This window comes from Dermacentor andersoni, chromosome 3, assembly GCF_023375885.2.
Source record: "Dermacentor andersoni chromosome 3, qqDerAnde1_hic_scaffold, whole genome shotgun sequence".
NCBI lineage: Eukaryota > Metazoa > Arthropoda > Arachnida > Ixodida > Ixodidae > Dermacentor > Dermacentor andersoni.
This window is the reverse complement of record NC_092816.1, coordinates 135,619,880-135,902,247: the sequence shown is the minus strand read 5'-3', so window position 1 is coordinate 135,902,247 and position 282,368 is coordinate 135,619,880. Positions and strand designations below refer to the sequence as shown.

At 45.9% G+C, this 282,368-nt stretch overlaps 3 protein-coding genes and 1 long non-coding RNA gene across 5 annotated transcripts; 3 read left to right on the top strand and 1 right to left on the bottom strand.

Moving 5' to 3' along the window:
- Positions 1-3,235: 3,235 nt before the first annotated feature.
- Positions 3,236-4,074, top strand: LOC140216423 (uncharacterized). Its single transcript, XM_072286777.1, has one exon. The coding sequence runs from the start codon at positions 3,266-3,268 to the stop codon at positions 3,980-3,982; it is 717 nt and encodes a 238-aa protein (XP_072142878.1). The 5' UTR covers positions 3,236-3,265; the 3' UTR covers positions 3,983-4,074.
- A 70,851-nt stretch (positions 4,075-74,925) lies between these two features.
- LOC129383158 (uncharacterized) lies at positions 74,926-175,924 on the top strand. 2 transcript variants are annotated; one of them, XM_072286775.1, is made up of 7 exons: positions 74,926-75,019; positions 96,887-96,982; positions 108,199-108,288; positions 132,234-132,338; positions 162,250-162,332; positions 163,111-163,179; positions 175,713-175,924. In XM_072286775.1, the coding sequence occupies exons 2-7, from the start codon at positions 96,919-96,921 to the stop codon at positions 175,812-175,814; spliced, it is 513 nt and encodes a 170-aa protein (XP_072142876.1). In that variant the 5' UTR covers positions 74,926-75,019; positions 96,887-96,918; the 3' UTR covers positions 175,815-175,924. The 2 variants fall into 2 exon arrangements, with proteins under 2 accessions (XP_072142876.1, XP_072142877.1); XM_072286776.1 differs by lacking the exon at positions 175,713-175,924 and adding an exon at positions 164,245-164,427.
- Positions 175,925-186,559: 10,635 nt separating this feature from the next.
- Positions 186,560-192,336, top strand: LOC140216422 (uncharacterized). Its single transcript, XR_011893087.1, has 3 exons — positions 186,560-186,629; positions 188,423-188,584; positions 192,231-192,336. It is a non-coding gene; the product is annotated as an uncharacterized lncRNA (long non-coding RNA).
- A 5,228-nt stretch (positions 192,337-197,564) lies between these two features.
- Positions 197,565-274,130, bottom strand: LOC126525034 (acetylcholinesterase-like). Its single transcript, XM_072286774.1, has 12 exons — positions 273,470-274,130; positions 269,920-270,344; positions 261,983-262,033; positions 260,380-260,446; positions 254,657-254,759; positions 243,107-243,240; positions 241,356-241,681; positions 233,182-233,404; positions 226,321-226,525; positions 222,793-223,098; positions 205,770-205,927; positions 197,565-197,886 (listed from the first exon to the last, which is right to left on the bottom strand). Exons 1-12 carry the CDS (start codon positions 273,649-273,651, stop codon positions 197,715-197,717), a joined length of 2,352 nt encoding a protein of 783 aa, XP_072142875.1. The 5' UTR covers positions 273,652-274,130; the 3' UTR covers positions 197,565-197,714.
- Between the last annotated feature and the right edge of the window lie 8,238 nt (positions 274,131-282,368).

Below are 282,368 nucleotides of genomic sequence, written 5' to 3'. Positions count from 1 at the left end.
ACCGCCGAGTCTAACAACGCCGCCAACTCTGCTCGGAACACGTGGTGCAGCCGCTCACCACCGCCACGCGGACACCAGTCTCGTTCACCGAAAACACGTGGCCCATCTTCCTGTTCGCAGCAGCCACGTCGCCTTTCGTTCCCTGTGGCTTTTGGCAACACCCCCTCGGAAAACTAGGAAATGCAGCCCTCGGAGGTGGTGCTGCATTGCCGACTACTGCAGCAAATTCTCTGTATGTGCCCACAAGGAGAACTGTAATTGACGTCAAAATAGACGGCTTACCTGTCCAAGCACTCGTCGACACCGGAGTCCACGTATATGTGATGAGTGCTAGCCTACGTAGACGTTTAAACAAGGTCCTTGCCGCATCAGCTGCCCGAGTGCTTCGTGTGGCCTACGCTGGTGTGCTGGTTGTTCTTGGAATGTGTACAGCGCGTTTAATAATAGCAGATAAGAAGTTTGGGCGTGTTCGTGGGATACGTAGAAACTGAAATACATAGCGCAAGAAAGACACAGGGACAAGCAAGAACACGGGACGAGCGCTCGTCCCGTGTTCCTGCTTGTCCCTGTGTCTTTGTTGTGCTATGTATCCCAGTTTGTACGTTTAATAGAAGCCGGCCACTCCTCTTCTGTTCTCTTTGCTTTGATCGACAACTGCCCTCACGACGTTATCCTTGCATTGAACTTTTTAGCCACTCATTCTGCTCTCATCAACTGCGCGACCGGCATTCTTCAGTTAGAACTCCCTCAACTTGCCGATGCTCCGAGTACAACCACACCACGCTTATGCTCGCTTCAAGATGTGCGTCTGCCACGCGAGGTACACGAGGTACTTACATCACTTTGACCGCTCAGCCACAGTTTCCTGACGGTGAATATGTGCTTCACCCCATCATCGACGTGCTTTTGAACCGGAACATGGCGGTTCCGCATGCGCTAGTCACGGTTACTAAAAACGACGTTGTTCTGCCGCTTCTTAATTTGAGCCTGTGCCCTCAAGTGCTTCCGGCCGGCATGTTCTTGGGCAGCGTTTCTAGTGGTTGCGAATTTGACATTGAGAGTCTGCATGCCGTTAATGGCTTATCAGCACCAATAGACCCCTTGCAAAAGTACGCCGCTCGCGGCCGCCGCCGCAACTACGTGCGCAGCCGCCATGTTGTGGGGGTGCCGCCAGCTGCCGTTGCTGTCTCGGCTTTGTTGACCAAGGAAAGCGTCGCGTCGTTCAAGGCTCTTACGTTGCAAGTCTGCGTTAAGAATATTTATTTGGCAATGGTTCACTTCTGCTGTGTTCCTGAATGTCACCAGGAGGGATACCGATGCAAAAGCGGCGAGAAGGTACGTATACGTGCGTGCTATTATTACGGCTGTTGTCCGCGGACATACCACTGTTGTCCTGCTGCATTGACCCCGCGTAAACGAGCTTGGAGCGAACTTTTCCCGCTGCCGTATTCCGATTCTTTAGCGAAACATTGTGAGAACGCTTTAGAGGCCACGGTAACTGCGTTTTGTGTGTGTGTGCGTGCGTGCGCGCGCGCGCGCGCGCGTCTGTGATCACTTAAACGACCGTGCGTGCTAAATGCAGGCGTTAAGCCGCGCTTCGCAAACACTGCGCAAAACTAGCCGCTCGAACTTCGTTCCCCACCGCGTGGGACGTTTCTGCTGAGCGTTGGTTTATCCACGCATGTGTTCGTATTTTGATGGACGGTAACGTTTTGGGGCACTTATATAGGGGGTAGAGACGCTGTCGCTCCCTGAAACCACGGCTGTACTGCAGCGCAGCGAGCGTACTAGTGACAACACGTTAAAATAAATGACCTCTTCGCAGTGTCTGCAGTCTACAGGCAAGCTATATAGATACGGTGAAGTATTTGCACTGACGAAAAGTCTGTATTACACCGTGATGTAGCTCGAACGTCGCACTCTTGGCCAGCCTGTCTGGTACGACGTGCTACAAATGTGTGGGCAACCGGCAAGTAAAAAAATGTATGTGGTCTACCTATAGCTGCCTAGTTTCCTCATAATCATGCCGAGTATTTTAGTCAAAGCCCCGATCAGAAAAAAATATTACATTTTTTGCGCCTGCGCCTTTTCATTTATTTTTAAAAACCAACGATAATTTTTTATGAACCACAGATTAAAATCGTGCCATGAAGTTATAGCGAAGAAACCACTTTTTTGCGAGTGAGCAACATGCAGTGCTAAAAACGTACTGCCTAGAGCCATCCTGAATTTCCTCTTAGTCAGCTGCATTGGTACCCATGGCAACGTAAGAATATGAGGGCTAGTGACCCAGCTCTTTTAGTTAAATACCTGTATTTTGGACTAGCACATCATAATTTACCTTTTGCAGGTCTCATTTCACAAGTTCCCACGGGACAAGGCCATGTTCAAAAAGTGGATAATCGCCATAAGAAGGGATCCAGGGCCAAACTTCGTGGTCGGCCAGTTTACGAGGGTCTGCTCCAAACATTTCAAGCCGGATGACTATATCCCAAACGTGGCCAGTGGGCGACGCTTTCTGAAAGACAGTGCTGTGCCGACGCAGTTTGTGTTTGCCAAGCCTGTGAAACAGCGTCGACCACCTAAGGAGCGAGCACTGCGCTGCAGCAAGAGTCTCACAAGCCATCTTTTACAAGCAGCAAGCCCCGACACTGATCTGAGTCAGCGTGAAAGTAACAGTGACCGAGATATGACCTGGGAACCTTCACAGCAATCCGAAGGTGCAGGCCAACCAGCCAAGGGTCATGCGACGCACAACACTGCTGCAGATGTGGTTTGTCACTCGTGCACTGCCACTTTTCAAAAAATTCAACTGGAGCTAAAAGCAAGGTGCGAAGAAGTTGCACAGCTGTCTGCTCATGTTCAGAACCTTAAAAGGGCTTTAGGTGAAGCAAGGAAGCTCAGAGAGGACATCGTCGCAGTAAACGACAACAACATTGAGCTGATTGCAGAGAACAAAAAGCTAACTGAGCAGCTTGAACATGTCAAAAAGCAGCTGCAAGAAATGCAACGAGCAGCTGAAGACAAAGAAAGTCGAGAAAAAAAAGAAAGAAAGCCATTTTCACTTGCGAGGTTCCGTGATGACGACAACAGCATGCAGTTTTACACTGGATTATCTAGCTACAAACACTTTCAATGCTTCCTTTTGTACCTGAAGCCGGGTGAAAATGCCTGTAACGTATACTTGGAAAATGAAAGCACACCTGGGGACGTTAGGGGACGTCCACGCAAGCTTGAACCTGCGGAAGAACTTTTTCTCACACTGATGAAATTGAAAACTGGATTTTTCCACCTGCATCTCGGGCATATTTTCGGTGTTTCTGCAAGTACAGTGTCAAGAGTGTTTTCTGGTTGGATAAATTTTATGTACATCCAGCTGGGAAAACTTACTCTGTGGGTGCCACGCAGTAAGATAGACAGGCACATGCCTCCTGCATTTCGGGAGCTGTACCCAAGCACAAGGGTGATCATCGATGCCACAGAGGTGAAGTGTGAAGTACCTAGCTCCCTAGTTTTGCAGTCAGGTACGTACTCAACTTATAAGTCGGCGAACACGTTTAAGGCTCTCATTGGCGTGGCACCATATGGTCTTCTTACGTTCGTATCAGAACTGTTCATGGGGTCGCTCTCCGACCGCGAAATAGTGATCAGAAGTGGGTTTCTGGACTTAAAGTTTGCTCCCGGCGACACTGTCATGGCCGACAAGGGCTTTAAGATCACGGATCTACTTCAAGAAAAAGGGGTCGGCCTGAATCTGCCACCTTTCTTGACACAAAAACAATTTGAGGAGGATGACGTGCAGCGGACACAAGAAATCGCTTCACTCCGAATTCACGTCGAAAGGAGAATACAACGAATCAAGTGCTACCACATCTTTGATAGGGCAGTACCCCTTTCCCTGGGTCCACTGATTAACCAGGTATGGTCAGTGTGTGCCGTGCTGAGCAATATGCAAAGCCCTTTGATCACAGAAAGTGAGTGACTGGTGGGAAAATTGCTTTATTGCTGCTAACTCTTACAAATGGAGGTTTGTTCATTACAAAAGCTTACTTGCTTTTATTGCATAAATGTTTAGCTCTTAATGCAATATTCATGTTTCGACCTGCTGTACGAAGAATGGGAGCAAAGTGTCAAAATAAAAATTGTATAGCACATGAACCATGTCGTTCCACTCTTTTTCGACGAAACGCACGCGCTGCACTATAATAAAGTGCGGTCCGAAGACAACAAAGTCTGCCCACTGTGTGCGAGTTATCCCCATCTGTCCAATCACCTGCTTGTAGTGTTCATGGGAAACTTTCAGTTCAGGTCGGCAATCTTCATCAAACGCAACGAAGAAGTCTTCCGAAAGGAGAACCTCTCTCGTGGCATGTCTGAGGGAGTATGGGCATTTCACCTCTACTGTCCCCCATGGAAAAGGTTCACAAGGGTCAAAGGTTAGGGCGTCAGGCGATGCTCCAAGCCATGGCCTGGACGGGTCGACAAAAAGGCCACAGTTGAATACTTCAACAGGATGTCCCGCAGTTGTCAAGGTATCCTTGTACCTCAGGAGGGCGTCTTTCTCGTTGGCTATGCCGTACCTGGAAAAGGAATTTAGTGAAGCTTCAGGAATTCGAGTGTACGCCCAGGACAAAAGTGCATTTGCAAAATGTTTTCAGTAACACCATGCCTGAACGTACCTGATGGGCTGAACGCGTGACAGGTCCTTCGGAGTCGTCAGGTTAATCAAGCCTTTCTTTGTCCACTTCTTCCGGTGCAGGACCAAACCGAAGTTGGATGCAGTAAGGCGATGAAGGCGTCCTTGATGCCATGTTAGGCTGTTTCGTTGCCTCCTAGACGTCCTTTCTAGGTCCTGCGCCTCCGCTGGGGTGATGCATATACTCTGAAATGAATTTCAATGGCACATACCTTACGTGTTAGTGTGCAGGGACTGAAACAATTGATTGTTCGAGCCTAAATTAAGGCAATGTAGCATGAATATAGAATATAAAACTAGTACCTTAAGAAATGCTGCAGATGCTCCATCGAACGTGTCAGGTGTTTTCCATTGTGGAACAGTGAAAGCGCCCGTAAACAGCTCCGCACTTGCCCATATTTGAGGCCGAGGCACTTCTAGCTCTTTGGATATGAAGACTGTAAATCCATGAGGAAGCATAGACTGTTGGTAGTCGAGAAGGCAGCCCTTCAAACGTGTCCCAAATTTTGTTTCAGTGACGTCTGAGCTGTCTGCAGCGTCGAGGAAGCTGGCGAACTCCTGCATACCATTAATTTCTTTCAGTGCATCGGCAAAGGCCTTTATGTCTTCCTCCTGTTGCTTTGGGTCTTCGTTAGCAGCAATGTCTTTATAGAGGCGAGAGGTGCGGGGCAAATCTTGCCCGCCCTCCCCTACTCTCCGCCAGTCTACCTGCTGCAGACTTGTTCCGCGAAGCGGATTGGTCCTAGGCACTCTCCACTGCTGCGGCAAATCTGTCGATGAGAGATGCTCTGGCGCTTCATTGTATCCTTTAACTTGAAGTAATGCCACTAACTTCAGCACAGCTTGCAAATGGTTACATGCGTGCTTGCCAGCAGCGCACTCACAAAGGCCGCCAAGTATGTCTCCCTGAAGTGACAAAGCTGCCTTGACTGTATATGGTGAGAGGGTTTTTCGTTGGCTTCTGTAGCAGCTGGCCTTCACAAAGATGGTATTAGCCCTGAAACGAAGTGAATACAAATGTAGAACAGTCGCGGTTTATGCTTGATTGCCACGCGAAATTCTTTATATCTTTCAACTGCGATGAGAAGCACGCGACCTTATGTTACCAATCGGGGGAGGTGGGGGGTTACCCCTTATATACGCAATGGACCGTCGCTCGTTGGGAAATACGCAATTTTTTCAGTGTGGGCGTGTGATGTAGCATGGCTTTTTAACTGCGAGCTTATGCAATCATGCGCACAATCACATTTACGTCCAACAGGAAGCCGATAGGTCTGCTTCGCTGGAGGGCAGATGAATGACACATAAGTGCTCTTGAGGGGGCAAAGTTGATTAACGTAGTCGGACACACGCTGTGACATCAAGCAATGCTGTAAAATGTGATACCTGAATTCCGTAATGGCACGGCGCCCACCACATTTTTCGAGTAAAATCAGACGCTGGGTTTCTTACCCCTCTTTAGAGACTTCATCATTCAACTGCGTTATGGCGAAGCAGAAACACGAGCATTTTTTAGTGCAGATTCACGAAGAAAAGCCCAAAATTTTTGAACAGGTGGTAGCGGGACAACCGCCTTTTTTTTTCGGGAAATAAAGTATTTTACGGATTAGTAATCAGCAAGCGGCTTAACAGTTCCACGAGCGTAAAACCCTGGTGAGCGATTCACCTCAACAAAGTGGTTCTTTTCCGTTCGAGACTGCGTTCACGCACCGTGTATAAAGCTACAAGTACTACAACTAACTATTGCCACATTGAAAACATTGAATGACCAAATTCGGTTAAATTAATCGCCTTTCATTCAGATAGCCTACTACATGGCTCCGAACAAGCGCGCAGGGTGCAGGAGATATTAAGCGCTTCCCAACATGCCCAATCCTTGCGCGCACAAACGTATTGGCCTTGCAAGCTTTCTGAGCGCTGTTACTGATGTTATCTATGAAATTGGCATCACTAAGCCGCAAAAACTTACGTTTTGCAGGAGTAGTTCGCGGAGACTGTAGAGGCAACGACGTAGCTCTCTGTCACCAACTTGTACGCCTTTCGTCGGCCCTTCGTAGTCTTCGTCGAAACAAAGCTGCTGATTGCCGTCTCCCGGAGTGGCGGGAGGCACGACAAGTCACTCTCCCAACCGTGTACCGGGTAAACGACGTCGCTCATGTCGAAATCAGCGTCCAAGTGACACCTGACAACTCCAACTTCTTACAGCAGCACCTCGTCATAGAACAAAGAACCAACAACGGCGGTTACTGCGCTCCCGACGTGCCCGCGCTCCCCCGCAACATGGCGAATTCATTCCCAGGATGCTTTTCGCAACCGAAACCGAAACTCGATTTACTCGGCAGGTGGCGTACTTTTGCAAAGGGTCTATTGCAGCTGACAGCTCTGGTTTCTTAACAGATGACTTCGCGAAAATGATTCTACTTGACCTCACCTCTGCACAGGCAATGGACATACGACTCCTGCTTGAATCGTACAGCGGTATCTTTGATTTCGGCGACAGCCCATTAGGCCAAACATCTGTTGTTCACCACCATATCAACACTGGAGATACGAATCCTATTCGTCGACGTTCTTATGGTGTATCGCACGCTGAACGTCGAGTCATCCAATTAGAAGTTGACAAAATGATCCGCAAGGGGGCCATCGAGCCATAAGCCAGCCCTTTGGCTTCGCCTGTCGTGCTTGTGAAAAATAAAGATGGTACCTGGCGTTTTCGCGTCGATTATCGCCACTTAAACAAGATCACGCAAAAAGATGTCTACCCCCTACCACGCATCGATGACGCCTTGGACTGCTTGCACGAAGTTAAATACTTCTCGTCCATCGATCTCCGATCCGGCTACTGGCAGATTTTAGTTGAAGAAATCGACCGCGAGAAGACGGCCTTCATCACGCCGGATGGCTTATATCAGTTCAAAGTCATGCCCTTCGGCCTATGCAATGCTCCTACGACATTTGAACGTATGATTGACTCTCTTCTGCGGGGCTACATTGGACCACCTGTCTTTGTTACCTTGATGACGTTATTGTTATTCCCCCACGTTCGGCAGCCACCTTACCCCACTCGCTGCAATTCTTGCGGTCTTCCGAAAAGCCCGCCTTCAACTGAACTCCACAAAACATCCATTCGGGCGCTATCAGATCAACGTGTTGGGACACCTCGTTGACGCGTCCAGTGTTCAACCAGATCTGGAAAATGTTCGCCCCGTACGCAGTTTCCCTGTGCTACGTTCTGCCTCTGACGTGCGCTGCTTCGTCGGCCTGTGTTCTTAGATTCGTCGTTTCGTCAAAAACTTCGCCGACGTTCCTTGGCCTTTGACAGATCTTCTCAAGAAGAACACGCCATTCTCATGGGGCCCGGAGCAGGCTTACGCATTCACCGCTCACATCGGGTTTCTGACCACCCCTCCCATACTTGCCCACTTTGATCCATCTGCCTCGACCGAAGTCCACACTGAAGCAAGCGGCACTGGCATCGGCGCTGTTCTCGCCCAACATCAGAATGGTACCGAGTGTGTGATAGCTTACGCCAACCGCCTGCTGTCACCTGCCGAGAGAAATTACCCCATCACCAAGCGGGAGTGCTTGGCTTTTCTTCAAGCTGCCGCTAAGTTTCGGCCACATTTCTACGGCCGCACGTTTTCGGTCGTCACAGACCACGACGCAGTGTGCTGGCTGTCTTCCTTCCGCGACCCGACTGGACGACTTGATCACTGGACTTTGCGGCTGCAGGAATTTTTATTTAGTGGTCATTACAAGACTGGAAGCCTCCACAAGGTCGCTGACTGACTATCGCGTCACCCCGTGGATCCTCCCGATCATATTGCGCAAGACCCGGTGACCTGCATGATGGCTTTGACTGACATGACCGATATGCGCGCTGAACAACAACGCGACGCATCGTTACAGTCCGTTATCGCTAGAGTGCAATCTGGCAGCACCGACGGCACGTGCCGCATGTTCGTGCTGTATGACGGCGTCCTCTACTGCCACAATAACAACCCTGACTGCCCTCAGTTGCTGCTTGTCCTTCTTCGTCATTTGCGGCCTGTCGTTCTCGAACAACTTCACGATGCACCGAGGCGGGACACCTTGGAGTTTTGCGTACATACGACCGCGTACGACGCCGGTTTTTCTGGCCGGTTCTCTAACACTGAGTGCGTCGTTATGTGGCTACTTGCGAATAGTGTCAGCGCCGGAAGAAACCTCCCCTGGTACGTGTCGGACGACTCCATCCCATTGAAGTTCCCTCTGAGCCGTTCTTTGGCGTAGGCCTTGATCTGCGTGGCCCTTTTCCTACAACGACTAGAGAGCAAGTGGATCGCCGTCGCTACTGACTACGCGATACGCTACACGATACGCTACGCGATAACAAAGGTCTTGCCGACTAGTTGCGCAACTGACGTCGCTGATTTTCTCCTTCACGACGTCATTCTCCAGCACGGTGCACCTCGACAGTTACTCACAGACCGCGGCAGCTCGTTTTTGTGTCTAGTTGTGGACGACCTCCTCCGCTCGTGTGCCACTGAGCACAAGCTGTCCGCCGCCTACCACCCACAAACGAACGGTCTTACGGAACGTTTCAACCGAACAATCACAGAGATGCTGTCGATGTACGTCTCCAAAGATCACCGCAACTGGAGCGTCACGCTTGCTTACGTGACGTTAGCGCATAACTCGTCCCGACAGGATACTGCAGGATATTCACCCTTTTATCTCTTGCATGGTCGCGTCCCCACAGTGCCATTGGCACCATGCTACCTTCTGTGCCACGTGTTGCAACTGAGTACGCTCGTGAAGTCATCGATCGCGCTCGTGAGACACGTCAAGTCGCCCAATCTCGTTTATTAGCGTCACAGCATATACAGAAAGAGCGTTACAACCGCTGCCATCGCGATGTTAAGTTCGCACCAGGTGCTTGGGCGCTCCTCTGGTCACCATATCGTCGGGTTCGCCTCTCCCAGAAGCTTCTCTCTGGCTGCACAGGGCCTTATAACGTGCTACGCCAAGTTAACGACGTCAATTATGTGATTTCGCCGCCACACTTTAATGCATCCTCAAGTCAGACACCTGTCGACGTCGTGCAGGTTTCGCGGCTGAAGCCATGCTTCGCTCGCAATTCTTCACTTCCATGCGCCGAGACGATGGTTCGCCACCCGGGGGTCCTGTTACGGAATGAAGAAAGAAGAGAGAGAAAGAAGAAGATTGGAGACGCTTGCTGCTTCGTTTTGGCGGTCAGCCATCTTAACTATTCTGGCTCATCCTGTATATATATTGTAAATATAGTTTTCATATACCCGCAACATCCCCGTAACAATATTTCGCTTTTAAAACTCAATATGGCAGACGTACACTTGACGATTGTGTGATAACGGTGCCATTTGCGACAAGTGATGATCAGCGACATTGGCGGCGAGCGTGCGAGAACAAGCTTAGTTGATTTTACGTGTTCGTTCCGGTAGTTGTCAGATCCCCACGTAAGGAAATACGTGCCACCTACAAGCGCTGAGAAATCTACTTTATGAGCACCGGAAAGATGGGCCGACCTGTCTTGATTCTGCCAGGGAGCTACAATAATATCCGCTCTGGCTAACCGAGCGGAGAGGACCTGGAAATCCAGAAGGCACCTGCCACGACAGAAGAGGCGCCCGCAGTTGAATAGTGATCAGAACTAAGGTACGTCATTTGCGATAGTGTTGCCGCCTATCGCAATGCTTGTTTAAGAGTAGGCACACTTTGCTCGAAAATTCAAAATAAATGTACATAGCACTGTTTCGACCGATATTTTAAACGCTAGTAGCCAGTCCAGAATCGACAGGTTATGAGTAAAGGCGAAGAAAACACAAAGAAATTCATGAAGATACACGTCTACATGTGAAGTCATGTCTTCACATGTAGGCATGATGTGCACCCATGAACAAAAGTATACGTACCAAGTATCGCACGATAAAACTGATTTTCTCCTCTGCCTGTTAATGCAGCATGACATTAAAGATTCAGTCCAAACTTGGCATTACGATATTGTACGGGCACTGCTCACTTTCAAATTGTGCGAGCTAATTGCGAAGAAACTCTGCTTCTTCGGCAACCCCGTGGTCCGTAAATTTTTTTCATGGGTGTACCGCTGAAAACCACACTAGAAGAAATTCTAACAAACACGAGTTTCTACCTGTTGCATTTGAACTTCAAATACTAAGCAAATACAAAACGTCTCTCAAGATAAAAGTAAAAGCGAAAACAAATAAAAAAAGAAAAAAAGCAGTAACAAGAAACTGCGGCATTCTGATTCGTGAGATGGACATTATAATCTACACCTCTGATAAAATATTCAGTTACTTTTTCTTCTATTGACAGCTCATTGCAAACTTTTTTGTAGCAGTATGAACTAAGCTTTCACCATACACGTTGCTACATTTCGGTAGATTGAAACTCCAGTTAGAAGTCGGCCGTTTGTTACACATTTTTCAAAAGAAAGTGCTCATCTGTAAAGGAGAATTAGTTTGGATATTGTTCATCGAGATGAACATCTGATGACTTCGCCAGTAAAATAAAAATAAAATACCAAGCACTTTATTTTTTCTTATGACGGCAACGATGGGCTAGAGCTGACAATGCATGATGCCCATTTTTCAGGATGCAGTAACGGCAATAAGTACTTTATTTATGCAAGTCCTCAAGATTCAATGCAAAAAGTACCATGATATACGCACAGAAAGTAGAAATGCTATTAGGCTTTTATCAGACTGCAGGACCGAAACCCACATTTCTTACCTTACTGAAGGCCTTGAACAAAACATTTGTGAAATTGATTCCGTGTTCTGATTATTAATAAAAAGCAGGCGTCGTCTACAGTTGTTGAGTGATCTGTCGTGGTTCTGTTTAAAGTGTTAATGGTGATACACTAAGTATTACAATAAAGCTATATTCTGAGTCGAGCGGCAGCTCACCGTGTTGGTAACTTTGCGGAAGCGTTTTGAGCAATCAAGGCTCAGCTTCAGCACTCTAATAGTGAAGTATTTTGGGGTGGCATGTTTCAACATCATAAAAAGCTGCCTTGGCACAATAAATTCTCCTTTCTATTTGCAGGCATATCCACAGGGATCAACTTGTTCATGGAAGTTCCTCTATTCGCGCGTGCAGTAAAGAAGATGTGAGCTTGTACTGCACTCAACATGCTCGGCAAGCTGAGGTCAACAGAACCACGCTTTTAAACAAATACATTACGAAAATGTTCATAAGCGGTGTCTTTGATTTGCGAAGAAGTGTAGACTTGAAGGATCGTACAGCCCTTACCGACAGACCTAGGTGACGCAGTATCGCCTATTAAGGCAGTAATATTGCAGTCACATGCCGACGCCAAGGTTTTAAGAGATGGCCTGAGGTAACACTTGAGGGGCACAGGCTGGGAGTCACCACTGGAAGACAAGTGACATTGTCTTTTATACGGAATACCGTATGCGGGAATGCGACATTCTGCGGCAGGAGGTCGGCGGCGTTGGGCGAGGCAATGTAATCGCTGTCTGCGACAGATGTATTGGGTGAAACGGCAATATAGGTCGCGGCTCGGTGAGGTAGGCAAACTAATCGGTGGTAAATAGTCGACTTGGCGTATGATCAGGAAGGTAAACGGCATATGGTAGGGCGAGTTGGACAACACCCGCAGAACAGTCAATAATGGCCGAATGTACCGAGACAAAATCAAGGCCTAAGAAGATTTCGTGTGGGCACTGCTCGAATATATAAAACTAAAGATACGGGAATACCGAGAATTGTGTAGTAACGCGTAAGCATTCTTTGACCCGGCTGTGACTGGGTCTTTTGCTTCATCTTACTTACTTGCTTTTCCTAGCTTATGCGCTATCCACCTGGCAAGGAATAATTTGGCTTTAGTAGGCAACTGTCAGATTTTCTCACCGCATCCGGCCCCATCAATGCAATAGTACCAATTGAGCTGGAATGCGGGGAACGATAGTGCCTCGACGAAGCAGAGCGCTCAAAGGGAAATGCCAGCTGGTGCAGTAGCACGTGGGGTGTTGCGTGAGGGGAGAATACCGCCGCGTCGCCATGTCACCCTCACTGACGCTCTCGCAAGCCTGTGTTATACGCACGTTCCTTGCCCATGAAAGCTCACACCTTTGTTCTGAGGTCCAATGAAAACGCGCCAAGCGCCTCAATGCACTCGTTTGACCGCGATGTGTTCATAACTACAAGGACGCTCAGCAATATTTAATTATATATTGGGCAACTACAAAATCTCAAGTTCGCACACTACGAGTCTTTAAGTTGACTTGCCCCCATACTCAAGTTGGCCCACTCCCAAATTTCCATTTGGCCGACCCCCAGGTTTTAATTTGGCCCATTCCCAAAGCTAAGGTGGCCCACCCGCAAATTTCAAGTTGGTCGACCCCCAAATCTCAATTAGCACACATGCAAATTTTGCATTGGCCCATTTCCAAATTTAATTTGGCGTAGTCCGAAATTTCATTTGGCCCACCCTGAAATTTAAATTTGACCCACCCCTCAACTTCACTAAGCCCAAGTTGAAATTTCAAGCTGGCCCACTCCGAAATTTAATTGGCCCATGTCCAAATTTCAAGTTGGCCCAACCCAAAATTTTAGGTTGGCCCATCCCAAAATTTAAGTTGGCCCATACCACATTTCAATTAGGCCCACCACCATATTTGTAGTTGTCACAACCCCAAACTTCAAGTACATCCACTCCAAAGTTTGAGTCGGCCCAACTTACTATTAGCGCTATAATGCATTTTCCAATTAACCCTATGCATCTTTACGAGTATTCTTCTTTACCTTTCTTTAAATTGTTCCTTATAGCTTAAAAGCTACCAAATATCTACGTTTACACTAACATACCGATTAAATGTCTTCGGAAATCGCGCATTTTTGTGCAGATGCAATGGTGTGACAAGACTGGCGGACTCACGAAATAATACTTACGCATTCAAAGAAATGTATGGTGTATGGCAATTGTGACACCGGCGGTTCACATACCAGTGACTGCGGGAGTTTCACAGTTGGCTACGCGGACGTGAGCGAGCGGCGCAGAAGTTGTAACTTTTATTGCGATAGTAAATATATGGATACTCCAGGCGCGTTTCTGATGTCGTCACCGTGATGTTCCACATAAAGTCCAAGAGCGATAACATCGCCGCAGCACGCTCTACGCTGTATGTTCCCATGAAAGCATGCCACGGTGAGCCAACGATGGTGGTTCAATCTCGTGCGCGCAAGGGACGAAAGCGGGGAGGCCTCCCGCCGTCTTTCCTCGCGCGCAACCCACCCAGACACAAGGGGAGGGAGTAGGGGCGTGCATTCTACTCCTGCGCCAACTGCGTAAAGCACGGCTGCGCGGGCCCTATCTTGAAAGCCATCTACGATTGGGACCGAGTATAGATTCGCCGATGCCTGATAGCTTCGTGTGCGCTGTGTTCTCGCCGCTCCATTTGCGTAAGAAGCATTGAGCAGCACGAAGGTCTCTTCGCTTACTCCTGGTGCCGCTCATTTGTCACGCCAGTGTTTTGAAAGGCGTGTCCGAGATAAAGGACTAAGACGTGTTCATGTTTGCCTGTGTGTGTGCAGCAACCATGCTTTCTAACTTAGTAAAAATTTAGGAGTTTATACGGCCAGTAAATCAACTTTTCTTCGTATACCTGTCTACTAATTTGCTACCGCGATCGATGCTTCGCCTTTCGGGCGAAACTGCCTCTTTTCTTCAGGAGCGTAGGTGGGTTCCATGTCATAAGCAACATGTGAGCTAGTGTGTCGATCAGTGCTATTACAGGTATATGGTCCACGTCCAAGTTGATGAGGTTGTGGCCGCCAGCTAGTGTAAGCACAGGAATTTCTGCTCGCGTCGTCATGGCAGGCTCATCTCTCGGAGTTGCGCTCCTTAATTTTTCCAGAAGCGGCGGGAATCAGAAGGAGGCGGTGGGCAACGAGGCAGAAGTGAGCGGGAAAGCCATGGACTTTGCGAAGGGACCGGTTTGTTCATGCGGGCAGGTATGTTAGAGCGGTGCCTTCTTCGATGTGTGTCGGCGGGTGGGGACTGCCAGGCGGGTGCCAGATATTTCGATATCTCGGCCAAGGCTCGCAGTACCAAGAGCTGCTATAATGGCGCGAAATATGTCCAACGCGTCTACAGCAGAAGCAGATAGGCCTGTGATCACAAGTGTGCCATTGTTTCGGGTTTTGATAACAAGGAGTGGTAGCTTTTGCTCACCCGTTCGTATAGCTGAAGCCAATCTTCAACGTCAGTGTTCCTGCCGGAAAAGGTTCCTGGGTCGCGCAGTTCAGCTAGGATGACGGTGGGCCTGGGCGGCGACGTGCCCGAAGCATTCTCGCCTTGAGCTTGCATTGCAGATGCAGCCAAGGAGCGCCCGCTGCATAAGTCCATCACGCGTCATGGAGAGCCCGCAACCTCCATCAAAACGTTGCGGGCGCAGGAGGTGGGGTTAAGTTTTGTTGTAGAACTAGCACTTTACGATGGCCGGGCCTAAGCCTCCCATGAGGGTACGTCGAGGGCTTGCCTTGCCGCCGCCTCACCGGCGTGCTGGGTCGCCCAGGTTTGGTTGTTGAGGGCGGAGCTCCGCAGAGCCTCATGCAACCTCGACGAGAGGGTTGTGTTGTTAATGTGTGTGTACTGTGCTGGGCACTCCCGCAGCATATGCGGAAGCGTAGTCGGGTGAATGCCACAGTACCGGAAGTTGGGGGTAGAGTAAACGTCTGAGAATATAAGGTGGAGGCGGGCGCTGAAGGGTACGTGTTTGTTTGTCGCAGAGGCAGGATGGTAGCCTGCGCATGGCTGAACTTGGGGTGAAGTGGGGGAAGGTTCGGCGACTGAGGTAAAATGCCTTAACGAGATCGTTATAAATGGCCAGATTGTCCCTGGTGTCCAACTCGTCTCCAGTGATTCCGGCGCGGTTCACTAGGCCTCGCGCAAAGGAGTGGGTGACCTCGTTGAGATTGTGAGGTGTGAGTGGACAGGGGCCGCATTGGCCAGGATCCATGTCAGGCAGATCATGCTGTTTTTAGAGTGTGGTGCCTGGCAGAGGATGCGAAGAGCTTGGGTAGAAATACGGCCTTTGCTGAAGTTAGTGATGGCTGAGCGAGAGTCGCACACGATGGTGTGACAGGTGAGATCTAGAGTGACCAGAGCGATGGTCACTTCTTCAGCCGCATCCGCAGTGGGGGTACTGACGCTGGAGGCGGGGTGCAGGACTCCATCGCGTGTGGCGACGGCCACAAATCGTGTGCCTTGGGAATATTGGGTTGCATCAACAAATGTGACACCAGCTACATGAGCTCCGACCCGATAGCTCCGACCGAGCTCGGCGCGGGCCCTGTTATATTCAGGGTGCATGTTTCTAGGGATAGGGTCTGTGTAGATCCTGCTACAAATTACCTCTATCCAATGTACTCTTCTCCTTACAATCACCGGTGCTTTTAGTACGACGCGTATCTCGTCTCTTCAGGTCTTGACTAATGCACTACCGCTCCCCATTGAACTCGACCGCTTAAATGCACACTTTTCTTTATTCGCGCTCAGGGCCCTTACCTTTCATGGCCCTGACACCTACCATCCGACACTAGTCCAATACACCCTGAACCCTTAGGACTGTCATCCCAGCCTCAAATCTCGTTTTTCTCATCACCGCCTTCAGCTTAATGATGTACCCTCTGTTACCGCTCTGCCCGCCTACCACCTGTATACTGATGGCTCGTATACTCCCAACTCTGCTGGCGCTGCTTTCATACTTTATAATCCAGCTGGTCACATCACTAAGGTCGGCAAGTTTAAACTCATCGGTGCTACTTCTTGTTACACCACCGAAACCGTCGCTTTACTAGAGGCACTAGCCTACATACAGACTGTGCCTCATTTCACCTCTCTGCACATTTACACCGATTGTCTGTCGATGCTCACAGCATTGAACACCTTCACAACCACCAATACCAATGTCCGGGACATCAAGAAGCTCCTGCTTTTCATTTCTACCCCGCGACGGGTGTCTATATTTCATGTGCCGGCACATCAGGGCGTCGATGGCAATGAGATGGCGCACTTTCTTGCTAACTCCGCCGCCTCCCATGGTGTTTCTCGGTTCCTCCCTGCCACTCCTTCTTCCATAAAATCTAAGATGCGTGCCTATTCATTCGCCCAGTGGAATGTTCATTGGACGCAAGAGAACAGTGACACTGGACTTTTTCAATGGATTAAAAACGTTACTCTCATTCCCCCTTTCTTCCCGCCGAAAAGACCCATCGCTCACCTCATCACCGCTCATGGCCGCTTCCCTTTTCACTATTTACGCTTTCATCTCTCATCTACCCGTAACTGCGCATGCGGCACACCATGCTCAGACTTGCTACATTATTTCAACGACTGTCCTCTCACATATCATATTGCTCATCTCCTTAAAGATAATCATCAGACTACCGTGACACCTGAACTCTATAACTCTCTTCTTACCGACCAACGAAGCCGGGCACTCTTTATTCGTCTTTATCGCGTCATCTCTTTGTTCATTTTTTCTGACCTCTCCTAACATGCCCTTTCCTTCAGCCGTCCATATTTTTTCACTGGTCTTTTCCTTGCCTATCATTTTATGTTTCCGTCTCCTCTTCCTCCCTCCTTGCTCTTCGCATTTCGCTCTATGGTGTCCTTAGTTTGCCAGCTAAGGTGGAGCTCGTCTCCGGGGACATTGTAGACGGAATGCTTGATCTCACGACTCAGTCGCTTTTGTTTTCCCTCCTTTTCCTGTCAATCTCCTCTGCTGAATGCCCAATATACACTTACTGAAACTGATTTGCTACCGCTTTCAAGCCTCTTGCAGATATTCAGTCGCGCAGATATTCAGTGAGGCGGCCCCTGTGCCCTGCTTCTTCTGCCTGGCGCACTGTACGACCTACCTCAGACCTCCGATCACATGTACCAGGTGCGCGCCACCCCACGAGCCTTCATGCCTACACCACTGCGCCAGTCGCCGGGAGCCGCCTACCAAGTGCCAGTCCGTCTCCAGCCTCCTGCAGCCCGGCACACCCGAACATCTGCTCCTGCTGTCCGGCATCCTGCAAGACCTGCAGGACCTGCTTAGGCCTCCTCAGGCCCTACCCTCTTCTGCAGTCCTGATTCTTGTTTCATTTTCTCTTGCTCTCCCTTCTATCCTTCAATTTCCCTCTCCATACTTTTCTGCTGCTCTGTGGCTCAATAAAAAAGTGGTCGGAATTCCGAGTCGCCACATACCGTGCCTATGCAGACCTATACTTCGCGTTAACTCCTGCTCCCTACTTCTCATTTGTCTTCTCTTTATGTCGGCTTACCTCGGGTTTTCTTTTCTTTCTACAATTGGCTTTTCTCAAATTACAATTTGGGTTACTAGCCCTCTTCATTTATTTTCGATTGGCTTCAGCTTGCTATACCTTGGTGGTGCGGGTTTCCCTCATATTTATTTAGGTTGTTTGTGTAACTTGAGGGGCTTAAAAATACCCCGATGTGCTGCGGCAAACTCCCGGACGTGCTGACGTCACAGCCACTTCCTCTATGAATAGCTCGAAGCCTCGAAATACGCTGCCACCACCCGAGAGAAGATTCAGGAAGGCTGATGTATGGCGCACTTCTGACCGAATACCCCTCTGCTACCACTGTGGTGAGGCTGGCCACGTGTACAGAATGTGCCACTATCGTCGGGAAGGGCTGCGTGGTTTTCCTGTGAACGCACCTTGCCCTCGAAATGGTGAGCATCCATTTAAAATCGAAGAGCACTTGTCTACTCGTCAAAGCTCCCCATACGCCTACCAGCAACACCAACCTCGATCAACAGCGCCGTTGAGGTATCGGTCACCGAGCCCCCGTCCGTCAAGCTCGCAAAGATGCCGTTCAAAGAGCCCGCGTCGGGAAAACTGGAGTCAGCGACCTAGGGAGGTAAGGCCGCTGCCAACGCGAAAAGAAAAGAACCTCCATCGATGGCTCCGAACGACGATGAGGGACTCAGAAACCAATGCCGTAAGAGTGACGTTGCTTCTGATTTATGTGTTTGCTGACGGTTACGAAGTGAACCCGTCAGTGGATAAAGGTGCAGATTTCTTTGTAATAAATAGTGAGATTGCCAGGAAACTGAAGAAAGTGCTGACTCTTTGGAAAGGGCCACAAGTTCGCACCGCAGGAGGCGGCTCGTTCGCGTAATTTGAAATCGTGTGTCAAGATTATGTAGTTTGTTTCGAGAAGCGTGAAAACTGACATATGACCTTTCTGAGTGTTTGTATAGTCGCATTAACATCTTCGCTATAAGGCCGCGTTCACACTTCTTGGACTTTTGGCAGTCGTGTCAAATAGCATTAGGCTTTCGCGGCGTAGCGATTGGTGCGAGACCACTCGCTGTCGCAAGTCGGTGTGAGCGCGGAATTGTGCCCTTGCTGACTCATCGAAGCTACGATTCCCGATTTCCCAGAATGATGAAATCCACATATTTTTTAATGCGCACGTACACGGCTTGTGCAAACGATTGTATTGGAATGAAACGTGCGAGAATTGACATTGCGAGCTTCTGCGCATGCGCAACACCTCTCGCGAGAGTTGGGCGGCAATGAATATGCCGTCGTACGACGTCGCGCGACCGGGAAAAGGCTTACCACTGTGGACGGCGCCTAAATGCGCTGTCTGGACGCAAACTGCGAATCGCCGATAGAGGGCCGCGACCTTCGCGGGTCAACAGACTTCTCCCTGTTTGCTTACGTAAGACCCGCGAGATCTGCGTTAAAAAGCGATAATATCAGGCTTTTGGGCATACACCGTGGTGCAATATATACACGCAACTTCGGCAGCCACAGAACATGCATGGGGTTAATTTATAGTCATACGTTTCAGTCGGTACATCATGCTCAACAAAGATTTTCTTTCCTTCTTTTTTTTCTGCACACAGCGGACATGGCACAGTGATACATGTACTCACTAACCAAGGCATCTCATTACTCTGCACCTCTTCAAGAAATACGGACCCTGAAGTTTTATCGGTGAGTTATCATTACTACTGGACACCCAACACGCGCCCGTAGTCTCGCAAGGCGAACTGTATTTCTAATCGCTTACTACACAAAACACACACACACACACACATAGAATTTGGTACGTTTCCCTATGCAAAGGTGAACCAATATCGTCGCTGTTTCTCACCGCACATTATACCACAACAAACGTGACACATTTCCATGGAAAAGCCGACATCCTTCATCGCGCGACCCATCATAGACTACCACGTGGTTCACGTTCTCTAGTAAAAAAGGCCAACGTCGCCAGATTTTCACCACGCAGTTTACCACAAGCCGATGTTCTTCGATACACAATACTGCTAATCTGGCTGGCAAAAGTACTGCGGACGCCCACGGACAAAAAAGAAGCAAGGAAATACATGCCGTCCACGTGGCACCTACTTACACCAAGCATTGCGCGACCGCACCACGCAGAAAGCCGACGGCGGCTGTCTCTTGAGAAACAGGATCACGGCACGTGCGCAAGTTACGTTACGCTGCGACGTCGCCGGCGCAGTAGGACCTACCCCAGGAGAGGCTTATAGTCCAAGAAATACTCTTAGAGGTTCACAGGAGCGGAAACGTCTATTGGGCATTTGACCAATTTTGCGTGCTTCCGCAATCGGGCCCTTGGTTGAGGTGAAGCATGGCAGACCTAGACATTCTCACAATGTTCGAGCTTGTAAGCTCTCTAATGTGCGCAGGCAGGAAAGGCGAATGTTTTACATGATCGGTAGGCTTTATCGAAACGTATTAGTAATAAGGTTTCCCCACCGGTCTAAAGACTCCATGGAAAAGATACCCAAGCAATCGAAGTATACAGAAACTCTATCTAAACTTAGGGCAACACACACTGGCTTAGGCGAAGTCCATATGCTTGATGGTCCTACGTACTCTCACTGCCGATGGTCTCATTCTGAACTTATAGCTTTGGCTAAATGTGAAATAGATATAGCTATTCATAAAAGGAATAATGAAGCACTCCATGAGGTTTTCAGCAGCCGAACCATTTCGTCGATTTCTCAAGTTCGGCGTACAAGCCGCTATCAAGACATACTTGAGCTCTTGAAATCTGAAACTGTTGTCCCACCTCCTGCTCTTCCGTCCTTTTCTGGTGAACTGACTCCCCCTCCTTTATAACCTTCTGCTGCGGAGGTGCGCCTCGGGCTCTGTGAGGTTGGAATTACGGATGAGGCTATTGTCTCGAGTCTTGTAGCAGGTCCTACTTCTGTGGATGATCTTCGGACCATCTATAAAGCTTTCAGTTGTAAAACAGAAAACGAAAAGTAAAAACAGTAAGAACACCAGTCCTAACGTTCAGCAAATTCAAAATAGAAGTCAACGCAAGCGGCCACGTTACGTTGAACATCAAATACTTCATCGCTTAGGCCCTAAAGTTCTGCTCATCACCTTCTTATGGGTGATTCTTCAGCTGCATGTTCCTTAAAAGACTTACATAAAGAGTTTGATTCTATCTTTAACACTTATTCCACACCACTGTCTTCTCCACTTAAAGCGTTAATAGCTCTAGAGGTTGACGAATCTTTGTTTACGGAGGGTGAAGTTGCTGTCGCCATCAGATTGCTCTCTTCAAAGTCCTCGCCAGGACCCGACAATGTCTCAACTACTGAACTCTTAGAGATACCCCCAAGTATCTTAAGTCATATGTTGAATAATTGGTTAGCTTTTGGCGTAGTCCCGTTGGAAATGAAACAAAGCAGGACCGTGTTTATACTGAAGAAATGCAATCCGGGTGGTCCATGTGATTTTAGGCCGATCTCTGTCTCCCTCGTTTTTTTTTTCAGGTTATGTTCAAAACTATTGCTGTGTAGGTTGAGTGCCATCAACCATTTTCCTAAGTATCAGTCGGGTTTCGCCGAAGATTGCAGTACTTCGTCTAAATTTAATTCTCTTGCAAGGCATTATGAGGATGCTTAAACTTAAACGTAAACCTTTCTATGCTGTAAGTCTTGATTAGCGCAAGGCTTTTAAATCAGTCTCTCACTCTGCTATTTTTAGTGCCCTAGATGCACGTAATGTCCCTTTACTTATTCTTAACTTAGTCAAGCATTTATATGTCAATTGCACCACCACATACACTTGTGGGGGTGTCTCAGATAATGTCCGAGTAGCACTAAGAAGAGGCATCAAACAAGGTGACACCCTTTCTCTATTTCTTTTTAACTACATAATTGATCCTCTAATCTACCGTCTAAATGAATTAGGTGTGGGAGTTCCACTGTTTGACAGTTCAATGCCGGCTATGGCGTTTGCTGATGATCTCCTCTTAATGTCCGATACTCCTGAGGGACTTCAACTCCTCGTTGATGAAACAGTTTCTTTTCTTAAGAATGTTGACTTGCAAATAAATCCTTCAAAGTCGCAATATTTCGGTTGGCATCCCAGTCACATTAGTAAGGATCTTGAATACAATATTCCCACATTGTCGATCTTGGGGCAGCATATTAGACCTAAAGGTAGAGATGAACCGATTAGATACCTAGGTTTAAATATCTTCATCAATAAAAATCCAACCGTCCATTCCGAAAAAGCTATGAGACTTTTTATCTCAATGCGAAGGCCTTCCTAAAGCCATTTCAGAAGGTGAATTGCCTAAGACAACTGGTTCTTCCAGTATTCTTATACAGTGCTTCGAATACTCGTGAGGTTTCTTCAGGGTCCTGTAGGCTGGAGGAGCTCATTCGTAAATAGATTAAGAGGGTTTTTCGTTTACCTCCAGGATTCCTCAATATGCACATATGACTTCCATCTAAGAATCAGGGGTTGGGTATCATTTAGTTGCAGAGGGTTGCTCAGGCGATTCAGTTCAAGAGCCTCGCGCGGTCACTTAAACTAGGGGACCCATTCGTAGACAATCTTTTTGACAGTATCTTAGATAAGAATTTTCGAAGAATTGCTGAACTATTCCAAACCCCTTCTGCAATTATTTCTCCGAAGGCGATTCAGTCAGCAATAAATAGAGGATCCCAAAAGTGGTGGTCCGATCGAAAGTCTAAATACACCAATAAAGATCTCCTGGCACACCAAGACCAGGTCGTGGCTAAAACTTGGTTGAATCACGATTCCAAGTTTTTGAAGAAAGGGGATCGTCTTAAGGCTTTGCCCTTTAGGACTAATCTGTATCCGACTAGGTTTCTCACTAACAAACAAAGCAGCGATCCGACGTAACGGCTATGCCGTCGCTGTCATGAAAAGCCAGAATCATCAGTCCATATTTTGCAGGAGTGTGAGTCTGTGCACCCCGCACATACTGAACGACACAACTACGTAGCGAAGCAGGTTGCCCGTCTACTACAGGAAAAGAGCCCAAGCTTACGGTTCAAGAAGAACCTCGTTTAATGACTCGGGAGGGCACTAGGTTGACGCCTGACATAGTCATTGAGACTGTGAACGAAGTGTTGGTGGTCGATTTGGCTGTCGTATGGGACGCCAATGTAGGGGTGCCTAAAGACAAGACACGTGAGAAGGCAGCAAAGTATGCTCCATTACAGAGCTGCTTCGATCCAGGTAAGAAATTCTCCTCTTATGGTTTGGTTTACGGAGCTAGAAGCATGACCTGTTGGGAAACATTGGAGTTAGGCAAGACCTTGGGTCTCTCACGTTCAGATCTGGCTTGGTTAAGTGCCGGCGTCCTTCGTGGTGGCGTAATTTGTCTCAATAGATTTAGAAAAAGAGTGCAGATGTTCCTTGAAGATTTGTCACGCGTTCGTTCCCATTTATAGTTGTCGTTTGTGGTTTAATATTTGTTTTTCATTTCTTCTTTTTCTTTCTCTTTTTTTCTCTGTTTTGACTACCATTGTGTTGCTGCTTACGATGTAGTTAATTTTGAGGCAGGCCGCGGCTATAGAAGATAAGTATTACGAAGACACGATCGCTTTCCCCAAGGTAGTCGACCTACAAATGACGTCTTGGGGAGGCCAGTGCTGAACAGCAAGGGCCGACATGTGGTGGGGTTTACCCTCCCATGCTGGTCCTTCCCAAACGTCCGCCACAATAAATCTAGCTGTGGCCACTAGCACCACAAGTCTGTGGTAATGTACGTTAATAGCCCACGAAATTTGTCTCATAAACTGGAACGATGATCGCTGTGATCAGCCACACTTCACATTTCTAAGCATGTGTGCGAAGGTGCATACATTTTAGACGAGCATTGTCACGTACTTAGACGAAAAGCTTGGGTCAATGATTACGCCTGTGAATATGTGATACACAATCACGTATGGTATAGCTGTGCCGTAAAATGTGTCTGACAATAGTGCATCGCTTTGTGCCTAAGTAAAGCACTGCATCCACTTCAGCCGTCAATTACAGATCTCTCAGGTGCGAATACCTCGGAGTAGTGAAGCTGCGCGTTCCAGGCTTGCACGAATAGATTTTATTAAAGAAATGATGACAGAAGGCAGAAAGGCATACTGGGAGGTGCACAGAAGGAGACAGGGACACATACATGCGGGTAGCTATGGAGAAAAGCGTTTATGTAGATTTCAGTGGATAATAATCGAATGATACGGAAGCACTATGCCTTATAGTCGTTCAGGCCTGCCAGAACGCTGTGTCTGGAGATGGGAGGGTACCATAAAAAATGAACAATGTCATTTTTGTGGTGTGTCTTTCAGTGTGACTATAGTCTATACAGGTTTACTCAACAAGCCTACATTAGGCACTTAGCACTTGGCTCGCCTAATTTTGTACCCAGGGCCAAATTTGGATCTGTGGGCGTACCAAATGTGACAGATTTCACGGAGATGCAGCGTTGCGAAGTGTGATCGACTATTATCACTGTGATATTTGTATTCTAGTATAGAATTTTTAATATCAGTAGTACTAAAATGCCTTATCATATAAAAAATTAAACATACTATTGTTTGTTATAATGAAATTGACGACCAGGTCTGCGTTCGTGAAAATCTTTGCAAGACTTATGAGAAAGCATATGAAAGTTAGCACAATACGTTTGGAATAAAACACGCAATAACAGCGGCTCATTTCTTTACGAATTTGCGTTTGACACTTAAACCATAGTATAGTAAATGACTTGAAGAACACTACGTGTTATTATGTCATCCCGTAAAATGACTATACCAGTGGTAATGGCACATCGGATTTATCGACAACAGCAAAGGTGAGCGAATTCCTAATTCTGAATGTGCGAGGAAATTTAGCGGAGCTGCTTTTTTCAAGTACTAGAAGCAGCAGGCGTTGGGCTATAGGCATCGCTTTGTATAGCTGAAGTGCGTAAATGCGAGGAGTGCCCGAAATTGAACGCAGGAGTGTCACGCGATCCTCAAACAAAAAAGCAGATGTGCTGAATATATCTTGTGGGTTTTGACGTCGCCTAAATGTCATTAGCAAGACTTTCCGCGTAGATATAAGTGGTCGACGATAACACGTGTGTAGGCAGTGATTGCATTTGTGAAAGCGCACTCCGCGAGCTTCACTAAGGGTAGCTCACAAGCTGTCAATATTTTCGAGTATTAGTGCTTCATAAGCGCCTGGCACATCACGTTAGGTAAGTGACGTCTGCGCTAAATGTCTAGTTTGCCACATCCTCACTGGCCATACCATTTGTAGTTACAAATTCCTCAGTTATAACTCGTTTTGCCTTTCTTCGTGGGCATTTCCTGAAATGTCAGAATAAAAACGAAAGCTAAAACATATATTCTGCGCGCATATATTTTGCCTGCAGGTTTTCCTTCTTATTGCGTCGGTTAGAAGGATTATTTTCGGTAGAAAGCAAACTTCAACTTACCCGCCTTCATCACCTCTCGCGGAACTCGTCAGTTCGAGCTTGATTGCAACAGCAAAGCATTGTTTACACAGCTCATAGAATAAGAGCCTCCCTGGTGCTCTGGGGTATGACAAGTGGCTACACCAAGGCGTTTGTTATGTTGAGGCAAAGTTAATGTAAAAAAAAAACTAGAAGGCCGCATCAGCTTCGCAGAAACACGATAGCATTCAACGATACCTGAATGCTTCCTAAGCTTCCCCTGAACTGCAACTTATCTGACCGTAATGTTTTCCTGGAAGCCCAGGCGGCGAACGCTATGCACGAAGCCGAGCATCCTGGTTTTTTTTTTTTTTTTTTTGTTCCCTCCCCACGGAGGGCGCCACCGCTGCCACGGATGCGCGGGGGCGAGCGCTATATGGATTTCGTTGTGAGGAACCGAGCGGGTTGCGCCGCTTATTATAGGACAGACCTAAAACGGCAGCTGGGAAATGGGTTTGTGTTTGAGCTTAACGGAATTGTGTCTTCTCGTATATACAAATTACAATGGGACACTCTCATGTCTGTAGGTTGTGGGGGAGTTGTACTCTACGAATTTTATGACGCATTTTACTTTGCGAGATTGAATTAGTTCAGTAACGCCTCTGCGCCGTGTGGAGGGCCTGCGGGGTTTGGTTTGCATGCGGTCGGGACAATTTCTCTTCAACGGACAATGCCGCCGACGTTCACGCCAGATTTTCTGCGACACGGTGCGTTTAATGCTATTGCGTTCATGTTGTTACGGCCAAGAAGTGCACTTATTGAGATGCGATATAGCGGTAGAAGCGACGGCCTTGGTTAGCCGAGTGTTGTTCTTGCCTGAAAACATACGCGAGTGCCCATCGAGGTTCAGCTAGCCAGCCGGAACATTGCCTTCCTCTTCTCCGCCAATCTTGCGTGCTCCTCATGTTCTTAACGCGTCAACCCAAAACGCACAAACGAGCGACAAAATATATAGAATATAAGCATTGAAGTAAGTAAATAGGTTTAGAAAGTGAACCAAATAAAATAAAACGGGTCGAATTGCCGTCAACCGTCCGCCAGGCTTTCTGGCGTAACTGCGTGTCCCACTCTCTAGGGCACTGCCTTTCCTGTTCTCCGAATTCTCCGCGTTTTGATAAACGAGAGGAGATGCAGACTTGATGGAGGCTGTTTCCGTCGCAAAGCATGGCAACAGGATAGTTGGTATTTCATAATTAATAGACAAAGTAGTAATGCAAGAATGGGGCGACCGTTAAGAAAGGGGCAAGTGGGGACAAGGATCCTAATCATATTACCTGACTTGGTTGTCCACGTCTAAATTTCACGCTTGACCTTTCAACTGGTCTGACTACTCAGCAAAACTTCAGGTTGAACATTTACGATATATGTGCCATGATTCAGGTTCTCGGTTGGAGCTCCGCGCATACAATGTAAACGCTAAAGTTACCGACTAGCGTTTAAACAAAATCCTGATCTTCGGAAGCTTCTCGACATCATCGATTCAACCAAAATTTTCCTGCAACTATTGAGTTTTATTCCCGTCTCGGTCTGTATGTGGGGCAAGGTGGAGACAAGAAGGGGTCAATAGATGCTGACATTTGCGGCGGTATGCTATTCCTAGCAATTTTTCACGTTCCCCAGCGATGTTCTCCAAGTGCACAGGAAAGTTGGAGATGACGTGTAATTCCCTACATTAACCTGCCGCGTGCCATAGCACAGAGACAATATTAGTTGACAGTGATCTGGGACGAAAAAGAAACCATCAAAATGTGACAACACTTTGAGTATTTACACAAGTCAACATCTGGCGTAACCTTTCCCTCGGTAAAAAAAGGCGCAGTATCGCTCGAAAAGCGAAGCATTGTAATAGCAAATTACTAGACAGCTATACAAAGTAAGGTTTGTAGCTTTATCGACCGTACAATTGCAGCGAACATTTCCTTGTTAACTAAATAGGAAGCGTGGTGCCATCATATCTCGTTCAATTACCACGGATACTCGTTTTCAGGGGAGTGACAACGTGAAGCACATATGCAGCGGCGAGCGGCCGGGTTGATTACCTTCGTGTTGCCTCTCGCTTCAACGCGAACTGGTCGCGCGAGAGCACTGTGCACACGAAGCCACCAGCCACATTGGGCAAGCACCAGGCCTATCTCTCTGCCTTCTTTCAAATAAATTATCTCTTTCGGATTGCCTATTGTTTGCCACCACAGCCGATTACCTCCAGGATAGGACGACCGCGGTCACGCTCAGCCCGTTCAGCCGGGCGAAGCGCAGCCACAGCCAGTGTAGAAGAGGATGCGCGTACAAACCTACTCCGTTCTTCGCCAATTTCAACCGTTCGCACATCTCAAAAAAGAAAAAAAAACGGCATGCCTCCTACCCACACCCTCTCTTGCGTTCACGAGAAGACGCTTTGCATCACTGCACCATTTTTCTCGGCCATCTCTCGCACGCCTTCCCACGAACCTACCGCTCTCGGTGCGTTTGCGAACTTATTGCACTTGGAAGTTTTGGAAGCCTGTTTCAGAGAGGGGTGAAAATAACAGCAAAGGTTTTCGTAATAAATGTGCGCCTCTCTCTTTTACGCATTAGTAAATGGCCATATTTCTCTAGAGCAACTCACCAGAGTAATAAAAATCATGATGACAGTTTCATTGGGCAGTGTCTTTCTAACACGGTTAACATGTTGACGCCAACTACCAAGATTTTTCTTCCATGTAAAGTGCAATGTCTCTCATAGCTAAATACTAAGGGAATGACAAGTGTTTAGCGGAGCATCATACAGAACTTCGCATGTTGAATTTGCAGAACTTCTTTTTATGTAAAATTTATGGACAGACACGGCGCATATATGCATTGTGAAACCAGTAGACCCCTTCAACGCTACATAGCTTGCGATATCCAAGCCGCAAATTTTCTCGACTCAAACGCTTTTGAAGAAGAAACCGTGGTTCAGGCACGACAGCAGAAGGAAGCCGACATACCCATCAACAAGTACGGCTCGAGCCACCCATACCCCAAGCACACACGAAGGGAACGAGCGCGCGCGGCAGCCGAGCGAGCCGCAGCGAGCGGCGTCTTGGCCGTGGCGTCACTCGCGAGAGGGCGCCACACCTAATTCTCACCGCCAATAGCGCAGCTGGAGGAGCGGAAATTTTCCGCTTCTAGTGGAGGCCACGAGGGGCGCTGTCATCGTTGACGTCATCATTCGTCCTTGAGCAGAGTGGAGCCAACCACGTTGCCGTCGCTTTAATGCTCTTGCGTTAAAGGCGAACCTTACGCGTCTCTAACGTTTTTCTTCTGGGGAAATCGTTATATCTTTCTGTAACTTAGTGACAGTAGCACGGTTTCCATTAGCGAGAACAGTCGTGCCCGAAATAACTGTTTAAAATAATGCAAATGGTACTCTCAAGAAATGAGCTCTTGCAACGGCCGCGGCGAACTCAACGTACTCGGTCGCGGCTTATGAGGCTTGGCAGCAACATGTGGCTCATTATGTGCTCCTGCCACATGTCAATTGCTTGACGCCTGTGCGGATCTACTAAAATAAAATAAAATTCTGTTTACTTATCTTCCTTTAAATGTTAATGGCTGCCTTTTTACCACGTGTATCGCGGTGGTACAAAATACACGTTTTTTTAGAGCCTTATCGAAGCTTTTCGCCGACAGGCTTGTGTATTACGAAAAAAGGTTGGTTCTGTAGCTACTGAACAAAAACGTCAGCAGACTTATGCGACATTGGAGAATCACATCCGCAATTCCAGCGAGGCTGTCACGTTCGAGCGCTTGCAATGATATTTTAGGCTGCCTGTAAAGAAATTACATAGTGAGACCATTGCCCGCATATAACGCTTTTCGGCACTTATTGTCGAATTATTACCAAACCACTAATACAACCACGCACTGTCTAGTTTACCAGAGCATTTGCCCTAGAGTCCAACCTCCCCCCCCCCCCCCCACTTTTGCTAAATGTTACGTCCGTTACTTTCACAGATGTCCCAAAACTGTGGTATAAATGCTGGAATAATTGTAGAATACATGTATTATGTTCCAAATCACCTGCATGCGCAATTTCCTGTAAATGCTGTTATAAGTGCCCTGCTTGGAGATAACTCGCCCCTTACTTTCGTGAAATATAAAGTGCATGGTTTCTTAAAAAGAGAACACCGCAAAAACCAACTACGTGCATCCAACGGCAAATGAAAATATAAAAAACAAACGAGAGTTCGACGCTTCAATAAAACTAGTACCATGAACATTTAGCCATGCATTACAATTTCATCAGAATATAAACTTGCTTAAACTATATAGAGTTATGTCCGACATTTAGAAACGTTTGTGATTACAGTAACGTCACATTTTCGAGCACTGCTTCGAGAACTGTTTTGCGAAAACATTATCTGATGAACACACATTTAACTTCAAACATAAGCTTGCGTCGCGCCGACACTACGATCGCTAAATTTGACCTCGGTTGCATTTGTAGTTTTGCCAGGGCAGCGATGCAAATATTGCGCCGTGCGTGAGGCACACTCATGACCATTCAAAGCCGCTACATATACAATTTATTGCTCAGGCCACAATTATTTAACCTACTTTAAGCTTTGCCTACACATTACCATTATCTGGTCCCCGCGGTTTCTAAGAAAAAAAAGAAGGTTCCTCGTTTAGTCCACTGAAGACACCATGCGAAGTCCATATTACGCATAAAGGCACTGAAAAAAAAAAGGGGGGGGGGCGTTAAAGAATTCTTTTTAAAGCTTTTAAATATGCCACGAAAGAGAAGTTTGTGAGTCATTTTACTTGACATGGGTCCCATTGTCACGACATGTTAACTTGCTGTAACCTATTAGTAAATTGGGATGATGGGAACGATAGCTGTAAGTGGCCGCGTGACATTTCCTTACATTTGCTTCAGATAATTTTTGCGAAAAGTCTACTTGTTCCACATGCATTTAACTGCAGCCGCACAATATCGTTCGGTGGTTGTTTGCACTCGAAAGCCCAATTCCATATTAGTGGCCTTTGGAGTTGCGCCACGGTAGCTAGCTACATTTTGCGCCATTAGTAAAACACTCGTAACACTCTGGCGCACTTGCATTTGTAATTTATTACAAAGGCAGTAATTTACCCACGCACTTTGAACTTTCGGTACGTGATACCCATAGGCTAAGCCTCATTTCCACCAAATATCAAGGAGGTGCCTCGTTAAAAGTTTACCAAGAGCACCAGAGAAACTACTACAAAGCTGTCATCGAGCGTGAATATAGGGTAAGAACAAGGGTTGAGTAATTACTTGCAACGCTTCTAATTGGGTCAAGAACGGCAAGATATCGCGGCACATAACACTCACCACTGTGACCCCTTTCCGTCTTTTTATTTTCTCACTGAATTGCAACTTGGTGACTTGTAGACTTGTTTCAGGATTCTGGGAAACATTATAAATAACGGCAGTATGAAACTCTGGAGGCCTCTAATATGTAACTTCCTTCAACGCTCTAAGTAACCATCTTAGATTAAGCATTTATCGCATGTCACCGACAATATGTTTCCTACTTCAACGAAATATACACAGTCCGTCTCACATAGTTCACCGAGGAGACGGAGGCGCCTTTTGTATCGCATAACAATTGGCGAGAAAGCCAGTCCATAAATACTTTCTTTAGCGCAATGCAATGGACACAAGAAAGGCGACAGGACCGTTGTATTGTAGTGTCTGTTGTATTGCGCTAAACAAAGTATTTATGGATCCGCACCAACTAGCCCGCCAACGCATTGTGCTGAGAAAGCCAGTACTCACGATATATATTAAGGCACATAATTAACCTGCAAATATTAAACTTTTGCTGCACGTCACTCATAACGAAGTGCCTATTTGTGCATAAAATAAAGTTTTACCGTTCCTAATCCTCCCAGCGAAGCGGAGAAACGTATGAAGAGTTCCATGTCACGTCTGTATTGCACCGAAAACGAGGGTCTATCAATTTTTGTTTAACCTTTAATTGACACATACACGTCTAAATTTGGCTGCATATCGCCGCTAGAATTTACCACATTTTTTTAAAATATCCGCCTAGTCAAGAATCTTTTCTTTTTTCACAAAACTGTAAAAACTGGCATATAACCCTTTACAGCGCTTCTAGTCACATTAATAACTTCCCTCTCAAATGACCTCTGATCGTTCGGTCAAGTTAGTAATTACTAGAAACCGACGTACAGGCAAATGCGTATTTCTTCCCGTGCCTCAGGGTGGCTACGCTTTTGACGTATGAGCGTGGATCATTAGCTAAGATGTGGTTTAGCACGGACCTTATAGTGTGTCTAAACGCTTATAGTGGTCACCAGTGCTTATATGTGGCTAGTTTTGCTTTTAGCGCCTACAAATGCTTTTTTGGCCCGGTCTTCTTATTTTGCGAGCACATTCTTCTTTCCACAAGACGTAGCAGCCTTGGCAGACGCTGTCGCTATTGAAAATAAAACTGACAATGTGACGTAGAAGTAAGGAATAAGGACTTGTGTTGCAACGCTCATGGACGTTTAGACCGCCTGTCTTGCTCTTTTTGACATCAGATAGCATAGGCAGAGAACGAAATGAAGAAAAGTTTGGTTATTCGGCTGCAGAAACCCTGCAATTCTTTTATTGCTTCTAGAACACACACTTTTCCGGATGTTGGAAACGTCTATTGTTTGAAACCACAGGGCACTACCTCCTTCTTGAATTCACGGCACTGCGCTTCCGCTGTTAGTATTTATGCCACAAACATTACACATTGAACCGTGCGGCGAACGATGTCGCATAGTTTAATTTCACGCGCACAATCCTTCCTTTCGTCCGCCTTATATTGCGCAGAGTGTTTGTATTTGATACGTACCTTCTTGTTTTTATCTCACTCCATTTATTTCAAGTTTTGCTTTCGGCTTATAATGTGTTCCTTGCTGCAGGGTATTGCTTATGTTGAGCAGGTTTCAATATACGATGTGTCATTGGGCTAAATTGCAAAAGAAAGACAGTTAAAATCGGCGATGTTTCTAAGCTACTACAAAATGTTTCATTATTCCTGCATATGTATTTTCTAGCTGCTGTCTTGATGTTTACTCAATGCGCTCGTTTCTGACGTGTTCAAAGGCAGCAATTTCCGCTATGCGATAGCGTGTGGTCTAACGTTGCTCGGCTAAAAAAAAGAAAGAACGGGTGTGATAGAATGTGTATAAAAGTGTGGTCCCTGACTGCATTATGAGAGTGCACCACGCGTTTTCGCCGTTAAGGACGCTGAAGATCAGATGACAACAGTTACAATATTAGACAAAGTATTGAGCAAAAAGCAAATTTATGCCTTCTTGTAAACAGTGATTAACCTTGATTCAACGCATATATTTTTTTCCTTGCGTAGAGAGGCTTACTATTTGTCAAGGGCCAATGAATAGTTTCTACATCTGTGCGTTCCTTCGTCTGCTCTGCTTGACCAGCTCATATGGAGAAGGTAAGGGAGTATTTGTTTACTGCCGATTTGTGGGTCAGACATGTTGCTTGTAGGAAGAAATACATAAAACTCAGGAAAACAAATATCCACTGAAATTTTTGTATGCTGCGATTAATTGTATGTACTATCGTGAGCAATGTAAGCCAGAACACGGGAACACGCGGCGAATAGCCTCGAACCCGACGTGGGGCGATTCGCGGCAGCCGCTGTCGGAAACAAAGTGGAAAGGGCGCCACGGTTCCGCTAACTGTTTGCACTCCCGCATCGCTGGTGTTGCTACGAAACAGTAGCTGATTGCGTGTCACCGGGCGCTAGCAATGATATGACTTCATATCAGCGCGCGCAGCCACATACAATGACCTCTCAAGCTACGTAACTACCGAAGCATCGGCCTTGACATAACCAGCCGTGACACACAGGATTTGCTTATATCTAGATGATGTTGGCTGAGCATTGATACGCTTGTATTATCATATTTTTTTCGTGGGATATGCTGATAAAGTCATCTGTGTTTCAGCTCCTAACGATGTCGCGAGTGCCTTTGCATAAGCGGGAACAAGTGGTCAAATTGTCAAAGAAACGTTACACGAAGCGCAACACTGCTGCCTTGACAAGCTGCCACTTGAACTCCCATATGCATTGGATGGTCCACACCCGGATGGGTACTATCTATTCCAATAGGACTTGCCTCCTGGGTGCATAGCAAAGTTCGCGACACGTATTTTAGATGAAGGAGGGGTAATCCTCCTTGAGTGGTGCGCGAAGTGTCCGGAGATGAACAAAATAGAGCATATTTGGGCACGTATGAATGCTAACCTTTCCGCGCTCTCCTTGGGCTTCGCGACCGCAGATGACCTGTGAGAATCTATACAGAAGGAGTGGAAACATCTCAAGGTGACGTAGATTTCGTCGAGGCTCTGTACGGGTCTCTGTCAGAAAGAATGGAGGCCGCCATTGAAGCCGGCGGAGCCATGACTCGTTCGTTATTAGCTCACCAAACGCGCAAGGAAAGGGCAAGCTAATGCTGATACAATGGGGTACTTTATTCATAATAATAATAATAATGATAATAATAATAATAATAAGCCTGATTACGCTGACTGCAGGGCAAAGGTCTCTCCCATACTTCTCCAACTACCCCGGTCATGTACTAATTGTGGCCATGTTGTCCCTGCAAACTTCTTAATCTCATCTGGTCACCTAACTTTCGGCCGCCCCCTGCTACGCTTCCCTTCCCTTGGAATCCAGTCCGTAACCCTTAATGACCATCGGTTATCTTCCCTCCTCATTTCATGTCCTGCCCATGGCCATTTCTTTTTTATGTGCTTTCAAAGTTTGTTACCATGTCGCAAGGGCAAAATAAAAATCTCAGTGTCCTTCCACTCTGTGAAGAAGAATGACCAGCGAAGCTGTGTATGTGGGCCCCTTAATGGTTAACTGCACCTCCGCCACGGGTCGCCCCGGCATTGCACCATCTTCGGGATCGGCCCCCGTACGGGAAGTGCTTAACGCCTACTTCACCTCCGCCGCGGGTCAGCCCGGCATTGCACTATCTCCGGGATCGGCCCACGTACGAGAAGTGCTTAACGCCTGCTTCACCTCCGCCACAGGTCGGCCCGGCATTGCACTATTTCCGGGATCTGGTCACGTATGGGGAGTTCTTTGCTTAAAATGACGGCGCGAAAATTTTCTTGTACGGTAGAGATATACTGCTTCGCCGTAAAACTTTTCAACTGACTGTTGCGTGCAACTAATCTAGGTTACGCGAACCAGGATACAGCAAAATAGGTATAAAAAACGATACTGCTTTTTCCTAAGTGTGAACGCTATTAAAGGTGCTTTAGTATCAAGCCGGTATCACTGCCAGACGTTCCGTGCGTGTCAGAGAGAAAGAGACGTATCTAGCGCAGAACTATGAGCAAAAGATTACTCTGCGTACTATAACCGCCTCATCATCGCTAGCGGCCAGTGAAGCGCAATCCGCTGCCCTTTCGTATCAACGCTAGCGAGGCGGGAGTGCAAAGGGTTAGCGTAAGAACGCCCTCCTTTACCCTCTGTTTTCGACACCGCCATCCGCGTATCGCGCTAACTCGCTTTCGAAGCTATTTGCCACGGGTTCGCGTGTTCCCGCTCATATTGCTCACGATAATACATTGCTCTGGCAGTGTTGGCAGAGTTACTACCTGCTCACTGCTCAGTAAGGCGAATGTGTGTGCTGCTGGAGGTATTCTATGCAGTATGTGACCATAATTCACAATGATCTCGCCAATTCACATATTTCTTCCAAACGTAAAGATACGACGAAAGCCACACCACAACTTAACAGAGCCAAGGCAAGCTGACATGAATATTCGAGGCTCTTCAATACACAAATGAAATTTGGCCCAATGAACCAAGGATTTAAAGATCAATTCGAGACCATCAGTTTGACGCATACCTCCATCTCCACTGCGCCTATGATGGCAATTGCAGCTCCAAATTTCTCACACCTATGCAAGCGGCGGCGGCCTGTTTTGGAACAATGAGCGGCATGTCATACCCATTGACGTCTCGTAGCTGCATAGATCAGGAATAAAAGGCACTACTGCCACGCGCCCCCAAACGACAAAAAGTGTGCACGCGAAGGCATATTTTGTGAACAAAGTTACGTCACGTTCACGTACCCAGTTCCTACACTACTCGCGTGTGATATACTGACTGCGACACCACCATTTGCCTTTAACCCTCTCCAGCACGTTGCTTTTCTAGCTCAATTGATTAGTACATTTTCCATAACTCACATTCGTGGAGTGTTCCACTAGCGCTGCTCTCCCTGGCTCTACTAGAAACAATTAATAAAGCGACGTTAGCAACCAATCACTGGTAGCATTACGGATGCGCCTCTATCACATTGAACACGAAAGGTCACAACTAATGTGAGATTGTAAAGCACATGTACGTGAATATGTGCACATTTTTTAGGGTGTCTTAGTATGTGTCCCGTAGTTGATGTACCAACACGTGACCGTGACGCCTTAGCAATTGCAACAAAATATTAAACCGAGTAAGGTGTTAAGCGTCAGATAGTTTAGGTATAGAGCAACCTATTACATTGATCTACTTCCGCAATACGAGTGAATGCGTCTTACAAATATCGCAAAAAGAAATGTTCTTTGAAACCAAAGCTGAAGAAACGTCACCAGCGCCGCTCGCCCGAAGTGACGTATAATTCGCGAGGTTTAAAACCAGCAGTTCTCGGCATGTCGTCAGATTGCGTGGCACGTACCTTCGGTGGGGTGAGGAATCTTGGAGGCCACGTGCTGCTACATACGCAATTTTCCACTAACCACAAGACGCATGCGTCGTCTGCCTAGCTGCTACGTAAATTCTGCAAATCTGAACATTAGACGATTATGAACGTTCCAGCGTTGCCAAGATTACTTCAGTAGCACATACCACAAAATTATAATGATTTTCTTTTGTAGGACACAGGCCCTGTCAAGCCACTTTACAATGTTTTTGTCTGTATGCTGACCATCACCGTGCTTTGTTTAGTATAGTGTTATCATGTACATAAATTTGTACTTCTATTTGTATATAAAAACTTACCAAAAGTCATATTTTTATTGTAGTTAGGTTGCCTTTATCCCGCCTACAAAATGAGAGACCAAGCTTCTTGCGCGAGCTATCTGCCGAGCTGCCCTTACACACCAAGTAAGCAACGTGAAAGTGTTTGAATAGGAGCGCGTACTCGTTCCCATAGAAAAACATAACTGCATAGCTTATCTTGGCGCGCAAACTAAAGATATACCAATAAACTATTTTTCGCTATTGCAATATGCTTAAACGCCTATCGCCTTATTTTCCAAGAAGCTTGCGCGCCCTGAGCGCCTCTACACCACGTTCCGCCGAAAGCTGGTCGCCATCTGAATGGCTGTGAAGCACTTTCAACATTTTCTCAAGAGACGCTCCTTCCATATCCTTACAGACCATGAACCACTAACTTTCGCCCTAGCGTCCTGCAGCACCTCCTACGCACCCCGCTAAATCAGGTGGCTCACCTACATGTATTGATACACCAGCGACATTCGTTACGTCAGCAGAAAATCCAACGGCGTTTCCGAAGCACTTTCCCGTGCCAGCGTCCACGCAACGGACAACGGCCGACCGTTCATCGACTTGACGGCCATGGCTACCGCCAGAGTTGACGCCTAGCTTCAGCGGCTTCGCACGAGCGGTACCTCTCTGGTTTTGGAAGATATCTTGCTTCTTCACTGCGACGTCCCCCTCGTTTGCGATGCGACGACCGGAGGTCCTCGTTCTTAAGTGCCAATCGCTCTTACTGCCGGGCCGTTTTTGATGCCCTCTATTCTTTGGCTCATCCTGGCTACGGGGCAGAAACCCGGAGGCTTACGAAAAGGGTTCTACTTAAATTGAGGAAGACGCAACGAGCTATGGAAAGAAGAATGACGGGTGTAACGTTAAGGGATAAGAAAAGAGCAGATTGGGTGAGGGAACAAACGCGAGTTAATGACATCTTAGTGGAAATCAAGAAAAATAAATGGGCATGGGCAGGACATGTAATGAGGAGGGAAGATAACCGATGGTCATTAAGGGTTACGGACTGAATTCCAAGGGAAGGGGAGCGTAGCAGGGGGCGGCCGGAAGTTAGGTGGGCAGATGAGATTAAGTTTGTAGGGACGACATCGTCACAATTAGTACATGACCGGGGTTGTTGGAGAAGTATGGGAGAGGCCTTTGCCCTGCAGTGGGCGTAACCAGGCTGATGATGACGATGATGATGATGATGATGATGATGATGATGATGATGATGATGGCATTCGCGCAACACAGCGGCTCATCACTTCTCGTTGTGTGGCCCAGAATCAACGTAGCCGTTCGCCGCTGGTCACTCGCGCGCCTCAACTGCCAACAGTCTAATGTGCATCGCCACACTGCGACTTCTCTTGGCACATTCCCTTCCCCGCACGCGCGCTTAACCATCTGCACGAGGATATTGTTGACCCCCTTCCTCTCTGCACGAACAATCGCAACATGTTAATCTGCATTGACAGGTTCACCGGATGGCCTGAAGCGATGCGCCTCCTAGACATAACAGCAGGGTCGATAGCTCAAGCACTCATCACTCTCTGCACTAGCCGCGACGGTGTCCCTCCCACCATTATGAATGACCGTGGTCACCAACTCGACTCAATATTGTTCGCCAATCTATCTCAGCTACTCGGCGTCAATCACATCAAGGCTACCTCTTACCATCCGGCATCCAATGGGATCATCGAACGTTTTCGCCGCCAACTGAAGGCTTCACTCATGCCTTCCACTTTTCCTTCATCATGAATCGAGCAGCTTCATTTCGGTTGTTTGGCATCCGCACCGCTCTTCGCAGTGACTCTTCCACCAGCGCTGCCGAGCCAACGTTTGGCGACACTCTACTAGTCCCCGGTGATTTCTTGTACGACTCACCCACCGTACCTGCTGACGTTTCCGACTACGCAGCGCTATGACTAGTGTCGTTCTTCCTCCCAACAAATACTTTCTTCCCGGCGTGTATAAGTCAACCCTGCCCTTGAGAGCTGCACGCACGTCTTTGTGCGCCACGACTCTGTGCGTCTTTCCTTGCGTTCCCCGTATCATGGTGTGTTCTAGGTGCCCAAGCATGCAGCAGAAACTATATTGCTCATCAACGGCCGGGAAGATAAGGTCTCCATCGACGGACTGAAGCCTGCCTGATTCTCATGCTTTAGCCACTTCTGCTGTCACATTCCCTCTCGACCAGGCCAGTCCTAGTTGCCGCGTGCGTTTCACGCCGCTGCCATCCGCGATTCGCCCCTCATCTAGCTCACGGCTTCCTTCCTAGAAGGGGACCCTGTAGCTCAATACTACGTGCCTCAATTGTGCTGTCACAAAAGACGACGAGGACGCGTCCAGCACGCTGACGGTGTGCAATCAGTGGAATCGGCGGAATCGGGCTTCCGTCTGATTGAGCGGGCTCTTCTAGAAATATAATTTGTGTACGCCAGCCACCGGCTTCTGTCTCGTTTTTATTCAGCCGCAGGGTCGATGTTCAGAATGTCTGTTCCAACTCACCGTCTTATGCCGTCATGTTGTGTAGCACTCTATAAACGTAGTTCTGCCACCTTCTGACGCGTACAGTCCAACCGGCAATCCATCGTGGAGTGTATTATTAACATTATTATTATTATTATTATTATTATTATTGTTATTATTATTATTATTATTATTATTATTATTATTGTTGTTGTTGTTGTTGTTGATGATGATGATGATGATGATGATGATGAAATAATGACAGCAGATGTTCGAGAACTGCGCGCGATGAATTGCTCTACCCATCATCATTTCTGCGTCTAATAAACCGCCTTTTTTCTTTGGTAATTGGTGCCGAGCTCTCTTCGAACATCGTTCTGCGATGCTACCTTCCGCTAACACAGGCGTGACCAGCGGACGCTCCTGTCGCCAGCCATTCTTCACGCTGGCGCTCTTTGCCACTGTCATCTTCAGTGGGATGGTTCCAAACTTTTAGTCGATTGCATCAACTCTAACGTAATCGCTTGGTGATGCTATAAACCTATCATCGTGGTCTACTGCTTGCGATGACGCGTTCCCCACCGTGTGCAGTCTTCTAACGACACTGCTTATTCTTCACCATTTGAACCACGAAGCTCCTACTGAAGTGTACAACCCGACGCAAGCGCTGTAGAATACAGTTCTCTTCTTGAGCAGCGTCAATCTGGTACAATGATTTGTGTGTTACTTATCTGAGCCAAACGCCGATGAAGGCGGAAGGCAATTACAGCGTCACGGAAAATGCGTGTAAAGGCCATGGTGTCACGACCATGGTGTGCGCCCTTGGAAATTGTCGGCTTGATTCGTAGCCACACTTTTGGCGTAGTTCGCAGCCCTCTTCTGGCTGACCAACTCTGGGCTGTCCAGCAGGCCCACGATGCGGCCGAGAGGCTCGGCCTTCCGGTTCCCGCGTGGGAGCGGCCCGCTTAGTGAAGACTCACGATCTGCAGGACTTCATTAAAGTTTTACCTTACCATACCATACCGATCACCACGCCCTATGCTGTCTTTCGACATTAAAAGTCTCGCCTGGCGCCCTTTCCCGGTTTATACTGCCTATCTAGACATACATAATTTCCGTCGTGTTCTGTTCTGGTTGGAATAATTCAGGCACGGACGCTCGTTCCTGCTCACCGCTCTCACCGGAGATCACGTGCCATTTCGCCTGTGAGAGCTCGAAATCGTCCCTCGACCTTGACAATGTTGGTATCGTTGCGAATAGCGCAACAGCATCCGTTTTCGACCCTTTCGTAGATTCACACACAATATTAGCACCTTGAATGTTTCGACAGCGAGTTTCATATTTTGCGATCCGCGATAAGCTCTTGGCCCTACGCAGACACGACGAAACCATGTTTGTGTCACCTTCTTCCTGTCTTCTCGTCCTCGCGCTCTGGTTTGGTTCTTTGAATAATGAAATACCAACTAACCCAACTATCCATGTGGTTACGACTGTGCCCCTGAGAAAACAAATAATTTCTCGTCAATGTTAATATCTTAAAAGCAGAGATCTGTTCTTTCCACGCTGTCTTCCCGTTAGCCTATGCTGGTATTTTCAAGACGCACAAACGAGTTCGGCACCGTTACTACATGCGCGGCATGTACACGCCTTGCGCAAATTGTTCCTTTTTTGCCTTGAATACTAGCGCAGCAAAGAGTGACCAAACCCCAGAGCCGGTGAACTCCAACCTCTGGGATGGCCATGCCGACCTTTGGTGGTGTCGGATTCAACAATAAAGGCCGCTCCCCGTGACTTGAGCCAGCAAAAGATGTAACATAGCTGCGTCGTCTGCTTAGCTGCTACGTAAATTCTGCAAATCAGAACATTAGACGATTATCAACGTTCCAGCGTTGCCAAGATTACTTCAGTAGCACATACCAGAAAATTATTATTGCAAAACTATGCAGATACTACTGCTGTCCCATTCATTACAAAGCAAAAGGGCGTTATTATCCTTTTGCACCGTTTTTGGCTTCACCATGGATGCCCTCGTGAAATTCCCAACAAGACAGCCCGCTAGTTATGTAAATGAGTTACTATTCTGAGGGTACCTCATGGAATTTCTGAGGGCTATGTATCTGTCTTTATATGCATGTTTCTTTGTACCTAACGATATTCCCACCTACCTGCATTATTGAATAGTTCATGGTAAAATGAGTAGCGCATTGAGATGCTGTGCTGATTGAACAGAATTTCAAAGCAACCGGGAGAATAACTTGGATAGCTGAGTATGCGGCAATGCGAACATACGTGCTACTATTAAACGAACTTTTTTTCATCATGAAATGGGCCACTGTGGATCGGAAACTAGGTATGTACCACTGTGCAATGAACCTCATTGACGTCCACTTGGATCACGGAGCTTGTGCCACTCGCTCTGTGCTGGACTTCAGTGAATATCCTTGATGCCGACTTCGGGCATATGGTATGTGCCAGTACGAGGGAGTCGCTCTGGAATAGTGAAAAAGATGGCTTAAATTTCTCCGATGCTCAGCGGAAGCTTACGCACGTCCCACGGGTTCCCAAAGAGAGCCACCCGACGCTTTAACAGGCTGCGCCACAACTGCTCTGGGTATGTGCTGCTTTTCAATGAACATATTTCACAACAACGCTTAGCGAAGGACGAAAGAGCACTCCCACTGCAAAACACGCCTCATAGATAACTCGTTTTGACGGTGGCAGTAGGTTCTGTCGCTATATTGATTCAATACTAAACGCATTACCGCGGTCATTCACCGTGAGGTGGGCTCTGCTGGATTTTTAATGCGTTAGCATTTTAAGGGTGCTCAGCGCACTTTCTGAGGGCTCACTATGTATGTTTGCATGCTTGTATCTAACTATGTATCTGGAAACTAAACCTGGAAACGTGTAACACGCGAGTCCTCTCGAGTGAGACTAGTGTAGCAGGGCTCTTTGAGGAATTATGAGGCATTGCCTGGGCGATTGTTCGCCTCAGTGAGGTCAGAAGAACTTGTGAGAGTTCTACAATGCTGACTAACTGCCATATCCTGTGCTCACAGAGGTCTTGCAGGTAAAAGAGAATACAGGGTAGGATGTATAATCCATAAGGACATACCGGCCAAGATTGATGGATTCTACAGCAATAATGAGAGGGTAGCAGTCATCTCAATAAAGCTGAATAGGAGGCACAGAATAACGGTGCTAGTACAAGCCTACGTTCCAACCTTCAGTCATGATTATGAAGAAATAGAAAAGCAATAGGAAGGTTTTTTATTAGCAATAATAAAATTACAAACTCATTATAATGTTGTCATGGGCGACTTCTACGCAAATGTGGGGAAAAATCAGGGTGGGGAACAAGCAACTGGCATCTAAGGTAACGATTCTAGGAACGCCAGAGGAGAGATGCTGGTAGAATTCGTGGAAAGGAATTGACCACGAATAATGAATACCGTCTTCAGGGAGCTCAGAAAAAGGAAGTGGACCTGGAAAAGCCCAAATGATGAACGAAAAAATGAAATAGATTTCGTACTCTCTGCCAATTCCAGCATAGTGCAGGACGTAGAAGTGTTAGGTTGGTTAAGGACAGTGACCATAGTGCTGTGAGGTGAAGAATATTTCTCAAGCCGAAAAGAGGAATAATAAAACTAGTCAAGAAACAGGCCATCTTAGACTCAGCAAATGTAAAAACAGACAAATTTTCGGCATCAGGTTTTCTCCTGGAGCTTTCATGTTTATGTAGACGATTGTGTAGACCGCTGCTTATCGTAAGCCTCGGTTTCCATTGTCTTGTGTACATAGAAAAAAAACATTAAATCCAATTTCTAAATGGTTAGATCCCAGACGTCATCCCGCACTGAGGAACAATTTTGATGCTGACACTGCAGTGGTTCCGCGTCGCGAACGAGAAAACGAAATGATTGTGGACACGGAATCGGCAAAATATGTTCAGTATCTTATTTTGAATCACCGCCACCTCACACACGTAAGAGAGCCCTGGTTAACATTGACTGCCCTGCCTGAGCCCTTTTATCTACGTGTGACGACCACTTTAGGTTACGCGTTCTAGTCTGATGGCTAGATACTTGTGCACAGGTGTCCGCGCGGCGCATTAAAAGCATCACTCATCCACAGGAAGACAGTGCTCATATTCGCATTTCCTTGCAGACTGTCCAAATAAAGATTGCATTCAGGAGTGGTGCCCTGCCGTATTTAGCGAAAGCATGAATGCTTACATCGGGCAAGGATCAGGTGATGGAGGTGAGTATTAACGCCAAGAATGAAACCAATTGACAACCGGACGGAGAGAACGTCTACTAACAAAGCGCTGTTCAGCACGATGGCTTCTTGTATGCAATGTGCATGCATGCATAATGTTGTGTGCGAGTATTGCCATCAATGATGGAAGGCTGAAGGTCAAATAGTTTAAAACTACAGTGTATATCAGCAACGGTTAAATACCGTGTACCTTCGTCCTCTTCTGCAGTCAATAACTACTATTGCAGATCGATAACGTATGGTCAACGAAAGTTTATATCAGTTTAGGAGCATTGTCGAAGTCCTCAGACGTTAGCGAAATGGTTGTTAGGAAGCTCATAGCTTAAGTCATTTAATGTAGGTTCTCTGATTTTGATTCAGTGATGTGAAAGCCGATAGATTATTCTACTCGCTAATGCGCGTCGTCAGGTTGCCCTGTATATTTCCTACCTGCTACCTTGTCCAGTGCTTTGCTTGAAATTTGCGAACGAGTAGTCTCTGGCGTGTATTTGCGTCGGATGAAATACATATTTACACTTTAAAATCTCAATTATTATGCGCGGTCTATGTGGACAGAATTTCACATAACAGTACAGCAAGCTGCAGTGGTCAGTGCTATTACTTGTTAGTGGTACAAGCTTGGCACGGTTTTCAATTTTATAAAGCTAATTCGTTACGTGTGTTAGCAAGTGAGATGTTCGTTGGAGCGAGCGTGTTCTTCAGGCCACCTTACAACATGAAGCCCGAAATTTTGTATACGTAAGACTTTGAGCAAATAGTCTGGCAACGCAAGATAGAAATTATATTTTTAGTGCTGTGGTATACTTTAAAGCTTTTCGCATATTTTGGGTTTGAATCGATGCACTTGGCTTAGGTGAATACCATAACTTTATTTGGGGCAAGTGACATTGGGTCTCGATTTGTGCGAAAAAAATGGTGCGACTATCACGGAGATGATGATGCGACATCCCCTAGGAGTTCGTCCTAGATAGCACAATGCATTGCAGCGTGCTATGATTGGAATTTTTCGCTGAGCTTGACATTCCATGCGCTGGGAGACGTAGGCGTGGTCGGCGCCGACTAGGATCAGCACATATCGGTGCCATAAACCGGAGGGCGGAAGCTCTTAGCACATGACGGCGTACCTCCGAACTGATTAGAATAGATAGCTTTATGATAGCGTACGTCCGCAACCATCAAAACTTACATAGGTGCGTAAAGCGTTCTTTCGAATTCCCATGACCTGCAGGCTATCTGCCGAATTTGACGTACGTAGTGTTTCCGCAACGATAAGAATGAGCGTTTTTCAAACGTTGCCTTCTTCTGACACCAGCTTCAGCGTGCATCGTCTTGAGGACTCCGCTTTCACTGTTGTTGGTCAACACAAGGTGAATATGCTCTGGCTTGCCATCAGCCGACCTGAATAGCAAGTCATGAGCAGCTGGCCCACTCGCTTTTTGAGTTAATTTAGCTATTCCTAATGTATGTTGCCTCACCAAATGAATGAGCATAGAAACAACTCGGCAACGCTGATGTATCGGCTTGTCTTCGAGATGTCTGTCATGCGGCAGCTTAAAGTGCTATACCTTGTTGCTTTTTTTGATATCTGCGTTACCGTACATCTAATTAAAAATCGGCCAGCGAAGCATACGGTAACACAACGCGAACTGCTTGCGTTAAACCTACCCAAAGGCCTGCACGCTTGAGTGAATCTGACAATTCAGGAGGTCGCGATCGCCAATTCTCTTTTGCTTCGAACGCACGAGGTGACCTATGGGCTGGCGTTGCTAAGAATCACTGGCGAGGGAAAAGAACGAAGTTAGGCTTGCCCCATGTGGCGAATGCTTTGAAGGAAGCGTTACGAGCACTATTCATTGGTTAAATCAGTAATGCATACAATGCGCTTACGGAGAAACTCGCAAGTGGGTCTACCTTTGTGCGGTCATTCCGCTAAAAATTTGTCAGCGCCATTGAACAGTTCAGTTGAATAGCTTTCCTTGCAATGCCACGCTTATCGTTATATCCATCTTGAAATGCTTCACAGACCTACGCTATGTTCAATATCTTCACTTGTCAGTGCAAATTTATTGCAAGCATCATTATGAAGCACTTGGGCGGCCTTGCCGCTTACAACGAAGAACCAATGTGTTAAGTGTTCCTGTTTCTTGTTTGCATACACCCTGGAACGTTTTACTAACATACTGATGCGTTCAAGGCTGGTATTTCTGAATATTTTATTTAATATTGCAGTTCCACGTAACATTCTTATGCTATGCAGAGTGTTGAGCGATTAATACGCGATACTCCGAGCGCGTGGCTGCTGGCGCTTTTTGCGCCACTGGTAAGCGCTGGGGACACCGAGCTGGAGCGCACTGTGGTATACAATGAAAGCGAAAGCCATTGGGGCAAAATGTGATTTTTACTGTGACGATTTTTGTAGAACGCTTTGTTTGGCCCTCAGAGTAAGTTAATGGATTGAAGAGAACTAACGGGTTTTATGTGTGTCTTTATTACCACCGTTTAACTATTTACTAAGTATAAAGTATGTTTTATCACTTACGTGGCATACGTACTAATGAAGGTGCTGTCCTGCCGTTCAAACATGTTTTTTTTTCAGACGACGCCACTTCTTGCTTGAAGTTATGGTGCCCAGCTGCCACGCATTTTTCGATGAACAGCTGGATTTGTCCTACTGACCTTGATCCGGATATGGCAACGATGTCAACTACGAAGGATGAGACAGCGCGTGAGCAATCTGTTGTCGTCTGGAAGAAATGCATTATCAGAATGGTAGCATTTCTCTCTCAGAGGTCCTTATGTTACGGAAGACTAAGAGCTGCATCATAAAGTTAACCTGCATATTATGTAGTGTAACAAGCTGAATTTTACTTTCGCTTTCTTCAGCGTACTTACTGAATCGTTTTCGTCGCGACGCCCTGGAATAGAGGCCTAAAGCACTGTTGAATAGCTGAAAAGGTCAAAAGCTGACAGCCTTACACCTCCAGAGGCACTTATTTTAGTTGGTGATCTCCGAGTTCTTTTTACGGAATGGCTTTTATAAAATATTTTTTGATAATAATTTCGCCGGTCACCACTTACTCGAACTTATATGCTCGTTAAAACATCTCAAGTCAGAAATTTACCTGTTCTTAGTATTTCTAGATTATAGATAGCCCCAGCTTTGTATTGCTCATCGCTGAGATGACTTCATGGAAACCCCAGTAACATTACATTAGTAAGAGTAAGGAATATTCGTATGATATAAGCAACTCCGAATGGAAGGCGTTTAATCAGGTCTGATGCATTGCACGTTGGAACGGTCAAGAATTCCGCACTAAAGAGACGGTTTATGATGCCATGTGCACAACGAAGGACGCTTTTCAAACCTCGTGAATGAAATGGATTAATAGAGCCACAAATTTTGCTTTTCTTCAATGCCAGCAGATGCTATACAGCTATTTCTTGCTAAACACCTACTGTCGCAGCTATATGCCGGTGGGAAGTTTTAAACTGCTGTCTTGGCAGAAGTTGTCTTCAAAGCATTTGACCCTTTATGATTCTCGAGTTGCCATGCAGTCAACGTCTGGTGACGTCAGGTTGGGGGCGTCTGTTCTCCTTATGTATATCACTCTACTAATACACGTGTGGTAAAGAACCAAAGGGCCATGTTATGTTGCAGTGATGTTAAGCTCAGTTGAATATGAGACTGTGAAAAAATGGCCTTAATAAGAAGGCCGTTTTTATTGATATTCAGAACTTTACACCACGCTTCGGTCTAGTTAAATGAAAGATCTTATTTTGCACATATAGAGCAAAGCACTAGAGCACGGTATGCACTCGGACATTGCTATGTTTTTTTTTTGGCCAACGGACTTTGAAGTTTATTATTACGTGAACTATTATTAAGCAGACAGCTTATCGCCTGGGGCAAGCTGGACTGATGTAGTGCATTGGCTGAGGGTACAGTTGTAACGCGATTTCATAATAATACACAAGGCTTTCAGTAAGGTTTCAAAACTTTGTGCACTGTTGTATTTCCGCGTAATTAAAACGCCCATCCGCAGACATTGAACATATAAAACAAAATTTACCTTAATTACTGTAGTGCATTCATTGCGTATGTGGGTATGTTGCCACGTAGTAGTGACGGTGAAGAAGGCAGCAAAACTGAATCACGAAACTGGTGTTTTATTGAGCGAACCTCTGCCCTCAAAATTAGGCTACACTCAACGAACAACTATAGCGGCGAACACAGTCGGCGATCGTCGAAACTCTGATCAGCGGGTCAAGTGCGTCGGCTTTTAAACATGAGTCATCGAAGGTTCCAAATTGATCGCTTGTGCGCGAGTGTCTTCCAGAAAGTAGTGCCATATGGTAGCACACAATTCGTGCCGCGCATACATGCAATCAGACTACGCAACGTTCGGTGACAATTGACAGAACCATCGGTGATATTCGATAAACTTCCGATACATACAGGCCCGTCCTGCGCTGAGCTATAACATTTGCTAGACGGTGAAATGCGGTCACCCGGTAAAGATAAACAAGTACCCGTGTCGATATATTTCTCAAACCTTGATTTTATGCCTTTTTATTGTCTGTTCTCTTACAGCTCCCACAGAACAAACGCCAACTCAGGATACTAAGCAAGTTGGCAGGAAACAGGATAAATACAAAAAGGTGCGTAAACTTTGCCATTGGGCATATACTATGCGTCCAAGGTAAATATTGCCAGAACATAAAAATGTACAAGTGCCACGTAGGTGGATAGAACCAACGTAATGCTGTTGGCCATCACTTGGAGCATGTAACACTATCTTTTGTATTTCGCCTAATTACATAATTGGTTAATAATTATTCAACTTCTAGAATATTGTATTCACTGAAAATGTGAAGGAAATAAAATTGAACACCATCCTACGACGTTGCCCATGCAGCTTGCTGCGGCTGAATCGCTTTTACATAAATGTTTTTCTTCAAAACTTAGGAACAAGCCTGCGAAACACGAGACAGTGGCACATAACTAGTACCACGCCTTCTTTGTAAGTGCAATGTAAGCGCAAGAGCATTATTTCGGCCAAATTCAGCAGATGGGTGATTTTATTGATGCTATCTCGGGCGATTTCGTCAATTGACGCTGAAAGTAATCAACTGCGTTTTGCCCTGTAGCGACCGCGACAAAACGCAGTTGATTAATTTAGGTGTTTGGAATTACTGCCAAGAAATAGGAATATGGAGTACAATCATAAACAGCATGCATAACTGATAATTTCTCGCAACAAGCAAGATAGGAAGCGCTGTCCTTTCTTAATTTCATACTGTTCGCGGTATGTGCCGAATATATGGCTGCATCTTTGATTTTTTTTTCACTCATGAGCATTTATTGCCGACCATTAATAAATATTGCGCTTTTGCATTGATGTTATATTTAGAGGCAATGGTATTATTGGCTTGAAATGTCTAAATAGGTACAACTCTGCAGTCGCGGTCGTTCTCATTGCGCGTAACGTTAGGCCAGGACATTCGCGAAGTGTTCCCAGTTCTTAGGCGCTTTCTTTCTTTGCAGTTCGGCCCTCCTTCTCCAGAATGCAGAGACGCTGATACAAAGGAATTTCCCAACGGAAAAGGATGTGTGGTCTGTAGAGCTGCCATTTTTCATTATTATTCTTACTAGAGTTCTCGTGACCGCTACGATTATCACGTCAATAACATAAAAAGCGGCGCCTGAGAAGATTGCGTGAATTTTCCTGACAAATTCTTTTACTCGCTAAATTTAGTAAATGAGACTCATCACAAAATCACGAAATGTACGCTTGTTCTTTTCAAGCATTCGCTTCGCTTAGCGCTTTCCTCAATTTGGCACCGTCGTCCCTGGCGTTCCATTCCCAGGGCATCCGGTTAGTGGAAGCGCATGTGATGATGTGTACGTGTTCACCAATGAGAAAAAATAGCTCGGTCACGTGACGCAAAGCTCCGTTTTCTGCAAAACCCTCAAATGTTCTTCCCCTCCGCTCACCACTGGTGGTAGAAATGACCGATTGCGCCGGCAATATGTAGTTTGCCTGGCCTTTCTCTTTGTGAGCTGATGGCGAGCGGCGTTATCTATCACATCGGGTAAGGCAGATGATGTTTGCAACCACGGCACCCTTATTTTTTTATCTGAGCGTGGAGAGCTGCACGAGTGAGTGCTTAAACAGCCAGTGAGCCCTCGAGAATGGGAGCGTGGTAGTTTAAAACAGAACGCTGTAAAACGTTGTTTACATTAAAATGTAATTCGTATAAAGAATAGAAAAATTTCAGAACCCCGAGCGATTCGGCGAGGTCGATATCGCACTCGACAACACCTGGTCAGCACTACACTTGATACCTAAATATTCGTAATGCACACACGTAACCGTAGTCTGTGTGTTTTATTGACATAGCCGTTATGTGGACACCGCAAACAAATTTTTGCCATTGTCGTCGTCGTTAGCTTCCGTATATGTTCATATCCATTTATGCTACATGTCATGCCATACGAAATGCGATGTCGGCCTGTTATATTTCCACACCATTATATCAATAAAAGTTCATCATACCAGCTCTTACATTATTGACAAAATTGTTTCTCTGAATTTTCGGAGTGGCAGCCCACAAACAAGTGTCATTAAACAAAACACCGACAAGGCATGCCTAATATCCTAAAGCTTCTCAGCTTAAATATTAAAAGTGCGAATCAATAACGGAGCTGAAACTTAAAATCGTGGAATCGTGGAACCTGAATCGTAGAATCGTGGCTGTGCACAGCCTTCCGGGATCGGTCCAGGAAAGAGGTTTGGAATATGCCGGATGTGGTAATGTCGCTAAGAAATACGTTAGCTTTATTAATAAGCATAAACGTAATTGTCCGATGGCAGGATTTAAACAGAGCACCTCTAGCACAGCAGCTCGCTTTTACTTAGCTCATTGCCCGTCCTACTGCCACTACAGGTTCGAGTCTTTTACTTGGTGTAACATTTTAACATGTTGCTACCGCATTCAATGCTTCGCCCTTGTGGTGAAACTATGATATCTTTTCTTGTTTTAGCGGAGCTATTGTTGCTTCTTCATCTTTTTCACTGCTGCTGCGGCTGCTGCTGTCCTCCGCGCCTCGTGAGGGGTGGTTCAGAACGCGTATATTTTACATGCCAGGGGCGCGGGCGAGGTGTCATGAGGCCTGTGGAACGAGAGCCCCCTCGGTGCTGCCACAATGTCCTGTAGAACTCATTGGCCCTTGAGTGAACGTGCTCTGGATGGGTCTAATTATGTGTGAGCCTTCCGAAAAAACGTGCCACAGCTGGAGCACTTATGTTTGAACTAAGGCGCAACAGTCCAGAAGGGACGTAGACAGAAAGTTATAAAAGTAGAAAGGGGATACATTTATATTTAATATTTATAATAACATTTGTATTAATATTAATAAGGAGATATTTATATACAGCTTCGCTGGTGATTCACCTCAACAGAGTAGAATGGCTGTGAATTTTTCTTTTATTATAGCGCTTCACTGTTTCAGTTAGTAAACTCGACTCAAACGCTATGGCTCTTACCTTTCCTGTTGGCAGCTCTAGTATGAGTGCCGCTGAAATTAAAAAAAAAACTCTCATCAGAAACACTAGATTTTGTGTTGTGAGATGGTCTTTGACCATGGTCGTTAGCATGGTGACCTGACCATGGTCATTAGGTGAAATACGACTCAGTGTTGCAGTGGTACAGAGTGCCAGTCGGTTAACTTGTTCAGTGGCGTTTTGATTGTGCGTAACTGTCAACAAATGCTGCAGATAGCATCCACTCCAGTTCGCCCTTTGAACAAAGCGCCTTACTGTTGCGATCATAGTCGGAATTTTGATATTTGTAGCGCTTCAAGTTTGTCATACTTCGGAAGAACTTCGTTGGCGCCAACGACAACAAAGAGGAACTCAACTTTGACGGCACTACGATCGGTTCCGCTTGACTGCTGCCTTGTCGAATGGACCCCGCGTTCTGCCGAGCGTTCATCGTGCTTCACTTTGTCCCTTTCATCAAAAAGAGAATGATCAATTTGACTACGCCCTGTTCTCTTTCGCACATTTGAGTCGTTCAAAAATACTCGGACACTGAAATAACACCGAAGAGAATCGAGAAAGTGGTGCATGCTTGATATTTCTGGGAAAAAAAAAACTTGGTTAAAAACAGTGGTCCCACTATAGATTCGATAAAAAGGTTCGCATCTCCATGAACTACAAGTGCCTCAACTACGGGAAAGAAGTGTTGTTCGCGTAGGGCTTTTTTTTTTCAGCTTCGTTATCTTCACGCGCAGCTCGTAAACTCCCAATAGCTTTGGAACATCGACAGGCCCTCCTCAAGAAACTGTTGGCTTTTCAATAAGCCTAACGATGCGATGCAGTTCAATCTTGTGAAGTTGCTGCATTACGACGTCATATAGCACAATAAAAATTTTTCGCGGTAGGCATAGCGTATATGGCGTGACATTTGACGTTATCAGGACTGTGTACTCCACCTAAAAATTACAATGTCCTTTGAACGCATTGCTCTCTAAGGTAGACAATCATCTGACGCTCTGTTGATGTTCACCTTCACTCATAACATTGATGACACTTCCATTGCCCCGTTGCAGCAAATTGTCCGGATACCTCGACTGGTTGTTTTTCTAGCCTCTTAGTACACCCATTTGCTGTTCTTATAGCTTGGGCGATAAACAAGCGAAACTGCTTGGAACTATAGATTGTGACTCCCTAGTTAGCCTCCTTTTGTTCTACATTGGGGGGGGGGGTGCGGGGCAGGTGGTGGGAGTTCAAATCCAACTACTTACACTATGTGGAGAGGACGAAAGCAGTGGCTACTGCCTTGCCGATTATTTCAACCTCGGTGCGGGCTCAAAACAACATGGACAAATAACCCACTTTTATTGGCTGATTTATTTACACAAATAAAAAACGCTCATGAGTTAATAAGTAGGCAGCCTAACTTAACCAAGTAAAATAATGTAGCCATCTGTGAATCGTACCTTTTTAGTAACAGCCATACGCTCATATGACACTAATTGTTATTTTCAGCTCACTAATACAAAGGACCAGAGCAGCGGTAATCATCAATGTACTCTCGGTATATGCAGCGAAGGCTACTGTGTATCCACGGACTACTCAACATGTGACGCTCCAATATAGCACTCTGCGCCAGACCTTCGAGTTAATTTTTTTCAAATATTCTTTATTACAGTCGAAAGATTAGTAACATAGAGATTAGTAACAGGCGATTAAATCGCATGGTACTAATAAATAAAATATTGATCTAGATACTACGGCAGACGTATAAATCGTTGTCTTTGTTTGCCACAAAGTACTGCTTTCTGAGGGCACTGCCGCTACACCGTTTCAACAACGTCCTAGCTGGTTTGCCTGCCATTGAGTTTCATGCAACAATTATTAGAGGAAACTCTCGTGCTTGCGCCTAGGGCAGCTGCACTCGGGCCGGTTTAGCCAACATGGAAAATTCGTGGACTTTCCTAAGCTTCGTCCTTCTGGCTTCAAATGGTTTCGTGACTTTGTGAACTCTTAAATTCCCGCAAATAACTGTGTAACAAATTATTAAAGAAATATTATCAAAACTGCACAAAGGCAGGATTCGAACACAAGACCGCTAGTGCAGAAGCCCGGTATTGAAAAAATCAGGCCACGAACACATGTCCAGATACGAGCCATAAAGGCCCTTACGAATTTCTCGTGAGTAAGTGAGCGTGTTGAGACGCATGGCTCATTTCAATTTGGCCAGCTGGACAGGCTGAACCGCTGCAGTTAGTAGTGATTGTACGTGTACGTGCAATGGATCAACAATTGGATCATGGATCAGTGGATTGTACGTGCAATGGATTAAACGCGCTTGAGAAGTTGGTGTACATGTTCAGCCTCGGATGCTGTGGAGTTGACCCGTGCCGGCGAAGGGCAACAGAGCTCTCTGATAGGACGTGCATGATTCTTCGATATTCTGGACACATTCAAAAAGCTTTTGTTTTGCGATCTCGCACAGTATACCTTGGCTTTTGTGTTTGTCCAACCTCCAAGCAGAGTTGCAGGAACTTTGTAAACCTAAAGCCCTTATTGAAGGCTAAGATCAGGTAGAGGTTATTCCCTTTAAATTTAGTGCAAATTAAGCTCTTGTGCATACTTGCTTGCGTGAGTGCTTGATCCTTTTTGTCCTAGTGGACACTGGCGTACGTGCACGTGCTTTTGCAAGTAAAGTTTGAATCGCACTTGTCTAAGGTGGTCAATCTAAGGATTTGACCGCTATTATTTGTAAAAAAGCACAGTGCAACGACGCAATTAGACCACAAAAGGTCATGCCGTACAATCATACCGTCCATTCAGTATAGGACAAAGAGGTGGAACATCGCAGCTACCACGACGTAGCAGTAGCAGGTGCCCATGCAGTCCACAGCCAGCCCCTTGACCACTCCTAATAAATATTATCGAACGGTACGGGGTGCCTGTGGTCACGCACGTAGCTATAGAACATTCTCAAAACTTTTCCACGAAACTCAAAGAATATTATTTGAAGTTAACTTACGTGATTTTCTTTTTCGTCATTCAGACATGACACAATACATCTTACATATTCTCTTTCACTTCACTGCAACTTCCTAGATGTCAATTTTTTGATAACGCAACATATAGTGATGTTCTTTCTTGAACCATTCTGAATCCATACGTTTTCATGCACTTCCTACTTAGCATGTGTCCTTTTACACTACGTGACACAGCATTCCATGTTCGTTTTCGCATGTTAAAGAAACTTTACTTTGACACTGATGTCTTTGTTTGCCTTGTTTGCAAAAATGAAAAAAGTACCTGTTATTTCGTTTTGCTGTTGCAGCTCAGTTTAGTTTCAGTTTGGTGCAGCAAAAAGCGCACCAATCAAGTCCTTCAGTATCACTCCTTGTCATATGTTTGCCCTTTTTATTCTTGCCTGTATTACTACTATCTTTTTATTCTTGCCTGTATTACCTACTAGACTTTGTTTATTGCTCCGGAAAGTTGCTTGTAATTTAAGAATGCTAAGGTGTGAATAAAAATATGATGATAATATTTGCAAGGCGGGAACAGCCACAGTAACCGAACACCTGGCAAAAAAAAGCTTCATTTTAGTGAAACCACGCTGAATGTCTACTGTGCAATATTGAACAGTACGAGCTCCATCCTGTAAACGGCAACGTTGAAAATCGATCTTAGTGGCCAAAAATATCGCCGTCATGGGCTGTAGCCTTGAGGCGATACAACTTTCGCTATGTCAGGGCCAGTTTTGTTCGTGGACCATTGCTAACCACTGTAAGCAGGCACGTAACCGAAGTCACCGACATTTTGCAGTCGCAGTCTCGGCGCTGACTGCGAGGAACCGTACCTAAATGTGTGCAACGTGAACGCCAAAACGAAACGTGACCAATACGAATACTCTTGTATATCACTCACACAGGGTGACGAAGTGTCAGCTGCCTCAGACAGCTTTAGGCTGCGGGTTTCTTTAGTACGCGTGTTGTAACAATAGCAATCACGATGGCGCTAGTTAACTAATAGCGTAAACAAAACCTAATTTTATTTTCTGCCCTTAGTTTTGACAGTTGCAGTAAGCGAAATCATTGGATTTGGCAATAATTTCGTAAGCTCCAGAGCAGTCCTCAAAAATTACATTATAGAAGAAGAAACTATTCAAACCAATGATGCTAGTAGAAATATTGGTAACGTTACATTCTTTTCAGCTTCTTCATGCATTGTAAATGATGTGAAAAAGCACCCTCCAACTGACCGACAACCTGCAAAGCATATCCTGATTTTGGAAACCCCTGGACGTGTAATAGCGTGATTGGCGCTTTCGGCACTTGCGGGTCCGAGGTGCAGGTAGAAGACCACATCGCTTGCACTAACCATACCTGGATTGCGTTCTGGCTTTGGTCGAGCTTCATATATTATTTTATGCAGTTCCGACAAACATTTTAGCTGTGAATAGCACTGAAGTTTTAAAACATGGGAAAGGATGATGTCATTTTCGTTTCCCTTGTAGAATGTAAGCAAAAACGGCCGTTATGCCTCAGCCGTTAAGAATCGGATACTCCGAGGCGGCATTTTAGTTGCCGGCAGCACTTTACAGCAGCTCAAACTATTTGGTTTGCTCTTCGTCAGCTCTTTACGTTCAGGATCAGATTGAAAACAACTAGAGTGGAATAGGCTGTGCTACCGTACAAGCATCATTTTGTCTTTAAATCATTCGAATCTCTAAACTCGCAATTTTATTCTAGCAATTCACAAAGCGAATTCGCGGCTCCCAAATCGCATTAACTACGTTTACAGCGTACTTTCTCACGACAAATAAGATTAGGCGGCTGGTTGTCGCTATTCCTTTGGTCCATAGTTGACAAGCAGCCGCGCTAATTAAACTATGACAAAGGAAACAGGGTTACAACAGAGTGCTTGTGTTGTGATCCTCTTTTTTTCGTCCTCGTTTACTTAGCGCACCTGCTTTTGAACCACGAACATCCACCAACACACCCAAGTTTCTCTACTATTGTCTACTACATATTGAAAAACAAGGCGGTGACTGGAAGAGAGCAGAAAGAATTGTAAGGCACAGCGGAGAAAGAACACGGGTTTAAAAAAAGATGATGTCACATCCATGCTGTGAAGGTGGTTGGACAGGGAAGCTGTAAACGACAACTAGAAGGATTGCCGATTCCTACGTAACTTGAATTTATTCCCATGGCGACATTCACATGGACTTGGCCTAATTATTAGCCTAAGATATTAGAACCCTCTGCAACTTGGCGTGCTCCACTACTTCGTGCACTAACATAGTGCACCAGAGCGAAGAGAAGTGCACTGAGCCTGACTTTCGCCCCGCCTCGTATGCACGCTCCGCTTCAGGAGTCTTCAGTATGCGTTGCCTTTCCATAGAACTGTCATAAAACAAATAAATTGCTAGGCTGGTTCTTCTTTCACATACAAAAATCTAGTTACGTCACTCCCTGCTTCGTATACTACTGTTGCAGACTCCTGGCAGCTGCAGCTTATGCAACCGCAATCTGAACCAAGAAACGTTTGCAGCCAACGCTATGCGCGAAGTAGAGGTGTCTGGTTCCTTTGTTGTATTTTCCTGGCATGGCCGGCGCCGCCGCTGCCGCGGATGGGTCGAGGCGAGCGCCATCTATTGGTGCTGCAAGGAACCCCGCGGCGAACGTGGCGTGTGCCTCGCAACTGTTTGCCTACGGAGACAACAGACCCACTCGGAGGTACAGCTAAACAGCTTCTCTGTAAAATGCTCGTCTGTCGTAGCGCGATGGGGCAGTTAGAATAACATAGTCAAGAAACACCGTATCGTCGGTACGTGAACTATTGCCTGCACAGAGAATCCACAAACTACCTCATCGATTTTAGCCGATCAGCTTTCAGTTCCAGCACTCTTAAGCATCATGGTATGGGGTTTCGTGGATGCCCTCTTCCCCTCCGGATTCCTCGAGAGATGCGCAGCCTTTCTGAAGCAGAATTTAGGTCTGATTTTAATTATATGGTGTCACCGGTGTAGGGAATGTGTGCAAGAAATTCAGTTCCGTGCTTCTGTATCGGTTCAAATGTGCATGTAAAACCTGAGCCACTCGAAATAAATGAAAATTGCCTAATACATGTGCGTTCGTCGTATATTCGGCCACGCAGGGTTCTCGTTTCCTTTAGTAGCGTTTTCTAGCGAAGGATAAGAAGGAAATATTATTTGTAAGAAGCCGAGAAGCTCAATGAGTTTATGTGGAGTAGTGAATTTGCAAGTATTGATCCTGTCCGCTGTCCTCTTTATTCGATTTTCACTTGAAGCGGGAAATGTAAAATATTGCAACTACAGAGCAAGTGCCCAATCTGTCGTCCATGTGAAGAAAATAAAAAAACACAAAGACTGGTCTCTTATCCAATTCACCTATAGAATACCTTCGTACCCTTCCAACTAACACCAGAGAGAAACATGTAGATAAAGACCGGCATTCCCGTAGCACTCTGCGGCCGAGCTTCTACACTGCCGACAGCGCCCCGAGCGGCTGGTCAGACGGCTACTTTTTTCTTACTGGAATTTAGACACGTGGTTTAGCTGTGTTTTGGTTTCGGTTCCGAAAGCAATGCTTCCTATGCTAATTTAGCTTTGGATGTTAAAATGTTCAGCAATGGCGTGTACAGTGGAGCGAAATTTAATATTAACTTTCAAGCGTGCCGTACATAATGAAGTAATAACCTCGCGGATCGCAACCTTTTTACTGGAAAAACGGCCAAGCTACTCGAAGAGCCTAAGCAAGGTTATTGCGATCAGAGCTATTATTGCAACTTGTCTCGCTTTTGAGCAGCTTTTCTCAGTTGCACAAATAGGAAGCAATGTTTGAATACTAAAAGCTTTCGTTTTGTTGTTTACATTGGGAATTGCACTAAAAAAGTACTGGATCACATAGTTGATAAAGACACAAACAGGCCAAAATAAGGCGCAGACAACAATAATGTTTTAGCCATGACAAGCAATGCGTCAAGTAACACTGGCACTTGCGAACCGGCCCAAGGTCATGCATCATGCATATGCGGTAAGCTAAACAGCCTTCTCAAAACGATCCTAAATGCACATGACACTGCTGTAGCCGCGACAAATAAAGTGATTATGTGATGAGGCGGGTGAGCCACAAATAACAAATTCTTTGCTTTAAACCGACTGTGTTCCGAATCACTTTTGGAAAATTACACATTGGAAGTAATGAGCATGATCTTCCGGAAAAGACTGATGCAAAAAATAAGCGGGCGTCTGCATGGTAAACGGGCGCCACGGCTCATATTCTATGATAATGTGCAAAATACGCTCACCCAGCATAACAAACGTCTTGCGAACAATTATCTTAACGCAAGAAACAGTAAAATTATTTCTGCACACAAAAGGAAACACCTTACCGCTAAAGCGAGGCGACGCGTTGAAAAGTGCGGTGGGGTGGGCGCAACCAGCGGCACAAAGCCGGAACAGCATCAACGTCTCTGTATAAATGGGACGCGTGGACGCAAACCAGTGGACGTATGGTAGGCCGTCTACCTATGAAATGAAGCTTTAGCGGAGATCGCTGCACCACCTGGAGGGCGGCTTATCGAATGTACATACGTAGGTATGTTTCTCTATGCCAATATCCCCTGCCTATGTCACCAAGGCGGATCGCGATCTGTGGCTATAACTAAACTGGCTGCAGTCCTGTCATAAAGAATGGTAAAATAAGAGTGTGCGCATTTGCATATTGCACAAAAAAAGTTTTAATAGATAACTTTTTCTCGTCTGATTGAGATCATTGCAACTAAGTTGTTTTGCCTATCTTCCGCGATTTGGCAGGCCGTCCATGTGGGCTGTTTCACCGTTGAAGAAATCGCTATCGTGGATACGATCATTCTAGTCAGGCATAACGCCATTCGCCACGGGACGCGTCGGCTGAGAGAGTGTCTGGTGATGCGCCAAGCTCGATACTTCGTTCAATCTCTTTCAGCCGTTTACTTCGAGGCATCCATTGCCTAGTCACACGAAATCTCTCCAAGGTCATTAATAAAAAGAAAAATTTGACCTCTACCCGTTCGTAGCAATTGCTACAAACGGGTAGCGGTCTAATTTTCCCTTTTATTAATCACTTCTCTCCACCTTGCGGGTTTCCGCAAAACTGTTGCCTCAAACTCTTGCCTTTGCTTAGAGATGTTAAGAAATTCGACTTCGCCCTGCCATCTGCTAGCCGCCTGGTTCGCTCAAATGGTAGAGCGAACCATGCCCCGCAAAGGCGGTGGTCCCGCATTCGAATGCCGGAGCAGGACGAATTTTCCTTCAACTGCGAGGCTTTTCTTTCGGGGAACCCGCATGGGCTTCTGTAGCAATTACTACGAATGGGTGGATGTGTGATTTTTCCCTCTATTAATTACTTCTCTCCGCATTGCGGGTTTCCGCAGAACTGTTACGTTAATCCCTCCATGTTGATTGGACCACCCAAAGTGATCACTCGAGAATATTTCACCAGAATAAAACTATATATAGTTCGTGTATAGCGTCAACTTTGCTCCACAAGGTACACCACCGTAGCTGCTGGCATTTGTGGGAGGCGTTCGTTTCTCAACTACGGTGCGTGTTTCTCATCGTGAAGCGCCGTTTTATCTTGTGGCCTCATCATCAAAGCTTCGCTGACACCAATTCTCACAGTGTGTGAGATCTGCGTGGTCTTGTTTGCCTGGGAATCATAAAACCCTCAACTCAAGTAAGCTGCTTTATTGGTCTGACTTACTGTTTTAATAATTACTTTAACTTCTTTAGTACCTTTTGTGGCAAATATCGGATGAAGGCGTGCACAGCACGTCAGATCGGGCTGAAGTCTGGCGTGTGCTACTTTGCATACGTACAAGAAATTACGAAACGTAGCAAAATTGAAGAAAAGCCTGGCTAAACATTTCTGTCAAATACGCTTAGTACGCACTGGTTGATTGTATCGGTTCCGTGGTGTCCAGCGTTGGCCAGCTGCCACTGCATTAATTCTTCTTCTATGAAGTTATACGTCCGCGAATGTTCTAAAGAATTTTGGAGATTGGAGGCTCGGCAATAGGGGTTATGTATAGTAAATATATAAATAAACAAATAAATAAATTACTTTCATGCACACGTCATCGTTTCTTGCAGAAGTTCTTTCATGATTCGCCGCCATTGCGTGGTGAGGCTCCACGAAAACAGAAGAGATGCTTTTTTGCTGCTTTAAACGAATAATTACTACATTTGTGACCTCTCATTATTTTTTTGTTAGCTGAAGGTCGTTGACATGGAAACCCTATAAAATATTTTGGCAAGTCTCAAATGGCCTTAAATAAGTTAAATAGCTTTTTTTATGGACGCTTCGTGGTCCGGAACCTGGACACAAAACAGTGAAAAGTTGAAAAGTTCGTGCCAGTACTTCTTCAATATCATGCCTTATAAGCACAAAATTCAGTTTGTAATTTTCTACTAATCATATTCTACAAGCTATTAAAGCTACTAAAATACCCAAGGGTGCTAATAAATTATTGCCTTTATTTTACATATGCTTAGAATTTACTTGTTCCAATGCGACCGCTTGAACAAGAAATCAGTGACATTAGCCTCCCTATTTTGACACTTTCATGCAAGCCACGGACACGAACACAACCGCTTATGTGACATACAAGCGTGTATGAAGAACTATGCCTCATATGGAGCTTGCCGAAAGTCTACTTCAAGAATCCAGGCAGATCATTTGGGAAGGGATCATGTGCACAATGTGCAGAAAGTTAAGAAACCAAAGCTATGCGTGTAGATGTGTGATTGTCCGCCAGACAGCTCTCAAAAAGGCTGAGTATGTGCCAAAGGTGAGATAAGCCAAGACCTTGCGCAAATGCCTGTGTGCAAATTGTCATGTTCTCATTCGAGCCTGCTCCGGCAACTTTAGCTGTTTCAACGAAACTAGAAACGAAGTAACTACCGATATCCACCCTGCAAGAGATATCTGCTGATCTTATGTTGTACCTGCAGTCATCCTTCAGAACAGCTAATGGCATCTCCCTTAAGAGACCTGACAGAGAGTGTCAAGTGATTTCTTCAAAATTATCCTTAATTATCCAAAATTTTTCCCTAGTTAGATTTATTCAACACACCTGAAACTTTTTAAGCAGGCGGCAGCGTGCGTGGTACTTGAAAGGCTGTCTACTTTTTGTCCAGCCAAGACCAATTTCTGTCGGACGTGGGTATCTCGGGAAGCAAGAGAAATTTAGCTAGACGCCTGTGTTCAAGAGTGCTGCGGCAATTTCATAACAGCGTCTCAGGAGTCCGCTGCTTCAAGTAACCAGAAAATTCTGGTGTTTAAAGTGATGTTTTCGATGAGTTAGAATTTCGAGAGCATTGCGTAATTTCAAGGGGATAACAAGAAAATTTCTATTCAAGTATACGGAGATGAATTTGAGGTGTGCAATATTCTTGTAAGCTAGCGAGGGAGGCATTGTTGTCAAGTATTGGAAACAAAAAGTACTCAAGCCATTAAGAGATGACAGTGTCGCGCTTCAAGCAGTAGGAATTCTCATCAATGAGGAATTTTAGAGGTTCCCTCACTATGCCTCATTTAAAATTTTGGTTACACACTGGAAACTGTAAAACGCATTCTAAGAAGCGTTCTAGCGAAATAATTGTTCAGATCGATGTATTATTAGTGGACATCGGAGAAATTACCTGTCATGTTATTATACTGCGAAGAGGTAAGCGGTACTGGTACCGGAGGCTCTCTCTTCGTCTTCCTCTAATTGTAGAGCTCCCAAGCGGTCTTCCTTCCTCGTATGCTCCCGTACTGGAACCCAGGAGTGCCTCATCTTCTGTTTTGTTGCGTTGTGCCTTCCGCATTGGATGATTATTTACAGTGAGTGATGAAACAAGCACTGTGTGAACGCATGTGCGCGTGTGGCTGTTTCTGTCTGGCTGGGAGCCCGCTGCCTCAAGAGTGAAGGAGCGCGGAGTTTGGTGTGGAAGCTTAGGGGTTCTAGAGGGCGTGCAGGAGTCCTAATAATTCGCATCTACGCTACAATCTTGTTAAAAATTGCCAAACACATTTAAGCTATCTTCAAAGGCGACCCTTACCATTAAAATGTTTCCTAATTTCAGGTTATAATCTCTCACTCCAAAGACTTAGGGGATATACATGCCGCTTTGATCATGAGAGAATATGCGTCTTGTATGTCATTCTCAGAAAAAAACTGGCAGAAAGGAGGCCGTCTGAGTCTGTTTAAAGGACTCCGGATGTTCATGACTAGCACCTTCGTTTGTTCGAGAGTGCTGTGATCTGCTTGTCTACTTATGGTGTCCGCTCTGCAAGTGCTGTGGAATTTTCTAGTTTTCACCCAACACCCACCTCCCACCTGATATCACACATGACTTGCCTGAGACTGTGATTGCCTGTAGAGCTCCACTCTTAGGCGCCCATTCCTGCGTTTAGCATGGGCGTCCCTCGGCGTCATTGTTCGGCGTAACGGAGAGTGAGAGTACAGTGAAGGTGAAAAGAGCGAACGCGGAGGTGAACGGGGCTTGAAAGACAGCGATAGCGAAGAGAACGCCAAGCGAGAAGCGGAGGAGGAGGCTTGAGAAGAAAATCGTAGAGCCGCGCCAGACAGGCCACGCGGCGACGACTGTTACGAGATGGCGCCAGAGTAGGGCGCCGTTATCAGTTCACGAATGGCGAGTGGTGAGCGCGTCGAGTGATACTATAAATGGAAACAAAGCGCTACATGAGCCAGGTCTGTCCCCTGCGGCACCCCAGTTTCCTGTGTAATTGGTCTGGACAGAGCATTCCCAACTCTAACGCGGAACATGCGATTTGATGCTTAGCTTTCATTTACGTTAGGCATATTCTCGCGAACACCAATTTCTGAAAGATCTCGTAATATTCCATACAGCCACAATGTATCATATGCTTTTTCCAGGTCGAGGAAAACAGACAGAAAGAACTGTTTGTGTGTAAATTCGTCCCGAATGTTTGCTTCTATGCGAATAAGACTGTCTGTTGTAGAACAGCCTTCATTAAAACGGCACTGATATGGATCGAGCAGTTTCTTTTCTTCACGGAGATATAAAAGCCTGCGGTTTTTAAAATGTTGGTTGCTTCCTATTTAGCACGGAGGTGCCTGATGAAAACTGGATTTGTTCTATTATTCGGCCTCTTGCATCGCATCGAGAATCTCCCCAAAGTGTATTCTGTGCATTAAAATTCCCACCCGATATGTATGGATCTGGCAGGTCAGCTGTTAATCCCTCAAGTTCTGTTCTCATGGAGCCGAAAATTAGGCACTACGTAGAGACAACAAATGCTGACTAGTTTTCCACCAGTAAGGACCGAATGGCAACTGCCTCAAGCCAAGTGCGAAGCTCTAGAGGGCGGCGTGCAACGCACTTATCAACTATTATTTCTACACCGCCGGACGAGGTGTTGGCATCGTCACGGTCCTTGCGGAAAATGGCGGATTGCGACAGAAAGCCTGATTGTGTTGGTTTTAGGTATATGTCTTGTACATACAGCATCTTGGCGTTTTATTTATGTAAGAGTTCATGACGTCATCGAGCTTGCGGAGGAGAGCTTTAACGTTCCAATGTAATATTTGTGTATCCATCTCGGTATTAATCTGTGCTGTGTGTTTAAAAGAGAAAAACTGCTTTAGCCCACAAGGCCCTTTCCGGGCCTTGTGGTATATCCATTGCGATGTATCCATTGCGTACGTCGGGGCACTGGATGTCCCTGATGGTGTTTCGGACTTCTCTGCGCGTGCAGAGACCCTTGAAGCACTTGCGACCGCAGACCCGGAGGACTGCTGGCTCTTGCTGGGTGGCGGAACAGCACTAGCTGTTCACCAGTACTAGCACTGGGGGTGAGTGGCTATGCCACCATTTCTCTCTGGGTAGTCCTAACACCCGCCAAGTACCATTGTGGCCGTGCCCACTGCCATGCCATTTCAGAAAATGTTGGTCCCTGTGCAATAGAGAGACGCTTGCGCGCTTCTTTTAACGAGTTTTTCTTTGTATTTAAGCGTTATGATTTCTTTTTGCTTCTTCCACGAAGGACAGGAGCGAGAATAATATGGGTGTTCACCGTGACCTTTTGCATAGCAGAGTGGGTCATTGCAGTTGTTCGCAAGGTGGTCATGTGACGTGCACTTTGCAAAGGTGGTACGGCATCGGCAGCTCTGTGAACCGTGACCGAATCTTGGGCACTTAAAACATCGTCGTGGATTTGAAATGTATGGTCTGGCATTAATTTTCATGTAGCCTGGTCCGATGGTTTCGGTGAGTGGGCTGGCAGAAAACCTAAGGATCAGGTGTTTCGTGCGTCTTTTCTTATCATCTCGACGGATCTTGATTCGTTGCACATTCGTTACATGTTGTTCCTTCCAGCCCTCTAGGAGCTCTGCCTCAGTCAATTCTAGCAGGTCCTGTTCGGAAACTAGACCTCTTGTGCTGCTGTGGGAACGGTGAGGGGTTATTGAAATTGGGGTTTCACCAAATGAAATGAGATTTGTCAATTTGTCGTTTTCGGTTTCGTCACGAACTTCAAGGAGAAGATCGCTACTTCGCATTCTCGTACTTTTGTATCCAGGGCCCAGAGTGTCTGTGAGGCATTTTGCAACAACAAAAGGAGAAAACTTTCTTACAGTACTTTGGTGCGTTTAGGTATTGATGACGTAGAAATGTGCAAAGATGTCTCTGTTCTTGGAGAAAATGTTGAAAGATTCATCATTGCGCCCTGTTTTGAAAAGAGGGCGCTCAGGTAGCTTTGGGAGGGAGCTCTAAGCCATAGGAAATATTCAAATTTCTACAGCTGTGCCAGCCACCCACCATGGAGCCCAACAGGGGGATGTGACAAGAATCTGTTTAAATACAGTCTGCCAGCGCCAGCAATACACATCCACTATAAAAGTTTATATCCAAGATTCGATACGTTACACAGGGTTACCCCTTGGTGCCCGGAAATTGGGAAGTAAGAAGGGAAAAGAAGACAGCAAACACGAAAAGGCTAGAGAGAAAGGCGAAGATTGGACAAGAGGATAGGAAAGGACAGCTGCCCATTTCGCCCGGGTGGGCAAGTCTGGGGGTGCCATCTACGTGAAGCAGAGGCCAAAAAAGTGTGTTGAAGCCACCGAGAGGCCGTAAGGGTCCAAACACCCAGCATTGGCTCAAGCTCCAGAGTCCCCTTTTGCCCGAACACGGCTAAGCCACCCAGGATGAAACACGGGAGGGACGAAGCCTCTTGTGCTCGGGTACGTGGTGTCCCAACACACCAAACGCTTGCTCGCGCACACCTCCCTGCGGGGCCTGATGTTCGAAAACAGGTAGCGCGATGAGTGACCGCCGCGGTCAACAAAGGGAACTGCATTAACAAGTAAGGGAGTAGCGGAGAAGCATAGGTTCCAAGAATGGCGTGACTTCAAATAGTTGGAACTAAAGGACGTTGCATTAAGCACATTTATTGTGGTGTCTTTCCCACCAACCAGAATAAACGGAAGAAGTCGAAGCACACTGGCAATATACCTGGCGACAAATTGCTTTGGCAGTGCAGCTAAGGCTACGGAGCCAAGTCACACCTGTTTTGCTTCGCCCCTGCCTGTAGTTACCTACCGAAATAATATTTACGCTATGCAGGTTAAATAAAGATGTTACAGTAATTTGTACTTTTTTAATCGAATATACTAATTTAATATTCAAGAAAACGTTCCCGTGTCGAAGGCATTTCTTTTCTCGCTATTCATTGCTTCGCGGTCCATCACCTTTAAACCAAGATGGCGTCCTCCACCTGCAGGACGTCATGGCCGCCCGCTGACGCGCGTCGACAGCGTTCTGTGACCCCAGCCGCCGCGCATCTGTGGAAAGATTAGTCATAGGAAAATCTATCCACGCCCCGGCCAAGAAAGTCCTGTACAACCTTTGTAACAATTCCTACGAACGGGTGGATGTCTGATTTTCCCTTAATAATTACGCACAAGCATGCAAAAGCGACCCGCAGTTGGCTATCACAGACGCATGTCGGATACTGAGAGAGCTGACTGGGATTAGCGAACGCCGTGTGTACAGGATTAAGCGCTACGTGCTGTTGAAGTCACCGAAGCGCAAACGACCGCGTCTCTCAGCCGCACACAGCAATGCGAAAACCGGAAGTACGAGGCTGAAACTTCACGACAGTTTCTCCCTAGCCGCTCTACGAAGAAAAGTGTACGAGTATTTCCTGCAAAATAATAATTCCGATAGCCGCAAATCTTGCTAGAGGTGTGACCAGTGATAGTGACATGGATATGACGAAAATGTGTGTACACACAATGTAGAAGCTGCTCAATGGCATTGGGTTTTATTTTCGCAAACTGCAGAGAAACTCTGCTCTCCTTGAGAGAAACGGCATCATTTTGTGCCGGCGGCAGTACCTGCGTATCATCCGGGAACTTCGCACCAAAAAGCGGTATGTAAGATAATCGGCCCTTTTTGCATGTTTTGTATTGTATGGACGAATAAGTGATTAAGTCATTTTTTGAATAAGTGAAATTAAATGAATAATTGAGAAGTTAACAAGTGATGTTCGCACGCGCAGTGCATCGCACGCGTAATGCCAAGACGTAAGGTCGTTCTGCACCTGCGGCAAGTTGTTTTTTCATCCACTTTCATTGTAAGTACTTCATCATTTCTTTAGTAGTAAGGACAGATGTTGTCTATGGTGTCTTTGTTTGTTAGCTTCTCATGGACGTTTTGATGTAGTTCTAGCTGAATGACGTTATCATCGAATGACATTATTGGGCTGCTACGCAGCGGCATTGAATGTAATTAGAATCGAATGACTTCCGAAATTGAATGAGCGAGAGAAACTGATTCGGCTTCTCACTCGAAGCGAATGTATACTCTCCACCCCAGAGACAAGGTAAAATATGACATTAAGCGTTGGTAATTGGAGAAGCGTTCATGAAGCAAGTAAGATATTTTGCATGTTTGAAGACATCTGTCATTTTAACGAGATAAAAGCCGTACGACAGGCTGTTAATAAATGTTTTTATTCTCCATCTTAGTGGCGTCCGGCCGCCATCGCTTTACTCGTCGGCCAAACTGTAAACAAACCGGCGCCTGTGTGCACGTGCAAAACAAGGTACCCAGCGACTAACCGATTCACGTGCTGCATCTGTGCGCCGTCCATTAACTAGTTCAGCGCTGCCATGTCAGTCACATTGTTTATGTTCAATTTATCGGCTATGATTACTGAGCAGGCTAAGCCTTCTCTTAGCTTACGGTGGCCAGACGACCTGAAATAGAAGTTCTTTATGTGCGTTATTTCAGTTAACCGACACCCCACATTTATTTTAAATGTATATACATCGATTTTTCAGCCACTCAGACATACCTTATTCTACTTTACTTGCTAATTTTTTTGGAATGCTCGCCATTGATGTCATGACCAAACGACATTAACTTTTCCTGTGTGGCTGCACCACAAGTCAATTTGCATTCCTTGCATTGAATGTCATTTGAATCGAATGACATTAAAACGTCCAGTGTGACAGCGGTATTAGTTTTCCATCAAGACTGCTTCTACGCGCACGAGCTGCGATTCTCGGGTCGCCAATTAGTAATTAGAAAGCTTATGCCCAGCGGAAAAAATATTCCTAAAACGAATTGATGGCCTTGTTTTTCAGCTAATTATTCGTGAATGACAATGCCATTAAGCGTGAAACTTCTTTGGATGCAGTGAGTCAGCGCGCATCAAACAGAAACAATTAATATATCGCTTTCTATGATAAAATATCAGAAGTGGCCAGACGTGACAACGGAATTCAGTAACAGAGGGAACGACAACAGGCTCGCAGCTTCGCTGTACTTGTGATAGCGGACGCAAGCACAGAATGGCAATATTTCTTATTTGGCCTAATGCATCGTATATGGGCTGAAATGCGTGTACGTTATTTGAACAGCTCACTTATTTGGAATGTGTGTACCGCAATCTAACAAAAGTGGTCTATTGGTGAAATCATTTCTGATTTCCGAAACTGACCACATCGCACGGCCTTACGAACTTCAAAGTTGAATAATTATTCCAGCAGAAATGACGTTGACATTGGCGCGTGTACCAAATATGACGTAGTTGGATTTCGCATAGTGCTTACTCGATCGATAGAATTTTTTTCTCCGCGTAGAGCACCCGGTGGCGGAGGCTCGATGGTCGACCGTATCATGCCAACTGCTCGAGACGATAGGCGCGCAGCATGGATAAATCACCCACTATCCTCATTTCTGAGCACCGCTATCGGAAGATGTTTGCTCTAACAGACTGCACCGGCACTGAAGAGCGGTTGCGCTATGACGAACAAGAACACTTATCTAATTTAATTCGAACTTAGTCCTTGCCAATGTGTTGTTCATAAGAGACGACTATGACCCGAGTTCAGTTAATAAATAAAGAAGAGTAGATCACGTGTCTGTGGGCCAGTCTGTGTGTACCGCAATCTACGAAAAGTGGTTTAGTGATGAAATCATTTGAGATATTGTAAGCCGACCCCGTCGCAAGGCCTTTTGAACTTCTAAGTTGAATTATTATTGCAAGAGAAATGACGTTGACATTGGCGCCTGCACCGAAGATGACGTCTAACTTATATTGTAATGAAACTGGCTTCCAGCTCCATGTACGCGAAGTTCTTGCTTAACGTCTTCACGCATGTGCAGGTTAGTTACATGACGTACGGCTGACAGCCGAGCCCAACAGCATTCAAGACTGCCCACATCAGTCGACAGCAAGCTATCATAGACTGTGTGCGCTCTTTACGAGCAAACAAGATGACAAGCAATACTATACCACCACTCCGGGTGCGCTTAAGACCTTTTCCATCAGCTGTACTTTATTCTATTTTTAATCCGTCTTTATCAAAAGCATCTCAGCATAACTTGTCCTCTCGTATACGCTGATGTCTCCTGTATTTAGAAAGCAAGCGTAACTCTTGTGCATATGCAAACAACATATTACGCTTATGTACTTTTGTACGTATACGTCATGAAGGGCTGAAAAATTCGCTGACAAACACTGCAAATTTTCCTCGTACAAAAATTTTTGCATTCTACTGTCTAACAATACAGAGGCAGACACACACTCCACCTCCAACCAAGGGTTCCTCAGGCATGACAATCAAATGGAATTTATCTTGATCTCTGTCAGTTTCGAAGCTGAGGAAAACATTTCATAACTTGCTCCTACTTTCAAGGTGCAAGGATTGTGTACGCATCTCTGCGACGCACTCGTGGATTACCTGAGACAAAGCACGCCTTTCCTTTAGGTGTCAGGATTTCGCTGTATTTATGTTAATAAACGATCGGGATTCAACTTTACGGGCCCTTTCTAGGGCCACGCCGGGACTAGAGTACGTGTGACACCGTCGCAAAAGCACGCGCCTGCCCAACACGAACATACAATTATTAGTAACCACTACGGGCGGCCACTTGGCCAACACCTGCTATTTACAATTGGAATCCAGCTAATTGTGCACAACTATGCCGCAAGTGCATCTGCTGTCCCAATAACCATACCGTTCTAGAGGAGCAACTATAGGTGCTAGACAGCTCTGGGCTTGATACAGGTCACACTCATGCTGTGGTATAATAATTATATGCAAAGAAACACAGATCATACTGTTTGAATGGGTCCGTCATTATGTTTTCTGCCAGAGCTGTTGTGAAAGCTGAAGGCAATAACCGGCAACGTAGGATTAGATACAATACCTGTTCCAATGCAGCAGAACTAGTCCAAATACTAGAAGCACTCCGCCATTTTACTGCAGGCTATCTATCTATCTATCTATCTATCTATCTATCTATCTATCTATCTATCTATCTATCTATCTATCTATCTATCTATCTATCTATCTGTCTGTCTGTCTGTCTGTCTGCCTGCCTGCCTGCCTGCCTGCCTGCCTGCCTGCCTGCCTGTCTGTCTGTCTGTCTGTCTGTCTGTCTGTCTGTCTGTCTGTCTGTCTGTCTGTTACGCTGACCAAGTGGACCCAAATTGTCTGCCAGCTTGGTCCACGAGGTGTGTGCTTGTGTTTACGCTACAGTGGTCGTTCCGACGACGTCATTCCAGCTTTGTGATGTCACCCTGGGCATGCTGTCCCAGTCACTCCTTTCAAGTCAACGCAGTGTGCCAAGTTATTTAACAGGTTGGGCCACTGGGTGTGGCATCATCGTCATTCTACTTTCGACATTTCTTCGTCGTTACGCCATCGTCGTCATACAGTCATCATGCGTTCGTTATTCCACCGGTGTCGTGGTTCATGCACTTTCTTCACTCCAACATGGTCGCACGACCATCGTCAGGCCCTCGTAGCTACGCCATCGTAGTCATACAGGCTTAGTGTTGCGGCCGCCGTCACGCCATTTTCGTCATATACTCGTCGTTATCCGAATGTCTTGATACAGTTGCCTGCCATCGTCGTCATTGTACCGTCGTTATAGTCATTGTCATGCATTTGTTGTTTACCATCGTTTTGATGTCGTCGCGGTCGTTCCATCGCCGTCATTTTAATTTCGTCATCCGACTCTTTCCATGCCGTTTTCATCATGCCATCGTCATTACGAATCCGCCGTCATGCACTCGTCGTCAAGCTGTGTTTTACCACCGTCATCACTTCAGTACCTTCATTCCATTGCCATGATCACATCGCCTTTTATCAATCGGTGGCCTTCTTCGTTATTCTTCGTAAAATGTTCTGTCATGATTCAATCGTAATTATGTTGCCAATCGCATGAAAGTGGCGTGATTGCTTCGTCGTCACACAGTTGCTAGCATGCAACCGTTATCATATCGTCGTCGCCATGCCGCCGTGGTGGTGTCATTGTCCTCATGCCAGATTCGTCATGCGATTGTCACCCTACCTTTGTCTTGACGCCGTCGCCGTCACCCCGTTATTCTCATTCCTTCATCACCACGCTGTCGTCATTATACCGTCGTCATCACTTAACAATCATCATCTCATTGCAGTCATGCAGTCGTCGTCATACTACCTTTATCGTTCTATCGGCGACATTCCTTCTTGATCATTCCATTTTCTTCACTTCGTAGAACCCACACATTTGTTATCACACCGCCACGCTCGCGCGTGACCTTCCTCAATGAGAGGGAGCAAAGTGGGACCATAGCGGATACGTCGCATATAGGCGAAGAAACAGAAGTCTCAGAATGACCACCACAGATTTTAAATGAATGTGACTTCAGAGATAGGCTGTCCAACTTCATTTATCCCATTGCCGTGGAGAGTCAGCGTGATACGAGTTCAACCGTATATTTTGTTAGAAACTTCACAGGCAATGTACAATAATTTGAAATTCTTGTACGACGTCACAACTGCCTGATAATTAAATACACAGTGTCGTAAGAAATTATCAGCAACTGGCAATTTACGTTCTGCTTTGATGAGTTCGGTGCGCGAGACAAAGTGCAATGAGTTGTGAAGTGGTAAAAGAGGACAAGAAATAAAATGATGTGAACGTCCACTCTGTGAAGGCTGATGACCAGCGAAGCTGTTTAGCACACGACAAAGAGGTGACACATAATTTGGAACGAAGGTTTACGCCATTCTTTTGCCTTACCTTGCGGTCTCACTTTGTATTTGTTTCGCCCAAATCAAGAACCTATTTAAATATCATCATCATCATCATCACCCTGGTTACGCCCAGTACAGGGCAAAGGCCTCTCCCATACTTCTCCAACAACCCCGGTCATGTACTGGTTGTGCCCATGTCGTCCCTGCAAACTTCTTAATCTCATCCGCCCGCGTAACTTTCTGCCGCCCCCTGCTACGCTTTCCTTCCCTTGGGATCCAGTCCGTAACCTTTAATGACCATCGGTTATCTTCCCTCCTCATTACATGTCCTGCCCATGCCCATTTCTTTTTCTTGGTTTCAACTAAGATGTCATTAACTCGCGTTTGTTCCTTCACCCAATCTGCTCTTTTCTTATCCCTTAACGTTACACACGTCATTCTTCTTTCCATAGCTCGTTGCGTCGTCCTCAATTTAAGTAGAACCCTTTTCGTAAGCCTCCAGGTTTCTGCCCCGCACCTGAGTACTCGTGAGACACCGCTATTATATACTTTCCTCTTGAGGGATAATGGCAACCTGCTGTTCATGATCTGAGAATGCCGGCCAAAGGCACCCCAGCCCATTCTTATTCTCCTGATTATTTCCGTCTCATGATCCGGATCCGCCGTCACTACCTGCCCTAAGTAGATGTATTCCCTTACGACTTCCAGTGCCTCACTGCCTATTGTAAATTGCTGTTCTCTTCCGAGACTGTTAAACATTACTTTAGTTTTCTGCAGAATAATTTTTAGACCCACCCTTCTGCTTTGCCTCTCCAGGTCAGTGAGCATGCATTGCAATTGGTCCCCTGAGTTACTAAGCAAGGCAATATCATCAGCGAATCGCAAGTTACTAAGGTATTCTCCATTAACTTTTATCCCCAATTCTTCCCAATCCAGGTCTCTGAATACCTCCTGTAAACACGCTGTGAATAACATTGGAGAGATGGTATCTCTCTGCCTGACGGCTTTCTTTATTGGGATTTTGTTGCTTGCTTTATGGAGGACTACGGTGGCTGTGGAGCCGCTATAGATATATTTCAGTATTTTTACATACGGCTCGTCTACACCCTGATTCCGTAATGCCTCCATGACTGCTGAGGTTTCGACAGAATCAAACGCTTTCTCGTAATCAATGAAAGCTATATATGAGGGTTGGTTCTATTCCGCACATTTCTCTCTCAGCTGATTGATAGTGTGAATATGGTCTATTGTTGAGTAGCCTTTACTGAATCCTGCCTGGTCCTTTGCTTGACAGACGTCTAATGTGTTCCTGATTCTATTTGCGATTACCTTAGTAAATAGTTTGTAGGCAACGGACAGTAAGCTAATCGGTCTATCATTTTTCAAGTCGTTGGCGTCCCTTTTCTTATGGATTAGGATTATATTAGCGTTCTTCCAAGATTCCGGTACGCTCGAAGTCATGAGGCATTGCGTATACAGGGTGGTCAGTTTTTCTAAAACAATCTCTCCACCATCCTTCAACAAATCTGCTGTTACCTGATCCTCCCCAGCTGCCTTCCCCCTTTGCATATCTCCCAAGGCTTTCTTTACTTCTTCCGGCGTTACCTTTGGGATTTCGAATTCCTCTAGACTATTTTCTCTTCCATTATCATCGTGGGTGCCACTAGTGCTGTATAAATCTCTATAGAACTCCTCAGCCACTTGAACTATCTCATCCATATTAGTAATGATATTGCCGGCTTTGTCTCTTAACGCATACATCTGATTCTTTCCAATTTCTAGTTTCTTCTTCACTGTTTTTGGCTTCCTCCGTTCCTGAGAGCATGTTAAATTCTATCCATATTATACTTCCTTATGTCAGCTATCTGACGCTTGTTGATTAACTTCGAAAGTTCTGCTAGCTCTATTCTAGCTGTAGGGTTAGAAGCTTTCATACCTTGGCGTTTCTTGATCAGATATTTCGCCTCCTGCGATAGTTTGCTGGTATCCTGCCTAACGGAGTTACCACCGACTTCCATTGCACACTCCTTAATGATGCCCACAAGATTGTCTTCATTGCTTCAACACTAAGGTCCTCTTCCTGAGTTAAAGCCGAATACCTGTTCTGTAGCTTGATCTGGAATTCCTCTATTTTCCCTCTTTTAATAGGCTTCTTATGTACCAGTTTCTTCCGTTCCCTCCTCAGGTCTAGGCTAATTCGAGTTCTTACCATCCTGTGGTCACTGCAGCGCACCTTGCCGAGCACGTCCACATCTTGTATGATGCCAGGGTTAGCGCAGAGTATGTGGTCTATTTCATTTCTAGTCTCGCCGTTCGGGCTCCTCCACGTGCACTTTCGGCTATCCCGCTTGCGGTAGAAGGTATTCATTATCCTCATATTATTCTGTTCCGCAAACTCTACTAATAACTCTCCCCTGCTATTCCTAGTGCCTATGCCATATTCCCCCACTGCCTTGTCTCCAGCCTGCTTCTTGCCTACCTTGGCATTAAAGTCGCCCATTAGTATAGTGTATTTAGTTTTCACTCTACCCATCGCCGATTCCACGTCTTCATAGAAGCTTTCGACTTCCTGGTCATCATGACTGAATGTAGGGGCGTAGACCTGTACAATCTTCATTTTGTACCTCTTATTAAGTTTCACAACAAGACCTGCCACCCTCTCGTTAATGCTACAGAATTCCTGTATGTTACCAGCTATATTCTTATTAATCAGGAAGCCGACTCCTAGTTCTCTCCGCTAAGCCTCGGTAGCACAGGACGTGCCCGCTTTTTAACACTGTATATGCTTCTTTTGGCCTCCTAACTTCACTGAGCCCTATTATATCCCATTTGCTGCCCTCTAATTCTTCCAATAGCACTGCTACACTCGCCTCACTAGACAACCTTCTAGCGGTGGAAAATTGCCGGCACCGCGATTCGAACCACGGACCTATTGCACGCGAGGCGGGTGTTCTACCTCTACGCCACCGCTACGCCACCGCTGCGACGTGAAAATGGCTCGCGTACTGGTTAGAGACCTGTTATGATTCTTAAATTCATTCAAGCGTGAGCTGAGCCGTGAAGACATCCGACTGCATTAAACCAAAAGATTTTTTTATTTGTCCTTTCCAAGGGCTCTAAAATTTATAGACGAGAGCTATATAGTCAATTTAGCAATGCAGCATACAGCATGTCATTTTAATTGGTGCTTCCTCTTGGAAACGCTCGCCGAAATGTGAGGAACAGTGACATTCTCGAAATGTTAATAGGTGGCGGCCAGGATAGCTTGGCTCATAGCAAATGCAAATGTGGCGGACCATAATTAAACCTATTTCTAATGCTCTTGAAATGTCAAAAAGAATCATCTAGTGGGAGCGGCCCGCAGCGCGCTGAGTCGCGTACCTCAGGACCTTATTAAAGTTCTGCATCCATCCATCCATTCATCCATCATCTAGACGATGATATATGCTTGTGACGTGTACTGCCTTCCATGACAGTGCTTGCATTTGTCGAAGCAAATTCTTCGACCTTCCCATGATATATATTAGTCATTAGTGAGGCATTCTTTGCAAGTGAAGCATTATTTGCTTTGCTACTTAGTTCGCCTTGCCTCCCACGTCCGGTAAGTACCTTCTGTTGCAAAAACAACTTAGCCAGCAGTGGGGGGTAGCTTTCTTTGCATTCGACCAATAACTCTGCATGTCTTGCCTAAAAACCGCCGCTTTCCTTTTCACTGTCAGCAGAACATAGCCGCTTGAGCTATTCATGCGAGAATTAATGTTCAGTTAGAACATCACGCAGGCACGCAACGAAATATTTACCGTATAGGTGGAGTATTAACACAGTGCATATGAAACTACCCTCCAGTGCGTCCTCTTGGCGTATGAACAAACAACTATGGCGACAGCACCGTCCTTAGTTGCAGGAACCCAGCATTTTCCCGAAGGCTAGTGCCTGGCTTTCATAGATAAAGAAGTGACCGACGATTACGATACCCCCAAATGCGAACTTTGAACACAGCTCGATAGGTGCTTTCATTTCACGATATATTTAGTCCACAATTTGAGACCGAAATCAACGCACCGACTGGCAGTGGGCCAGTGCCATCAGCGCCTTCGCAGAGAGAGGGCAGTATAAGAACGCTGGCGTGATAAGCGGCATCGGAACCAGCTGTACGAGAAGGCAACGAAGAAGGCGCGAGCAGTGGCGAGCGCGCGTTGGCGCTGTTACGCCGAGCGACGCCAAGAAGCCAGGTGTGTTAGAAACGACGACGAAAGGCAGAGCAGTGGCACGAGCGCGTTCGCGCGGTTACACCAAAGTACCCCCACGAGCCATATGTAGTAGATCATGACGACAAACGCGCGAGCAGTGGTGCGTGGTACAAGAGCAAGAACTATATTGAAAAACTTTTATTGATGAGAAGATCAAAAGTAAAGAAAATTAAAAATCAACGTTGTGACTGCCCGTTGTGGGGTTCAGGCCGTGCCTAGAGGCGACATCCTCTGCCCAGCTCACAAGCCGAAGTAGGAGATCCGGCTCGGTGCTAGACAAAGCAGCCTCCCACTGCCGCAGACTGATTCGGTGTTGAGAGGCAGGAGGCAAGTGTGCCAGGCAGGAGGATAAGACTTGAGCGCAATCGATGTGGGAGCTGTCAGATAAGCGGCAGGCGGGCGAGTGCGTCCTCGGGTGGAGGATGGCAAGACGTATAAAATAATGGTTTGAACCTGAAGGTGGCGGCACATCTTTTGGCGGTGCTGGAAAAGGGATTTGTGCGGAAGGGGGAGGTGAAACGAGAGAGGCGGTAGTGCAAGGTGATATCGTGGTACGTGAGGAGCACGTCGCGCGTATCCCTTCCCGGCGGTGGTGGGCTTGGTCAGTCAGTCGAATCGCGAGTGTTTGAACTGGTCGCCTCGTTTCCAGGGTGGACCTCGTGAGTGGGAACCCAGATGATTTGGATGGAGCGAGAGGGGCGGTGTCGCAACGAAAGATATCGACGGCCGGGAGTGTCACCTGTACAACCGCGTAGTAGTAGGCCGCAGGTTTGGAGTCACTGAAAATATATTTCACCCGGAGGTTTTTTGACATTGACCTCAGCAGAGGTGGAATTGTAAAGTGAAGCAGGAGAAGCTTGATGTGGATGTGTTGGTTTTGCATACTTGAAGAAATGAGCGCTACGAAAACGAGGACTAATGGAGGAACATGTACGGTGGACAAGGCGCTACTGCCAACTAAATGTTTTCTTGAAGAAACAGGATTTTATATAGATACAACCTAGAATAGCACCATCGTGACATCACGACCTCCCTATCTCATTAGAAAAGCTATCTCTTTCTCTGTAAGTGTCATTGACGGGCAGCTAACGCACGTGCCCTCGGCCTTTGCAATGTAGAAAGCTTCTAATATCTCCCGTTCTAGTCTATCTCTAGAACGTGCCAGAAACCTGGTGTCACGAAGATACGGTCGGCAATTATGTGGTTTGCAGTGTTCAGCCAGTTGGCACGCCGCATTGTTATTTACGGCCCAATTGTGCTCACGCACCCTTTCATTGAAGCACCGTCCGGTATTACCGATATAAACCTCTTCGCAACTTAGGGGTAGCTCATATACGACATTACATTCGTTAGTTTTGTATCCTTTTCTTAATTACTCCGTCTCTTCTGCCAAACGTGAAGTGTAAATGTCTGGTACTAAAGTGATGTCTGAACTAACCAAGTTCCTAAAAGAACATTCGGCAAGAAAGGCGTGACATGCGAAGCGCTATTCAAACAGAATAGTTTGATGCAATGACGACAGGGTGTGCAGCAATTGAAAAAGAACACACTTCTTTAAAAACGGAAACCAATGCTTTGACAGTTAAGTGTCAGGAACTTGTAGAGCAAGTGTCCGGCCTTGAGGAGAGGCTGACAACCCAAGAACAGTACTCACGAAACAGAATCGCTGAAATTAAACGTGTGCCATTTACTGAAATTGAAAATCTTTTTGCAGTTGTAGCGAAGCTCGAAAGCCTGGCCAATGGGCCTATCTGTGACGCAATCATCGATATTTGTCACCGTGCGCCGCGGAAAGACTTTGACTGTCCGAATATTTCACTAAGTTTTGTTCGCGTTCAAAGCGTGATAGGCTCATTTAAAACCCGCGAAAAAAGCGCATATAAGCCATTGATCTGGGTCTATCTGGTCATGTTTCTATTTTCGTAAATGAGCACCTGTACCCAACACTCAAGAAGCTTCTTGGGCAAGTTGTTGCGCGAAAGAAAGATAAACAGTGGAAGTATGCGTGGACTCGGGGTGGTAAAATTTTCGCGTGGAAAACTGACATGTCATGGGCATTACGCATATCTGCAGTTCAAACCTTGATAAAATGGAGTGAGCGCTTGCAAGTGTGCATCGGACATCGTCCTTACTGCAGCAGTTAAACATGGCTGAAAGACTGTTCACACCAACCGACGTTGGTAAAATATTTTCAAAGATAAATAAGCGCACGTCCTTTTTACATTTGACCAAGCAGTCTGCACGCAATAAGAACGATGACCTCAACACATTGCTGTCTTTTTTGGCTTTCTTTATTTGACATTGTCATGCTGTGCGAAACATGGTCTCGCAACGAAGAAGTACTGCAAATATCAGACTATGTCTCTCGTTATTTTATTCGGTGCAATAATAAAGGCGGCGGTGTTCTGTTGCTTACTAGGACCAACTTGCATTGCGAATTGTTCAAAGACATTACTCAAATTAGTGCTGACTTTGAAATTTTGACTGTTCTTCATGGTCGCAGCATTTATTCTGTGGCATATCACCCACCGGGAGGGAATGTGGTTAATTTTCTTAAATACATCGACAATCTGCTTTCCTTGGTTAATGATAACGACTACAGTTTAGTTTTGGGTGGCGATATAATATTAACATGTTGCACGATAGCCCACTTCGCAGAGGCACATTGCAGGTTCTTGAATCAAGTGCTTGCATTAATACACTTAGTGCTCCTACTCGTTTTCAAGGTAGCTGCGAAAGTTTACTCGATGTTTTCATCACGAATTTTGACGCACAACACATTGAATCAGGCGTCATCACTGCTCACGTCGGTGACCACTTGCCTCTCTTTCTACTCGTTAATTTACCTGTGTTGCCTTCGCGTATTTCTAAAGATCCACACTTCACCTTTCAGCATATTAACCCATTCACACTTGAGAAATTTCGCAACGAAATATTGCGCATAAACTGGCAAGACATGTACAACGAAAAAAGACTGTGACAAAGCGTACGAGTTGTTTTTATCCTTTTTTCAGAGCGCTTATATAATGTCATTTACACGCAAAATAAAAGAAAGCCAAGAAAGCAAGAAAATTTAAACTTGGATTAGTGACAGTAAGCCCAAGTTGATCAAACAAAAATATGCTCTTTCCAAGCAATTCCGAGGCACAAGTGACGCAACAGATTTCGCAGGTGTGAAGAATTGCGGAATGAAGTTAATGGTACTTACTGTAAGGGTAGCAAAAGCGCAATATTTCGAGAAATTATTTAATGAAGAAACGATAATGCGAACCGATATGACCTGGAAAAAACTAAACGGTTTACTTCGTGTAAACAATCTGCCAAAGAATCAGCAAAGTAGGAAATAAATAATAAGCCGACATCAAGCACGGCATTGGCTGACGCTTTTAACAATCATTTTGTATCGCTGGTGAATAGTTCCTACGAACCTCGTTGCATAGAATACGTAAAACCAAAATTCGTCGAAAGTGCATTCAAAAGCCCCACTAACACTCATGAAATCTACAGCACGCTTCTTAGCCTTCGAGATAGCAAAAGTTGCGATATGGTTGATTTGCAGATTCGCCCAGCTAAGCATGTTCTAGACCTAATCTGTCCTGTCTTAGAGCACGTGTACAATCTTTCGTTGGCGAATGGTATATTTCCTCGGTGCATGCAAATAGCGAAGGTAACAGTACTTTTCAGATCTGGTGACAGAAACGAACTCTAAAATTATAGGCCATTATTGATGCCGCCAATTTTTTCTAAATGTCTCGAGAGACTGATTAATTAAAGAGTAACCTCTTTTTGTGAAAGACACAATGTAATTACAGATTACCAGTATGGGTTTAGAATATGTCGTTCTACAGAAATAACTTTACTGATGCCAAAAAGAGATAAATTTGCGAGGTCTTGAAAGCAATTTAGTTACTCTCGACGTCTTTATTGATTTTTCAAAGGCTTTTGACACTATTAATCACATTACTCTACTAAGAAAACTTGACATTTATGGCTTTAGGGGAACCTTCCTGCGCTTCAATAGAAGTTATTTGCAGTACCGGTATTAGACCGTTATTGTAGGTAACAACTGTTAAAAAAATCTGCCTATATTCGCTGGAGTTCGTCACGGAAGCATACTAGGAGCACTATTGTGTAACCTGTATATAAATGACATAACTAATATCGATACCGGCGCACAATTTGTTATCTATGCCGACGACACTAGTTTACTTATAAATTCTATGGACATGAAATAATTGCTATGTGCTGCTAAAGACACATTAGCCCAAATAAACAAGTGGGGTTTATTCAACTCATTAACTGCTAATTCTACAAAAACAAACGGCCTGCTTTGTCAGCCAAAGAACAAAAAGCATAGCATTGACGGTCACCTAAGAATACGTACTACTTTAATAGATATAGTACCATCGGTTAGAAGCTTAGGTATCATATTCGAAGAGAATATGCTATGGAATGACCATGTTAACATTATTGCTAACAAACTTGCACGAGTTCTTGGAATACTAATGAGATTACGCTTCCTTTTACCATTAAAAGTGAAGCTCCTATATTAAAATGCCCTTTTTTTATCTCATGTTAACTATTGTCACCTCTTAAACGGCAACACGACTAGCAATAACATCAACATTCTATATTTATAGCAAAAAAAAAGCCACCTGTTTGATCATTCGTCTGCGATAAGGGTCTGCGATAAGCTTCTTCAAAAGATCCAACAGGCAAGACAGGGCATTAACCCAGAAAAGCCAGTTCATAGGAAGAGATTACATGTGATTCCTTGTTGGCACAGGGTGTCCCACAACCTCAAGAAGGTTTAGCAAAGGCACAGTGTTAATCTTCCCTTCAATGCACCGTGAAAGTTGGTCAAGATATGCCCTATGCTGACAAAGGCAAAACCCGAACCATGCTCTAAGAAACATGGATCGCAGTACCCGGTTTGCAAAAGTAATGTCGTATATGAGATACCCCTACGTTGCCAACAGGCTTATATCGGTCAAACCGGACAGTGTTTCAATGAAAGGGCGCGTGAGCACAAATGGGCCGCAAAGAACAATGCGGGGGGCCGTCTGATTGAACACTGTAAACGACACAATTACCGTCCGCGTCTTCGTGACACCAGGTTTCTGGCATGTTCTAGAGGTAGACTAGTACGGGAGATATTAGAAGATTTCTACATTGCAAAGGCCGAGGGCCATATGCATTAGCTGCCCGTCAGTGACGCTTACCGAAAAAACAGATAACTTTTCTAATGAGATAGGGAGGTCGTGATGTCACGGTGGTACTATTCTAGGTTGTATCTATACAAAATCCTTCTTCTGCAATAGAACATTTAGTTGGAAGTAGCTCTTGTCCGTCGTACATGTTCCTCCTTTAGTCCGCGTCTTCGTAGCGCACAATTCTTCAACTGTATACTGAAGCAGTAAGAGTGGGTCAGAGAGAGTTCTGAGTGACTGCCAGGGCACGGGCTGGGTACCGGTAGTACCGGGCGAAATCCACACAGGCCACGGCTGATTGCCGTTCGTACTAGTGCCAGAGCGCGGAGGTTCCTGTTGCTCTGCGGGAGCGGTAGTGTTGGATGCATGTTCTTAGGCAGATGACTAACGGTTAGGATGAAGGACACGTGGGAAGGAATGTGCAGTGATGTGACAAGAGAGATAATAGAGGAGGGTTTAAGGGTGGAGAAAAGTGCGTGACCCGGTGGGTGCGCGAGAGAAGGAGGAGCTTGACCATGCAATGCACCTCCGCCAGTTCAGTAATTGAGTTTGAACGTGCATGGACAGTAGCTGAGCCGTTGAGAAAGATTTGGGAAGGGACAGGGTCGACTCATAAGCCTGGCCAATGAGGCTGCTCACTTTGTCTTAGTAATGAAAACGAACAGGCACGAAGGAAAATAGATGAAGCGGCTGCAAACAAAGGCCTGGACCAGGCGTCAAAGGCCATGTTCGCGCATGCCGTGGTGCTGGTTGGTAATGCGGTGTATGAGGCGAATGGTCTCCGGCGCAGTGTTTGTGAGCTCAGTGATGGGGGTGGTGTGCTTTTCATTGGACTGAAGAGTCCGAGGATGCAGAGGGTAGAGACGACATGAAGGGGTTTGCCATCAAGCAAGACGTTGAGTGTGGCAAGGCGGCAGGGGGGCGATCTCCCGGGGCGCAAGGAGCAGGAACTCCAATTTGATCAGGAAGAAGCTCAGCCCGATAGCCTGGGCGTGAGTGAACACCGCGTCCACATCCGCCTGGACAGTTGTATCCATGTCGCCAAGAGAGAGAGAGATAGCAAAGAGAGGAAAGGCAGGGAGGTCAACCGACGAGCGTCCGGTTTGCTACCCTACAATTGGGTGAGGTAAAGGGGAAATAGAAAGAAGGAAAGAGGGAGGAAGTGATGACTGTGAGCGCAATGAAGCACCATGACACCAAAGCCGAGTTCAACAGCTGGTGATCTGCGTTGATCCCATCTGGGACGACCAAAGGGCCAGTGGTCATTCCGCAAATAGGAGGCGGCGGGTGAGCTATGGGGCTGACATGAGAGTTGCAAGCACTTGATTAAGAACCAAGATTACCAGTTGTCACATAGATGAGGATGTCATCGGCGTCGAAAGCATGAGACAGAGCTGGAATAGTGCGTAGAGCACGTCCAAACGGCAAGAGGGTGATGTAGAAATGTAGAGGGCACAAGGCAGAGCCTTGGGGGGGGGGGGGGGGGAGGTGGGGGTAGCCTTGTTGCCAACGAAGAATGAAGGAGAGGAAAGTAGTTCATATAAATTTTCAGCTGTGCATTCGCGGCGAAAACGGCGAAATAAACTTGGACAAGGGGTCTGACTGGAGGGAGGAGAGTGTGTCCAGAATGGTGGTATGGTGTACGTCGTCGAATGGTCGTTAAGTCCAGCGCCAGGATAGCTCGAGTGCGTCTGTGATGGGAGGGGTGTAGCAGATCCTCGGAAAGCTGGAGCATGACATCTTGGGGGGATAACTCGGAACGAAAGCCTATCAGGGAGTCGGGATACAAGTCATGATGGCCCAGATAAGTCTGGAGGATGGCGTGTTCGAACAGCTTTCCTAGACAGGAGGTGAGAGAGATGAGGCGGGGGTGTTCGAGGACAATAGGTTTGCCGCGTCTGGGAATGAAAGGGACACGTGGATGGGTTCAGGAGGGGAGGAGAGTGCCAGCGTGTCAATGTGTATTGAGAAGGCCGGTAAGGGTTCCGAGGGAGGGGTTATCGTGGTTGCGGAGTGCCTTGTTAGTGATGCGGTCCGCCCCCGGTGCCGAGGTGTTGCGGAGCGTGAGTAGCGCCGCACGAACCTCTCCCAAACAGATATCCGCATCAAGGACGGGGTTAGGGAGCAAGAGGAGGCAGGAAGAGGAGTAGGGTGGTTGGTACAGAGGCTGCGGCCCCGGAAAACCGTCATGAAATCACTATCGATGAGTAGGGATGATGGGTTTTAGTAGTGAAACGGACCAAACCTCCACTCCACTGTTATTTTTCTTGGTGTTACCCAGCTAGACTGCGAGGCATTTGTGTGCTGTTTGTCACTCAACTCCGGAGTTCGCAGCGCAGTGTATTTGAACGAATTCATTCATTCAGATGTAGTGAATGTATTTATGCGGCGTTTTCTAAATGAGACAGAAGATAACTGCGCTGGGAAGATTTACTTTGTTTAGCGTGTAGTAGCACCCTCAGAAGCGACAATTTGTCGCGGAAGCCCAGTTTTCCGTCCATGGAAGTCGCAGGTCTGGGCCTACTGCTATCGAAGAGAAAAGCAGTGCTCCTTCATGTCCAACGCCAAGCCGAGCCAAGTGAAGCAGGAGGCGGCGATTGTGTTTCTGAGCCTGCCACCGATGGTGGACCGCTTGATCGGCCTCCCAAAGGTGAAGCAGGCGGCTATCTGCCATAGTGGAGTGTGCTGTTGCAAGGAGTGTTGATGTGGCAGCGCCGACGTCCGCCAAACGGATCTGAATCCATGCAGAGAGATCGGTGATCGGAGCAGAACAGAAATTATAGAGACGACTGAAGCGGCAGCGGTCCAAGTCAGCTATCTGGGTCAGACAAATAGTGGTGCGAGCAAGAGATGGGAGTGGTAAAGTAGGACAGAGGACGCAGTGATCTCTACCAAAGGATACCCCTGTATTAGTCCAGGCCAGACCAGCCGCATTTATGGTGAGTGCAAGGCCCGGAGTGGTGTCTCGTTGGGCACTGGATCGGATCCTGCTAGGGTGAGCGAAATTATTAAGGACCGCAAAGCAACTCGATGTGGATGACAGTCCAGAGTGAGTGGCTTGCAGGTGTTTTGGGAGTAGCCCAGCTGGTAAAGGGGGCATTGAAGCTGCCTGTAATGACCTGGGCGTTGCGGCCAGCGCAGGAAAGCGCTTTCCGGAGGACGAGGCGGAGGAGAGGGGATGAAGGGGCTTTGGAAGGGCTGTACACATTGAGAACGAAGAGGCTTGCCTCATTGCGGCGGCGAGGAACGATGTTGTGGAAGAGATGGGCACTGTCCGACGAAACGCCCTGCTGGTGCAGCACGGCAGCAGGGTTGCGGTGCACCAGCGTGGCAACCTTTGGGTGAGCTTCACAAGGTGGATAAAGGAGGTGTGGTAACTACAAAAGTGCGAATGAGGCATTCGTAGGGCAATGTCAAATGAAATTTACCTGCGGTGCTTTCGCGACGTTCTAATTGCGTGCAATGTTCTCCGACTCGTAAAGAAACCCAACGTAAAACCTGCCGTGGTTGCTTAGTGGCAATGGTGTCGGACTGCTAAGCACGAACACATGGGATCAAATCCCAGCCACAGCGGAAGCATTTTGATGGGGGCGAAAAACACCAGTGAAAGGTGCACGTTAAATAACACCACCAGGTGTTCCACATTTGCAGTGTCGCCTACTACGGCGTGCTTCATAATTAGACCGTGGTTTTCGCACGTAGAACCTCATAATTTAATTTGTGTAACCCCACTAAATATGAAAAATACCACGTGACAGCGCTGCCACCCGCATCATAAAGCAGTGCCCACAAATAAGCTGACTGACAACTGACTTGCCTGTCGCAAGCCATAAGAGACAGCGCATCACTTTGATGATGGTACGGAAGTAGCACCAGCAGCAGGTTTCGCGACTTCGCAGCTATTCCTTGCTCTCGTTTTACGTCACACTTGTTATCTGTTTCTCAAGGCCGACTGATCTTATTGTTAACGAAAGCCCCTTGATAACGCGACCGAAGCACCGCTCTGACCACGCAAGAAACGCGAAACACAATACAATAGGCATAAGAATGTTTGGAGATCACGGCTCTGCTCGCACCGCATCCAAAGAGTGCGCGTGCAACTATATTTCGCTCGAGAAACCTGTTTCAGACGAAAACAACATTAAAGTGATGGTTTTATTTTTCATTAGAGGGTATACGTGTTGTAAAAACAGGTTCGTGGCAAAAAATAAAAGCGAAATAAACAAATAGAGAAGCGACTAGTGTGTAGAGAAAAGGTAAAACCGATGGGCTCAAGAAAGCAAATGTACCACTTATATATAAGCCAAATTAGCTATCGGGGCATCTGCAAAAAAAAAAAAAAAAAAAACATCAGCCCTTCCATTCTCTAAAGAAGGACGAGCAGCGAAACTGGTGTTTTTACCTCAAGCGACATGTGTATCTATATATATGGGAACTATTATTATTATTATTATTATTATTATTATTATTATTATTATTATTATTGTTGTTGTTGTTGTTGAGGTGCTTCGCTAACCTGCTTTGTAAATTTATTGCTTTATATGAACCGAGGTATGTGTGTAGGTATGTGTTTATGGATATGCATATCGGTATATATCTGTGTATATTGTGTATATCTATGAGTATATGGACTGCATTGTATACATTTTTCTTTTTCTTTTTTTTATCTCTCTCTTGTCCGCCAATATTACTGTATCAGGTCATGTATCGAGCATTTCCCGCCCGACTCAAATCCCGACCAGGATTGTAGTATTTATATATAAATCAATAAAAATAAATTGAAGTACACAGACAACGAATACACGTTTTGACTATAGAGTCATTTATTCTTATTGTTTGATGAACTAGTGACATGTGTAAGTTCCGCCACATGGCAGACGGGAAATCCACGACATTTACAACTTCACTGCTAACTACGTAATTAGGCAAAGTAGATGAAAGTCGTTATAATATTAGTCGTCTTAGCGGCTAATTGTCGTATGTTTTTTGCGATACTTTCGATAAAACAAGAGTTACAGCTGTTTTCTGTAACCATACTCCTTCCGTAGACGGACATATGTATTGACAGGAGACGTGAATTCTGTAATGTTCCCAGCTTCACTGCGACCTAATTAACCAAAACAAGTAAATGAGTTTCGCCGTAATGATAGAGTCGTCCTAGCGGCTAATTTCCGCATGATTTTTTTCCACGATAACGCGACATTAGATTAAGAGCTACACAGAATTTGCGAGAAACTGGAGACGAACCTTTTTTGTGTGTGTGTGTAGACGCGACGCGTAGACGGACGGAAATAGACCGCTGCCGGAGGGTAGCTATATACAGATTCGCTGCAAAAACCATGCAGAATCTTCTCTGGGATTTACATGAATGACGCGTAAGCATTTCCTACTACTGACGTGGTGTTTCGTGGTAGTATTCTTGTATGTTTCGTATAATTGCGAAAACGATCGCGAAAGAACCTTGAAATGGAGAAGCGCGGTTGCAACAACGAACTGTAAGGTGAGACCTGCACGAGACGATGTAGAAGAGGTGATTAGAAGCAATATTCACTGGTGTTACATATAGCTCGCAGCGGATGTGGGCGTGGGATGAAATGACTAGGAAGATGTCGCGAATGAACGAAATTTATTCAACATTTATGATGCACACTGAACCATTATCAACCGCAACCTACCGTGTTCCGGCGGCGGCTACTTCAGGGTAGGCGGCGCGGCCCGTATCTTGAAAGACGATCTGCAAAAGTGGTAGAGTGGGGCAAGCTCTGAGAGTTCTGTGAGCGATGTGTTCTCGCCGCTTCGTTGGCATAGAAGGCAGAGGCATCACGTAGGTGAATACGCTCCTTGCTGCGAGCGCTATGCTGAAATCGATCGTCCTGCGGGACGAAACGAGGGACGGTTTTTCTGTTGGATAAGGAGAGATATGCTTATGCATTTTAAACCATCATATTTCAGTGTGCCCTTATTATCTATGAATTCCTAAGTGCCTTTGAACACAAGCTGCTGCCTAGAAGAAGTGTTCGAATAAGTCTCCTCCTGCAGCTACGCAGTACTGAGTCCGCATTATCCCACCTTCAGGGGCTTCCTTGATGACCGACGCCGGAATTCTACGGCATGCATCCGTTACCTTGCCTTGAGCTCATCTGACATCCGTCTCAATCATGTAAATGCGATTTTTCACATAACCCAAAACAGACAAAACAAGTGGAGAGAGGTCAGGTGACCTAACCGGCCAATTTACACTCCCGTGCCTTTCAAACTATTGCGCACGAAAAGTCGCATCCAGCCAGTTTCGTGCTCGGTTGCTGCTGTGTGCTGATACCACAGAAGTGGAAGACGTCACAGCCGGACTTCACTGAGAAACTCGTCTACCTATCTTTCACGGATTTCGTACACACAACGCTGTGCAGTCAGTGTGTCATTAAAGAAGATGATATTTATTATAGCCCTGGCGTGAATTCCGCCCCCCATACTGAACGACCACTAGTACTGGTGCCGACGGCGGTTTACCCAGTGTGTATTGGAGTAACTTCAACAGTGGGCATTATGCAAATTTACCTGGCCATTTATGGTAAATTTGCTCAATCTGTACCCTTGATATTGCTCAAGAGGTCCGGTGACCCATCGCCCTTTTTGAGGACCCAATTCGAGAAATCTAGACAATAATGCAGGTCCCTATTTTCAAACCATTGTTGCAGGTTAAGATGGTATGGCTGAAAGGGCGAGCCATTTAGAATCCTCAAAACTGATCACTTTGAAATTGGCACCTGGGTGGCCACATCCCACACGCTAGCATGAAGCTTTGAGGTCATAAATACTTTAACATCCGTACGTAGGCTAGCAATCAATAACCGAGCCCCCCCGGCGCTGTTTCTCGAAGCTACCGGTTTGTCTCAGGTTTTTGTAATTTCTCATTAGAGTCGATGTGTTTGTTCTACCGCCCCACTTACATGACTGATATATATTTGCGGCCTTCTTCGTAAAATTAGTATCTCCCAAGGCCAGGATCATGTTTTCCTTTTGCTCATTCGGGAAAGGCATGGCGACTGGGGCTAAACATAACGCACCTTTAAATCTTTCCACTGACGTTGCCTAATCGCTTTTATAGAGATAGGTGTTGTGGCAAAAAGAAAAACGAAACATCCATGGTCTTTATCTACGCTACGACAACAGCTACCGTAGCTTGTTTTCAACTAACACCAAACGCGACGTGTTACTTCACTCGGGGCACGGCAGTTAAGGAACAAGCTTGATCCCGCTTTCTCCTTATTTGCTTCACTTCATTCTGGCTAACTCAGATGGAGTTTGTTCGAGGGCGCTGCTTTATGATGTGCGTGGGAGTGTAGTCCCGAGGTATTTTTTTCACATTTCGTGGGGGTTTATTCGTCTGTCGAAAAAAAGTAAGTAAGCAATTAGTACGTCGCTGAAAAGAGCGCAATTAGATATTTCTTGTCTCTGCCTACAAATGCCTCATTGAGACTTTTATAATATGATAGTACGTCTGGAGTTAGATAATTAATCACAAGTAGCTGAATAAACCTCAGTAATTAAAGAAATACTGGCAGCGGAAACCCTATGCACTAGGATTTCTTCCAGTATGGCAATTGCTCATTTCCTGTAATCTGGGTGCATGAACTTGATTGGAACGCTCTCTATACATTTACGACCTTTGTGTGCAAGTGACAATGTTTCCATCCATAAGAAATTTCTAAATTATTAGAAGAGCTTTCATTACTTGAGTCGTTAGCATTGCTTACTGGAAAGCGAAGCAATACTGAGACACATACCATTCACGTGCATTTCAGTCGCTGTTGATAAGATTTTGCTGACGGGGGCACTGCAGTCTGCACGTTTCTTCAAGGTGAAAAAAGTACGCAAAGCAATTTGAAGAAAAGTGAACAAACAGCAACATATTCGTTCTCTAGGCATAGACTATCCATACATTTAGATATAATTTGTGATTGGTAATCTCATTACCTTTCAAAAATATACTAAACTTTGTTCTGTGTGTACATTTAATTCAATTGTGTATGTGAATGGTATTTACAGTGGAAGTATAAAACAATGTAGAAGTGAGAAAGTACGGATGGGGAAGACGCCACTAGTGTTCTAATTCGCTTGTCCCTTCGCTTCCCTTCTTTGGGAATCCAGTCCGTAACCCTTAATGACCATCGGTTATCTTCCCTCCTCATTACATGTCCTGCCCATGCTCATTTCTTTTTCTTGATCTCAACTAAGATGTGATTACCTCGCGTTTGTTCCCTCACACAATCTGCTCTTTTCTTATTCCTTAACGTTACACCCATCATTCCTCTTTCCATAGCTCATTGCGTCGTCCTCAATTTAAGTAGAACCCTTTTCGTAAGCCTCCACGTTTATGCCCCGTAGGTGAGTACTGGTAAGACGCAGCTGTTATACACTTTTCTCTTGAGACATAATGGCAATTTGCTGTTCTTGATCTGAGAATGCCTGCCAAATGCACCCCAGCCCATTCTTATTCTTCCGATTATTTCAGTCTCGTGATCCGGATCCGTAGTCACTATCTGGCCTAAGTAGATGTATCACTTCCAGCGCCTCGCTACCTATTGTTAACTGCTGTTTTCTTCCGAGACTGTTAAACATTACTTTAGTTTTCTTCAGATTAATTTTTAGACCCACCCTTCTGCTTTGCCTCTCCAGGTCTGTGAGCATGCATTGCAATTGGTCCCCTGAGTTACTAAGCAAGGCAATATCATCAGCGAATCTCAAGTTACTAAGGTATTCTCTATTAACCCTGATCCCCTATTCTTCCCAATCCAGGTCTCTGAATACTTCCTGTAAACACGCTGCGAATAGCATTGGAGAGATCGTATCTCCCGGCCTGATGCCTTGCTTTATTGTGATTTTGTTTCTTTCTTTACGGAGGACTACGCCGGCTGTGGAGCCGCTATAGATATCTTCCAGTATTTTTACATTCGGCTCGTATACACCCTGATTCCATAATGCCTCCATGACCGCTGAGGTTTTGACTGAATCAAACAAATTCTGGTAATCAATGAAGGCTATATATAAGGGTTGGTTATATTCCGCACATTTCTCTATCACCAGATTGATAGTGCGAATATGGTCTATTGTTGAGTAGCCGTTACGAATTCCTGCCTGGTCCTTTGGTTGGCAGAAGTCTATGGTGTTCCTGATTCTATTTGCGATTACCTTAGTAAATAGTTTGTAGGCAACGGACAGTAAGCCGATCGGTCTGTAATTTTTCAAATCTTTGGCGTCCCCTTCCTTATGGATTACGGATTACGATTACGTTGGTGTTCTTCCAATTTTCTGGTACGCTCGAAGTCATGAGGCCTTGCGTATTCAGGGTGGCCAGTTTTTCTAGAACAATCTGCGCACCATCCTTCACCAAATCTGCTGTTAGCTGCTGTTAGCTGAGCCTTCCTCCTCTGCATAGCTCCCAAGGCTTTCTTTACTTCTTCCGGCGTTACCTTTGGGATTTCGAATTCCTGTAGACTATTTTCTCTTCCATTATCATCGTGGGTGCCACTAGTACTGTATAAATCTCTATAGAACTCCTCAGCCACTTGAACTACCTCATCCATATTAGTAATGATATTGCCGGCTTTGTCTCTTAACGCATACATCTGATTCTTGCCAATTTCTAGTTTCTTCTTCACTGTTTTTAGGCTTCCTCCGTTCCTGAGAGCATGCGCAATTCTATCCATATTATACTTCCTTATGTCAGCTATCTTACGCTTGTTGATTAACTTCGAAAGTTCTGCTAGCTCTATTCTAGCTGTAGGGTTAGAAGCTTTCATACCTTGGCGTTTCTTGATCAGATCTTTCCTCTCCTGCGATAGTTTGCTGGTATCCTGCCTAACGGAGTTACCACCGACTTCCATTGCACACTCCTTAATGATGCCCACAAGATTGTCGTTCATTGCTTCAACACTAAGGTCCTCTTCCTGAGTTAAAGCCGAATACCTGTTCTGTAGCTTGATCTGGAATTCCTCTATTTTCCCTCTTTTAATAGGCTTCTTATGTACCAGTTTCTTCCGTTCCCTCCTCAGGTCTAGGCTAATCCGAGTTCTTACCATCCTGTGGTCACTGCAGCGCACCTTGCCGAGCACGTCCACATCTTGTATGATGCCAGGGTTAGCGCAGAGTATGTGGTCTATTTCATTTCTAGTCTCGCCGTTCGGGCTCCTCCATGTCCACTTTCGGCTCTCCCGCTTGTGGAAGAATGTATTCATTATCCGCATATTATTCCGTTTTGTAAACTCTACTAATAACTCTCCCCTGATATTCCTAGAGCCTATGCCATTATTCCCCCACTGACTTGTCTCCAGCCTGCTTCTTGCCTACCCTGGCATTGAAGTCGCCCATCAGTATAGTGTACTTCGTTTTGACTTTACCCATCGCCGATTCCAAGTCTTCATAGAAGCTTTCGACTTCCTACCCGCCGTGGTTGCTCAGTGGCTATGGTGTTAGGCTGCTGAGCACGAGGTCGAGGGATAGAATCACGGCCACGGCGGCCGCATTTCGATGGGGGCGAAATGCGAAAACACCCGTGTTCTTAGATTTAGGTGCACTTTAAAGAACCACAGGTGGTCAAAATTTCCAGGAGTCCTCCACTACGGCGTGCGTGCCTCATAATCAGAAAGTGGTTTTGGCACGTAAAACCCCATAATTTAATTTTTATTTTAGAATTCCTGGTCATCATGACTGGATGTAGGGGCGTAGGCTTGTACGACCTTCAATATGTGCTTCTTATGAATTTTCAGAGCACCTGCCACCCTCTCGTTAATGCTATAGAATTCCTGTATTTTACCAGCTATATCCTTATTAATCAGGAATCCGAGTCATAGTCCTCGTTTCTCTGCTAAGCTCCAGTAGCACAGGGTGTGGCCGCTTTTTAGCACTGCATATTTTTTTGTCCTCCTAAGCTCACTGAGCCCTATTATATGAAATTTACTGCCTGTTAAATTGTCCAATAGCCCTGCTAGACTCGCCTCACTAGATAACGTTCTAGCGTAAAACGTTGCCAGGTACAGATTCCAATGGCGGCCTGTCCGGACCCAGAGATTGTTAGGACAATTTGCTGCGTCACAGGTCTGACCATCGCCGTTGTCAGCTGCTTCGCAGCTGCTCAGGACTTAGGGCCTTGTTTTGATTTTTGTATTCATATAGGAGGTTGTGGCCAAGTACTGCACCAGGGCGGCCCATTCTGCTCTGGTGAGGGTGTGCGTTACCGGTTCTGGTCACAGGCATCAGGCCGCACTCCAGGCCTGTTTATGCAATTTTATCAACCCACGAATTTTTGTTATCTGGTGGAAAATTGCATGGCACCGGGATTCGAGCCGCGGTCCTCTTACATGCGAGGCAGATGCTCTACCTCTACGCCACCGCTGATTATAATTCAAGCCACGTATAAAAAAAAAGCCTACGCGCTTCACCCGCCGATCAAATTTTCCACGATCGCCGACTGTGTTCGCCGCTGTTGTGATAATTTCATCCTTCAAACATTTCTACTGTGTTCTTGACCGTCAGTACAACGTGACAGTATAAACAGTTATACTTTGATGCGGCTTTGTTTACCTTGAAATAGTGAATGCGTATGTTGCATTCTGTGGGGAAGGGGCGTTGCGGAGGAGGAGAACAATACTGACAATGCACGTACAGTAACTGACTTCGATGGTAACCAGAGCCAGCGCGACTCACGCCTCTCATTTCTCACGAAGCGTGCGGTGCCTATTTGTCTTTAACACGTTATAGATAACGTGCGCAAAGCGCACAAGGATTAATTTTTGAAACACCGTAATCAGCATATACAAAGTCGCAGAAATCTAAGCAGTTCTAAGTCAGTGTTTGATATTACATGGGGAGAAACTCTCGCGTTTCAGTCGTTTTGTTAGCCTTCCCGCAAGATCCCGGGTTGTTAAGCTGGGTACCTGTGTTCGATAGTCTTACAAACTGTGCACACAGAACCTTCGAAGTAGAGGGGGCCTAGCAGTCTGGAGCTTCACCAGTAGGCACTGGTCTAGACGAAGACGCAAAACGATCGACGTAACGAGAAAAAAGGAAATTTTAATTGCAATTGCTATGGAGCGGTCGGCTCTACAAATTTCCTGACGGAGAGCGACACACACTCTAGCTTCTGCTGAATGAACGTTGAAGGCTGTTGGCGAACGTTTTCCACGTTCGCGGCCATTGCTCGGTACATGAAAAGAGAGAGAGAAAGTGATTGTGAAGAGGAAGAGGTGGTATCTTCTGGAACCCTTTCGAAAGCGCTACTCGGCTCGGTACATGGAAGCGAGTTTAAAGATTTCTTTTTCCTCTTCCACGTCATTGGCAGTTAAAAAATCCGGTACGTGGGAAGCGGTTCAACGGATTTTCTAATCGCCACTGTTCGAGCAAAGGGAAAGGCACTGACATGCGCACACGCGGGAGCAGTCACCGCCAATGTATTTCTTGCCGAGGATGGAGAGAAGGAACGAATGTGCACATAAAGTTTAACCGTCCCGCTCGCTAAATGGAAACAGCACTGGCGCACCTACACAGACATTGGGGCGTCGCGCGCACTGTGAGGAAGGAGAGGGGAATACGCGCACAAAGTTTGCCATCTTTTCACCGTAGCGGCCTCCTAGGCATTTTTCTGCGGTTGCCGGATGTACGGCGCACTTGAAACATCCGGGCGTTCGCCGTACCTTGGGCGGTGCGACCGAAACTGTTTAGCCTAATGCGATGATGGCCTAGTTGTTTCATGCTCAAAATGAGGTTGCTGCGCAAGGAAAACTAAGCGGGAATAAGGGATAGCAACAGCACTATTTCTGTCCCGTCTTCCCACTTAGTTTTACTTGCGCCAGAACCACATTACAAATTCTTTCACCAGACAGGCTAGTAGTAAGAATACCTATTTACTAGTTTTGATTGCGTTCGCAAATGTGTGGACACTCCAGGCGCATGTCTGCCGTCACCGTCAGCGTTGCAATGATGTTCCGTAATATCCAAGGGCGATAACGTCGTCGCCGCGCGCCGTATGCTGTACGTGCGAGTGAAAGCGTGCGAGGGCAAGCCAACGATGGCGGCTTAACGTCGCACGCGCAATTAAGGAAAGTGGAGAGGAAGTGCGCCGGTTTCAGTCGCGCGCAAGGCACGTGGAGAGAGGAGGTCGGGGAGGGGACGGCTGCAAGGCATATATACCTGGTAGCGAAGCTTCCATAGAATCCAATACGTTCAAAACATGGCACTTCCTCCGCAGTTCATGTGGATTAGCGCAATCTCTGTGACGAGGAAACACTTCCGGCGGAAGAAAAAAATAAGATTACGCCATATCCGCTAAACACTAAAGTGACGTCATTTTGTTCTCGAAGGCGCGAAATTTGTTTTGGTGGCCTGACTATTAGCACTGTATAATCATATGCCCTGCCGGTCGACTTGATGGGCGTTTCGATATTTGAGAGCGGAAAGCAATGCAGGCAAAGGCCAGCAGGAAGATAGCCGAAATGGCTCCCCTGCTCAGCAAATACTTTCTTTGGAGGCCGACGAAAGCATTAGGTGTAGAGTGCTGGTCCTTTCGTCGGACGCCGAGCACGTGGGCCAGCGCAGTCGCACGAAAACAACTAAAGTAAACAATTATCTGGCTGTCGTAACTCACTGCTTTTGACTGTGGACTTTAGCAAACGATGAAGCTACCCGAGTCACCAAATTCAGACAAACGTCGACAAGCAAAACAACACAACGTGTGAGAGGGACGTATTGTAACAGGTGAACTTTACGAGAGCCCCTTTTTGCCCACTTCAAGAGCTGCATTGCATTGCAAGTGACAGCGGTGTCAACGCCAGATGGACGCTTAAAACGTGTATTTATTGCTAATATTAAAATAAAATAAACTTGTGTTTTCTTTTCTAGTGATGCATTTCTAAAATTGACCACAAAATTTATATTCGTTTAATGTATCCAACTGCATCTCGCTTAAATTAAATAAAAAACCGCTTTTTTTTCAATGTTTGTTCCCTCCAAACATATATAGTCGCTCTTCAATGTCTGCTCCCATAACTACCATTGCTGATGTCGGTGACAATTCGTTCTGAACCGCTTTTCACCCGAATCTTCGCGACTTATTTGAATCGACCTAGGCAGCTGCGCGGTCCCTATCTTGAAAGCGAACTGCGACGAATACCAAAGTCCGGGTGCGCGGTGGCCTCGAAGTTTCGTGGGCGCAGCTTTCTCGAAGCTTAGCACGCATTGAACCACGAAGGTCAATTCGCTCGCTGCGGCTTCCGTGCTTCTTCAGTCCAGCGTTTTGACAGCGAGTTTCCACGTTCATCGAAAGAAATGTGTTCATGTTTGTTTGAGCCCGCATGACCCCACGCCTGTTAAATTATTTAGTAAGCGAATGTTTGCAGGTTCATACGGCCGCTAAAGGTACTATTCTTACTTCGTATAGCGTTCTACAGTTTGTTTATCGCAATCGATACTTCGCGTTTTGGTCTAAACTACGACTTTTTCTGTACTTTTTCTTCTTTTTTTTTTTTGGTCTGTGGCAGTTTTTCTCACGTGACGAACTCCCTTAGACCAGTTACACAGAAAAAGAAATTCAACAAGAGTGGACACTCCCATAGAGCCCAGCGGCTGAGTCAACTGTAGCCCTCCAAGCCGCCGGCAGTAATACATGCACCACAGCTTCGGTTTCAGTTTTGGGCGTGCACGTTTGGAACACTAGCTGGAACGTGTTGCGCCGCCTGCGCTGATAGTTGCGGAATTTTCTTTGCTTCTGCTGCTCAACCTCGCGCGGTCATGGTGCGGTATCGTATTATATTAAATATGGCTGCGAACGATCTTTACAAGCCTCCACCGAATCTGTACCATGAGCAATTTCAAACAGTGGGGGCAAGATGCCTTGTAAAGTGACAAAATGTTTATTTTGCTCTATATTGTCACGTGGTCGTGACGTCAAAGAACACAGAAGCAATACTGTGTTCTTTCGCAATACTGTGTCAATATAAATGCTCGCTCCGAGCTTCTGATTCGTTTATACTATATGTTGGCACCAGGTAAGCAGCAGTAGTTCCCCTACTCAACTCCACCAGACGGTGCCAGCTGAAAAAAGGAAATAAACTACTAGCATGTGCCATTTTGGTATTAGCAACTTATAGAAATAGTGTGTGTAGAGGCCCATGGTGCGAAAGTGGTGAAGGGGCGGCATTACAAACAAAAACAATTCGCTTTTACATACATGGTGTAGAAAAACACCCGACTCATCTGAAACAAAACCATACCTAAAATATTACGAAAACATCAGATTTCCAAGCATTCCTCAATTCTCAGGCATTATTTCCTGCACTCTAAGAGCACAAATACACGGGTGACTGTAGTTTCCTAAACTACTTGGTCGCAGCCGACACGATGGTGAGCTACGTGCACAAAGGTGGCCACAAGACAGGCCCTCAGCAAGACCATGCTAGACACTCGCAGAATTTCTTCTACTCGCACTCAAGACAAATGCGCTGGCGCGAAGCCTGTTTTCAGCCGTTCAGAAGACAGAATTTTTAAGTTACAAGTTCCTGATGTTGGATCTCCTTTGCGTTATCTTTTACGTTCTGCCGGCGCACGGAACACACTGCCGTGTTATCACTCTTAGTAACTGCTCGCCTCGTTTTCGAGAAGCGTGAGTACAGAAAGAAGATGTATGTTGTGGCGAGGCAATAAAACTCCCCCTAAACTTGTCCCACTGTAGTACTACGAAGGGCCTTGCGGTGAATGTGCAGCACTTGGCTGCAAACTGCGACAAAAGTTCCAAATAGAGGCTTCCGAAACATCAAATGCAGTGCTACAGCCGCATTCACTCGCATGTGGAAGGGGGAAAGGAACTGATGCAGCACAGATTATCTCCATAATTTGGGCTTCCACGAGCGTTTTGAGTAGCACTGATAAATTAGGTTGTGTACTTTGTGATAACGATATATTCAGCGTTTTTTGCAAACTAAATACAGCGTAGCCTGATGACACATATCTTTTCTCCAGGCAGTGATACATCGTGCGCTTCAAAAGGGTCGATGGCTCATTTATACGCCTTCGGTATTCTTTCCCTTCTGCGGACAGCATATACGCAGAGAACGGGTAAGCTCTAATTCCTACATATAGATGCATCTTGCATCTACACATAGATGCAAGATGCACTTTAGCCCCCGTACATCCTGAGAATTTGCCTTAATTGATTACATTTCATAAGTTCACGTTTGTTTACTAAAGTGTTCGTAGAAAAGTAGAGAGGTTGATTCATTTTTTTGGCTCTCAACTCTAGTTATGCAAAAGTGACCTGATGCCAGATTAAACACCAATATGTCTCATATTGGCATGCATGCTTATATTATAAAGAAAATGTGCTCAGTAAGTATAATGAAATTGACATGAAACTAGGATACATAGTGTTGTTAGCTGGGTAGAGGAGTGTGGTCTTAGATGAATATTTTAGAAACCTTTAAGGACGAGGAGTGTAAACTATGCAAAATACTCCGAGGCGAACTATATTCGTCGAAAAGAAAGAAAAAAAATGTTTTGCGGCAATTTTTTCAGTATAAGAGCGAAACTTCAGATAGAAAACTCGAAGTGCACTATACCTCTAGCCGCTTAAGGCTTCGTTTGGAATTTGTAAACATCGTTCTCGCCATCTGTAAAAAAGATTAACTTGACAGTCACTTTAGCATACGCGAAAGAGAGCGAAGGCGAAAGCCTGCACACTCAAGTGACATTCATTTAATTACTTGGTATTCTCATCTGAATCCGTCGTTACTTCTCGTTACTCATTTTGTCTCACCAAAGCTCGTGTGTTCGAGTGGATTAATTGACGATGGATTAATTAACTTTGCCTTATTTAACAACAAAGGTCATGGATTTGACACCCACCAAAGGTCACGTGTTTGTAGTACCTAAATTAAGTTGATAATAATTACCTGTGCTTTAATTAACTTCGCCTTAACACCAAACGTCGTGAGTTCGACTTCCACATAATCTCGAGAGTTCAACTCCCACCAAAAGTCGTGAGTTTGAGTACCTTTCTTTTTGGCATGATGAGCGGCAACGGAGCCAGCTGTGCAAGACGACGACGACGAACGCGCGAGCAGTGGCACGAGCGCGCGCCTGCGCGAGGCAAGCTCAAGCGACTTTCTGTACCGCACGCAGCGTTTTCTGGACCATCGGTTGTATGAGCCACTTAAGGATTTTGCCTTAATAGGCATGCATGAAATTTCCCTTACACTACCTGTGTGGTAACCACTGCAGCTGAGCACCTTGCATCTGCGTCTGCTCTGACCGTGCTTTCAAGGAAAAGCGGGTCGCTAGCCGAATATCCCTTCCTTCTCGTGTGTTTCTTGTATAATTCAGCAAACAGCACTTAACGCCTGTCCAATCAGCGTTAGTAGTTAACATTTAGTCCTAACCATTGTACCCAATATCGAAACACAGCAACAAAAAATATTTTTGGGTGTATTCCCTGCAGGCAATACTCGTCTACAAAGGGCAGATTTAATGTAGCCATTTCAAAAATAAATATTCTTTACAATATATCAGAAATGCATAGTTTCTGTCGTATAAACTAAAGCAAAGTCATTTTTAATAAGCAAGTCAGGAATTCCTCTAGGGAATTTTGTTTCTATATGACCTAATGAATGTTGTGGACTTCGTAATACAATGACAAGCTTCGACACTCTCGAGCTCCCCATGCCTAAATTCACTAGATTTACATAGTTGGAATAGGTAGCTTCATGGAATCTTATGTTTAAAGTTGTTTTGCCAAAGGCTTATGCTAATTTTTTTCTCTTCGAGGTGGCGTAACACTTTGCAATTTGAATAAATTTGACTAAGAAAATCTTGGCGCATGATGTCTATTTTCGGTTCCTCTTTTCTGTTATTATGCTTGGCTAAGCTGCCTTTTGTTTCGTTTAGTAAGATAGATAACTTGTCTAAAAGGGTCATACCCATTACTTGGACATTTAGTTGGACTACATCCGAGCATCTACCGGCCCCACGCTTCAGCAGCGTAGAATTTGGTATGACTTCGGCGTATTTCCTTTATAGCTTTGTAAGTACGGTTTTTAGTAATATGATGTTGGCGCCGCCGTTGATGATGCAGCCACTCTGTTAAAGCGTTCTTAGTTTTAAGCGGAATAAAGCGCAACCGTGTTCCCGTCTAGGGAGGCCTCGCTGCAACCAAAACGGAATCGGGTTAACAGTCCCGAACCCGGCTACGGAGATCGGTCCTTCGGGACCCAGTGCAGCAAGGCAAACCAGCTCGGAGACGCCGATGGGAGCCCCGGGATGAGTTTTCTTTTCTCTGTAAGGAGATCGAGTCCCTAGAATAGGTTCACTCCGAGATAGGGACGGCGGCTCCGTAAAGCAGTGCGGCCCTTGCGCTGTCGGGTGTGCTCCTGTGGCCCTTGATTTCCGAGTAAGAGAGTGTGATTTTCGGGCCGGACCATACCCACATCCGCAGCAGGTCTCCAAGGGGAACAGCCTCTAGTCGATAAACCAATGTAGGAAAGAGAAGTCGGCAAAACGGATCCGTAACCTTCCAAAAAGGATTGGCTTTGAGGGTTGAGCCAGGGCTGGGGCAGCACGCGCGCTACACTGAAGGAAGCAGCATGTCTTTAGCCCTGTCTGAAAAGACTGGGTAACCCGTTTCTTTCGTGATTGGGATAGGGGCTTGCAATTGTTCACCTTGAACAAGAGATTCACAGTAAGCGCGAGTCGTAAGCTCGCGTTGATTACGTCCCTGCCCTTTGTACACATCGCCCGTCGCTATTACCGATTGAATGATTACATTACAACATGATCACATGATTACATGATTATAAGATGTTTTACATGCCGTAAAACATGTTTTACAACTGGTGTCAACAACGAATAATGCAGGGTCAATTACAATATTTTCTGTCTTCTGCACGTCGGCAGTGGTAGTATATCGGGCAGCTGCGGGGCTTTAAATCCTGCGAGCTAGACTTAGAAAACGATAACTCCTTATAGTTGCCACGTCGCTGTTGGTCGATGATTTCAAGGTTGGTTTCACGACCGTGTGATTATGAGCGCATTACTGATTACTCGCCGACTGTAAAATGCACGGCCCCTTATACCATGCCTTCTTTAGAAAAATTAAATATAAAGGTGCTTATTAGCCAACAGTGATTGGGCCGAAGTCAGCGCAGGGCACGGACTCACAGAACGAGCGGCGCTTCCCGAGAACAGCGCTGGCGAGCTTGACCCACTAGAAAGCGCTGGAGGGGATGGCCCAGTATAGTGTTCCTCTTCGCTACAATTATCCCCGGGAACGAAAAGGGAGTGGTCCTGCGACCTAACTGCTCCTCACTAAGGGTGGATCATAGTACGGCTTGCAGCGTTCGACGTTTACAATGCCTCGTTCAAGACGACGCATGTCCGAACACGGTTCAATGGGTTCGATCACGTAGTTAACAGGGGATGCGCGCTCGGCGATATGGTATGGCACTTCATGCTTGGCCAGTCGTATCGAAGAGAGCACAGATGCAGCGGAAGGAAAGGAAAGCCACACAAGCGCTCCAGGAAAAAAGTGAGTGCGGATGTGGTGTCACCGCAATTACTGTTCTGGCGCTCTTGGTCATTGGAGGTAAAGACAGGTGCGAGATCACGGCACATATCAGCATGTCATGCCGTGGCAGAAATTGGTGCACATTCAGATGCATCCGTCTGGAAATGTAGCAATGTGTCGGTGGTGTGCGGCGGGTGCCTGCCGTACTGCAATAGAATGGGGGAAAAGTGGGTGATGCTATGGGTAGCGGGGCTGTGCGCAGCGGTGCTGTACGCAGCGGTGCTGTGCGCATAGGTTACGGAGGGGCAGAAATACGTGCCAATTTGTGTGGTTGGAGGAGACATACATTGCAAGCATGTTGTTTAGCGTACAGTGAAGTGTTCTGTAAGGTCATTTGTTTGAGGATAGCAGGCCGCAATTTTGCGATGAACTACATGGTACCCAGTAAGAATGGCTTCATCTAAACAGGATAAGAAGACACGTCCGCGACCACTGAGCGATTTCTCCGCTGGTCCATCACGCAGGATGAATTGAAGAAGCAAGAAGGAGCCAACATCGTGCTCTGTAGCTGTTAGGAAGGTGGCAGTCGGGGCCTAGCCGCGAAGTCGGCAGAGCGTAGTAGCATACTTGAAGAGAGTGGCTGGGCCCTCCCAACGACTTGAGCTTAGCTGAGTGGCGCAGCCGCCAGTACTTGTTGGGGCGGGGCAACAATGTCAACGTAGCTTAGTGGTGCAGCCGCAAGAAGATGTTCGCTCTGGTCTGGCAAGACCTCGGCGATTTCCTGCGCGATTTTTGTAAAGCGGTGAAGGAGGCTAGTTCATGGACGTTTATGACTGTATTGCGCTTAGCGTTACACTGACGGAAAACCTAATGGACGAACATAAAGGAACAAAACGTGCACGTACGTGATGCGAACTACTAACTCGTTTATAACTGTTAGTAAGCTCGCTCAAAAAAAAGGTGACGTAGGGGGGAGGGGTGTAATATTGGATGTGACAAGGTGACGACATGTGATGATGCGCTGGGCTTGAACAGCAGTGTTCACTTGTACCCGTTAACCCAGGCAAACTCGACCTCAGCTTCGATGAGTATGGTCGACGGAGCGCTTACACATTTTTCTTTTTCGTTTGCTATCGCGAATGTTTCCCAAGATCTCGCTCTGTTTTCGTTTTTCCTGTGCCAGTGGCTTTGGTGTTTTGTAGTCGCGGAGATCATTTGCAATGTTCGCTAGCTGCTAGGTGCTGTCAGGAGCTGCCACGTGTATTTCCACTCGCGTAATCTTTCCTTTAGACAGCGTCTGGTTTGCCGAATAAGCACTTTCGCGCTATTTAGTAATGTGGTAAACCACACAACTAGCGCAGTCCACGTACTTTTTGACGTGGTGAGTCTGAATGAATGTAGCACTTGATTGTTTCTACCTTGGTACCTGCGTTCACCCTTGGTGGTGGTGGTGGTGAATAGTAGCAACAGGCGGGTTTAGCCTGGCGAACATGGCCGGCAATTGCTCCGCCTGAGCGTCTCGCACAATACCGCTGAAGGGTTTCACCATATGTCCATCAAACCAGTCTCTCTTAAGAAATCGATGAGGAGACGTGAAGTTTCTTTGCGCGCTATAACTGATCCCTCGGGAAATATAAGGTGTTGCAGGCGCGCATGCGGAAGGTCCTTGTTTTGCAGATTCTTCAGGAGAGTGTCTCTGTCATCTTGAAATTGCTGGCAGGACCACAAAAAGTGCTCAATGTCTCCTGTCTCGTTGCATGCCGTACAGTTCGGAGAATTGATTCGCCCCGTTTTAAATAACCAGGCCGGTGTATTAGCAGATCCTGTCCTTATTCGATATAGAAGTGTGGCTTCCTCTCGGTGCAATCTCTTGGTTACGCAGGGCATATGCGGTGGAATCCAAAGCGACGCAAAGTGACTTCGAATGTCAGATTTTTGCACTTGATTACTCTTTGGAGCCTTGATTTTGGGAGGATGATAGAGCGCTGCGTATGCAAGCGGATCAGCTTTTTCGTTTCCTGAGATACCAATGTGGGAGGGAATCCACTGAAACTTTACTGTGAAGCCTTTGTTGAGTTCTTTCACGATGGCTAGTGATTTGCGTGGGAACTTGAGGGATTGCAAACCATGGTATACTTGTTCTTGGACATGTCTTTTTGTTTTTGCGGAGCAGAGGACAGAACTTGAACACCATGACACCCGCCGTGGTTGCTCAGTGGCTATGGTGTTGGGCTGCTGAGCACGAGGTCGCGGGATCGAATCCCGGCCATGGCGGCCGCATATCGATGGGGGCGAAATGCGACAACACCCGTGTGCTTAGATTTAGGTGCACGTTAAAGAACCCCAGGTGGTCTAAATTTCCGGAGTCCACCACTACGGCATGTGTCATAATCAGAAAGTGGTTTTGGCACGTAAAACCCCATAATTTAATTAATTTACCGTCATGACGCTGGGCTGTCTTTCTACAGCGAAGCTGTATATGACTAGGGGCGCTATAACGTAAAACTATTCCAAACGTTTCTATTCGAATTCTGCTATCAGCCCTCCACAATTCGTCAAAAACTTTTTTCGACCACCCCCACTTCACCTGTCTGTCAAGCGACGTCACGAAAACCGCGATACCTTCCCATCTGATATGATGTGTACACACTGATTATGCATGATTTGACAGAAAAAAAGAAAACAGTTATTTCTGATTCGACCCCTTTTCGCCATTACCCCTCGGCTATTGGTAAAAAGTTTTCGGGCTGCACCCACTTCACCTGCCCGTCACGCGACGTCACAAAACCGCATAAACTCACCGCGTTAAAATGACGTGTACACGATAAAGATGCATTATTATGCCGAACAAAACTGAATTTTCTTCGAAATAGCCGCAGGCTGCCCCGTTGCGAAAGGAATAAAAGATGGCTGCCGCCGATCGCTGAGACGCTGGCTACTCGCACCTGCCGGAGAGCATGAGTGTATTTGCGTATAATATGGCTTCTTGCGTTGCCGTGTAACGTTTTCGCGCCTTTTCGGCACGTTTACCACCTCATTCTGCCAACTCTTCTTTGCTGAAGGTCAGTTTTAGCGTCATTGTTAAGCTTCGGTTGCATGCCGCCGTGATTTTCGACCAGCCACCACAAGCTAAGGGAAAGCCGACCAATCGCAGACACCGGCATCACCCTCTTCATCCGGTTATCAATTTTCAGTGCAGTGGCTCTGCCCCAGTGAATCCCTCTCCACTTGAGCGGTCTCTTTGCCTCTTGTCAGCCAATTACATACGACAAGCCGCTCAGTGTAGGCAATGTTATTCGTTTTTCAAGCAAACAAAAGTGACCTCCTATGAACGAGGAGAGCGTTTGATTGGTCTGTTCAGACAACCCTGCGGGTGACCGCCCGGTGCTTGCGTTGGTGGTTACGCCAATTTGACGTCAGGAGATTAGATTAGAAACATGTTGGAATAGTTTTACGTTATAGGGCCCTAGGTTCTAACAATTTTTGCGTCCGTCTATCAAGTCGCATCGCCAGAGAAAATAAAAGGTCATAATTTATCCATCAATCGTTGCGCCGCGTTTTCTTCTGACGTAGTCATCGCCATTGCGACGTTATCAGCAGTTTCACTTAAGACTGGCTATGGGTAGGACGCGCGCAGTTCGCTCTAAAGAAGAACGTGCCTTCGAAGAGCGCCGACGTGAATAACAGCCCGAATGGCTGCGAAAGCGACGGGAATTCGCCGCCGCTAAACGCTCAGCGGCTGACGGGTCGGGGCCATCGAGTAGCTGTTCTCTTACCGACGAAGTAAAGAGGGCCTGGCCAAGGTGGCTTTGGCCTCACCCGTCTGAAGCGTCGGCGGCAACACTAGCGATAATTCGCGGCCAGGCCTCATGGAGTCACCATCTGTCAGAAGCCACTCTCTTGGGTAGTATGAGGGATAACGCGACGCGCTCCACATAAGTTTGTACGTCGGCGCACAATAAAAATACCACGCTGGACATTTCTGTAAGTACTCTCGAAACGACAGGGCTTCTTTAGGGTCAAAATAATAATCTTGGGTAAATAGACAGCACAGAATGGCTTAACGACGCTAGCTCTTTACCGAATACATGCAGTGGACGCCCTCTGCGCGCGGTCGCCGGGATGGAGTCCTCCGAACCGGTTTGTTGCGTGAAAAGTAGGCAGTCGCTGAGAGAAAATTATGTGAAATATTCTCGTATAGTAGGCTCTCTTTATAACGAGATGGAGCACAACAGAAGAAAGCCTCAATGCAGCGGTCACCGGGTTCGCAGCGACAGACTGCGCTTCTGGATACATGTGCGGTCACAATGATTTGCGTCTGTTGCGAGCAGGTTTTCGCACCGTGCTGAGTGCTTTAGGCCGCAGAATATGAGCATTTGCGTGGACGCTGTCGCAGCTATTTAAAGTTATTTCGTTCTAACTAGGGACTTCGACGCCTACGGCGACTTGTGATGTGCCGGTGCGACTATTGAACCTCTTCTTTTTTTGTATAATTTCTTTCCCTTTTCAATATCATTGCTTCTCTAGTTTCACCGCACTGAATGTTTATCGGCCTTCTCAGCGAGCAATTTGCCGCTCCTTTTTCTTAATCCAGTATACAATCATTGTTTAGTGCTGAGACAAACATGAGCACATGCCATACCTTTTTACAGTGTGCTTCTTACCGTTCCAATTACATCCCAGTGAACAATGCCAATATCTAGGATCAACTACTTCATAGATCAAGCCTCATGACATTAGCCGGGCAATGCGCACGGGCGAGCGTCTCAGGGTGAGCTTTCTGCACGAAAATGAATAGTGTAACCATTGATTGTCGAACCCACGATCTTTGGTGTTATTTCAAGCAAAGTTAATTAATTTATTCGAACCCGCGATCTCTGGTGGGAGTCGTACCCTCGATCAGTGGTGGAACCAAAATTTAATGGCAGAAAATTGATGGTGCCACCATCGATGGTCGCACCCATGATATTTGGTGTGAATTAAGGCGAAATCAAATAAGACAGAGGTAACTAGGAAAGAGTTTATAAAGGCACGAGAACCCACGGCCTTTGCTTGGAGAAAAGAATAGCAAGTAAAACGCGTTCAAATAAGGATGTCGAGTAATTCAATGATTGTCTTGTGAGCGCGCAGGCTCTCGTCTTCATACTCGTTAGCGCACGCTAAAGTTCCTGTGAACATTTCATTTTTTTTGTTTTGTTGTTAGTTCAAGATTTATTTCCCAAGAACTAAAAAGATTGGTTAAGAAAAGGAATTCCTTTTTTGCTGTTTCTAATTTTGTGACTTTCTGTTGTTCGTGTCTGGTTCTCCTGGGGAGGTATTCTGTAAGAGTCTACCTAGTGGACAAGTCCGTTTCGTCTGCTGTTGAAATTCTGATTGGCTGCGCTGGGCTGCGCATCCGGTCCAGCGAGGCGCCATAGCCAATCGGAACTTCAGCAGCCGAAGTAATGGATATGTCCACTAGGTGGACTCTTACAGGATACCTCTCCTGGTCTTGCAAACGAATGATCTTTTAAGACCTCCCTGTGTAAACCGCCAGATATACGTCCGCACCACTTGGCTTACCAACAAAAGAGCAGAAGCTCCACACGGGCGCGCGCGGATGCGCATCTTTGGCTGTGCTGCGACAGGAGTTTGTGGTCGGGTATAGTTCTTATGCTGCTAAGATTTACCAGCGATAGTGGCACCAATATGTTAGTCCCCGCTCGGCCGGCAATCGTCTATTGAGCGCCGCTTCATGACTGCACCACTCGCGGTTGCGAGAGTGTGTAAAGTAGCATTCTATTGATACATAGCTACTTGCCACAAGCGGGAAGGTTGCGGCTCACTTCCGGCCCGTAACGATACGAGGCTTGTGCTGCGCCAGCCGGATCGCCATTTCCTCCATATTTCGACGAGCGCGCCATCGGCTGCTCTCATCGGAATGTGCGCAGAACGATCCCGAACCAGAGCGCCACTTTGAACAGGTGCCTGCGACTAGAGTGATCTCCGACCATCGGCGAAGCAGTGTGGGCGCCCTTATAGAGCGCAGATCCTGCGGCTAGCGTCGGTAATGTCTTTCGTAACCGAGCGAACGCGCAGCGCAGTGGGGGACGAAAGATGGCGATAGCGATGAAAGCGCTAGGAAGAGGAGTGTATGGATCAGCGTGAGAAGGAATGTGTAGTGGTGCGCCGACGATGGCTACGAGATGACACCAGAGAAGTGCACGTCTTCTGTATGGAAACAAAGTGCTGCATGCGCGGTGGTCTGTTTGCGGGGGCTACATTGAATCGCGCTCACGCATCATCTCAGTGCTGCGACTCGCGATCTCCCGATTAGCCAGGCAGCCGCGCCAAACTTCTCTCCGTTTGTAACATGCCGTGCCAGAGAGATTGTCCGCACCAGCTAATATATTGGGAAAAGAAAACGCGTGCAGAGCACATACTTCAGCAAACAGTGCAAAAACGGGCACAGGAAAGGAGCATGCGACACAGGCAGTATGTCGTGTACCTGTGTTTTGTGCGCCTGTGGGCACCTGTGTCGTGCTTTCCTTTCCCGTGCCCCGTTTTTGCACTGTTTGCTGATGGATGTGCTTGTACCAATGAGCCCGGCTAAACACCATTTTGAACATATAGAGCTGCGCCCAAATTTAGCAATAGGTAGTATCGGAATTGCTGGTAGAATTTTTCTTCGTGCAATGCATTGCGGGTCGGCGCAGTCGGCGTGACCAACACGCGCATGGATTAAGAGCCATCGTGACGTCGGGCACGTCGGAGCGAGTTGGCCGCGTCTGGTTACGTTGGCTACGCCAGTGCGTCCACCTTTAGACGTTGCTCTCACCGACGTGACGTAGCGCGTGAATGCGCACGTGCTCACGCTACGTCGGACTATATACGCGACTTTAGGCGGCGATAGGAGTATCCCGAATCTTCAAGCAAGAGATTTTGTAAATACTTATTGAGCTACATGTTCTCCCCCATTTCCATGCGGTATACAAGTCACCCGCGGTGTGAGTGATGAGCTAAATGAGGTGACTCATTTGTATATTGTTGATAATGTAGGGTATAATCTTGTGGGATGTTTAGCCAAGCTTCTAAGCTTGGCTACACATTTAGGCGTTAAACATTGCTGCGTATAGTGTTTGCTCACTGTCTTCAAAGATCTGAAAGTGGTAGAGGCTTCATACTTGGTTGAAATATGGGGAACACGCCTGATGTACCTGTTATGTTTCATGTGCACTTGTGTAACGTCGTTATTACGGCATCACAAAAGCGATATACGTTTGCTTCTATTCTGCCGTCACGCGTGTTCCGAGTCATATACGGGCAACGTTTCAATGTGCGCTTATAATTAACAGGCTATTTAAACTATTCACGGAAGCAGTCTGCAGAAACTGTGTCGCTAAAAGTTGTGCTGTGATTCTGGAAGATCACACAAGTCTGGTGTACTTCTTTTACTAATTCGTTTTTGTTCTTAAAGAGCTACGAGTAGGACTTTAGTTGTGAAGTGTCCAGACAAAGCTGGTTTCGTGCCTTGCTTTTCTATGTTATTTAAATGGCGGTGATTTCGCGCTCTGCATCTCGACAGTACGTTCTTGAGTATATTTGTGCAGGTAAAAGGAGCACATTAATTTCCAGCTGCTGAACGCACTGCAGAGCAGCGCTCCTGGAGTCTAGTCAGGGTTGACTGAAGCTGTGTTCCTCCTCTAGATATCACAACGCTCAAGGTGTTACTACGATGATGGTATACTTCTCACTTGGAAAGGAATCTGCTCAGACACATTACCTGTATTTCTTACAGACTGCCGGCCGTTGTGCTTTCAAGACGTGTGTCCTGCGAACAAGGACCGGGGTTTAAACACGTATATTAGTAAAGCAGGACCAGATCCAGGTGAGTGTCTGCGTCGAGCAAGAAAAGACGAAGTCAGGCATGATAATGATAGACTTTGAAACTAATGGGTTTTACTAACCACATAAAATACTTATTTTGCCTTAATGTCTCAGTTAAGCTCACCATAGAGAAAAAACACGCTCATATAGAGAAAGAGAGAATGCTTGAGCGCATGAAGAGCGCGCACTCTCAGACTAAAAAGCACTTGTCTCGATTTGTAGACGTAAGAATATCACTCCGAATGTTATCATCTGTCAATTATGTTCATAGAATTCAACAACACCCACTCTATTTGATTGGTATAAACTAAGTCGCTGAGGCTTTTCCAAAAGGAACAAGGACAGGATAAGAAGACATGCTTAATATTTCTCTGGTACCACATAATATTTGTACAAATTTTCGTATGGTACTTCTTATTTTAGTTTCAGTCATTTGAGTACCTGGACTTAGCCTATGTTTGTCAGAATTATTTGAATAAAGATTATATGGGATAAAGTAGGCTTTCCAATGCGGCCACAATCTGCATTTGCGTGAGACTTCCATATAACAGCTTGCTTACTTGTCTAAAAGAGGCCTTGAACCACCCTTCGTAGTCGGCAAAAAAATCACCGCCCAAATATTCCGTACACATAGTTAGCCAGCGAAGCTGCAAAGTGCGGCCCAGGTGTTTAACACTGGGTTAATCCCGACTGTTCCTTAAACTACTGCCGGATCCTCGGAACGCAGTTGCTGCTTGCCCTCGGCTGTACGAGCCTGTTCTCGTCCGGGCTGCAGCATCGGCTCGGCGGAGACGAACCCGTTCCCAGTTCTGCTCGCGGCCTTGCTAATCGAAAACAGCCTGTTCCTAAGGAGCACCTATGGCGCGTGCCCTACCCATATCATAGCCAGAGAGAAGCTGCTTCGTGCGCGCTTGGCTATGACGGAGAGTAACGACGTCACTACTGGTGCAGCTAATCCAGCACTACATTGACAACACAAAGCCTTTTCATTCCGTTCCCTAACGTCATGTTACCTGGCCCCAGTGCCGTGGAATCTATAGTGGATGCTGCCGAGTATGTAACAGTGATTTTGATATCACCGTTTCCTCATGCCAGCCTTGTCCATGAAAATTTTGTGCCAGGTAGCGTGACGTCATGGATCAGAGTAAACAGGCCGTGTGCTATGAAGGTGGTGTTGGCTAATCGCGCGCCTCTCTTTCTCTCTTTTTCTTTCGCGCATGCTCCTGGGGTTGCGCCGAAGGTGTCTTCGCCGTACAAGCGACCACCAGATGGGCGGATGGATGAATGGGCTAGCCATATACCGAATTCGCTTTAAAAAAACACGCATTCCATGGATAGCACGCGCTGCTGTGAAGATCTCAGCCAAACTTTGCAGTCGTGCGCTGTGCGTGGAGCTCAAAATCTCTCTGCTAATTTTTCTCAAGCATTATCTTTTAAATAGAGGCCTCCTCCTCTCCCGTTTCCAAGCTGTCGGCGGCTTACATACGTCATCATCTGAAGTAATCTTATGCATACACGGCTATTAGCTATTAGCTGAGATAAATCAAGAAGGTAAGTGATCGATTAGCTTCACGCTGCTGTTACTGTGTGTATTAATTGATGTAGTTTAGTAAACAGTCTTAACTAAGCGAAAATATTCCTTGAGAATTTCGATAAATATTGCCCACTACCGGAAGAACCCGATTATTGTGTGCTAACGCTCGACCGCGACCGCACACCGTCGGAGTGATACTTTGGCCACACTGCTTGTCGTTGTCGTAGCCGTTTTGTCTCGCTAATGTTGACTGGTATTGAACGCTCAACTAGCCTGTACCACTCTAAGCTTATGCTATGGTTACAATTATGCTACGCCTGCCGTACCTCGCGACAAATGCCGGTTTGCACCTACAAGAGACGTGCGCCAATGCGCGCTCACTTTTGGTCGATTACTGATGGCGCTTGAGCCCCACAACGGGCTCTGTGTCAGTAGGCGTTTAGTATGTTGCGACATCACGGACCCGTGCACATGGGGGTAGGAACCTCCCGCGAGCCAAGTGTCGCGTAGCTGTGTTTGGGCAAAAGTGTATCCTGGAGCTTGAGCCGATGCCGGGTGGTAGGACCTTTATGGCTCTTGGCGGAGGTACCACACCTAGATTGTACCCGCTTCATGTAGGTGGTACCCGAGGACCGACCAGCCCGGGGACAATCGGCCAAAAGGGAAAGCTCTTACACAGATAAAAAGAAATATTGAAACAAATACTCGGGGAGGTACTATCGAAGACCAGGCCAGTTTTTTTAGGATCCCACTTTGAGAATATTTGCGGTTCACCCCGTTAATAGGCTACCTTGTTGAGATACCGGTGACAAGCAGAGCGATAACTTGTGGATCGGAGAGGAACAAGAAATGAACAATACTATCGTGCATTTAACTTTATTTTTATTTATTTTATTGTACCCTCAAGACCGAAGTATTACAGAGGGAAGTGGGTAAGAAACATATACATTTATTTGTTGCAACAAGTAGACCCTAGGAAATGACAGAATAGTTTACGACATTGTTAGACGCTTAAGCCATGAAACCCGAAAAGCAGCACGGCCAAATTTTAACGCCATATTTTCTGCTGCGTACATTCCACGCACATGAAAAGAAGGAATACTCATTCAAATTCGCAAAGATGGGCAAGACCGGACTTCGGCCAGCAGTTAGCTTTCACAAGATGCCTGTGTAAACTGTTTGAAAAAAATGGTTTACCGGTGTCTCGTTGATTTTCTTGAAAGTAACAAAATGTTATTCCCCCTACAGTATAGTTCAGAGAAGGCAGATCCACACCTGATCCCATTGTTTGCCTCGTGGCGAATATTCACGATGCCTTTGTGCACAAACAGTCCTTCTTGTACATGTTTATTCATATAGGCAAAGCATACGACGCAACCTAGCGTTTCGGAATTCTGCGCTACCTTTCTGGAATGGGAATCAGAGGCGATTTGTTGAATGTCATCCTCAGCTACGTATCTAACCACATTTTCCCTGTTGGAATTGGTAATGTCCTATCTCGTCTATTTGCTCAGCATACTATTGCACCAGTTAATGATGTGCTAAGCTACACTCCCTTAGCTGTAAAAATCAACTCTCTACATACTCTCATACCATGTACGTTGTTTTATTCTTTACATGTGGATGATGGGCCAATCGCTTACAAATCTTGTAATTTAGCCATCAGGTGGCAACAAGTACAGATTGGGCTTACTAAATTGCCCAAGTAAGCACACTGGAATGTACTCAAACAAAATTACGAAAAAGTATGTGTCCTTTTCTCGTATACGAAAGCTGTACTGCCAGACCTCGTTCTTTATCTTAATGGAGAATGGTTATCTGTGGACAATGAATACAAATATTTAGGCATCATTTTAGACTCTAAGTTACCCTTTATTCCCCATATTAAATATCTGAAAGCGAAGTGCCTGAAGACAATCAATATACTGGAGCTCTTGTCGCGAACATCATGACGCAGTGACAGGCGATATCTTTTAGCAGGTACAAAAGCCGCATACGGTAACGCTTTGAATACAGAGCCATAGAGTATAACTCTGCTGCACCTTGTGCTTTAAAGTGGCAATATTTCGTACGCCAATTGGGTACCCGCCTTGCTACAGGTGCCTTTAGGACTGGTCCTGTAGAAAGCTTGAACGTGGATTCCAACGAATGGTCTCTACATCTCCAAAGGAACGATTTTAACTTATCCTATGCCCTGGAGGTTAAAAAATATGTACAGCATCCATGTTATACAACTATTCGCGAGATGTCCTCTTTCGGGCTGTTTGGTAGCCGTCCAGCTATTAGGGGTCCTTTGAAGAATCGTACGGGAGCAGTGGCCGAAGATGCAGGTGTCCCGCTTTTACAATATGTCCCAATGGCTCCCACTTGTCAACCCCCGCCTTGGGAATGGAAGATCAGAGAATCTGACATCTCCTTCATATAAATATTATTACGGTGCATTTGGACGGGTTGTTAATCCCGCAGGCTGGTACAAAGGTCATCGCTCCAGCTGGCTATCTACCACTTCCTCTTCGTCTCCCATTTGCGCGCATGGTCCTGTCCAGATGCACCGTAACCATATCGGTGTCTCGCCGAAAGAACGTGAGGCGATTCAAGCCCAAGTCAAGGAGATGCTAGATGATGGTGTCATTCAGCCTTCGCACAGTCCGTGGTCCTCCCCGGTCGTTCTAGTCAAGAAAAAAGACGGAACGCTTCGTTTCTGTGTTGATTATCGACGCCTCAACGATGTTACCAAGAAGGACGTGTACCCACTACCATGTATCGATGACTCTTTAGACAGGTTGCGGCGAGCTAAGTATTTTTCGTCTCTCGATCCAAAGAGCGGTTACTGGCAAATTGAGGACGATTAACGAGACCGCGAAAAAACTGTTTTCGTCACTCCAGATGGCCTTTACGAATTCAGAGTACTTCCTTTCGGTCTCTGTTCGGCCCCAGCAACTTTCCAGCGAATGATGGACACCGTTCTCGCTGGTCTGAAGTGCCAAAGCTGCCTCGTCTACCTTGACGACGTGGTTGTTTTTTCGGTGACATTTGACGACCACCTGAAACGACTGCGGCAAGTTCTCGAAGCCATCCAATCGGCTAACCTCACCCTTAAGCCTCAGAAGTGTCATTTCGACTACAAGGAGCTGATGTTTCTCAGACACGTGGTCAGCGCAGAAGGCGTTAGCCCCGATCCCGCGAAAACTGCCGCTGTAGCCTCGTTTCCGACACCGACCGACAAGAAGGGTGTCCGACGCTTCCTGGGCCTTTGCGCATAGTACCGGCGTTTCATCGAAAATTGTTCAAAGATGGCGGAGCCGCTGAATCGCCTTACGAGGGACGGTGTATCGTTCGTCTGGTCCTCAGAGCAAGAGACTGCTTTCACCGAGCTTCGACAGCGTCTGGTGTCAGCACCAGTTCTGGCCCACTTTGACGAGGAGGCGGACACGGAAGTTCACACAGACGCCAGTAACGTTGGTCTTGGTGCGGTCCTTGTACAACGGCAGGAAGGTATTGAAAGAGTGATCGCCTACGCTAGTCGCACACTATCGCGTGCAGAGACCAACTACACCATCACGGAGAAAGAGTGTCTTGCCGTCGTATGGGCGCTGGCCAAATTTCGACCTTACCTGTACGGCCGCCCATTCAAAGTTGTAACTGATCACCACTCGTTATGCTGGCTTGAAAATCTCCGGGATCCTTCTGGACGATTGGCACGGTGGAGTCTACGTTTGCAGGAGTACGACGTGACCATCGTGCACAAGTCGGGCCGTATACACGAAGACGCTGACGCACTCTCGCGCGCCCCTATCGACACTACCGACCACGACGTTGAGGACGACGGCGCTTTCCTTGGGGCCGTAAGCGTTACTGATCTGTCCACAGGGCAGCGCGCAAACGACGCACTACGGCCTATATTCGAACATCTGGAAGGACGAAACCCAACAATACCCCGGCATATCGCTCGAGGATTGTCGTCTTTTTGTTTACGACATGGCGTCTTATACTAGAAGAACTCCGCTGCCACCAACAAGACCTACCTTTTAGTCGTTCCAGCCGACCTCCGTGCCGAAGTTTTGTTCGCCTGTCATGACGAGCTTCCGTCTGGCCATTTGGGTTTTACGCGAACGCTTGATAGACTGCGCAAATCCTACTACTGGCCGAGACTTGCCGAGTGTGTTAAGCGGTACGTCCAAGCCTGCCGTGAATGCCAGCGCCGAAAGTCGCCAGCTGTGAAGCCTGCGGGATTGCTTAATCCGATTGACCCACCTGGCAAACCTTTCGACCAGGTCGGCATGGATGTTCTGGGCCCGTTTCCATTGTCATCTTCTGGCAACAGGTGGATAATCGTCGCCACGGACTATTTAACGCGATATGCTGAGACAAAGGCGCTGCCTCGAGGCACAGCTTCCGAGGTTGCCAAGTTTTTCATACAGAGCATCGTCCTACGGCATGGCACCCCATCGCACGTCATCCCAGACCGAGGCAAAGCCTTTACAGCACAGCTCATTGGAGACGTTTATAAACTCAGCTGCACGACCCATCGAAGGACAACTGCCTATCATCCACGGACAAACGGCTTGACCGAACGACTGAACAAAACGATGACTGACATGCTGTCTATGTATGTAGATGTACAGAACAAGACGTGGGACGAGATACTCCCTTACGTAACGTTTGCCTATAATACTGCTACGCAAGAAACAACACGCTTCACGCCGTTTTACCTCGTTTACGGCCGTGAAGTGCAGACTATGTCAGAAGCAATGCTGCCGTGCGACAACATCGATCATCTCGACCTCGCCCAAGATGCCGAACTTTTCGTACAACGAGCGGAAGAAGCCCGTCAGCTTGCCCGACTGCACATAAAGCAACAACAGAGCATCGATGCGCACCGTTACAATCTCCGCCATCGACATGTCGAGTTCCAACCTGGTGACCAAGTTTGGGTCTGGACTTCCGTGCGCCGAAAAGGACTATCCGGGAAGCTTTTGAGCCGCTATTTCGGACCTTACAAAGTGTTGCAGCGAATTAGTGACGTGAACTACGAAGTCCTTCCTGACGGAAGTCAGCCTTCCCGACGTCGGCATCCGCAATCTGAGATTGTGCACGTTGTGCGGTTGAAACCGTACTATAGCCCCTAATATTCGACGTTTTCAGCTGCTTCGATTAGTTTTGTGGTTGCTCGTCCATCAGTGCCTTGTGACTACATCGCACAGCACAGTGATTGTGACTATAGCCTATGTGTTCGTCCTAAACCATCTCGGCGCTCTCAGGTCAAGGCTATGCATGCTTTCCTTCTTCTTTTTTTTTTTTTTTGAAGAGGGGGTAATGCCACATGGTGTGGCGCAGTAAGTGACTTAAGAAGAGGAGAACGAGGTTCGTCTCGGCATCGCGCGTCGCCGCTTGCGTTTTTGTAAAGTGCAACCGCCTGTATCTGATTCAGCTTGTATACCCCAGCAGGGTATACGCGACAATATCATAGCATGCGCCTGAGACACAAATACAGTCGCATTTTTTTCGAATATGCACGCGCCTCGTATGGGCTCCGTATATTTCAAACTCTTGTAGCCAAACAACCACAGCTGGACCCGAACTGACATCGGAATCAGTTTCCGGAAGTGGTCAGCTACGGATCAAGACCAGTCCCGACGCCAGGGAACCAGAACAAGGGTTTCTATGACCACAAGATTGCTAACCCTAACGAGATCTTCAGCTGCTCCATCTGGCCGAGAAACAGGTGCGCCACAGCTACGTATTTGCGCGGCGTCGATGTCGCCATCCCAGCTCACGAGAACTTCACCCAACGACTCGCATCCCCGTGAGATCAAGTAACCGCAGCCCCTCCCCTCGTCATGGAGGTAGTAGAGGGTGAAAGCACCTAAATAGCCCCCGAAGAAGTTACCGTTGAAGCAGGGTGGCTTGTCAACCACCGTAAGCAACGACAGACTACGCAGGCATCATCCCTACTCATACACGGATCCCTCCATGCAACACCAAGCGCACGCAGCGAGAGTACCCAGCAGTCCGCACCACGCTCACGCGCACCACAGCAACCACGACTTCCGAAGAACGATATCGAGGTCGACATTCGCCCAAGAGACGGTCTTAATGTGTCCACACTAGGAGACACCCAGATAGGCGAGTCAATACTACAGATCACGGGCATTACAACCAAAAAAGCAGAGGATGACATTTACCGCTCATGCACGGATAATAACGTCATTGTAGTTAGCACGCCAATCATGTCTAACACCAAAAAATACCGCCGCATCCGCAGTGTCCCCATCGGAGCAAACGGCTACGCTGCCACAGCATACGCCACGCCGCCGGAGGACACAGCCAAAGGAGTTATACATAACATCGCTTTATATGACACGGAAGAAGACATTACCAACAGTCTCGTTTACAAAAAGAACCCTACGATTCTGCAGGTCTGACGCATGGGCAATACTAATTCGGTGCTCATCGTATTCGACGGAAAGCAAGTACCGTGTCATGTGTACTACCGCGGAGCAGAATATAAATGCTATCTACATAAGAAGCGCATCGAAGTCTGCGACATCTGCGGTACCGCCGGCTACAGGGCCGATGTATGCCCCACCCCAACCCAGAAGAACTGCAAGAGCTGTGACACTATAAATCCGCGGACTGATCCCCCCTGTCACCCTTGCTGCGCGCTCTGCAGCAGAGACCACCCGACTGGTGATAAGGCCTGCCATCGCCGCGCCCAGACATCACACATCCTACTCCAACGACGGCAGGAACGCCTACGACTGGAAGAGCAAGGAGCGGACCAGGAGACGGGGCCATCGACTTCTGCACATGGAGACTCAGCTCTGCCAACCGCAGGCTCCCGAACGCAGCAACTCTCAATGACGCAGTCGGTCTCGTGGACGCAGTCGCTCTCGAGGTGGCAGCCAGTCACAGGGACGCAGTCACTCCAGGAGCGTAGCGGATTCAACACCGACACAGCAGCAAGGAAACGCAAGCCTTAGAACGACCGCAGTTAAGTGCAAGACGCACCCCAAAGCTAAGCTGTGCCAGCATTGTCTCCCACGCAGGTCACACCACACAACGTACAGAAAACACAGCGAACACAGTTAGTGACGCTACCATGCACGAGCTTCGGCAGGAGCTTCGATCCTTACTTGCTGAGATACAAGACCTCAAGACAGAAAACGCTAGGCTAAAATCGCAACTTGCAGGCACACAACCCAAACACTTATCATCAAATGCAGACATCCTTCCTTTCCCTGCAATAGATTGCCCGCAATCCACCCAAAAACCCACCCCGCAGAAACACAAAGCGCTCAAAGCAATCTCAAAAGCGGCAACACCAACATACACTTCAGAAGAAAATGTAAACTGTGAAGCCCTCACTCAGCTGAAACAGCGGATAGAACGCAACCTCAACGAAGCAATAGACTGTAAGCATGCCACATTGCTCGACGCCTCTATTTCAAAGGCTCTTGAACGCGCAATGGACACCCTCCTTACTGCAAAACTGGCAACGCTACTCTGCCCAGAATTGAGCAAGCCTTTGCGGCAAGAGAACAACTGCGACAGGAAAAAATGGACGACACGCACAAAGAGCTTCAAGACATGGTCGCGACTCTGGCTCAATATCAAAACACCCGTTTGACGGAGTTGGAAAACACCCTACTCCGCCCGAGAGTAGGTCCCCTAAAGAAGCCGAACTGGCGTCCCGACAAAGATGGCTGCGAGTAATACCGAATGTGTTGCCTACTGCATTTGGCAGTGGAACTGCCGGGGCTTCCGGCGCAAACGAGCACACTTGGAGCAATACATTACCTCTCTCGCACCACATACTTCACCCGATGTCATCGCATTACAAAAGGCCGGAGAACCCGCTAAGCTCTCGGGATACGCAGCATACACTGCAGTTTGCGATGAGAACCGCAGGCCCCAAGTAACAACACTAGTTAAGCGAAACATTCAGGTTTACAGCATCACACAGGAATTGATACAGCAGCCCACATTTTCCTAGAGATCATCCCGTTGGCAAGACGCAGGCGACAGAGCCTCTTCATCCTCAATGTGTACAGCAGCCCCAAACAACAACGTAGGTTTCTATGACGTTTCACCAGAGCGGAGCAAGTAGCCAGGGGAGCTCGCCTGTTCATTGTAGGGGACCTAAAAGCTCCTGCGGTGGCATGGGGATACCCAATGGGCTGCCGAAAGTGAAGACAACTATGGCTTGACGAACAGACTCAAGGTCTTACTCTTGTGACGGATCCAACTTGTCCCGCTCGTATGGGAAACAGCGTTAGTAGAGACACTACTCCGGACTTGACATTTGCAAAATGAATTCCACAAGCAGACTGGATCAACACACAAGACAACTTGGGCAGCAACCACTATTTAATCAAAACAACAATTAGAGCGGACCCGCGAAAGCCTATGGGCCGTCAACTCCGCATAACGAACTGAGACGCTTTCCGGCAGGCCAGAGCGCTCACCTCTTTCACCGGTACCTAACCCCCTTTCGAAAATTGGGTGGCATCCTTGGCGCAAGACGCGAGCGAAGCCACTAAATTGGTGCCTGAGGAAGACAATCTGCAGGAGGCAAGTGGCAAGTTACTGCATATGTGGGAAGCCCTCGCCAGTCTGCAACGCAGATACAAACACAACAAGCTCAACCAAATGCTCAGGAAACGTATTAGTACTCTCACCCTTCACAACGAAAACGATGCACAACATCTTACTCGCCAGAATTGACACAGCACATGCGACAGCATGGAGAGGCAACCAAACCTGCCCAAAACGTGGAATATCCTCCATTGCCTCCTCGATCCAGCCAATAGCAAGAACACGCAACAGCACAACTTTCAAAAAATTATTCACACCCATTCGGGCATGGACGCACAAGTTCTTCAAGAGCTGATAGACCGATACGTAGGACCTCAGCCTACTGCACCCGCTCCAGAATACACTGGCACCGCTAACGACCGTGCCTATACAAGCAGCAGAAGTACATGAAGCCATCCTCGCACTCCGCCCTAACTCGGCCCCGGGACCTGATGGCATTACTAATAAAATGCTTTGCAACCTAGATGAGAATTCTATACTAGCCCTCACAGCTTATTTGCCCTCACTCCCTTACTTCATGTGTCGGAAAGGTCCTCGAACATGTCATCCTCACATGCTTACACAGACATATGAACGACCACGACCTCTTCACCAATACCATAGTTGGCTTCTGCCCGAAACTTTCTGCTCAAGATATTCTGATTCAGCTCAAGCACCAAATTATCGATGGCGATAAAACTCCAGGCTGGACACCAGAGCAATCTTGGGGCTAGACCTAACCAAGGCGTTCGATAACGGCACGCATGAGGCCATACTCAACCAACTGGCACAACTCCAGGTAGGACATAGAGCATATAACTGAGTGAAGAATTTTCTTACAGGTTGCACGGCCACCATTACCATCGGAGGGTTGCAGTCGCCAATTATTCACTTCGGCAGCAAAGGCACGCCGCAAGGATTCGTTCTGTCCCCTTTTCTGTTTAACGTGGCCTTGCTCGGACTACCGCCTGCATTAGCTAGCGTCCACAACGTCAAGCATAGCCTCTACGCAGACGATATCATCCTGTGGGCCACCGGGGGCAGCGACGGGGACATCCAGGACACGCTACAGCAAGCCATCAACGAGGTCGTTGCATACGTAGATCCACGCGGCCTGGCGTGCTCCCAATAGAAATCGGAGCTCCTTCTGTACAAGGCTAATTGGGGAGGTCGACGTCTAGACCCTCACCCGCCCGAGATATAATTCCACGTGCACCAGCAACGCATTCCTACTGTACCTAGCATCCGTATCCTTGGCTTACGCATCCAACAAAACGACAGAAATACGAAGATACTCAAGCAAGTAGATACTCATGTACACCACACCACTCGCCTCATAGCACGCATCCCAAATCGACATCACGGCATGAAAGAAAACAACCTTATACGCCTGGTAACCATCTATGCCCTGAGCAGGATCAGCTATGTCGCCCCGTACCTCCGCCTCAACGCAACTGACAAGCTCAAACTCAATACCATGATCAAGAGGGCCTATCAACAAGCCCTACATCTTCCCATCTTCACCTCTAACGAGAAACTGGACACCCTCGGCATTCACAACATCATAGACGAGCTTATTGAAGCGCAGTGCATTAGCCAATACGAACGACTCGCCAATTCCACCACGGGCAGGCGCATACTAGGCACCCGAGGCATAACCTACACCACCAAATGTGGAACAAAAGTACCCATCCCTCCAAACATTCGCGCTCAACTAGTTATCCCGCCGATACCACGCAATATGCACCCTGAACGCTATCCGGAGCGACGTGCAGAAAGAGCTACACAACTACAAAAGCTCTACGACCAAGCCGCTGACGTAGCCTACGTGGACACAGCGGAATACCTCAACCAAAGCGCCATGGCGATCGTCGCAGTCGCAGGCTCGCAGTACCGCCTCGCTGCGGCCGCATCAATACTCCCCACGCAACCCGAAGAAGGAGAAGAAATGGCAATCACCTTGGCCTACGCGGCTAACAATGCACACTGCATCATCAGCGACTCAAAAACGGCCATTCGAAACTACACAAGAGGACTGATAGCGCCCCAAGCGCAGAAGATACTCTCTGGCACTCCTCCCTCAAGGCAACGCCGCGTCCAGATCATTTGGGCCCCTGGTCACTAGGGTCTGGCTGGAAACGAAACCGCTCACGATGCCGCTCGAGCTCTCGCACACCGGGTGCATCATCCTTCTCCTGAGTCTTCCGATCCCGACCACACGTGGTCACGCGTGGGACCGAATGGTTACATTCAGAGAAATTCTCCTCCACGACCGCAGACAGCGGTTACGCTACCCCCCAGCACACAAAACAATGATTAAATATGAACCCACCAGCTGGCGACTCCTTCAGACGCGAACTTTTCCGAACCTCGTGCTTTACAACCGTATTTACCTGATGCATGCTCTCCATTTTGCAAAGCGTGCGACGCAGGCGCTGACCTAGATCACAGTTTCTGGCAATGCCCCAAAGCCTCACCCACCAACACCTACCGCACTAACACACGCATCATAACTACGGCCGAGCAGTGGGAGACTTTGCTGCTCAGCTTGCACCCAGATGAGCAGTTCTGGGCCCCTCAGGATAGCCGAAGACGCCGCCAGAAAGCAAGGACTGGCCACCGTCTGAGGAAGGGGGTTAGTCGCCCGACCCCCGACACCCCTGAACCCCATCAAGGACATAATAAAGTTATGTATCTCTCTCAGAAATAAGCCTGCGCTGAATTCTATACAGATGCTTCTGAGCCTTCTACTTGCGGGGTTTATGAAGCCCTCGAATCGTCGTTTTCAGTATGCGGTGCACTAAATTCCTTCAATTGTTTTGTACAGTTGAAGCATATGTGTTAATCTCGGCTGTTAAACATATAAGGGTAACGAATCTTACCATTGCTAGTGCGTTCAGCGACTCATTGAATGTAGTCAGACCCCAATTAGTTTACCAAAGCATCAGAACTCCGTATTTAGTAAACTCCACAGCTTGTTGTGCTGCACGTATATGCGCAATCAAGTGATTGTCCTGTGATGGGCGCCTGGCAGCAGAGGTATAAAAGGCAATGTAGGTGCTACCGAAATTTTAGCTACACAGAGGCTGATATCGCCATCCCTGCGACAGGCATAAAGTCTTTCTTCCGTCATGAGCTGAGGAAGCATTGACAAAGAGAGTGAGATCGAATAAGTTAGAATCGAATCAAATAATCGAAAGAATCGAATCAGTTACACTTGCTCAAACGAAATTAGGAATATTATTAACCCAGTGCTTGCTTGCAGATAAAGAACAGGGCACATTTACGGTGCTCACTCGTACCTCCTCTCTCGAAGAAATCGTCCGACATGTAGGTGTCACAATACTGTGAACCCGCCGCGGTGCCTTAGCGGCGATGGTTTCGCGCTACCACGCACGAGGTTGCGGCATCAAATACCGTCCGCGGCGGTCGCATTTTGATGGGGGCCTGATGCGAAAACGCCCGGGTTGCGTGCATTTGGGAACGGTAAACATCCCTTCGTGGGGAAACTTAATTCGGAGTCATCCACTACTGCAAGCCTCACAATGAAATCGTACTTGATTTTAGCACGTAAAACCTGAGAATTTCAGTAAAGTTTTTTTGTCTGTCTTTCTGTCCGTCTAACAGTTTCCCGTGTTCTTTTCCAATGCCCTGTTATATAGGCAGAGAGGAAACCGTTTTTTGCTTCCTCCAATTTCGAACACACCCCTCTGCACTTAGCGTTTTTTCTGAGCAATGAACAGCTCTTTAAAGGGCCCCTCACCAGGCCAAATAGCGAATTCTGCTTATTCGCTGGAAGTTGTTGCATGCACTCTAAGGAGCGTTCAGACGTAAAGCCTTTTCAAATGGGTTTGATAATAGTCGAGATAGAAATGGTTCAATGCCGGGAACCCATGATTTCAGGAGGCGTGCGCCGCTGCCAAGACAGGCACTTTCTCCGTGGCCCCGTTTAGCTTCCGCAGGTGAAATTTCTTCCCTGCATTCTCCCTTACCGGAGCTCGTCGATCGCGTGACGCCTACGTCACGGGTACTGTCTTCATTTTTTTTCGCGCTTTTTTGTTGCGCGGCGCACTTCCGCTGACAGTGTCGACAGCGAGCTGTTGTGTTTGTCTCGTTTCGCAGAGGGCACGATGTTGCGCGCTCTGAACGAGATCACCTGACTAGCACCATAAGTCAGTGCTACGCGAAAACTGAGGCAGACACAAGCGGATCACACAGCATGATCGCGCGCTGGACCACGGTAAATAATGGCATAGTTTCGTTGTCTGCGTGCGCGACTGCACGACATGGGAACAAGCAGACGAAGCGGAAGTGCATTTCTCTTGCTGTGGTGCCAAGTAAAACAAAACAGGCAGAAATTAGGTTTGCGTGTTTTATTATTTATCTAAAGTTTAATTCGCCTACTGAAGCAACAGAGTAGACAAATAATAGATGTTGCCTTGAATGTTTCTCGAAATGACGTGCCACTATAAGCGACGTCACAGCAGTGCCATGTATCTAGGCGCCCTTTTGCGATATGCGTCGACTCTCCGGCTGGGAGCGTCAGGCCCGTGAGGAGAATGGAAACGGTATGTGGTTTGAAATTTGAGCTCTTTCCGCGGCGGGTAGCGATGAAATATTTAGCAGACATGATTGCTATAGCGCGTTGTATGCATAGCACTTGTCAGCTCGATATGGCCAGACCTGAGGGTCCCTTTAACGTGAAAACAGTTTTGGACTTTTTAGCAGAAACAAAGATCCTAAATATCATTTAGCCAGGATATTTGAAACACGTGCCTATCAACCTTTCTCTTAAAGGGCCTTCATAGAGCACTGCTGCAGCTGTCACCAACATGTTATTGCAGCATCTATTCTTAAAGGGAAGCTGTCGAATTCAATAAGAGGGTCATATACGGATGCGGGAACCTTATAAACCATGCAGGTAAAATTTTGGGTTTTTTTTTTCAATTAGGGGCGATGTAATCGTCGGTTGAAATTGCGCTGTAGCTCCGCCCCCCGTCGAATGCCGCGCGCTGCTGCTGACGCTGACGATGCGAGCGGAGACCGGAAACCGCGGTGTTGTGACGTCAACTCTAGTGTTTCGTTCCTTCGCAGCGTCCGCGACCGTGCCTGACCGCGCTTGTTTCTGCGTGCGTGCCATCGTAATCTGCTTCGATTGACCCTGCACTCCTTTGTTGGTGCGTCTACGTGTATGTAGAGCGGTAGTCAACGTCCGTGGTAGTCAACGTGAGTGGTAATCAACCTGAGTAGTAGTCAACGTGGTAGTCAACAGATGAAGGTCACTACACGTACTGCATGAACAGGGAAGCTTTTCACGCGTTTAAACCGTCTTTGTAGATTGCCGACAGCTTTGGACAGCGCACAAATGCCGACGATCGCATCCCCGCTTACGTTCCACGAGGAGGCATGCAGGAAGACAACACTACAGTTGTTTGACCGGAAACGAGCTCACTAGATCGGCGAAAGATCGGCGAGATCACTAGATCGCTTTGCAAAAAACATGCTCACCAAAGAGCATTTCCAAGACGAGGAGATCCCAAGACTTTCTTTCGTTCGCGTCGAAAGCACTGCTCGCACCAGCATCGTTTGCTTCTTCGAGAGACCGGCTCTTCGCAATCGGCTCGCACATGTAGGGAGTAACGCCGAACTCCTCAGAAAAACGCAGTCTCTCTAAATTTTCCATTACCGTCTCAGAAAAACAGCACCAAACTGCCTGGCACCGCGCTTCATGTGTAGCGGCAGCGGTCGGTTACTAGTGTTGACGTCACGAGGCGCCCGACCAATCACAGGCGGAAAGGAGACTCGCGAGCTGGGCGTGTCCGCTGATGCACCATTCGTCGAAATAAAATATATTTGCACTTTCTTTCGCTCAATTTCGATACGATATTCGAATTCGGAGGGTTGAAAACCATTATGTACAGATGTTCACTAATTTCTTCTGGAAAACCTTTCAGCTTCCCTTTAATGAAATACTAATTGTCATAGGGACACTAGACATTGCCATTATAATAATTGCTATACACTTTACGACAGTTAGAGCGACAGATTTTTAGCCACTTTTAGTTTCATTTGGAAATTATTGACTACACATCCTCACGTGTGATGGCGATCTTTTCTCACGTCTGGCCCTTGCGCAGTTAGACGCCAAACATTATCGTCAACACGTGCAATGTGAATCTACATACTGTCCGGGCATGACAAAGCCCATCTACGCGTCCGGACTGGAGCACACGAGCACCAGGGCGCATTCCGCCTCTACTGTTGCTTAACACTCGAGCATAGATGCGTCTGCTGCCCAGCGTAAATGGCGCGGCCTCCGAGAGGGGCCGCAACGTGTCTTGTCGCCGTTCTCGCCGCACTGCCATAGGTGGGGCACCGCCACCTGCACTGCCCCACTCATTCCTTAATGAAGGACGTTGAGGGGTACAGGAAAAGTAAATATCGCACCTATCGTACCTACGCTGGTGCTGAGTGTCATTGAAAAGTGGTTTCTCCAATATGTTTCTGGGAGGCACCGTACTCGTCCCAAGACGTTTCGGAGCTTCAATGAAAACTGCTTGACAGCTTTTTAAGTAAAAAAAATGCAGCGACAGTTACGAAATTCTTTAATGCGAAATTTGAGCGCAGCGCTATAGGTGCTTTAATTTCGCGATATACTGGCTGGCGCGGAGTCTGTCTCGTGCGGCACGTTGCAAACGGAGCGAAGTGTGTCGCATTTGCCTCGCTAATCTGAAGATCGGGATAGCCATCGCGTGGGTGAGGCAGCATTCGCCGCCGAGACACGTCCCAGACGACGCGCGTTACTCAGGCGTCGTCTCGTAGTCATCGTCGCCGTACTGTGCTTCGCTTCTCCCCCTTTTGTCATATTCTCCTCCTCCGCTTTCCGCCTCATGGTTCCGCTGCACTCTCCTACTTCGCTTTCCTCCTCGCGTCTTCCATCTTACGCTCTACTCGTTCTCTCGGAACGCCGACTGTAAACGCAGCAACGGGCGTCTAAGAGCTGTACTCGAAAAGATACTATGTATGTTCCTAATAAATCAATTTGCACATATCCGGTCGTTGCAAGTTCTGAAATGTCTAGAATCGGATTTTATCAGCTTTACTAATTATTTATTTTGACTAGGTCATCTTGTGTAGACACTGCGCTCAATATTATTCTGTGTACATATATATATATATATATATATATATATATACCCCATACCTATATATATATATATATATATATATATATATATATATATATAAGCATGCAACGTGATTGCAGTTTTTTAGTTTCACTTTTTAAAATAATTTACGAAGATCTGCAGAACGTTTGGTTGGCGTTACTGTCTCCAGCATTGACAAAATTATGCTAATTAAAGGCACATTTTGGAATATATGTCAAGGGCAGCTTTTGCTAAGCGGTTAACAACGTGCTAAAATTTCACCTATTTCATTCCTGCGTTCTTCGCGGGATGGAAACTGCCACGCGTTCATGAGCGCTCGAGCATCCTGGCTATGAAACAGACTAGACAGCCGGCTTGCGCATCTCATCGAGGCCAAACAGTCGATACTCAATCACTGGAAGAAACAACGGTTTAACCGCAGACTGAGAAAGAAGGTGGCGCACCTGAACCGAGCGAGCCAGGATCACTGCCGCGCTCTCTGCATGCAACACTGGAACGAGATCTGCAACGCGGCAGACAGGCAGATGCATAGCGGGAAGACGTGGAACCTACTGCGGCACCTGCTCGACGAAACGAAGACCAAGTCGCACCAAAGGGACAGACTCGCCAGGCTCATACATCGGGCGGTCTCAGCACACGGCGTCGATGAAGTCACCAGGCGCATTACCGACAAATACCTGCCGACTACACCTACCGAACAACACGCGCCGTACAGCGGCCTGCCTAACGCGAAGCTCTATCGTCACATCGACGTTGAGGAGGTACGCGCGGCCCTGCACGACCTCAACAGCCGGTCGGCAGCCGGCCCGGACCTCGTCACGAACAAGGCGCTCAAGAACCTCGATGACGGCTCGATTGAAAAGCTCGCAAAATACTACAACAAATGCTGGAGAGCGGGCGCGCTTCCAAAGCTGTGGAAGACAGCCAAGACCATCCTGATCCCCAAGCCGGGGAAGCCGCCGGACACGGATAACCTCCGGCCCATCTCGCTCACGTCCTGCGTGGGCAAGGTGCTGGAGCACGTCCTGCTCAACAGGTGGCAAGACTACCTGGAACGAGAAGGGCTGTACCCGGCCACTTTGATCGGGTTCAGACAGCATCTCAGCACGCAGGACGCGATGCTGCAGCCCAAACACCAAATCATCGATGATGGTGGCAGCGCCCGCTAAAACAAAGCCATCCTAGGGCTCCACCTGCAGAGCGCCTTCGATAAGGTGAAACACTCGGCGATTCTGTCCCAAGTCTCCAAGCTCAACATGGGGGAAAGATCCTACAACTACATCAAGGACTTCCTCATGGACAGGACAGTCGAGCTACGAGCAGGCGACCTACAGACGCAAGAGAAGAAGCTCGGGAGCACCGGAACACCGCAGGGATCGGTCATTTCGCCTATGCTGTTCAACCTGGCAATGATCGGAGTGGCCGAAAAGCTGGGGCGCATCGATGACGTCAGGCACACCATCTACGCGGACGATATCGCGATATGGGTGACCGGTGGCAGCGACGCCCACATCGAGGGCGCCATGCAAGCCGCCATCGACGCAATAGAAGACCAGCTGGAAGGCACCGGACTGAGATGTTCGCCGAGCAAATCGGAGCTTCTCATACTCCCACCTACCAAATACAGCAGAGGCAAGACCAGACAACGCGAAAACGAAAAAATCAGAATCGTGACCAAATCCGGCAACGTGATCCCCGAGGTGGGCAAAATTAGGATCCTAGGCATGGTCATCGAAAGGCACGGAAGGAACGGCGAAACCATCACCCGTCTCAAGGCAAAAGCAGCCAACGCGATTCGACTCCTCAAACGAGTCACTTCCCGAAAGGCTGGCATGAGAGAGGAGAGCCTAATTAGGCTCGTCCAATCTTTCGTCATCAGCCACGTCGCGTACGTTGCAGCCTACCACAGATGGCTGCAACACGAACGAAACAAGATCAACGTGCTCATCAGAAGAGCGTACAAGACGGCGCTGGGCCTGTTCGAGTCCACAAGCATGACCCGCTTGTTACAACTCGGGCTACACAATACGCTCGAAGAAATAGCCGATGCGCAACGGACCTCTCAACTGGAGCGGCTGTCCATGACCAAAGCCGGGAGGAAGATACGGGACGATCTGGGAATAAGACGCTCGAACGAGGTGGAGATGAAGCTCCCCGTCCCCGAAGAGGTCCGACGCCAGACCAGAATCGACCCCATACCGAAGAACATGAATCCCGAGTTCAACAAGGGAAGAAGAGCGGCGAGGGCCAAGGCTCTCATCGACCAGCATGCCAACGACGAACACACGCTGTACGTGGACGCGGCCGAATACCAACGGAACGCCTTCGCAGCGGTCGTCATACTGGCGTCAACCGGCGCCACGAGGACGGCAGCGAGCGTGAAAAGCACCGAGGCGGAACAAGCGGAGGAGGTAGCCATCGCCCTGGCCATCGCCGACGCAGACTGCCACACGGTGCTGAGTGACTCAAGACAGGCGGTGCGAAACTTCGCCAAAGGGCAAATCTGCAGGGAGGCTGAGCGCGTACTGCGAGCGGTAAGACTAGACGAACGAAAAGTACGACTTAAGTGGTTCCCGGCGCACGCGGGCGACGCATCGGAACGCAATGAGAACCATAATGAGACGGCACACGCCGCGGCGCGAGCGCTAACCAACCGCGCCCCGGCGACAGACATGTCCGACGTGGTTCGGAACTAAGGACCGCATGACTGATTACAATGAAATCGCGAAGGCCTACCGCTTGGCTCGCAGGACTCTTCCACCCCCGCACCCGAGACTGAGTCGAGCGGAGGCGGTAGTACTGAGACAGCTCCAGACCGGATCGCTACCGAGCCCGAAACTGATGAATCGCATGTACCCCGAGACATATCCGACAGATATGTGCAGAGTCTGCCGGAGGGAGACCGCAGACTACACACACATCTTGTGGGATTGCATTAAATATCCAGAAGACGCTAAATCAAGAACACTCCCACCGCGGCTCGAGGCAGCCGCAAAGAGCTACGACCGAGACGATCAGCTCTGGGCCGTCCAGCAGGTCGTCGAGGCGCACGAAAGGCACGGACCCAGCGAGCCGGCAACGGCGAGCGGTGACCCGCGCCGAGTAACGGCAACTTCGAGGATGACGTAGGCCCTCGTCGGGGCGCGCGAGAGCCCAACTGCAGGCATAAAGTTTCTCCAATCCAATCCAATGGCTATGAAATGTGACAAGTCATGTTGCCTCGTATTTGCTGGTATACTCTTATTTGTTTTAAATGTACAACCCCCTTCAGGGTCAAACCATCGTTGTTCGCTCCTGTCATAGTATAAAAATTATCATCATCACCAGAACGCAGCAATCATATGAAAGAAGTAGTCGGGGTTGACAAGATAGAGCAATACGTTCGATTGCGGCCTAATAGTAACGAAAGTAGTCACTGAAAGGTTGGAAATATTGGCTTTGATAAACTTATTGCGCTCTTGGTGACGTATATTTGTTCCACTGAGGATATTTAGCTGTTATTTATTTTATCACTGAGTGATTCCACAGACAAGAACGCCAGCAGGCTAGACACATGTAATGGCAGTTACGATAACGTCCTTGGCGCGAGCTATTCGGAAAGGCAGCCAGCCAGCCACCACGGTTGGGGAAGTCTGAGAGGGTTCGCAAAAAAAGTAAGAAAAGGAAAGCTCCGCTTTAGAAGTGTGTCGCTTCAAATGACCGCTCAAGAGAGCTCTGTAGCGAGAGGAGGAGGATCAGGATTGCTCTAACGTCATGCTCTTTCAGGCTGTTTCTATTACATTTCTACCATTAGCATCTCACGATTGGTCCGCATTTTTTGGGGGCCACACCCACTTCGCCGTTTTCACGCCACATCACGACAACAGCGAAAATGCCGCATCTGATATCACACGTACACATTGGCTGTGCATGATTAGACCGAACAAAATGAAAATATATATTTCCGATTCTACCCCCTTTTTCTTTAGATTATTCGTGGTAATGCGCAAACGTTTTCGGGCTGCGCTAATTTCGCCTGTCTGTCACAGGACGTCACACAGACGCGAAAACTCACCACGCTAATGTGACGTGTACGCATTCATGATGCAATAATATGCCGAAGAATACTGAATCTCTTGCGGAATAGCCAGAGACAGCCGTGTTCCTAAATGAAATTTCGCCAAAGAAGCTTGGTGCTCGCCAATTGCTCTGGCACTGGCAACTCGGAGGTGCGTGACGCCTCCGAGTGCGTGACAGTATAACGTTGTCTAGTGCTTTCGGCACGTATATGAAAACACTACTAACTCTTCTTCGCTAATGGTGCGTTTTGGCGGCGTTTTGAACCTTCCGAGGGGTTGCACCCCGCTGATATTTTCGACCAGCCACCGCAAACTAAACAAGGGGGAGCGCACCAATCGCAAACGCCAGCGCCACCTTCGTCATTCGGTTATCTGCTTTCACTGTGAAAACTCGGCCACGCTGAAATGTTCTCCACTTCAGAGTGCTCCCGGCTTCCTACAAGCTTATAAAGAGTGCCTGTCAACGAAACAATGCTACCTCCTCAACACATGGAGAGCTTTTGATTTAGCAGTTGAAACAACGCTGCGGGTCACCACCTTGTGCTTGCGTCCACAGTTACGTAGATAAGACGTCAGGGCATCGGAATAGATATAGATAGAAATAGATTTTTTTCTTTTTAGCTCAACAGATCAGGGACCGAATTCACAAAGCATTTGGTTCGTAAATGCTTCGTTTGATTGGCTGATTGCCATCGGTAATAATATGCCCTACATCACTATTGGTTGGCACGAACGCCTTTAGTGTATGAATGTTTCACCCGCCGTGGTTGCTCAGTGGCTATGGTGTTGGGCTGCTGAGCACGAGGTCGCGGGATCGAATCCCGGCCACGGCGGCCGCATTTCGATGGGGGCGAAGTGCGAAAACACCCGTGTACTTAGATTTAGGCGCACGGTAAAGATCCCCAGGTGGTCGAAATTTCCGGAGTCCTCCACTACGGCGTGCCTCATAATCAGAAAGTGGTTTTGGCACGTTAAACCCCATAATTTAATTTTGTATGAATGTTTTGTGAATATGGGCCCAGGTCACACAGGTTTGACCGATGCTTCGTTTAGCAGCATGAGCGAGCCCTACGGTCCGCCCGCCTTTGTTCTTTCTTTAAGGCGGAAGCCTTAGGTGGCTCATGGGTTGAAAAATCCGATGACCGTTCGGCGTTATGGCACCAAATTCACGTGCATGCGCCAGTAAGCCATCAATTTCTTTATGAATAAAAGAGCTCGATTACCCCTATTCTCGTTGAACGGACACCATTCTAAGCAATCAGAGTGGCCACAAAAGTGTGCGCGTCTGGGTGTCACGGTTTTGTTCACATTTGCCGGTGAATGTACACGCGTCTTTTGACGTTTTGAGGAGGGTATGTACGCCTGCGAGAACTGGAAATAAATGTGTTGTTGAAAGTGAGCGCTATGTGTTTATCGCGTTTGCCTTTCTGTGTCGCTTTTATTCTGCCTGCACTACAAGAAAGTAGAAGGCACCTTATACTGGGTGTTTCAGGCGAACACTTTCAAAAATTTTTAACGGTTGCCTGCGACAGATAGCACGATTCTATTACATGAGCTAGTCTACTCGAAGAGGCGGACATTCTTGCTCAAAACGGTTGAAATGCATAATCGACTAGTTAACAAACATTGACTAATTAAGTTTTTAGCCGATTTTCTTATGGCCCACGTTGCAATTTACAAATTCTAGCCCTGGAGTTCGCAAGGCGGATCCACTTGGTAGGAATTTTCAGAGTGACACCACTTTTGCTACAAAAAGTGCCGAATTTTGCTGAGAAATGCACTGGCATTCCAGTTACCATTGTGATTCAATGCACAAAACGACGTTTTATGAAGAACCTAAGTGGAACGCCAATGCATTTCTCCGCAAAGTTCGGGAAATAATATAGCAAACTTGCGTCATTCTGAGAATTCGTTCCAAGCGGATCCGCCTTGCGAACTCCGCGACTATAATTTGTAAACTGCAATACGGGCCATAAAGTAATCAGTTAAAAACTGATATAGTGGTTTTCGGCTAATTATGCCATTATGCATTTCTACCTCTTTAAGTAATGTCCGCCTCTTCGAGTAGACCATCTCATTAATTAGAATTGTGCTATCTGCCACAGGCAACTTTTAAAAATTTTTGAAAGTGGCCGCTGAAACCCTCTGTATACAAGCCTATACCTCATCGATTAAATTGTTCAAACAAAGAAAATTCCTTCAGTGAACCGGCCTATGTGTCCTAATGATCTTCATAGACTTCCCACGACCGTTTTAACGTGCAATTAACCACACAGAACCAGTGGCGATATCTAGGCGACCGAAAATAAGAACAAGGAAAGAACAAGTAAAGAGAGAACCAATGACAGGTAGTAACAACGCATTCGAATGAGCATGTGAAATTTAGTTAATGAATGTCTCGTTAGCGCACAGGCTTTCGACTTGATCATCTTTAGCGTATGCTAAAATTACTGTCAACCTTTTTTAAACAAACTTTGTCGCTTTATATGCCTCTCTTTTGTAAGTCATTAGATGCTTACTCACGCCCTAATTGTTACAAACAAATAATCAGGTTTATTAGCCCTTCAATTTGCCATGTCACCATATCTGAGCTATTCTTTTTGTACAGATATTCCCGATCCATGCGCGAAGGTGTTGTGCCCACGCGTCATGACCTTGACCGACAACAAGTGGCTTTGCCGTGAAGACATTGATCCAGATCTGAAGCCAATTGGTCAGTACTACTTTAGGAGAATGGGGAATCGGGCGAGTTGCAATCGACTTATTATTACAGCGCAAACTCTTAAGACGAATTGGAGACACGAAAGGACAGTGCATGATCATTTCATGTAATGTCTCCTCTGAGTGTTCGTATATTGCGTTGTAATAATTATGAACAGAACTCTGTTTTCTGTGATCGCTTAATGTGGTATGATTTTCAGAAGCATGCCGTGCCGTAATGATTGAGGAAAGTGCAATATTTCCAGAACTTTGAGCCAACACCATGGTACTCGGATTTCAGGGCAGTAGCGCCTTCGACCAACGTGGTTTTGTGCTTTTTTACTGACTGTAGAGACTAACTGTTCGAAAATTCAAGTTTTCTAACGAAGCCACGCCATGCCTCACCCCGCCACGTGAAGTTTTAACTCTTTTGAGCACCTATGGGAATTCACTCAATTTGATGCACAGTTTTTTACGCACTGTTAAACATTTCCATTAGAATTCTTCTTCAGTTATTCATCAGTGCTTCGACAGCATATGTACAAATTATGAAGGACAATCCTTCCGGTCGCCTAGGGTTTTCATTCACACAAGAGCACGCAGTCGATTTCAGACCGACCGTCTACGGAAGCTTCACAAAGTGTTTAGTGTCTTACGTTCTGAACACTACCTGTGCAGCTGACCTTAATCATTGCTGTAGCATATTGAGCAGCACTCCACCCTACTGTACCGCACTGTACAGGAGCTGCTCAAAGCGTGTCGAGGCTCCAGCACGAATTAAGCGCACACTAGACGACCTTGCTTGCAACAAAAGCTGAGCAACCGCAATAATCAATGTTATAAGGCTGCTGCGTGCTCCATGACGTGACGACCGCTGATTAACAAGCTTAAAGAATGCCGTAAAAAACGAACCAGGTGCCTGCGGGAATGAGTAAACAAAAATGCTCCCTGTAGATTAAGACTGACTTAGATAATTTGTGCCCTAGAAACCAGAGAGCGAATTCACAAAGCTCTTCGTTCGTAAGTGCCCTTTTTAATTGGTTGATTGCACTCGCTAGTGATATGTCCTACATCACTATTGGCTGGCACGAATGCTTTCCGCGTAAGAGCTTTTTGTGAATACGGGCCTAGTTGCAGATTTTCTACATTTCAATAATTTATACTCTGCTCCGTACTTACGCCGAAAATACGAAATTATTACTTTCATTCGCGTTCTTCGAGGTGCTTTCTTAAAGCTTCTCACAAGAATTCTCAAAAATTGTTTTAGAAATTATTTCTGCTATACATCTATCCAGAATACCATTCACCAGGCTGTAATGTTATGCATTGCAGTATAGGTTGCGACTACTACGTCTGTTAAAATATAAAAGCGTCAAAAATTATCACATTTGTGGTGGTAACAAAATAGTTCACGCTGACTGTTCTACAACATCAACATTTGTTGCGAGACCAACCATTATGTTGAGGACTGTTAGGGCATACAACCTCGACCTAACCTGCAAGTTATCTCGAGCGACAAGCAACATCCTACTATCGCTCGTCTAATCCTAGCTCTGCAAACACCGCGAGGCAAGCGTGACTTTGTGGAATGATTACCTCAAGCACTGTTATAAAACCAGCTTTGTCTCATTGCTGGAACTTTAAACCTCAGGGGCCATAAGTTTACGTTAGCTTAGTATTTATTTTATTAAAAATTGTTCGTTACTTTGTCTGAATATGTCACCTAATTAACGTTAGGCGCTTGTCGATTTAAAAGCAGGTTTAAAGGTTACAACCGTGAGACGAAGAAAAAAAGATACCGTTTTATACAACTTGGCTCTGATCTGTGTATGCCTAGTGGAAAAAAGAGTTGTGATATTTTGCTTTTCGCTCCTGTGAGTAAACTGCTCAGACTTCGTTGCTGCGTTATGCCACATTGCTAGCCTAGGGCGGCAGTCTCTTTACCTCCACGCTGCCATCTTAGTTTATTCAAACCACAATGGCCACTGACTTGCGAATTTCAAGAATGCGTGAGAAGCAAACCACATAGCAATGAGTATGTGTAAATATGTGCGCGCTGGTGAAAGAAATTCTTATTATAGCTCGAGAGGTTAGCCGAGGAAAAGCACTGGTATGTCACTACAGGTCTAAAATACAAATGATCAAACAACATAGGAAATAGAAAAAAGAGCAATCCTCCATGCGAGGTAGGAAGGGGTAGCAGTGAGCGCCATGAATTGAACAAAGTAGAAAGAGGAGCTTTATGTCACCATCAACAACCAAAATGTTATCCATCGCTGTTCCTTTGGTATTTTCTGTGGTAATATTCTCTTGAACACGCGGTTCAAGATAATACTGTGCTAGGCTGCCGGTCTATCATAACTTAGCGCCAGCATTCTAAGCAGTTTAGCTCACAGGACCTATTAGCAAAGCATCATATGTTTTTCTTCGCTACTCTATTGCCACAATATTGACTTACTACAGCGAATATAGTTATACTGAGACACACAAAATACATGTAATGCATATACATACATCTACAATTAAGCGTAGCATGGCAGCATAATACCGTCATGAGTGACATTGTGCCAAGATCATATCACGAGGTATAAGAGTATGTAGGTATAACGCTGTCACGTTAGCATCGGTAATTACCGATGCTAACGTGACAGCGCATAAAACAGAAACCAATCAAAAGAAGCACACAAGAAATAACAATGGTGAAAGAGCAGCACTTCAGAAAAACGCGCAAGAAGGTATCGGCGAATACTCCAGATTTCATATACCAATCGAATATTAAACACTAGCTAATCGTAGTCGCATTCGAAAAGAATGTTTTGCTTGTTTTCGATTATCGGAACTACCAATAATTTCGCAACAACCCACTTTTAAATTCTTTTTACTGTTATCCGTATATTAAACAAAGTATCGCAAATTATCAGAAGTGAGAAAAGGGCTCGAGCTTTCGAAGCAATACGCAAACAAACGGGCAATGCAAACTTTGTTTTGGTTCCACGGCGGAAGCCAAAAATACAATATGTAATTTTTGTTTGTAATCGGTAATTTAGTATTGTTGGAAGCCTTCAAGGTGCCATTTCATCTGTTACGTTAGAACTACCTCCTGACCATTCCTTTATTCTTTTGCAACTAGTCCTATTACTTACTACAACGGTATAGAACTTCCATAGCAGCGTGATTCTTTTTTTTTTTTTTTTTGCTTTTTCCATAACCTCTCATGCTATATCGGCGAAGATTTAGTTTTCGTCTCTGGAAAGCTTCTCACACAGCAGTGTCTTGTAAAGCTTGTTCGAGTTTACAGCAGGTGTGATTACTGGCGACCCCTTGCCGCCGACGTCGCTCACCACGTCAACAGCTGGCGACGTTAACAGCCACACATGGTATCATCATCATCATAATTATCGTCAGCCTGGTTACGCCCACTGCAGCGCAAAGGCCTCTCCCATACTTCTCCAATTACCCCGGTCATGTACCAATTGTGGCCATGTCGTCCCTGCAAACTTGTTAACCTCATCCGCCCACCTAACCTGCCGCTCCCTGCTACGCTTCCCGTGCCTTGGAATCCAGTCATGATCAAGGATATCATAATATCAAGGATATCATGATCAAGGCCAGCGGAATTGCTGCAGTGTATCCAACCAAGTCAAATATCATTCCAGCATATAGGGTTCCACTTACTTGCGTCCGTTCTGACATATACATACTGGAATAAAATGATCGCCGTGGCCACCTACTATGCCACGACGATACTACCCGCTATGCCAAAACGAATGCTCTGCCCAAAGGTAATGTGGTTGAAGCGGTGAAATTTTCGTCGAGATGATTCTGCAACAAAGTGGTGCCCCGGAAGTCCTCATCACCGACAGAAGGATGAATTTTGCAGCAGTGCTAATGCAAGCGATCTATGATACAGTCGGACCCGTCACAAGACTAAAACCGCCTACCAGCCAAACACATGTTAGCAATATACGTCGACCTCGAGCACAATATGTGTGATGCCGTCCTTCCATACACCATGTACGGTATATATAGTATATAGTGTAATAAATACCACCTTCATCGCGATATGTGTAATATGTGAGCACAATATGGGGGATTTGGTCCTTCCATACATCATATACGGTATATATAGTATACAGTATGATATATAGTATGAGTGTAGTATATAGTAGTAGTATATATAGTATGATAATAAATACCACCTGCATCGATCCAAGATACAGTCAGACATGTCACAGGAGTACAGGCGCCTACCAGCCGAACACATGTTGGAAATTTACGTCGACCTCGAGCACAATATGTGTGATGTTGTCCTTCCATTCATCATATACGCTTACGAAACCGTGGTGCAAGAACGTACATGACACCGTTCAAGCCGTTTTATGGAAGGAACCTGAAGCGACGCTCGACTTCATGCAACCTCGGGTCACTAATGAAGGCAATCTCGACGTCGCCGCCTATCTCCCGTGCTCTGGAGATGCCCGACAGTTCGCCCACCTGTTTATCAACTAGCAAGCGACCGACAGCCGGAACTACAGTCATTAGCGACGTTACGGGAAATACTATCCCGGTGACCACGTAAGTATTTGACACGAAAGGGCCGTCGTCCACTCAGTAAAAAACTTCTGCGACACATTTCGGGCAGTGCAAGATACTCCGACGTCTTGCTTCACTAGAGTGGAAGGCAGTGCCTGATGGTTGGCCATATGACACAACTAAGGCATCGCGTTATCGTCAACGTCCTGCTAGCAATATTCGCTGCGTTGGGCATATTACAAAAAATGCTAGCATAGACAACTGAAACAGCCTTTGTTTCCAACAAGTTAAAGCAAATGCTGTATCTGGTGCGTATAACACGGACCTTGCAGATAAAAAAAAAACAAATAATTATTACAATTACGATTACTTCGTTAAAACCTCTTTGAAGAGAATGATAAAATAATGCCGCGCGATTGCGATTAGGCAATTACAAAGAATGGATTGTTTCAAGTTTAAATTCCCCCGAGCTTTTATTAAGGTCTTACAAATACAGTTATTAGAGCGAGCTGTCGTGGCTGTTTCAGCGCATCATCTACAGCCCTTAAAATGCGCTTTGTCTTCACTAATAATTGTTTTAAATCTTTTGTAATGTTCCCTCGTCTTCTTGCAGGCATCAGCAGCAACAGCGAAAACTCGCTAGATGTGCACACTGGAGGGAAGGCCGATGGTATAACGAACACCTTGCGCACGAGACTGGTTACTCAATGCCGCGATGCTCGCGCCTGGATCCTCTATGAGGCACATAATTTTCTGCTTCTTAGGACTACGAGAAGGCGCTTGGGGTAGATCCGAATTTTGCTTCCTGGGTCCGTCGTCACGCATTCGTCGGCATGCCATCGTTGTCACTCAAGCTTCGTCATTCGACTCTTTTCAAGCTGTCTTCACGCCATCCTCATCGCACAATTTTCGTGATAGTCACCGTCACGCCATTATCATAGTGCTCTCGCTGTCATTCCATTGTCATTCCGTTGTTATGCCACCGTCGTCATTTCGCCGTCGTCCTACAGTTTTCGTCATACATTCGTTGCAATACTGTTGTCGAGATACCGTCGCGGCCCTTCCGTCGTCGTTATTGTAACTTCCAGATCCAACTCTCGTCATGCCATCAACGTGAGCTATCGTCGGCAGACAGTCGTCTTCACACCATTGTTGTCAAGCCATCGTTATCACGCTTTAATTTCACCATCGTAATCACTTCAGCAACGTCATCCCATGTCATCGTGCCGCTGTAGTCGTCATACCACTTTCGTCGATCCATCGACGTTCGTCAATCGACCGTAATCGTGGTGTTGACATTCAGTTGTAATTACGCCGCCATTGCCATGCAATGGTCGTCATTGCGCTGTCTGGATGCTATCATGCATTTGTTGCCGTACCGTTGTACCGCTGTCGTCATGCCGTGGTAGTCATGCTATCATCTTCATTTAAGCTTCTTCATCCCGTTGTTGTCATGCCGTCGTCATGACACCAACCTTTTCTCACAGTACTCGCCATATCATTGCCCTCATGTCGTCGTCATGCTGCCGTTGTTATACCATATTCATAATTCAAATAGAGACATCTCGTTTTCGTGAAGAAGTCGTCGTTCCATTGATATCAGTTTTTCTCCGTCATTCCATTGTTACTGCGTCCGCGCCATCTAGTCGTTATCATGTCGCCATGCTCATGGGCGGCATTGGCAAGAGAGTGTAATACTAACCGGGACGATATCGAAGCACGTGGCATATAGCCGAAGAGTTGATACTTGGGCTAGTTGGCCATCCATATTTGAAATAGTAACTTAGCGCGCTAGAAACACGGAAACAAGAAAGGTGGACAACGACAAGCGCTTCATAAAATTCCTCGTCACCTTTCTTCTTTCCTTTCTTGTTTCCTCCTTTCAAAAAGTCCTTGTCCACCTTTCTGAAGTAAAACTCTTGCTTGGGCTAGTTGGTTCATGCTTGAAGTAGGTAAAGGCAAGGCGCAGAAGACCAGAACTTTGGAAGAAAAACACAAACGACAAGACGGGCGCCCGTCTTGTCGTTTGTGTTCTTCTTCCTAAGTCCTGGTCTTCTGCGCCTTGCCTTTACCTACTTCAACCACCTTTCTTGTTTCCGTGTTTCTATCGCATATGTTAGTACTTCAAATATAGCCGAAGCAAAGGTGGTCCTAGAGTGACTACTACAAGCGGTAAATGGAATATAGGAATATAGTCTGTCGATACATTGCTCGATTGCGATTCGCATTATTGTCAGCAATCATCGTGAGATGAGGTCTGTCGTAATTTTTTTTGGCTGGGCAATGTAGAGATGGATATCATTGTACAGATTGTGTTAATAAAAAAAGGGGTCATTAGCTTACCTCTCGGGCGGTACTTAGCCATAGTCGCATGGCATTGGCGACAGCCCAACACAGTGTCATATATGATTTTTCACTATTCTTCAATGAAACCGGCCTTCAATGTTCCACTAAGTTGCGCATCTATTAGTAAACGTGCCCCTCTGCTATTTCATATGTCCAGCGCCTTCCCATAGCCTGTTCTTTTGGTTGTGGCACTATTCTTTAGTTCCTATGATGTAGAGGGTCGAGGGCGCATCATCGCATCTCAAGGACTACGATTTACGTCGAATTTAAGTTGCTGTATTTTGCATATCCAACGAACAAGCCTTCCTATTGGCTGAGTTAGCCCTAAGACGTAAGTCCGTGCCTTGTCAGTATAGATTCCGATGTGGCAGCTTTCTAGATAGCTTTTAAAATACTTCAATTCCGTGCTTACTGCCAATGCTTCTTTGTCGGTTATTGCGTAGTGCTGCTCGACCTTCCGCAATGTATGTGAATAATCAATAATTTTTTATGCCGTTCTGATTTTTCACATGGGTGCCGCTGGCAGAAGACTCCGTCAGTTTCATAGTGTGAAGCGTCGGTGCATAATTAACATCACTCGCTGAAGCCGGGTAGCACAATGTCTTGGTCCGAAGAAATTACCCAGATTAAGTACTGGTGGGGTCCTTGACATTAATTGCTCCAGATAAAACGTGCGTCGTTCGTAGCGAGCGTGGTGAGAGGTTAGCTGTTGTCAGCGTAGTCTTCGATAAGCATGAGAAAATCACTACCTAGCCCGAGGAAGACTCTTAGGGAAGGAAGACAAAAGGATTTCAAGAGAACAGAATTCTCTGCACGGGCTCTTCTTTCGTAGTTTGGCCCCACCATCGGTTACTATCCCGACGAAAACAACCTTATTGTGGAAGAACTAACCATTAGTGCTCCTGATTTTCAATTTCGACTTGTTCAAGGCTTCCAGGATGCGTGAAATGGTTTCCGGTGTTTCTGGTGTGCCTCCTACGTGTGCGAATATAATATAATATCATCAACGTCGACATTGTAGAATTTTGGAAGCGAATTCACGCTTTTCATCGCCTTCTGTAACTATGCCAAGAAGCTTACTCAACCTAATGACAAGCGATTATATTCTTACCCGTCAAGTGTCAGAAATGTTGTGTACTGAGCGCATTCTTCTTGTAGCAGTAATAGCCAATAACCTTTACAGAAGCATATTCCTCAAAATAAGTGAGATCCCTCAGTTTCCTTTATAATGTTGTGGCTTCTAAACATTGAAAAGAGTAGCAAGTCAGTTCGGTTTTTTATCTGCCCGCAATTTACACGCTGAAAAGAAACCCTCTTTTTTGTCACAATGATGATTGTGGAGGAAAAGGTGGAAGTATATGATTTTTATAATACCAGCATCTAACAGCCGCAGTTCGACTCTTAACCACAATTTCTCATCGTGTGAAAGGATACATGGCCTTTTTCACACAAATGTCTAGTCACAAACCTTCAACGGTATTTTAAGGACAGCCGCTGCAGGCGGGTGCGTTTCGATTTAGGTTAGGTTCTGGGATTTCATTTTAACGTCGAGCGCACTCCAAATATTTATAACGGGCTGGCGTTATCAGGAGTCTGAGAAAACGTAGAGTCCGTGGCTACTTCATCCTGCCAAGATATGTTCAGTTTCAGCCACTTCATGTCAGGACGTGAAATGATTGTTGTATATGCTGCCATCAAGTGAAAGCGGGGAGATATAATTCCCCGTGACTGCGCGTGGTCGGTGATCTGGCAGCGCGTGCTCTTCTTCTGTTTGAGATAGAACACGTCTGAGAGACCATCAAACGTGTGCGTATGTGACTCCTCATGTGGCCGTCTCGCTCTTCCTTCCTGGCTACAACATGATGTCAGAAGGAGAGGTTCTACCAGCAGACATCGGCTCCTAGTCCTCCTCCGTGCGAAGGACGATGCCAGGGACGAAACGCCGGTAAGCTGCTCCCTATACGCACACCTCGGTACTCAAGCAACGCGACCCCTTAACGTTCGAGGCCATGGCGTGATTTGTAATTCAGCCGCCGGACGCCTTCAACTTTTCGTCGCCGAACAAGTGGCCGATGTGGAAACAAAGATTTGAACGTTTCAGAACCTCTTCAGGTTTGTGCGTTCAGCCCGAGAAATATCAAGTAGACGCGCTACTCTACATCATGGGTGAGCGAGCCGAGGAAATTACGCCCCTTTTGTTCTCTCTGAAAAGAACTCCAAGAAACTCGACGCAGTCGTGGAGCAGTTCGACAAATACTTTATCCCGCGACGCAACGTAATGTTTGAACGAGCCAGATTCAACAGCAGAGTGCAGCAAGACGGCGAGTAGGCCGAAGATTTCGTTACTGCATTTCACACACTTTCGAAAGACTGCGAGTTTGTCACCCTTCGAGAAGACTTCCTGCGCTGCCACCTCGTAGTCTGGATAAAGATAAGCAGCTATCCGCCAGGCTACAGCTCGATGAAGACCTAAATCTTCAGAAGGCTCTTGAGCCCATCCGCCACTTCGATAACGTCCGTCAGCCACAAGCCGAGCTCCGCCAGGAAGTGCCATGTGTGAACAAAGATGCGTCCGCTCCACAATCCACTTGGCGTGCTTCAAAACTCGACAAAAGCGGCAGCTATTCATGTGAGGCAAACGAGCCATCTTGATCCTTCGGTAAAAACAGGGTGCAGAAACAATGCAGTTGGTGTGCTCAAGAGCGTCACCCTCGTACTCTGTGCCCAGCTCGCTCGCAAGTCTGCAGGAATTGCCGGAAAAATGGTCATTACGCCTCCGTATGCATGTCGCGGCGCCTCGATTGTGTCGAAACGCAACAAGTCAATTTAGAAGCAGCATTCCTCGGAGTAATCAAGACATCGGATGCTGGAACGTGGGAGGCAACAGTCTTGGTTCAAGGTCAGCCAGTAGATTTCAAAATCGCCACTGGCGCCGACGAAACGGTCCTCCCGAAGCAAGTATTCCAAACGTTCGAGGACAGACCTTTTCTTTCAGCTCATCCTAGCCAGCTACATGGTCCAAACGGAAAGCTTCTTCCAGCCGTAGGAGTTGCACAACTCGAGCTCATCTACCGCGACCGTACGACTACTCAGGATGTCTACGTCTTAGATGAGGTCCGCACTCCGTTGCTAGGCAAGCCAGCGATCAAAAAACTTCGAATGTTGACATTTTTAAACGCTGAGAAAGTGTATCCGAAAGAATAATTCCCAGCATTGTTCCAGAGACTCCGCAAGCTGCCCAAGGAACATCGAATTCAGCTGCAAGCAGGAGCAAAAGCTTTCGCGCTAAGCTCTCCTAGGCGTATCCCAATTCTTTTATACGAAAGGACAAACTTGGAACTACAAAGAATACAGAAACTCGGCGTCATATCACTTGTTGCCGAGCCAACTGAGTGGTGCTCACCAATGGTGTGGTCCCCAAACCCTCCGGAGATGTGAGAATCTGCGTGGACTTCCCAGAACTGAACCGCCACGTTCTGAGAGAATGGCATCCTATACCTTCCGTGGAGCACACTCTCGCACTTCTTCATGGAGCTAAAGTGTTCTCCAAACTAGATGCCAACTTTGAATTTTGGCAAATTCCACATTGTGAAGATTTTAAATGCTTACCACGTTCACCTCACCTTTTGGACACTTCTACTTCAACCGGTTATCGTTTGGAATTTCGTCTGCTCCTAAACACTTGCGAAAACAGATGTCATGCATTTTACAAGGCGTCAGTAGGATTGTCTATCACATGGACGACATCTCTATCTGGGGTTTGAATGAGCATAAGCACAATGACACACTCAGAAGAAATGTGCTGCCCCTACTCGTCAAGGCTTTACTGACATTGAATGAAACCAAATGCTTGTTTAATGTCCAACGCCCCACGTTCCTTGGACGCTGTCTAGACCAAGACGGAATACGACCCGACGAAAACAAAGTTGAAGCCATTATGAAAATATAGACCCGAAGAAACACGACCGAGCTGCAGAGAATTCTCGGAATGGCAACATACCTCGCCAGATTCGTTCCCAATCTCTCTGAGGTACTGCAACTACTTGCTCTTTTGCTGTCAAAGAAGCAAGAGTTTGCTTGGGATGCTCCACAACAGCAGGCGTTCAACAGATGCAAGTCGGTGCTCTCGTCTCGCCCTGTCCTTGGAGTTTACCATACATCGAGAGAAACGATCGTCACTGCAGATGCATCTTCCTTCGGACTAGGTGCGTTAATCCAGCAGAAGCAAATGAATGGCAAGTTTTCTGTCATCGCTTACGCTTCACAATTACTCTCAGAGACCGAGAAGCGTTACGCTCAAATGGAGAAAGATGCTCTTGCTTTAGTCTGGGCATGTGACGAATTCGACGATTATGTTGTCGGCGAGCTGTTCAAGCTGGAGACGGACCTTAAGCCGTTCGTTACCATCTTCCCTTCAAAGAGCCTTGAGGACCTTACACCCAGATTAGAGAGGCTAAAGATTAGAATGATGCGATACGAGTACGAGATTGCATACGTTCCAGGCAAAGACCGTCTAGCCACAGACACCGTTTCCAGAGCGCCTCTCCAAAACATAGAAGGCACAGACCTCGAAGAAAACGTGGAAGCTTTCGTGGTTAAAGGTATCCAAACAAATAGACCCTGTTTGTGCACATCTTCGCCGTTGGAGCAAGAAAAAAGAGTGGCCCTCCAGGCCAGATTTACCAGTGGACCTAAAATCCTTCTAGGAGCATCGACACCAGCTCACTCTGGAGAATGATTTACCCCTCTACGCTGCTCGAGTTGTCATCCCTGCCTCTTGCGAAAACGAAGTCCTACGACACTTACATGAAGGACACTTCGGCATAACAAAGACACTTGCTCGAGCCAGAGATTGTGTCTGGTGGCCCACTATAGTAGCTGATGTCACATCCCTGGTGAAGGAATGTCAGCAATGCGTCGAAACAAGTAACAGGAAAATTCCACTAGAAAGTTCCGAATTTCCAGAAAGACCCTGGCAACGCATTGCAAAGGACTTGTTTCACTATAAGAGCCAGTGGTGGTTGATCGCAACATTATTATTCAAGATACCTTGAATTGGCTCGACTCGGGGAGCGTACGTCCGAAGCTGTAGTCAACCATTCCAAGTAATTTTTTGCACGCCACGGCATTCCCGAGGAAGTGGTTTCTGACAACGGCCTGCAGTTTTCGTTGACGGAGATTTCACTCTTCGTTCAGGACTACGCCTTCAAGCACATTACTTCCAGCCCTCACTATCCTGAGAGCAATGGACTTGCTGAGGCTGCGGTAAAAATCATCAAGACTTCCATGGCAAAGACGAAAGACCCTTACTTGACGCTTCTAGCTTACAGGTCGACTCCTTCGAATCATCGGTAGCCCTGCGGAACTACTAATGGGTCGTCGGTTAAGAACCAAGCTTCCTCTTAGTTCCACCAAGCTGGCACCCCAACTGCCGGATCAAGAGAGCCTTCGGAAGTTCGAGGAACAGTACCGGAAAAGTCAAAAGAAAGACTTCGACAGACGTCATAGAGTCCATGACCTGCCGGAGCTGTTCTACGGAGACGACGTCTGGCTGACAGACCTCAAGTGCAAAGTGACAGTACAAGCACCAGCCGATGAGCCTCGGTCCTACTGGGTTAACACCGGCACTGGTGCTGTACGCCGGAACAGGACCCAGCTAGTTCGCTATTCCCCTGCTAAAACCAACGAAGAAAGTGTTTTTATTAGTGACGGTGTAGCAGACGCCCGTTCCTGTTGCCAAGACACTTCCCACATCCATACTAGAAGCCGCCTGCTGCAGCGAACTTCGCTTACTCTGTTGGGGAGATGTTGTATATGATGCCATCTAGTGAAAGCGGGGAGATGTAGTTCCCCGTGGCCCTGGACGCGCGTGCTCTTCTTCTTTATACAGAACATGTCTGACAAACTATTAAACGTGTGCGTATGGGACTCCTCGTCTGGCCGTCTCGCTCTTCCTTCCTCGCTACAACAGGATGACCCGAGCTTCCACTTCAAAACTACGTTTGTAAAAATGGACAAGCATACCATCCACTTTTTCAGAGCCCTGCGGTTGCTGTCGTGTCTGTGGTCAGTTACCGCCTTTAAACCACGAACATTACTCGTGTCGAAAAGATCCTGGTGTATAATGCTATTCAAGGGTTCAGTGTCGACTAGTCTCCGCCTCTTTGCCGTTCACTTACAAGTGCTCAGAACAGCTCAGGTTATGGTAAGTTCCATCTGGTTCACCTTGAGATATCTCCCTGCAGTGCTTAGTAATCGCTGAAAGTACAAGCTGTTGAAGCCCTCCACAACATTAGGCTCACAAAGCGTGTCATAGAGACTGGCATAAGTCCTCAGTCGCGTTCGTACGCTGAAGCTGCAGGTCGCTTCGTGTTTTTCGAACCAAGGATTGAATTATCTCTGGAAAGAGTCTAGATTCCGGCAGGCCTGGTTCCAAGTTATTAGTAATGTTCCGTTTTAAAAGATACAGCAAAACGCATCCCACGACGAATGTCGACCTTACTGAGATTAGCATTGCAGGAATGTATAGCGTCATCATGTTGTAACCACTCTAACGCGTCATGTAGGAAGCGTGCATGCAGCCGTGATGCTGTCTCGCGCTTCCCTCAGGACACGTTGTACTTCGCTGAGCGAAGTGCCCACGTGGCACGTATGTGAACATATATTCAGAAAGGATTGTTTAAATATTTATGACGGGGGTTCATCTGCACCCCAGACTGGATAAATTTAAGTTGTTTGGTTCACTGAACAACGGTGCATATGCAGTGGCAGATACCTAGCTCTCAAGATCGAGTCAAAGTAATTCATTGAAGAGTGGCCTTTACCTAGTTAAAATAGCTAGAGATCCAAGTAAACGATCGGTTTCGAATGCGGTTGCCTTAGAACAGCAGCCCGATGCTCTAATAATTCGATAATTGACCACCTAGTTATCCAAGTTAGTGAGAAAATGTTTGAAGACATTACGAGCCACTGCGTCCGTCTTCTGAACTGGATTTTCTTTAAAAGTGGTTAAAAAGGATTCTCTCTAATTGTGCCATCAAATATTCGCCCGACTTAAGATTCACAAGTTGAACCACTTTCTGGCCATTCGTGACGAAAAACACCTCATGTCCACTACTATATTTTCTGATGACGTTGACTAATTCGGTGTGCTTGCATATTTTTTTAACTGTATTCACAAATATGCGGAACCACATATGGATGTGGAGAAGGCAGGCAGCGTACTTTTGTAGCTAATCTCTTCAAATGTTTCAGGGGGTATAATAAGAGCATTGTTGGTTACTCATTAGGAAAAACAGAGATATTCACACCTCTGACGATCAGTGATGCCTCCATCAGCTGTGCCTTCTGGACAATAAGGGCAACTAGCCACGACGTACTTTATGCATCTTTAAGATGTAGTGCTTCTACGCCGTAGACCTTCTATGATTACACCAGTGTGAGCTCATCCGCTTTTTATGGCGAATGGCATTCTTTGCCTCTTTCAGCCGTTTTGAGGCTATCTATCTATCTATCTATCTATCTATCTATCTATCTATCTATCTATCTATCTATCTATCTATCTATCTATCTATCTATCTATCTATCTATCTATCTATCTATCTATCTATCTATCTATCTATCTATCTAGTGGTCCAAGAAGTTTATTTGCTTGGGCCAATGGGTATGTGCTTACATATTCCTTTCGCCAGCATCTCCCGCACGTGGTTGCTGATAATCGTGCACTCCGGTGGTGGCACTCCATAAGGTTTCTCCGTATTGGATGCGCAGGCGCAGTGTTGATTCGATGACGCATTTGAGATGCTGGAATCGAAGGCATTTTACTGCGTTTTGGAAACTGAAACCTTGTGCATACATCGAAAATACGCCTAGAAGTTTGTGACGCTCACTTGTACTAAGCTACTTGCGGATCATTTGAAGAATTTGCGAATGGCCAATGCACAGATGGACTTTCTCGTCTAGAGCATCACCTAGTACAGCCAGTGCTGCGGATTTTTCCAGTTTTAATGGGGAAAGTCTTACGCCACCGAGCACAACTACAGCCTCCGTCGAACAATTCATTCATCGCCCATACGCCAGTGCGCATTTCAACTACAAACACCACGCAATGACGAACTAAGATATTCTTTTTCATACACGCCAAATGAACCGGCTCAATCGTGGCGTCAAACATGACAAGGCTATTGATGGAAGGAATAACAAGGAATGCACAGGGAAGCACTTACGAGGACTACTGTATCTTCGGACACACAAAAGACGCATACGAGTCATATTCAGTAGAATCCGGCGTCCAGCGACCTTACACCCATCGGCCACTCCGACTAGTTTTCCCTCAGTGGTGACGAAGTACAGTGCCGCAGTGATGGAGATCGGGGAACACGGGGAGCAGGTGTCGGCGTCATACTTGGATCAGAGGCCGGTAAGCTGCTCCGAAAGCGAGTTTGCTGGAAATTATCGTTTGAAGGTGTACATGGCCTTCGTCGCATGGAGAACAGTCCGTAAAAAGCCTGGAAACACGGGAGCACTCGCTCATGCTGAAATGAAGTCAAGACACACGTGGCTGCACGAAGCATTGATTTGTGTCAAAAGGCATTGGAGAAAAGTCCGCCGGTATTTGAGGCCTGATTGCAGTGCACCTCGGTAGTCATCGGCATCAGGTGTGTTAACCGGCGGTTACCACGAGGCGGGCGCCACAGGTTATCTTTCACATATGTGCCAAGGGAGTCAATGAGGCAATTGGACATTTGCTGGCGCCGAAGTAGCTCTTGGAGAATCCGCCAGGTGGTCGAAGAAAGATAATTAGGCGAGATTGCGCCGACACTAGCCACTGTTGGAACGCTAGACAAACGGCCAAATTTTGACGCTGTCCGGCCCGTCTGCGGCTTTGTTGTATGCCATCGAACACTGAAATCAAGCTTTCCTTTGGAATTAATAAATTCTACACATCTTGTATACTTTCAAGGTCGTGTACCGCCTTGTCCTCTTCAGCCATTCTGGCGTTTACTACGTTGCACAGCCACAAAATTTGTTCAATATACATAGTACAAGTCTCGCCTGAAATCTGTGCCCTTTGAGCCGACACCTGCTCAGCGCGTTTCTTCGCGTTGTAATCGCCTAAATATTTCTGTATGTCCTCTATAAAACATTCCCAAGTCGTGAGCACGTCCTTGTAATTTTCGCACCAAATTAGATCGGTATCAATGAAGGAAAAAGAAAGCATTAGTGAGCTTAGCTGTTATATTCCAACCGTTGCCTTTGCTCACCCGCCTGTAGTTTTTCCGCCATTTGTCAATGTCTTCTCCTGGCGCCCCGGCGAAGTTCCTTGGCTCTCGTTAGTGCTCGTAGGAATCAGCAGGTGCTGCCCGCAGACTTTGCAATCGTGGTCTTGGGACATACTGGTTACGGAAGTTGGGAGCCCAGCAAGGCAGCGGCTGCGGCATAGTTCACGTAGTATTGCTTCCGTAGTTTGGCTTCTGCTATCCCACGTGCACCTCCACCAAAACTGTTACGTTCTTCAGAGAGGGTTACCCAAGTTAAAGCAGCTAGAACCGAAGCGCGGAGACCGTGGCGAGCCCAAGAACCACGTAATCTCGCTTTTTCTGTATCAGCGCAATCATTCTCTTTGCACCTTCGCCGCGCTATAACAATCGTATTTGTTGCTTAATGAGAAACACAGTTTCATCTCAAAGGCGAAGGACTGATAGCGCTAGCCAAGTAATGCATAACTATACGAAGTACGGCTCGTAGTTTCACCAATTCATTGCGTACTTCTAGATAGCACAGAGTCTTTGAACTCTTACGCCCTTTTTCTGTTTGATACCATTCGAGAGACCATTATTCTAAACTACTAGTGCAGACCTACGTTTAACACTGCGCAACCGAGCCCCATCCATTCGAGGCACGCATTTCCATACCAGCGAGTTGACCACGGAGGCGCCAAGGAATCAGGGGCCAGCGAGTGAGAGAATGGGGGTGCGTGCGCGTTGGTGACGAAATTTGTTACCTTGTGTGGACTCGTGTTTGACCTTGGCTCTGACTAGGGAAATCGATTTTTTTTTTACTTTTAATAACTGCCTGGCAATACTCTTTATACTATTTTTTGTTGTTTTCGAACTTTTATTGTGTGTGACGTCCCATCTCTGAAGGCAGGAAGCAATGAAGGCGGCGGCTTTAGGTGAAGGGAACACTATCTACCGGAAATAAGCTGTCTATGTCGGTGTGAACGCCACGCCATATATTGGGGTGAAGAAACTTTATGACGTGTAATTCATTACCTAGAATTGCGGCGAAATGGCGCAAGAAGCGTTGCAACTCAGTCTCGCTACCCCGCCGCGAATGGCAACGCAGAACCCTAAGTGGTGCAAGTCACGGGAGCAATCAAGCAGAATGTGATTGGGACCATGCAGTGCCGATATGCAAGGTTCCTGTGTCTTTCAGGTGCCGCAGTTACACCGCAGCAGCTATTACACCTACAAAGCCAGCGTTTGTTGGAGAACTCCCCTGTTCTGTTCATCTATTTCAGCCTGATGCGTAAACAAAAGTCAAGGGCCGTCTTCATACATTACAGTCCCCTTGCCGTTACAGAAAGACTCAGAAAAATTTTATTCAGCATCTCCTTACGAAGCCCGACCTGACTGAAAGCAAAATTTCGCGCCAGTATCAACATCGATTCTAGCTTCTAAAGCAGGCGCGTGGAAAAAAAAAATAATAATCTTTATAGTGAGATCCTATGTACATGTATTTCTTGCCGTGTCTACGGAAGCCTTCGGAGGGCTTGTAGGGCAGGGACCTGACAGTCACGGCAAAATCACATTGACAGGGTCTCAAGCATAACTAACGCTCCAAAATATACACTATACATCTTCATTTTCAAGAGTACATACAAAACTAATTACTAAGAACAACAAGAATTACGGTACAAAAGTGTTACAGCTCATCTTCAAACAGGACTGGCCACGCTATTACAAGAATATGCACTGAATTGGCCAGTGTACTAAAGGAAAGTTGCGAAATAGATACAGGTACCGTCTTCAAACCATTAGCAACTACTCACATACACACAAATAATAGTTAGCTTCATACGAGCGACATTTTTTTTTTCATATCCCTTCTTTTAAGGCATTCTTTAAGCCAGATAAATTTTAAATTACATTAAATAATGGGGTTTCGCGTGCGAAAACCGCTTTCTGATTGTGAGGCACGCCGCAGTGGAGGGCTCCGGAAATTTCTACCAACTGAGTTCCTTTAACGTGCACCTAAATCTAAGCACCACGGGTGTTTTGGCATTTAGCCCCCACCGAAATGCGGCAGCCGCTGGCGAGATTCGATGCCGCGAGCTCTTGCTCAGCAGCCCAACACCATAGCCACTGAGCAACCACGGCCGGACGGATAAACTTCGCTGATCAAGTTTTCATGTGTGGAGAGTAGTAAACAAATTAGGAATATAATATTGTGTTTGCCCTTTGTCATAATTAGTTCTTCTTCGAGGAACAACACATCTGGAGGGATTGCGTAGATTCATGTGCTTTTTTCCTGGTACCCGAAAATTTTCGCTCCATAAATATCGCGGCACAACAACAGACAGAAAAACTGAATCGAAATTTGGGATTTTCAGGGACCTGAATGGGTCATCTATATCAACGTTTGTGTTGTAGGCTACACCCTTTTAAAATTTTCTGCATAACATGTTTACTTTGGACTTCTATAAGCGGCTACAATTAAAGAAAGAGTAGATGCCATATCTTATATTCGAATATGCTAACGCATGCACGATCATTTCCTTGATTTTAACAGGGACATAACTCCGAACGCGGTAGAGTAAGCATGCAGCTCGTCGAAGTTTAGCACAAATAGAAGCCGTACGAACGTTCCATGATAAATCATTGTCAAAGTGCACTCCTACGTATTTAACACTCTCCACATATTCAACCGGTTTGCAGTCGCAATTTAAACAATCAGAGCCATGTACTTGGTCAGATAGTTTGGCATCAAGAACTTTTAGAGGATTTCTAAAACAGACTAATTGCGTTTTTCGGGCATTAATTTTATTTGCTTACTTTTACACCAGTCTATGACGTTTACTGCATCAATTTTAAACAGAGCAACAGCCCTATCATATTCCACGTCTCTTGAAACAAGCAACGTGGGGTCTGCATATGGAAAACAGTGCTTGTTCCAATTACCTGTCCCATGTCACACACGTATAAGTTGAATAAAAGCGATCACAGCATTGAGCCCTGTGGCACTCCTTCTGTGAGGTACTTCAGAGTGCTGTGTACACAATTTAGAAATACAATTTGAGACCAATTCAAAACATAACCACAAACAAAATCTTGAAAATATCCCTGAAAGCCATAGTTGAAAAGTTTGGTAATAGAATACGATGATTAACCAAGTCAATTGCTTTTGATACATCCTAGAAGAGTCCACAGGCCACTTGGTATCGTTAAAAAATTTTGTGTCAGAAATCTCACAAAGTTTTGAAACGTTTACCCGGACCGCTGCCTTGAATAAAGCCGTACTGGGAAGCTGATGTGTTCTGGTTAAAAGCTGTCCATCACCACAAGAACATGCCTTTCCAACAGTTGTGATAAGAAAGGAAGTATGTATATAAGGCGGTAGCGGTAGTTTTCAGGTTTTGACTCATCTCCACCATTAAGTTTCGGAATAATACGTGCTCTCTTCTTTTCATCGGGTACAAAGTCCGTGTCTATAATACTGTTCAAAATAAAAAGAATCGGCCGTACTAACACACTGATATTACGTATTATATCTTCAGCTGATATTCCATCTAAACCTTCAGCACGGCTCTTTCGTGGCCGACACAGCAATCGAAACAAGTCGTCTTCCGCCGTCGAGGGCAGAAGTACCGATTCTGATACCGAATTTCTGCCATAAGGCTTTACAGATTAGGGAGGGTTCCCATATCTATCCCCACTGAAGAAAATTAATCGTTGAAACAATTAGCCACCGCTTGCTACGGAGCACCTAAACCTTTCGACATCAGATCTAAATAGGAGCTCCACTTCGTTCCCCTATGCTCATTCACTAGGTACCACATCTTTGCTGGTTTATTACGAGAAAAAGAAATTGACTGCCAAAGTAGTTCCTTTAGGAACAGCGTATCATCGCTGTAACGTTGTTTCGTGCACTTCGGTAAAGACTCTTCCAAGCTTCGTCTTCAGTGTGCTTTCGACATCGTTTCAACAGTACGTCTGTCTCTTGAATACGTTCAATATTCGATTATTTACCATGTGTGTGTGCTTCTCGCGTACGTACCAAAATGGATCTTTTGCATCCTTGCTTCAGCTCGGTGAAAGCATCTACAAACTTATTATACGCATTGATCGAACAACTATGTGCTAAGAGTGTGTCCCAGTCATACTGGGTGACAAGTCTGTCAAATCTAACGTAATCAAATATTTCTGAATATGGGGTCTCTTTGCTTTTGACTTCATTAGTGCTAGGAGAAGAGATATGGCAGCGAATATAGTAATGATCAGCCAGCTTCTTTGTTATTGTAATGGATCTAGCGGTCAAAGAAATGTATTGAATGAACTAAGACGTGGTCGTGGCGCGAGGACACAAGGAGTCCTGAGAGCACTTCTTGTCTAGTGGCTTGGTTTACGTCAGATTCTATGCCATATTGAGCTAGTATGGTTAAGTAACCTGAAAAAAAAAGTGTTCTCGGAGCTTAGAAGACCTATATTATTATCCCCGATAATGCACATGTTATTATAAGAATGCAAAACGTCTAAATTTTGTTTCAGTTCATCGAGGAATGTCTGCTCGTGTTCTGACGGTGGACAACACATAGCGGTTAAAGAGAGAGCAGTGCTATAATTTTCCAGGCGGAATAAAAGGCTTTCAGCAACCGAAAGTGAAAACGTCCTCCGTGTACCTAACCATTTAGCCTTGATGAAGACCGCTATTCCGCCGCCTCATCTACTTGTTCTGGTTATAAAATGCTCTTGAAAGCATATCATCTTGAGTGTTAATTCCTGTAAGTACTAAAGCCTCTAAAGAGCACAAAATGTTAGTGGCATCGACAAGAACCTGATCCTAGTGTTTCCTCTCACTTTTCTCGTTAACATGAACAACTCAAAAAGACAGGTTATCAGTGACGTCAAAGATTGTGCGACGAGAACAAAAATGTGGAAGGGAGTGAAAGTTTACTGTCATGTTCAAAGCCATTTTATCAATGACAGACCGCGTTGATTCGAAGCACGTGGCCTCCGTCCTCTTTCGAGCAAAGATCTTGCGATTCTTAACCCACAAATACTTATAGAGGCTTTCCTTGCCTTTGGCACGAACTTTCCAGAATAATTCTTTGTTAGTCCGAGCTAAATTTTTGTTCAGGAACATCATCGGGTACGATTTCTTGTGTGCCAAGTCACGTAGTGTAATATTGATAGTAATAATAATAATAAATTTATTTCGTCATAACATGTACATATCACTTTGGCGAGTCGGCCCAAGTGAGGAGGAGACTTGTCAGGCCATACCCGGTAGCCAGCAGTAAAGAGGCGCTACTGTTGTTTCTTAAAGTAAAAAAAAAAACCCTAAGCAACGAAGAGAAAAAAAACTTATTACGTGGAAGCGTGTACTGCATAATTAAAGGTTAAATAGGTTCTATAGGCACTTCTGAAATGTTTACAGGAAGGTATTGAACCAATTGACGCTTTGAAGACGGAAAAAATTGTGAATCGGGCAGCGAATTAAATAATATAATATAACATCTCGGCCACATATATATAACATATATATGACATAACATATAACATGTTATATAATAATATAACATCTCGGAACAGAAAGGAGGGTATTTGACCGAAACAGTCTAACAGGCACATGCTGAATTAAAAGCGCACTATCCCAGTAATGATTACGCAAAATGGTCTGGAACAAGATGGCATCAAATAACGGCAGTGTGTGCTAGAAAGCAGGTTCCAATTCTGATAAAAGTGAACGTTATGCGCGACACTACGAATTATAGCCTTCAAGAGACAGTTAATTTCATTGTGCCACGATGGAGAACAATTATAGAACAAACTGATGTCACATCTGAGCGTGCTATAAGCGAATGCATGCGCAATAAGTTTACGGACAGAGCAAGAGATAAAAAAACGCAAGTTGTATAAAACGCATGACGTACCACGGAGGTTATATAACTTAAAGATGGCTATTCCGGGTCATATCTTGGTATTCTGGTACAATTCCTGCATAGCGAATGCTGCAGAATTCAAGTTGCGGTTTCCTCAACTTTTTTTATGCGGATTTCCAAAACAACAAAGGTTTGTTTTTCATTTGTTACTCGTTATCAGGTTGTTAAGAAACCAATCTATAACGGACATGGCATCAACTTGAAGAGTTTCGATTGCATTCTGATGTAAAGCGCCAGTAGCAAGAATGACAGAATCATCCGCGTACTGAAATAACTACGTATCACCTGTTTATCACAGAACTGAAATCCTTAATGTATAGATAAAGTAAAATAGAGGCGGGCACCTAACCTTGTAGAAATTCGGAATTCAAGTTTACGCTATTACTGGAGTAATTGTTGACCACACCAATTTGAGTACTATTAGAAATGAAGTAAGTACTTTGAAAAAAGGACCATGAAATCCTAACAGCTCTAACTTTTTCAGCAGTAACTGATGACTTACAGAGTCAAAAGCCTTGATTTCGTCCAGCAAAAGTGCACATGCCACTACATTATTATATAAGCCTGTATAAATGTCACAAAAGTCTTTCGAAAGCGTTGTCGTAATCTTTCCAGAGCTTTAACCATATTGCGTTTTACACAACGTATTGGTTTCTGTCACTTGAATCAAAGAAAAGAGCTAGATCAAAGAAGTAGCACATTTCGTCAGAGAAACATCTGTATAAGAAGAACGCCATACCACTAGGTGTCTTCTGCTTTTCCATTCGTTCCGGTTTCATAAGGAAATCAAAGCACGACTTCCTATTGGTCACCGGCGAAGACGTTGCAAGTAGCGGCCAGTCGGAAACTGAGACTCCAGAAACTAAACGCACTGTAGACTACTATGGCAGCTTTTTTGAAAGAAGGGTTGTATGCGGTTACAAAAGAACAACGGCGACGTGCAGCGCCAGCCTGCGCATGCGCCTTGCAAAGTGACATACCCTCAATGAACACTATTTCAACCTACTGATGATTATAACAAATTGTCGGCAGCCACCAGAGGCTGCGCGGATAGACCACTTGACGGTTATGTTGTAGCAAACGGGTATAATTCGTATCAGTCATATATTGCGCAAGCATATAACAATGAGCCTTAAGCCTTAAACTGGCTACCTATCAACGGAACTTATGGGGATACTGCGAGCAATGCGTGGGAGGATCGGCCATCATCAGCGGTGACGTCACCTCTGGCTCGACTAGAAGAGGAGCAGTACATCCAGGAAGCCTTCAGAGGGCACGGCACATGGCCTGCATAAAACATGCCTAAGCTGGCATTACTGTATATGCAGGTTCGTTACCACTCCAATGCTGCATGTTACCAAAGTGACAATCGATTTTTGTTGGTATTGCCTTGCCCTCACAACTGTATTGCTAGTGTCATTGATTGCTGGTCTGCAGCGCTGATGCTTTTGACGTCAAGTGACGTTGCGGAACACGCCGGGCCAAAGACAGCTGAGTTGTTAGAGCAAATCTTACAAAATCAGGCTACATTTGAAACTAAGACAGATGCTATAAAGGAGGAGGTATCCTATTTAAATACTAAAATTGACAAATTGATCGGCTATATTAAAGTTCTTGAGGAAATGAGTGAGCGTATTACTAGCCTGGAAACTATAGTTCGGCAACAGGAACAGAAATAATTGACTATGAAAGCAGGAGCAGACGCAATAACCTTATCGTTTTCGGCCTACTTGAAACTTCTGGTGAATCCGAATCAGACTTGAGGGGAGCCGTTGTTGTTATCTGTTCGAGGTAAAATTGGGCGTTATAGCGAAATCAGTAGACCGAATTCACCGGCTGGGCAAAGAAAAACCACATAGTTCAAGACCAGTCATTATTAATTTTTATGATCACTCGGAAAAGGAAAATGTGCTCAAAAACTGCGGAAAGCTGGACGAGTCTACCATTAGTATCAGCAATGATTACGCGAAGGAAACCGCCGATGTCAGGAAGAAGTTGTGGCGAAGCGGCGAAGCAGAGAGAGCAAATGGCGCAAAAGTGAAGCTGATTCATGATAAGCTTAAAGTAAACGGCGAGCTCTACGAATGGGATCGAAAACGGAACATTCGTTGTCAGTGCAAGCCTAGACAAGATAGCCGAAAGGTCACGACGGCTCTGAAGCTTCCGCTCATGGCGGATCGCGTATGCCTGGAGCGGTGGATAGTAGGGGCGGGATCCCACCTCAGCCGGCGCGATCATAGCTCAAATTTCTTTGAATAAATTCGCGAACAATTGTAAACAAGGTCACCAGATTTAGAATACTTACCTATTACATACAGTCCCCATGGTATGGTCATAACAGAGACATGGCTGAATAGTGTCATAATGGATAACTGCATTGTACCGCCGGGATGCAAGATTTTTTGATGGGATAGGGACACCCGAGGTGGTGGAGTGGCGTTGATAACTAAAAGCACAATGGTGGCAATAAAAGAGGATTGCCATTTGCTAGAAACAGTGTGGTGCAAGGTGAATTGCGCCAACATTTCGTATCTTATTAGAGCCGTCTACAGACCACCTAGCACTCCTCCTGAGTTCCTAGAGGACTTACATATGTATTTGTCTGATCATGTAACTGGAAACACAAGACTAATAATGGCTGGAGACCTCAACTTACCACATATTAACTGGGAAAACTTTTCAACTGATAATGTAGAAACCCGCAGCGCTGATAGTCTATTAGGGCTAATGTTTTCTCGTAATCTCACACAAATTGTTAAAGACCCCACAAGAATCACCTCTAGGTCACAGTCATTGTTAGACTTGGTTTTCATATCAAGTAAAGTGGCCGATTACGCCGTATCAGTTGAGGACGGCATATCGGACCACAGAATGGCTGTGGTTGACGTGTTCTGTGAGACCAGCATTCAAGCAAAGCGTCATGTCTATGCACAAGTTAAAGACTACTGTCGTGCTGATGATACGACTATCATTGACTTTTTAGAAACGTCGCTTGGGAAATTTCAGATTATATCAAGGCTTGAGTCGGTTCAACAGCTTTGGGAACGTTTTAAGAAAATTGTGCAGTACTGTTTAGATAACTACGTACCTACTCGCACAAAAAAAGGACGAAACGAAGAAACTCATGGATAAGCCGAAAAATAATTCAAATGAAGCGCAGAATGAAAAGACTGTGCTAAAATAAAAGGCTCGCGATAGAAATATCTCGTGCAACAGAAAGTTTTAAGGCAGCGATGGCACTGTCTAAAAAACAATATTTTAATAACACCCTGACTAACCTTCTGAAGAGCTCACCACGAAAATTCTGGTTGTTTTTTAAGGAAACGAATGAAGGAATTGAACAGATTGTAGAAGGAACGGAAGTAATTACGGAAAAGTCTGATATCGCTGACAGATTCAATCGATATGTTCAGTCGTTGTTCGGTACGGACCAGGATGACAATGAAGAATATGAATCGGCTCCTACATTGCCACTTCAAGCAGATAATATTAATATTAACGGAGACGGCCTATTTGATCAGCTGCTCCTTCCGGACACGAAGAAGTCATGTGGGCCTGACGGTATACCGAATAAATTTCTGCGACGATTCGCGGAGTGGTTGTCGTATTACCTAGTCATTATATTTCAGAAGTCTTTAAAATGCCACTCGCTACTTCAAGATTGGCGTAGAGCAATTGTGGTCCCAATTTTTGAAGGCGGCAATAGAACAATGTTGAGCAGTTATATCCCTGTGTCTCTCACATCGGTGTGTTGTAAAATATTTGAGCATATAGTGGCAAAATACATCAGAAAATTTTTGGAACAAGATGACTTATTCTGTCCGTTTCTGCATGCATTCCGCAGTGGCCTTTCAACTGTAACGCAGTTGACCGAAACGATTCATGATTTCTGTGTTGCTATAGATGCTTGTGTACAAGTCGATGTTATATGCATAGATTTTGCGAAGGCTTTTGAGAAATTTCACACCGTAACCTGCTTTTCAAGCTTCGCAATGTCGGTCTTAGTGCGGGTGTTCTCGATTGGATAGGAGCGCATTTAAATGATCGCCAACAAGAAGTCAGAGTGGCAGATACTATGTCGGGAAATTACGAGGTGTATTAGGGCGTGCCGCAGGGTTCCGTACTAGGGCCACTACTTTTTCTGCTATACATTGATGATATCTCAGCAGTTGTCCAATCACCTGTAAAAATTAAGCTTTCCGCAGATGACTACCTAATTTATTGTCCGGTAACATGCAGGGCAGATCAACTTAAAATGAACCAGTGCCTGCAAAACTTAGGCTCGTGGTGTTAAAAATGGGGTATGGAAATTAATTTTAAGAAAACCACTTACACAAACATAACAACAAGAACGGAAGTGACCTAGTTCACATTTAATATTGCCGCTAATACACTGGTAAAAGTATGTCGTTACAAATATTTGGGTATAAACATAACAGATAAATTGAACTGGCGTCCTCATGTTGAAAATATTTGTCAATCAACATATCAGAAGTTGTGCTACCTGCAAGGAAATTGCGCCAGGCGACAGAAGAAGTCAAGTTGATTGCATGCGAGATATATGCCCGTCCGAGCCTAGAATACGCTGGTGCTGAGTGGAGCCCCCATCAAAAGGTTTTAAAACATAAGCTAGAACGAAATAAAAAAATGTCACTTCGCTTTATCTGCTCTAAATATCGATGACGTGACTCGGTAACAGAAATGTTAAAAATATGTAATTTGGAACCACAGGAATCGAGAAGGCAGATGCAGCGATTAAAATTGCTTTTTCAAATACTACACCCAGATGTGAAAATAAACAAGCATGATTATCTAACACTCTTTCACAAAAGGTTACCACGAACAACACGCAGTAAATTCGTGCAACCAATAATAGCTCGAACAGATTTATTCCGCTTTTCCTTCTTTCCTGACGCTATTAAAATGTGGAATGAATTACCCAATGATGTAATAAAAAAATGCTATGAGTGATTTCGGGGTTGGTCTTGATAAGTATTTCGTTCAAGCTGTATAGCTTATTATTTGTTCCTTGCATGTAGTTGGTTTGGTTTTTCTACAAATGTTATATGTGTTACAAATGTTCTCCAACAAATGATCTTCGATGTTTGTTCTATGTACAATTCAATTACTGACCCTCCCTGTAACGACCCTCATGTGATGGTTAACAGTATGACCAAATAAACAAATAAAATCTCGACATTACGTCACTTCCAACCACTGCATTCCACCATTGGAACACCGGATGAAAACGTTCTTTGCTGCCACAGACTAATAAATATAAGAAACGATGTTATATGGCATGCAAATAACCTAATTACACCTAACTTGGACTGCTGCGCATGCAAACGCGTTCGGTAATTCCCTGAAAGGCAAATTCGTTGGAGTTGTAGGATGTTATTCAAGAAACTTAGCGCACATAGTTTACACCCGAATGGTTTCTCGGTTAATGCTACTGCAATTTTTTCTGTTATTATGTGAGTAGGGCCAACGCAACCATTCCGGGTTGAAATACTTCTCTTGATCTTTACGTTTCTGGGAACGTGTACAATTTATTCACTACAGTCGTCACATTCTCACCACGTAAAAGGCAAACGTCCTCTATATTGAATTAATAAAAAAAAAAACACAGACAAGCCAGGTTGATTTACCAGCGAAGCTCATAATTCAGTAACAGCAGTCACCTCCCCCAGGAACGTACCGCGCGCAATCAGACTAGCAATACTTCACAAATGAGTGCTACAGAAGCTTTTATGGACTGCATTCTTGGCACGCTGAGCATGTCACCGTTCTGAGTTACTCTAAGAGAACAAATTGGGAGTTACATTACAGCTTGGTGCCGTCAGTATCCAAACCAATAAATTTCATTGGTATTTATTTTGAATATATACCCTTTCATTGAGCGAGGAATAGAGGTTTCCCGCGCACCCTTTCCTCCTCTCTATATTGTGCGGCTCTGCTTGAAGGTGTTGCCATCATGTTCTGCGCAACAATTTGGAGATGTTTTAGCTAGTTGTCCATGGAATTTACATGATGCTAGTTTGTACGAGGCTGTCGAACAACCATTCTGTAGCCTTTCGGTGCAGCGGTAACCACAATGTGTGGAAATGTTTCTTGGCTGCGCAAACATGCTATGCGCGTCAGCCGTGGCGTATATAGGTGCTGTAAATTGTTTTGGTTATATTGTTTTTTTTTTACTTTGCGAAGAGCAGTGGCGTCTGTGTGCATTGCTAAAACATACATTCTCGCTATCTCAACGCTTCCTGTAACAACTAAAACACAAGGGTACTCGTGTAAGGCCAACTTAATGCAAGCCGGAAAAATCTCTAAGAACCAATCGTTATGAAATAATACCGTCAGCCACCGCTACCTTTCTGATGCTTTTAAAGTATAATAGACCTGAAATCACTACGCCATGACGACGTTAGCGTGCTGTACGAGGCCGATGGCGCTAAAGACAGCGATTGCTGCGGTTTGGCAAGCCAGCATGACCCACATCAGATTCCACCTTCGGGTTTGCCTTTACGCCTTGTAAAGCAGTAATATCCAAATGTATATTGTGAAGAAATTTGTGAGGACAAAATTTCCGCGACACGAGTGAGTGGGTCGTAGAGGTCGGGTCAAACAAGACCGAACAATGAAGCGGCACAAGAAAAACTAGAAGAAAACAAAAAATAAAATCAGTTTTCATCCTCATACCTCGCAAAAAAAAAAAACAACGAATAATCACTGCCTAGCGCCGCAATAATACCTCGCTGGCAATGCCGTATGCTTGGACCATGCGCTGCATAGAACAAACACATCTAGAACCCATGGTATCTACTGCTGCTTCGGACGCTCGCACAGTCCGCAGCCGGTCACTCGACCATTACGGAAGTGTGATTCGCACTGTGTGTATGTTGTTATTACTAATCAAACCTATTTCGGTAGTGGGCCGAATCTTTGTCGAAGAAAAGATGTATTCATGGAATGTATCTATAAGTAACAATTTGAACGCTTGTCAGAGTCAACAGCACAACTTATGCGGCGGCAGAACGGTACCCCACTGTTACGATCGTCACATGTTTCGTAACTACTCCTAAGAGCTAAACCAGAGCTTAGAATTACAGCGTGAATGACTGCATAAGGTCCCATTCATGAAATAATTCAGAAATACGCAAGTGATCTCTATGGCCGATTTTAGCCTCAAACATGCTCGCACACATATTGTGCTTGGTGCTCCGTCTGCCTCAACGCCGGTTGAAATTCCGGCCATGCCGTCATATATCATTGCAGCATATATCTCACATAACAGTTTCCCACATAAAAGACGCCAGGTCATAATAAGTAGACCGTGGGAGCACGTAAGCAACCACCAGAAACTGCCGCCGAGTGTTTACCTGGCACATAACACCAAGCCAGAATGCCGACTGGCCATAGATGGCGCCACGGCCTGCGCAATATGGCGGCGCCCGAGGACCAAAAGGCCTATAGAAATGGCAATATTTGAATACAAACCGCGGCAGCTCATATTTTACCAATGGTTCTTCAAGATTCCTTCTAGCACACATATTTGGGAGAGTGACATTAGCGTTGCTAAACAATGGTATGCTTGATACACTGACCGTAGAAGCGGAATACATCATCCTTCGAGGAATTCATTCAAAGCTTCCTACATGGTATGAAATCTTAAACACCTGATATACTGTAACATGTCGCAGGGCCTGTTTAACGCAAAACTATTGAGGTGTAACACATCACTTGTGCTTTGCCAGACCACAACGACATTTAAAAGGAAAGGTACGGTCTGGTCGCGCGCATTGAATATATTGTGTAATACTTTATAAGAATTATTCACATCTTTATTAACACTTGTTCCTATTCGGCGGACTGCATTCATCTTTAGAGGAATATGCGGACCCATTCGTATATGCAGACACTTGGGAGGAGCAGATGGATGAAGTAATTAAAGAGCGCCGGAAACGATGGGTGCGTAAACTTTGCTAAAATCATTGTGAAGTGATTGTGTTTTTCGATACAAATAAATTGAAGGACGTGCAGTCATAAATTTGTCAGGCATAAATTACAAGGCAACATTGCTAAATGAAGGTACGTAAGGATGGTAGTCACGTGAGACTTTGTAACAATATGTTGCCAATGCAATCGTTGCGAGATTTTTATCATGCCTGGGTGACGACTCATCAAGAGTCACAAAGAATTTATACCTGCTATCCATTGGCAGGAATACGTGATAACAGATAATCAGAACTATATGCAGAATGAAGGATATTTAGTTACTTATATTTATCTAGGAATTAGACTTGCCGTACTTGTTCAGCTGGACAATTCGTTTGCACGAGAACCTACTGACACGCATAGACATGGACGGCGACACACGACCAGAGTGGGTCGTCATACCTTTCAGTCCGTGTCAGTACGTTCTGCTGGAAACAAATTGTGCTATGTGCAAAGAATTAGCTCAGGCAAACACTATTCTGTTCTTCAGTTGGTTTCAATGCCCATACTCTTATGTGAAATGAGCGCACCTTTGTATTGGAGGTTTTTTGAAGTATAGCTACGCAAGCAGCTTAAGTTACACCTTAATTGAACAAACTTTTTGCGTTTCAACTTAAGTACGCATAAATGCCTTAGTTTATTGACGAGAATGTCCATATGTGCTCTTTACGTGTAATCATTCTCACTACACCATTATGCGTTGGGGTTTAGGAATGATTCCCTAATTATTGGTCATGCGCCTCTTTTGCAGGCTCAAGGTATTGATATGGGATGCATGACACCAGATGGAAGCACATTAAGAGACGGAACAACATGCATGGTCAGTGTAGCCGCAACATTCGCAATCTTGCTATGCATTGCTGCTGAAGCACTAGTGGCTCTTCCATTTTTGATCATCAAGGATTTCGACAATGTCATGTTGAAAGGTTGCCTTAATCGTTTTAAGTGCTTAAATATCAATTAGCTTTGAAATAAACAGAATGAGATGCCTTGATGTTGCTACAACAATTTCACTGTGCATGCCATCTCTCCCCAGTGCGGTTCCCAAGCGCAATAGGATTCCGAATTTCCCAATACAAGCCACATTTTACGGTAATTATACCCATGCCCCAACAGGTATAAGAAGTACACAAAAAGAGTTTCTCCCAGCGACAAACATCTTTCGATGTTTCCCTGAGAGTGAAAAGTTGTAAAACACTGAAGTAGGGCGAGGTGAAAAGTGAACTCTTTCTCGGGAGAGAGTTGGTTCAGGAATACCACACACACCACAATCACAAGAATATCGGGGCGTAAGGTCACCTTTTGTCGAGTAGAAAGACAAGGGTCAATTGCGTCTGCTGTTTAGACAGTTTTCGCCGTACATTTCACACTAATTGGTGGTGCTCGCTGGTATTGTACGACGTAGAATACTATTTGTGGAGCTCCGTGCAATGTGGTCAGACATACGATCTTCACCATAGAAGGAGCAATAAGCGTCAGAATACTTTTGGATGCAGTAGGCACATCTTGCGCCAAGTGAAAATGTAATATTACTGAAAATCCAGGTAGAGAAATTCTGGAAAACTGCAACAATCGGGGCAATCGCATTCCAACATCGCCCATTTCAGTCTTCTTTATCGATGAGGCTCAATACGATGAGAGACACTAACAGAACAGATACTAACAGAAAAATAAGACGCTGTGTTGAGCCAGGGAATGATATGGAAGAAAATACTTCTGATATTTAGGAAAAGTTACACCTCACAGTTGGCCGCATGCGTATAATGCTTTAAGGCAAGCATTATTGCGCACTCCCGAACCCGGTCACCAGTTCGGTATTCCACGCATGCCATCTTCCAAGATACTAATGTCGGGTTTCGATATTGTTCTGCTTCTTGATGCTTAGTGGCGTCTGGCTAGAAGCGGCCAATGTGGAATGGCCAGATGTCCGGAAGATTCACGGTGGTGATATCGGAGGAGGCAGGGGCACCTTGGAGCTGCCCCGTAGCTTCCCGCTGTAATCAAGTAGCATGGCTTTTCGGTGTTGGTTTACGGAGCCCTGGAACAAATGTTGGACATATGGTCCTGCAAACATGTAAGCCAAATATTATTACACTGCATGCTAGATAGACATTGCAGTATCGTTTACAAAACAGTGAAATATCGCTGCTCTCTCCTGTGTGATGTCGTCAGCAGCTACGGAGCAAGCGGCAGCATGCGACCGATTAGGTACTAGCGGATTTTGTGAACGCAATAACTTTCTCAGAAATACATATTTCCTAATTTTGAGTTATATTGACACAATGATGTGGGGCGCCGCGGGACGACGTGCGCTAAGGTCGGCGCCATAAAAGACGATCAAGCGCGTAAGCGCTTCATCGTCATTTCATCGTCTTCATCGTCAGAGGAGGCCCACAAACCCGTGGGCCTCCTCTGTAGTGTTGGTCAGAAAGAAAGACAATACACTACGCTTCTGTGCAGATTACAGAAAGTATACCCGTGTCAACAAGCGCGATGTTTATCCATTGCCAACATCGACGACGCATTGGATCGGCTACAGCATGCCAAGTTCTTTTCTTCGTCGGACCTTAAATCAGGGTATTGGCAAATCGAAATCGATGAAAAGTATCGTGAAAAAACATCGTTTGTGACACCCGACCGGCTTCATGGGTTCAAAATTCTCTCCTTCGGTCTCTATTCCGCACCTGCCACCTTTCAGCGGATGATGGATACCGTGCTTGCTGAACTCAAATGGCAAACCTGCCTCGTACACTTGGATGACGTCGTCGTTTCTCGAGCACGTTCGACGAACATCTCCCACGACTCGAAAGTACCCTCGCTGCGATCCGTACTTCCGGCCTCACCATCAAGCCTGAAAAATATTACTTCAGGTTCCAGGAGCTCAAATTTCTTGGCCATATCGTTGGTTCTAGAGGCATCCGACTAGACCACGACAAGTTAGCTGCCGTCACCGAGATTTCACCACCCACAGACAAGAAGGCTCTCCAGCGCTTTCTTGGTTTGTACGCATACTACAGGCGCTTCTTCGAGGGATTCTCGAGAATTGCTAAGACTCCGACGCGGCTTACACGCGACGATGTGCCTTTAATTTGGGCGGACGAGCATCAGCAATCGTCCAATGAATTGCGAAAGCGTTTGCAAGCGGCCCCAATACTTGCTCATTTCGACGAAGACGCTGACACTGAAATTTATACTGACGCCAGCAGTACGGGTCTCGGCGCAGTTCTTGCGCAGGGGCAAGCTGGTGCGGAACGTACCATTGCTTATGCGAGTCGCAGTCTCACAAAGGCTAAGATAAACTACTCAACCACTAAAAAAAGAATGCTTAGCGGTTGTGTGGGAAATTAGTAATTTCCGACCCTACTTGCACGGTAGACCTTTTCAGGCTGTCGGCGATCGCCACGCCCTGTGCTGGCTTGCCAACCTCAAGGATCCTTCAGGCAGACTAGCCTGTTGGAGCCTGCGCTTACAAGAGCACACAACCTTACAGTTGTCTACCGATCTGGAAGGAAGTACAGTAACGCTGGCTGTTTGTCACGCGCACAACTCCGTACGACCTCATCGGACCCTCAGCATGACTTGTCATTCGTCGGCGGTTTTGACGCCATAAAGATGGCTGAGCACCAGTGCATTGACGCTGAGCTGCTACCGCTCATCGAGAACCTTCAAGGAGTTGAAGGTATTTTACCTCACTCGCTCGTGCGCGGCATATCATCGTACTATTTGCGCCAGAACGTTCTTTAAAGGAAAAACTGCGGAAGTGGCCCGAATACGTGCCTCCTTGTCGTGCCATCGGCGCTGCGCCTAGACATTTTGCAAGCCTGTTATGATGAGCCCTGCGCGGGACACCTGGGATTCGCTAAGACATTAGAAAGGATACGACAGAAGTATTACTGGCCCCTTCTTTTTTCTTCTGTGCAACGGTACGTGAAGACCTGCGGCGATTGTCAATGCCGCAAGAAATCACCAGTTAAACCGGCTGGCTGTCTTCGCCCTGTCGACCCTCCTGAAGCGCCGTTCCAACAAATAGGAATGGATCTACTTGGGCCATTCCCAGTGACCTCTTCGCGCAACAGATGGACAGTCATCGCTACCGACTACTTAACCCACTACGCCGCAACCGAACCTATCCTTCAAGCAAACTTGTATGAAGTGGCCAGTTTATTTCTGCGCCACATCGTCCTACGACATGGTGCACCGTCTGTTCTCATCACCGACCGCGGTACAGCATTTACAGCCGAACTTATGCACGACGTTCTCCAGCTGATGCATAGCTCTCATCGCAAGAGCACTCCGTGTCACCCTCAAACCAGTGGATTATCTGTATGTCTGAACAGAACGTTGGCTGATATGCTCTGCGTGTATGTCGACGTAGAGCACAAGATGTGGGGTGAGATGTTACCCTAAGTGACCTTCGCGTATAACATTGCTGTACAGGAGACTACACAGTTTACGCCGTTCGAACTTGTATACGGGCGTAACGTCATGTCATGCTTGACACTTGACGCCATGCTACACCTGACACTTGACGCCATGACGCCATGACGCCATGACGCCAACACTTGACGCCATGCTACCTCTGGCTGATAATAGCGCGGCCAGCGAACACGTGGAAGAGTTCGTAAAAAGAGCCGAAGAAGCAGGCCAGCTTGCTCGGCGTCGTATACAGAGCCAACAGCATACCTCCAGCCTGTGATACAACCAGGGTCGTCGCGACGTCCATTGCGATACCGGCGCGTACGCGTGGGTCTGGGCGCCCATCCGTTGCCGTGGACTTTCGGAAAAGTTGCTCCGCCGATATATTGGTCCCTACAAGGTTACACGCCGCCTAAGTGACGTGACCTACGAAGTCGCCCCCTGCAGTTTTGACTCCGGTTCCCCCGTTGTCGCCCTCGCGCTGAAGTTTACGTAGTGCGCATGAAACCGTAATATGCGCGTACATGAACGCCGAGATGCACCTGAGGAGCTCCATTTCTTGTCGTCGCCGAAAGAACTTTTTGACGCGACCGAGACGATCGCTTTTCCCATGGAGGTCAATTGAAACAATGATGTGGGGCTGCTGCACCACGGGACGGCGCGCGCCAAGGTCGGCGCCATGACAGATGATGAAGCGCGTAAGCTGCACGACCTTCTTCTGGCCCGCCATTAAAGAGAAGCGTCTATCTTGCAAGACTCAGTCTTCAATATACGTTACAACTTAAATAAAAAAATACGCATGTTTGCTATCTCAAACAAGCAAAAACAGTGCTTCATTTCTGTTCTTTCGGAGTTGATTGAGGGTTGTTTGTTTAATGTGTTTTTTTCCTCGAATCATGTGAGGTAGCGCCCGGCGTACTACATGCGTACTCTTTCGGATATTACGTGCCGGAGTCAATCACTTCCCTCCTACTCACCAATTCATATAGTCATCTCCTAGACTACACGTACCCTTGCCTGCGCGCGCTACCTCTCTTCCACACGCCATAAGCCTGCCCTGCTACCGTAGCGGCAGAGCGCGCTGACTCCTGGCTAGGCGCATCCTTGCACATAACTTGGTGTTGAGGTATTTATAGCCTATTAAAATGAAATTTTGACATCGATACGGAGAATCGCGCTGTGCGCATTGTTCAGTGGATCAAGATGGCGCACGGCAAAGACGGTTCACAACATGTAACTCTGCTTCATAAATCAGGTGCCATACTATGGTAGCTACGCTGGAACTTCAGTCACAAAATTTAGCACTCCGCACGTTCCATCAATGCTTCGGTGTCTGCCAAAGATATTTGTGAGCGCGCGCATGCACGTTGCGATGTCCCAACGGGCTGAAAATAAAAAAAAAGACATGAAGAAAAAACACAGAACTGTAAAGTGATTTAAAACAACGCGCTTGCGGCTATATACCAAAGTGTGCTTGTAAAGATTAAAAGCTTGTCATTCAATACTTTATTCAACATACTGTAGGAGTAAGTTTTACTTATCTCTTCGTCCTCTGGCTTCTTCTTTCTTGGTGTTTTAGTTCGCCCTCAGCTCTTTCTAAGCCACTGCACTCTTCTCTGCTCCGATATTCCGGGAGTAAAGATGCTGGATGTCAGTAATTTGAACTGAATGTTTTTACAGGCAGACATTAGCTGTTACACTGAGTACATATTAAACAAGGAGCAAAGGTTCGCATTAACGAATGCGGCTGAGCAAAGGCCTCGGGGCAGTCCGTCACTCCGATCGGGCACATGACGAGAACGGTCCGTTGTCTCTCAAGTCTCAGACAACACTGGAACCTCTCAGTATATACTAAACAAGGAAAACTAGTTCCTATTACGTATTAAGTTCGTATTACGTATTACATATTAGGTATTATAGTACATATTAAGTAGTATTACGATATCATCGAGCGATGCTCAAGAGGCGAGCCGCCGCGAGAACCACGATGAAGTTGGTCGGTACCCTTGCCGCGAGCGAGTGTCGCCATGACTGCCTTGCTCCAGTGTAAATAGCCTCGGAGCAGTCCGTCGCTCCGATCGGGCACTTGACGAGATCGGACCGTTGTCTCTCAAGTCTCAGACCACACTTGAACCTCTCAGCCGCACAAATTCTCACCCCCAGCCGCTCGACCATGTGTCCGGGTTGCGTAACTCGCACCGGCTGTGGCCACCGCCAGAACTACCGAGCCGCCCACGACGCCTCGGTCGGACCCAAACACTCCCCACGACTCCCTTCTCCACATGCCGCTAAAGCGGCCCACTGCGCGATTTATGGCGCTCGCGAGAACCAGTGTGCGAGAATCCCTGCCGCTCGCTTTTTCGCCGGACAGCGTCCGGCCTTCGCCTTCCCAAAGCAGGCGTTTTCTCGAAGCGGCCCGCGTACGAGTCAACAGCAGAACATTGCAATGCAACAGATACACAAACACAGAGTGGACCCCAGAGAAGTCGAGCAAGCACGCACTTAAACCAAACAAAAATAATGCACACATGAGTTTAAACAACGCGAACATTCACAACGACCTTACAGTAGGGGTCACAAAATGTTGAACAATGTTCAAGTGCGAACGCCGCCACTGGAAGAAGTCTCTCTAGCCTCCACAGTGTTGCACTGAGATCAGAAAAGGAGGATAGCGTGGTCAGAGTAGACCACAAACAGGGCGAGCGAACATTTAAACTCTGACGTGGACACAGAAAACGTTCCACGTTCCGCTATCCGCACTACAGTCGTGCGAAGCTGCGTCTGCCGCCGCGCGTAGAGACTGAAGCCGCCACGTAGATACCGCAATGGGGCCTCTCGCCGATTAAATGTTCTGACAGCCGCGTTCTTTACTTGGCCTCTGTGGTTAACAAGCGCGTTGCATCGCCGGGCAGAACAGTGGCGATGATGATAACGATGAGTATAGTGATCACTAAAAGAAAATGACGTTTAATTTTGCTGTCAAACCAAGCGGCCCGAAGACCCATCTCGCATGGCGAGAGCGTCGCCCACGCCTGAATCAGCATAGCAGCGAAAAAATAAAACATAATGAAAAATAGTAAATACGCTTATTTAGGGCGGGGCTTCCCGCTAGCCCTCCCTTTTTTTTTGTTTTAGCACCGAACGATTAAAGAAAGCAGTCTTTTGGTGCGATAACGATCTCTAAGCCCACCTGGGTTACAAGTATTCGAAACATTTTTGCTGCAGGGTATTCGTGAGGCGGCGTCATTTACCAGTAAGGCCCATCTCTCAATAGTAATAAATGTGTTTCGGAGACCGTTTAAGGTTTGGATTTTAGGATAAACGAAGCGTCTGTGGTCGCCACTTGTGGGCAATAAAGTGAGGCACTTGGTCACCGTACGCAGATTTAAAATGTTTACATCAACTCTGACAGGCTAACGTTTCCCACTGAAATTAAATTTTGAAGCACTCCCGCGCAACATGGCGATAAAGCGAACAGAGAGCACCAGAGGGTGCACGGTTAGTTCATATCCTGCTTTGCTGATGCATTCCGCCTAAATTAAGACAATGCCGAACTTTTCGTCGCACTAGATGTGACGTCTAGATCGCCTTCTTAGGGTTCCGTAGCCTCACGCTACGCGTTGTTCTGGGAATCGTTCCTTAAACCGGATAAAACGTCGTAATATGCTTTGTTTCTTGAACTACCCTGTTGTAGGAAACGACAGCACTTGATTTATTGCACTTCGGGCGCGGAAACTTCTAGTTCTCCATTGTCATTGCGAGTTTACAGAAGCATAGACGCTTTGCTGTGAAATCATCATACTTATATGTCTGCCTTCCCTCAGGATTGCGAGGGCGCCGGGGTTTAGGCTACTTGCGTCGATGTGTATTTTGCTATTGACGTTTTGCCGAAATGTTCGTACGTTTGTAGTACCTGCAGTTGTAGTGAACGCCGCAGGGTAGGTCTGGTTGTAAAACTCAAGCAGCGCATCATTTGCAGACCCGAGTCTGCGTTAGTAGAGACCTCGAGCTGTTGAATTGATGATCACGAAGGCACATTTCTGTTGGAGCCTTCCTTCCATCTCGCTTGCATCACTCTCCACCCCGAGAAGCCTGGTTTTTTACTATATCAGGAGTATGTCGTCACTGTGGCCGTTACCAGCGAAACGCACAAGACAGCAGCCAGCATCCCACACAAGAATAATGGGGTGGAAGAGGCAAGGAACGCTTTGCTTTCAAATGTCAAGAGCGCGGACCACCGCAGTAGTCCAGTGGTTATGCGTTCAGCTTCTTAGCCCCACGACGTGCCTTTGATTGATACGGTGGAGGCCGGATCTCGGTGGATGCGAAATGCAAAACGCTAGTGTGCATAAAGATAGGTTCCTGTTAATGAAGCTCTAGTGGTCAAGATTATTCCGGAAACCCCGACTAGGAGTGTCTCATATTGAGATCCTGGTGCTTGCACCCTAGAATTATTTTCTACAAGCCGCTGTTATTACTCGCAGTGAACTTTGAGTGATGTTCGATAGCGCCAACATCTTCCTCTAGATATCAGGTCTGTACAATCGAGACTATGGGGTGTTAGGTGCCGGATGTACCGGGTTGCAATTGGCGCAGTCGAAGAGTACGTGTGAGATACTCTATGGAATACGAAATGCCAGACAGTTGGGCTGACTGACAAAAAAGGAATCGTAGTGCGAAGCCATCAGGCTTCACTAGAGCATGCATGAATCACTGTTCGTTTCATTCTTGCACGGTACAAGAACAAACCAACAAACCGAGGGCTGGTCGGTAGCCGGGATTGCCCCGGACATATAAGCTTTGAGCACCGACTGGCGTGCCCCAACTGCCTCATGCTATGTCAGGGTGTCACTTCACGTAACCTTGGCTAGGAAAAAACAGATCGACACGGAGCCTCTACACTTTGCTTATGGCACAGTAGGGTGAAAAAAACAAAACGGTTGGCAAGAATGCATCTGAATTTCTTGTAGTTCTTGTCCAACCTGCACGTATCTCCCTTTGTTCTTGTCATTCGGAATATATTTTCACCTTAATTCATGTGAATGATAAGCAAATGTTTATGATTTAGTGAACGATTTTCCAGGATGAAACTCCTGTCTCACATCAAGAGCTGTTGTTAGCAGCAGCTATTACATAAATTTGATAAGTACTTATCTCCTTAGTTAACAGGAATATCGGTAGGCCAATAAAGCTGTGAAAACATCGCCTTTCAGCAGAGATGATCACCTCAAATTCAGAAACATTGCGAACGTGCGTCCCGTTTTTTACTGCCAAATCAGTTAAGTTCTTGTAATTGGGTTCGCCTTATACGCCCTTGCCCTACCCAGTCCGACAACGCCACGTAGGTTTCTCGATAGCTCACAGAATTCACATCCGCCAAGCGTCATCTTTATCACGGCTGCAAATTCATGGGCCAAATTAGATTAATTAAATCCCGTAGGTCACAACGCTTTCTTTTGCTCCTGATATCAGTTGTAGAATTTCGGCCTGAATATTGACTAAGCCCAACTATTCGAAATAACTCATTTTAACTCAAAAGACTATGAGACGCAAGAAGCCTTCTATAGTACAGCTGCCTACTGACCTGTAGTCTTAAATAATTCGCACAAGGACTTAATTTAGGAAGACGTGTAAGGAGGCTCCAAACTTGAAGGTCATGTCAATTGCCATGATGCAGTAACGTCGGGCAGGTAGGTTCTTCGATGTTGTCCTAACGAACAATGTAAACAATGAAAAACTGACTCCCTTACATACGTTCTAAAAGTTTGTTACACTGATGACAATGCCACCTCACATTGGTAAGACACAAAGTAAACAAAAATAAACATCACATAAGATACAAGATAAGCCGGATGAAATATATTCCGAATACTAAAAAGTTGAACGACCTCGAAAAATAAGTATTAGAATGGGTTTTTGGCCAAACAGCTGCGGCTAAAAGGTTCCATAAAGGTGTTCATTTTTTTTAATATATGTAGCCTACTCAGACAAGGAAAGTCTCAGTGTTAATGTCTGTCCACATACGCACTTCGGATTCCACAAAATGCATTACTGTATCACACAGACAGAAAGTTCCGTACATCACAAACGAGTTAAAGTCAGAACTTGTTTATCTAATGTACACTATTCCTTCCGTATCATCACACATTTGAAGGCACCTGCACAAACATATTAAATATTCGTATTTCTTAAATTCCTAATCTGAATTATTACATTTGAAAACGTCCCCACTAGTTCCCCCACAAAAACCGCCTACGATAGCTGTGTTCCTGGTAGTAGGTTAAATCAGTTGAAAAAACAAAGCAGGCGAGCGAAAATAACCTGGTCGTCATCCCTATAGGAGAATGGTGTTGTCGCAGTAAATTATTTCAGAGTCGAACGAGTCAAGGGAAACAGCTGGCGTTTAAAAAATTCTCGCGCTTGAACAGGCAGTAGTGCCACTACAGTCCAATCTGTGGCTTAAAGGGCAATCGTATGTGCATGAGGGAACATCGTATCAAAGATGTATTGGGTGGCGAGCGATAAATGCTTCACCAAGCTGCCCTTGTATGACATAAAGTATGTGCATGTTCAACTTTTTATGAATTCCTCAAATAAGTATTTGTTGGGCTCCAAGAAAAGGTTACAGTAGAACACTATTTATTTTTCATTCGAATTCTTTGTAATCTTAGTCTGCCGACATGCTCAAATTCAAGTATGCTTTCATAATGTCTCTTTATTTCTCGGCACGTCATATGGGAGGCTAGAGAGTTTTCACCGCCACTTCCAATTTCTCTACGAAAATCGGTACCGTGAACGTAAACGATAAAGAAAAAATATGTCTATGCCCTGCACGGGCAAAGACCTTGCTTTCTTAGAGCAAAATCATTTATTCAGTCGTCACCATCTATATAAGCTTACGCATTTTATCAAGAACCATACACTGGTTTAACCCGACGCTTGCCTAAATAGCGACGTTTACACACACTGCTTAGCTCTTCGTGCCCTTGAACAGGTAATCATTGCAGCCGCATAGGAAAATGAGCAAAATGAGAAAGGTGAAAGCAGGAGCCAACGTTTCGACTAGTGGACAAACGTTGGCTCCTGCTTTCACCTTGTTCTCGTTTTGCTTATCGCCTTGAATTTCCATCTCCCGCCTTCCCCCTGTTTTAACTGCTTAAGAAGATAACTTGAGTGATGTGTACTCAGCAAAAGAACAATTGAAGAATATTTATTCTTAACTACCTTTGGTATAAAACTGCGAACTTATCTAAGAGCCGTAAGCAATTTTCGCAAAATGGCAGCGTCTTCGGGGCTCGAATTGGACAGTCATTTATGTGCGAAGAGGATAGAAAATAATATACCCGACTAAAAGTTTAATTAGGCCAGTTTATTCATTTCGGTCGAGTAAAAGGCGCAGAAATAGAAGACAAAAGAAACGAGTGCCGCTATAACATAAAGCTATTCCAAACTTTTTTATTCCAATTCTGCAATCAGCCCTCTACGATTGGTCAAAAACTTTTCTGCACTTCGCCTCTGTCAGGCGACGTCACGGAAACCGAGATGGCTCCCCATCTGGTATTACGTGCACACACTGATTATGCATGATTTGACGAAACAAAAGAAAAATAGTTATTTCTGATTGGACGCACTTTTGTCATAAGCCCTCGGCTATTCGTCAAAAGTTTTGGGACTGCATTCGCTTCACCTGTCGGTCACGCGACATCCCCAAACAGCGAAAGCTCACCGCGTAAAAGTGATGTGTACGTGTTAAACATGAATCAATATGCCAAACAAAACAATTTTCTTCTGAATAGCCGCAGGCTGCACCATTGCGAAAGGACTAAAAGATAGCTGTCACCGATCGCTCAGGCACTGGCTACTCGCACCTGCCAGAGAGCATGGGTTTATTTGCGTATAATAAAACTTCTGCGAGGCCCTGCAACGTTTTCGAACACTTTCGGCGCGTTTACGACCTCGTTCTGCCAATTCTTATTTCCTGACGATCCGTTTTAACATAGTTGTTAAGCTTCCGTTGCATGCCACCGCGATTTTCGACCAGCCACTGCAAGCTATGTAAGGGAAAGTGGGCCAGTCGCCGACGCCGGCACCACCTTCTTCATGTGGTTATCGACTTTCAGTGCACTGACTCGGCCCCATCGAATCGCTGTCCACTTGAGCGTGCTCCTCGCCTCTTAACCAATTAGATCAGACAAGCGGCTCAGTGTAGGCAATGTTATTCGTTTTTCAAGCAAACAAAAGTGACCTCCTATGAACGAGGAGAGTGTTTGAATGGTCTGTTGAGGCAACACTGCGGGCCACCGGCTGGCGCTTGCGTAGGCGGTTAAGCAAATATTACGTCAGGAGATTGGAATAAAAACACGTTGTAATAGTTTTAGGCTATCGGGACCCAGTTATACAAGGAATTGGTTGTATGTCACCCGTTGCTTTCTGTTTTTTGTCGTTGTGCTCTTTCCTCATCAGCATTATTCTCAATTTGCCTGCATACATAAAGTAATGGCCTTTATTTCAAGGGGAGGAAAAAGAAACAAATGAAAGGCAGGGACAACAACCAGGGAAGTTCTGGTTTTTCATGGGGGAAGAAATTGAACAAGATAGCAATTACTCGTTTTCAGGAATACGCATGAAGCGATTGTTAACAGAAGGTCAATTTTCTTCGGCCACGACTATTTGCTTCATTTCTGCGTTCTTCTGACAAATTGAGGCGGTACTCTAGTCTATACAGCCGGGATACATGCCCTATTTGCAGAATGTATTCAATGGTCACCGTATATTTCATGCAGGAATGACTCGAAGGATAGCATATTGGTGAACTGTGTGTGCAGTTGATCAGCGAAAGCTACGTCGCGGAAAACTTCAGCTAAAGAAAAGAAATTTCGTTTGTACAACAACCCTAATATAATGACGAATGTTGAATTTTTTCGGCATGAATTACAGATGGCAGACTCAATAATGCACGGAGAAGAATGTCACCTCGGTGTATGCAAGGAAGGTCGATGTGAATCGGCGTTATACTCAACATGTGCAACATTTCATTGAAACGGATGACACGAACTCTCGGCAGGAATACTTTATGTCTAGAATTGTTTTGCCAGAGAAAAGTAGTCGCAGTTATCATAATTTTTATTTCGTGGTGTGTATATTACGCTGTTTATCTCAATAAAAGTCAATGTCCTGCTGTTCTCGTCCATTTTTATGAATGACATTGTTTTTCAATGTTCACAGAATACATGCATTTCTTTACATTTCTTTGTCAAACGAAATTATGACAAAGAGCACGTACGAAATGTCTGCAGTCGTTCTCATAACTGTGTATTTGACATTGAACTCAAACGGCGTGGGGGGGGGGGGGGGCAATAACGTATTTGGCAATGCCCAGCATCTTCAAGGACGGCGGAACACTATGAACCTAATGGCAGATGCTCCCTAACAGAAAGCACGTGCTAATAGTAGTACAGTAGTAACAGTAACACTAATAACAGTAGCAGTAACAGTAACACCAGTAGGAGTTGCAGTAACTGCAGTGAGAGTAGCCAGTAACAGCAGCAATATTCTTCGAAAAGTCTTCGCCGTGTGCTTTCAACACCAAAAAAAAATATTTAAGAAATATAAATGTTCAAGAACGCTTCCAGATTAATTTAAACTTCTTATGGTAATCTCGTTACAATGCTTACGGTCGTGCTTCCACAACTGCATGTCTTAGACAGAGTGGACTACTGTGGGTCTTGGACAATAATAGCGTATATCTCGGATAGTAATAGCACATAGGGCCAGACATTTTTTCTCCAATTTTTGTTAGGCCACTCTACAATGAGTGTCCGGTGTACGCATACTTTTGAAACAGTTTACGATAACTAAGAGGTCGGTGTAAGTTACGCCACTGACCTTCAAAAACGGCTGTTTTAAGCTGCTTTAGATATTCTTATTTTCCAAGGAGATCAGACCAGAACATCTTTTCAGAACTAACAGTAGCGCAAGCGTTTTGGGGACAATTTGAAATTGCCGTTCCTTTCGTAACTCGTTCTGACGCTTTTTTGAATATTGTTTTGAATGGCATTGATAATGCCTTTCAATCCGTGCCACTATTTCTACCACTCACTGAATATCTTGCACAAGATATATTTAAATAAATTACTGTCAACGTTATTTAAAACCTAGTGGGTTCACGAAACAAAAATTTCGAGCTTGAAATACGAATTGCATGTTAAACCATAAGCGCCTCACAATAACCTTACATTATTTGAGCGCACTTGGTGGCGTAGAAAAGCTATATGAGACCTTTCATATTTCGCAATTTAACCACGAAGCAAAAAGGCGACACTGAGTGGTGACGAAATGAATTCGCACCTAAGGAAACAGGTCTCACGGGCAATAGAAAGCAATCTGAAAGCGACGCTTTTGTGTATAAAAAACACCGGATGTGATTGGAAAAGCTGATAGACGTCATGACCATTGTGTGCCGCTTTGGCATTGCATTTGCGTCTCGTCAGTTTGTTGCTGCTTCTGATCCTCCAAGTGAAATACTTTCGAGCGTAATTCAACAGTGACGACTTTGGTGCGCTGTTGGGGGCCAGAGAGTGCCGAGTAATACGAGTAATACGTCCGATATGGTATCGAATTGTTTCAAAGAAGGCGATACAGCAGTGGCCCCCATCTCCAGACGTCTCACAGCCATGCCAAAATAGTGGTCACTGTCGGGGGAAGGGCTCAAGAAGAAGCTTTAGCTTGGGTGCTTCTATCTAAATACATGTAAACGGAGAATTTATTTTTCTCGGCAAAAAATGCACCAAGTTTGGCGAAGTTTGTTGCATTTAAAGGAAAAACTTAAAATCTCGTGTCTCGTGGTTTCAAATTTTCGGTTTAGGTCGTCAATAATTTTTTTAAAAAGTGGCAAAAATTGAAAATGTTCAGAAAAGGAAGCTATTAAGTTTACATCTCTGTAACCCACCAATGAAAAATGATATCACAACTATGTGAATTGCATATAATAGTATATTTAAAGTGGTCAAAGTTATGTTACAGATGAATGTAAAAAAATTTGTAATACAGAAATGCCGCTTTTTAGAATCCTTGTACACAACGTATGAAGTTCACGTACGATATAAGATGACACATGATACTTGTCCGCTTTCAATGATCTAATGAATGCCGTTTACAGAACCGCAATATTTGCTCTTGATTCATAGCTATTAATTTCTAAACTTTGTGCTTCTATTTCCTTTTTTCAAACTTTCGAATTTTTCGAAATCATCTTAACAAAATTCAAGCTCTAAATCGAAATTGCGCTTCCAACGGTCAATAGAATAACTTTCTCTCTCAAATGCAACGAATTTTACTAAAATCAGTCCAGAGGTTATCTCAGAAAAACGTTGTTTGCGTTTTACATGTATTTGAATAGGCCGCGTCGGAGTTGGACCTTGGCTAAAGCTTCCTCTTAAAGGCAACGATTTCAGATAGAAATCTTAACTTAAGCGTGAGCTGAGTGCCCAGTTAGTTTTGTGCATAGCCAAATTGGGCCCTCTACTCTCAGTTACCATGAGAAACTGAGAACAGCCAGGACGGCCATGTCAAAGGCCTTTTGAGTCATGTGAGCGATGCGCCAGGGCCTTCGTGGCTCGGGCTGTGTCGTCATTTCTGTCGAAAGAGCCTAGAAAATTTCATATTTGACTAAAAACGTTTAACTTTATCGAGTTTATTTATTGCTGGAGAGAAAGAGACGTAGAAAAAACAGAGAAAAAGAAAGAAGTTACGCAACACTGTAAACGAAAATAAACCCACCTGGGAGTTTTTAAGAGGTGATGTGCCCTAAAACCTCCCCTCCTCAAATATTTACTCCGATGTATGGGAGCAAAACAGCGCCATTCCCTCGTTTCACTCCGCTGGCTAGCTGCGGGAGTATTAAAGCGACATGACGCGATTTTACTCCGCTTAAAAATCTTGTTCTCCCGTGAAACTCCGTCAGGGAGTTTTAAAAAGCTCCCCTCCGCCGATACAGGTTGGTCACGTGGCGCTTCCCATGAGGCTGTGCGCCTCGCCAGCGACCGGGCTCGTTCGGCGGAGCGGGCAGTGCTCATGGCTGAAGGTTTGTTTACGTCTGTGAACGGTCGTTCCGTGACAGCGTTTCGTCAATTTGTTTCCCGTATTTCCTTCCAGAAAGTCTTATAGGCATGCCTGAAGCTCACTGTATCTCAGCTTCAGGTACATTAGCTGTTATCACTTTGCTGAAAACGATGATTGCAAGAGCCACGTTTTCAAGTGCGGAAAAAGGCTTAGGTGTACCTCGAAGCTGCTCACTGGCTCGTGATGTCGGCTCACTATCTGGTTGTGTTTTCGTGCTGCGTCACCCTGTCTTATATTCTTCAGTACGTGAAATGCGACTTCTATGTCCTTTTGAGTATATGCTGACAACGTCCAGTGTAGTGTTTGAAAGGACCGTGTAGCAATGGCAACAGCAGCTACTGTTCTACACTGTACAAAATTTCCGTCATTATACGGAGGATTTCCGTCATTATACGGAGAACTGCAGGGTAAAAATACGGAAACTAGGTCATATTTCAAAAATACGGCAAAATCTGCCGTTAATATACGGAAAGTGCTCTCCGTTTTCAGCTTTACGGACATTTTCACTATAATCATATGTACGGCTATACACTGTTTTGGACGAAACAGACAGAAGTCCGTATTTTTGTTATGTGAACATCCGTATTATTGTGAGAAAACTTAAGCTGTCTGAATGAGCGCTCGTACTCGTAAAGTTTCAGCCAACAATATTTTATTGAACACGCAAACTGTACGCATTATGAAGATGCGTACAAAATGTGAGAGCTAGCCTTCTACCAAAAGCTGCAATAACAGATCGTATAAATATATATACGCATCTTCTATTGCGGTCGCGGTTTGCCGCGCATATGGGCCTCGCTGATCATATGCGCAAATATATGCGTGTTCTCGCAATGTTCTCAAATTAAGCGCTTTGTAGTTAATAGTTGTAGTTTAAGTGAACGAAGAGCCGTGGACATACGTGCATACGTAAACAAGCTTGCAGCATTCAAGTGCTGGTGCACTGGGAATGACATTGGTGCTCTGTATACGCCAAAAATTGTGTGCACTCTAAATCAGTACCGAAATGCAGGGAGTGGTATAATGACCGTAACGGCATTTACATTTTGCAACAAATGGTCTCGAAGGGGGCTCGCGGCCTATAGATCCAAGTACAACGGTCGGATGAAATTTTCGAATGCGGCAAGCAATTAACCCAAGTGTCAAAGGGCATTGCTGAACTGCAATGTAGTTGGTTTAACTCATTCCCATAATATTTACAAAATATCTCGTCTCTGACAATAACTGCCCATTCATTGAGACAAATCGATTACGCATAATCTTCACTGTTCATGTGTTAATTCTTGCGATAAGATGTAATCGCAAACATTTGGCGCTTCATCTTGAACCAAGACCGGTAAGCGCGCTCGTTCTTGTACGGTAGAATAAAGAACGCGAACATGCACCGACATGTGTGTAAACTACTGGAAGGTGACTGAAGATGAAGGACCTATTACCGTGCTAGTACTGTGTGTACTGTCAAAAAGAAGAAAAAAATAATACGGAAAGAAAGAATGTCCAGTGCCGAGATGTAACGATTCAAGCTTTATTTCTTTTTGACCTAGAATGCAACACCATTAGTTCCATGTGCTTTATATATGGGTAATGTTATGACACAACTCATTATTTACCCGTTCATTACATGCACCAACCAGCCCAAATTATCACTATACTACAGATTATGGACGCATCGCAGTGCATTGCTTTGCACTTCATTGCAGCACAGGGGTTAGCTATCCCCAGTAGCGAACGCTTTGGTTGACCTCCCTGCCTTTCTGCTTCTTGCATTCTCTCTCCCTTTGTATAAAACGCACTAACTTGTGGGAGAGAAAGTGTTCTCCTCTTTTAGAATTCAATTAATTGTCAAGCAATTATATTGCAGTTCCAGTAACTGTATCGACCGGGTCCCGGTCGAAGAAACCAACAGCAGGCGTTTCAAGACAACAGTGAACTGTTATGTTTATTGCGCTGGGCATAGTGGAAAGGGGGTAGTGGAAATAGAGGGCAAGGAAAGGCACGTGTCGTTCCAGCGTGCCAAGATAGCTTGTGCTCGTTGAACTGATACGATACAGTAACTAGAGCACAAATGCGAAAACGAAACAGATTCTGTTCTCCGCGCTCACAGAGTGCGGCACCAGGGGGCAGCGCGCGCTGCGCGTCCGTTAGGAGTGGCAGACGGAGCTGCACATGTGTAGTCAGCCGGAATTTTTCGTGTCGTGTTGTAAAAGTTGTTAATTTGCCGTAAATATCTCTTGATTTATACTCAAGAGTGAAGCAAGACTCCAAGGAAGAGAGATTGACGCATCGGGAGCGAAGAACAGAAACGATGGATGGTTACGCTGCTTGGGTGGGTCTCGGCACGTTCGAATTGGCTAAGTTCCGAATTTGTCGCTGTGTTTTGTACGCTTGTGCGCTCGTCATTTGCCGTCATCGCGCGGAGATATTTGCGCTGGATGTCTTTCACTTCGTGTGCAAAACTCTGCACGCTGCGGCATAGAAGAAGTTGTCCTGTGTTTGGGTGCATGTATGCGCTTGGACACATATATATCCTGCTTGCTCTCAACGGGTGCTCAACAGTCTACGCGCACTCGTAACTTGCTCATGAGGTAAGCCCATTTTAATCTTATTTGGTTTGCATAACGTAGGTGTTAAAGTGATGTGTGGTAAGCCGGTGTCGCGAACAGAAATATTGTTTCAAAAGACCACTATGCAACGTCTTAGGGCAAAACTGACGCATGAATGGGGAAAGGGATCACCCTATCTTTTCAGATCGATTCCAGTCGTAGCGCGATCGGCTCGATCGCAATTTCCGTGAGGTACTCCTAACCTTTTGCTCACTCGCGTTAAAAGCGTAGAATAAAACTGCGTTCAGTTGCGCACTTGTATTGACGCTTGTATTGGCTTGAGAGCATACTGTATCCGATACAAGAACTTCTGTTAAAATACGGAAATAAACGTTCGAGGCAATAGCAGTCGCTCACTACCTGTGATCGTTACTTTCTTGCTTGGGTGCACGTTTTAATTGTGACCAGAAAAAAAAGGTTCTTTGCTCTGGCTGCTCTGCTGTGTTTCCTCGGTGCAACATTTTGCAGTGCAGCAAGACGTGTTGCTTCGAATGATGTCTGGGCAGTCAAGGCATTCGTGTCAGTAAGCAAGCAGTAAACGGGGTATCAGTGCGAAAAAAATTGGACATACAAGACGAGCGAATGGTATCATCATTGACTCTTTTATTTTACGAATAATTCAGTTGTATTACTAAAGCGGAGAGTGGATATGCATGAAAGTCACATTGTATTGATACTCAGCAAAAACAAGGCAACTTATCATTAGTAATCAATCCTTTTCTTTTACTGAAAGGCAAGTTACTGTTGTGCTGGAGCTGAGAAGAGGTCTGCTGCCTGCAATGGGTCCATCTCTCTCAAGTTATCGCAGTATTGTAGCTCTCAAAGTGAGTGGATTTTTTTTTCTCTTAGCTATTTGCCAGCTGAATCATGACTGCCACCTGCCACCTGAATCAAGCTGTGTAGGTGATCACTGTTAGTGACATTGGAGTGCTGGTGGACAAGCACTCCTTTATGATTGCAACGCATATGACAGAGTGTAGCTGTAGCAGTATGCGAAGGTGTTAATCTCTAAGCCAAATTAGGTTCTTTGAGGTAATATGTTAATATATTTATGACATTGGATTGTGGTCTAGTAGGCAAAAATGCTAAACAAGGAGAAGTAATTTTAATTTGCACTTGGTAAGATGTGCAAGCAATTCAGGTTGTTACACATGAAATGGGACATTTGTAGATGTCTTCTACAATGCTGCAGTCCTGAATAGCTTCAGAGTTTAGTGATAGCACTATAATTTATCTGTAAAGCATGCAGCACAGTTTAGCATTGGGGGAGGCTGGCATCAACAGGCGTCTACTTACTTAGTTAGTTAAATGGGGTTTAATGGCGCAAAAGCGGCTAAGGCTATGCTGCGCCAAACATGAGGTGTTTTAAAATCCAGTTAATGAAGGAAAAGGCTTTGTTAATAATCTATATTTTATGTAAAAATCCAGTGTCGTCTAGAAATTTACGAACGTCACATAATGGGACGAGCGGGTCATCACCGAAAATTAGAGCAGGGTGTAAAGGTATGTGTAGTTGATATAATTTGTGCAAAAGTGTTCGTCTGTGTGTTTCAGTCTGCGTACATGTGAGTAATATGTGCATAACTGTTTGTGGCTGTTGACATTTCTCGCATGTTGGTGTGTCTTCTTTTGTAAGTAATTGTGTGTGAGGTGTGTGTGCCCAATGCGTAGTCGGCATAAAACTACATTGATGAACCGCTCCTGATGGTAGCATGACTTCCACTCGCCAACTATGGGTTTCGTGAGATGTAGTTTGTTGTCAGCACAATGGTCCCATTCGCGTTGCCATTTCGCCGTTAAGGCTTTTCTAATCGCGCGGATGCTATCTTTGTATGGAAGTGTTGTGTTTGTTATCTCTTTGTTCGCTGCCATCGATGCATATCTATCGGCTGCTTCGTTACCCGGTATCCCAACATGACTTGGTACCCAGGAGAAGTGGATTGATCTCCCATATTTGTTAAGTGCGACCATGTTTAGTATGTCCCCTAACAGGGGTTCACACTCAGATTTTAGGTTTAGAGCCTTCAGTGTACTTAAGGAATCAGTGTAAATGACTGCGTTTTTGTGCTTGCCAGTGATAATCGTTTTCACTACAACCCATACAGCGTAAACTTCAGCAGTGAAAACAGAGGCATGTTTTGGTAGACGAATACTTCTTTCCCAATTTTCTGTTACGGCCCCTACACCCACGTGTTGTTTTGTTTTGGACCCATCAGTGTAGAATTGCATGTGATATTGATATTGGTCCTGAAGAACACGGAATTCTTGTATAATGTGGTCGGAGGAGTGTCTCTTTTCCTTAAATGTGTTAATGTCCAGTCGCACAACTGCGTGAAATCGTACCACGGGGCCAACCGTTCTGGTTTCTTGGCAACCTGGAGGACTTCGTGGGGAATTTCATAATCCCGACACTATTGCTCATACCGCAGTACAAGTGGCCTAATCATGTTTGGTTTATTTGTGTAGTATAAGCGTGAGTTACACTGTGTGACGATGTTGTAGCATATGTGTTGCGGTGGTGACTGAATTCTGAGTTTGTAAGGAAATGTGAGGAATGTTCTGCGCTGCTGTAATGAGGGTTCGTTACATTCAACATATAAACTTTGAATAGGTGACGTCTACTTACTGTGAAGTTCAAATGAGGTGTTACTGTTAGGGTGACTATACATAATTTATGGTTTAATTCTAATCTTGTATGAGGCATACATAGTTTACCCACTTCGTTAAACAATAGAGACGTAATATCTATGTATACAAGTATTACCCATTCATTTATGCCATTTGGACAATGGCAGAAATGCATGGGTAATACTTGTGTACATAGACATTACATCACTATTGTTTAACCAAGTGGTGCTCCTGCATGCTAAATTTTACAGGGCTATTATTAAGTAATGTCAACTTTTGTTGTAACATTAAGGCACCTTTTATATTAGTACAGATTACCACCATTGTGTACCATCATAGTGTGATATTTACACTAAATGTATTTGACTTTGCTATAAAACCCTGCACAGTGGTGCATCATGAAATTTTTTCCTATAGTTTCTGGCCTCAGAATGCACTTCACGTTATATTCTTGTTTGCAACAAAACTATAATGCAGGTTTCTCTCCTTATATTTTGTGGCACTTCAAGCTGCGGCGAGCTAAACCACTGGGCAGCAATACTGGAATCGCTACTCCGTGTGGAGCTGTCTTCGAACACACACAAGGAATACATAATTGCTTGTTTAGCGCAAAACAATGGACACAAGAAAGACGACAGAACAAGGCGCTACTCTCAACTGACATCACTTTATTGCGTCCCTCCATTGTACACAGCAGAATCTAGAAGAACATGCGCTGTGAACACCATGTGCAGGAACCACCAACATCTGATCACAAGAGCACACTCAAAAAACATATTGAGCGCTGTACAAGGTTAAAGAAAGCGCACTAATGCACTGTGACCCCAATGACTGTATGAAGAAAGCTTTCGATAACTCTCTGGCGGTGGTATCACGGCTCTTTTTCAAAATCGTAGTATCACGAAACATTGCGAACATAAGCGATCCATACCAACAGGCACAGGTTCCCATTTGGCTCAACATAGTAAAATATGAAAGTGCAAAGCCATGTTTCGTGATACTATGATTTTGAAAAAGTGCTGTGATACAACCGCCCGAGAGTTATCGGAAGCTTTCTTCATACAGTCATTGGGGTCACAGTGCATTAGTGTGCCGTCTTTAACCTTGTGCAGTGCTCAATATGGTTTTTTGGATCCCGTCGCATGAGTGCGCTCTTGTGATCGGTTGTTAGTGGTCCCTGCACATGGTGCTCACTGCACATGTTCTTCTAGATTCTACTATCTATAAAGGAGTGACGCAATAAAGTGATGTCAGTTGAGAGTAGCGCCTTGTGCTGGTCGTCTTTCTTGTGTCCATTGTTTTGCGCTAAACAAAGTATTTATGGATTCGCACCAACTAGCCCGCCAATGCATTGTGTTGAACGCAAAGAAATGCTGCTTTGCCTTCTTTGACTGTGTTGCGGGCACTTCTGAAGTACTGTCTGTCCAATAACCTTGGTGGCATGGAAGTGCCGTCCACTTCTATGCGTTGCTTTCTGTTTCATTGTGGCATCACATCACATTATATTCATAATGTGTATGTACTTTTTCTAAGAGACCCATATTCCTATCCTTGTGTTATATTTGCTGTCGCATTATTTATGTGCAAATGACCAGTGCTCCAAGTTCCATTTTATCGCAAAGTAAACTACTGGTACCTAAACAGTTCTGTATATCAGAAAACCAAAGCCGAACTGCCGAACACTATCAAGCAGCAGCCTTAGTACAGTGTCAAGTAGTCAGATTTTATTGGTTGTGCAGAGGCGCACAGCGTACCTCTTTATTACTTGCTGAACAATTAGGCTGTGTGAAAACTGAGTATTTATGTAGCTTCAACCACATGCTATTGGCCATTGTTCCTGCCCTCAGCAAATGTGGAAGATTATCATGGCATTTCTTTTTCTAACTCTTTTTCCTTATTACAGTGGGATTACTGCATGTGTAAGTAGGAAACGGATCACATAGGCAATCAAAAGCCAACAATCTGTAAACTTGGAACATTGATTGTACAGTTTGATGACCCAGAATAAGTAGAAATACACCATAAATGATTGACGATTAATTTTTACTTGACACAGGGCTAGAGCATACAGTAAGCATACTGCATGCTCCCACGGTGTCACATCAATTTAAATTTTAGCGTAGCTTTACAGTGTACGCTTCTATTGTTGCATTCTGTCAGAGGGATGGTAATGTTTCGCGTGTCTCGCAACTAGACTGTCTATATACAGTAGTAAAAATGTGCGAACTGCATTTTTTAATGATGTGATAGAATGTGTAGAACAATAAAGCCATAGAATCAACGCACAGTGATGTGACTTTCTCTGCACATGTTGCTGGTTCAAAAAAGTATGGTGGAAGCTGTTGCCAAGGTTCCGACCAGAAAAGACAGTCAGTATAAAAGGGTCCACACCACTAATCTCTACTACAGGGGATGGACAGCACATCGAGCGCCCTCGACTGAAGCCAACCTTGTCCCGGAAGTTGGTGCTTCACAACTTTGGGGCAGCACTTCGTTTGCACGGGTGTGTGGCATTTCTTCCCCTAACATGCCTGCCTTATGTGCCATAAACTACCCAAGCAGTGTTTCGAGGTGTCCAGAATTTTTCCATTGCAGTGTCTACAGTGTAGCTAACATAGGTGCCGTGCAAGGGAAACACTGGTAAATGAGAAAAAACTTGATGTAAGAGAACACTATCGTATACGGGTTCAGATTGTCATAAAAGCGCTTACCAGACATGTAGAGACCTCCTAAAATGTGAAAAACCAGAAAGAAAAGTTTTTCGGCAGCAATATTATCTGATCACACGCACTAGTTAGTCCACCATATGCCCTGCTTCCAGGACAAGCGCCTGCATGACACCGCATTTCCACTGGCTTCACCTGCATCCGGTGCGGTGTGCTGCATCCAGCAAAACATTAGAAATCACTGGTGCACAGTGTTTTCTGTCCCCTTTCTTGACGCCTACTGAACACATGGTAAACTGTTTCCAAAGCAAAAAACACAGGGAAAGGGCTCTGAACACATTGCATTTTAAAGTGGCTGGTACTGGGTAACGCAAGTACTGTGGCATAGTAGATTTGCACCAGGCAACCTGGGCGCCCAAAAAGGCTGCTGTTTACTTGCAAATGGCCAACGTATTGTGAGCATGTTGAAGTTCTTTTTTTATTCTCATCGCTTATTTAGCTAGTGGACACAGCTTTCACAACTGGAGAAGAAGCCTTGGAAGCATGAAACACTTCACAAAACCAGCTTCAATATATCGTGTCTGCATCACAATTTCATGGCTGCATGAGTGAACCCTCTGGTTAACATGTAAGAGTGTTCATGATGTTTGCCATGCATTATCCACTTTATTTACAGGTCAACCCTATCTTGAGATTTAAGCTGATGTTGCGTTTAGAGAAATTATGGCCGAGAGCCAGCTTTTGAGAATACAGATTGAGCTAGACAGATTAAACGCCAGAACAAGTCGTTGAGAATTTCAGATCAAGAATCTTCAAAGGCCAGTTCATTTAGTGGTGTTAATATTCTGCTTAAAGTTGATTGTTACGTTCATATGGTGCCCAAGCATTGCGGTAACAACTTCACTTGGAGTACATAGCAAGTGGCTTTTTTCTGTGTTTTCAAAAACTGGTTTCTTGTTCAGTTTAAATTTTCCAATTTTGCATTGTTTATTAGGTGTTGTGTCCTGTTTCCTTTTCCTGCAGCTTCTTAGTTAAACATCTGAATAGTGAACACAACTTGACCTTTTGCTTGATTTTCTAGATTACACGCCCTCGATGCAAAAGAATTTCACTTCAAAACTGCTTGTACCGTACTGAAAGAATAACTTGAAGCAGGCATAGCCACCAATAACACGCAAGAGATGATTATGAAAATTGTAATATTGTTTTTTTGGTCTGCAGGGTGTCTTAACTATCGTGCACCAAGATTTAGAAATATGTAAATGCGATGTAACTAGACAAAATGAAGGTAGTGTTGTTTGCCGTCGCTTGGACATACTCTGATCATATTTTGCATTCTGCCTAATTACATAATTCCTAATTAGTTAATAAATATCTCAAATAATTAAATGAAATGTGTCAATGAAAAGTTGTAGAGCAATAGGAAAGCCTCCTTATACACTTTTTTGTTACTGTTACTCATTGTGTGCTACATAAAAGTGTTTTTCCAAGGAATAAGCCTGCGAATACACATAAAGTGTCTTGAGTGGCCTGTCATGTGTCAGTTTTGTGGTGCAAAGCCACGAATACACCTTAAATGGGTTCTTTTAAGAAAAACACTTGGCTCAGAAAATTATCCTTCTTTATGCAGCCTGTGGAGACAAGGTTTCTTAGACATGGCCATGGCCCTCAAGGAAGATGCCGAGGCCACAGGCAGTTCCTCCAGTGACCGTGAAAAGGTCCCCTGGGGCACAAGTCTAATTTGGCACCCCTACCTTTCTCCTGCAGCTTTTCTGTCTACTTAGCTAACCAGGTAGGTCAATGATGGCAAAGGGAAAAAAGAATCAACAGCTTCAAACGTAGAACTTGCTCAAGCTCAACGCATTTTTGGTGTGAAGTTTTTCCCTTATCATTTATCAAAAAACGGGTAATAAGTATATGATATGGTCTTCATACAGACACCTCTTTCCCACAGAGAATTAGCAGTAAAAAAAGCAGCTTATGAAGGCTTGAATATTAGCTAGGATGATGTGGCATAGATAGGATAATGATTATGAATGTTTCTGGTAAAGGTAGTGGTAGTAGAGTGAATAATCAGTTTATATATAGATTAAAAGACATTTGGTTCCAATGCCAGAATTTTAAATCATCCCAAATAATTCTTGCGTTTGATAGTCTACGCGCATTGAGTGACAGTGCTTCTTGATGCTTGCTTCTTGCTGACATCATTCTTATGCTGCATAATTCACCTGTTTAAATTCCCTATTTCTCCCGTTCAAGCAACTTTACATTCATCATAACATACCTTGTAGATGAGTTCCAGAAACTTGCTGATGAGATTAGGGGGCGGCGTGCACCCCAGGCTTAGATATGCATTCAAGAGCCTCATATCTTGCAAATGTTAGAAATACTCTTGCTAAGCAAGTTCTTGGTGTCATACAAGGTTATTTGCGAATACGAATATGCCTAAATTTAGAAAACAGTCAATCTAAAACATGTCAAGCAATATCGCTGACAGTACACACCATTCCAACGGAACTAAATACAAATAAATGTAGCACCAAATCCAGAATCGTTGGCATGATGCCATTCTTTCAGTGGAATAAAATCTGTCCTGCGTTGTAAATCTGGAGTCCTTTATAATCCAGACTACTAAATGCCTCATGAGGGTTGTGACGTAAGATATGCGTGTATTTATTCCTCGTTTTTTTACTTTAAGACCCGATAATGCTTAAACAGCAGTGAAAGCACTGAGATCACGGTACTTAATACTTTATATTGCTCCAGAAATCCGTTTTTCTGCCGGTCGCAGCATTTGACACTAACAATTTTTGACAGAAAATGTGAGACAGAAGGCACATAACACTTAAGGTGGTGCTATTCACTTTGATTGTTTGGGAACAAAACTCATAATGTACATGTTATGGCCCTACGTGTCATTGCCTTTGAACAACAAAAAGGTAGGGGGTTTGCGTTTTGCAATACTGCATGGAGGTTTTTACTGTGTGCAATTAAAATTAGAAACCTTCACAGCTGATACTAAATGCATTCTCCACAGCTTTAGGTTACACAGGTGCACTACTTTACACAGAACACACTCTTTTACCTCATCACTGCCCACACTCTTAGGCAAAGTTACACCCTTTGGAGTGCCCCTTCTGCCACACAACGATAATCGTCATCTGCCTTGTTGCATTTCCTTCCTTTAACGCTGCGAGCCCTGTACTTTCCAGTAACGAATGGCATGCGCGTTATCGGCATGATAGCATTCCCGAAAGGAAAGTAGCGGGCGTGGCGTTTTAAAGAAAGGAAACACATCAAGGCAGATAATGATTATTGTTGTGTGGCAGAAGGGGCACTCCAAAGGGTGTAACTGCCTAAGAGTGCAGGTGGTGATTCAGATTCTTCAAAGGTGTTTCATTGTATGGGATGGCACATCGCTCTTCACTTATTTGCAGAATATTGCATTCCAATTGTGTCATATGAGATGAATCCATTAGAGAGCTTTACCTTCCCCTAAATTTATTACAACTCTGTACTGGTAAACTGGCAGCAGCTTGCAGTGCTTGTGGAAAAACAATTGTAACTGCCATATTATATGTAACTGCTAGTGCACAGGCATCGGCAGCAGCAATGGTTAGGGTACACTTGTTTCTTCTGTTCTGGGGTATGCATCCTCCACGAGAAAGTAGCTTTTTTCCTCTTCCTCTTCTACCACATTGGAATGTGAAATGGGGTGTAATTTGTAGGGTATACTCCTGCATAAACTTCATGAGCATTTATTCTTGTCTGTGCCACAGATCATAGTTGCTACCACTATAAAAGCAGTTTACAGCACCCGTAGGGAACAATCTGTGAATCTTTAACGAACAGTAAGGATAATGAATAACCGAATAATTTTTAGTAATTTTCAACAAATTTAGCACTCTTTGCTTTCCACTGTGGTGTTTTTCAAACTGTAATGTTGGCACAAGGTTTGTCTGCAGGATGTCATTTTGTGTGAATGAGTGCACTTGTGCGCATAACACCTCATCGTCAACATTCTGCTGCACAGAATGTCATTAGCTTTCGTATGCATTGGTCACTATCGGCTGCTCCTTTGTTAGTTGGAATGTAGCATTTATGTAAAGCACATTTGATGTTCTAACAAAAAGCATTGTGCCCTCTTATCTTCTAATTCGCCTACTTGATGCCTAGTGCTATAATAGCATGGTTGACACCATGAGAGTCAGTGTGGTGTATAATTGTGTCTGGTGGGGTGGGGGGTGTACATTAACTTAAGCAACTTTTCCAGACGACTTCAATCAATATTGTGGAATGCTGTTTTTTTTTTCAATCACTGTTACCAAGTTTCACTTTGGTTGTGGCAACAAGTTTAATGTACTTCGCTAGCACTCCTGCCAACACATATAATGTGCAGGCATCTGTGTTGAAAAAAAGACCAGCTAATGGTTTGCGAGGAGCTAAGGTCCATTTAGACCATTAAGTTTTGAGCTTACACCGGTGGAAATAACTGGTGAATGAAGGCACACCCAGGAGAACTGACCATAATATTTTCTTTCAATATAATTATGCTGAAGCTTTGAACTGCATATGAACTGACTTGTTTAAAAAATGACCCATTTCCTTGTTCAAGTAAGACAAAGGTTCCACAGGAAGACAGAAACTTGAAGCCGTCAACAGCAGCATGAATATAAACAGCGCTCGACGTTTTGCAATCTTGCACCTGGTTATCATATTGTCCATCCCATTTTTTTCCACAGGCTGTTCTTTACTGTTTTATGGTCATACCCAGTTTAATTTTAATGTCCCTATTTTTTAATATTTCGTTAATATATCTTTTCTTCATCGGCTTTTAAGAAAATATATATTCGTAATGTGCCTTCATTTACCATTTACAGTGATCTTAACCAGATGCATCTTGATACAAAATTTATTTTCCTTAATTCTTCGTTTTCCTTTTCCAAAAAGTGCAAACTGTTTATCTTGATACCTATTTTGTCTTCTCGGAAGATTAGGTCTACTGGATTAATGACTGCTTACATGTGTACATCATTTTCTGTTTTGGTCACCCCTACTCTTTGCAAGAACTGACAGTAGTGCTCATACCCGCTCCATCACAATCACCACTGCTAAGCACACCCTTCCTTCCTTTATTTTAACACTTTGGCTTCTCTTGACCTATTATATGCACCAGTTTCTTCTCCCCCAATGAGGCTAGGGGCCAGTGAGCTATGCACAATCCAAAACAACATAGCCAAGGAAAACATTTGCTACCCTAATGACAAGCACCTATGTCGAAATGTTGGCTATAGCAACATCCCTTGTTCCAACAATGTTGGTCTACTTACATGTTGTTCTAAAACAGAAGTTACTGCTTTGTCGTGTTCTGTGATTATACTTTTTTGCCGCTTTCTTTAGGATGGATATTCACGAATACTACTTGTTTCTCCTAACAGCAGCAAGTTTATCCTTGCAAGCATTTTGGGTCAAGAACAACTTTCACCAGGAAGAAGTGCAAGACGAGTGATTGAAGAAAATAAAGTTGCTTCTGTGATCTAAGAACTTGAGGACTGAAATGTTGCACCTTTGTGTATATATGCTATGCAGTGCATTCATATCACAAAGCGCAAAGTGTTTTATCTCTGCAGCCATGTCAGTGTGTTGGCAAGACAATTTTCTCAATGGTGACCTGCTGCTTTGTCTATGAGCTGCCTTCATGACATTTGCATTAAAGGCGATGTACTATCGTGGACAAAAGTACCCTGGAAGTGCGAGCGTTGACCAAATTGCATTTCTGTTCAAGACCGCTGAAAACAGTGGGTCACGTATGCACATTCCGAACGCAGATGGTAGCACGGCTGATCCCAGCAAATAGCGCACCATAAAATTCGGTCGACTCTCGCACGTCCTGGGCAATTTTGTCCCCGATGGCACATTCTTCGAACAATGGATATGCTCTGCAAGATGAAATACGGGAAGCACCTGTACTTTAACGGATATAGTACAGATTTAGCATACGGAGTCTCATTTTCTGAATACGGCAAGCACCTGTATTTTAACGGTTATAGTACAAATTCAGCATACAGTGTGTTCCGTTTTCTGAATACGAGAAGCACCGTACTTTAACGGTTATAGTACAGATTCAGAATAGAGTCTTCCGTTTTCTAGATACAGAAGCACTCGTATCTTGTATTACGGTCTCTCTTTTACAGTTGTCCGTTCTACGGAAAGGACCGTTCTTAATTTACGGAAGAGTGTTCGGTCACAAATTACCAGCAAATTTTCTGTAAAGTAAGGCAAATTTTTTTTACAGTGTAGCGACGACATCCGTGCTAGTCGCGCATGAATGGCGTAACCCAAGTTCGTTGCGGTGCTGTGTTGCCAGTGAGAAAGACCGGAGTGCAAGCAACTGTTTTTATGTATCTGTGAACGGATATCCTCGCCCGAAGAAAAACGGTAGGACATAAGTATGCGTACTGAAAATAAAGCTTCTTATTGAGCGATGTGAATCGAATTGTTATCGCGCATATATGTTTTGGTCACGTCGTTGCTTCCGATATTGCATTAACATTACGCTCTATCCGAGACACTGATTTAGACGCATGCCTGCTGGCTCCGAGTTTAGGGATTCACTCGACAGATAAGCGACGTAGCTCCTTTTCGCAACCGAGACAGATTGCTTGGACGCAGAGCAAGTAGTGCGGTGAATAAAATGTATGACTGCGCATTTTTCGGTGTTACGTCGGCTGCTGCGGGTCATGCTCACACGTAATAATTTCTTGCTACGCTACCACTATATCGCAAAAATTTAATTTTGCTATGCAGCACATGCACTTACATTTTTCTTGCTTACTGTAACTAACGCACTACTTTTGGCCGCGAACGCCGGCAGTGTGCGAAGTCGCTTCAGCACTCACAGAATGGCATGATAATTTTGAAAAATTACGCCATTAACTTTATTTCTCTCACTATATTGAATTAACAGTTTTGTGTTGATTAAGGTATTCTGTTAATTTCAGAGAGGCAGATCTCGTATGAACGAGCATGTGAGTCGTAATTCTGAAAACAGCACAGCTGCTCCCTAGGTGGTTTCGAGGCACACAGTATCGTGGCTATATATACTGGCAGCGTTGCCTCCTGAGTATCGCGTGTACGTGGGATGTTTTTCAAATTTCTGCATTGGGCGTTTCTGAAATGTTTATGTATGTCATGATATATGTGCTTTCGTTGACTTATTTCGTCGAACTTCACGTGATCTCGTGTGCATAGTTCAAAATTTGACCAGCAGCCTCTGTCTGTAAACATGCTCGCGCAAACTCACGCGATGCCTTTTTTTATACTCCCGTTGCACCTCGAAAAAACTCCGTCAATTGCAACGCAAAAAATAAAGAAAAGACAGAAAAAAAAGTCCCATGATCCCACGCAAAAATTCCGCTCGTACGGAGTAAAAATTCTACTCCGATCATACGGAGCGTAATAAACTCCGAACCGGGGGGTCGCTCGAGGACAAGCAGTATACTTCCTTCTCGGAGTTATTTCCGTTTACAGTGAAGCAGGCGCATATGTGTGTGACGTTTTCCTGTTTTTGGTATTCCTGCCCACTTTTGTCGACAGCATCTATATCAAACTGTCCACGTACATCAAGAAATACCTTTGTTTTTCGAATATGCAGATAGCCGTATCCCAAAGCACTTATTTTTCAACATCTTTCTTCTTGCGTTATTCCCCTAATTTTGAGATAAGAGAAGGCATTATTCTAAGCTTTGCCGCCTGCATGCCCACCATAGATGCGAAATTCATTCAACGGTCCTTATATGCTCTTCCGTAGCAACGACTCGTCACCTAGCGTTTTGTAAGCTATGTACGTTTTCGAGGAACGTTGCCTGCTTCGACGGATAACCTGAGCTTTTCTCTCGTCGTCGTTCTCTCTCTAATAGCTACAGCCCGACTGTTCCTTATATTAGAGTACGGATATCTCCTACGCGGAAAAGTAAACCCTCCAGGCGACCTACGGGTAGAATAACGAAGGCGGATCATAGTACGGTTTTAGACGCTAGACATGCACAATTTCGTGTCCTCGACGGCGATGATCCAAACGTAGCTCGAGGGGGTTCCACGATATATAGTTGACTGGAGACGTTTGGGTGATCACGCAGTATAGGCCCTGGTACTTGGACGCGAGTTTCGGTGACAGTCCAGGGGTAGGGGCTGGAACCCAAAGCCACACTAGCGAGCCAGGCGCTTAGGGTACAGGAGCATGGGAAGTTGCCCGATGGTGCTTCTGGCGTTGCTGGTCTTCTGACGTAAATATACAGGATAGCTTGGGGACACTCTTCGGCGTGTGCAGCAGCTTCGGATAAGGTAGTGGTTTTCGTGTTGTCCAGGCGGTACGGAAGCTTAGTATCCATTGTCCAAAAAGGTTCGCGTCCGTACAGGAGAAAAAAGGGCGAAAATACCGTGGTAGTCTGCGTGGCGGTATTGCAAGCGTAGGTCAGAAATGGTAGAACATGATCCACATGCTTTGGTTGGATGCAACTACATGGCCAGCATGTCACCAAGAGTGCGATTAAGGCGCTCGTCCATGTCATTAGTGTGCCGATAATATTAGCCATTAGTCTGCGGAGAGCCTCGATGACGTCGGATAGGAAGACGCGGCCTCTATCAATGAGTAATTCCCTGGGTGCTCCGTGGTGAAGGATAATGTGGCGCAGGAGAAACCAGGCGACGTCACGTGCAGAAGCGCTGGACAAAGGGGAAGTTTGCGCATAGCGCGTAAGATCGTCGGACGGCCACGATTACCCAGCGATTGCCGTCTGATGTTGTTGGCAGAGGTCCATAACTGTCGATGTCTGCTCGATCAAATCACGTGCTGGGCAAGGCAAAGGCTGCAATGGGGTGGTTGAACGACGAGGGGGATCTTCGTGGCGTTGGCAAACGAGACAGGAGCACCATAATGACGGATAAAACGATACATGCCCCGCCAGTAGTAACGAAGGCGTAGACGCACGTATGTCTTCAGTACACCTGCACGCGCGCACTTAGGCGCCGTCACTGTCGGCTACACCGCACTGTGCATGTATGCCACTTGGCCGCTATCGACGGCGCATGCGCGGCCAGCGTGCCGAGTAATAGTGGTCACTAGATGTACTTCACGTACAAGGGCGAGCAACGCGAGGCCGACAAATTGAGATGGTCTTTAGATACGCGAGGAACGGGCCATGTGCTTGGATGCAGAGTCACGCTCGCTAAATTGAATTCTTTATTCCGCGCATGGCATGAACATTTTGGGCACGCGCAATAACATTCCTAATAAGAAGCTGTGCGCGAATACTGGTCTCACTGGAACGGCTATAGTAAATATTAAGCTAAATCCATGGATTCCTATGATTAGACAGCAGACATCTTTAAAATAGCGTTTGTTTTATGTACGGTAAGCACAAGCACCTTTGCGTGATGTTACGGAGCTTCCCTTCTACTTATTTTAACGTACGGAAACGCAAACGCAAGGATTACGTTGAACGAGAGGGCGCCGTCTGGCGCCTCGTGCCAAACTTACCCAAGCAAACACAATCCCTTAGTACCCATCATGCCGTTGCTATGCGGGCGCGTTTGGTTAGGCCTGCGTACGCCTTAACCGCCAAACGATCTCAGAAAATTGACGCACTATGCGCTCATAACGGATGTTTTAGGTGCGTTTAGAGGAAGCGAAAACTCATTTCAATTGCCACCAGCGATCAACGCGAGTCAGAGCGTAGCCATCACGAGAAATGAAGCTGAAGCGTGAGCCATGGGTGCCTTCATGTTCGACAGCGCTATTTCTCAGCCTCCTTTCTCAGCCTCCCTAAACGTTACGAAAGGTAAACTCGCCACACGACGTACGTTATCATCGAGCACGTAAACCTCAAAAACCCAATAACGTTCGCAGCATGCGCAGTGAAGACAACGCTATTTTTTTCACGTACACCCGGCGACAACACAATATTGCGGGGCACGAGGTCCGAGAAAAAGCTCAATATCTCCGCAACCTCACAAAGCAGCCTGGTATTTCCATTTCGGGCATCGACTACACTACGCTAACAACATTGTCGTATACAATTTTACTGGCTATTGCTACATGCTGCTCGGTAGTTGAACCTTTTCGGAGATCTCGTGGTCCGTAAACGTTTGTCCCCGCGGGTGTACGTAGTGGATTTACGTTTGGTTGCAAACGCTATTCTAAAACTGCCTAGTGACAAGCATCACCGGATTACCATCCGTCTCCTCTCGTGCTCTATCGAGGCGTGACAGCAGTGAGGCCGTTGGTCGCCGTCTACGCGCATTGGCATAAGCGCCTTTGTGATGTTTCTGATGCGGAGCAGCTGTGACTTCGTGTGTGGTAGAGCACCCCCTTGAATAGTCAGAACACCGTACGAAGCGCTTGAGCGCAACTATAAACATTCTTGTCGCTCGCAGTGCATCGCCCTTCGGAGGAAACTGCAAATTTTTTTGCGTATGCCCAAATCAGTGTTTGATTACGCTTCTGCGAAATATCACCACCACCTCTCATCCGCAATCGATACATAGTCCCTTGGCATCGCTAGACACTGCTCCCATAGAACAAGCGATGCCTGGGCGTACGGAACATGCAACATTAAAAAAAAAAATAAAAAATGTTAAAAACGCCGGAAGGTCATCTCGATAGTGCAAATGTTTCATTTGTCTCCTTAGTATTACCTTGTTTGAATCGCCTTGTTCTATAAAAAAAGTGCAATTGTAGCCTATCGCATATTACAAAGCAGTGGAAATGAAAACAACCACAAAAACACACGTTCGCGTAGTTCAAACTATAATTTCAACGCTATAAAAATTATTCAACGTCAAGATGCAACATACTACAGAAAATTCGAATATAGTCCCACATCCGCACAGGCATTCGTGCTCCCATAATAACGACCCAAGGCTCAAGTAGGTGCGCCGAACATCAGCTCAGGCAAGAATGCCTCGCCCAATCTATGACACCTTTCTACCGAATCCTCTGGGAGAACATGCAGTGCCTCAGATGTAATCGAAACTCGCTTCTTTGTTTCCGTTGTGTACAGCGGCCACTCTTCACCGTCCACCTTCGGCAGAGACCTGCGAAAATGTTAAAGCGGCCATCAAAACCCATGAAATTATTTTTTTTAACTGAGCACCATGCCTAATGGCATCTTCGTCACAAAACAAAGTAGTGAGCAGCTTCGTCATTCGGTGCCTAAATACTTAGCAAAAAATTTTTTTCTGCATTAATGAAGCACGACAAATATACTTAGACGCGCAGGGAAATGCACTTCCTCATTGATAGGGTGATTTTTCCACATCTACGATAACTTTTTATGCATAGCTTCTAAGAAGAAAATTTGGGTTCGTATGAGGAAGTGTGTTATTTGCATCAATGTTTAAGGCTGGGGTGAACTTTTATATTGGACCCTGACATAAATTCAGAGTTCTTTTTACACTTGCTGCTCACAAAACACTTCGAAGTGTAAGAATGCCTTCCGGCACATAGCCACAAGCAAGCCTCTACATTCGGCAAGTGAGACAGGTATGCCTCGCGCTCAAGCGACCCTTCCAAGCTTCTGTAACAAGGGATAAGCTTAAACTGCATTTCCCACGGTTGGGGCAGTGCATGCCACATTTTAGAAGGTGCTTTGCTCGCACGCCGCCATGACGTCGAGTGGACGCTGGAAGTGAGCTCAGCTAGAAGGCGCGTTTGTTTGAAGGGTAGCTGCAGGAAAACAGAAAGCAAAAAGGAAACAACTAAACAAATTTCTGGAGGCTTAGAAATTCTGCTTACTTTACCCCTGTGTAAGGGCATTGCTCATCCGGTATCTAATAGTGGCATTTAAAAAGATGCTTTTTTGTACGTTTGGAATATACTCCGCGCAATAAGCATCAACATGAAGAATGATTACGTCGCTGATTTGTCTCTAAGTCTCAAGAGGATGTAAGTAACAACCTGGGATATAGGAAAGAGCTTGCAAAGTATCAGTGATTTTGGTCAGTGGCAATTCAAACCCCTATAACTTTCAGACAGTGTGAATTATTTTCTAATAGAGTTTCGCTGTCTTTGAAGTTTGAATTGCTCGAAGTCGCGTATATCTGCTAAATTTGTTTTCTTCATTCTTCGTCTCAAGGTAAAGAAAGTATAGCTAGCTGAGTAAGTGGTATACGGAGGATTCCGCAATGATGGTGGTGACTGCCGTCGTCATTACTGTAACGGAAACGTAATAGAGGCGCACATAGCAAACCCATTTTCAACTTCTTAGGCAGTGCTTAAACAAAATGAACACAATTAAATGCACTTTACTTAAGTCCACTGTAACAACCCAAGACATGAGAAGATAAAAGACAAATTTACACGCGCTCCTCATCACTTCAGTCTTATAGTATACGGCGCTTCGCCGGTGCAGTATGAGTTCCACGCGCGAGGCAACCGAGCGAAAGGCTAAATGTGCAGCACTCGACCCAACTCAAATGTCTGGTTACAATGCTGTTGTCTTCTGCCAGAAGCCCGTGCTTGCAGACAGTCAATTACTGCAAACAGATTTACAATCGCGAATAAAATGCTGCCTTTTCTGGAAATGCACCCACGTGGGGTTTGATCATTACAAAGACTTGGTTGCGCTTTCCGGTGTAGAATGTGTAGACGCGCGAATAGTGCATATAGCGGAGAGTGTTTTGGGATTGCTGATTTCTACAGCGATGACACGTTACGTGTGAATAAAGTGCGATGGCGGTACCCTGTGGTGGGCCTTTGCACCATCTAGCGGAGGCGACATTGGCTCGGTAGAGTGTGTTCCCGCATGCTGAATGTGTGCTACCTAAGGGGCCATGGCTCCCTTGCTCGCCTGACCCCACTCTCCATTCCTAGGCTAACTAGAGATTTTCAGTCCCGCACCTTGAAAGCCAAGGTAGCTTGCGTTATTGCCTGACACCGGTGTGGTTCATAATGTCTTGGGTGACGAATGACTCATAGAGGCCGACACCATTTTAGAGAAGCGCGTGTGTCGGTAGCTTGCGCGTGAGGCGATCCGTGGTAAACAAAGACACACGATAACTAAATGCGGCTACGGTGTAACGCTCGAGCACACAGCGGCACTCACAGCGACGCCCATAGCTCCCGCTCTCTAGACAGCCACCACGGCCACTGAATTGGCCAAGCACCATGACCAAGCACACCGCGGCCATTGGTCGTTCATTTCACTAGTTCCTTCACTGCCGTGAACGACGATCATCTGTGCGATCCACGTGGAGGTCAGACACAAATGTCTCTATATATATATATATATATGTATATATATATATATATATATATATAAAAATCGGGCCCTCGGTTAACCCCATCTCTTCTCGTTTAAATATATATATATTTAAACGAGAAGAGAGGGGGTTAACCGAGGGGCCCGATTTTTTATTAATCATATCATAAGAAGCCAACAAACACTGACACCAAGGACAGCATAGGGGAAATTACTTGTGCGAAAAGGTAATGGAAATTAAAGTGGATGAAAAAACAACTTGCCGCAAGTGGGAACCGAACCCACAACGTTCGTATTTCGCGTGCGATACTGTACCAATTGAGCTATCGCGTCGCTGTTTCCCCATCCACTTTCTTGTGTATTTATGTGTCCTAGTAGAACCCTGGAAGTGTTAGCCAGCGCCACCACTCACACACCTTTGCGGCGGACGTGGAACGTCCTTTTTGCCGCAGGCGTCACGAGAACGTGATCTTTTTGGGTGAAGGCAACAGGTCAATAACCTTCGCAAAATGCGAAGGTTGTGGGTTCGGTTCCTACTTGCGGCAAGTTGTTTTTTCATCCACTTTAATTTCCATTACCTTTTCGTTTCATTATTTCATTTATTAAGCACAAATAATTTCCCCTAAGTTGTCCTTGGTGTCAGTGTTTGTTGGTGTCAGTATATATATATATATATATATATATATATATATATATATATGCCCGAAGCTCCTACTTTTCGTTATGACAGACATAGTGGCAATAAATGACACAACGAAGAGTCCAGCAATTATTTTTGATAGTTGTTTTTAGAACAAATTCTGTATATAGTGGAGAAATCTTCATGCCTGTTAAGTATGAGTGACCGAAAGTGATCAGATGTTCTTAAATTTTGAAATTTTTTCTAACAACCCTTTTGACAAACCCCATATCCTCCATAACATTCATATCCAATAATCGCATATGAAACATATTGGATCCCATATAAAAACCCGTTTCTCGCGTGTGTCATATCACGCAAATGGATATGGAAAATATGGAGAATACAGTTTTTTTTCACCAGCATATTTAGTGTTAGGAGAAAGGAAGACAGCATGGTGGAAAACTGACAGTAGTTTTTCGTTTATAGCGGATGACAGATGAGCGGCTCTCCATCGCTAAAATTGAATAGCTGCGAATGGAAGGAAAACGCAGTCGAAGATAGTATATTATTAGAAGATATTAAATTTTAGGCAGGTTACAGAGTGGGCTAACAGAAGAGACGGGTGACTGGAGGTCGCGACGAGAGGTCGTTTAACACGTATAGAGACATGAAATCGAGGGTTCGACGGAAAGCCGTCTGGACGGGATAAAGCATGAACCAACAAAACGACGGACAGCGACCAAAAGAAGTGCTAAAAAAGGATTAAATCTGAAAGACGTTTCGGGAAGCTGAAACGTTTTTTCGATTTATTCCTGTTTTAGTACTTCTTTTAATCGGTGTCCGTCGTTTTATTGCTTCATATACAGACATGAAGTATCGCCTACTGGTGATGACCAGATGAAGTACCTCTGCGGAACGTAGTTGAAGCACCATTACTGCCTCCCCCTTTATTTCCCAACAAAGTGGTTAAAATTTGCATCAGTGAAATTAGTAAATGGACTATATAACTCGGTGGCAAGGTAGATAGAGCCATATAGTTACTCAGTTACGATGCCTGCATTACAGGGGAGTAAAATGTGACGTCTTGAAGAAAGGTTGCTTTAGTAGGTGTTTCAAAGAACTCTTCAGCGTACAGGACTAGTAAATGTAGCAAATTTTCCTCATAGTAATATCTCTTCCAAAGTAAATAAACATTGTTATGGAGCCACCAATGTGGCGCCAGTCAGGAGAAGGCAATTTAAAGTGTAGAAGGGGAATCGGTCTCGACAGTTATCTTGTTTATGAATCGCTGTCTCTGTTGTATATATTGTAAATACATATTTATATGTGGCTTATTCAACGTAACAAAGTGATGAGAGGTGCGGCATGGCCGCGAGAAAAAACAACGGAGCTTCGCAGTGGTCGTCGTCTTGGACTGGGCAACATGACGGATGAAACAGAACCCTACATGGCGTGTAAGCGTATAAGTGCCCACAACAAATGATATCCGACGATTACGTTAGCTAACTTGTTATTCTACTTACAAGGCACAGTGAAGGTGTGGTTTGACCACGAAGAGGAAGAGCTTCACGACTGGGACATGTGCAAATAGAAGCTGAGAAACTTGTTCGGCCTTCCCGCAGGGCAGTAGAGCACCGCTAAGAAAGAACTAGCGACAGTAGCCCCGCCGTACACAGAATCATACATCTCTTACATCCATGACGTGCTGGCTCTGTGCCGTGAGGCCGACAGCGATTTGGCTGAGTCAGATAAGGTTGGGCCTGTACTGACGGGAATCGCTGACGATGCTTTCAACCTGCTCATATGCGAAAATTGTGAAACAGTACACGACATCATAAAAGGGTGTCAACGCCTTGAGCAGGCCAAGAGCCGTTGCATTGCAATGCCGTTTGTACGTCTGCCGAACACAGCTGCGACACCCTCTCATGACGACAGGCTAGGAGTGCAGCGACCATCATCAGATCACCTGGCGAGGAAAGTGCGGCGAGAACTTGAAGCCATGGCTTCTACAGCCTTTTTTCCCGCCACAGCGAGCCAGACAACTTGCCTAGAGCACCATTTGTGCAGGCAATAGTCTGCGAAGAATTAGCTAATGTTGGAGTTTATCCTGTATGTGCCGTTGTCGCTTCGCAGCTGTCTAGCTGCCTCCTGCTTCAGGCCCATTGACTGGTGCTCAGTATCCTGCACGCTATCAAAATCGAGCCGAGTGGCGCACCGCAGACGATCTGCCAATTGATTTTGCCTGTAGGCATTTCGGACACATTTCGCGCCATTGTAACCGCACTGTCTCCTCCCCTCTAAGACTACCATTCACCAGCTATCGACCCGCACAAGGCGAGCGTCTTACGAGCCTACACTTTCACCTCAACAGCCAAACAATGACGCTCGTGCTCCTTAGAACAGTCCACGCTCGTCATTCTGATATCACCAGTCCCGTTCGTCATCAGCTCGCGTGCCATCGTCCCTATTGCCGCAGGCTCACAGCCCACCATCCCCGATGCAGCCCCGACGCCGATCTCCGAAAAAGTAAGCGATGAAGCTCCCAGAGGTGACGCTGTATTGACGACTCGACCGCAAGACCCTCTGATCACTTTGCCGACTAAACAAAACGTGATGGAGGTTTTAGTCGATGGCGTCAGGGTCCCAGCGCTTACTAACAGTGTCGCGCTCGTCTCCGTGATGAGGGCCCAGTTGCACCGACGCCTGAACAAAATTCACCCACCCGCTTCATCGCGCAACCTCCGCGTCGCTGACGGGGGAACGCCTACCGTGCTTGGTATGTTCACCGCTCGCAAAACGACTGTTTTGTTTGCCATTTTGGAACAAATTGCTTATGACGTTATAGCCGGCTCAGACTTTTTATCGTCCCATTCAGCCCTCTGATTGCGCGTCTAGTGTCATTCAGCTTGAAATGCCCCGCGACTACTATAGTCCACCAGCCCCACAACCACGGTTATGCTCTCCTGAAGACATCCACCTGTCACCTCAAGCCACTACGTACGTTACTCTACAGCCTTTCCCATATGTTCCTGATGGCGTATATGTGCTATGTCCCACCGTTGATATACTAGTTGAAAGAAACTTGGCCGTTCCGCATACCGTGTTCACTGTTACAGTCAATCCGACTGCGCTCCCTCTCCATAATTTTACCTGCTCGACACAAATTCTTCCCAGAGGCATGTCTTTCGGGCGACATCTCGCCTGTGAACGATTGCAGTATAACGGCTCTTGATGGCGACATTCCGTCGTCCTCTACAGGAACCTCCGCTTGAGCGATTCTCACAGACGAACTTAGCAAGATGATTGCGCCTGATCTTCCGGCACAAGCTGCTGACCTCCGCTGTCTCTTAGAAACTTACCGCGAAATTTTGGACTTTGATGGTCCTTTAGCCCCGACATCGGTGGTCACCTATTGTATTTATAACGAAGCCTCCGATCCGACACCCCGCCGTCCGTATAGTGCTTCACATGCTGAGCAACAAGTGATACGAGAAGTCAATCAGATGTTGACTAAAGGCATTCTGAGCCATCTTGCAGTCCGTGTCCATGTCAAGAAGAAGGACGGCAGTTGGCGCTTGTGTGTGGATTATAGACCTCAAAAATCACACGCAAGGATGTTTACCCTTTGCCGCGTATTGGCGACGCCTTTGACTACTTGCATGGAGCCAAGTACTTTTCATCGGTAGAACTCCAATCAGGCTATTGGCAAATCTCGGTAGATGACATGGGCCGTGAGAGAACTGCCTTCGTAACACCTGACGCCCTCTACCAAGTCATGGTTATGCCGTTCCGCCTTTGTACTGCCCCGACAACACTCTAAAAAAAATGCACTCCTTACTTCGCGGCTATAGATGGTCTACATGTCTTTGTTATCTAGAGGATATCATAATCTTTTCACCTCCAACGTCCTCCAGTCACCCAACGCGTGTATCAGCTATTCTTGCTGTTTTCTGATGCTCCGGCCTCCAATTGAACTTATTCAAGTGCCACTTTGGTTATCGTCAAATTACCGTTCTTGGCAATCTCGTCAGTGCCGCTGGCGTTCAACCCTATCCTGACAACTTTCCTGCTCTGTCTTCTGCCGCAGACGTAATAGCTTTGTTGGGCTATGCTCGTATTTCCGTCATCTTACCAAGAACTTTGCCGACACCACCCGCCGTCTCACCGACTTAAGAAGAACTTTGCTTTTACATGGGGCCTTGCTCAAATGAAAGCCTTCTGCACCCTCGTACGCTTGCTCACGGCTCCCTCATTGCTGGCTCATTATGATCCATCTGCAGCCACGGAAATTCACACGGATGCCAGTGACCATGGAATTGGTGTTGTGCTTGTTCAGTGGTAGTGTAACGCAGAGCGCGTAATATTTTACGCCAGGCGCGTCCTGTCACCCGTCTAGAGGATATTTTTAATTACCGAACGGGAGTATCTGGGCCGTTAGTTTGGGCAGTGGCCAAATTGCACCCCTACTCGTACGGCCGCACATTTTCTGTGGTTACCGATCACCACGCCTTGTGCTGGCTCTCGTCACTTAAAGACGCCACTGGGCGATTGGGTGGATGGGCGCTAAGGCTCCAAGAATACTCCTTCGTTGTTTTATATAAATCAAGCCGTTTGCACAAGGACGCCAACTGCATCTGCTGTCATCCTGTCGACCGCCCTGAATATGACGCGCACGACACCCACTCTTTCGTCCTGGTCATTTCTGTCTTATCTGCAGGACATCCGCACTGAACAACAGCGTGGTGACTGCTTAAGTGTTCTCACTGATCATCTCAATTCTGGAGATTCGGAGCCTACACTGCGCGTGTTCGTGCTCCGCGACGACATTGTCTACCATCGCAGCTTACTCCCTCAAGGATCAAACTATTTACTGGTGGTAACATGCCATCTCCAGACGTCAGTTCTTGAGCAGTTTCATGACACCCCTAATGCAGGCCACCTCGGCGTTCCGCACACTTACCACCGCGTATGGAGCCGCCTCTACTAGCCAGGCCTTTACCGCTTTGTGGATTACTACGTTGCAGCCTGTGCGCTCTATCAGCGCCACAAAAAACCTGCTTACAGCACGAAATGGACAATGATCAGTTCGAACTTACCCATTCCGGATAAATGTTGAAAGCATCCGCATCATGCGGCTGCTCAGCACTTTCTCTTGCGAGTTTCCCATGTCGTGTTGAATGGGCGTGCCAAATAAAAACTCCACGTCCTCCAAGCGGGATGGACCGCTTTGGCCCGCGAACCTTGAAAACGTTGGCTGCGAATATATGCGGCACTCTCGGATGTTAGGACACGTAAAAATAAAATAGTACGTGACTCTTGCCTTTCAATAAAAATGGGCACTGCTTAGCTTTAATGATACGCAGGCACGTTAAGAGCGCACGCGCACTGTATCTGCTCTTATAAGTGTTGATTTAGGTCATACAATATTGTTCGTTCTTATGCTTCCCTAAAAAAATGCAGGAAGTATTTTACCTGATTATAGCAGTTATCGAAGTCATAGCAGTCGTATCGCGCAAGCGTATTGTGTTCAAGTTATCTTCAGTTCGCAACTTCCTTTTTATGCTTGCGAATATATCTGCAAGGCCGATATCATAAAATGGACACGAATTCCTTCTTATCCGTGCTAAACTCCTCTAACTGAACGCAATCAAAAGCTATCTAAGCAATTAAAAATTTCTTGCTGTCATGTCATCATGCATTGTCTATAAAGTAAATCGGACACTATCAAGCTACCGACTAGATGCTTTTTATTTTTTTTTGTCTGGGGAACATTCCTTTTGTTTAATGCGAATATCTTAGGGAACCTTTTAACTGTCTAGTGATCGCGTATTGCGTATAGCTGAAAAAGCAACTTCAATAAAGTGCTGAAACAAGCGACACCCAGCAGTGGGGTCTTTGCAAAGATAAAGCGCCAAGTACTCAGCGTATTTTTGTTTACGGGGACTGTCTGTAACCCCTATAGGCACCGGGTAGCCCACGTAAGGCGGCAGCGGCGTGTCGACGACGTGCTGGCGAACAACGCCGCGAACGAGAGAAGTCAAAACACTGGAATGTGAAGCAGACCACGGAACGAAGGCCATCACGGTGCTTCCAGTGATTTCACATTGCGGGTATTAAGGACTGACGTACCGGAAAATGCATTTTTGTGCGTGTGCTTTTTACAAAGGTCGCCACTTGTACGAGGCAGGCCACGTTCATGGTACCAGCTAAATTATTATAAAATGGAAAACTAGTGCAAATTCCGATGCAAATGTGCCCCGCCAACAGAGCTCACCGTGGTGAGATAAGACGTGGAGGTCCGGCATGTGTATTGCAGATGATATCTTGCTGTGCACGTTAACATTGTCGTGTACTTAATCATCTAAATAGGAGAGCAGAAAGAAAAAAAATCACCGAAAATGTATGAAGAACGTCTAAAATACATACCGCTGGGTATGTATCTATGGGGCCGCTGCGTGAGTGCCACTGTGGATATGCCCTAGGGGCCATCGGGCATGTGCCGCCCTACAAAGAACTTTTTTTCGACGTCAACTGGGTTCACTGCAAGTATCAGAGCAACATCACATCTACACGGTGACATTCGCGTAACGCGATTTTTCTTGTGAGGGTTGACGTCGACGTTGAGGTTTTTTCAGCTCGCAAAAAGCGCATTCTTGCGATATATGACCTTCAACATCGCGTTTGTGCTCTTTAAAGGCTTTGCATGAGATATATTGAGCAAAAAGGCTCTTGCCCCTACAGAAGCATTTTTCGAAGACAGTTCTGCTTCTTTGCGTTAATATTACAGTGACTAAGTATTTGTCACGAGCCTACAAAGATTGCCAGAGTGACTGCAGTGGTTATGAGGGATAACACACAGGCTTGTGCGCGTAGTATTCGGGCGTCATATATTTTATCGAAACCCTGACTCCGCAGGCACAACAGCGCGACTGTTCAAACCATGCCAACTCTCTAACTATACCCGTCAACAACTTCCTGTGGCAGTGCAGCCAAGGCTCCGGAGCCGAGTCGCACCTCTTTTGCTACGGCCCTGCATGCAGCTCCCTACCGAAATAATATTTGCGCTATGCAGGTCAAACAAACATCTTACAGTAACTTACACTTTTTTAAATGCAAGATTATTTAATAATCACGAAAACCGTTGCCATGTCGAAATAATTTCGTTTAATGCTATACTATGTTTTTCGGTTTTCTGGCGTCCGCATCTCTTTTCCATCGCATTTAAACGAATATGGCGTCCCCGGGTAGCAGGACGTCAACGTCGCCTGCCGACGCACGTCCCCCGCGTTACGTAACCCCAGCCGCCGGGCATCTGTAGAAAGATTAGTCATAGGAAAATCTATCCACGCCCAGGCCAGGTAAGTCATGTACAACGTTTACGCGCAAGTATGCAAAAGCGACCCGAAGCTGGGTATCACAGACGCATGTCGGAAGGTGAACGCGAGCTGGCTGGGGTTAGCGAACACAATGTGTACGGGATTAAACACGACGTAGTGTGTGGCACCTTGATGTCACGGAAGCGCAAACCTCCGCGTCTCCGAGACACACACAGCAGTGCCAAAACCGGAAGAACAAGACTACTTCTTCACGACACTTTCTCCCTAGCTGCTCTACGACGAACAGTGCACCAGTATTTCCTGCGAAATGAAATTCTGACAGCCGCAAAACTTGCTCGAGATTTCACCAGTGATGACATGGATATGCCTAAAATGTGTGTACGTACAATGCAAAGGCTGCTCATAGATACTGGGTTTTGTTTTCGCAAACGGAAGCGAAACTCTACTCTTCTCGAGAGAAACGTCATCATCATGTGGCGGCGGCAGTACGTGTGCACCATCCGAGAACTTCGCATCCAAGATCGGTATGTGCGATAATCCGTCCTTTTTGCAAGTTTTATAGTCTATGAACGAATAAGTGATCTTTTATCACCCCGTATGCGTGAACCTTTAACTGTTCCGTAAAAAGATTCTTCAGACACGCAAATGACGCGAACTGCTTTTGCCTGTAATTGGTAGCACAAACGATTGATAGTCCCGACCGAAAGGCGAACCGCCGATAGCGATAGCAAATTAGTCGATAGCTCTACGAAGTAAAAATAGTAGTTCTATCAGCCATATAAATTTGTAAACATTCCCTTACTAAATTAATAATGATAGAATGTGTAGGTGTGACTCAGCGAGGACGTAGAAAGAAACAGACACACAGAGACAGCTCTTTGTTTGTGTGTCTGCTTCTCTCTACGTCCTTGTTGGGTTGCACTTACACCTTCTATCATGGATTCAAACCAACTAGCCCGCTAACGTGTTATATCTAACCTAAGCAGCGCGGTGTCACGCGCGCACAGCTAGACATGAACACATTTCGCTCGATGAGCGCAGAAACTCGCTGTCAAAATTCTGGAGTGCAGGAATCGCGGCAGCAGCAAGCGAATTGACCTTCATGCATCTCTCGCTTCAACGCGAACGAAACGTCGAAAGCACAGCGCATACGAAGCTACCGGCACTACGCGCACTCCGCAATCATCGCAGGTCGCTCGAAGATGAGGCCGCGCGGGCGCGCACTTGGGCCACGTCGCAGATCGCTTTCAAGAAGCACGAGCGCCGGTAACGTGTCCCTACGGCGTGCGCCAAAGGCGTTTACTGCGGCGTACGCGATTCCCGTGGCTAACGCCGTATTAGTCGCCGCGGTTGTCTCCACTCTGTACAGAACGGCGGGCGATGAGGTCATCGAGGCACCCTAGCTGTCGCCGGAGAAGAACGACCCTCCTGCCTTGCCTGACGTCCCTGCCTCGCGCCCGACAGGAGCGGGAGCGCATGCGGGCCGCATTCCTCGCTCGCGCACGCGAGATTGAACCGCGTTCGCCAGCTCACCTACGCACGCTTTCACTCATACGGAACCTACGTCGACGCCGACGGCAGAAATGCGCCTTGAGTGTCCATATGATTGCTATCGCCATGAGAGGTGGTAGCGTTCAAGCTTTCTCTGCTCACAGAAGCGCTGTGTGCGCAAACACAAGCATTGTTGCTTGACAGTTCGATGCGTTGTTTATCGTCGCGGAACAGACATTACCGTGAGCCTTGCAAGTGGCGGCATTTTTTTTTTTTGCCGCATGTCGTGCATCACCACATTGCCGCGCCCACTGTGCAGCTCACGCCAATCACTTTGGCAGCGTTTGTACGATGGGCAGAATGATACTCTTTGCTTATTGCGTCTAACGAACAAGCGATGCCTGGATATTGCTTAATTATGACAGCGGAGCAGTGCAAACTCACTGAGTCGTTCGCATGCTTTGAGAAATTGCGAGCTGCGTATTCCTGGCGACATGCTTCAATTCTTTTCATTGTTTGTTTCTTTTTGCAGGCGCAGTTATTACCTAGACGAAACTTGGGTCAACGCTGAACATACCAAGGGAACAGTGTTTACTTCCAGAAAGTACCGACAGCATCAACACGAAAGTTTGAAATTCAGTCTTGGCTAGCCGAGAAAGTCATCGCGTTTTCTCACGGTCAATTAAAGCCAGAGTTGCTGGAGCTCGTCAACCAACACAAGAACACGTTTCCGATCCATCGTGGGGATGTGGTTGCTAAGGCTGCCGGTCACGACGTCTTGAGGCTTCCTCCGTACCGCTGAGACCTGAATTCGATCCAACTGATTTGAAGCCAAGTTAAAGGTTATGTAGCTGCTAAGAATACCGCATTCGTCCTTGCAGCTGTCAAAAGGTTGCTGCACGAAAACATCATTTTTATAACGGCAGACAAGTGGCTCAGGGCGTGTTCTCATGTTCGCAGGATCGAATAGGAACTCTGGCAGCGTGATGGCATCAGTGACGCAAGCCTCGACAGGCTTTAAATTTCACTAGTATCGGATACGAGCAGCGAGACTGGTGTGAGTGCTAGTGAGATGAGCGGAATGGCAGAGCCGCTGTGAATGGGGACATGGTCGCAGAAGCCTCTGCAACACTGTTTTGTGGTTGGGATTCTGCCTCAAGCTTTCACTAATCACGCGGTTGATGATATATTTGAACGTGATGTTTTATGTGCCAAAACCACAGTATGATCCGAAGGAACACCATAGAGCTCCATCCTGGAACAATGTGTGGTAATTTAAGTTCTTCCTTTTAATTTTGAAAGCTTTCCCTTAGGCTTAACCAAGCGGGCATACGCGCACAAATGCGTTTTTTTGAAGTGCACCAAAATATATTGTATGGGCGTTTTTACAGTTTGCCCACATGAAAAGTTGGCCGCAGTGATCGAATTCGCAGGCTTGCGCTTAGGAGCGCATGGCTGCTAATCAGTCGTGGTGGGCGCACGACAGCTGCATTTCGATGACGGAGAAAACGGTTTTGGGTATAGTTATGAACAGTTCTGGAATGCTGCTATCATCTGGAAAAAAAAGTTTGTATAAATACAGACGTTGAATTTGCTCCTTGCAACGAAACACGTCGCAAGGCATGTCGCAGCACGTCATACCGCGCACTGTAACGTAGTATGCATGGCAAAGCGCATAGTCGGAAGGTTTTCCCAAAAGTTACAGAAATAGTGTATTTTGCATAAGAGTTCAGCTGAAATGGAGTTCGTACCTAAATACAAAGGCGATTTCTTAAAGGTTATGGTTGCTCGCGAAACAACCATTTTTAAGTATTAATATATGAATGTATCACGGGCCCTAAACGTAAAGCTATTCCACTCTGTTTTTATTCCATTCTCCTGATGGCAGGTACGCGTAACCGCTGACGCAAGCATCGGGCTGTCACCCGCAGGATTGTCTGAACAGCCCAATCAAAAACTCCCCTCGTTTATAGGAGGTCACTTTTGTTTGCTTTAAAAACGAATAACATTGCCTACACTGGGCGCCTTGTCTCATCTAATTGGCGGAAAAGGAGCGAGGAGCACGCTCAAGTGGAGAGGGTTTCGATAAGGCTGAGCCAGTGCACTGAAAGTCGATAACCGAATGAAGAGGGTAGTGCCAGTGTCTGCGATTGGTCCTCTTTCTGTTACTGGCTGGTCGAAAATCGCAGCGGCAAGCAACGGAAGGTTAAGAATGGCCCTAAAACGGATCCTCAGCAAGGAAGAGTTGGCAGAGCGAGGTCATAAACGTGTTGAAAGTGGTCGAAAACGATACACGGCCACTCAAAATGTTTTATTGTGCGCAAATAAACCCACGTTCTCCGGCAGGTGCGAGTAGCCAGTGCCTGAGCCATCGGCGGCAGCCATCTTTTATTCCTTTCGAATCGGTGCAGCCTGCGGCTTTTCAGAAAAAAAAAATCAGTTTTGTTCGGCATATTAACTCACCTTGACGCGTACGCGTTCCCTTGACACGGCGAGCTTTCGCGGTTTCGTGACGTCGCGTGAGAGGCAGGTGAATTGGGTGCAGTTCGAAAACATTTGACCAATAGCGAAAGGCTAATGGCGAAATGCATCGAATCAGAAATAACTGATTTTCTTTTGTTCAGGCCAACCGCGCATAATCAATGTGTACACTTCTTATCAGATGGGGAGCTATCACAGTTTTCGTGACGTCAAGTGACAGACAGGCGACGTCGGAGTGGTCCGAAAAAGTTTTCGAGCAATCATGGAGGGCTGATTGCAGAACAGGAATAGAAAAGTTTATAATACCTTTACGTTATAGCGCCCCAGCTTTCCATAAATATGATTCGATATATCTATCGTGAACTTTTGCAGTGCCTTAACACGGTTAATTATATCTATCGCATGCATGCATGAAAACAGTAATCGAAAGCGCCCATTCGCGGAAAGTGCTGGCGCAATCAAAAACCGAAACTTCTGGCAAAAGGTTCGGACAACTTGGCGCTGTAATACATGTGTATAGGCTGCGCCCATGTAGCCTTCGCTGGACTACCACAGAAAGCTGTCGCCACGTGTACAGTCGAGGACGTCTACCAACGAACGCCTCCAGTGTGGAATAACCTGTGTAAGGAAGGAATAACTATACCCCTGTTCTTGCGTGAGGTGTGCGCTGCGCGACCTTTGCAATGAAGGAACCTGTATAAGGAAGAAATTCCGAGGCCCCAAGTACTTGGTTATAAAGGCGGACGGCTGTGGTGCACTCATTTAGCACGACCGGCACATATATACTACCCGTCCCATATAGCACAAGCTAGAGCACTAGTGTGTGCTCTAGCTGCCATTCGCCCACTAAAATAATGACTTTCTTCCTTGCGTCCCGAGCGGTGGCGTGTCAGTTTGTCCCATTCTCGCCTCGTGGTAGCTAACGCTTTGAGACGCTGTGTTCAACAGCGCCCCCACCTTCAGGATCGGCTCTCATTCCCCATTCCTTTCCTCGTAGCGGCACGTTATGAAAACGCAACGGACATCGTACCGCCTTCGGGTTCGGTCCAGGCTGTGCCGTTTATTTTTGGAGTAAAAAATTCGCCGTCAATTACGATACCACCTATTGCGAAATGTATATGTGCTTTCATTTTGCGATATATTGACTGGCGCGAAAGATCTGTCCCGTGCGGCACGTTGCAAATTGACGAAGTGTGGCGCGACTGCCTCGCTAATCTGGATATCGCGAAAGGCAGCGCATGGGTGACGCGTGGGCACGATTCGCAGCAACCACTGCAGACAGACCTCGGCTCATGCAGTGCTTTGTTTCCACATATGTTATCGGTGGACGCGCTCTCCGCATGCCATCGGAAAACAGACGACGGTGCGCTACTCTGGCGCCACCTCGTAGCGGTTGTCACCGCAGAGCCCGTCGTGTTCAATACTACGCTTTTCTTCTCACGATTTCGCCATACCCTCCTCCGTTTTCCGTCTCATGGTTCTTCCACTTCCTTCCTCGCGCTCTCTTCGCTTTTCCCGCTGCGCTCCTTGTTCGCTCTTTCATCCTTCGCTGTACTCGTTCGCTTGCTTGCGCCGCCGCTGAGCACAGGAACGGGCGCCTGTGGGCTGCGCTCTAAAATGATGGACAAAAAGAAGGAGACGTACGTCTGCCTTTTTTCTTTCGTGAGCTATTTTGCCGATAGCACATGTGTCGGTAAGCTCCCTTTTTCTGTCCATTGTAATCATTCTGATCTTTACGATGCTTCGTCATTATTAATGTCTTAACTACTAGTCCAATCATCAGTCATACTCCATTTCACACAGCTTAGCGCGACAAGAGCCATCGGTGGCGGCAAGTGTGAACACGCTAGTGAGTTTGCGATGGCCATAGATGCACAGCAGAGGGTCAAGTGCCGGATGCAATCAGACTTGGGAAGTTCGAGGAAGGAAAAGTTACCCTAAGAGGACGACTGATGCACTGATAAGACGGCAAAATGGCGACTACAATGTGAATAAGCATATCATATCATTGAAGAGCATATCATTGTAATAAAATGCAAAGTTTAAGAAGTTCCATGAAACAATCGCAAATTTCAGGTAATACGTAGCTGCTTGACTAAAACAAAGAACGAAAAAAAAAACATTGTGTAGAGTCCCAATTGATACTTCTTACACTGGGGATTTACGGCATTGGATTAAATATACAATCTAGCCCCATTTGAATTAACTTCTAGTGCAACTTGGACCGTACAGAACGGCAGAGTTCAAACGCGCCAAAAACAGTTCGTATGGCTGAAAATCTTTGCCGCAGTCCCCACTCTCTTCCAGACCAAACTGTGAAGGAGAGCTTGCAGTTTCTCATCCTACATGTGGTTTCTCGAATCATTCTTTGTTTAACGAAACCTGGCTCAACAAGCTTTGGAGTGGTGCATTTGAAAAAGGCTTTGCAAGTAAGCACAAAGTGAGCTCGGACAGCAGGGGGAACATTGGATTTCCGGCAATGTTTTTAGCATTCCTGATGCTTGTTTATACTTGGTGACACTAGAACATAATATTTCGTTTTGATCGACAATGGAGACTACTGCGCTTCGCTTAGCATGTACACAAAGACTCGAACTATCGCGTCTCTGGTTTAAAGCGACTTGCGGATTTTTTCTTAGATTTGCTGGGTAAATAAATAACGTGTTGATTTGGCGGAAACCAAGCAAGAGGCGTCGGAGAACCGTTGATAAACATTGAAAGACCACGAGCGAAAATGACTCGCTACTACATACGTACAACTAACACATAACAGTTTGTTGTATAGCAGCCGGCACAGAAAATGTACTCTACCACTGTCAGCCTCACCATCTTTCTTACTGAACCACACGTGAAGCGGCAGCAGATGGTTCCGAAACCAAAACAAAAAGAAGAAAGCTTTGCGCTGGAATGACGTATAAACATGGCAGCAATAATAATAGTAATAATAATAATAATAATAATAATCCTTTACTTCCCTCATGAAGTGAAGGAGTGCGGAAAAAAAGCTGACAAGTCAGCTTGACTAGTTCCCAGCTGCCCGGAGTACAAAATACCAGAAACAGAGCACTCTTGGCTTGGCAACAAAAAAAACCACAAACAAATAGTAATGTTAATGTAGCAATGACTTAACGCCATCTTCCCAGCGCCGACATTGTTAAAAACACAGCCTTGGAGATTGCCTACATATCTTTCTTTATATTTTCGTAAATCAGCCTTCCAGAATTCTGTAAGTGTTGACGTGTCCTCTGGACTCAGAAGTCCTTAGGATAAAAATAGCCAAACCACAGCCATGTAGACAACTCGGAATTTTCGACGCCACGCCGCATATAAAATCAAATCAATTTGGCTATTAATGGACCAATCTGGCAACCCTGGTGTTGAATGCGCCGAGACGCCGAAAAAAAAAAGAAAAAGAAAGGAATAAAGCGCGCGAAAAATGCCACGTGCTGGCGCTCAACCATTTAGGAGACGCAGACCTTCTCTGCCGTCTCCTCGCATGATCATTGCAGTAGCGATGGCGGCAAGATAGATGACGAGACGTTCATTTGAGGGACCGCCAGCCGTTTGTGCGCAGGCGCGAGTAAGAGCGGGTGCGAGAGAGAAAATGTGGGGGCTTTTGCTACTTGAATATATGACTCTGCCTGGGCACTACGGAGGATGTTTCTTGGCGCATGTTCTATAAGTTTGTACCCTAGACATGCCGTCATTGCGGAGTGGGGTCGAGTTTACGCTCTGAAGCTGGCTGGCCGCGCGCTGAGGCAGTGGGCACGGACGTCCGATTTGGTGATCGCTGCGTACCCGCAGTGGTTGCTCAGGGGCTATGGTGTTGGGCTGCTGAGCACCAGGTCGAGGGATCGTATCCCGGCCACGGCGGCCGCATTTCGATGGGGGCGAAATGTGAAAACACTCGTGTACTTCGATTTAGGTGCATGTTAAAGAACCTCAGATGATCCAAACTTGCGGAGTCCTCCACTGCGGCGTGCCTCATAATCAGACAGTGGTTTTGGCACGTAAAACCCCATAATATAATGTTTTTGTGATCGCTGTGTCTTAAGGTACGTCGGACAGGCGTTCTCGCGCCTGAGGCGATGGTGCTGAGTCAGTCATGCCGGATTAAACCTTTCTTGCACCTTACGAGCTTAAAAAAAAAAAAGAAAATAACATCCCAGATTTTTCCGGGGGAGCAGCAGGGGCCGTACTAGAGGCCCGGCCTGCTCTGCTGGTGCAGTATCTTCGCTGTAGGCAGGCTTTTCGTATGCTGCTATCCGCGGCTTTTCAGGAGCATTTTTAAGTGGTGCCCTTTCAGGGAAATAAACGCACAGCGCCTTAGCAACCGCGGTTGAACGCCACTGCCTGATAAAAGGCCGTGAGAATTATTGGCTTTGCGACTTGCCCACGATAGATTAGCTTAGGTTAAGCTTAGATTTAGGTTAGGTTTATGCTACCTTAGGTTAGATTAATACCCCTGTCAAGCGGGGAAGTGCGCTTCCGGAGATCTGCACTCGGTTTTAAGTGCACTTTCCGAAATCTAAACGTCGTAAGTGGAGTGCACTCGCAGAAGAGTGCAATTCGGTCGGAGTGTGTTCTTGGAACACACTTTGCTGGTCGAGTGCCTAGCCTCGCCGCCAACGGCTTCAATGATACAAAATGTGATGCATGGAAAAAGGACACAGAAGTTCCTTCAAGTTATTCAACGGTTCTTAACAAAATAATCAGAACAGAACTCGCTGGTATTCGGTTCTATCAGGATCAAATACCGCCTCGTCGATCGCCACTACGCCATCATCTTGTTCTGGATTGGCTAGGCATTCGTGTTGGCCGGGCTCGACTTGGAATACTGTTATGATAAAAATATTTTTGTTTTTTGTTGAGTAAATACAGATTAAGACTGCTTTTATTTATGATACAGCTAAAGCAATCGCGTTTTAGAAGGTTGTATATTTTAGTGTACATCTTCAAAAAACACAATTTTAGCCTGCCACCCCCCCCTTCCTTTTTTTTTTTTTTTTTGCTGTGAGTGCGCTCTGTTTTTCCATTTAGCACCGCGTAGCTTTAAGCGTCACTCAAGGTCCCTAAGTGCACTCCGTTTAAGTGCACTTAACTTGCCCGTTTGACAGGGGTATAATTTAGTGTAAAACAGATTAGGATGGCGCAGCGTATTGTCCCAGCGGTTAGGCCATGCGGATTTTTGTCTGCGTCTCGGCCACGTTAGGTTAAACCAAAGTTAGGTTAGGTTAGCATAAAAGACGTTACGGTGGCGCGGCGTCTTCTCAAAGAGGTTATGCCATGAGGATTACTGTCGTCTGGTTTGGGCCACGCTTGCTTACGTTAACGGTAGGTTTGGTTAGCGTAAGAGGCGCTAGGGTAGCGCGACGTATTCTCATAGCAGGTGCAGGGGTGTCGAACGTCACCGGCGGCCTTTGGGCCACTTGCGTTCAAGTGTGTTTGCTGAGGCGCTCTGACTTCTAGATTTTCAATATATGCCGTCCGGCATCATCTACGGTCCCCACTGCTCCCACGGAAACATGTGTGATGTTATTTCCAAGGTACATCGCTGTAAGGCGCGAGCAAGCTATGGTCCGGCACGACTGACTTAGAACGAGCGCACCGCACTCCGCAATGCCGGCATGCACGCCTAGAGACAAACGCATGCAACGCGCGCTAACAAACCTCCTCCCTGGTGCCTAGACTCAGTCATATACTCAAGCAGCAAAAGCCCCCAGATTTTCTCTCTCGCACCTACGCACAAACGGCATGCGATCTTTGAAATGAACGTCTCGTCAATAAACGTATGTCGCTACCTTTACTTTTTTTCAGGGACCTTACAGCAACTATCATGCAGGCTGGCCGTCAAATTACCGCTGTTTCGGTTGCCGAGGCAACCGGTCGCGTGTGTTGCTCGCGTTCGGCCGCGCGCCTGGCCACGGTGTAAGAAAAATAAGTTAGGTGATGACACTACGGCCGGCGCAGCGTCCAGATTGTGTTCGCCACTTACGCTGATTACATTTCCCAGCGACAGGTGGCGCTATTAGCAGAAGGCGCACTGATTCGCGCTTCGTAGATAATCGCTGCTGAGCCTTGCTCGTTTGTCGCTTTTGGTATCGGCGTATGAAGAAAACTATCTACAAGGATGAATACGTCGGGCTTCTGCATTAACCAGATTACTATATAAGTGGATAGGCAGCTGATTTCTCACCGACGTCATTGTAAAAGCTCCGATAGATGGCATACGTTGAAGTCTGTATGTTGATGTTGTTTTATAATTGCTCCCGCCTTTGTCTTAGCAAATTAAAGCAACGAAAAACAAACTTCCTCAAAGCACCTTGAACCATTGCATCTCGAAGCTTACACATGCGCTTGGTTAAAAACTTGCCTAAACAATCGACCCCTGCTCAGTCTATCGCTTAGTGTTTAGGCGATGGCGGCTGTACTTTGCGACAGTGCGGCAAGTCGTGTACAGTGCAACTTCATGAAGTGCATGTCACACGGTTAAATCCAGTGCAGCTCCTGAAGCAGTATACTTTGTGCTCCTTTTGTTCATGAATGTGCATAATTTTTCTGCCCTACTCTGTCATTTCGAGAGTACTATAGGAGCTCTTACATTAGGAAAAATACATGCCTAACTATAGGTAAGCGTGATGGGCTGTACAGTGCTCTTGCCGCATAGAATGTTAAGAACGGCATGGTAAAACAAGGGTTGTACATATACTGTATTCTGCCACAAAGCTATACATTACATGGCACAAACTGTTCGCAACATGTATCAACCAGAAATTTAACAAAAATTAGTATATTCTGCAAACTTGATGAGAAAATTTAGCATGAACAGAGTTTTGCTCGCTTCTTTTTTTTCTTGAGCTTGTTTCTTCATGTTCATGCTTACGGCCTTACAGTGCTGCCTTATTCTCATTCTTAAGAAATAGTGCAGAATGTGTGCAATGATCTCTTGTTTGTGCTCAACACATCGAAAAGTCAAGCTTCTTGTGTTAAGCACGTGTTTCACCTTTTCCTAGTTTACAGACCAACTGTCCGCATTTTTCTTGCAAAGTAGTCCTCAGCTACTCTCAACAGCCCAACGAGCTTCCAGATAGGGTGTATCAGTCCACATCTGCTCTTTGTGTTTGTCAGCGAGGCTTCAGCATTGCTGTTTGCCTAAAAGGTAAAAGTACATCGGCAACGATAGCAACTGGTGGCATTCATCAACTTTAGGCTCAAGAATCCAACCGCGTAGCAGGGTATGCAGTGAACAAATTGTGCTATATAATTTCCCTTTACTGTGATAACATCCTCACATTAACAGTTCTCAACAAGAATCACTTTATCATGCATTTTTTTTTTATCTGATCAATCAAGTTCATGCGGATTCTGGAAAAGCGACACATTCTCCCTCCAAGTCCGACACCCCGACTTCCAATTTCGGACAAAATATTTTTGCCCATTTTGAAGAGCAGCCAGCCTCCGCCAGCTAACTTGCTCTTGGCATCACATGCAGCGGAGCGGTATATGTTGAGTGACTGCCAGAGTACGAATCAGCCGAACAAATGCACTCACAAGACTCACAGGCACAACATAACACATTCTGAAAACACAGACAAGCGTTCAAGGCATGCACGAGAACATTCATAGCTGCTGCTCGGGCAGCGCGGGCCCAGGGCTCCTTCGACTCCCACACAAAAGGGGCTCCTAACATGGATGAATGAATGGATATTATGAGCGTCCCCTTCGGAACGGGGCGGTGGGTTGCGCCACCAAGCTTTTTCTATTACAATGCCTAATGTCCTACCTAGGTTAATAAAAAAAAGGAGAAAAAACCACGATGAACACCCGCAACCAAATTCCTGGCCCCCTACTGTGAGCTTTGCTTTTGTACGTCTGCGTTTTTTGTCGTTTTCCTACTTTTCTTCCACCAATGTTCCAATTGCCTCTCACGAATCTCTATTGCGGACATGCTTACTTTGCCCCTGCTCTCGCTGAACCCAAAGGCATCAAGGAGGCCAATGGGGCCTAAATCGACCGCTGGGCAGATATCTTCACATTCTAAAAAAACATGGACCAGCTTTGCCGCAGCAAGCACATGCTTCTTCTTCCTTCTTATATCTCGCTTTATATGTGCGTGTTCTAAGGCATCCCGATCTCGCTTCCAAAAGTAATCAGCTTCCCTTTGAGTTATCATAAATTGTTTCTTTCCTGATTTTGTTTATTCCTCTTAAGCAGTTACTTATGGCAGGTTTCCTTTCAATTGCCGCCCGCCATGAGATTATTTCGGCCTCTGACTTTTTGCTTGATGTTCGTTGTTGCAGTGCTGCTCACCATACAGGCTATATACTTAATAGTAAGCTTCCTAGTTCTTTTCCTCCACTGTGAATCAATGTTTTGCCTGTACAGATACCTGAACGCTCTCCGAGCCCATTTACTTTCTTCCATATTCCTGAGTCGTTTTTCATAATTAATTTTACTGTGAGCTTCCCTCACTTCAAAACTTCCACAGCCCATATCACCCTGCACAGCTTCATTTGCAGTCTTCGCGTGAGCGTCCAATGCAAGGTGACCCACTGACTTTTGGTTCACATCGAGTCCTGATTGGACCCCTGATTTAAAGGAAACAACCGCATTTACGAAAGTAAGTCCTGGAATCATTACACCTTTCCACATACCTTGAAGCAGCTCGTACCTATTGTATCCCCATAGCGCTCTATGCTTCATTATGGCTGCATAGTACAGGTTCCCGTACAATAACGCCATCTGTATTCTTGCAACAGAGCTACTGCTAATTCAATGTCATCTGCGAACACAATCTGTGCGCACTCTCTCTCTACGGGAAGCAGCGAGTGTCAGCACTTAACATATTCTTACACCATGCGCCTGGCACAAGTTGTGTTAGAAAGTACTAGAATGCGGGAGGGGGTCAAACGGAGGCCATGTCAAGCGGCGAGAGTTAAGCAAAAAACGCTGAAATTTGCGGCGCCGCTGCCATCGCCTTTTGCTGAAGTTCTGGCCAATCCATCACCTTGTGACCCGGCCGAGCCGCGCACAGCGGCGGTCATAAAGGTTCCTACAATATATATATATATATATATATAATATGACGATATGATTCCGCGAGAGACGAGCAGCCGCGAGAACGACGAAGAAGGTGGTCGGTGCCCTCGGCACGAGCGAGTGTCAGCCTGGCTGCCTGGCTCCAGTGTAAATAGCATGTAAATAGCATCTCTCGTCTGTGTCTTTCCGCACGTAACAATATATATATATATATATATATATATATATATATATATATATATATATATATATATATATATATATATATATATATATATATATGTATGTATATATATATATATATATATATATATATATATACATAGAGAGAGAGAGAGAAAGAGAGTTTCCTATAACAAAGAACTCGCCGCAGGTGGGGAACGATCCCAACTGGGCGGTGGGATCGTTCTGCACCTGCGGCAAGTTGTTTGTTCATCCATTTTCATATCGATTACTTTATCGTTTCTTTATTTCATTCATTAAGGACGTATAATTTCCCCTATGTTGTCCTTGGTGTCAGCGTTTATTGGCTTCTTATGATATTCCTAATTCAAGCAAAGATAAACAATGTTTTTTGGTTTATTCACCCAGGGGTCCTGAAAAACCAACTGCGTTCCAAGCGTATGACGCATAAACATAGGAAACAAAGACGGCTTCGCACTACAAAAACAAAAAGCCAAAGTTTCGTTTTAGAAGTATGCATGATTTAAAGCAGTGTCCATGAAAGACCTTTGTAAAATAAGTAAGAAGGGACGATTTGCTGGAAGACGTGAAGCTCTGTAAGGAGTCAATACCATTTTTTTTTTCTAAATATAAATGATGGCTGGCTCATTCTTCAAGCAATCTGCAAATAACACGCATATTGTGTCCTAGCACAGTTGCATATTTAGCACCCTTAAAATCACTGCGTTTACGGTTGAATAGTCGATCACAAGACACGTGGGAGCGCCATATGTAAACGTGCCTTTTGTAATTTCAATGAACATGCTTACTCGAGTCTCGGCAACAACCGATAACTTTACGATATGTAGCTTTACTTATTGCAACGGGTACATATAATAGCTTCGCTGAAAATTTGCCGTGTAATCCTTATTATTTTCCCATTTACGCTGGTTCTGACGGAGCAAGGATCATGATCATGATCATGATTCATGATCGAAAAACGCACATATAGAAAAGGTGGAATGCGATCTCGTATATCCACTCTTTAGCTATGGTCGAGCAAAGTATCGCTAGGTTCGGTGAAATGACCGGCCCTGGTGGATTAGTAGCTTTGTGGTACCAAATCCCAACCACGGCGGCGACGTTCCATTTGAGGGAAATACAATACACTTGTGTACATGGCATTACATGCTAGTTAAAGAAAGCCTGGCGGTCAAAATGAATCTGGTGTCCCCCAGTACGGCGTGCCACATAATCATATCGTGATTTTGGCATGCAAGACCCGACCATTTAATTATTTCGGTGAAATGGAAGTACTCCTAAGCGTGTTCGGATTTACATTTCATAAAGGGCAAATATCTCGTTAATTCGCTCACTGCGACAGTAGAACTGCTTCTCTGGCTAAACAAGGGTACATATCTTTTGCGTCAGGCTACGCACGGTAATATTCAATAACGGGAGCTTGTTCTTTACGTTACTCTTGCCGTGCTTTACGCGTTGAGTAAGTGTACATAATATCCGCAAAGAATTTGGATCACTAAAATATTAACTGCTTTGAGCGGGATGCTGCATTGTAAAGGATTTATTCTTAACGCGGCAGTAGCAGCACCTTATAGTCGAACCGGTAGACGTAAACTCGGTTTCCCCTGGTGCTCAGGTGGAGGGCAAAACTCAGCACCGGGCACTCGAAGAACACGTCACCGAGCAGTAGATGGGCCCAGGACAGGTTCATGCCGCGTTGCCCTGTCCACGTTCCAGACGTGTACTGCTCTACCAGCTTGCCGGACTCGTTCACGCCGTACGAGGTGAGCAGCTCTTGTACGGCGCCTCGCATGTAGGAGTCCGAGGCATCGCCATCGCGCTCCAAGATCTCGACAAGTGGCGAACCCTCGTTGTAGACTGTACCCAGTATGACCTGAAAGTTGGAACGACGCTAGTGTAAGGATCCTGAATCATTGCAGGCTCATGTAGACAATGATAATATGAGAGGTATTTTTATTTAGCCTGAATTATTTTCCCATTGTTACCACGAATGACGATGCGAAAGACACTTGGGCGATCCAAATAACACTTGTGTAAAGAGTTGTGTGTTCGCTAAGCAAAGGAAGACAGTTGACATTCGAAGTGTTTTACTGCTAGGAGAGAAAAAAAGCACGTCGTATCCGTGACTGTCTACAGCCAGCCGACGGCAGATGTTCAATATTCTAGAATTCCGGCACGGTATTCTACATAGATACTGCGGTCTCTTTGTCGTTTCTCATTGTCACGTTTGCACAAAGCAGGTGTCAGTAACGTGTTTTGGGCTCCGACTGTGCACGAAAAAATCAAGGAAGATACTACCCTAGCTGTGATTAACTAATGTGTGGCACACAGGAAAACTTACCTAACAAATAACCGGAACGCATGATGTGTTTACACTCGATAATTCTCTTGGAAATACGTGTGACATAAAGTTAAAATAAATAAATAGAAAGATAGTCTTAGTGGTAGCAAACGTACTGCTTTCGCATACTGTACGTGGTGCAGGGAGAATGGCAGTATGACATCCGCTGGCCCTCTACACAAACCAATACAGGATAGCTTTCAGTAGTGTAGCCTAACTCCAATGCTTTCTCCATCTGTCCTCATTTACCCGCGCTGTCTGCAAAGAAATTGTGTCCCAGTTTTCAATATTCTGTGGCTAAAGCACCTACATAATCTACATTGCACATAATCAATAAAGACCCCAATGTGAACGTTACGAGTAACACAAGGGCGTTTGTACGGAGACGAGGCGCAGGGCATGCTTTCCATGTTATGGCTGAATGTGCCATTGTAAGGCATGAGACATGACAGTGATAACATCAGAGGGCCAAGCATATCACATGGCTGCACATTTCAATTCTGAAGTGGCAATTACTTAAGATCATTCGGGAATGAACAGAGATGTAGACGTGATTGCTGAGGAGGTATTCTTTTTAATTACAGAGGCTCTCAAGGAAAGAAATATCAAGACTGTTTTAGTAAAATATCCGCCTGCAACTGAAAATATAAAGCAGTATTGAAAAAATAGAAAACATATAAAAACATAGCAATGACGTGATGACATCTGATGGCGCGTACTGGATACTTTTTGCGTACTCAGGTAATTTTCATCAGTAGAAACAGAGTATACACTATTATAAAATTTTTAAAGGGTAATGTAAGCAATGTTAGCACTTTTGCTGAGCAACAACGACCTGAACAGAACAAAATAATTTGAAATTCGCTACTCTGCGCTGAGGCACCAGAGCTGGGATTTCTTCAGCCGATATTCAAAGCCTACAACTGGCCTTTCTCACACTCCTCGTTGGCCTAGCCAAGAGGACGTGCATCGTGCAAAAACTTTGTGTCAACATGCGGGATGGTGACACCATACTTGCAGCCCTCCATTGCACGCAGCCTCGAAACTTTCAAACTGTTTGTCTCAGCGTTAACTTCACAACAAATAAAAGCGTTTACCATGTTTCGAAAGATGAAGAATTCTCTCAAAACTATATTCTGTTAAACATCAAAGCAATAGGTTTATTAACAGAAGCTAAAATGAAGGCAATAATTTCATTATATAGCTTTCATTGATTACTAGAAAGCATTTGATTCACTCGAAACCTCAGCAGTCATGCAAGCATTACGAATTCAGGATGTGGACGAGCCATATGTAAAAATACTCAAAGATATCTATAGCGGCTCCACAGCCACCGTAGTCCCCCATAAAGAAAGCAACAAAATATCAATAAAGAAAGGCGTCACGCAGGGAGATACGATCTCTCCAATGCTATTCACAGCGTGTATTCACTGACCTGGAGAGGTAAAGCAGAAGGGTGGGTCTAAACATTAATCTGCAGAAAACTAAAGTAATGTTTAACAGTCTCGAAAGAGGACAGCAGTTTACGATAGGTAGCGAGGAACTGGAAGTGGTAAGGGAAGACATCTACTTAGGCCAGGTAGTGACCGCGGATCTGGATCATGAGACTGAAATAATCTGAAGAATAAGAATGGGCTGGGGTGCATTCGGCAGGCATTCTCAGATCATGAAGAGCAGGTTGCCATTATCACTCAAGAGAAAAGTGTATAACAGCTGTGTCTTACCAGTACTCACCTACGGGGCAGAAACCTGGAGGCTTACCGAAAGGTTTCTACTTAAATTGAGGACGACACAACGAGCTATGGAAAGAAGAATGATGGGTGTAACGTTAACGGATAAGAAGAGAGCACATTGTGTGAGTGAACAAACGCGAGTTAATGACATCATAGTTGAAATCAAGAAAAGGAAATGGGGCATGGGCAGGACATGTAACGAGGCGGGAAGATAACCGATGGTCATAAAGAATTACGGACTGAATTCCAAGTGAAGGGAAGCGTAGCAGGGGGCGGCAGAAAGTTAGGTGGGCGGATGGAATTAAGTTTGCAGAGACAACATGGTCACAATTAGTACATGGTCGTGTAGTTGGAGAAGTATGGGAGAGGCCTTTGCCCTCCAGTGGGCGTAGCGAGGCTGATGATGATGATAAAAATAAAGGCCAATGTTACATTTCTTTGTTCTTATTTTTTGTTTGGCGCAGCAACTTTAACGCCAGTATGATAGTGTTCCGGCATGGATTTGAAAGCTTGTTGTCAAATTTTGGCAGTTTCGTTGGAATACATGTTCTTGAATCTTTCTTATTTCTGTCTTTGACTCCTCTAGAATACATTAAACTGGTGTATATTGATACAAAAATTAACTACGCGTGAGCACATTCCTCAAAAGGCGTCCTTCCCACCCGTCTTTTGTCCTTACTTCTCTTTCGGTCATTTTGGACCTGCCTACCAAACTCTAAATGTCGTTTATTGCAAACATGGAACTTGGAGCGTCATTTTCTGTTCGCGGTCTTATGCGGCGAAATTGACTAAAAATATAGTTTGACAGAGTACTGTATAAGTCTAAACGAATTTACTGCTTCCGCTCGCTGTCCTTCTTCTGAGAAGTATTCATTACCACACCAATACATTTCCCACGCTATACCTGACACGTGTTTCCTTCACGGTGACATTATACCGTTCTGTTTGCGTGTGTCCTCTGCCTACATCACTTTATGAGGAAGTGCCGTTGTTAGCCAGCATACGCAGTCGGAACGCCCACCTGTTTCTCGATGATGTTGAAGCGGCGCGCCATGTGCCACGGAGCCTGTGGCAGCAGTCGGCATTCGTAGTTTGGCCCAAAGGGAAAGTGCCGTCCCGCTTCGAGCACCGTTTGCAGCGGCAGCTCGGTGAAGCAGCTCGAAGAGCTCTGGTTCTGGCCGCAGCCCACGGCCTCGGCGAAGGCGGCCGGGTTCGCGGTGTAAACCCTGTACGTTTAGAGGACTGTGATATACGCGAAGAACGGCACATTCTGAACGTCAGCGTGCTGGAGCTAAGTATCTATACATGTTAATGCAAATTGAGCGCAGCGCGGGAAATGGGGCACAGAAAGACACGTACACGACGCCGACTTCTAAGAATGTCTATCGGTGTTACAAGCACCACACCGAAACAAACATAGCCATATCAAACAAGAGGGTGGAAGTCTGACTTCGAAGGCTTCGCGTCAACGATTGTATCTTAGACCCTCAGAGGTATTTCATTTGCGTGATCTCAACTAGTGTCGAAGCAACAGGCGGATAACTAACACAGAAACTATCGCACTTCCTAATGATGCCTGCTTCAACAATTGTGTGAGTTTCGATTGCTTCCTTTTGTTTCGGCGCACGCCTCTGTATATGCAGTGTTTGCTCTACCAATTAACATTGTTGGGAGTCTGCACCGTGGGTGCCTTTTTTGATGCGGAAGCATCAGGTGGCCCATCGAGCGAAAAATCCGGCGTCTGTAGCAGCAAAACGACAGCTCAATTCCCACTGGCTGCGATGCCACGTCACATGCGCGCCTCACGGAGCAGAGTGGGTGGGAGGGGGCGCTACACCTGGCGCGCAAGGTGTTGCATGAGGGGAGAGGGCATCACCACGATGCACGTCACCGTCGCTTTCACTATCGCAAGCCTCTGTCGTCCGCGCGTTCCTTGTCCGCCTCGGTAATCGCTATAATGACATTAATATATAAGAAAAAGGAGCAAATTGGAAAGAAACAATGTTCTGGGTAATGAGATTTGGACCTACGACACCAGGCTCAAAAGCCGAGTGTCTTACCTACTGGGCTGAACCAACCACTCCTAGAGAGCAGCACTGTGCACTCTGCTTTGCGACGTAGTGCTACTTGGACCAAAATTTCCATTGCCAAGCCCAATGTGACTAGAGCGGCTACGTCTAAATTACCGCGGCTTACTTGCAAGCGTTCCCGTTAGATTTCATGGCAGTCGGGAAAGATAGCATGACGTCATAGATCCAAGTGCACCGGCCTTGTGATATATCTAGGAGGCGTTAGCCAAGCGTCTAAACGCGGTTTCTTGCCCGCCAGGAGTGTATTACGTGAAGGACCTCTTACAAGCTTTCATTTAGACATTGATGCTTTCGCATTCACAACTAGTAAGTGGTTAGGTGTCCTCAAATTTCTTTGCTGTCTCCATCATTGAAACTGTGCTCCATTTTCCGTGATAAACCAACTCGCCAATGCATGCATAACATTGTCGAGAATGAGGTCACCACCATAAAATTATTCATATTATCTATACAAAGGACGAGACGTACCAGACAGGCGTGTAGGTAATTTCATATCTTTCTGACGTCTTTAGTGTAAGAAACGGCCTGTGTGATGCATTGGCTCACGATCTACCGAGATCAGTTTAATCTTATAGATCAGTAAGCTGCGGTTATCAGCGGGTTGGTTCTGCGTTTCTTTTTTAAATCTTCGAATTCGCCTTACAAGAAACAAGACAGCGATGATAATTGTAAATAAGATACTCTCGTGCTCCCAGTGTTATGTGCTACGCACTCGTTTATCATAGGATTATTGCTGCACATACTACAGCGAATCAGTAGGTAAATTCATAATGTCACCAGCGCGCCTTGACGGAGTTCCCATTGGCTGCGACGCCACTTCAAGAGCGCGCCTCGAGGGAGCAGAGGGGGCACAAAGGGAACACCTGCTGAGCCTTAGCGCACCAGGTCTTATTTGAGGGAAGAGGGCATCGCCGCCGTGTCACGTCGCCCTGACTCTCGCGCTCGCAAGTCGGCACGCGGTCCATGTCTTTGTTTGACCCCGACTGGGCTTGGCTGCTACGTGTGCCTGCCGGCCTTGCTGGCCGCTGCTGCTTCCTCGGTCACTTGTCGCGCAGGACGTAGTTGGCATGGAGCGTTTTTCACCGCAGGCTGCCACTGCTTGCTGGCTCGGGCAGCACGTACCGCTACCATACATTACTCGCAACGCAAAACTCGAAAGGCAGCTCAGCATTCAGAACTCATAAGAAGTGTTAGGTGTCCTCTGATGTTTTCCGAGTTATTTCGCGCGCCTTCGTTTACCTTAAAAAGCGCCTCGAGCAATAGCGTCGTGATTTTAATGTTTGATACATGAGTGACATAGTTCTGTCATGCGATGCAACCAATGAAAGTCGCTTCCTTCTTCTGAAGTAAGCCAAGCGTCCACATGCTTCGTTTTGTGATATTCTACGCGAGCCTTATGTTAGGGGTCAACCTTCCTGTGACGTAGCATGGTGACGAAAATTTAAGTTAAGCTATAGGGCACGAAAAAGCTGTCCCTCTCGTCTCTATTACTGAGGTGACTGCATAATATCGTGACCTGCGTACTGTGCTAATGAGCAAAACTGACGGTCACTTAAGTGCCCTTACACGACGTTATACATTGTCACGTCTGCTTCACAACTCTACCTGAATCGACCTTAATCCCCATTTTTTCCAGCTTAATCCACGTTGCTCTAATTTGTACCAACGTTAATCAACCTTAATACATTTTCATTCACCAAAATCCACCTTGCCATCATTTTGAACCACCCATAATCCACTTTAATACACTTCACCTTAATTCACTTTAATCCACTCTAATTCACCGTAGGATTTCGCAGTACGAGCCACAGCAAATCCAGCGCCGGGAACCTGAGGTCATCGCTTGATCACGTGGGGTTTGGTACCATCGGATGTTAACGCAGATGCTTGCCGGATTTTTCGCTTCATGGGGCACATAATGCTTTCGCATTAAAGTTCGTGAGAAGAGGGAAGTAGGCCGCCATGCAGATAAGAAGAGGGTTGCACAACGAGCTGCGCTTCGCAGTGCTGCGTGCGTTATCAGGTAATCTCAACAAATAACTTGAGACCAGTTATTTTAGTTTACATAGCCGACAAATTCCTTCATTTTATTTATATAAACATGTGATGTTTGCAACTGAGAAGGTATTCAATCTAATATGTTTAATTATTGAATAAACTGCTTCAATTTTTTTTGGCATATGGTGCCCGTATGGGCACATAATGTACAGTGACGTCGCTCGAATCAATTTTGTGGGCATTTAAAAACAGTGCTTCAAGTAAAGAACTGCACTCTTTATTATGATTGTCGAGAGCTCGTTCCGAGCAGCAACACTGGCTAAGCGTCTTCGGCAAGGTGCTGCTCAGCAAAAGCAGCAGCATGAATGCATGATCCCACTGAGAGCGATGCATTGGGAGTGCAATTCGCGAAGACTCGCATTGTGTTTGGTAGAGCGTTGGGAAGCGTCGGTCTAGAGTAACGTTTTCATAACCGCCTATTTAAACTCATATTGGTATTTCAATATTAGGGCTGCGCTGAACTTTCGCAGCAATAAAAGATGTGGTACTACTCATTATACACAATATTATTACCACTGGTATCATTCCCGATAATCTGAAAAATGCGCTGGTCATTCCTCTTTTTAAAAGTAGTGCACGCAACAATATCGAAAACTTCTAGTCTATTTCAATCCTTTCATGCATTGGGGCAGATATTGAAAAATCATCTGCTCAAGACAATGAGCAGCTTTTTAAACAATCATGGCGTGTTATCTCCTAGCCAGTATGGCTTTCTGCCGAATCGGGGTACGCAGTTGCTGCTTGAAGATTTTTCCGATACACTAAACTCGGCGTTTGAACGCAATCAGATTGCTTGTGCGCTATTTCTCGACGTCCGCAAAGCGTTTGACAGCGTCTGTCATAGTGTACTACTAACCAAACTTTCTTTTCTAGGCTTTCGGTGCGCGTTTTGCGGCTTCTCAAAAACTTCTTATCTCACAGGCACCAACTTATGTCCATTGGAAAATTTTGTAGCAACCTAACCGAAATTAAAGCTAGCGTCCGTCAAGGTTCAATTTTAAGTCCGTTATTATTTAATTTATAATTCAACGTTTTATCTAATGTTGTGAACTTGAAATTATATCAGTATGCTCATGACACTGTCCTTGTTTCATACGGTCGCAGTTACAGTGACACCATCTCTTCTTTACAAATGGCGACAACAAAAGTCATGGACTGGTTTCGAAATAATGTATTATATATCAATACGTATAACACCCAAATAATCTGTTTCCACAACCTGTCAAGCAAGTTACCCTATCGGCCCCAATATAATTGCACACATCACATTGCAATTCCTAGTCATGTGACCCTGTGCAATACGCTTGTTCAAATAAATACCTTGGTGTTTCTTTTTTACAATGATTTATCCTGGAACTCTCATTTCACATATATTTGTCAAAAACATCGCGCAGTATCTTGTGTTTTGTATAATAATAAATTTTACATGTCATTGTCTGTCGGAAAGCTTGTAGTACATGCCTTATGGCACAGTGTCATCCGGTATGGGATATCTACATATGGTCATGGCGCTCAACATTTGGTAAACCGGGTCAACAGCGCCCTTTGTGGTATTCTGAAGCATGTTGCTTATGATGTCTCTTATGATGTCTCAAATCTGATGTGTTCAAGACTTTGTCTTTACCTAATTTCAATTGTTTGCGGCTAGAAACTGCTATATTAAAGCATTTTTGGATAAGCCAGTGTAAAATTCCGTATGTGCCTGTTCGTTGCCTGAGACCTAAGAATCCTTATGCTACACCCCGCTGTAAGACGAGATACCGTCGAAGACTCCGTAACTATTATGTCCCAGCAATGTTTCATTTACTTCCCCAAACCGTACAAGATGTGAAGACGAAATATGGTCTTATAAAGGCTCTTAGACACATTAATGCGTGATCGGAAGCCTGTCATGTGTTTTTTTTTTCTCACTGTTGTCTACAAGCTAATAACGTGTTACTGATGGCTCTGTCGCTGTCTGCCAGGCACTGCCGTTCAAGCCCACTGCGGCTTTGGCAGGCCCGATTCTTTCATTGTATGATTCTCAAGTCATCAATAAAATATTATCATTATATTGCTTTCAGACGTATACACAAGTCGTTCAGTTGGCGGGGTCTTTCAACTACCAAAGTGTCATGAAGCTCAGAACGAGATGGCGATACTCGTTATCCAGACGCTGCGGAAGTGCTTTCAATAAGAAGGACTAAAACTATAAACAAACTCTTATTTTGATAGTTTGCGGCGCGTGTACTAAAGGAAGTTAAGTGATTGAAATAGGTGAATAGGTGAACTTCGTGGAACATCACGTTTGACATGACAGGCAGGAAAGCTCCACTGCCTAAATCTATTTCTTTATTTATTTAGTGCGTTGACGCCAGGTTCAGTTTGGCGAAAGGCCTCATCTTCGAGGCTAACGAAACGCGGCAACTGATGACATAGTAAGCTAACCACCGAAGATAATAAATTTTAATAAAAAGAATGGTCCGGCAGTTTTTGTTCTGGTAACCTCAGGTGGGGGCTCGAAGTACCATCGACAAAATATTTTTTCATATTGGTTTCCCAAAATCAGCTGTGTTGATTGGACCCCTGATTTTTTGGTGACATATCCCAACTCCTCCTGCGTAGAAACGACAGTAACCAGCGCGAACACAGTAGAAAATCCTGCCTAATTCGGCATTTTTCCTCTTGCCAGAACAGTCAATGCCGTGACACTATGACCGCCGCTACAAACATGCGTGCAAGCTACCCGTGGTGTTAGCAGTTAGACAGCAGCGCGTAGCCTTTCTTTTGGGTTCCAAATTACCATGGCTCGGTAGAAGCAGTAGTGAATATACTCAGTCAGACAGCCTGACCCGTGAGTCTCAGAATAAGCAAGTTCGGCTAACTGAAATTTTGGTGAGCATGTCTGAATTTTGGTGTTTTGTCTGAACGAGGTTTGCTCAGTAGACCATTGACGTTGCTCAGTCCGCCTAAGCCGAGATAAGTGGAATTTTTGCGCGTATGAGGTCGAGTGATCTTTATGCAAACAATATTTTGTGAGTGATACTGAGTGAGTTCCGTTTATTCTCCTGACCTATGCAAAAAAGGGCCGTGCCTCTAGCCGAATGAGGACCTGGCGTTGGTAATGTATATTCTACGGTTCCACCTGCAATATACGTAAACCGAAGAAAGATACGTTTTATCCAAGCTTTATCTGTTGCCTAATAGTTTTGCCTAACACATTAGCGGCCGTTACAGATTATGCGACGGCGAACGGAGCCAAGCCTACTTAAGGGGAAATAAAAAGTAATAAATTCAAGGACGCACCCATATTCTTTAACTTCGGCCCACTGTCCCCAATTCCCAGGTAAAACGGCGGCAAGTGCCGGCTTCTGCATGCAGCATATTGGCGGTGAAATTCTAGAGGCTGTTCTCCAAATCTCGGTAAAAATGTTTGTCGAATGCTAGAAAATGCGCAAATTTCATGAAACAAGTATGGCTAAACCCGTTTGTAACGCCCCCCTCCCCCCCCTTTTTTTTCCGGGTATTGAAATACACTACTGCCAATCTTATGTTGTGCTAACACGGTGTGGAGTGCAAGTTCTGTATATTCAAGTTCGCCAGAGAAGTACTGCAGAGTTTATAATACAGGCGTCGCCGTGTCAAGTGAATACTAAGATACCGCAACTGTTTGGCTACCTTGTTAGTACCTTTAGGGCAAGTATGCCATAAAGATTGAAAAAAAATGTCACATGTAACGGTACGACCCAGCTCACCTGCGGAAGGGGGACTCGCTGTGCAGGAGCAGACGTTGCGTTCGCCAGCGCCACACCGGATTTGTGCTGACGAGGTGTGCGCCAATGGACCACGCACCAGTGGCAGCACCCATGAACACGGTGTTGTTCCAGTCCCCGCCGAACAGCTCCACGTGCTCCTGCACCCACTTTACCACCAACTCCTGGTCGTGCAGTGCTAGGTTGCCCGGCATCTCGTGGCCGTCTGCAACCATCAAGGCCACGAATTTGCAATTATTAAATTTCGGGATACGAATAGTGTTCGCTTTTTTGTCGATACACCGCCAAAATTAACGATAGCCATGTGCTCGGGACACATGCAGAATTAAGAACTGTCCTTCTGCCGCAATGCAACTGTCTGATAAATTGATTACAGGATTACATAGATAGTGACCAAAAAATAAGAGATCAAAAGCGGGAAGTTTAAAAGGGCTAGCAGTCCGGTTAGCAACCATTCACTGAAGGCAAGGAGAAAGGGTAGAAAAGATCTGGCGAAATAGAAGAGTAATTAAAACAGTCTGCCCGCACACACACAAAAAAGGCATGACAAGACTGAATGTCTCTGATACACTCCGGATACTTAAAAAAGCAAAAAGCAAAAAAAATCGCGGACGATTGCGGTACTCTCTAAAGCAAAATTTGAACACAGCTCTATGCGTGCTTTCATTTCGGTATATATTTGTTGGCGCAGACAATCTGTCTCGTGCGGCACGCTTCAAACGGAGGGAAATGTGGCGCGACTGTCTCGCTAGCCTGGAGATCGCGACAGCAAGCGCGTGGGTGACGCGCGGCCGCGATTCCCAGCAGCCACCACCGACGTATCTCCCATTAGATGCGCACTAATCTGGCGCCATCTCATAGCCATAGACGCCGCACTACGCTTGTCGTCTCACCCTTTCGCCATACTCTCCTGCTCCACTTTCCGCCTCATGGTTACGCTGCCCTTTCCTCCTCCGGTTTGCTCCTCGCGTCTTTCATTCCCCTCTGCGGTTCGCGTTCGCATCTTTCGCTGTGCTCGCTCGCTCGGTTATCTCGATGTCGACGCCAGCCGCGGGAATGTGCGCCTAAGAGCTGGCCTCTAAAACTTTGTTCCTCTCTTTGTTGCAGCTAATTATTTCAATTCGCTTAAGGAAGTCTGGCTCGCGCCGGCTGGAACCAAGATTCAAGGTAGCCGGAAGCTCGTACTTGAAACATTAGCTGTCAGTTATAGAGCGCCAGGAAACCCTAGAAAGTGCCTACCGGGATTATTTTCCGCCACAGTAGATAGGTGAACTTGTACTGTCAATTTTAGGCAGTTTATTTTTTTCCCTGTTACCCTTATTTGAAATTCAGTTTCTTTAAAAAAATCAATTATGGAGTTTAACCTGCCAAACCCACTTTCTGATTATGAGGCACGCCGTGGTGGAGGACTCCAGAAATTTAGACCACCTGGGGTTCTTTAACGTGCACCTAAATCTACGTACACGGGCGGTATCGTATTTCACCCCCATGAAAATGTGACCTCGTGCTCGGCAGCCCAATCCCATAGCCACTGAGCAACCACGGCGGGTATCATTTTGTTATTGCAGAAACGTTGTTTCACGAGTACCAGAGAAAAATCGATCGTGGGAAAAGCGTAATGCCTTGTATCTGCAGAACAATATGTATTCTGCGAAAATATTTTGTTGTATTTTGTAAATGTAGATGATTTGTACCTTTACTAGTGATAAGCAACAATTGAAACAATAAAAAAATTGATCAGAGATAATACCAATATCACCAGATTTACACATACCTATAGGGACCATAGGGCTCCAGGGAAAATGATTCGCGAAGCCTATAGTAAGGGGGTGGGGAGGGGCGAACTGAAATTTGGAGGTCGGCCTATTGAAATTTGTTGGTGGGCCAACTTGAACTTTGTGGTTGGGCCAACTTGAAATTTGGGTGTGGCCCATGAAATCTGGGGGTCGGCCAAAGGAAACTTTGGGGGTGGGTCAACTTGAAATTGGGGGGTGAACAAACTTGAAATTTAGGAGTAAGCCAAATTTAAATTTTGGGGTGTGCACTCAAATTTTGGGGTGTGCACTCATATTTCGGGGCGAGCCTACTTCAAACTTGCAGTGGGCCAACCGAAATATGAGGTTAGGCGAAATTGAAATATGGGGGTGAGCCAACCTAGACTTGCTGGCGTGCCAACTCGAAATTCGGCCTGGGGACAGCATAAATTTAGGGGTGGGTCAACTAAATTGCGAGTAGGCCAACGTGAAATTTCGGGGTCGCCCAACTGAAGTTCTGTCAACAGCCTATTTTCAGCCCACTGCAGGACGAAGGCCTCTCCCTGCGATCTAGAATTACCCTTGTACTGCTCCAACCGATTCTATCTAGCGCACGCAAATTTCCTCATTTTATCGCCCTACCTAGTATTCTTCCGTCCTCGACTGCGCTTCATTTTGGGGCCCGTTGTCTAACCCTAATGGTCCACCGGTTATCTAACCTACGCATAACATGGCCTGCCCGGCTCTATTCTTTCTCTTAATATCAATTAGAATATCGGCTTTCCCCGTTTGCTCTATGATCCGCACCGCAATCATCCTGTCTCCTTAACGCTACGCCTTTCTTCTTTCCATTGCTCTTTGCGCCGTCTTTAACTTGTTCTCAAGCCTCTTTGTCAGTCTCCAAGTTTCTGCCCCATAATTTGGAACCGGTAAAATGCACTGATTGTACAGCTTTCTTTTCAATGATAATGGTAAACTTCCAGTCAGGATCTGACAATGTCCCTTGTATGCACTCCAACCCAGTTTTATTCTTCTGTAAGTTTCCTTCTCATAATCAGGCTACCTGTGAGTAATTTACCTAGATAAACGTACCTACTCACAGACTCGAGACGCTAACTGGTGGTCCTGGGAAGGTATTCTGTAGTAGTACACTTAGTGGACTGTTCACTTCGGCCGCTGCTGACTGGCCGGGGCCACTCGTATCATCCTTGCTCGTACGGCTGCATCCAATCAGCAGCAGCCGAAATGGACAGTCCACTAGGTGGACTATTACAGAATACCCCCCTGAACTCTTGTTCCTTTGCCCGTCTATTCATCATTATCCTTGTCTGCTGCATAACAATCTTCAACGCCACTCTTAATCTCTCTGTTAAGATTCTCAGTGATTTGCTATAACTCGTCCCCATTGTTGCTGAATAGAAAAATGTCATCGGCAAACCGAAGGTTGCTGAAATATTCACCTTGGATCCTTACTCCTAAGCTTGAATACTTCATCGTGGCACGCAGTCAACAGCATTGGGGAGATTGTGTATCCCTGTCAGACCCCTTTCTTTATAAGTATCTCCCTACTTTTCATGTGTGGAATTAAGGTAGCTGTGGAATCTCTGTAGATATTTTCCAAGATATTTACGTAAGTGTTTTGTACTCTTTGATTACTTAATGCCTCTATGACTTCTGGTATCTCTACTCAATCAAATGCCTTTCCGTAATACATGAAAGTCATATAGATAGGCTGATTGTACTGTGCAGATATCTCAATTACCTGATTGATGACATGGAAGCAATCTATTGCAGAGTATCCCATCCTAAAGGCAGACTGTTCCCTTGGTTAACTGAAGTGCAGTATTGCCCTTATTCTATCGGAAGTTATCTTGGTGAATATTTTATATAATACTGATGGGCCTATAATTTTTCAATTCTTTAACATCTCCCTTTTTGTGGATTAGTATTATGCTGACATTCTTCCAGCTCTCTGGGACCCTTGAAGTCGATAGATAGTTCGTATAAAGGGCTGCCTGTTTTTCAAACGTTATGTCTCCTCCATCTTCGATTAAACTGACTGTTATTCCATCTTCCAATGCTCCTTTCTCCGTTTCAAGTCTTGCAAGGCCCTTGTAACTTCATCGCTAGTGAGAGGAGGAACATTTGTAACGTGTTCAATACTACTTTGAATGGAGATATCGTGGCTTTTCTGTGTACTGTACAGGTGAGTATAAAACTATTCAGCTGCTTTTACTATATTTTCGAGATTGCTGATGATATTACCCTGCCTATATTTGCGTACATCTTGGCTTGTCTAATGCCAAGTTTCCATCTCAATGATTTCAGGCTGCGTCTACATTTTCGGGTGCTTTAGTCCTTCTCACGTCATTATTTCAAATATGCCTTATTTTCTCCATGTTGATCAGTTTTGACAGTTCCACGACTTCTACCTCATCTCTTGAGCTAGACACTTTCATTCTTTGTCCTTTCTCTAGTAGGTCCTTTGTTGCTTGGGAAAGCTTACCTTCTGGTTGCCTGGATGCCTTACCCCTCTTCAATTGCTGCTTCTGAAGCCAGCCTAGTTAAAGTTTCATTCATTACCTCTATATCATCTTGATCTCTGCTCTAAGCTGCATATCATTTTTCAAGTACCAGCCTGAATCGGTCTCCTTTCCGCTTACTGCACCTAGGCTTGCCTGTTTCTCCTTCACCAGTATTAATCTTTTTCTCGTCAAAGTGAGGTGAATCCCAGACCTCACTGACCTATGATCACTGCACTTTACATTACATAACACTTCTACATCCGGCACTATGCTGTTATTGGCAGAAAGTACGGAATCTATGTCGTTTCTTGTTTCACCATTAGGGCTTTTTTAGGTCCTCTTTTTGTTACTACGCTTCCTGAAAAAGGTCTTCATCATTTGAAGCTCATTCCTTTGCGCAAATTTTAGCTGCGTCTCTCCCCTAGCGTTCGTAGAATCGATCCTGTAGTTGTCAATTGCTTGTTCAACAGCCTACTTTTCTCCTACATTTGCATTAAAGTCGCATTAGAGTATACTGAGTTTGTACTTTTCTCATCGCTAATTCAACATCTTTATAAAACTGATATATGTCATCATCATCTTGACTGGAGGATGGAGCTAGACTTGTACCACCTTTGTTCTTTGCCGCTTAAGTTTTCTTACGAGTACTGCTGCCCTTTCATTAATGCTGTAGAATTTTTCAATGTTTCCCGCTACATCCTTATAGATTAGGAATCCTACCCCGTGTTTTTGGGAGTCCTCTATAGCAGAGGACGTGTCCTTTAGTCAGCACTGTATAAGCCTCACCAGTTCTTGTATCCTCACTAAGGCCAATGAGATCCCAAACAATGCCGGATAGTTCATCAAAAAGTCCTGCTAAGCTAGCTTCACTCCAGAGAGTTTGCGTGTTAAAGGTCGCCAGGGTCAGTTTCATTGGTGGCTTGTCCGGGTCTAGATATTCTTAGCACCCTCTGCAGCGTTACTGGTCTGACCGCCGCCTTGCTCAGGGGTCTGCAGTTGCTGCGAAGTGAGGGCCATTGGTTGATTGAATGAGTCATACGGGCCGGAGTGGCAGAATACTGCACCAGGCAGGCCAATTCCTGTTCTGGTGAGGGAGTGTCTTTGGTTGAAGCTTAGTGGATCTTCCTAAGTTGCTTGTATCTAGATTAGTCTAGATACAACCAAATCTAGATTACTCTAGTCTAGTCTAGATCTTTCGCTGGTGTGAGGTTCCCCACCAAGCCTGGAGGAGGAGGTGAATTCAAGCTTACCACTCTCAGATTAAAAAAAAAGAAAAAAAAAAGCCTCTTGTCATAGGAGTTGAACCTCTGACTATGGCAACTGAGTAACCGACATAGCTCAGTCAGATAATCCTTTAGGCGGCGAGGCCACCTTATGGCGAGAAGTCGAGCCCGGAGAATCTTACACTGGGATGGGGCAGCAGAAATTTAGTGGTGGCAACCTGGAACTTTGGGGTACACTTACACATACTTCGACAACCCAAGTTTAGTTTCTGCATACTTTTGATTTTGCAAATGGATTTTATATTTAACATAGACTACCTCCAGAGACAGGCATGAAGCCGCTTGAGTCTTCTGTCCTAATCCACATCCCTCAGAACACTTCTTCGCGCTTGTATCACTCTCATTGTCGTGTTATGGATGACGCTTCAGATATTGCAACGTACTGTTTGCGATCACTGTTGAAAGTCTACCTCGAAAGAATTCGTGACCACAATCTCAGCTAACGTCTTCCTCCGTGCGAGTCCGTCGATTGGTGCTCATGTGTTCCTGTAACATGGCGTCGGTAACTTTTCTTATTTCTGTCAGAAAATCCCTACGATGTCCCACTTAACTGCGTTTCTTGTATTGTGGACACTTTCTGGCGATTATGCATGTAATCTGATACTTTCTTTTATGACTTATTCCTACTAACACTTTTCTTAAGTACAGTTTTCGCTGTTTAACTGGCAACTATGCCTCAAAGTTCCTATTCTTCTTTCGAAATATGTGTGAAACGCAGAAATTCTGCAACTAGGCTCCAGCTGCACCAATTTGAGTGAGAATTTATTGCACATAAAAGAGAAACGTGCGTTATACAGACTGCCTCAGGCAGGATCTCGATTATGTGTGTCTATCTGTTTGGGGAAATTCCCAGAAATTGGTAAGTTCGAAAATACTGAAGCGGGAAATTTACGAATCCCTAAGTCTACACTAGAAATATTTATCACAATTTTGCAAACTGCATTGATGAGACATTCTGAAACGGGAAAGAAAAGTGAGATTAAGTTAACAGTTTGTGTAAATTTCTAACGCTGCCTTCAAAAATTTTGCAGAAGTTTTATACACGAACCGCGTGGTATATTTTTCAGAGCAAAGCATCTTGTACACATTTTGCCCGCTTTCAGTTTCTCAACAGGTGCAGTGGGTCTAATTTATATACTGCGGCATTGTAAAATTGTAATCTTTGTTCTTTAGTTACTTTAACTTACGTAATGTTCACTAATCTTTTTAAAGAATCGATAGATAAAATAGAAAATCTACCTGCTGGTTTCGGTAGATCTTAACATCCATTGTTAAGTGGGGTAAACCACATCAATATCGGTGCATTGGATGCTGAAGAAAGCTTCGTCGCTCTCATGCAGCTCAGGTATGAGGAAGCTTCAGGAGCTCCGACGTTTACTGCAGCGTATTTTACCACTAAAATCATCTTTAATTTCAGGGTGAGAGTTCTGTGCATAGTGTTTGCGCACGTGGTTGCGTGGTTCGAGTGTGAATTATTCCGTGTAGAAACAGCACACCTGTGAGGGAAATGTGTGTAGATGTTTATTAGGGAGTTCTGCTGTGCACGACTCGAATGTTTTTTGTGCTAAGCTAACTGAACGATTGCCAGAACGTGACGTTTTGACTAATACGCTAAAGCCCGGTGCGCGACCAAGGTATACTGGTGTAGCTCTACTGGTGTCAGCGAAACTTAATGCGACTCTGCTTGCAGCTCAGGAATGCTTCCGCCCTCGTTGTGTAAATGGCATGTTTAAAAGAGGTGGCCGTCTTTTCCTACTTCACGGACTTTGCATGCCTTTACGGAAAGCGTTCTAGGACGGGCAACTCGCGACGATAAAATGAAGACAAGTCCACCTGTCGAAACGTTGGCTCTTGCTTTCACATTGTTCTAGTTTTGCTCATAGTCTTGAATTTCCATCTCCCGCCTTCCCCGTCTTTGCCCCAGATGTTGAGAAGTTAGGTGAAGCAATACCACGTTTGAAGCAGGAGTTACATGCGAACTCGATTTAATGGAGTGGGCGATAACGTCCGGAGCAAGAGTCATCGACGTGGGCGCAGTATAACGAACCGCATGTCACGTGCGTAGTAGCGTGAAATTTGATTTCAATACATTATCACTGTAATCCAGTTATCGCTCGGTCGGCGTAAGGCTAGCCTGCAGTATCTGCATATTTTTAAGGTTGTCGCCAATCTTTTTTCTGTACATCCTTCTCTGATTCGATTGTACGCATGAGGTTTGCAATAAATCTCGCCATCATACGGAGATAAAGAGCAGGGTCACGGGGGTAGGTAGATCTCATCGCTGACTTTGACGATCAGAGATAATGGTTGACGGTTCCTACCACAATCTTTTCTTGATAAAAATGGTGTTTGGAACGAAAAGCCAAACAGTGTGGTCCAATCTAACTACTTGGTTATTCTGACACTGTTAAAGCGTTTCTCTTCTAATTAAATTGAAGGACTTCGCGCTGCGGCTGGCTGTGTTTCTCAAGTGGTTCCATGGTCACAGCAATTTCAAAAACTTAGTGTACGCCTATCTGTCCTGTTCCTTGGAAGGTTGCGTGGCCCCTACAACCTTTTGTAGTAATTTATTTCCTCTTTTCCGCATCAGTCACCTTTGTGGAAGAAACCAAGGACGCCTAGACGGAAGTTCGGAGCCACCACGACAAGGTTTTCGGAGGCAGCGAGCAGGGAGCCGTCGAAGCGTTGGTTGCTGCCTGTCTGGAAGCCTTCGGCGTAGAGGAACACTAGGACGGGCTGTTTCTCGCAGCCACCGCCAGCCGTGGTCTCCGCGCAGGGCGTCCACACGTTGAGGTGCAAGCACTCCTCGGCTCCGTCCCAGCCTTCGTTGCTGCCCGAGAACCAATCCTTTTGCGGACACGGCGGGCAATCCAAAGTAGCCTGCACCACGGATCCGTTTTCGGAGGCCACCACGGGAAGCCTGCGTCCGTTAACGGCAGGTGATATTTACCTACTTTCAATTGTTCGTTTCGTGTCCGTTTCCGTACTTTTTTTGCTAACGATGCAACCCGTTTTCTCTCCGTGGCTCAAGAACCTTCATTTCGGTCCAGGGAAAAATCCCTAGGTTCCCACAACGAATCCGCAACCCACATCCCCTTCTATAAACACACGCATGCACATGCACACTGGCGCGCGAACGAACACACACACAACCATACGCACCCTCCTACTCTCGTGCTTTATGACGATAAATCTCGGCTGTCCACAATCAACTCAACAGGATTGAAAACTGCTCAGGTTGATATAGGTTTATTGCTAACAACGTAATTCGCCTTCATTTTCAGTGCGCTGCTAACATTAGCCAAGAATCAGCATTTATGAAGAAATGGACTTGCGTTTTTGCTGGATTCGGCCGCAGTGTGAACGGCTTTAAGTGCACGTTGTAGAACAACTCGGGGGCAAGTATTTAAAATACGGCGCTATCCTCACGTATTTTTGTTAAGATCACATACATAAGCACATAACTAGCGATGTGTTGTACAGGGGCCTCTGTTCCATGAAAAGGGTGATCTTGGAATCCTGCAAGCACATCGACTACCTCGGTTTCCAGCCGTGATTCTGAATCAGCGAGGAGGACCTGCACGAACTTATTGGGAATAGCGCTCAAGTGCCATGACTCTGCGCGCAATTTAGAACTACAGCAGGACAAATTCACCAGTTGAGGAATCAAGAGCGTTTTTGTGTCAACAAGGGCGTTTGAGTTGAAGAAATGGTGTAGTGCGCGTCCTATTTAATACCCGGAAATTCAAACTATTTCAACAGCTTCGTGCTCATAACGTAGTAATACCAGAAACATAATAATACTTTGGCTGATGCCTACCATTTCTGACAACCACTTTGACATCAATACGATTTAGAATTAGCTAGGAGTTGCACTGCTTGCATGTAATGCTTATTGTGACCCGATATGTATATAATAAGTTTTCAATTAACTTTACGCGGACACGTTTCATTAAATAATTCTGTATTCGTACACCTCTCTGGAAACCGCACATCCGCCGAGTCTACAAATTAACAGAAGTGTTTTGTGCACTTCCGTTGCATATATGCGCAAAAAACCAAGAAAGCCTTACCACGAAACTTGAAAACATTTATAGCAACAAACAATTCCTTAAGTTCGTTAGTATACGGTGCACAAATATTATAAGGGTACCTTCATTTTACCTCTAAATAAGCTGTTTGATATTTTATTTCACCGAATGAACCTTCCGCAAATACGGATGTCTAGAACAAGCCTGCGTGAAAAGCGGCACATGAAAGAGAGGACGGTGCTAAGTTTCGTCCTTTCTTGTTCTCGTTCGTCACGCCTTTTTCCGTCATGAAACAAACATTTTTCGCCGCTTACCTGAAGCGCAACTGATGCAGGGGTGGCTGCGCGTACGGGATGCCAAGAAAGGTGTAGATTCGATGGCTAGATGCGTAAGACCGGTAGCCGCGCACCGAGCTTCCACTTTTGGTGCGAACTTCCACATGATCCGCCTACATCGTAAGCACGACGAAATGATAAGCTTGGGAACAAAGATTAACATTATCTTTGCTTTTTGGGTAAGAAAAAAGCAATGAGCATCAGCGAATGGTGCCACTCATGGCGCACAGTTGAGCGTCACTTCGTAAGGACAAGAAACGAGGTGGCGGTGTTACAATTTATGTTCATAAAAGCCTAAAATTTGACGTTACAAAAAGTACACTGTCATACGTTCTAATTCTGAATCTCTTGTGCTAAGATCAGCCAGATTGTTATTAGTTGCAGTATATAGGCATCCTTCTGGCTTTTGCCTGAATCGCTGAATTTTTCAAATGATGTTTTGAAAACAGTGAACAAGAAGGTGCTCCTGAAATCATAAAACTGGCAATTTAAACAGATAAATCGTCCGCCGTTGACAAAAAGAAATGTTTTTCACACTGTGCCGTCGTTTGGTTACGAGCACAAAATTCAGATATCTACCAGTGAGACAGAGCATTTTTAAAAATTTCTCGGCTTGTGTTTCACTAACTACAGAAATGAGACGTGTGCTGGCGTTCTTGTGCCTGTAGTTGGTGAGCATTTGCCAATTTTCGAATTAATCATATACAGGAGTCACTAGAAAACGTTTTATTTCAGGTATTACAGGAAGATTACCACCGAGAAAATAAAATATTTTTGAAAAATATTTGCTGACGGTGATTACAGCCAAATTCTGCAAATCACTGACACTGTATACTGGCGCATGAAATAATTATAGAGCAAGTTAAAGAGCTCTATGACTTTGCTTTCCACCGGTATTGCTGTGAATGGACAACAAAACGAAAATGTCATCAATAGAAGGCGCGCTTTTTGCAAATAATGAAAAACAGACATCAGGTATTTACCACTTCCTTGAAAGCAAAGCGGATGAAGCAGTTGTTTCAGTTTAAACAGGTCAGGAATAAGTTAAGATCTGATATAGAACTGGCATTCCTAAACTACTACGAAAAGAGGCTTGCAAGAATTATGGATGATAAGAAAGCACCTTAAAATAATGCGCAGAATCTTTTGGCAAAACTGAGCATAAGAACTATGTGTGAACTTTTAATAGAGAACCATTCTCGCTCTGGCGCATTGCTTGCTGATGTGTTTCCAAACAACCATTTTTTTTTTAGATAAGGGGATGTGGAGACCTTCTCTAGTACCGATATTCGCTATACATCGTACTTCTTAAATGGCTTTAAAAGGTCATGTATATCAGAGGTAAATTTATTCTTAGCAAACATACAGAATAGTTCTGTTCCCGGTGTATAAGGTACAAAATCAGAGCCCGTAAACGTAGTTTCACAGCGTATTAGCTTACCATTCTCACATATATGCAACATGATTTTTACCACTAGAACCTTTCCCGCTAAGCTCAAAATAGCCCCAGTGTCAGTGATATAAAATCGTGGCGATCAAAATGACATGAATAACTATTTGCCAATTTCTCTGTTGACCTTATTATCGCAAATTAAGAGAATTGGGGTGGCTTAAAAGATTATATAAAGAAGCACCAAGTCCTATTTCGGAAAAAGAACAATGCACCGAAAAGGCCTTATTATCTATTGGACACAACCTACTTGGAAATTTCGAGCAGAAGCTTGACCCAAGTGTGAGAGATCTAAATTTTTATAAAGACCTTGATTACATTAAGCACGAAATTCTCCAGGAAAAACTAAACGCGTACCGAATAAGGGCGTGTCCTCAAATTTAGTGAGAAGTTATCTTACGAACTGAACTCGGTGTACTCGCATGCAGTATGTAATATGAGAAATGGGTAAGATTAAATACGGTATCCCACAGGGGTCAAAATTGACTTGCTTTGTTCTTTTCGTATATAAACGAAATCGTAAATATACAGTTAACACCATACATCATTTTGTACGTATACCGAAACCATTAAAGTCTTCTCAGTTAAATGGTTAGATATTCTTGAGAAGCAAGTGAACAAAATATATAGTCATTTGTAAGTATGGCTAAATACAAATAAACTTTAGATAAATACTGAACGGACGAAATAAATTGTTTTTGGACCAAGAAACAAATGTACATTCCACGAAAATGAAGTAAGATTTCAAGGGGTTTTGAATGAATGCAGTGTATGCCAGAAGTTTCTCGGCAATATTGTGCATGAAACGCTAAATTGGTCATGTATCGATTACTGCTTGTTTAGTTGAGGCACCACCACTGAAACAAATAAACACATTAGTCATAGAGCGCTAAAGAGAATTTTACGAATAAGCAAATGCATTCCACGCCGAACAGGAATATTCCGCCCCAGTCTTTCACAATTACGACAATGTAACAGTTGAAAGTATTTACTTTGGAATGACAGCTACAATTCATTACAGCCAAACGAGACCAATTACGGATGCATTCCGTGAAGCTTATTTCCAGAAAAGGACATTCCTATATATTTAGACTAGCTATCTATTACAGCAACAGAATCATGACGAATTGCTTCAGGCACAAACTTGGCCAGATGGTTACTCAGCTACTGAATACGCATCATCTTATTAGAAGCATGGTGCATAATTATCTAATCACGCATAAGACGTGAATTTTGTCGATATTATGTGATGTGCTGTCTTTCTAGAAGGGTGTTACTTATGTAGGCGCCATTCGCGGTGGCATGCACACACATTGCGATGGTATATTTATTCTCATAGTTTGTTGTATTATCTATAATTCCTTTTGAAATGCTTATGGTATTCTTGCTGCGATGAAAGTTTTGTCATTTTATTTATGCGAGCAATTTACGAATAGCTCTGCAATTGTGTGTGCGTTTTAATTTTTATAGAGACAAAATTGCATGTGCTGCTTTTATTACAATATATTGGTAAAGTATAGTAACCCACCGTGCTCAGCATTGCGTGGTTTGGTGATTAGCGCGTGTTTCTGCACATCGGCAGGTGCTAAGTTGCCTTTTGCCACCCCTTCTCATGCAAACTGTGTAAAAACAATTTCTACATCTTAATTCTCCAATTGTTTGCAGTTGCAATGCATCGTTGTGTCCATTTGCAGATGGGATTCTATCTGGCAGTAAACGATAAAATCAGTGAGACGAATATTACCCTTATATTGTGGTGCATGGCAAATGAGCGTACTGCGAAATCGGACTAAGATAACGGGAAGTGCTGCAGGTAACTAGTCTCAGTCAAGGAATAGCTCTCAGCGCGTGCAGCCAGTATGAGCATTTTCTACTGTCTGTCTCTTTTTTATAGATTTACGAACAGGAAACTGCTCTGTTTTTATTAGAAAACTGCACTACACTTTGTTCCTATAATTTGAAAAAATAGATCAGGAGACCAGAGCATTTTGAAAAGCTGTGCAACTCATTTACAGCGACAGCCGCTGACTCTCGCAGCACGAAACGCCATGAACTGAAGAAATTATTTACAGTAAAGCACTGAATTCTGTGATTTTACACGCCACAACTGCAATCTGATTTTGAGACATTGCGTTGTGAGCCACTCCGGATTGATTATGACTACCTGGCTTTTTTGAGCGTGCAGTTATACCGCGGCAGGTTATTAGCAATGCACGAGACTTTGTATTTGGCCACTACAGAATTGCTCGTTGTGGCTTCCAGCATACAGGCTCAGATTTTGCTCACTCTCCAAATATGACTGCACCACTTCCAAGCGCGAAGGCTGAGTGATATCGCAGCGGTAATTAAGCGATTCACTCTTTGAAGTGCAGGTGGCCTGGGGCATAAGTGTGCTACCCGATAATAGTCTTCAGTAAGGTTTTGTTTCTTTTCACATACGGCGAATGTGAGGGGGAAGTGGGCTGATGACGTAGATGGAAGGCTGGACGATTGCACTTGCGCAGTGATCTACATTCCGAAATTTCAATTGTTGCAAAAAAGCAGCGCGAAGGCGGACACAGAGCCAAGAATCCACTTTTTCTAGTAAACCAGCATCTAATAGCGCACGTGAAAGCAATATGTTCTTTAATTATTGTTCGATGGGCTCGACCAACATTTAGACAGCAGAGGCAACGGACTAGTATACATCAACAACCCATACACCGCCACCGCATTCTCCTTCTGTGGTTTTTCCGGCCACCTCATCACGCGTCGTTTCAACAATTAGGCAAAACTGGTCGTCACCAGGGTAAAGACTTTCCATTAGTGTGTCTACAGGTTCGTTTACGTGAACTCAACGACAATGGGTCGAGTGAGATGTCGTCTTGAGCCGTGCCAACCCGGCCTCGTTTACCTGCATCATGACAAGCTAGTTTGGCAAGTCGACTAACCTGTTTAAGAGGTTTGAATAAACGCCTCGACGCTCACTCACCCTGATCCGCTAGCACTTACATAGACTCCACAACCAGTTTGGCGGCCGAGAAGCCCACATGACCCGATTTTATAAGGTTCATCCAAACGCAATCTACGTGGGACATCAATTCCCATCCGTCTGCTAACAGGCGCATGTCATGGTGTTACAACCGGTTCGCCCTTGTCATCCTACTAGCCGAAAACCGCGCAGTCCTGATTTGTGGTAACTCACCGTACTTTCAAAAAAGGTTGCTAACGCGACAATTGATAGTGTTGTAACGGCTAAATGTTTTCTAAATAACTATGTGGTGAAGAATAGAGTAAATGTGTAAGAATCATACAGAAGTCGTCACAGAAACCACTCATTCACCCTCGAACTCGTTCGCTTGGGGTCCATTTATGTGAACTAAGATGATTTTTTACGTAGCACATAGCAAGAAATATCCAAGAAGCAGGAGATATGTATACGGAATATCCACCCATGCAGCACCCGATATCATCGCTACACTCTTTCCCCACTGTACAAGCGACACAAATGCCCTGTCTTTATAGGCTTGCTAATGTGTATGGAGCGACTAGTTATAGTGAGCAAATACGCACGCATATGTAGAGGACGCTTTAATTTATATTTATTTAAAGAAAATAAATACTTGGACTACTAGATCGAAATTGTGATTTGACCTGCCTAGAATACTCGTTTGTAGTTGCAATTAGCATTGTTAGCCTACTTGAGCCACTTTATGTCTGTCTATCTATCTATCTATCTATCTATCTATCTATCTATCTATCTATCTATCTATCTATCTATCTATCTATCTATCTATCTATCTATCTATCTATCTATCTATCTATCTATCTATCTATCTATCTATCTATCTATCTATCTATCTATCTATCTATGTGCAGTAGTGAAAAAAATATGATATTTTACATTTGGGTAATATAAGCTAACGAGCTGAGAATATTGCTGCTGCGTTATGCCATGTCGCGAGCAGAGGACAGTAGTCTCTTAACCAAAACGTAATTCATCTCTGCATGGTGCAGTCAAAAGGACAAAGTGAGTGATTGAGTGAGTGAGTTAGTGAATAAACTTTTATTGGGTCAAGCAGAACGCAATAAAACGCGCACCCGGCTAATCCCACGAGGGGACTGACAGATCTAGCCTGCCCGCCCGAACACGGGCGCGCTGGACGGCCAGGATTTGGTCCTCAAAAACGGGACTTCGCAGAAGCGCGTCCTACTCTTCTTTGGTGAACTTCGGGACTAACGACCCGCACTTCCAGAGCATGTGAGACAAAGTAGCAGCCTCACCCCAGGCCACGCAAGAACAAGTCGGGTAAATCTCAGGATATATACATTTAAGAGACACGGGATTTGGGTAGGAGTTGGTTAGCTAGTGTCTGAGCGCAACCGCTTGCGGCCTGCTTAGCTTGGAGTGAGGCGGCAGGAAAACCCTTCTCTCTAAATAAAAGAATTTAGTATTTTCATTGTGCGTGGTAGGAGCGTCTCTGTTTCTGGGGAGAGAGTCGCCCGATCCCACGGCAGCGCGGTCGGTAAAGCAACGCGCAGCCTCGTCGGCAGACTCGTTGAGGTTCAAAGGAACCCCTTCAATCGCCTCGACGTGGGCAGGAAACCAAAATATGGAGTGTATGGAGCTGTCGCCGCGTTTGGCGTCTTTAAGAACTTGAACTACCTGCCTGGCTGCCCGGCCTTTCTGGAATGCCCTGACGGCCGCTTTCGAATCGCTATACAACCTGTCTCTCCGACCGTCTTGCATGGCGAGTGCAATGGCCATTTGCTCGGCTACCTCGGGTTCCGTCGTCCGCACCGAAGCACTGTTGATGACTTTTCGCAGCGTGTCCACGACGGAAACCGCAAGAGCTTTGCCGTCTCGGTAAACGGCGTCCACGAAGCCTGCTTTGATCTTGTCCTTGTATATTTCCTTCAGCATATTCGATGCTCTTGCTTTGCGACGACCTACGCTGTGAACTGCATGAACGTTGCGGGGCAACGCGGCGATGACGATCTTCTCCCCTGTTTTTCTGGGGATTTGGGTGTTGTAAGCCAAGTTCTTCGTGGGGGCGAGTCCGATCTCCTCGAGGATACTCCTGCCGGCCGGCGTGGTGGACAGCCGAGTTATATGGGCCCGTTCCTGTGTCTCGGCTATCTCCTACAAGGTGTTGTGTATGCCGAGCCGGAGCAGGTCCTCGGTATGCATCCTGACGGGCAGCCCGAGGGCTCTCTTGAGGAATTTTCTAATGAGGGGATTGAGCTTATCCCGCTCGGCTCTGAGCCAATTGTGCATGGCCGCCATGTAGGTGAAATGACACAGCACAAATGCGTTGATGAGCCGAAGCAGGTTGTCCTCCTTGAGGCCACGATGTCTGTTCGTGGCCCTTAGCACGAGGCGAAAAGCGTTGTCGGTCTTTGCAATGATCTTGTGCAATGCAGTGCCTTTGCCGCCACCTGATTCTATGAACATACCCGGGACTCTCATGGTGTCGATCCTAGGTATCGGGTCGGCGCTCCAAGTGAACAGGTGAATGTAACTTTCCGACACCGGTTTCCAGCCCTTGCGTCTGCCCCCTCTTTCTTTTCTGCAAAGCAAAAGCTCGGATATCGTCGGGGAGCACCTGAGTCCGGTGGGGAGCAGGTACTGCTCCGTGACGTCTACGGCCTCTTGGGTGGCGCTTTCCATTCGCCCATCGCTACCGCAACTGCAACACATCGTGATGTCGTCGGCGTAGATGGTGTGCTTGATGCTTTCAACTTGGGCCAGCTTCCTCGAGAGGTCGACCATGCGAAATGACAGAGCCTTGTGGCGTGCCCCGTGGGCCCAGGAGTGCCTCGTCGGAGACAAAGTCGCCGAACCACAGCTCCGCTTTCTTCTCCGTCAAGAATAAACGCACTTAGTTATACAGTCTGGGGCCCTGCTCGAGGTGCGAGAGGGAAGCCAAAATGTATTTGTGAAGAACATTGCCAAACGCCTTCGCGAGGTCGAGTCAGAGCAGGGCCTTGGTGACCCTGGTACTGCTATCGATGATTTGATCTTTGATCATCTTCTTGGCATCTTGCGACGAGAGGCCGGCACGGAAGCCAATCATGTTGTGAGCATAGACGTTCTCTGCGAGATATCTGCTTAGTTTGTTGAGGACGAAGTGCTCCGCCTGTTTTTTTTGACGCAGGATGTGAGAGAGAAGACGATGTTGGCGGTCTTCCATTGCTCTGGGACGTTCCCGTATTTCCACGTCTCGTTCATCTTGGTGACGTATTCGATCGAACGGTCGTCAAGGTTCCGCAGCATCTTATTGGTGACCTGGCGCATATTTGCCATTGAGCGCAAGAAATCGTTTGTCTGATTTCCCCCCAGGTGGAGTCTTCGTCGAACTCCAGACGGGCCGGGCCGAGGTAGTAAGGAAACCGGACTTCCCCGTCTCCGTGTTTTATGGGCAGGTACTGCCCCATGAGCTTGGCAACCAGCTCGTCTCCGGAACAGGATCTGGTACCTTCGTGCAGGGCTCTGGCGAGCGAGTGTATCTGACTGGATCTGTTGCTGCCCTCGTTGAGGTGAGGTTTGAGCATGCCCCGGGACTCGCCGTTACGCATCTGCCCGTCGAATTAGTCACAGACCTCGTCCCATTGCTGCTTGCCGAGGGCCCGACAGTGATCTTCGATGACCTTGTTGAGCTCTGAGATTGTTTTCCTCCCTCTCCGGTTGAACCTTTGTCCCTTCCATCGGAGGAGCAGCGCCCGCTTGGCCTCGATCAGATGGGCTAGCTTGCTGTCCATCATCTCTAACTCTAGGTCGCTGACGATCTTATTAGTGTACGACCCGGCGTCACTCTTCATTCGCTCGCACCAGTCGTTCAGGCCTTTGGGGACGGGTGCGCTTTAATTGCCGTGGAGCTTGCGAAAAAGGTCCCAGTCCGGGACGGTGAACTTTCTGGATTTACTTCGGGCGACGTCGAAGCGGGTCTCTAGCCCGCAATGGTCGCTACCAAGATCCATTGCGGTGTTACTGCACTCGGCTCTCTCGACGTTCTTCACGAACGCCAGATCGGGGCTGGTGTCCCTGTTCACCGGGTTGCCGATTCGGGTGGAAAACGCCTTGTCCGTGATGAGCGTGAGGTTCATTTTGTTTGCGCTCTGCCACAGACCCCGGCCCTTCCTCGTGTCGTACATGTACCCCCACACTGATTACGGGGCGTTGAAGTCCCCGACGACGACCAGGTGCCGGCCACGAAGACGGACTTCTTGAGTATCGTCTTGAACTGCTGTCGTGAGTCCCTAGAATTGCTGTAGATGTTGAGTATAGACACACTGTTTCACCGGTGGTTGCGTTGTCTCGTGCTGAGCAGAACCTCCACCATGACGTATTGGACCTTGCAAGTCGTCAGCTTCAGATCGGGAGACACGTGCATAAGTCTCCTGTCAACTAACGTGCATACTTCCCGACATCCGGGCTGCACGGAGACGGTCCGATAACCAGGGAGGGAGGCGGCAGAAGAGAGGGTTTCCTGTAATGCTATTACCTATGGTTTGTTAGCCAGCGATCTAAAATATTGCTGCAACGGAGCTCTCTTATTGGAGTCACCCTGCAGTTCAATTGCCAAATTCCTAACTCCTCTTTAGAATTATCCATGAATTGACAATTTTTATGTGGTACCCGCTGTAAGCACAGGTGCACGTATGCCAATGATATCATTAGTTTGCGAACGTGACACTTCCTTACTGGACAAGGCCTTACACTTGGCGGCCCCGGCCGAGTCGCTGGCCGGAACTGGTGCTTCGGTGGTCGTCGGCGCCGATGTTTTGGCCGAAGCGCTCTGACTGATTACCAATTTCATAATCTCTGTCATTTCGCTAGCCATCTTTCTGACCATTTAAGTCCGCGTTTTCCTTCTGAAGGCGCGCTACTTCGGCGTCCATAGCTTGCTCTGGAAGCGGGTCGCGTGGGCCCGGGAGGGTCTCACTTCGCTGGCGCCATCAACCACATCGGCCCAGGATAGGGTAGACTTTCTCTGCTGGCCGGCGCTGGAACCAGACCGGGCCCTGGAGACAGAGCGGCTCCTGGAGCGTCTTCTGGATCTGCCCCTGGACCTGGAACGGCGTCTGGAAGGTGGAGAGGGGCTCCTGGATCTGGAGCTACCGCGAGCCCCGGGGCTACCGGCGACGGGTGGGGGCTGTCGCTAGCCCATGGCGAAGGCCGGAGACTTGCTTCTATTGGCTGGGAATCGCTCCCCGCGCCTGTGTCTGACGAGGTATGGCATCTGGTACCTCTGCTTGCAATCCTTGGCAGCGGTGAAGTGTCGGCCACCGCACACCCTGCATTTGAGGTCGCGCTCGTGTTGTTCGTCCGGGTTGGCGACGCCGGATCTCCTGCCCTTGGCTTCGTCTGGAGAGGGACAGACGTCTGCTCGATGCCCGAGGCAGCCACAGGCGTAGCACATCTCCACTTGTTTCTTATACAGGGTACACTTGACGAGCTTACCGCCGTACGACACGTAGTTTGGCACCTTATAGCTTTCGAAGACCACCACCACGGTTCCCGTGCTCTTGATTTGTTTGGCCCCCAAATCCAACTGGTTCTTCGAGGTGACAATCTTGCGGCCGAGATCCTCCGGGCCGTCACACGGTGCGATGCCGCGGATGACGCCTTTGCACGTGGAGTGGGGCGCCACTTCGTAAGCGTTCACCTTGTCCTACTGACCGACAACGGCGATGCACTCGACCCTGACGTAGCGGGTCACGTTCTCTCCGTTGGAGGTAATCACAATCATGATATTTTGTTGGAAATTTGGGCACATCGTGTCCGAGTCCGGCTACGCCGGCTCGAAACCTACCCCGTTCAATATGGCCTCAGCCACAACTTTCGGGCCTACCTTGCTGATGTTCAGACCTTCCCTCGGCCTGACTATAATCTTCGCGTCTTCTTTGGGCAGCAGTCTCGTCCTTCCACGCCGAATAATCTTTGCTTTACCCCTGCTGCGGTCTCGACGACCCTTGGCGGTCACGTTGTCATTTGGCTTAGCGCCGGCGGGAATGGCACACACTCGCCCGACGGGTGCCGATTTGGCTCCGGAGTGCCTGGCAGCAAGTGTTTGCCATCCGAGATCCTTGGAAAACTCCTCGGGAGTCAGAAATTCACCCTCCACTTCACATTCCATCACTGCGGACACAGGATACAAAAGCGGGTGCCGAGGAAGCACCTCGCCGTGCTCACCCAAACGCGACTAGGGTTAGCTTCGCAGTGGCGTGGACCGGACAAAAAAGGCCGATAAAATCGCAATACGGTCACCCACCTTGAAGCGTCGAGTATCTACGGAATCGCCACTACTTAACGAGTCCATTGGCACTAAAATCGTCAAACTGGGCCGAACTTAAATTTTCAGAAACGGGAACCGTTTTCGCTTCTTACAAGCGCGTTAGCCGTCGTCGTCTTCCTCCAAAAGGACAAAGATGGACATTTCCTTTAATCACACTGCCACAAAGCTCCACTTATTACGTTCTTCATTTCTTAGCACTCATTGCTGCCCCTTTCTGAGCTTTGTGTGTGACCTCTAATGCTGTGGGCTTACTTATTTATCTAGTTGCTGAGATAGTGGAGTGAGTAATCGTAATCAGACCAATATGCCATGCAGACAAGAAACGCCACACCAATAATATGATGTCGCTTTGACCTTGTGCCATTACCTCCTTATAATGGGCGTGGTTTTTAATAATGAACACTCTAAAGAAGGTAGGTTGGCTATGTGCATGACAGTTATTTGTGATTGGTTAAAAGCGTCGGGGTGGATGTTTAATAGACAGTGCACACTGCTTGTTATGATATACTAGACGAATATTTGATAGCAACGGCTCCTTCAGACAACGCGAATACATAAATGATAAAACGACAGTATTTTTTAAAGATGTGTTGAAGTAACAAATGTATCAAAGCTCAAGAGTGGTTTCGTGGACATAAAAAACTTGAAAGGTTCTTATATAATATAAATCAATGTTATTTCATGATGCAACCATCCCATGATCATTTCACACTTACAATTTAACCTTCTGAAAAGTGCTTACATGCTCAAATGAGCTGACATCTTTACTTTCTATGAACACAGGAGAGCCATGGAGCGTACCTGCAGCCACATAAGTAAGCCGACTACAGCAGCTCCAGCAGAGAGCAGAGCAATGGTGATGACTACGCTGTAATTGAGTGATGCTGGCAGAATGCGCCAGGAGCTGAAAAAGGTGAAATGCGGAAGCAGGAATAAACTTCTTACGGCCGAAAACAAGCACTCCATTGAACGATCCAGTGGATGCCCCTTAAGTGCGAAAATGTTGATTGTTACTTAGAACGCAATACATCAGGAGAAGAGAAAGATTTGTAAAAAAACTGATACATAACGTATGAGGAATATGCATAAAGTTCAGAAAAGTATACGCATGAGAAACAGTAGCTTTTAGAAAAGTATAACAGTGCAATTCATACATACATGAGTGCATACAGCTTTTTATTAAAGTAGATGTGAGGACGAAGAAACTATAGTTGTGCAGGTAAATTATTTCAAGTGAGATCCCAGATCAAAGTCGTTATTCTCGTTTCTTTTTCTTCCTTCTCGTGGATACGGGCGACGTGTATCAATGTTCTCTTTCCTTGCTTTATTGCCCCTATCCGTGCATATTGCACTATAAGTAATAAGTCTGGATGGCCTGAAGTCACAAATCTGTTCAACCTACTAACCCTTTTAAAGGGGCCCTGCAACAGTTTTAATGATGTCGGGAAATGCATTTGACAATAAAGTACTCTATTTTAAGAATATTTTGCAAGAAAAATGATTTCAGTGCGTTCAGCATAAGCTGCATTATCGGCAAACCAAAAGTCGCGCTTCATTCCCTTCGTGTTACTCTCTCTCCATCTGCAACGCCTTGCAATGCGACTGCTACGCCAAAGCAGGGTGGCCTGCGCAATGCTCCTTCCCTCTGAACGTCAACCATGGCCACCAATGTAAATTTTGTTTTGAATATTCGAGTAAAGGTAGTACTACTGGTTTCCGCACTTCCGACAGCCCAAACTCGGCGGTTGTTCCTCAATTCAGTGGGTTGACTTACTTCGAAGTTTATATGCTGCGAGGAACGGTGGTGTTAAGCCTCTTCCAAGCAGTTGAAAAAGAGCTGCGTGTAGGGCTTTCTGCGTAGCCAACGCGTAATGCGCCACGCTAGTGGCCAGTCAGGTTCGGTCACGTTGTTAACGCGTCGGCATACCCCGCTTTACGTTGGCGAGTCTGGCGCTTCACGGCTGATTTCAACACACAGGCGAAACCGCGCAAGCAGCGTGGACGTGCGAAACTTACCTGTGCGTCGTGCTGTGATCCGTGCAGTGAAATTTATTGCGGTAGCAATCACATAGACATTCGAGGCAAATTTTGATCGTTGGCGTCGCTGTTCGGCTCCACAAACATTTGTGTATATATGTATGCTGTATGTTGACACATTCCGTATATGGATGCTATACTATTCAAAGATTAAATTGCGCCAAGCAGGTAAATATAAGTCAAAAATGTTACATTAACTATTACATTGATAATCTCAGACTACTAAATATCAAAAGTTCAAAACAATATCAGTGCTCAAACCTTTAATAAATGCCGTTTCACTGCCGCGGCTCATTAGGGGGAGCGTAGTGGTGCTAGTTCGATCCAAATAGAAGCCCTACACGGTGTGTTGAAGAGTTTACGGTTGCAAGAAATTTTCGGGCACCCGTGCATGTTGCGTGTGCGTTAGTCGGAAGCGCGAATAAATGGTAGGCCACACGAAGAGTTCATGCACAACACTAAACCCTTCCTATTGCAGACGGCGCTTCGCCCTTCGGGCGAAACTGCCATTTTTTTTATTGCCGCCACCGCCTTTGCAGTCACAAATTGCAAAGCGTCGGTACAGCTTTAGATTCAATTCAAGCACACTGCTTATGCAGAGCGTTTCACACGACCTCTACAATTGCAAGCACGAGGACCGACACGTTAGGGCTGCACGTCTAGTTTCGTTCAAGTGAGCCTATGTGCGAAGAAATCCTGTACTCAATGGCAAAGACGCACTAGAACACGCAGACGCCTACTGCGGTACCAGTCACCAAACTTCATCGACGCCACAATGTTCACGCCATGGTGTTTTGTGCGATTTTACTACTACATCTATGCCGTTAAGCTTAAAGCAAAAAACAAAAATGAATGCGAAATGCCACTAACAAATTAGTTTTTTGCTTCCGGTATTTTATGTCGAATTGATGGAGTTGTTCTAATGCAGCGGTAGTTCGTATTTTTTATTGTGTAAAGTACCGTGAATATTGTTACGATTGGAGACACTTCTGAGGCCGTTCGTGAAAATATTACGGACCTTGACGTTTTCACACATCCAGCCAATTATCGTATGAGAGCGCCTTTCCGCCGTAATGCTCAGATTAGAAGGGGTGGGTTTCGCGGAGCCGCAGGAAAGCATAACTAATCTATACAGCGACATTATAGCTTCCCCGCTGCTTGAATGTGGGTAATATTTATCACGAGTGTTCCCAGAAGCATTGCGTAGCGTCTAGTATTATTTATTTGTCATGCCTATGAAGTGTTTCTAGACCCTTTAAGGCGACTTGTGGTTCCAGTGCGCCTAACTAGAGCCACGCGCAACACTTTTGCACACAATGTAATACTGTGGATTGCGGTTAACCGCAATCCGTCGAAGCCTAGACTTTCGCATTTAGATTACTCTTTCTAGCCGTGTACCCAACAAACATGCCTATATTTCTTTAAATTTGCGTTCTTCGCAGTGATCATCTATCGGAAGTGGCTATTTACCACCATTCGCTACAGGCTGAAGTCGAAGTTTTAATTTCTCACACCAATTCTTGAATTGAAACATGCGGCGAATGCTGCTACAACATAGGCAGCAGTAAGGTGCGACCGCTCACAATTTGTTTCCCTGTAATCGTCCTTTCATTTATAAATTTACCAATAGTAAGAATCTGGGGCATCTCTATGCCAACATTACAGCAATGTTGCCAGAGCATGTATTTCTACTCAGAACGCGTAGTGAATCACGGAAGGCATTGCATGCTTTGGAAAACTGCTGAGGCAGATCTACGTAATTAATTATATCCTTCTATGTATTTGATAGAGCAGTCGCTACTGTTGGACGTCGCCCCACACTCTAAGGAAAAGGCCAGGGAAGACGGAAGTGACCGGACAGTTAGTCCTAAAAAGTACGCTTTTGTCCCTCAATGGACCAACTGCAGGAGTGTGCGTGCCATGTGACAATTTTTGGAAGTAAGTGTTTAGTCCCTGGCCGGAAAGAGAGGAACGGGAGGTCGAACGGCAACACACGCTTCCCATGCAGTCCGATATTTTCCTCCGTGTCGTGGAATGACGCGGCGAAAACGTTATTGTCTATAAATCGCACATAATTTGACGTTCGTGCTCAACCTATTGAACTACATGCAAAGCAGCAGTTCACCTCTTCGGGAGAAAATTTCTTGAAATATAAAAGGTCGAATGTGAAGAGCCATACACATCATGTGCACGCCATAAGTGAACCATACAATTTAAACGCGCAGGTCAGTGATGAACTACAAGATGTTTTTGGTCATTGGTACCTAAGTAGCTTTCCTGTCAAAAATATTTGCTCATACTAGTTGGAACTTTGTAATTCTGTTTTGGGCACCCATTGAAATATCCAGCACGTCGAATTGATTTTTGAACACAATTGAATTCAATTAGTATCTGAATTGCACTCGTTGGGACCAACCTGAAAACAAAACAAAGGAAAAAAACCTAGATGGGCCCCAACCTTGAAATGACACGTGTATACGTGAGTCCTTTCGAGAAACATACTCACGCATGAAACACTATGGTGATTCTCTTCATTGAGATACCCAACATTCATGTACCATTTAACTATGAGAGATACGTATCAGGTGCTATATGTCAGAAAATTTGGTTGACCGAGTGGTACCAATAGTTCATGAGAAAACCTTAACATTTAAAGAGACATTTATAACTTGACAGAAAGCTAACTGTTTCCGTTTATTGATAACAGCAAAATACAGTTATTTTAATACTACCATTAATCTTGTGATAATATAATTTTAAACGATTTTGTTGTTTCAGGAGATTACGCATCTAGTGACCTCCATTTGGGTACAGTTCGGACCAATTGGCGTACCAAGCGCCAGTGAGGTCCAACGGGCACCAATTGGACTTCTCATGAAGCCCAATTGGAGCTTGGGTATCCGATGATTTCCAACTGGATCCAGTTGGGTCCCGTTGAAAAATCCAACTGGAATCAGTGGTTTTTTTTTTTCTGTATTTCATTCCGAGGAGATATCAAACTTAAGTGCTACGATATATAGCTCAAACGGAGTAAGCTAAACCATGCAGAAGTTGGCCTTCTCCGTCATCTTGCGTGCCCTGTTTGCTCTCGCTACCCGCACATCACGTAATGTGTCTCAGTTTCAATGATCTTCAGGAACAATCGGACAGCTTTCTTTTTTCAGTCCCTTGTGCTTGCAAGTACACCAAACGTTCGACTCTCGCCCCATAGCATACAAAAATGCCGAGCCACTTTGTATTGTCACACCTGCGTTCAGACGCTTTACCAAGTGGCAACCCTTCCTGTCAAACCTGGTTGGAACAAGAGGGCGGTTTCATTTTGTGGTCGACAAACTGTCGTTTGTGTCTACCTGATTAAATAATTGATCACTATTTTTTTAGTTTGTAAGGATGCGGTGTTCTTCTTGTAAATCATACAAAGCACGCTTAAATATGATTTAGACATCACACCACACACAACTTGTTTTCTAAATTTTAAATATCTCTGTGACCCACCATATGGCATGTTCATGTAGCTGGGTCTACATAGTATTTGGCTCAGTAGAATGTGCGACAGGCAGGCTGAACCACTGCGAAGAGCTCGGTATTTTTTTTCGAGGATCTGTCGCTCATGTTTATAGCTTGTAGGCTGCACAAGAAACATCGCTGCACTGGATGCTTTCATTGGGCGCTTGTACGTGCTTGCCGGACTACTGAATGTCTTTTCCTTCACCTTAAATTTCCGTAGTACTTTGTTTTTCTTGTGCTGCTAAAAATTCTGCTCCGATGTAAAAAAAAAATATAATGGAACTGCCATGACGTAGTGGTTAGAGTATCTGAATTGTGAGCGTAAGGACGTGAGTTTGAATCCTACTATGGTCCACGTTATCTTTTTCAGCTCAATAATTCTTTATCATTATTTAAATGCCTAATTTCGTTGCCGTTGCTCCCTTGAGAAGCATCGAAAAGGGCAACTGTTAGGCCTTGAAGGAGTGACCGCATGGGGAGTAACAGTTCATCTCCTCACAGTTACCTGCCCCCCCTTCCCCTCCCAAAAGACGAATGGTTGTGGCAGGCCAGTTACTCCACAAAAGGAGTACCACATTTCTTCCCTCTCTTCTTAGAATGTATAAGCCAATCCGTGGCTTTGGCGACTCCATAAATAGAAGGCTTGTATACTTTTTCCTATGAATAAAGTTTACTGTCGTTATTGTTTCTTATGACTCTTGTCCGACATTTACAGCTTAAATAGACACTTGCTTGCGGTTGTACAAAGTATTGTCCGCTGCATGTTTGCTTTCTAATGGGCATGATTTTAGAGTAAGTTCTATGGAAAGTTTTGCCAAACAAATTTGAAAAGAACGACGGGGAAAGTAGATGGCAACACAGCAAATAAAATGACTTCGGTGCAGACTGAAAAAGGTAGTAAAAGGCAGAAGGTAGCGCTTTGCTCTTACTACACGTCAGTGTAAAGAATAAATGCAATTTATAAGCAGTAGTAGGCTTACCTCTCCGAAGTCGACGTTATCTCTTTCGTCGCCGCTAGTGGTGGCCCATCAGTGTCTTCAGTTTTCGCTGAAAGCAGCAATTCGGAATAAGAGCAAACAGCTATCAACATTGTAGCTGCTCGAGTAAAAAGAAACCACAGTTCAAGTAAAGTGCTTTAAATAGACGATCGCCAAAGCAAATATTAGCATAACTGATCTATCATCTATTCACGATGATATATTATGAGAATTGTATCATCAACACTGCCTTCATCACAGCACTGAGGGTGAAGTTTCAATCGGATGCATGTAGGAGCACCACCACCCGATGAGTTTAGCATTGATGAAAAAAGGTGCTAAAATTCAGGCGCAAAGATAGCTGCATCGGCTTTCATAAATGTATGAAGCTGCGCCCTTCGATCGAATTCAGGTACCATGCGCGCACCTGCTTCTTTGACGCACGTAGACGAAGGGCTTGGCAATGAATCATTCAAACAGGTAAGTGCTTTTTTACTGCCAGCATTTACAGTTAGATGGCCAAGAACCACTGCGAGATACAGTGGTTGTTTCCTCACAGGTGCCATTATTCAACTTGAACATCGTCAATAAAAGGGTCTAGGGTTTTAGGTGCCAGAACAACATTACGATTATGAGCCACGCTCTAGTGTGGGACTCCGGGTTGATTTTCATTTCCTGGCTGTCTTTTACCACGCACCTAAGGCGCGGTACACGATCGTTACTGTATTGCGCCCTTATCGAAATGTGAGACAATGAAACGATTCAGTGTGTGCACCCAGTGCACACTGATTGACAGCTTAGACACCTTGTTACTGTGAAAGAGGACGGTTAGAGAATTCGTTCACGGAAGCGATGGATTGCTTATAGTTACATATAGTTACGTATAGCATACTACTGCCACGTTATGACAATGGATACCAACAAAATTAATTTAGGCGGAAAGCATCGGCACTCAGCGCGTCATTGTTAAACAGATTGCAAGTTGAAGTGTCGCTTCAATGTGATAAGGTAACGCTAAGCCTAAATTACTTTGGGGCTGTCATCGGTAAATGAAATTGGCAAGAATAGGCCACTCGCGGATCCATGTAGTATCACTGAGCGGTAAACCTAAATGTATGCGTATTCAAGCAATACTGAAAGGCGCTCAGGACAAGAAATGAAAGCCTAAATGTCATATTTGTGCACGTTTTTCTTTTTTGTTTGTAGAAATAGTGTAGGGAGCATCCACGCACACCTTTCATACTAAAGTCGTGTTGGTAATAGCTCTGCGCTTAAACACTACCAACCAGAAATGCTGCTGTGCTTTTCTGAAGCCGACAAATAAGAGCAAAAAAAAGGGCACTACACCGGAAACGCGACTACGCTTTTGTTGATTTCAGTGATTAACAGCGTTCAAAATCAACTACACTACCTCAAGCAAAAAAAAAAAAAGCGCTAGACATCAGGACGCGCAGAGGGACACAGACAAGAACGATGTGTTGTTGTCTGTGTCTCTTTGCTGGTCCTGTTGTTTAGCGCTGTTTTCATTGCTCGTAATCGTGAACCTACCGGCCCAAATGCGTACTCTTCAACAGTATCTCGTCTTCAACAAAATTGCACCACTTACCGGTACCAAGACAAGGCTTCGGGGTGTTTGAAGACGCTGCATCCATGCTTCCTTAAAGAATATAGGAAAATTAATGCTGATTGCGAGTTTTGTCACAGGTAGAACTTGATGCGTTCTTTACGAGAGAACTACATAACCGATTTTAAATAAGGCCTAAAAGTATTCACCAGTGCCGCGGTAGTGAATGAAATTATGCCACACGAAAACCAGCTATAGATACTAAAAGAACAACTCCTCTATAGTGCCTGTACCACTTTACGTACCATATTACCGGTTATGGATGTGGTGCGTAGTAACACGCCCATGCTCGACCCCTCCCTTCGGGTTGCGGCACCTATGCCGTCCTTTTTTTATGCGAAGCATATTACTAGAGCTCAACCCAGCTCCTCAGGCGCGGCGGTGTCGCCTTCAATACCACGTGACACCGTGACGTCACGACAGAGGAGAAACGGGGCTCCAACTCGCGCCGTCGCTCGCGGCGTCGCGGCGGTATATAAGCAGCTGCGCTTTTTCTAGGTGGCTTTGGCTCAACTCTTGCAAGATGGGCTGGGTGGGAATCGAACCAGGGTCTCCGGAGTCTGAGACGGAGACGCTACCACTGAGCCACGAGTACTTTTTTTTTTCTTTATTTCCAGCTTGGCTACAAGCCTCAAAAGTGTTTGATCATAGATCACACTCGTTTTATATGTGTCAAAGTATCAAGCATTGACACCACATCTTCATCGCAGTCATTCATCTTGTACACGTCACGCACCTTCACAACCATTTCCACAAAATATTCATACACAGTTCGGCCTTTCACATCGCAATGTCTATATGCCAACAGACTACGCCATACTGCGTGTAGTCCAAGTAAAAAGATAGCATCCATCTGTTCAAAATTGCGTTCAGGGGGTAAAAAACGAATGCCATGTGGATTGAGGGGTAGGTCTATCTTTAACGTTCTCTGTAATATATCCCAAAAGAATATGGCATTATTACAATCGATGAAAACATGTTCAATCGTTTCAGCTTTGTTGCACAGAAAGCATCTGCTTCCCCATGGCACATAAATCCCTCTTTCCTCTAGCCACGTTTTAACAGGCAAGGTTCCCGTGTGAAGCTTGAAGAAGAATGTTTTAACGTTCGCCGGTATACACATATTTTTAACCCTTTTAAGTACGTCTTGCCCAGGCCCTTGTTGAAAAATTAACCGATATAATGGAACAGGGAACACACTTTCAATGAGATCCTTCATAAGACGCTTTCTTTTTACATTGGAGAGGTACTCAAGGGAAAATCTCGCCCTAAGGAAACGATAGGACGTTACAACTTCACGCAAGGACCTTGAAATTGTGTAGTGAGGGCCAATGGCTGAAGAAACAAAAAAATCAGGCATAGAAACTGTTAACATGGTTTGAAAAAAACAACACAGAAACGGGTCTCTTTCGTCCCTTATCAATATGAAACGTGATACAACTTGCTGAAGAAACAAGTGGCACACCGACAGACCACCTTTCTTTACTCGACGAAACAAATTTGTCCTTGATGTTCGCTCCCACGTAGAACACCAGATAAACGTGGCAAATATTCGGTGAAATTTTTGGATGTGCCTACGTGTACAATACAGTGCCTGCAGAAGATACATAATTTTCGCAACGAGAAAAACGTTACAAATAGTGGCCCGGGCAAAAATCGACAACTCCCGGCCACCCCATGCTTCGGCCATCGCACGCATTTCATCCGTTTTTTCTAGCCAAAGTGACTCGTTCTCACGATACCCATCCAACGGTACCCCTAGGTAAGTGCTAGGTGTCGTGAGCCACCGAATATTTTCAAAAACACCGGGCGTGGCATTCCAATGGCCATGCCAGAGACCAATACTCTTTTGCTTATTGATTTCACTGCCGCTTTTCTCGCAATACCTTTCAGTAATTCTTAATAATGAGCTAACACTCTCCCTATCTGCAGCAAATAGGGCAACGTCATCGGCATAAGCTAGAACACGTACTTCACAGGACTGTATCTTAAACCCCCTGATTTCTGTACTATTAACTATTTTTCTACAAAGCGGTTCCAAAAATAAAGCAAAAAGTAAAGGACTTAACGGGCAACCCTGTCGAACGGAAGAAAGTACTTGTATGCGTTGTGATAGTTCACCATTAACAATTAAATTGGTACATGAGCTTTGATATGCCATTTTGATGCCTTTACACATGACGGAACCAAGCCCTACATAATTAATTAATAACAAGAGAACACTATGTGGTACCATATCAAAAACCTTAGCTAGATCTATTTGCAGCATCGCTACCTTGAGGAGAGCGCTATCGCAATATTCTAAAATGCTTCTAGCTGTATGAATATTTGTAAATATTTTCCTACCTCTGATGCCGCATGTCTGATGCGGCCCAACTAACTTCCGTATAACTCCCTGCAGCCTTGCTGCAAGAACTTTCATGAAAACCTTATAGTCAACATTAGTCAACGTAATTGGCCTGTATCCCTTTACATTACGTAGTATATTTTTTTCTTTGCCTTTTGGGATAAGTACTGTGTGCGCACGATTGAACGATGGTGGTAAAGTCCCCCGCTCGAGTGCCTCTGAAAATACTTCATGCAATGCTGTTGCCATATCCGTCTTGAACGCCTTGTAAAATGCCGCGGTAATCCCATCCGGACCAGGAGATTTGCCCGAGCTTAGTTCCTCAATAGCCCTCTCAATCTCTTCCATACTAATATTCATTTCTAATAAATTCGTTTCCTCTTTGCCTAGCGTCGGCATTTCTGCCAGAAAGTCATCCTCGTAGCCCGGTGCCTTTGGCTCACGACAAGCAAACAAATCTCTGTAGTAACTTTCAAATGCCGTCATGATAACTTTCTGTTCTCTGAATATCCTACCATTATATTCTATTTCCAATATTTCATTTCCTCGAGCGTACGCCTTTTCATCTGACAAAGCTCGCTTTGTAGGTACTTCCCCCGCGAGGTATTTTTCGGCTCGTGCTCGTATAATTGCTCCTCTGTATTTATCCTCCTCTAAGCTTTCTAGTTTTCTTTTAATGACTTGCAGTTCTTGAGTCACCAAACCCGGATTAGCTGTTTCGATTCGCACCAAGTCTTCGAGCTCCTGCCGCAACATCTGTTCATGTTTTTGAGCCTGATACTTCATATGACTACCTCTTTCTATTGCGTTCAATTTTACCCTTTGTTTAAATAACTCCCATTTTTCTGCGGCACTGCGTAGTGTGTCATTAGAAAATTTATGTATTTCTTTTTTTGTTTCATCTATGAACATGTCATCCTTGAGAAGCTTGGCATTCAATTTCCATCTTTCCCATTCAAGCTTCCTTTTTTGCTTTTGGCCAATCTCGAAGGTCACTAAACAATGATCACTGAAAGAAACAGCATCAACATCGTAGTTCTGACACAAAGGCGCAATCTCCGAACACACATACACTCGATCTAGTCGTGCATGGCTGGTGCCTTGAAAGTGAGTGAAATGCTGGCGACTTCCACCTCTTGCGAACTGTGCCACATCATTTAAAGAGAATTTGCTCACGCATTCTTTAAGATACGCAGCACTTTCTTCATTTACACTAGCAGTGGTTGAACGGTCTTCCTGATTAAGAACACAATTGTAGTCACCCAACACAATCAAACACCTCTCACAATCAAAATACATACTCAATTCGCGAAAGAACAAACATCTTTCATGCGGCTTTGTAGGTGCATAGACACAAATAAATCTAAATTTCGCTTCCCCGTAAGAAAGATCGCACAAAACAAAGCGTCCTTGCAAGCAACTTGTAACCGTTTCAACGACAATTCCAATTGAATTTTTAACAAACGACATACACCCGGCTGATGTTCCCACCGCATGGCTCACGCATACATTGTACCTCAAAGAAAATTTTGCTACCAAGCCTTCGGTCGCCTCCTCTCTGCTAACCTTCGTCTCCTGGACCGCAAGCAAATCTAGGTCTCTTTCTTGCATTATGCGTTTGACTTGATATTGCTTGCGACTAGCCCCTAGACCCCGTACATTGAGCGTACCGACGCGTAATGGTGCAGGTATACTAATCATGGTGATTGTAAGCGCGAACTACCAGTACAACGCTAACCGTGGTTCTACCTTGCAGTGGGAATACCAGGGTATTACTTATCGCGTCCCTGACCCCGAACCGGCGACGATGACGCCGACCGGACTTCGGGGACATATTTTTTACCCTTGGCGCCAGCAACGCGGTGCCACTGACGCTCCAGGCGTTTAACCTTGCGTTCGGTGCTGTCTTCCGTCAACTTCGGAATGCCTGTTCTGGGACGCTTCCCGCGTCCCGCGGTCGCCCCTGTAGCGTCTGCTTGATATTCGGCCGTAGTGATCGCGGTGCTGTCGCTCATGTCTTTCTCTTCTCTTGCTTGACTTAAGGGCAGTGACTCTTGCGTGCAGCCTATTTCGGCACTTTCCTCAGTTGCCTTCGTCAAGTCCCGACTGTCAGGTGTCGTCCCTCCAGTTTTCTCGGCGTCAGTCTCCCGGGCCTTGTCTTCGCATTCCTTGGTGTTGCTGTTCGGGGCAGACTTTTCGGCCTCCTCCGCGTCCATTATGTTCTCTTGTACTTCTTCTGTTGGGAGAACCGTTTTAGTTACTCTGGCGTAGCTCCTTGCACAATCATTACTTTCGTGTCCGAACGCCCGGCACACACCACAACGTGGCGTCTGGCAGTCCCGTCGAATGTGTCCTTGCCTGCGGCATCTCAAACATAGCGGGGACCGGCCCGGGGCCACAAGAAGGACGGTGCCACTTCCCAACTTGAAAACATGAGGCAGGTCATCAAGCTCAACACCTTCCTTAAGTCTCATTCGCACGACTCTCGTCGTGGATGTCGCATGTTCAAAACCGGCGACGGACCAGTTGTCGTTCGACACGTCAAGGACGTCACCAAAGCTGCTCAACGCTTGCCGAAAGCTCTCACTTTGGACAGCAAAGTCGACCCAGTGCACTTTCACAGTGACGTCTTGTTGGACGGGGTCAATGACAGCGCAGAAGCCGCCCTTGACCTGAAGACCGCCCGTTTTCACCAGAGCATCCTTGTCCACCTTGCTGCGCAACTTGACTAGCCAGACGTGATTCATCTGGTAGGCTCCAATACCCGTGATGTTCTTGATGATACCAGCGTCCTCCAATGGCTCGCGAAAATCTTCCAGCCGATATGGTCTTCTTGCCAGGTCCCCGTGCAAAAAAACGCACTGCTGCATGCTCTCGCCTGAAGGCAATGTCGGCAGCAACATCCTATAATCCGAGGGTGCAGAAGAAAACCTGTCACCGCGGCCAACGGCGGCCGCCAAAGAACCTCGCACGGAGCGAGCCATCACGCGTCCTTCCTCCTCGAAAGCCGAACGCGGAGTGAACTGAGCCACGAGTACGATGCTTCGAAGCGGTACAAAAGCGCCTCTAGTGAATGCGGTGTTGCCTTAGAAACGAGCTGTTTCTAAGGCTCAGGCGTGCGTCGCTTGCTCAGGCGCACATTTCGTTGCCGCGCCGAACGCTGCGTTGCTCGACGCTCACCGCGTCCAATGCGGGGCGCGTAGTCGCTGCGCCGTAGCCCATTGTCTTACACCCCTTGGCGGGTCGACGGGAACGCTGTCGAGTTCCACTCTTGAAGGCGAAGCAGAGTAACGCATGAGTTGTTTCTTCTACTAGCCGAACCAAATATAGCCAAGCAACAGCAGTTCACCAGGCTAAACAGTGGTTCAACAACTAAAATAAAGGCTAGTATGCTTCGCATCCTGGGCTTAACCTTAGCTAAGCCACAGCCATCTTTTTTTTATCTAAAGCAAAGCTGCAACTGAAGTTCCGAATTGTTGAGGAGAGTAGGCGCATGATTAAAGAAGGAAATATCAGCTTAATCTTATAATTCGTACTTCCGCTAGTCTCATTCAATTACGCGCTCTTCGAAATTTGCTCTTCACATTCGTGACGGCTCGCGTTAGCTACTATGCGTTCCTCTCGTTCCTTTCAGACAGAAGTCATGTGAAATCTAGCCATGACCAATGGAAGTTTTTGGAGCGATATTTCTACACGCACTCTGTTCTAAAATCAGACTGCTAAAAGCCTGCTTCACCACTGCAATGTTTTAACGCAATAGCATTAAGGAGCTCGTGTCGCAGAAAAGCCGGTGTCGTCGGCGGTGTTGCCGGTGAGCAAAAAATGGCGGAAGGCACTTAATACATCCAAACAACTAGCAAGATTGGCTGGGTGGGAATCGAACCGGGGTCTCCGGAGTGTGAGACGGAGACGCTACCACTCAGCCATGAGTTCGATGCTTCAAAGCGGGACAAAAGCGCCTCTAGTGAATGCGGTGTTGCCTTAGAAACGTGCCGTAGCAAGTTATACTGCGGTGTATATCGGTAATTATGAGCATGTAAATTACAGAAGTCGCAGTTAAACGCGTAGCTAAGTACGTTTCCGCTACATTTCTTCCGCGCTTCGCGCGCACGAAGAGCCATCTTGCGGCAAACACAGAAGACCCCCTCCTCGCGATGTACGGCGCTGCCCCGACAGCTGGTGCGCCACTCGCCGGCTTCTAGAGGACGATCCCATCGAGGCGTCAGCCCCATGATCGCGTCCGCCTTCATGGCGCGCCGCGGCCCGGCCGTCCGTGCCGATCACGGCATTTGGCTCGAGTATATCGTTTCTCTCTCCAAGACACCGAGTTCTTTGGTTCGATCCGCTTGCTCAGGCGCACGTTTCGTCTTTGTGTGAATCAAGAGCATGCTGCGCGAATGAGTGGGCGGTGCGAACAGGGTGCGATAACGCTCTCGCATTCCACTCTTGAAGGCGAAGCTTAAGCGTCCTCCAATTTTTTGAAAACCGAATGTTGTTTAAAACAGGTGTTCCGATGCGCGCAAGAGGAGTATTGTATTTTTCGTTATTCCATGTTCTAAATGTATTGTATAATTTGCTCTACAAAATATGAAAACCAGGTCGGGCAATGACTAACTGAAATACTACTCTCCTGCTTAAGGTACACTTGCGCATGTACTTGGTGACCAGGAAACTATACTAACTGTACTGTACTACAATAAAAGTATCAGTTTAAGGAGCGCAAAATGCGCTTGATCGTTAGAGCTACCAAGTGTCGGGTGCTTTTTCTCAGAGAGAAAAACACAGCATGAGCATGCTCTCCGTATCACTACACGTCGTGTCGTTGTAGGAAACAGTTACTATAGCATGTGTTTTCCACCAATAAATGCGTGTGAGTATTATAAGTAGCCTGCATAGGGTACAGCAAGCAAAACGGAATTTTTTTGCTGCCACAGCACTATCACGGTGGTGGAAATGAGAATTTCTAGGATAGTTGCACTTGCGATCGCTAATTATCAATTTAGACAAGTAAGCGTTTCCCAAATAAGAACTTTCAGGGGCTTGTAGCAATGGAAAGGTTGTGCTCAACTAGTACTCAAGGCATTAACACCTGATCAGAACTCTGTGTCTTGCACCAGTTACGAGAAGTATGGACTAAAAATACGCCGTACAATGCAGTAGCGTGCCATTTAAACTTTTCTGAACTGCATTTTTCCGCAGCACATGCACGTTTTAGGTGGGAGAGCTCTCGGTTTCGCTGGAAATCTTAAGCCCATATTTTCCGAACACATTGCGAGGCATGGAGTGAAACTAAATGTAGCTTACCGTCCTGGCGATTGACGGAAATATTTTTTGTGTGCGCCACTGCTACAAAATTTGGCCAGTCTAAGTTATTATACATTATTGCCCTACAGCTGTCATTAACAATTTGTGATTCTTAGGAAGCGTGTACATGTAATACCAAGGCTCGAAGCAATTCTGTAATCAAGCAAAGTCCTAATATTTGAAGAGCATGGTTTCGTTATTTCAGGCTGGAGCGTGTTCGAACAGCAAGTAATGCAATAATTGAGTAATTCATCAGGCGGGGGCTTACCTTGGATAAACGGCGGCATTGGTTTAGGCTGTGTAGCTTCTACGGCAGGTGGCAGCCACTCGACCAACTCTGTCGTTGCAACCGGCTGTTCTTGCGTTTGCGGCTGTTGCAGGTTTGGCTTCTCCTTTGATGGCTCTTTTTCTCGATCCTTGAGCTGTTCCTTTTCCTGTTCGGCTTGTTGGCGCCTCGTAACGTGGTGCTCAGATCTTGTTTGCGCAGGAGACAGCGGGCTCACGACGCTTCTCACCCCACTAGTTGCCGTAGCCCAGTCTGCATGCTTATCAATTATGTCGATATCGCTCCGACTGTCGCTGTGGCGTTGAGTGGGCGTATCCGGTAGTGATGCCGCAGAAAACAATGGCGTTGCTGTGGCTTTGGGCGATGGAGCCAAGGAAGCCGTCAGCATCAGCGAAAGTGCCTCCTCCCTTGTGAATGACGGGTGGTCATGAAACCAAGAACCGACATCATGAAGTAAAACAGTAGTACCCAATATGGCTTCTCCATCGCGTATTTCAGCATAACTGTTTTGGACGTTCGGGGGAATCATTTAGCCGTGCATTAAGCTTCAAAGCTTCATTCTGGGGCACTTGTTCACAAGTAAAACTGATAAGTATAGGCTAACATTCCAGAAGTTGTGAAATTCATACATCTTCGGTAGCGCATCTAAGGATAGTGTTTGTGTGCCTTGGCTGTGAAATGCACTGTCCGCCCTCAAAATATTTGCTCCATTCGAAGCTCAACTTGTCACCAAAGAACAAACAACCCCTATCTTGAAAGCGTGCCTTTACTTGATTTAACACGGCGTGCCCCTAAATATCAGGCTGCCAACGACATGCACGTATCAGCATGAGATAGAGTCCTTCCCAAGAAAGTGACAATATGTGAGCTTTCAACAAAGCAGCAACGCGCCTGCAAGGAGGACGCGGCATACAGAAAGGAAAATTAGCCGAGATAACAAACTCGAACACACGCGCGGCTCCACAACATCGGCATGCTTTAGGAAAATTATTAGAGCGCAAATAATTAATACACCATTTCTGTGATGTTGCATGGCAGCTTCATTGGTCGCCTGCGCTTCCCTTTTATGGCCGTGCCTTTACTCTGTGCCGCTGTTAACGGATTTACGTATTACACTGCCTGTCAAAGTATTTTTTTTTTAATATCTTCTAGCACATCGGCTCCGCCCGTTCGACGCTCTCTAATATGCACTGCTACATTTCAATTTCCTAATAAGACGCCATAATTATTAGTTTCAGTGCTCGCTGCACGATTCTAGGCATAGGCTAGTGCCAGTAGCATTCAGTGAGCTGGCAGATTTCTTTGGAAGGCCAATGATAAGCAGCTGGTCATTTTCGTAGAAGAGCGTGCCAAGTTCGCTATGAATTGTGTATAGTCATCAAGAAAAAATGTTTCGATGTTGGTTTCCTATGACCATACGGATGCTCTCTTGCAAGACTTCTGGGAACTCATTCCTTCATCTATATTTAAAGGCGCTATTCGTACACTGCTGACAATGGATCACACCAAAGCAAAAAAGTTAGAGAAGCTGCCGTGAACATCAAGAACAAAAATGTACAGTATTAGCCATGCTAATGTACGCAGGCTTATTGGAAAACGAAATACACCTGCTCATCGGCCTAATAACTTGGATACGTTAGTGCTATTTTTAATGGATATTCAACAGTTTTGTTAGCATACTAACAAATTTTCATTATTCAATTTCGAAATTAATAACATCAGAGGACAGTTCCTAAATGCGGACATCAACCCCAGTGCTAGAAAACTGATTGTCATTCAGCGGCAATCCAGTGCCGAGCACCTGCTTCGAGAGATACATATTCAAAATCCGTGGCGAAACTACACTGATCGGCTGAACCCTCACGAGCTCAACCTGATCGACTGTATTGAACATAATGAACTGTAGTGATCGACTGGGCCGTTATTGACTGGCTGGTATTGAAGACGGAACACTGATCAGCCATGAGAGAAATGGCGTTATGCTGCCGAGGAGGAGGATACGGTTGCGATTCCCAGTTGCGGCAGCTGCATAGCGATGGAAGAGGCGATTGCAAACTGGGTCGCGTACTAATGCCTAGGTGGACGTTCAAGAATCCCCTACACACTAAATTATTCTGAAGTCCGCCACTACTGCACCATCGCAGCGAGCGGTTTGCGTTTGGTCGCTCAATCCTACATTTTTTTTTGTTCATGGCGGAATTTAGGACGTTACATTCAATAAGACAGAAACACCGAGACATACCCGTTCATGCATTAGCGTGGGCTCTCATGTAGAGGAGTGGCACTCGAATATTTGCAAATGCTAATTACCTTGCTAATTGTGGCTCGAGGGCTTTGCGATAGCTTGACGACAACTTGGTAAACTAAAGTAATTTGAAAACCTTCCCGATTTATGCAACCAGTGCCACTAGAAGCAGTATTCCACAAAAGGATTCAATTATCTGATCCTGCAAGAAAAAAGAAGAAAAAAAAAGTTTATGTGCGGGAAGAGAGATTGTCAACGCCAAACCAAACGCGCATGACTTTCAATGTTTTCTTGGCCATAGGCCTAGAGTTTTGAACAATGGGAGTCCACAAAAATCAGCAATTTCCGCACGTACGTACGATCTACTCGTGCGTGTGTCTTTTCGTGGATTAGAAAGTCGTTACATGTAAGAATTTCAAGAGTGTGTTTTCCTTTCCATCGAAATGGCGCTCATATAAAATAATATAGTTTCCCTACAGTAAATAAAGAATACATACTTCCACATAAACTCTAGCCAGAAACTTAGATATAAAGCTTTACATGGCAAAGCATGCTCGCTCTCAAGGCAGCTAATTGCGTCGAAATTCGCAAATGTATTCTTGAAGTAATCTGAAATTTGTTCTGTGCGTTGATTCGGAGGTTTTTTTTATTTATGCATCGCGTCGCTGAGTTTTGAGTCGTTGAGTCGTGTCGTTCAGAGCAAAAACACTGTTTTTGGTCTCTATGTAGAATTTAGGAGGTCGAGCTAGACGAATTTCACAAGGCATCGTGCCATAGTAAAACCGGAAATACGGACGATAAATCTTTTTTATTGTTGTTGTTGTCTTCAGGGAAGACACAATATGAATGACAGGGGTGCTACGTCACTTGCGATTAACCTACACAGTCACATTTAGGCTTTGCGGGCTCTCTTTCTCCAACTGTTAATTTTGCTTTCGAAGGCGCTTGCTAGTGCAGTTTCTCAAAGGCACAGCCCCTGCAGAGGTCACTGTTAACTTATTCCATATTCCTTTACTGTCACACGCGGAAATTTCGTTCAAGTTCCCACAAACACCTAAAGTGGTCGAATTAGCTCCAAATATTGACCCTCACTAGTTGTGTGGTTAAGTAAGTCATCGAAGAAGTGGGTGGTCCGACTGGCAGCACACGTTGCATATATAAACTCACGAGCATAAGGCTATGAACACGGAATCTTAATTTGTGCCAGAATCGAGGCAAGACATCTGCAAATGCAGTGAGCGTCATTGCGATGCCTCGCTTCAGTCAGGAATAATCAGGCGTACTCACTCGTGGTCATTCATGGGCGTCATAATGCCCCGCTTCTGGTCCTTGTGCTCCTTAGTGGAGCCCGATCGATGACCCCTGCGCTTCTTGTGCTTCCGTAACTTAGGGCCGTCAGTGGCACCCGTCACAACGTCCTCTGGGCTGGCTACTTGAGGGGTTGCAGTGCCCGGAACTGTAGACGCCATTACTTCTGCTTCCTCTTCTTCGCGCTACTAACAGCAGCTGCCTACGGGCAATGAGTAGAAGATAAAGACTACGATAGAAATAAGGTTTTGTAAATGTATATATAGGAGGACACTTGCTAAAACTACTACTCCGCTTCAGAAATGTGCGGTGCTATTCAAACCGTCAAAAATTAGTGCGCATTGGGCGAGATAGAATGAATATACATGTTATGACAAAGATTCAAAATCGATCGCAAGATCTTAGCAGAGCTGATTTAATGAAACGAAAACCGTTTGAACGATTCGTTGAGTGGCCGCTTTATTATACTTCATTTTTTTTCTTTTCTTCTAACAATTGCAGTCAGGCTGCGAATATGTGTTGAAGTAATGAATGCAATCTATCTCTGAAATGAGTTTGGAAATACCTTCAGCGCTGTTGCAGGAGTCTTTATTTCGGTTCCAAATCGCCTTGGATTATACCGTTGTGTGTCCATTTGTTGGTTCACGTGCCTAATGTCGGGAGTTCTTAGCGGCGCTCTGCGCTAGACAGGAGGACGTCATGCCACCACTTCGGTGAGTCATTGCCAGTGCAAAGTGTTCCAGGGGCAGAATCAGTGTTAGTAAGCAAAAACGTATTTCCTTCTCTTTAACCGCTCCACCTAATTTCCTTGGGTGTGCACGGTGTCCTACTACAATGCCTTATTCGCCAGTCCACCTTCATGTTTTCCGTGATTTCACAGACGAATACGCCCACTCGTACATCCTTCTTGTGGGGGCAAATCCCCTCTCAGCACATAATTTGGCGCCTGACCTCGTCTGGAACTGCCGCTTTTTAAGGCAAAAGCTCAAAGTAGGTCATACTCCAGATGGCCTTGAAAAAAAGGGTCATCCGGCCGAATGGTACAAAAAGTCATCATCAGCACGGGCTCGCACCCCCTATGAAAGAAAAAATGCAATGGCTCATCCCTCTTGTAATATAGAGGTTACGAGCACTCATAATAGTGAAGCGCACAGTCCATACATTCATTCGAATAGCGCATACAAAGCACAGAAACGCGTCGTCTAGTCGAGGGGCACAAGCAAAACCACGGGACCTTCCCAATGGCTCATAGCTCCGTGACGAATGACTCATATCCCCGTAAGGCTAAGGCTACAAGCGCTCAGCAAAGTGAAGCGGACATTGCATACATTAATTGAAATCTTGCCTATTCCTAGTTTCTTCTTGACTGCATTTAGGAAGCCTAAAAGCTGTGAAGAAGAAAGTAGGAATAGGCAAGAATCAGATGTATGCATTAGGAGACAAAGCCGGCATTATCATTATTAATATGAATGAGATAGTTCAAGTGGCTGAGGAGTTCTATAGAGATTTATACAGTATCAGTGGCACTCACAACCATAATGGAAGAGACAATAGTCTAGAGGAATTTGAAATCCCGCAAGTAACGCCGGAAGAAGTAAAAAAAGTCTTGGGAGCTATGCAAAGAGGGAAGGCAGCTGGGGAGGATCACGTAACAGCAGATTTGTTGAAGGATGGTGGGCAGATTGTTCTAGAAAAGTTGGCCACCCTGTATACGTGCCTCATGACTTTGAGTGTACCGGAATCTTGGAAGAACGCTTACATAATCCTAATCCATAAGAAAGGGGACGCTAAAGACTTGAAAAATAATAGACCGATCAGCTTACTCTCCGTTGCCTACAAGGTATTTACTAAGGAAACCGCAAATACAATCAGGAACACCTTAGACTTCTGTCAACCAAAGGACCAGGCAGGATTCCGTAAAGGCTACTCAACATTAGACCATATTCACACTATCGATCAAGTGATAGAGAAATGTAGCGGAATATAACCAACCCTCATATATAGCTTTTATTGATTACAATAAAGCGTTTGATTCAATCGAAACCTCAGCAGTCATGGAGTTTTGACGGAATCAGGGTGTAGACGAGCCGTATGTAAAATTACTGAAAGGTATCTATAGCGGCTCCACAGCCACCGCTGTCCTATATAAAGAAAGCAACACAATCCCAATAACGAAAGGCGTCTGCCAGGGACATACGATCTCTCCAATGCTATTCACAGCATGTTTACACGAGGTATTCAGAGACCTGGATTGGGAAGAATTGGGGGTAAGAGTTAATGGAGAATACCTAAGTAACTTGCGATTCGCTGATGATATCGCCTTGCTTAGTAACTCAGGGGACCAATTGGAATGCATGCTCACGAACCTGGGGAGGCAAAGCAGAAATGTTGTTCTAAAAATTAATCTGCAGAAAACTAAAGTAATGTTTAACAGTCTCGGAACAGAACAGCTGTCTAGGATAGGTAGCGAGGCACGGGAAGTGGTAAGGGAATACATCTACTAGGGACAAGTATTGACCGCAGCTCCAGACCATGAGACTGAAATAATTAGAATAATTAGAATGGGCTGGGGTGCGTTTGGCAGGCATTCTATGAACAGCAGGTTACCATTATCCCTCAAGAGAAAAGTGTATAACAGCTGTGTCTTACCGGTACTCACGTACGGGGCAGAAACCTGGAGGCTTACAAAAAGGGTTCTACTTAAATTGAGGACGACGAAACGAGCTATGAAAAGAAGAATGATGGGTGTAACATTAAGGGATAAAAAAGAGCAGATTGGGTGAGGGAACAAACGCGAATTAATGGCATCTTAGTTAAAATCAAGAAAAAGAAATGGGCATGGGCAGGACATGTAATGAGGAGGGAAGATAACCGATGGTCATTAAGGTTTACAATCTGGATTCCAAGGAAAGGGAAGTGTAGCAGGGGGCGGCAGAAAGTTAGGTGGGTGGATAAGATTAAGAAGTTTGCAGGGACAACATGGCCACACTTAGTACATGACAGAGGTAGTTGGAGAAGTATGGGAGAGGTCTTTGCCCTGCAGTGGGCATAACCAGGCTGATGATGATGATGATTGAAATCACCCATACAACACACATAACAACATACGTGTCAATCCCCTGCTGAGAGGATGCAACTTAAAGTCGAAGAAAAACTTTGTTGGCGCGAGTCTGATTCCGCTATAGGCGCCGCGCGGCCGTTGTAAGGCGCCAGCGGCGTGTCAACGACGTTTTGGCGAACAGCACCGCGAACGTCAGAAGTCGGAGCACTTGCATGTGAAGCAGACGACGGGACGAAGTCGATCACCATCCTTCTAGTAATTTCGCATTGCTGATTCAAAGGCCTGACGCACCGGAAAACGCATTTTCGCCTGTCATGATCTTGAGAAAGGTCGCCACTTGTACGAGGCAGGCCACAATCTTTAGAGCCGGTAATATATAAACTATAAAAATAGTGCCAATTGCGATGCAAATGCACCTCGCCAACAAAGCTTACCGCGGTAAACAAGAACGTGGAGTTCAAGCATTTTTATTCTAAGTGTTATTTTCCTGTGCACATTTACATTGTCACGTACTTAATCATGTAAATAGACGTAAATCATGCAAGATGTCTAAAATACATACCGTTGGGTATGTATCCATGGATTGTCGGGGTATCTGCCACTTGGTATATGCCCCAGGGACCAGCGGGCCTCTGCCGTTCTACAATGTACCTTTTTTTGACGTCAACTGTGGGCACTGCAAGTATCACACCAACATTACGCCTACATGGTGATATTGACTTGATCCTTTTTTTTTTTTTATGAGGGTCGACGTCCACGTTGTGGTTTTTTTTTTCGGCTCTCGAAAAGCACGTTTTTGCCAAATATGACCTTGAATATCGTGTTTTTGCTCTATAAGAGCTTTGCATGGGATATATTGAGCTGAAATGCTTTTACTGCAACAGAAGCGTTTGACGAAGACTCTTATGATTTTTCGCGTTAATCAAACCATGGCGAAATATTTTTCTGAAGACTACAAGAGAAAGAGAGAGAGAAAAGAATACTGAGAAAGACAGGGAGGTTAACCAGCGGTACTTCTGGTTGGCTACCCTACAAGGCTACAAAGATTGTCAGAGTGACTGCAGTGGTTATGAGCGATAACATCTATACTTCGGCTTGGATTATACGGCTAAAATGGCAATCTTGTGACGCCGCAGTGTTACGGCCTCAATAGTTGGCCTCTATGAGGTCTACTGCGTTCAGCACATAGGAGGCTTCTGTAGTATAGTGTCGCCCCCTGTCAGATCTCTGTCATCGTACATGTATGTTTTGTAGTTGTTTAGCTAGATGGCGCACCCCCCTTCTGTCATGTGACAAGCTTGGACCAATCGGGAAGTGCCATCTAGCAGGTGAAGCCTTTATAAGTAATAAACAGCCGCAGGTCGGCGGAGTCTTCGTTCCGGTTTTCATCGGGAGCAGTTAGCTCCGTGTCTCCTTCACTGCGCCGGCGCTAGCCGCGCGTTCGCCCGTCGGGGCCCCCCGCTTGCCTGCCGCTGCCGACACAACATCTTTTGGCGACGAGGATGGGATTCCCGCAGCGGTTCCGACCGAAGCCCCGGGAAACCAACGAGCTTCGTAAGTGAAGCGACCCTTCCCGTGTCCGCACGGCAGGCAAACGCCGCCGACGCACTTGGCGTCGCGAGGCTTCCGAGCCTAGGCCTTCTCGCCCCCTTTGTTCTTCCTTGCCCCATTCCTGCTGCGAGCTCCGGCTTGTTTTCTGCACTGTCTCCTGCACGCTACCGGGCATGGCGTCTTTCACGGCGAACCTTCCCGTTTTTCTGGAATTGCCCGGGCCACCGTTAATTCCATGGCATCGATGGAAAAAAATTTTTCAGGCCCACCTCGAAGCGGCCGGCGGTGGCGACTGGACGGACGCGCGACGAGCGTCCGCGCTCGTCAGCGCTCTCGGGCGTGAGGGACAACGGAAGTACTTCGCAGACGAGGAGCAGGAAGCAGCAAGGCAGTTAACCGGCGCAGCGTCACCGTCAAGTGAAGCAGCAAGGCAGTCGACCGGCGCAGCGTCAACGTCAAGTGATGCGGTCCCGCCAGCGTCAGAGTTTCCGAGACTCTTGGAGCGGCTTGACCGGCTGTTCGCCGCGTCAACAAATGTCCTGGCGGAACGGCACGAATTCACCAGTCGGAAGCAGTTCGACGGAGAAGGATTCCTGGAATTCGTGACCGCATTGAAGGAGAAGGCGGTACAGTGCAACTTCGGCACAACCTATGGCGAGCGCGTCCGCGACCAGATAATACATGGCGTAGCGAACGTCAGCGTTCGCGAAAAGTTGCTGGCTCATGGCGAAACCCTGACCCTGGACAAGGCAGAGGAAATTGGACGCTCGTTAGAAGCCTTGCATCGAGCGAACCGCGCGTTCGGCTCCGAAAATGTTCGAAGGATTGAGGCATCTCAATTTGGCGTTCCGTTGACGGGCCAAGATGGCCGACTTCTTCCGGGGAGCCGCCAAGATGGTCGACGTAGTCCGGGAGGCCATGAAGATGGCCGACTTCTTCCGAGAGGCCGCCAAGACGACGGACTTCTTCCGAGAGGCCGCCAAGACGACGGACTTCTTCCGAGAGGCCGCCGAGACGACGGACTTCTTCCGAGAGGCCGCCGAGACGACGGACTTCTTCCGAGAGGCCGCCGAGACGACGGACTTCTTCCGAGAGGCCGCCGAGACGACGGACTTCTTCCGAGAGGCCGCCGAGACGACGGACATTTCGCACATGGCTCCTCCGGGAACCGTGGTGCATGCGATCGCTGTGGCAGCACGAAGCATATTGCAACGTACAGGAATTGTCCAGCAAGGAATCGGCGGTGCAACGCCTGCCACACGTTGGGCCATTTTGCATCAGTTTGCCGAAAAACCCGTACTTTTCAGCACGTCTCTTCCGCAGAGACGCTGTCTTCAACTTCCGCAGGGCAGCCGTCTGCGTCTGTCCTGACGGTAAGCGCTTTTGAAACTAAAAAAGATTTGAAAGTTCCAGTCGTAGTGAACGGCGTCTCCATGCGACTGCCGGTGGATACGGGAGCGTCTGCCTCAATGATGACTGTTGAAGATTTTGGAAAGCACTTTGGTCGACAGCACAGACTGTCACAAACAGTGGACTTGAAAAATTTCTCCAATCAATGCATCGACATTCAAGGCCTGTTTCAAGCCACTGTCCAGTTTTTCCAAAAGTCATGCTCCGTCATGTTCCACGTAACGACTACAGGAACATCACTGCTGGGTTTAGATGCCATCCAACGCTTGGGCATACAGATCGACGGTACGTCGCTGACATGCAGTCTACCATCGCTTCCTTCAGTACAGAGCCCCACAGGTGTGCCTCCGGGTTTTGATCACCTTTCCAGTGACGAGTTGGGCCTCGTCAACAACTTTGTGCACCGAATTCATCGGCAGCAAGATGCGAAACTAGTATCTTCAAAGTTGCGCCGACTACCCCTGGCTCTCCGTGACCAGGTCACACATGAATGGCGACGTCTCGAGGACTGCGACGTCATCGAGCGCGTCGAGGCTACTGAGTGGGTGTCTCCACTCGTGGTGGTGCGCAAGAGGGATGGAACCATGCGGCTCTGTGTAGATCTGCGTGAACAGGACAGTCTTGTGTCTCAAGTTCAAGAAAGGGTCTTGCAGAAACAGTCGCAGACTAAACCGTACGTAGACAAACGTAGAGGTGCTCAGGCAACTCGTATCAAGGTGGGAGACACCGTCAGAATAAGATTTAACAGAAAAGGATTCTTTAAGAACAGTAAACCTCGTAAAGTCAAGGCCCAGATAGGACCATCTACTTTTCTACTCAGTGATGGGAAGACGTGGCATGTGTCTAAGTTAACCGTAGTGATGAAGGATCCAGCAGGTAGTACATTGTGTACAAGTGATAAAGATTTTTTGTACTCATATTCAAACTTGGATAGTCATTCCGATGACTTGTCTGTAGTGACAGCGTCTTCTCATAGTCATAAGCTTCAGTTAAGTTGTGCGTCTGACTGTATCACTTCAGAGTCTACACAGTCAGCAGTCGTCTCTGATTCCGTTGGGGAATTGGTAGCCTCCCAGGACTTGTTGGGACATCGAGAGGAGCTTCCTGGGCAACCCTCTCCAGCTTTGAGCGACAACCACATTCAATTGTCCAACCAGGGGGAGGGAAATAGTAGTGGGACGACTGGGTCTTTAAAGTCGACCGAAACGAGTCGCAACCCCCAAAGTTCTTCTGAGGTACGCACGCGTCCTCATCGTGACAGAAAACGGCCTCCGTGGCTCGATGATTTCTTTTTGTAGTGTAGAGCGTATTTAAGTCTTCGAAATGCCACGGCTAGGGGCCTCGTTGTGACATTTAGGAGACAGTCCACATGTTTCATTAACACAGGTATAAAATGTGCTCCTTGTTGCGGTGCAGTGAGTTTTGTGCCGTGTTTCTTGTTGGACTTTGTTTGAGTGACTGCCTGTGTTTTGTTGCCCAAGACTGGTGCACGTGTATGTGAACTTGGGCGGGGATGGATTGAATTTGTTGTGGACTTAAGTGCGTGCTTGTGTGCATCTGGTGCACGTGTGTGTGAACGTGGGGGGGAACTAACTGAAATTGCTTTTGGACTTAAGTGCGCGCCTCGTGTGCGCGTTTCACTGTATGCTTGCTTTGTTTCCAGGGGGGGATGATGTAGTATAGTGTCGCCCCCTGTCAGATCTCTGTCATCGTACATGTATGTTTTGTAGTTGTTTAGCTAGATGGCGCACCCCCCTTCTGTCATGTGACAAGCTTGGACCAATCGGGAAGTGCCATCTAGCAGGTGAAGCCTTTATAAGTAATAAACAGCCGCAGGTCGGCGGAGTCTTCGTTCCGGTTTTCATCGGGAGCAGTTAGCTCCGTGTCTCCTTCACTGCGCCGGCGCTAGCCGCGCGTTCGCCCGTCGGGGCCCCCCGCTTGCCTGCCGCTGCCGACACAACAGCTTCAACTTCCAAGTCTCCGTCAAGAGCATGGCTTCCATAACTCTAATCGTCGATGCTCGGTGTCTTGCCATCGGTGGCGAGAGTTGTCTAGTCGTTCCCTTCGGCCTACAGGTCACCAACCTTACCTACTTCTTGCCGTCCTTCGTTCCGAACGAAGTGCTCATCCAGGCACTATCACTATACAGCAAGATTTTTTCTGTCAACTCTGGTCTTCAGCCGACGATGTGGCGTAATCACGGGCACCCGCTTCGTTCCGATGGAAATAAACACCACAACCCCAGTCTCTAATTACCTGCAGGTCTCTCGTCACCGTGTGACGTTTGACTACCACGGCTTGCAATGCGCGTGTCGACGGTGCGACTTCAGCGACCACTACTCTGCACAGTGCACCGCAGCGTTGTCTTGCCGTTGTGGTACCCATGGCGACAAAAGCGAAGGATGTGACCGTCCTTGTCGGCGATGCGGGCATGGTCACCCTTACGGCACCCTACGGTCGTGTGTTCTGTGCGGCCTTCATACTCAGATCCTGCTGCTGGGGCCTTTCCCTGGACCCTTACCGACGGCCTAAAGCGTACCCGCGAGTCAGCGTCTAGGTCGGACGGCGCCCCGGATCGCCGCGCCGAGTTGAAGCGACCAAACAAAACTCGGCCTTCGTCGCGAGAGTCGAAGTGTACTCTCTGACGCCTGTAGTGCATGTCCCCTGGACTTGTCCTGAAGGCGCCGATTTGAACGACACTACCAGGTAAGTTCAATGGCGCTTTTATATCTAAACATGGCTCACATACTGAACATTCCTTAAAGGCACAGGGGTGCCGAAGTCATATAAAAGAAGCCGAAATTATCAGCGTGGCCCACGCTAAAATTGTGACGTTCTGTGCTTACAGGAAACAAA

Coding starts and splice junctions, on each gene's coding strand:
- LOC129383158 (XM_072286775.1), top strand. CDS start 96,919: ATGGCTCATTTATACGCCTTCGGTATTCTTTCCCTTCTGCGGACAGCA. Junction 96,983..108,198: donor AGCATATACGCAGAGAACGG/GTAAGCTCTAAT, acceptor TATTTCTTACAG/ACTGCCGGCCGTTGTGCTTT. Junction 162,333..163,110: donor AAGAGCGCCGGAAACGATGG/GTGCGTAAACTT, acceptor CCTCTTTTGCAG/GCTCAAGGTATTGATATGGG.
- LOC126525034 (XM_072286774.1), bottom strand. CDS start 273,651: ATGGCGTCTACAGTTCCGGGCACTGCAACCCCTCAAGTAGCCAGCCCA. Junction 262,034..269,919: donor AATGCCGCCGTTTATCCAAG/GTAAGCCCCCGC, acceptor ATATTCTTTAAG/GAAGCATGGATGCAGCGTCT. Junction 241,682..243,106: donor CTGCATCAGTTGCGCTTCAG/GTAAGCGGCGAA, acceptor TAACGGACGCAG/GCTTCCCGTGGTGGCCTCCG.
- LOC140216423 (XM_072286777.1), top strand. CDS start 3,266: ATGAAATTGAAAACTGGATTTTTCCACCTGCATCTCGGGCATATTTTC.